Genomic DNA, 287440 nt, shown 5'->3' on the forward strand with positions numbered 1-287440 from the left:
CATGGTTTAAATCCCCTGGTCCTGTGTGGAGTTTGCATGTGTTCCCTGTGCTTGCACTGGTTTCCTCCAGCTTCCTCCCACAGTCCAAACGCATGGGTGTATGTGGCTTGTTGTCTAAAGCACTTTGACGAGTTAATAAGACTAGAATGGCACCATGTAAACCAGTCCATTTCCAACTTCTAAATTCTAGTAGAAACCCTTACTATGCAAAATGTGTGAGGCTGATTGTTGTGGAAAAATATGAAAAACATGTACATTTAATGCCATAAAAACGTTAAATCTTTGGTTTAGATATTCCACTCATTAGACTGTATATAAAAGATAGTCACCTCACCCATTTTGAAAGCTTGAATTTCTGATTTTAGCCCTCACCATCTGAGGTTTTCTGAGCCACGTGTAACTGCGTTTAGACAAAAAGATGCAGCGCTAAAGAATTTACTGGCATTAGTTTGGTTTGTAAGATGCATCCCACAGGTACAGATGTCTGCTAAACACAACCACACAAAGACAGCTGAGTATTCAATGACTCAAATTAGCTGAGATGATGCCTAGATGTCAGTTACAGGCCTGAGTTTTAAAGCAGCAGTATAACTTTAAGCCTTAATGCAATTTGGAAGGTTGTCAACATCTTTATTTCAGACAAACATGAAAGTCTGTGAGGATTGAGTGATGTTGAAAACCACAGAGAGAAACGTTAACATTATTTTAAGGCTATGTAAAGAAACTAGACTCCCACCACACATTCAGTCTGGTTAGATTAGAGCATATACTGTGCTTCTGGAAGAGGGAAAAAGTAATTTTGCTGATTGAAGGTGTGATCAGGGATTTTGAAACCTAGTATTCTTTGGTAATGTATTAAAAAAAACTATGATGCTTTATAAAGCAAATTGAACTGAATAAAAAGGTTTAACATGGCAGGAAGCGAGCTTGGCTATTCAGCTTTTTATGTGTTTTTTCAGTCTTTGTGTTGAGCATTCAGCTGGTGGCTAAAGATAGGGCTTATCAAACTTCTCATCTAACTTTTAAGAAGTCTAAACTGAATTTGTAACTCAAGAAATGCTGTTTCCTCCTTTAACTGATCAGTTTTTTCTACAGCTTTTGCACACTTCTTATAAATTGTGCATTTCTTTTACTAAAAATACTGTGACAATCCCTGCCTTACAACACAATGCTTTTGTCATGTCCTGGAAGTCTGCAGAAATGCTATCATTGTTTGATAACATTGACTTCCTGCAGATAAAAACTTTGGCCCATACTTTGTTTAAAATCTGTGCACTGACAATAAGAAGCGACCCGCTGTCCGGACCTACATTCAAAATCTCTTTCTTCTAAATGTTTAGTCTGCTGGCCGGACTGATTATTGTGAAGCAAAGTTGCCATAATGACGTGAAATTCTGCACTCCAGCCTCTTGATTTTTAATTAGCATACATATGTCTCCCTCCTGCTGTGCACTGAAGCAATTTTAAAGTAGTATCAGGTGTCTCTGAGGGGCCAGCGACCTTGACGTGATCACAGTGTATATTTTTGAATATGATAATTTCAGATCCTGAACCCAAAGTTTGTGTGTGTACATACAAACTAAAACATCTGGTCCCGCTAAAGGAGTTTGGCTCTCAAACCATTTTCTGAGTAAAACAGCCCCAGAACGCTTTCTCTGAACCCCTGTGCCAGGAATAAATATGACCCAAAACATCAGCGGAGCTCCTGCACATGTGCCAATACGCGTATACCATCTGCATCGGGAGAGGCTCCGGTTTCATAAGGCGTCCGTGTGTTTTAGAGGGTGTGTCCTCTCTTTGTTAGGTTAGGATGACAGTGAGGCATTTGGTCATTACAGCCAAAACAGAATGGGTCAGTTCTGCATCACGTGCTGGAGGTCAAAGTTCATTCAAGGGTCAGGCGGAGACCATTTGCTTAGTGACCTGTGTGGCACTTTCGAGATCAGATAGACTGTGTTAAATTAAAAGTTGCTGGTAAATCCCAGCCAACCTCCTCAGTGCTCATGCTCAGACATGAGAGCGGCATCAGTCTGCTTATAAAATTCCAGCATGAAAGCAAAACGCATTTTCCAAATTGTCAAACTGCTCTTCAAAGAGCATCGAGGTGAAACTCGGCCGAGGACGTTTGTTAATATTTTCTTGGATCACAAATGTACTTTCTTCATCAGTCCTGCTTGTTGAGATCTTTTATTTTAAAAAGCACCTCTTTTAATCTTTATGCCTGAACGAACATGTCCCGGCATCAGTTGTGGTACTCTGTTATTACAATTTCATTATTTCAGCACTCTGCCATCACAGCGGAGATCAAAGGGGGGCCAGGCTGGTTTGTGTTCAGTCTCTACAGTGTGTATAGACATTTAAGACAGTAATGTAGGCCTGTGCACGCTCGAGAGCTTGGGAGCACAAATCAATGCACATCTTAAGTGAAACCTGCAAGACAGACTTCCTTCGTGGAGTTAGTAGTCAGCCAGACATACATAATAATAGTGGTTTTGCCATAAAACATGATTACTTAAGTCGGGACTATAATTGAGTCATGTTGTTTTAATAAGTCTAGGACAGAGAGCGAATCCAGCAAAGCACTTAGTCTGCAGGGGAGGACTGCTCTCATAGTCCTCTTAGAAGATATTTTGACTTTAAAAGACACATTTAAAGCTACTCTGACTGCTGTGTAAAGTGTTAGAAGGTGGTGAGTGATGACTTACACACATTCACACACACTCACACACACAAAGACCCCGCGGACATGCTGAAGATCACAACCATGTGAGAGACGTCTATAGCTGCACTTTGAGGTTGTGCGAGAGAAAGGGAGGCTCGGGTTGGTTCAGTCTCGTGTTTCTCGCCTGGTTTCTGCAGTGCATCCGTGTACACGCAGGTGCAACGGACTCTCATCAAACAGTGACCTTCGTAAAGCCGTAACAGTCTCCTTGAGTTCCCGTGTGAAAGATTTCTAACAGATTCGAGCGATGCTAAACAGACGATGTAACGATAAAGCAACGAGGTAAACAACGCTTCCACAAGTTTTAAGAATCATTGTTCTGATATTATTGTGGCGTAAACAACAATCCATGCAACAGGAAACCAACAAACCGACAATGCAATTTTATGTAATGAAAGAAATTCCGAAACATCAACTGGTTTTAGCTGCAGGGAGCCAGGATTTGAAATATTTCTGTTTTGGTTTTTGTTGTTTTGCAGTAATAATATTTGTTGCAAGGTTCACTTAAAATTATATAACCTCTTTGCGGTTTTTTGAAAGGTTATGACAATGAATGAGTGTTTCTATACAGAGTTTATCTGTTGAATGTATTAAATGTTCAGTATTAGTACATTTTTATAGGACTTAGTGGAATGTGGTTGTCTAGAAGATTATGGCGACTACCGATGGCTTCACTTTGTGTCCTTAAACCTTTTCTTGATAGTCTAGTTTCAAACTGTAACAAATAAATACACACCCCAGCCAATTTATTAGGTATGTTCAACTGAATGTTAAGACAAATATGTGACATTGAACGCAACAATGTAAGGCCACGGCTGGTCTGAGTATATAGGATAACTGTTGGTCTCACACAACCTCTGGGTTTACAGAGAGTGGTTGGGAAAAGAGAGAGTATGAGCGGCACTTCTCTGGGCAATAAAGCTTTATTAATAACAGAGGCCAGAGGAGAATGGCCAGACTGCTTCGAACTAATAGGAAGGCAACAAATAACCGTTCCTAATGCCACTGCTGTGGCACTGCTGTCACCTGAGAACAGGAAACCTCGCATGGGCATGCCATGATTGGACAACAGAAGACAGCTCTCACCAGATCCCAGTCCAGTAGAACGCCTTTGGGATGTGGAGGAACGGGAGATTCTCATCATGGACGTGGAGCCAAGAAATCTGCAGAAACCGTGTGATGACATTGTGTCAATATGGACATAAATCTGTGAGAAATGTTTCCAGCACCTTTTTAAATCTGTGCCAGTAATGTACTAATACTGTACGTATCTCATGAAACAGATGTGCATATTTAGTTTCATGAAACAGGAAAGTGAAAACATGTGAAATGTGAAAATGTTTTCTAATTAATAAGAAAAAAATCATAAGCAGACGTGATCACTGGGTGAGAATTAGAGGAGGTTGTTTTTTAAGTAAAGCAGTTTTTCCATTCACACCTCAGAAAGTGGTGAGATTTTGTTACTGTTTCCAGGTCACTGTTTTCATTGATGCAGTTTTCTGATTGCATCCTAAATCAGACCCCATCAGACTCCAACGACATCAATGCTTATTTTGCTCTGTGATGTGTCACCTGTCACCAAATTAACATCCAGGCAGCCACAAACTATATTAAACCGGGACCTAATTGACCGAAGCTTTGAAACGAAGAAGCAGAGCCTGAAAGGCTCCGTGGCAATCACATGACATCAAAGAGCTGTGCGGCACATGAGCTTCATTAGAGGAAGAAAATACCTACTCTCACTTAGCCAGTTAAAGACACATGAAGAAACATGTGCTCTTGTTATAACACAGTACATGCAGGAACACACGAAGGACTCTGCTGTTAGGAAGAGCAGGCATGCATTGTTCCCAGTGACCCCTGCTTCAAGGTGATGAGAAATATGCAGGAAATGCCTCATGGTAATTTCCTGTCCAGTTTGAGAAAGGAAGGAGAGCTGGAGGATGCACAAGGCCGAGCGGAGGTCCTTTAAAGACAGCTGCTGTCACCTCTTTGCAGCATTAAGCTTCTTGCTTCAATTTATTTCACATCAAATTGCATTTAAATCTCATTTTCACTTCTCTCAACTATTTTCTGACATAAGAAGTCCTTTATTAATTTATTAGATGCAATTATTCAAGTAAAAATTAGTTCCAGTCATAATTATGATTGATTACATTGATTCAACATGCTGCTTGTATGTGAAACATGTAGATCGCACTCTCAGCTGTGATGTTCCCCTCAGTTTAGCATCTTTCAGCTCATTGTTCTTATCTGGTTTGTCCAGCAGCTCCACTGTTCTGGTTCACTCTGAGAAAGGTCAAGTTTATTTGTATAGCACTTTTAAAACAACCAGACTTGACCAAAGTGCTTCACACGCAGCCAATAATAAAACATCTGGCCGCAAATTAAAGGCCAGAGAGTACAAATGAGTCTTGAGGAAATACTTTTGGGCAGTTCTAATTCGAAATGGTAAGACATTCAGAGACTCGGGGAAACAAAAAAGCCCAGACATCTCTATTTTTAAGTCTTGGATCTTGGAATAGTGAGGATCATCTAATTAGTGGGCCTCAGTACTCTGGCAGGAGTGTGAACAAGAAAATCTTCAAATTAATCCTAACGTTGACAGGAAGCCAATGGAGCGAAGCTAAAACTGGTGTAATGTGTTCATGTTCACTCATCCCAGTTAAGAGTGGACCAGCAGTGTTTTGTAGCAGCTGAAGTCGATGAAGAGACAACTATAGTAAATCTGTTTAGAGTAAGAACTATAATGATCCAGCCTTGTCATAATACGAGCATTTATGACTATTCAAAGGTCATTATGAGAAAGAGAGGGCTTCACTGTGGCCAACAATCAGCTGCTCAGCACAAACAAACATAACAATCTTTGTTCTGCTTTCTTTAAATTGAAGAAAATTCTTTAGGTTTTAAAGCGGTTTAAAAAAAAAAAAAGACTTTTATGCCTCACCCATAAAAGGCTGATGTCACCCCGCCGGGTGGGCACGGGCCTGGACACCCAAGTTTTCCAATGCAACAAACTGGAGAATGAGGCAGTATAGGATTTTGATTTAAACACTATTGGAGCGTGTATTTAAAATCCCTGAATGTTCGAATATCAGTGACCTGGAACTCAACGTCAAGGTCAGAGGTCAATTTTTTTGAAAATCTCCTAGGATTTTCAAAATAAAACCACAGATGCATCTAGGTTCCAGGGTAGCACCGGCAGACACAAATATTTTTCTTGTTTACTGTTACAGTGGTGGCCAACGATTCTAATAATGCTCTAAATGCTCTGTTTCAGGCATATATTTTCTACTCTTGGATTTGTATGACGTCACTGAGAGTAGACGTCCTAAATACTTTCTCACTGTGAGCACAGAAGCTCCATCCACCAGCTATTCAAACCTCATGTTTGTGAGAGACAGTCGATCAGAGGAAAGGTGGCTAAAACAGAGTGCACCATCTTCACCACAGCTAACCAGAGGTGGGGGTAAAATCAACGTTGCAGCAAAGCCTCTGGGCATTTGACTTTACAGTGGGGCAAAAAAGTATTTAGTCAGCCACCGATTGTGCAAGTTCCCCCACTTAAAATGATGACAGAGGTCAGTAATTTGCACCAGAGGTACACTTCAACTGTGAGAGACAGAATGTGAAAAAAAAATCCATAAATTCACATGGTAGGATTTGTAAAGAATTTATTCGTAAATCAGGGTGGAAAATAAGTATTTGGTCACCTCAAACAAGGAAAATCTCTGGCTCTCACAGACCTGTAACGTCTTCTGTAAGAAGCTTTTCTGTCCCCCACTCGTTACCTGTATGAATGGCACCTGTTTGAACTCATCATCTGTATAAAAGACACCTGTCCACAGCCTCAAACAGTCAGACTCCAAACTCCGCCATGGCCAAGACCAAAGAGCTTTCGAAGGACACCAGGAAAAGTATTGTAGACCTGCACCAGACTGGGAAGAGTGAATCTACAATAGGCAAGCAGCTTGGTGTGAAAAAATCAACTGTGGGAGCAATCATCAGAAAATGGAAGACATACAAGACCACTGATAATCTCCCTCGATCTGGGGCTCCATGCAAGATCTCATCCCGTGGGGTCAAAATGATCATGAGAACGGTGAGCAAAGATCCCAGAACCACACGGGGGGACCTGGTGAATGACCTGCAGAGAGCTGGGACCAAAGTAACAAAGGTCACCATCAGTAACACACTACAACGGCAGGGAATCAAATCCCGCAGTGCCAGACGTGTTCCGCTGCTGAAGCCAGTGCATGTCCAGGCCCGTCTGAAGTTTGCCAGAGAGCACATGGATGATACAGCAGAGGATTGGGAGAATGTCATGTGGTCAGATGAAACCAAAGTAGAACTTTTTGGTATAAACTCAACTCGTCGTGTTTGGAGGAAGAAGAATACTGAGTTGCATCCCAAGAACACCATACCTACTGTGAAGCATGGGGGTGGAAACATCATGCTATGGGGCTGTTTTTCTGCCAAGGGGACAGGACGACTGATCCGTGTTAAGGACAGAATGAATGGGGCCATGTATCGTGAGATTTTGAGCCAAAACCTCCTTCCATCAGTGAGAACTTTGAAGATGAAACGAGGCTGGGTCTTCCAACATGACAATGATCCAAAACACACCGCCCGGGCAACAAAGGAGTGGCTCCGTAAGAAGCATTTGAAAGTCCTGGAGTGGCCTAGCCAGTCTCCAGACCTCAACCCCATAGAAAATCTGTGGCGGGAGTTGAAAGTCCGTGTTGCTCGGCGACAGCCCCAAAACATCACTGCTCTCGAGAAGATCTGCATGGAGGAATGGGCCAAAATACCAGCTACTGTGTGTGCAAACCTGGTAAAGACCTATAGTAAACGTTTGACCTCTGTTATTGCCAACAAAGGTTATGTTACAAAGTATTGAGTTGTATTTTTGTTATTGACCAAATACTTATTTTCCACCCTGATTTACGAATAAATTCTTTACAAATCCTACCATGTGGATTCATGGATTTTTTTTTCACATTCTGTCTCTCACAGTTGAAGTGTACCTCTGGTGCAAATTACTGACCTCTGTCATCATTTTAGGTGGGGGAACTTGCACAATCGGTGGCTGACTAAATACTTTTTTGCCCCACTGTATTTTCCTTCCTGATAACAAATCCAATGAAAAGACCAAAACTAACAATGTTAGTCCATCTCTCAGTATTTTACATATTCCAGTCGGTCCCTCTGAAGCCAAGTTGTTCCTCTGAAGCCCTTTAAAAAACAAGAGGTCACAGACACATATTTGGAAAAGATCATTTTTAAATTAAAACTCAAGTAGCTGCATGCGTGACAGAGTAATACACTATTCCCTCATGTGGGAACTCATATCACGACCTCACAGGGTAAATGCAAGAAAATCTAGCTTTTGTGATAAAGAGGCATTTATCTGAGATTGCAAACATCACTATATGCACTCATATGTTAGCCATTTGTTCCACATATTCAAATCAGTTTGAGCTCTTGACCTGCTGACCCTGCACACCTGCAGCTTTTTGACTGACTGACTGGTAGTGACTGTACTGGCTGGACTGAATGGGAATGCTTCCTGTATTCATTACACATACAAACACTCTGAAGATGTTTGCATGCACCATGTCGAAGCCAGCTCTGCAAATTCACAATGGAAATATTTGTTTTCCAGATAGCAAGCTGGTGCTGGCAATCCAGGGTTCCCACTGTGTGATTATCTTATTGAGTGACATACTTTCCTTCAGGGCAGCATGCAGTGGCAATTAGAGAATATCTGCTTTTCCCCCCAAAGTGTAGATGCTAAGCCCGGATGAATGCTGGGCTTTGTGTGACTATTGTTGCAGCGATATGTGAAACTTGCTTCAAATTTATGTGACGAGGTGTCCAGTTGCATTAAAGGGCCACCTGATTTTGCAACGCCATCAGTCGAACCAACGCTTTGCACTGTAGCAATGGACTGTGGGCGCTCTGCTGCTCCTGATGGTGTCTTGATGGACGTCCACGCTGCGTAGAGATGTGGCGTTTGTGTGTTCCCACCAGGACATGCCCCAGGGACACGATGTCAAAAACAACTGTGGGACTTTCTCACACTGTAACCCAGTATTCCCAGGGAAAGGCCTTTGAGAGCGGGATCGTTTCCTCAACAACTACACCACTTTGCTGTGCCGCTCCGGAGGAAGCCAGCTTCCTGCAGCTCCAGCTGAACAGGGGCCTCTCTCTCTCCCCGTTCTCCAGCAGGGGCCTGTGCAGGCTGCCGGGGAGACAAGCAAAGCTGCTCAATGGAGCCTCTGAGTATCAATTACCTGAAATATCAAACAGCACATAAGAGGGCGGTTGACTTGTTTGTTTGACTTTGGTGGTCAGAAAGATTTCAAGGGAAGGAAAAAAGTATAAATGTGAAAAGAGTGAGAAAAGGTTTATTTATCCCAGAGGATTTGGGAGAGAAGCTGGATCATTTGTCGCCTGAAAGATTTATCTCAATCATAATTCATCGTCCAGGAAGTCCAATTCTTTGCTCCACAATGCTGCTAAACAATAACCAGCAAGAAAAATGTCTCCAGTTTTCAAGGTGAAAGGGAGTTCAGAGAATTAGGTTCACTTACTTTGAGGTTAAAGAAGACTTTTTGGCACAAAAAGACAAACATAGCTTTGTAAGATATAAGCTTGTTTTGTTACATTTTAGCTGCAACCTTCCTTTTTATTAAGTTTTGTGTTCTGCCAACACAGAAGGCTAACAAACAGGGACTCCGGGCTGGTTTTGAAAAGCCGGCCTTTTGGGATTACGCTGTGTGAGGCAGCTGCTTTTGTCATGATAACTACGACTCTGAACTTTTGACACGCAGACTGGAGGGTGCTGATGGAAACGGGTGATTTCACAAAATGATGATGAGAAAGGGAGGAGAATTTAAATAAAGCTACGAGGGCGAGGACATGTAGGAAGTAAACCAGAGACGTGTAACGTCATGCTACATCTGCACATCCTGCACAGCCGCACCCTTAGACTTCAGAGGACTGATCATTACAAAAAGTGAGGGATCAGAGGAGGTGGTGGGGGAGCGAGGGGGCATAGTGATCAGTTACTAAGCCAACTCTGTGTGCGCCCCATATCTGAAAACTTAGAGCATGCCTCGAAATGGCCTGATTGTCTACCTGTGAGTTCAGCAGCTCTTTAATGGCAGAGGGGGTTAAAGAGTAGGGGTGGGGAAGTGGCCACAAAAGCCTTCTGTTGCAGCCTGGGAGTGGGGTTACCTGGCCCGCTCTCTGCTGACGGGGTCTAATTTCACACATCACATGTGCATGCAGACGCATAAGCATGCACATTAAGTGCAAACACAAACACACACACAGGAGTTTGAGAGGCGAGAAAGTGTGCGCGTGTTTCCTTGGGGGACAAATGAGTTTTGTTTGTCGAGCATTCAGAGCATGACAACAGGACAAAAGCAGCTACATAACCAAAGTACCGGGTGACACATAGTTATTGTTCTCTTGGAAATGACACAGACATGCTGCTGGAAACACTCTGAGATGTGTCCTGCTAAGTAAACCCTTTCTCTTTTTTTCCCCAGTGTGCACTAGCTCTGTTTCTTGGTGGGAACAAATTTAGCTGTCAGTTCCACAGCTGCAGCGCCTCTGATGCTTTGTGGGACAGCCGAGCAGTGGGATTACATTAAAAATTGGGGTAGAATCTCAATTAATCACACTGGATACTAATGAGGTCTAAATGGAGTATAAAATAACAGATTAGACTCCACATCTGGACAGTGTCTGCAGCTGCCTGCGACAACACAGACAGAAAAGTATGAGAGATAAAATGATTAATCACTAAAAGCACATTAAAGAGGACCCTCATCTAGAGGACATGTAGAAGAGTAGCTTTGCATGTTCAAAATAAGCCTTAAAAAAGTCTCTCAAGTTGATCACACAGAGCAGCCTGAGGCCTGTTTATGTCCCTCACAGTGATAACTTGAACATATGTATGACAAAATATAAGAAAAAGCATAAAAGGCACAAAGAAAGCAACATTCTGCTTTATTAAAGAACATGAATGAATGTGTTTTAGAGTGGTGGGAGGAAAACGTTTAAAGATAAATGCTCCTCAGACAAACTCTACTCTACATGATAAACACTCCGGTCACACCCTTAACATCTTCAGTGATACCACATCTGATAAATGCGTGGCAGCCACTCTTGTGCTCTCCTCTTGAGTCCATTACGTTATCTCGCCTGTCAGTGTATGGACCTCTGCCTGCAGAAAACCTGGGTGTGCTCCACGTCCGCTTCAATGATGTCTAAGTTTTCGTTTTAGTGCACTTTTCTCCACTTAGATCCATCACCTGGTAGCACAGTCCCGGGTTGGAGGGGCAAACAAAAACCTTTTTGTCTGAAGAAACAGGATTATAGGGGGAGGGGGGTTGACCCCTTAGAGAGCAACTGATCAGATAATGGTCTTCATTCAGATAATGGGGCTGCATTTCAGACAGTGGTGTTGGAGATTTTTGTTTAAATTGCTGGAATTATGAACTCAGAAAATTAACATCAGATTTTGATCCACCATGAAATACCATCTAGAAAGCATCCGATTGGCAACAGAGTCATTTTTTTAGCATGGCAAAAATGGCACAAATACAGTGGAACATTATCAGTCATGCGCTGGCCTCTCCAGGACCCAGACCTCTACATTATTGAAGCAGTGTGGGATCATCCTGACAGAGAGCAGAACAAAGAACAGCATCCAAAAAAGAACTTTAAATGTCCTGTAAGATGCCTGGAGAACTATTCCTCAACACTACTTAAAGACAATTTAAGAAACCTGCATAAGGATGTTTGGACTGTAAAGGTCCTCCTCATACCTAATATTGACTCTCAAAGTCATTGTTTTTGCCTTGTATACTGCATTTCTAATTACGCTTGCAGATGTTTTAATAAATCGCTTCAGCTATTCACATTTCCTTGCAAATTTCCTTCCTTTTTGTGACACAAACAGATTTTCATCTAAAATGTTGTGATCCAAACGATCACCACTCTTAGACAACCTCAACACCTCTTCACCAGAGTCGAGATGTTGATGTTGGGAGCTTAGCGTTAAAGTCACATGATGTGTGATCTGACACTTCAGCCTGAGGTCAGATTGTAAAGAAGGGGGACCAAATCAGAACTTAAAAAACAGTTTTAAAAGATTTTATGTGGTTTGTGTTGTTTACACTTTAATTAAAAGTGACCTGAGTCACGTGAAAGCAAATAAGTAAATTAGTCAAATAAATGTAAATACGCACAGCTTTGCATTGAAATACAGTAAATTGTATTTCTAATAGAGGCTGATGTGAGGTTTTCACTGGAACCAACAGACCTCCAGTAAAGGAGAAGTGTAGATCCATGATTCAATAAAAGACAGTTCAGTTTTATTTACAGAGCACCAATCCACAACAGCAGTTGCCTCAAGGTGTTTTATTCTGAGGACCTACAATATTAGAAAGATACCCCAACAATCACACAATTCCCTATGAGTAAGCATTGGCAACAGTGGAAAGGAAAAACTCCCTTTTGACAGGAAGAATCCTCCAACACAACCAGGCTCAGGGAGGGGCAGCCATCCACCGTGATTGGGTGGGAGTGAGGGGAAAACAAGAGAGCAAAGGTAAACTATAGGTGAGAGAGTCAGAGTTTAATAATCGCTAAGGCTTACTAGAGTAGTCGTGTCTCAATACAGAGTGAAAAGGGAGGAGAGAAGAAGAAACACTCAGGGCATTATGGGAACTCACCCAGCACCCAAAGCCTATTGGAGCAGATGGTTCAGGATCTTCTGATCCAACCTTAACTATAACCTTTATCAAAGTTTTAAGACGTTCTTAAAAGTGGAGGGTGTCCACGCCGAGTCCAAAACTGGGAGCTGGTTCCATAGTAGAGAGGACTAATAGCTGAAGGCTCTGCCTCTGAAAACTCAAATCCATCATAGGGTTGTTTCAGGAAGGCCCAAATCAAATATGTGGATCCATCCACAAAAAAAGGCTTTCTATTAGAAATGAGAAAATGATGGCAGAAATAAAACCCCTTAGCTCACTCTGTGCAGAAGCAGTGAGTATAAACACATGTACTTTGTGAAGCTGTGAGAAGAAGATCGATCAGTTTTTGTTGTAATTAGCTGGGAAGGTTTATTAAACAGCCCCATTGCTGTTGGATGCTGATGTTTGTAGCCCTGCGTGCTGCATTATGCAGAGATGTTTTTACACTTGCTGATTTAAAGGATGATGAAACAGAAACACCCGTTGTGGGGGAAAAAATGTAACACTTGGCTTGTCTCATATATATATTTGCAATTACTCTTGAGTTTTTGGATATAACATAAATTTCAATGTAATATTACTGTACTATTACTGTTACTGTTGATGCAAGAGAATTAGTTTGCTGTTATGTGGACAACACTGTAATTAAGTAGTAGTAACTTCCCATTTCAAAACCATTACCCGCTTGTTTTAACCTTATTACACCACCATTACTGCATTATTACTGAGCTTGAACAGAAACTGCTACCAAAAAACAAAATCTTTTAAACTTCATAAAATCATCACACCAGAGTAATTATCAGAGATCTTTGAAATCTGATAAGGGAATTGTATGCATTGTTTTAAGAAAATCAGAAAGTTTAACAACCATTTGACCTGAATGAGTCAGAGTGGCAGCATCTACCTACTCGGTTGTGTTTACTCCTCCAGAAAAAGCTCTGTCTAAACAGGAAAAGCTTCCTGGTGCTGAGGATATAAATGGAACTATCACCTTGGCTCCTGTAACTAACATGTTTCTCAGCTTCTTATGGATGATGACATGGATTTCATAAAATAGTTATTTTGTAAATTATGAGTCATTTTTTTCTCTCTATCCTTTGTTGTGAGGGAACTGCGGTCAACGGGTGTATCACAGATTGTTAAAACTGCACTGCTGGCATGGTTGTATTTAATTTTATGTCTTAAAAATGCTTACAAAGTTGTCTAACATGTATCTAACTAATCTACGAGTTGGACTAAACCTGGTTTAATCCCTCAAATCAATCTAGTTTCCAGGAGCTACAACTCTACTGCCATCTGCTGGTCAGCAGTGTAACACTGCAACCCACACAGCAGCTGCTCTATTAAGTTTTCATCTCTTTCAGTGTGCTCTTATCTTTGCAAATAAACAAATAACATTTTTTTCTATAAAGACGAGTCAAAATACCTGCTGTGACACAAACAGTGGGGAAAAGAAATGCAGACACACGGTAGTGTTAAAATGGACCACTTTACTCTTGCACAAGACATCCATAGAGCGCATTTTCAATATAAAAATAAAATCGCCTGCTTTGGAGCACATTTAAAACGCAACTGTGCCTCTTGTTAAGAACCCAAACCAATGCACACAATTTAGAGATGGATCTCAAGTGTTCATTCCTTCAGCAGAACACACATTCATTAAGCTTAACTTTTGGTTCATGTGTTAGTTTCCTTTAGCAGAAAACACGACAAACGCTGGTCACAGTAAAACATGAAAGTGGCAGCGCAGAAGTTGGTGGATACAATGAGACAGGAAAAAAAAAGTCCATGACAGGCAGGAACCATGCATAGCCGTGTGTGTGTGGGGGAAAAAAAATCCTGCAGAAACCTGTTAAACCAGCCAAAGAAAAGGACTACAAACCGAGCAGTGCTGTGAGAAATAAAGAGGGGCTGGTTAAGGAAGTGCTTCTGTCTGAAGCACACGGGAACACTCCAACACTTCCTTCCATCCAAAATTAGCTTCTTTTAAATATTTTATGAATACTCTCGCACATAAATAGCATCATTATTGCTTATTAGAAAAAAAAAAAAAAAAAAACAAGACTCAAGTAACACTCACACACAGGCCTGCATTTAAATCTACAGAGTGGCACGTGAGCGGCCTTAGCAAAGCAAACGCGATGGCAAAAAGATGCTAGCAACTCAACTCACTTTGAAAATAAGCGCTTCAAAGCTTTGTCATTGTTAAAATTACTCTAAGTAAGAAAAGTAACTCCTCAGAAACAGAGGTGGTGGTCAAATTATTACAAGGGAACTAATTCATTAAATTAAACATACTTGGGAGACAACGGGTTCAAATATAACACAGTCAAATTACTCGTGTAGTGAATATTTACAGTTTAAGATGATCAGTACTGATCAGCTTCATTCCTTTGAAATCTGTCACTTATTAATCTGCGCCGTTCGTCTGGGATGTCCGACTGTGATCAGCGGCGACTTCGCTGCCAGGCTCGTCTATGTCCTGATCCTGTAAAGGAAAAAGCAGTAAAGTGAATATGAGCTCATTTCCTCCATCGAGGTAAACAAACCCTTGTGTTGTCCTTGGGTCATTTGTCCTCTAAAGAAATGTGTTTTTTATTCATCAAATGGTCTGAAAATAACAGAAGTTATTCATTACTATGCTACGCATGATTGGAATAAATTTTAAGTAATTTGATTTATTTATGGGGTTTTTAATCGGATTTTATAACACCTGTGGTCCTCGTGGACAAAAATGACCTCAAAGTACAAAGTGTTGCAAGGGGCCATATTTTCACACCATACTGCTTTCAAACATCTTGGATCACTGATGTGTGGGGTCAAGCACTGGTCATAACAACCACAACAACGACAGCAGGCAGCACAATTAGGAGACAAGTGCTCTATATTCAATTAAATTGTATTTATACAGCGGAAAATCACAACAACAGTCGCATCAAGGTGCTTCATATTGTAAGGTAGACCCTACAATAATACATACACAAAGTATGCTCACTTTTTTTTTTAAACCATGTTGTGTAAAGCAATGACCAGTAGAACAAAGCACATATTGTCCTCTAGTATAATGAGGAGGAAGAATCAATGTTCAGGAAGATCCAGGGTTAGAAGATAAAGAAAATATTGTCAATATTTAGATCACGTGCCACCCTTTCTCTGAAAAAGCACATCAGCCACCTGCAGAAGTGGAAGAAGGCTATGAAGTGAAGGAAAGTGATGAAGAATCTGAACTATGTTCAAGTAGGTTCTCAGGCATCCAGGACATGGTAGTCTGAGGAGCTTGGAAAGAAAGTGACTGGGCTTCTTGAAGTTTCAGAATGTGAAACTGAAATGGAAGATGTGTCAGAGGACTGCACATCTTCCATTTCAATTATGATGAAGACAAAGAATCAAGCAGGAAAGAGGAGTCAGCTGAGACAGAGGAATATTTGCAGTAACGTGAGGAAACACTGATCTGGTCTTCTATCCTTCCCAGTGACAGACGATGCCTGACTCTCTCATGTGCCTCAGAGAAAGACAATCTATCACGGTCCAAGCACATATGCCAGGTCCCATACTCCTTCAGTAGCTTTTCTACTCGAGTACTGAAAGCATTATACACAGTGTATTCTGCTTGTATTCTGCTTTTTAACGTTCACATGCTGATGGATGCATCAGAGACCAAGTTGGGGTTCAGTAACTTGTCCAAGGACACCTTGGTAAGAACTCCAGACTAGAGCACACAGAGACTGAACCAACAACCATCCAATTAGCAGATGACCTGCTCTACAGCCAACTCAATGACAAACAAGGAGGAACAACGAGAGAGGAAGAAAAATGGACCGAATGCAGCTGTAGGCATATGTGGGTGTGTTGATTCTTACTGCCGTGCATCCAGTAGAGTCGCTACGGCCAGTTTATGACATCCTGAGTCTGGTAGAGAAGTTTTAAAAGTGACACAAGATTAATCCATAGAAGCACAAAAGTGATATCATTTCATGATAAAGACACAATAGATGATCGTCGTTCATGACACAAACGTGCTCCCATTTGAGGTGTATGGAACAAGTGGGTGTTTCTCCTGCTGTGATGTAAGGTCCTGGTACTGATATGACTGTATGAGCACCAAGTCCCCTTCAGAGGACTCTGTCCATTCCAACAGAACATCCCAAGTAAACCAGGGAACTATGAGATAAAAACATGGGCAGTATGTGATGCAGGTCCAGCTGTACATGGAACATGCTAGTGTGCGATGGCAAACCGTCTGTCCTGCAGTCAGGGCACGCAAGTTGTCCCTAACATTGCAGAAGGTTTCCAAAAGAAAACAATCACCTGTAACAACTTGTTTACTGTATATGACCCTTGGCCTGCAACTGCAGAAAAGAAAGCTGTCCATGATGGGACCAGTGCAGAGGAATAAACCTGAGCTTCCTCCTGCACTTGTGTCAAATATGGACACGCCTTTGTTCTCATGAAAGTTTGCCTTCACTCAGACCCATGCGCTAGTGTTCCTACCATGCCAAAATATAGAAAACTGTCAGGCAATGAGTTGGAATAAAGTTGAATAAAACCTTGAAACACAGAGATGGATGATATTTTATACTTGTTGCTTTATAAACAGTCAAAGCAAACGGGGTCATTTTTGAGCCCAGAGGACAACAGATGTGATTATTTGCTGCCAGTAAAAAACTTGTAGTTTAAAAACAGCTTTCTAAATTAACTTTGACATAAACCCGTCTGTGATAATCTGTTAAAACAACCAACTCTGGTTGTGAAACGATAATCACGATAACTGATCATTTGATTAATTTTTTTACCCGAAAACAAAGAAACATTTTGTATAAATGAGGTTTTATCAGACATAAATTTGAAATGGAATAAAGAAATAGTGTCAAAATGTTTGAATTAAGTTTTAAATAAAAGTGGGGGAAAAATCCACTTCATGTTAATTAAGTATCAATCAAACCAGATGGGGCCATTTTTGACCCCTGAGGACCACAGGTGTGACTACGTGCTGCCATTTAAAAATTTTAAGTGGTTCAAAAAAAAAAACAAACTTTCTTACTAAAGTTCAACATACAGCACTCTGTAGTTAGTCAGATAGTCAAAATTATCTAAACGTTTAAATAGTTTATTGTCTTGTTTTATTTTCGCTCAAAAACAGAGTGTACTTTATCTAACAAGGTCTGGTGGCCCTAAAATGTAGGGTCAATTTTGTGTTAGTGTTGGTCTTAAGTAAAACTAAGATGCAACACTGAAAAGATTGACAATTTATACTTTAAAAAAAAACACTCAAATGAAGTGGGGACATTTTTGACCCCTGAGGACCACAGGTGTATGGAAATCAGGAGGACATTATGATTAAACATGCTGCACCTTCTTCAGCACTTCCAGCACTCCTTTCACAGTGGACATCAGTGAGTTTGCTGATTTGCTCAGGAGCTCGCGGTAGACTTTCTTCTCTTCCTCCACGGTCTTCAGAGTCTGCTCGGTTTGGCTCAGAGTGCTTTTCACCTCCTCCAGCTCCCTCGACAAAGATTTGTTGGCTTGATCCAGCTGAGCTTTAACCTTTGCGTCTTCGTCTGCGATAAAGAATCAACACCAAGTCAGGATCACAGAGACAGCAGATCAGTGGGCAAACGCTGGTCACAGTAAAACATGAAATCGGAACTGGAAACAGCAGCGTATCCCACTGAAGTCTGTAAAAACTAGCCACTTTATTAGGTACACCTGTCCAACTGCTCATTAACACAAATATCTAATCAGCCAGTTACATGTTAGCAACAAGGTCAAGATGACCTGCAGAAGTATTTCAGAAAGTGCTGATCTACTGGGATTGTCACACACCAAAACAACTCCTTACAGCCAACGAATGTAACCTAACATTAGCAAGGTGTACCTAATAAAACGTCCAATCATCGTAACTATACACTACATTTAACTGCCTCTCAAGTTAGTCCACCATCTTGGTGACAAAGGTCTGTGCTGTCAGTTTGTGATTAACAAACGATTGTTATACAATATGTGCGCAGCTGGTCAGTAACCTCTCATTAATGTTTTATGAATGCCTGTGTTTTAGTATTTCTTCCATGTCAGTGTAATCATAAGCAACCAATGTGGCGGTATCCTCGCAACAGCAAAGAAACAGCTCAGTCGTGGACATTGTGGACTGGCAGTAAACATCAGCGTCTATAAATGCCAACATTAAACATTCACAAACATGTGGTAAGGGCAAAATATGGGGTAAGGGCAGTAGGAAGACTCCTCTCCTGTAGATTAATAATATGTTACATATGCTCTAACTTGTTTACACTCCTGCACGTATACTGTAGCGAAGCCATGTAAATCTGTCTGTTCTCTGCTAGGAAAATAAGGTTCAGTCCTACACTGCCTGCCTTTTCTTTGAAGACTGTGTTTGTGTTTATGTTACAGTCAAACTTTTAACTAATTTCCAGTTTCCAGTTTGAATTTACAATAAACTCAGTTTTGCAGACTCCTCTTTGCCATCCAACATACAATGTCCCAGTTCACGTTTCACCAGACATCACAGAAGGATGGTCCGGAGAATGAAGTGAGACTGAGCTTCTCTGTAGCAATGCTCAAATTGAGCCAGATCATTGTCCCGAGGGACTACTGACACAGAGTGTAGCTTGCAGTTTAGGACATATAATGCAATCCAAAACGTACCCATTTTAGCATCCTGCAACATAAGCTTCTGCTCTATTTCCTCTCTCGCCTTCTCACTCTTCTCTAGCTTCTGCATCATGCTGCCGATGTCAACCATAGCTCCGTTATACACGATCAGGTTACCAGACTCGCTGGCCTCTGACTGAGCACGAGTTTTAGAAGCAGGAAGCAGTCCTCGGTTACCTTAAGAAAGGAAATGTGATACAAAATAAAGTCATTTGGCATCTGTCGCTCTATCCTGCTTAAAAGAAATTTATGGAAAATTAAAGGACACACTAATAGAAATATCTTCAGGCTTACCTGTGAGATTTTCAATCTGGGCTTCATTGAAAGAAGGAATGGGTTCATCTTTTCCCCTGTCTGTCAGTTTTCGGTAGTAACACGATTCTCTGACAACAGGTTTGTTCAAAAGCTTCTTTATCTGAAAACAGAAATCAACAAGACAGATTTACTGAGCTGTAAGGCTGACGGTACGTGTCTTAAAGCAAAGTGAAAAAGAAGGTCTGACAGGGTAAGAATCACAGAACCAGAAAGACCATGTGCTTGTGTTTTCACCTGAGCACGAGAGAGATGCAGTCCCAGTGTGTACAAGATCTCCTCCAGGTCTCTCTCAAGTAAATAGCCACAGTGGCTCTGATCGAAGTAGACAAACGCCATCAGCAGCTCCCTGTTGTGCGTGATCATCTGTTTCCTTTCCTAGTGTAACGACAACCACGCTCATTAAAAAACAACTTTCTGAACAACATCTACACCTCACCAACGTGTCTATAACAACATAGAGCCAACCTTATCTTTGGAGGACCTCTCTTTCGATGATTTTCGGTCATCTTTGCGGTCTTTTCTGTCTCTGTCAGTGGAGTCGTCATCATCTTTGTCTAATAAACAATCAGAAATATTATTTCTTAAAACCATTTTGTGTCTTTGTGAAAAGAAAATATCCCAAGTAGTACACAGTTCCAAATCATTCATTTAATCAAGAAGAGTATAGTACCATCATCCTCATCATCATCTGCATCTTCAGCCTCCATGGGATCATATTCTTCAGCATTGGCTGTGCTGCCATCATCTTCATTCTCCTCTTCATCTCGAGACTCCTCCTTTTTCACTGTCTTTTCTTCAGACTAATTTAAAAAAATGACAATGACATAAAAACTCACATTTATCAGACAAACAGTAAAAACCTGAAAAGCTGCAAAAACCTTTTTCTTCTCTTCCTCATCGTCTTTGGTCTTCTTTGCTGTCGGTTCTTCGTTCTCTTCTTCTTTCTCCTTCTTCATTTCACGCTTTTCAGCCTCTTTCTTTTCAGCCTCTTTTTTGGCTTTCTTCTCCTTCTTCTCATCCTTGGTAGGAAGCGCAGCGAGGGCTTTATATATGCGGTAACCAAAATCTCTCTGCAGCATCTCATTAAAAAGCTCAGCAAACAGAGAAACCTGTACAGAAAGAAGACAGTATATTAAAAAAACCTGTAAAGAAAGCAAACACACACACACACACACATCACATGTGTGTGTTTGCAGGTCTTTGTAACAAACCCCAGAGCATTAATTCTCACTTCAAATGAGTGCTCCTTGTTGTCTTCTAGTCTGTAGTCCAGTAACACACTCAGGGACATGACACTGCAGTCAAATTTGCCGTTCTTGGCTGCCCAGTTTGGGTGTACAAGGATGGTAGGCTCATCAGGAAGGATGTAGCGCCTTTCTCTCCGCTGGCGCTCAAGCTCCTCCTGCCTCTTCTTTTCCTCCTCCTGACAGACAAAAGTATCCATCAGGTGGAATTTAAAATTAACCTTAATTACTGAAAAGATTTTGTTATATATAAAAGGCTTAAAAAAAAATGTATCTGTACCTCTCTGTCATCCTCAGTGCGTGCTGGTTCCTCTTCCTCCACATCCTTGGTCTCTACTTTCTCGGGCTCCTTGGACTCCTCTACCTGCTCCTCCACCTTTAGCTGTTTGGTGAGGCGAGCAATCAGCTGTGACTTTAACCCCTTAGAGCTTAGAGAGCGACAATCGAGCTCCCTGCGCAGGTCATTTACCTACAAGTGGAGAAAACAGACATGAAAAAGCAAGTTGAACATTTCTCGTCCTGGTCCCTACTCATACCTGCACCAGCTTTACGCACCTTCATTGATTTCGGGTCAAGTTTAGCCCAGTGAGTGGGAGTACTAACGTCCTTCGAATCATCGTCATCCTTCTCCTCTTCCTCCTTGACAGAAAATCATTAAGATAGAGACAGGCAGAGGGAGAGAAAGAGGTGGGATAACAAACAGTCAGCATAGCACTCATGGTCCTAGTGAGCTTTAAAGTTGATCCGTGCAAGAAGCAAGGCCTCATTTGTCTTTCATTCTCTTGTCCTAGTGAGCTCTCGACTGTGTTTAAGTCCACTGCTACTGAAGCGTACACAGGGAAGCTCTCTAGCTCTTATAAAAAAATAAATAAAATTAAATAAATAATAATAAAAAAACAACAGAAATGCTCCCCCCCAGCTGCCAATCAATCAATCTGTGGAACACAAAAAAGGTAAAAATCAATGAGAGGTGTGTCCAAAAGGTGTGTAGGTACATCAGGTGAATGAAGCTGGCCTCCAAACGGAGTGAGGATAGGCTGGCCCTACCATGCTCTATGACTGGGGTATTGCCATTTATGGGTTTTATACACCTACGTCAGATAGGAGCCATGTGTCCTTCTGTCCAACCAACTGCCCTGGAAAAACCAAATTCTACATATAGTCCAAATGAAAGTGTAGAATCCAACAACAAGAACAGACAAGAAGCAGGACTTAGGGGAGGTTCTCTTTTCGAAGTCAGACGATATCAAATTGATGTGAAAAATCATATAGAAATACACATTTCTCTACAACAAACACATTATGTGAGCGCAACTGACTCCACAGATTCCAGTACGTTTGTAAATGATGGGTCCCAGTGTTAACAATTGATCACTGGTTCAAATTTAAACTCATTCTCAATCAATCTGCAAGCAGATGCCTTTTTATAATAATGCAAAACAAATGCCAACATTAACATAAAATACTGAACAAGATTAGCACCCAATTTTGTGGTGTTTAAGCAACTGGAAGCTGTTTTACCATTTGCGACCGGGGCCTACACAACACAACCTAGTCTCACTGCTTCCACTGTGTGTGTCTGCTGGATGTGAGGGAAGGTGGGAGTGCTGATGGAGGAATGGAGGAGTTGGAGCAGAGGAAAAGGGGACAGGTGGAGGAATAAACAGAAGAAACCTAGGTGAGGTTTGGTGGAGCCGTAATATGCCTGGGTTCGTATCTGTGTGCGTGCAAGGTGAGGTGTGCTTTGTATTTTGTGTGTGTGTGTGTGTGTCTGGGGTTTTTTGTTTTTTGTTTGTTTTTTTGTAAGTCCTGTGCCTTCCTGTGAGAAGCGGAAATGAGAAGAGAGGGATTAGCGGTTCAGTGCCTGTTCTCCATCTGCCTCCTTTCGCTCGGCCGACAGCTTCTCAGCCAGCTGCTCCCGGAGTCGCCGTGACAGCACCTCCCACTCTGAGCGGGTAGGAAGACAATGCCAAACATCCGGAAGAAACAAAACCACTGTCTCCACATGAGCAGGGACTGTCCGCCCCTTGTGTGTCTCCTCTGGCCGATGATAGCGAATCTCTGCAAAACGATACCTGTCGCAAAGGAAGAAGGTGCATTGGAAAGAAACATTCTGGTCAGGGCACAGTATAAAAGGCAAGCCTTGCTATTGGGCGAGCCTTCTACAGCTACTCCCTCCCATCAGGTCACTCAATGATCGTACAGGTCATTACAGTGACCCTTCTCCCACACAACACACAGCATAGACAAATGGACCCAGTCTGCAGCTCTCCGACTGTTGGCACAGGTTATGGCAGCCATTTTGAAAAAGTTGACAGACAATCACAGGAAAATAAAAAATTTAAAAAAATTAATAATCACACCCCCAAAATTCATCCCCATTATAGCTTCAGCCAATTATGGATGAGTACTCTGCATTTGCCCTAGGATGCACTTGACGTACTACATTAGGGTTGTGTGAAGAGAGACAGAATCAACAGGACAGTGAAAGCCAGTTAAATATGTAAGATATTTAACAGAGAGAATAGAAAAAGAAAAGAAAAGAAAAACAAAAAGTAATGGCAGTGTCTTCTGGTCCAGGCTACTGCTTCCAGCCACCAAGTCCATGCGTTTGGTTTTTCATCACAATGAAATGTGTGTATATGAATAAGAGTGTGTGACAGAAAGAGAGAGCCAAGACTACAACACACAAAAGGCCAAAAAAAACGACATTACACAACACAAAAAATTATAATAGTAAATAATAGATTGCAAATTAACAGCACAATAATCATTAATATAACAAAAATGAAAACAAAACAGAACACCACACTCTACATGTCCAGGAAAGATTTAGTATCGAGGTAGCATAAAGATGCAGTACATTACAGATAATTTAGGATTTTAGTTACAACGTTAAGAATTATAACACAACCAGTGAGAACAATAAATACTGATGAGAGTAGCGGAGCTTACCACTGAGTGCACAGACTAAGGTCTATGCCTGTGAGGGCCTTGCAACAGCGTATCGCTGTCTTAATAAGGACTGATGGATCCTTTTCTGGGTCCGCTCCATCCAGAGATGGAGACCAGTGACCACCAATGGCCATGGCCTCATCTTTACCTCTCATGCCCACCAAAAACTGAAGGAGAAAAAGACAGGTGCAAGGAGAGCCACAGAGTACAGGTTAGATGGAAATGGGGAATGGGAATATGGGAATCAAAGGTGCGGAGAGTGGAAAGAGCAAAGAGAATAGAGACAAAAACAGAAAAGCGTCAGCAGTATGTCCAAATAATCACACGTCTAATAAATTTGTGCAATATTCTCATTTTCTGACCTTTCCTCTTGCAGACACAGAGGATGCTTCAAACATAACACAGAAATGTAAATGCCAGAATGAATTCCCCCTGCAGGTCGGTCGCCCCCTCCCTCCCTCTCCCTCTCTCCCTCTCACACACACACACACACACACACACACACACACACCTCTGCAAATCTCCAGACATAAGATGCAACCCCCGTTTTACAGCATCATGGCCTGAAGTTGTCATTCATACAGTGAGCGATATTCAGGTTAGCACTGGTCTATTAATCTTTCAATATTACTGGCCCACAATAGCAACTATGTTATCAGATGCAAACCCAACAAGCTGTCAGTGTAACTGTTCTCCAGAGATGGCGGCTAATGTGCGTGACTGTAGTTCCACAAGCTTTGTAGGAATTCTGATGCTGATGATCCGCCCTCCAAAAAATGTAGCTAATTTTCCCACTGAAGCAGCCTGTTGGTTCTTGGTGGCACACTGAAAAGCCATCAAGGCAGACTTGGAGCAAGAAAAGAAACTTACTGTCAACTCTATTTGTCACTGTAAAGTGAGCTCTGACAATAAAAATCTATCTCTGATCTCACTGTTGTTTGTACTATACAGCATTAGAAATAGCTTTCAGGGAAAGGTGAAACAAATAATACACCACAGGTAAATTAACACAAGGGAGCTGACATCAGTTTATAGCTTTCCACACTGAGTATTCAGCAATGGAATAGGATTACTACATCATCGTCAGCTCCTGTGCATTCTAAAGGGTTTGACATACCTTAATCAGTCTAGCAGGATGCTGGAAGGAGTCTCTGACTTCCTGTGGGTCCTCTGCCAGAGCACAGGACTTATGATAGAGCTCCTCTATACTGGGGTTAGCCAGCAGCATCACCTGAAAAATGGAAGAGGCCACATTAAAGTTATAATCCTTTCTATACTATTTAAGTCAAATGCCATGTTTTACACAATTTATGGTCTGCATTCCCTTTGTATAAAATGTCAGAGTTCAGTCAGTAATTATGCCTCTTCATCACTGCTTTGTCTCACTAATGCGTTCCTATGAAAATACACGTCTTCATTCGGAGGCTCTTATGATGGCAGCTGTTACTATTCACACTCTTTACACTGTGTCAGAGGTGTACAAAGATACTACAAATACCAACATAACATTTCCTACTATAGAGGGTTAACAGTCACAGTCAAGGATTAGTTGAAAAGCTGTGGGTGATGGCTTGCACACCTCTAGCTGCCATTTAGCATTACCAGCTTTAACAGAATGAATGGTATATGAAGCCTTTTTGGCTGTAGGGTATGTACCTCTGTAAGCACCTAAAGATGACATATGCACAGCTCAAACATGACAACTATATACAAGCCTATCATTTTCTGATTTACTTTCACTTTAATGCTGCAGTGCTATGATATACACACTGCAGTTAAAGCTGATTACTGTTAAGTTTATTATTTGAAAAGTTTTTTTACATTACTTATATTGTTGCAACTTATTTAGCACTGGCAGTCGTACCTTAGCACTGTAGGTATGGTTGGCGTCAGGAGGGTCCAGCACAGCCGTGTTCTTGACTAGAGGATCCACCTCTTTGTGCAAAATGTGGAAGTTACAAGCGTTACTAAACTGGAAGGGTCGCGTAAAAGGGAAGGCATCCACCCAGGTGAAGACAGCATCAAAGAAGTCACTGGGAATGTAGAGGCTCTGGTAGCGCCTCCTCAGCTCCATCATGTCACAGCTGGAGCTGCAGAACACAAGAAGGCTTTCAGATTTCAAACTGGGGCGCCACATCCTGCTGTACAGTATTATGCTAACATGTGGCATATCTAGGATGATGTGTTTTTAACAAAGGAAACAATATACATACCCATCTAAGCTGAACTTGGAAAACTGGACAGTGTAGCGAGGTACAACTCTGCGAGGCCGTCTTGGGGAGCGGTCACGTCGCGGTGAACGGTCTCTGGAACGTTTGCGTGTGGGTGACCGTTCTCTTGATCGCCTGCGCTCACGGTCTCTGTCTCTGTTAAAGAATCGATTTTTAAAAAACTTAATGACTTATTACTTCTAATGAACAGGAGGATGAAATGGATGTGGAATAGGTGTATGATGTAGTAATTATATGGTCTGCGATCTCACCTGCGTTCTTCTTTAGTCCTGAGGATGAGCTCAGGGCCTCGATCGCTGCGAGTGGGGAAACGAGGCGGAGGCTCAATTCTTCGGACAGGCTGCGGCTGTGCCATCATTCTCACTGGGGGCTGGAGGAGACCCCCGGGAAACACTTCTGGCAATGACAAGAATGCAAACCACTTCCTTACTACACATACTATTCTGTGTTCAAAGGTGGTACCAAAACAGCAGCACAAATAACACTCATCATTACTAGTTGTTCAGACTGCTTTACAAGGAAACGCTAGATAAATGCCACTGACAAGTACTGTACCTTTGGGCGGAGGCTGTGGCAGCAGAGGCTGAGGAGGGTTTTGGAGAAGAGGGGCAAGAGAAGCAGCAGACAGCTGTGCCTGCAGAAGAGACGGAGGGGGAGCCTGGGCTGGAACACTGAATGTGGTCGGGGGAGGTAGTGACTGCAGCATGGTGGGGGCTGCCTTCATCATGCTCGAAGCTTGAGGCTGGTTCTACATAAAAAGTAACAAAGAAAAAGGAGGTTAAAAAAAATCTTTAAATGCAGACATGAAATGATCAATAACATGCCAGCTGTGCAACAAATAAAATCTTGGTCAGCACCTGCTTAGAAGGAGGTCTGAATATGTTTAAATCAAAGACTTGTAGAAATCTCAACAGGGGTTTCCTTAAAGGTTGTCCTAATCAAAGGAAAGCTGACGTGCAGCTTTGATCTCAAAGTTATTTCAGTTAACCTGCTAAAAGTAATACAGCAGGTTCTGACTTGTTTAAAGGAAAAACCTTTTGATAAGAAATATATGAGGCCCTGTTTACTGTCAGTTTAAGAGACATCTCTGATGTACAGCTTTATACTGTCAGAAAATCATGATGCTTTCTCACGTTAAAAGACAATGATTAGTATAATAATATTTGTCATCAAGAAGCGTATTTGTAAAGACATTTAATATACTTAGTGAGCAGCCAGGTTTGGCATTTTGCTCACCACTTTCAAAGTAAAAAAACAAAAAAAAACAAAAATGAAAAAACAAGCCGAGAGAAAGAACACAAAAAGTCTGTGATTCACATCTAAGGGGTTACATTTTGTCTGTTGTCCGCAGTGGTGTGCATGTCCGAGTAGCGCAGCTGCATCCCTGGCTCATTGTAAAGGCTGCCGAGCTGTGGGGAAGCTTGAGGTAAAGGCTGAGGCTGCTGCTGATGCTAGGAGGGATGGAAAACACAACAGTTAAAAAAAAAAAGAAAGCAGGACTAAGATTTTTTTTTGAAAAGGAAAAATAAAATAAATAAACACTCATAGCAAGACTAGAAAGTCTGAGCACATTTGTTGTAATTGGAAGTAACCCCACCAGTTTCAGATGATGAGAACGTGTTTGCTGTGCATTAAGCGCTAAATTGCATTTAAACACTTTGCAACAGTGGGAGTTTATTCAAACATGAAAAACTGATATGATTTTTATTACAGTAAATAAGGACTTAAAAACTAAAACCAGTAAAAGGTTTGTGTGCTTAACTTTATAATGAACTCCATGAAAACACTGGTGCTGATATAATTGTGATTATAATATGAAAAAAAGTAAAGTTCCTAATTCTCAGAATCAGGGACTGTATAAATACCTCTACATTTGAAATACAATGCGTTTGTGAAACTCCTTAAATTAAAGCTGAAAGTATGCATTTCAATACAATACAAAGCCACAAACTGTAATGCTGTGCTCCAAAATGCAACGTTTGAACATTCTCACCGACTGATTTGCTAGTTGAGGTAAAGTCTGGATGCGCTGGGCGTTCCACTTGAACGGCATATTCGGGTTGTACACAGCTTCCACTAGGACCCTGTCACCCACCTGGGGAGTCTTCCCCTTCACAGCACTATGAAATACAAATATATACAAAAACACATAAGAAAATCTGTTTGTAATGCTGTATCATTTTCAGATTCACAGAAGCAAACTTGTAGCTCTTTAAGTTATGGATGATAAATAAGGTCCTATGCAGGCTAACAATGGTGCAAGAAAAGGGATTGTATGTGCAATTTATACACTAAAAAACCTCTAGGGAAAGTGTTAATTTTATTAAACCACCAAGTAACAGAATCTGAGCGATGTTAGGACCACCCTTTTTCACCTTAACTGAAAGAAGACATCTTCATCTACAAAGCCAAACGTGTCATGCAGCTTATTGACGACACCAGTGAAGACTCGCTGCTTCTGAGGCTGCGTCTGCTGTTGGTGGCTTGAACGTGGTGTGGGATAAGACACAGTAATTTGGGCTGTCTGCTGTGGGTTAGACAGGCTCAGGCTCGTGGGCAGGGCGACAGGGGGCTGAGGGTCAGGAAAAGAAAGAAGAATCAAAACACTAAAATTACATTTTAGTGGTACATCTAAAATATACCAAGGGAGATCGCTTGATAGCTAACTTTTCTATTTCTATATGCATTAAACACAAAGCTTCAAGAAAAAGAACCTTAAAAATAATAATAAATAATAAGGAAATATGCTTTGATATGGTCATCTGGAAAAAAATTCAACCTAAATGATAGTTTGATTATTCAAATGCTCTGTGCAAACGTCCACAAAAAAACTGTAGTACTTGAAAAAGTGTGACAGTATGAGAGCAGACAGGGTGTAGCTGCTGCACCTCGTCTGGAGCAGCTGCCCTTGTCTGTGTCCACAACCGAGCATAATTGCCAGCTAACATGTAAACAGATAGGGCAGATAGACACCGAGATCTGTCCTATGTAGCAGCTTGAGTTTGTTTGAATATGTTTTTGTAAACACATTACCTGAGAAATGAGTGCCTGCTGAGGCTGTGGAAGCTGAATTAAGAAGAGAAAAAAAAAGTGAACTTTTTGTTGAAATGAAACAACAGATTTACACCCAAAGCAAAGACACATCTTGTGCTGTCATAATGCTCCCAACAGCTGTTTGCTCACTAACAGATTCTTACAACATAAATAATACGATCCATCTAGCGAAAGATGTAAACATGCTGTGCAGTCGTATCAAATTACAATTACCTTATTTACATATTTACATTACATTGTCTTGGGGGAAAAAAATCGAAAAGTGGCTAAAAAAAATAGCAGAAATGGATTTTATGTTAATTTTAAAGATTTCAAAGTGATCTTACAAAACTTTAAGATTTAGCAAACTTATGGTCAGTTTCCAAACGACCGTTCAGTCTACTGTAACACATCATACGGTGATGCTATATAAAACAATCAGAGAAATCTAAATTTAAAGCACAATGTCAATAAGATTCTAAACTGAAAAGGATATTTTCCAATGTAAGGAAATAAGGTGTGACACAAATAAAAGTAAAGGCCGGCAAGATACCTGATGAGGTACATTGTACAGCTGCTGCTGGGGGGGTTGTTGGGGAGGTTGCTGCTGTTGTTGCTGCTGTTGTTGCTGCTGCTGTTGCTGTTGTTGATACTGCTGAAGCGCTGTATTGATTTGAGACTATGGACATTTAAAAAAAACAAAAGGGGGGCAGTAGCAAAGAGCGTCAAATGTGACCAGGGAAAAGACACACACGTCTTACTGTGCTTAGCATTACTCTTTTGTGACTGACCTGCTGTAATGCTGCTGCAGCGGCTGCTGCAGCTTGCTGTTGCAAAGCAGCAGTTTGCTGAGAAAGCTGATAGTTTGCAGCAGACTGGTTGCTGAGAGAGGCTGCAGCCAAGGCTGACTGCTGAGAGTAAACAGCAGGAGATGCTCCCAGAAGAGACGGCTGCTGCACTCCAAGAGCTGTGGGGGTGTGGGGTATAATGTGAAACGTGAGTGTAATTGCACCGCCGGGTAAAGTGCTAATGACATTTGATCTGATTTTGCTATACTCACAGTGCAGGCTGTTGAGGTCCAGAGACTGTCCTGTGTGGCCTGACTGGGACACTGCTGTGGCAGCAAACTGAGTCGCCCACGGCGGATTTTTCTGTCCCCCGAACTGGGCCATGACTCATTCAGATTAAGGGCAGCCTTTCTTCTCCAGGCCAATGCTATCACTATAAACATAAACCAAAAATCAGGAGTATTAGTAGCAATTTGATCACACGGTCATGACTCTAGAGGCAGAACTTGAACTTGCTTGAATGCCAGCAGCTACTCTTTAAGTGCCTATTGGAGTACCAGCTTGTGTTTTTGTGTGACACACTGCATGTGCAAGAGTAGATGTTACTTGTGGTGGATGTATAACAGTCAAAAGCCAGTCTGGCCTGGCTTTAACTTATGTCACCATTTACTTTGCAAAGCATGTTACACATAACAAGGGCAAGGCAAGGGTGCACAGAACAACAAATGAAGACTAAAACCACGTCCGGTGAAGCATTTTAACTCTGATAGGCCAATTTTTCCCTTCTATAAAAAAAAACAACTGACTTCTGTCTACAGAAAAGACATTTATCAGAACCTTACTCACAGCTCATGGTGATGATGTTGACGCTGAGTGCACTTGCCAAAATAATCTTCACATATGTAGTATACTATTTCTATGATAGTAAGGCAACACGAGGGAATCCAAAAAGAAAACTATACTAATTATTTAATGAGGTGGGAAAGAGTGTTCTCATAGTTATCTCCAGGACTCTTCAGATTAGCATATGCTGACACAGCAACCAAAACGGGCTCAAAGGCTGTCCAGCTAACGTTAGCTACTCACTGAGAGTATGCTAACGTGAGCAGCTAGGCTACTTAACGTTTCCGTTTGTCTAGTGAGCTAATGTTGTTATTGTTGAAGGTAACAACAAGCTGACTCGAGCTTTTGTAGCTACGTTAATTTTGCTTAGGCAGCACCTTTCAAAAGTCCCCAGTTTAACTGCAAATATATTAAAATGCAGCATGGCTACTGTACGACAGATACGATAGCAACACATATAGAGCTAACACGTAGCATTTTCGCATCGTTAGCTTTGTTGCCAGATTAGCCTCGTGCTAGATTTGTTGTCGAAAGCGAGGCCCGAATTAAGCTCGCAGGCTCTTGCAGTGAATAACCAGTCTTTTAAAAGCATAATAATACACAATAATAATGACGGCAGGCTCTCTCTTGCATGCAATTTAAGAGTGCACGTTACATTTACATTAAATATTTATAATTATTTAGGTAATAAAGATTTTCATTAAAACACTGTCAACAGTGCTTACCGTTGTCTCCCTGCACCGGTCTATTACGGATAGAGAACGCGCATGCGCAGAATGGAAACCCCATCCGCGCTCCACAGCCAGCAGACGGTAGACATAGTAGTTCAAATATTTACTTGTAATCGTGTGCATATGGTGGTGATAATTCCAGCACTTCCTTACTTCATGTAGGAATATAAAGAAGAACAATAGTCTGTTACCACTGATCGTAAAGGTTTGGACATGCTTAGGTCAAAATTAAAATGTAACATCTGAGCTAATTAAGATAATCCAGCTATTAGGCTACATAATTGTTTTTGTTTTGTTTTGTTTTACAGCCGGTAAAAATGTAGACGTTGTTAAACACAGCAAAAAATATAACGAACTGCTTAACAGGTATCATTATATATTATATTTCACACCATCACACCAACCCTTGCTCTTTTCCTCTAGCCACCCAGCTCCATTTTCACTATTCCTCCTCTGTGAATGTCCAAATCATGTCAGCCTTACTTCTCTACGTTTTTCTCCAAACAGCTGTCTCTGAAACTCTACTCATGTGGTCAATTCCAATGAAAATCTCGGCATCTTCAGGTCTAGCACCTCTAGCTCCATCTCCTACCGCTCTGCTACCATTTTCAAACAAGCTGCATGTCTGACTTAAACAGTATGAAGCTACTTTCATACTGTCTCAAATGTAATGGTGATTTCAAGCATCCATCATTCTGTGTCAAGTTGAGCTACACTCCAGAGGGTCCCTATTCAGTCATAATTCAAGATATTTACCCTGGAAAATGTGAAGGACTTAATCTGTTTTCCTCTCCCATGTTGCATTAAAAATTTTTCTTTGATGCATGTGTGGACAATGTTATACAAAAGCTTCCTTTCCTGAGTAGCTTTTTTTTCTAGGACATAACACCAGTGAATTAAAGGTCACAATAAACATCAGATTTCAAATAGTGAACTTTAATGTAATGAAGTTATTACATTAGACCACATAAATTCAGGATACATATAAACTGTTATCCTACCTCAGTTCAATTAATAATTGTAGCCTCAGTATCTTGCATTTCATTTACAGATTACCGTACTGGTAGATTCTTTGTCATTCGGTATGTGGTGGTGGTGGATCATTTTCTCAAAAGGTCCCTCTAAACAGTCTTAACCGATGCCACGCACGTTCAAATATCTCCAACTTTCAAAATATACAGTATTTATAATAAATAAAAACACACCACTTACAGTGTTCTGCTTATACAGAAAAACATGACTGAACCTTCTGTAAACAGACATGCAGTTAATGACCTCTACCTGGCAACTGGGTGAATACAGTATGTACAGAACTCTTAACAGTATACAGTATAGTAGGTAATTTTCTGTTCCTCAGTATTGTGATTTAGAACTGTAATATGTGGAAATATTACAGTGCTGTGTATATAACAAAGTCTATGAGTGGGTCGGCCGGGGAACTTTCTCATCTTGCAATTTGCGCTCCACTTCTGAGAAAACCTTTGCACTGATTTTATCCACTTCATCTTCCACCTGGAAAAAAGGGAGAATGTACAAATTACTTTTATATAAAAGTGATATTTTTATTTTCTTCTTTTAAAACCAAGCTAACCGAGCTTGCAACTGAGCTTTGGAAAACCCATCAGCTGTAAAATGAATGCTTCCTGCTTCTTGCCACCTTGTATGGCAAGAATAGCTCTGAAGGTGTAGTGCAAATGTGTGTATGTAAAAGTAACATCCACATGGACCCAGGGTTTCCCTAAAATATTTCCTAATCACAATTCCTCCACTAGCTTGCCTTCTTCATATTGATATAGTGCATCCTGGTGGTATCAAGCCTGACTTAAAGGAAAACATAATTCATCAAACCACGCCATGATCCTCTCTTGGTTCCATGATTGATTTCTGATCTTCACGTGTCCTCTGTAGGCAAATGCAAGTCTGTGGATACTGTACACAGCCCACATGCAACAAGCTGCATTACCCCCTTCTTTAATACCCAGCATTAACATTTCAGTATTTATGCGCCAGTAGCTTTCAATGGGGAACAAAAAAATTAACGTTTAAAATAATGAAACCAGCAAAGGCTAAAATATTTTTCTACTTTTGAAAGAAAAATTGGATAGGAGTAATAAACAAAACAGCTCATTTGTAAAGGGACGCACTAACAATCATTTTGAACAAATGAATAATACAAAACCACTCTAGAAGAGTCCAAGACTAAAAATATGAAGCAGAAATGATCTTAATAAGTCCACTTTAAAGTGACTGCAGAATTTTCTGTATGTGATGACTTATTTATCCAAACAAGAGTTTCTCAAACTTGATATCAGAAGAGTTTACACAAAAACTTATCCCAGAACGGCTCTATAGATTATCACCTGTTCCACTTTGTCCACTTCAGGGATGTAAAACTGCATCATGTTCTGGATCCCATTTTTCAGTGTGACAGTAGAACTGGGACAACCTGTGCAGGAACCAACCAGCTTCAGCTTGACTACTCCGTTCTCAAAACCCTTAAAGATGACATCACCTCCATCCTCCTGCACTGTAGGTCTTGTGATTAAGAGCGACCGTATCAATTGGTACAGAACAGGACAGAGAAACAGTGAGATTAAGACCGTTATCTCAGCACAACTATCTCTTAGAACACTAACAACATCTTTTTTTGTGAACGTGAGTGAAGCAATAAGGTATTATGTTACCGTGCCATAAATACTTTCTGAAGCACAACTGTGGTTTACTTAAGCAGCTCTCAACAGTACTGAGAAATCGCTACCTGATTCTGGTGTCCAGAAGCTCCTTTATCATACAAACAATATCATCATCATCATCTTCAGAATGACCTACAGTAAAGAGAAATGTAAAACATGAAAATATTTACACAATTTCAAGTCAAAAAGTTGCATGTTTTCACACTGTACACTCACTGCTTTCATGGTGCACTGCTCCCGTTGTTATCGGCTCACCACTCTCAAAGAACTTAGCAATGGCCTCCAGAGCATGACGCTTAATGTCCGTCCACTCAACATCCTCGTCCGTCTGATAGGAAAACAAACATCTCATGTATTATATGATTAGACTATAACTACAAAGACAAACTGTAAGAGGACATTAAATACTTACTTTAGTGACAGTAATGAAGTCGGGGCCAAAGAACACACTCTGTACTCCTTCAATTTCAAAGAGGTCTCTGAGAGAAACACATTATCATGTTCAGTAAGAAATAAAAAAAACATATCATGAAACAATGAAGTCCTTTTGGTCTGTTTTGTGATTACAAATCAGACTCAGGATACTAAAAGTATCAGCAAAGAAAAAAAAACATCCTGACAATGTGCAAAGGAACCCGATGTGTCTCTCCTCAGGAATCCACTGAGGACCAAAATTTTATTTTCAGGGTGTACATCTGTCACATCAGCTATACGTATTATTCAGCCAAGCAACCCCATCATGATCAGAACTGAAGACACCTCTATTTGTTTATAGAGAATGGTAAAAAAGAAAGAGAAAGAAAATAGCCAGTGAGTGACAAACTGCTTAAAGCTCACAGGAAGGCTACACAGGCTCAAACCTGCCCCCCAGGAAACTGAGGCTACGATTTGCATGAGCTCAGCAAAACTGGACAATAGTAAATAGTAATAAAATTGATCTGTTGAGTCTTGATTTCTGTGACATTCAGATGGTAGGGTCATTAACTAGTATAAACAACATGAAACCATGGATCCATCCTGCCTTATATTAATGGTTCAGGTTGTTCGAGGTATAATTTTGTGGGGGATATTCTCTTGAAACACTCCTGAGTTCCAACTGGGAATAATTTAAATACCACAGCTCACCTGAGTCTTGTGCTAAGCATGTCCATCCCTTTATGACTACAGGGATGATTCAAGGAAGCCAACAAGGTCTAACCTAGTATTAGCACAGTGTACCTTATGAAGTGAGCATACAGTATATTCTTCTTGTTTTAGTGCTAGCCCTGTTACACGTGCCTCCCAAGGCTTCAAATGTGTTTGAAGTGCAACACTAAGTCTGACACACAACCTGGCTAAAGAAGAACATCCAGTCGAGCTTGGAGAAGGAAAGTCAAGCGTTCCACTTCCTAGGACGGGTTTACCGGGAAGAAACTTCAGGCTTCTGGGGTTCGGTGTATCTTGAGTCTGGATGGACAGGTGTCTTACTGTAAGACATTACATAACCATCAGCTCAGGCATAACATAATGCAGTGAACGTATGTAAGGTTTTCAAACTTCTAAAAGAGTTTCTCACTTGGGAATTGTGTGGCTCCTACGAGGTGAGGCTGGACTCTTCTGAAGCTCTGAGTCGTGGACAGTGAGTGGTATGAACATCTGGTCGGCTGTGGAAACCTTGAAGCACAAAGAACACATTACACCTTATATCCCCTCAACTCATTCATTTATTGAGGCAGGATATAAACGGGTGGCGTTGTTATGTATGGAATAACCTTCTCACTAACAATGAAGTTTTACTATGCTAACTAGCTAGCGGCCGTGTGCCAGCTACCACGTGATTTTCACAGTGAAAACGACTAAACTAACTAACACTAGACTAAACTACTTTCTTCCACAGCTCCAACCACACCTAGGCGGATGAGTTAGCCTGGAGACAAAGCTTTGTGCCATTTGTTTTGCTTGCTAGCTATGTAGCTGGCTAAAAGCTAATTTCTGTCTCAAATGCAGAGACGCGTCGCAATACTGGTTTATGCTTTACACAGACTCATCATATAGGTATTACAGTACGGTGGATCAACGCTGGTGATAGTTCAAACCTAAAGTGAGCCGTATTTCTTGTCCGTAAAAGCTGCTGAAGACCCCATCTCATGCGCGCCGCCATTTTGTTTGTTTAGAAAATGAGGACCCCACGCGGCAGACAGCCAGACAGCACGTTGAGCTGCCACGTCTTTTTTTGGCACCTCCACAATAAGTATAACGCCCTAGAACTTCTCTTTCGGCCTCCCCAAACCCCGATCCTCTCCTGAAAGAGTATTGCGTTACCTCACCGTGTAACAGAGTTGAAACTACGGAGCCCCCCAGGGGACATGGGAGAAAAAAAAATTAGGGAGGAAAAAAAAAAAATTAGGGAGAAAAAAAAAAATTAAGACGGACTTTTGCGAGATCTCGCAAAAGTATTGCGAGCGCTCGCAATAAGTATTGCGAGATCTCGCAAAAATTTTAGCCGCATTCTTCGGAGGCCGCCAGCTCGAAGCCGACCGGGAGGTCGAGGCACGATGTGCCGGGAAAGCAGTGTTCCTCCCGGCTGTAGTAGGTCTCGACTTCCCGTTAGCTTCGAGCTAGTGGCCGCCAGCTCGAAGCCGACCGGGAGGTCGAGGCACGATGTGCCGGGAAAGCGGTGTTCCTCCCGGCTGTAGTAGGTCTCGACCGCCCGTTAGCTTCGAGCTAGTGGGTGTCAGATCTCCAAAAACGTCGGAGCTCTTTTGCAAATATGTGATGTCTTGTAAACCGAGCAGGTATCTGACGTTTACACAACTACATTCACGCCTCAAAATATCTTAAAAGTGTATTTTGTGACCCAGAAAGAGTAATATTACAAGTAAGTAGCTGCCGCCATTGTTGGAGTTTTGCGAGATCTCGCAATACTTTTGCGAGCGCTCGCAATACTTATTGCGAGCGCTCGCAAAAGTATTGCGAGATCTCGCAATACTTTTGCGAGCGCTCGCAATACTTATTGCGAGATCTCGCAATACTTTTGCGAGCGCTCGCAATACTTATTGCGAGATCTCGCAATACTTTTGCGAGCGCTCGCAATACTTATTGCGAGATCTCGCAAAAGTCCGTCTTAATTTTTTTTTTTCTCCCTAATTTTTTTTTTTTCCTCCGTAATTTTTTTTTCTCCCATGTCCCCTGGGGGGCTCCGTATGAAACAACGTTACTAAGAACAAAGAATGCGCCATAAATTAAAAGAAAACTTTTCTCCGAAGAGACGAGTGATCATTTCTCCTTTGAGGATTTACATTATTCCGAAATATAAAAGAAATATCTGACACTGATTTATCATTTGCCCTGTGATCAAGTGTTGTGGATTTATTAGATCATCCATGTGTAATGCTTCAGGGAGGCTAACCAATGACTTTCAAAAGTTTAAAAACGAAACATGATTGGTTGCTTTTTCCTAAACCAGTAGGTGAAGAAAGGACTTAGATCATTAAATTATTTTCACTCCAGTGATCCACAACAAAATATATTGATAATCAAATATAAATATAAGTGTTGGATTTACAATTTAAATGCATTCTAAAAGAGCAGCCTGTAATTCAGTTGTTGAGTAAATATATACTGTATTGTGCAAAAGTCTTGAGTCACCGCTCATTTTATCATTTGTTAGGAAAACAGGAAACAGGTGCAGCAATTTACTGAAACTTGTGCAAAGACGTAGAAACACAGTAAAGGAGACAAAAGGTAGTTTGTACCATTCTAACTAGCTTGAAAATCAATATTTGCTATGATTACCTTTATTTTCCAACACAGCCTGAAGACTCTCAGCCTACTTTCTTGTCACCTCTTTAAGCAGCCTTCATGAATAGTTGCCTAGAATTCTTGTAGCACATTTAAAGCTCTTCGTGTTTGTGTGTGTTTTTCCTGTTAGGCTATGCTTTTACTGTGTGTGTTTGGGATCATTGTCATGCTGACACGTGGTATTGCACAGTGGATCAAAATCTGATGGTATTTCTCTGTTTTGACAGGTTTTCTGACACCACTGGGTGAAATTTAGCTACAAACCATTACAGGGGACCCACTGTGTTTAACAGACGGCTGTAGACGCTCACTGCTGTACCTCGTTCCTGACCTCTTCCCTACATATTGATGATGATTTCAAACAAAAAGTTGGATTCATCAGTCCATAAGACCTTTTGCCACTTTCTTGTATAATTTGGCACATCTCAGCCTTTTCCCAGTGTTTGGGTTGTTCAAGATTTTTGCACAGTACTTTATGTGTGGAATGTAGAAAACAAATATTGGATATTTTCCTCCAAAATGTAGTAGAGAATAAATGTTATGTAGTATAAAAGAGACTACAGCACAGACACACACACATGTACAGTACAAGTACCTGAAATTCATATTTATTGAAATGACTGTACAGGGTGCACGTAGCCACCTACCTGACAGGAAAGACAAGACACGGGGCTTAAAGCATTCCAAGCTTGTCTAATCTAATAATCCTACCAGCCATTCATTGGAAAATTCTCATAAATTCAAATCTGTGCACAACTCCAAACATTTACTGTTTGAGTTGATCTTTAATACGTGTCAAACAGAGCAGTAGCTGGCAAGGACTATAGAAGGGAGACCGTCGACAAAACAAATAATGTGACAAGAAGACCAACCCTGTGTTTCATAATATTTGTTGTAACACAGCAAGGTGGTGCCCTGAAGGAGTGGCAGAGACAGTCTGATTTAAAAGGGAGGTAGTCCTCCGGATGGAGGAAGACTAAACTACCAACAGCAGTGCAAACGTCTGCTCCAAGGACTTGAAGTTAGGATTTTTTTGGGGGGTTTTCTGTTCTAGTACTGATTGTATATAATGCTGACTGCATGAGGCTTCTATAAACCCCCCAAAGAGGCTTGACATTGAGTATTTTTAAGACAGCTGGACCTCTGGAATCCGTCTCTTTGCTGCTTGTCGTCATCATCATCCAGACATGGGGTTGTGGATTATTTTCCCCATCTGTCTTTCCCTGGTGTCCTTCATTGGAACGTGGAGTGTGTAAGTTTACTACAGATTCACTGTTTGTTTTTTGACATTTACACTGTCATAAAGCTGTGGGAACGTTTTTAAACATGTCATTTTTACTCAGTCATAACAATGTTCTTTCTATGTGAAACTAGTAAACAGAGTTTATTCATATCTGAATGTTTTTCCCGATAACGTCACACCACGTACTTGATAGTCAAGCTTAGTACATGAACTGCGTTTTCCTGGCACTTTCAGAAATCAGTGGGATTTCTGCAATGCTGATAACATTTGGCCATGAAGAGGAAGTAAAGAAAATGGCATCATATTATTTCCGCTGCTTTTCACAATCTTTTATTGTACTGTTTTATCTGCACATCGTCTGTGGAAACAGTCATCGACGTCAGAGCAGCTTCTAAATGTAAAGGCACGTCAGAACTCACCTGCTTTGGAGTTTGAAAATATGTGAGCTGGCTTGTTCTGTTTGCAGGGTGTGAACTGTGTCTGTCACTAAGTTCAAAAAAGAAAATCTTGTTGAACAAACGACTTTAACGACTGAGTCACACCAAACTGAAAACGTGCTTGGCGTTGATGCTCACATGCTGTGACACTTCCTTGGAAGCATTTCTGGTTTGATGTTTGCAGATTCTTAACAGTTTTTCTTTTGTTTTATATTTCCAGATATGGGCTAGCCTTCTCCAACAATCATGTGTGCGCCCTCACTGACTGGTGACTTTTTAAATCATCCTCATTTTGTTTTAAATATGACCCAGTGTTTATTTAATAATGCAGCCTCTAAAATGGAATTAACTTGTTCGCAGGGGTAACGGCAACTACTGCAGGGCTAATCATACTGATGCTGGATGCTGCTGGGTTCCTACAATAAGGTAAAAGAAGACTAAATGCACCCGTTCATTTTTCTTCTTCCTTGGAATGAAATCTTGAGACAGAATGAAACAAACTAAATATGTTATTTCAGCTCAAGTGGAACATATCCGCCAGAAAATTCACTTTTTACAGCCACAATCAACGCCGGATCCTTCATGTGTGAGTTTACCTGTTAAATGCCTAAACCATTATACACACATATACATGTATGAGGGATGTGTGTCACACCAACTGCGATCTCTTCTTTAGTTTTCCTGTTCTGCATATTCCACCATGCCCATATAATGGAGAGGCACTCAAGTCAGTCCATGCTGAGTAAATTTGCACTGGTCTTCGGTGTGATTGCAGCCATGGGGGCATTCGCAGCCGGAAACTGCAACGTAAGTGCCGAACGTCATACTGCAGCGGTGTTTCTGCAGGGTTACATTGTTTCAGATCTAAATGAGAATTTCTGTTTGCGCTTGTGCTAAAACAGCAAATAAAGGCGGGTATCTTGTAGCTTTAGGCCATCTATAATGAGAGCCCAAGCACACTAAAGTGCCATTTATGCTTGGGTTATAGTGTTTTTTAGTGTGTTAAAGGGCAAATATGACACTCTGCTACGTGATCTGTAGTGTTATACTGCACTTACATGTAGTGACAAAACGATTCTAGAAAAATCAGTTAGTGAAGCAGGAATGAAAGGAAACCAGTTATAATTTAAACAAAGAGTTTAAGGACATCCAAATACTTGGAAAGTGTTTCAAATCATAAACCTGTTCGGCGACATCGTATTTTTCACTGCACACTGCCTGATAGTACTCACTCACATGCAGTGTTGGTCAAGTTACTTGAAAAAAGTAATCAGTAACTAATTACTGATTACTTCTGCAAATAAGTAATCCTGTTACTTAACTGATTACTTATTTTCAAAAGTAATTAATTACTTAGTTACTTAGTTACTTTTAAAAAACACGATTTACAACCTGAAGAGGTGATAAAGTGATAGATCTTTCAGCCCAATTCTACTTTTTCTACATAATCCATCATACAAAATGTAATCAAATGGAAAAGTCTCTTTTTTTAACTTGTTTTATCAGTTTTAATCTTTTAACCGTTTACCCTGGTGCAGGTGTGCCGCGGTCAGTTGAAGAATCCGCGAGTTTCTCTGTGAATTTCCCATTAAGTCGTTGCGCAGTCGGTGCTTGCTTGGAAGTTTAGCGGTGTTTTTCGCTGTAAAAAGAAGTTTTCTTACCACGCACAATGGACGCTAATGTTTTTGTCACTTTTTATGGAATCAAACTCAAAGTAAGGTCAGTACTTCCACGCTTTAAACGCTGCACGCTCATACTCTCTCCCACAATCGATATGTGATCCATTGTTGATCTGCACACAGCTGTTGTCACCAACACAGCTGTTGTGAGACATTCTCGCAAAAAATCACGGGTTTAGTAACGCAGTAACGCAGCGTTCCTATGGGAAAGTAACTGTAATCTAATTACCGTTTTTGCAATAGTAATCCCTTACTTTACTCGTTACTTGAAAAAAGTAATCAGATTACAGTAACGCGTTAACGCGTTACTGCCCATCTCTGCTCACATGCCAACACCTTTCGCAATCTTAGTCTTGATTTAAACAGCCTGCTATTATTCGCTGGATTTGATGGTGAATGTCCTCCACAGCCGTTTCACGTGTCACTCCTCCACTACCTCGGGGCTGCCATCAGTTTCATGTGCGCGTGCTTCTACACGGCCATTCTCACCGTGCTGACAGGGAAGTGCGCCCTCTCTGGATATGAAAAGGTTCTCTACCCACTGCGAATCATCTCCACTGTGATTCAAGTAATTGTGACCGTCATCTGTATCCTTTCACAAATCATGGAGCCAACTTTATTTTTTATTTTTATTGTTGTTGTTTCTTAAGCCATACCCATCGACCTTGTGGCTGGTTAAGCACGCAGGTTAATAGTAAACTTTTGATGGGTTAATTTGGTGTTCCTTTAAACAAGGGATTTCAGCAGCTAGCTCTAGAACTAATGCATGAGTTATAACACACTGGGACATATTTGGATCCGGTCAGCTCCTGTGTTTACCAAGTGGGACCGGCCACAGAAGTCCACATGACAGAAGCAGATACACATTAATGACCTTTTTTAGTGAATTATTAACCATAGCTTTCCTTTCCTTTTCCTTCTAGCTTTACATTTGTCCTCAACCTTGTAGATCTATGGGATCAGATGCACAGCAATGAAACATTAGACACCTCATTTAGCATTTAGCAGAGATTCGGTGATTGAGGTGGCTGTAGAGCAGGTCATCAACTGATTGGAAGGTTAGTGGTTCGATCCCTGGCTGCTCTAGCCTGCATGTCAATTACCCTTGGGCAAGATACTAAGCAAAAGCTGCCCTCTGATGCATCCATGGGAGTATGAATGTGTGTGAATGTTAGCTACAAGGCATTTAAGCATAGGAAAAAGGTGTTTGTGTGAATGGGTGAATGAGGCATGTTGCATGAAGCTCTTTGAGTACAGAAGAGCACTATTTAACATCAGGAATACAGAATCTATTGACTGTGCAGAGTAGCAGAGTTTTTCTTTCCTCACTTTTATAACTTACTTTTATGGGTTTCTTGTATATTTTTACGTATGGTTAGTTGCTGATATCAGTCTGCAGTGATTGGGGAAGTTATTCTTTCTTTTTTTATGTGACAACATTCATGAGGTTTACAATAAAACGGATTGCTGTGCTGTGTGTGTGTATGAGAACAATAGCCAAAGACGAATGGTTACTGAATGTAACTTCAGTTCTATGAGTAAAGGTCAAACGTGTCTCATTGGTTGCAAAGGGTGGCTAGATTGTTGAGCAGATTTGTTGTGGTTGCCATGACTATGTGCTAACTCTGCCCCTGATGTATGCACACAGTAGTCAGGTGTGGGAGAACTCCAGGAAGAGCTGGCCCATGCAGCTGATTCATGCTCATCCAATAAGAGTGTATTTAATCCCAAATTAGCCCACATTAATGATAGAAACACAGTTTCGCCTCATATAGCTATGTTCTTTTGTCAAAGAAATGTGTAAGCTCTATGTCCTCCATAGTTTTAACCATCAGTAGACCAGTGAAACACCCTTAACCCAGAACCTTCAGATACTGTCTTGTTCGCTCAGAGCGAGTACTTCTACATCCATCTGTCTGCTGTCTTTGAGTGGATGCTGAGTATGAACCTGGAGCTGTTTGAGCTCAGCTACGCCGTGGAATTTTTCTTCTTCTCGTCCTATATGCTCTCGAATCTGTTGAACAAACAAGATGAGGTAAAGCCTTTGATTATGACGATGTCCTGATATAAGGCTGCCAGGATCCAGCTGAACAATGCAGAAAGTGAGGATGCTGCAAGAAGGACATCTGTTACTACAGTGGCTGGATCATGGCTGAAGGACCAATAGTGTTTTGTTTTTTCCTTTTCTTGGATGGATTGGATTGGATGGTCTTCTTTACTAATTTTTTTTCCATATTTATTGAACCAAACGAACAAACATACCAGCTGGATTGTATCTCACGCAGATGCCCCATCTATAGAACAGCTTATTTTTGTTGTGCAATCATTTTTGTAATGAAAAATTTGTAAAAAAAAAAACCAAAAATTAAAAAAAAACCGCTCACAGATCAAGTTTTGTGTTAGGTAACAGCTCTTCCATAACCCTTTGGGATGTATTACTTTCACACAAGGAAGTCATGCCACTGTGCTGATAAACATATCTGCGTTTGGAGCTAAAAGGGTGGAGGACTTTTATTTACACCCTTTTAAACAATAAAAGTCTCCATGACGCTATAAGATCCTGTTTGACTGGATGATTAACTTGAACGACAGTAAAAAAATAATAGGCGTCATCAGCCGCAGCTGGTCTAGCGATAGACCAATGGACATTACAAGCAATCTTGGCTACATACACTTAAGGTGATGTTGTCAGTACCCTTTCCATTCCAGAGATTTTCACTGTGGTCTGTGTGCTTTAGAGGAAAAGCCGGAGTAGTGATTTATAAATTGTAAAGTTAAAAAGGAAAGAATAGTTTCATGCCTCTGTGTCCCACATTAATACAGTATTTTGAACCAGTTTGTTTGCTTCACATTTATGCATCTGTGGCTTCTATTGTTTTATTCCACTCTTGATCAGTTGCCAGCACATAGTTGGAAAATGTTGACCCAGACACTGATGAGCATCGAAACATTTACAGGTGTATAGTTGAATCGTCACTTTTCAAAGTTTATAAAGTAGCTAAAAGGTATTTTGAAAATTTTCTGACCAGACATGTTAACAATGCTGAGAGGTATTCTGACATTTTTCTATTCAAATTAAAAATAAAAAACTTAAAAATGTGCATTTTTCTAAACTTTCATTAGAATGTAAAAGTTAAATATACTTCCATCTCTTTTGAAAAGCTGAAATGTGTTTTTATGGCTTCGTGCACTTTTCCCCCCCTCTTCCAGATTCTGTCATTTTAGCTGCTCTTCAGTTTGGGTGTATCTGTAGATTCTGCTCGCAAAAAAGAAAGCCAACAACTTGAATCCAGCTGTGACAAAAACACAGCATTACTTCATACATTTCTCCTCTGTGTGAAACTGAAAAATAACTTCCTCAGAATATACTGCTGCTACATTTTTTTTGTGGTAGTTTCCATCATTTTCAACAAATCTGCAAAGCTTGTGAGTTTTTGGTCACTTTTAATTTTTCCTCATGAGTATGACATTAGCCCAAGCTGCTTCTCACTATAGCACTTACTAAAAAGTCAGATTTTTGTTCCCAGGAGTTGGTAAATACCACAAATGGTAGTCAAAACGGAATTTTAAAAATCAGCTTAGTGTTTAAGAAAGCAAGTTTGCCAACTTTAAAAACCTCAAAACAAAACAACACACTTCTGGTTTTAATGCAAAGCACTTAAACTTTACTTGAAAGAAGGTAATATACATCCTGGAATTACAGATAATAAAGATACATTATGAGCAAAATCATTTCACAATGAATATCATCTTTCTTTTGCAACAACCAAGAGAGGAGTGCGACATTATCTACAGTTTTTGTTAGGAAGAAAACAGTGAAAAGCACACCTAATTCTGTCGGCATCTTTACTGTATGGTACACTGTAAAAAATGTCATCTATATGCAGTAGTCCACATTATTAACCTTAATAACAAAAAAAGAAAAAAAAAAAGAACAATTTGAAAAAACACGAGCTTCATGGTTGTCTTTCAACTAAGTAACTGCAATGCATACATTATAAATAAATGTAAAGGGAAGAGAAAAAAAGTTGAGGGGAAAAAACAAAGCAAAACCTACAAGCAATATCCCATAATTCCAGCATGGCTGAAACAACAAGTGGCCTTAATCCAAACCCTACACTTTGGAGTGTGACCACAGCTTTTACAAACCTTTAAGATACTGTAGATTATTTAAGCTGGTGCGTCTGAAAGCCCGGCTCATGCTCAACACTTGTGGATAAATCAAGTTAAAATTGCCCTTAAAATTTGTTCTGTATGAGGACGAGTTGCCTGCCTTCTTTTTCCTGTGAGGTGAGAAACACTTTTTGTAAAGAGTGAGAACTCAGCATGAGAGAAACACAAGGCCCTATAGTTAAGTCTTTCTTTTTTAATTAAACAACTCAAGCCATTAAGTATTGGAAAAAAAAGCTTGTTCTCAGCTAAGCTAGGAGAGGTCACTGATATTAATCACAGAAGTCTTCAACTCTAAAAGTAAATCATCGTGTGTTCTCTTACTCGTCGTACAACATCTCAAGCCCGATACCCTTCCTCCCCGTTTTTTCTTTTTCTTTAAACAACCGCTCCGCTGGCATCTTGAATTGGGAGAAGCTCCAGCTGTACACGCTATGAACACCTCTCTTAGCAATAAAAGGAAAGGACACTACAGTAGTTGACAACTCAAAAATTAATGTGATGATGCAGATCGGCAATTGTTTAAATCTACAGCAAATTGAAATGAGGAGCTTTTTCAAACGGAGTACATGTTCTTGGTGGTGGAGCCGCTCTTACTGGACGTGTCGTCGTGCGACTGGTAGCCAATCATGGCTTTCATGGGGAGGTTGAGACGCTCTTTGTAAAGTTGCCTGTGAAGAGATGAGATGGAAGCAGTGTGAAGACTCAAGCAAGCTCAGTGTTGCCATCTAGTGGTCCACTGTAGCTCCTACTTGCGTATTATGAGTAATGTGACTTTAAAGGCTCACCCTATCGTCATGATGGCGTCCCTGTTTTGGCAGTTGCTCGTCCAGATGGATATTTTGTCACCTTTAGGTCTGACGTTGACCACAGCTCCGCAGACGTCTTCACTTGCCTCATCAAATGACTCACCGACTAAACACAACAGCTGCAAAAAGCACAAAAAAAGTCAAACTATACATATATACATTTATATTTAAATCACAACCATCAGGGGAAACATCCAATGGATACGACTCTACTGAGTGGTTTCAGAAAACAGCCGTCTTACCGTTTCCATCCAGTAGCGATCGAGGTCATTGTGCCTCTGTTGTTTGTTGAGAGTCATCAGCCATCGACCCCCCAGCTTGTTCCTGTCGTCCTCCCACATGGGCTTGATCCCATCCTGACGCACAATATGAAGCAGCTATTAAACCCTATCCATGTCTTTAGACTCTGCTGCAACTGAGATTAAGGGAAAATGTGTAAACATTTAACATAAAAAAAAAAAGAGCCTTACCTTGAATAAGCAGTAATCGCAGCCAAAGCCGAGTTTACTTGGCTGCTGTATGTGGTTGTATAATCTGGTAGAAAGATGAAAAAGTAGATTCCCAACATGAGTGTGTCGAATTGTAGAATTTCAGAAGCTTTTATCAGAACAATGGTCATTAAACAACAATCAGTAAAGTGAAACATGCTGATCCTGATTGACATTACCATTAAGGGACATGTTGTGCACATTAATAATAAACCATCAATAACTCAGACTGACTTCAGCAGAGAAAACTTACGCCCAAAAATCTTCCACTGTGTCAAATTTAGAAATGAGACGCAAGTTCTCTGTCCAGCTTTTGCTCTTGTCATTTTTGAAATACCACAGGGCCCATCTAAAAAACAAACAAACAATAAAATAAAAATGCATCATTCATAGAATTCAGTATTCATAGACCAAGAGGTAAAGAGCGTAATTACACTGACTGTTTGAAAATCTCTCAAAACCATGTCGGAAAATGCAGATTGCTGAACATGCATAAACTGAAAATAAAAGAAAGTGCATGACTTTGCCCCAAATTGTGATTGAGCAAACCTCGTGAGTGTGAGGGGAAAACTCCCTGCTTGTTGACTTCTCCATCTTTGTGGGGATCAGAAATCAGAATTGTCATCACTTACAAATGTATCAACCTGGACATATTTCCAGTCTGTCGCAGAGCCAACACAGTACGAGCTTTTCCGATGTCAGAAGGTAAGTGGGGTAATGCCTGGGTAATACTTGGATGGGAGACAGTCGATGGGAATACCAGGTGCTGAGAGCCCAAATCCGGCCATACCAGCCTGAGTAAGTCTGTCTCTCTCTTGTTTTTCTACAGTTACATTTTTGTATTTTAGCCTGTTTTGTGTCAGAAATTAAGTGATTTCTCTGTAGAAAGACATTGGGCAGGTGATTTTGAAACCACTATACAGCGCTGCAGTCCACACACCTTGTGCTTTCCTTTAGTGACTTTGGACCTTTTTTCACTCTGCCAATCTTTGCTAATAGTAAAGTGCAGGGTTCTTGGAAAACACTATTTAGGGTTCCTACTTAACAGCAGCTGGGCTCAGTATAGGGTATTTGGTACTTTACATTTTCTTTTTTTTTAAATAAAACCATTATTGTTAGCAATCAATTCTTCAGTACAAGCATATTCAATGTTTTGTATCTCTTTTAATTTAATAACAGCTCAATGCTGTACCATCACTGTTAAAATCAAAAACAAGGACTCAAAGTCTATTTTATGTTACAACTGCGTGAAACGTTTACCCTAACAGCAGACGTACACGCTGTTTCACAGAAGAACACAACAGCTAGTAACAAAAGCATGAATGTCAATGCAAAAAACAAGAGAAAGCCAGCCATCAACCGCACTACAAATGCACTCTTTGTTTACAGTGGCTGCTGTAATTCTTTTATGCATTACCAAGGGGCAGTGGGTGGGAGGCTAGCAGGCAGGGTTCAGGGCAGTGAGAGGACATCAGCTGAACCGTTTGCCCCCCCTCCACTTACAACTGTAACAAACCCACCCATGTGCCATAGACACAAATGAAGCAAATGGACCGAACAGAGCTAAAAGAGAGGATGAAAGTATATTTGTTTAATGCGAACATCACACTGCACATACTGACACCAGACTGCTCACAGCCGTGATTCTTCTGGTGAACCCAGAACAGTCACAAGCCAAGACTACATGCCTAGTAATGGCATATAAACAAATATGCCAGACAGCAAGTCAAGCCAGCTCTGTTCTTCACATGTACTTTAAAATCTCACGAGAGATAAAATGATCATTTCAGGCCAATGCAGCCAAACGAAACAGCAAACCTGAAGAGGACTGATTAATTTACTACTGTGACATCACCCTCTGACAGACAGTAATATGTGATTTGTTCAGCTGTGAACTAATCAGCGTGCTCCAGTCCCCACAGTTTTCTGAATGTGTGTAAAGTAAATAAGAATGAGCCGCAGCAGAGCTAGAGAAACACTGTCATCTGAATTTTTAATAGTTCAGCTGCCAAACACAGACGAGTTGTTGTGTTTCTGACTTTAAAAAAAACACGGTCGTGATTTTAAAAATAAAAAGAGTCCATGGGCAGACAGGCATAAACTATCCACTTCACTTTCAGCTCCAGTAAACTGTATACTAAACAATTTTCCAAAGCAGAAGCTGAATGCGTTCTTCCTACTTCCCAGCAGCTGCTGGTTTCGCTTAATGACGGTGCCATATGAAAATGGTGCTGCATGACTTTGAAACTTGAAAGTGATCATCTTATGTAACAGCTGAGTAACGGATCTGCGCAGTCTGTTCAAATCCATCTCTGGACTCACCTTCAGACCGCAGCAAGATCCAAACTCTTTCCAAAAGCAAGAGAAAACCTTCATAAGCAATTATTATATTTAAATCTATGAAAGCAGATATTAAAGGGAATCTCTTAAGGATGGTAATAAAGTATCAGGGAATAATTCAATTAGATGGCACAGATATAAAACACCAAGTATGATGCACTGTTATCAGTAAAACTATCCATCATTATTCCACCTTGAACAGATGTCAAAGGGGATTTGTCTGCTAATTATTCATTTAGTATTAATTAGTGACTCTGCGTGATTCACTGTTAAAACTAATCTGTATTTACTTACACTGAACCTCTGTGCAACCCTCACATTATTCATTTAAAAAAACAAAAAAAAACAAGTTATTTTAGCCCCTCTCAATTTAGCAGCAGTAAATATTTATGACAGACAAAAGCAAAAATCTGCAAGTACAATGAGACATGCTGTAGATTTAAAAAAAAAAAAAAAAAAAAAAAAGGGGGATAAGAACTTGTCTTCCTTTACCTAAAAACTCCGACCTCACTCTGAGAGCGCCAACCACTGATGCTAAAACTGACATAACAAAGCAGCTCAATCATTTATTAAGAAACCAATCACACCTTCGGCCGGTGAGACAGTTAAAACACATCTGTGATGAATATTTAACCACAAATTCCAAATAACTCAACAGTCCTCTACTTCCTTACAGTGAAGCCAGAGAGAAGTGACAACACCTAGCCCTCAAAATGAGAAGTCTGCAATCAAAACTGTCAAAATGGAAAACAAACCCCCCACGTCAATATGTTTAAATAAAACCAGCGTGAAAGCAGCAGAGATGGACAGCCTTGACCTCTGAGGCTGAGCTGAACAAGCAGAATGACCTAGAAGTGACTTGCCAAGAGAACCATCCAGCATTTCCAAACCGACTGTACAATGCTCCTGAATAGCTCGTCGCCACTGCAGAACTATGATAACATTTCTAAAAGGACAATAGAAAAAACAACAACTGCAATTCTAACACAGAGGAAAAAACAAAACACATGACTCCTCAATCTGCTCTTCTGATTTTAAACCTTAAAATAAGAAAACAAACAGAAAGTGCAAATATGAACCTGATGAAAATAAACTGAACATTTATCCTTACTATGATGCTCAAGCTGTAACTGCTTGAAAACACGTTTGCTGTGCACTCATCCATAATTTTCCCAAGTGACTAGATGGGTAATTTGAATATCCTGTTTACGCTGTCAAAATAAGTGCTGTGGTGAGTTTCTAATTTCACTTTCATCCAAGAGACCAGAGGGACAAAAAGAAAAATCAATCAGCACATGACTGTAAGTATGTTTGTGATGCCAAAGACCAAAAGTCAAAGTACAGCTCCCATCCTAAAACTAGATGAAGATGAAATGACAGGTTCAACTCAATGTAAAATAACACTTTTCACACAGTGATAAATACACAACTAACCTTATTCCTAAAGGAAAACTTCTTCACTGATTTCATAATGAAACAGCTGTTTTGTCTCTATAGAGAAAGGTTATTGATCCTAAGCGATTAAGTACATTTAGCCCCACCATCTCTGTATGTTTTCAATGAGCTCAGTTTCTGTATTTGTGTGTAAATAATGATGAAAAAAAGAAGTCCCTCTTCCCTCTGAAAACGGTCACAAAGGTGATATTTGAAAGGGTGTTAAAAAATCAGTAGGCGTGAAATGTTCAATGGTGTTGACACCTTTCTGGATGGGGTGAAATTTGGCACCCTGGTAAGCCTGAAGAGATTCTATTATAATCCAAATCAACCCCAACGAGTTTCGTCTGTGCCTCAAACTATTTAATTAACATGACAAAACCAACCTTAAAAATTGTTTCAGATGAGAGTCCAGTCCCGGGCCCTATTTCAGGAAGCCGGTTTAGTGCAAAGTCTGACTAAGTATACCCTGAGTTAACGAAAACTCTGGGTTTTCGGTTTCACAAAGCGAGTTCAGCTGAAGCCCGAGTGAGTCACTATGACGACACACTCCGTGAAGCTAACCTGCCCCCTAGCAGGTTTACTACAACTAACCCTGACTGTCCCCGCCTCTTTGTCGGAAACCTGACAGTAGGAAGTGTCAGATATGGCGTGTCCCTTCCTTGAAGAGCCAGTAGATCTTGAAGCCCAAATACTCCGCAGAGCTCTCCGCCGGGAGAGAGTGATCAGAGCGCGTATGGACATTTTATCATTACCTGATGATTTCCTGTGCGAACGTTACCGTTTCTCAGCACAATCAATAAGTTATTTGGATAACATCCTCAGGCCATATATTACGCATGTGACACATCGCGGACATGCGCTCAGTCCATTACATATTCTTTGTACCGCACTCCGTTTCTTTGCAAACGGGAGCTTTCTGTATAATATTGGTGACGCTGAGCACGTTTCCAAGGCTACCGTCTGTCGGGCAGTCAGGAATGTTACAGTTGCACTGAAACGTCTCCTGCACTCGTTTGTGGTGTTCCCCGGTCACAGACCCACAAGATTTATCAAAGAGGGATGCCACAAAATTGCAGGTAGCAGGATGACCAAAACTTAATTTATGATGTGGTGATGCTTGGACTACTACATAAATTTTACATTTATTTTCAGGGTTCCCAGGCATGATTGGCTGTATAGATGGCACTCACATTCCAATCATTGCTCCTTCAGTAAATGAAGGAGACTATGTGAACAGGAAGTCTTTCCACAGCATTAATGTACAGGTACATAGTTCCCTGTAGCATTTCAAACTAACAAATTATTTCATTATAGTAATGGATGCTAATTTGTGTTCTCTGCACTGTGAAGATCATATGTGATGCTGCCAACATTATCACAAATGTGGAAGCCAAGTGGCCAGGCTCTGTCCATGACTCACAAATATTCCGTGAATGTACACTGCGCACAAAATTTGGACATGGTGAGTTGAAAATACTTTAAAATATATAAAGACCAATTGCTACAGGGACATTTGAACTGAAGTGTATCCTTCTGTCTTAGGAGAGTTCACTGGCTACTTGCTTGGTGATAGGGGGTATCCATGTTTACCCTATTTGCTTACCCCTTACCCTGACCCTGAACCGGGCCCACAGCAGCGATATAATCTGGCTAATTGCAGGACAAGAGCCAGAATTGAAATGACTATCGGAATGCTTAAGGCCCGGTTCCAGTGCCTGCAAAGACTCAGGGTCACCCCAGAAAGGGCATGTGACATTATTGTGGCATGTGTGATTCTTCACAACATTGCCACAATTAGAGGAGAACACTGTCCTTCTGAACCAAACATCAGCAGTGATCCAAACCATGAACATCCTGACCCTCCCACGGACATACAAGATGGAAGCGCAGTCAGAGACACCATATGTCACAATCATTTCCTTTGACCCATCACCTCAACATGTTGAAAGACGAATAAACAGATTTTCTGTTCAACTGGCTTTATTGGTCGCCTGTATTTCCTGTACACAAAGTATTAAAAGATGTAAACCTCATAAAGTGTCTCTGTTGCTTCCTCCTCTGTAACAGCTGTCAATGTTTCTTCATTATTTTCCTGCAGTAAAGAAATAAACAACATTGCTGTTCTACTGTAAACTCATATAATCTGTGGAGTATTACTCACAACTGCATGTTGGTCTGGCTCAACAGGAGGCTGCACCAGATGCAGTACACCATCACCATCAACTGATAGAATATGAGGTTTATACAGGTCACTTATAACTTACAAGGGACCAAATGGCAATTAACAAACATACCAATCACCTTACACTTCATTGTCATTATGCTCTCAAAGACAACCAAGACTGAGGGAAGGCAAAATCAGTAGGAAAATAACTTCACTACAAAATAATCCATTATGGTAAAGAGTTTATCAAATGAATGAGCAGCACTGCAAAGGTGACTGTGAAGAAAGGATGTATGCACATCATGTATTATTTTGAATTTACCCCCTATGTAGGCACTTGTGTCTTGCGGGGTTATTGACTCAGAGGATGTCCCCACAGAGATGCCTTCAGCCACAGGGCGCCCACTGTTTTGGCTGAGGGCCAACTGCTCAGCCTCTGTGAGTGGTGGTGGTGGAGGACCCCCACCTGTTTTTCGGGCCTCCGCTTTTTTTCTGTTGGCTATAACGGGTCACATTTGAGCATACAGAGTAAGCAAATATGTACTTGTAATGTGCTCAGATAATTTCAATAAGTGCTTACAGAAAGAAAATTAATGTAGCCTTGATTTACATCGGACAAACAGACCAAGCACTTATGGCTCATAATACAATTACACCTCACCTGTTTGGACTATATTTTTATATTTCATTTTTACTTGCTGCCAGGAACATTTGGGGCCTGTTGGGTTGCACCTGCGCTCACATCACATCACAACATAAAATGTATAAAATAACAAATGATAAAATAACGTGTTAAATGGGTGGAAATCCCTAGATCAATGTTTAAATTAACACTCACGCATTGACTCTGTCGGCTATGTTTTGCCATGCATGCTCCCTTTCTTTTGCAGCTGAGGCTGTGTTACCTTTTTTTCTGCAAAATTTGCATGTTATCGGCATATGCTGCCATCAGAATTTCGGCCTCAAGCGCTGTAAAATACATTGACCGCGCCTTCTTTCCCTCCGTCTCCATGGTGACTCGCTTACTCTGTGCTCCGCTTATCAGGGCTTTATGTATCCTCGTGCGCGCGCTTCACTTGGGGTTAAAGCAACTCCGCGTTGATTGAACTAATTGTTATCAGCCTTTCTGAAACCGAATATTCCGAGTTGGACAGTTCGGGGTTACTCAACCCTGAGTATCGTTTTTCACTCTAAGTTTTCTAAACCGGCTTCCTGAAATAGGGCCCCGGTCTCTGAATCAACGAGACGGGTGTGTTTGATCTCACCACCACACCCACCTCTTAAGGCACAGATTGGCTTTTCTAAATGAAACCTCCCCTGTATCTAATTTTAGAAATGCTTACACCAGCCATTTCTGATTGTTTGGCCAGAGGATTTGCTGGTTGTTGCAAGAAGACTGCAGAGTATGGAAGCACAAGCAGCTTTCATCCAAATCAAACTCAGAACCTGGTTTGACTCTCACCTGTTTTGCAAAGGGTGTTTGATATACTGCTCAGGATTCGCAACAACCTGACCGTCAGTCTGTTGATCTTCAGTTTCAGTTGTTTTCTGAGGAGACATGCACACAAACACATCACAAAGTCAACCACACAAGTCCACTGATCACAAATGGCAAAGAAATTTGGGGTAGTTGGGTCAGATTTATATCATAATATTGCTAAAGTCCTGCCTTTACTTCAAAGTCAAAGTTAGTTCAATATCACAAATTTCAACAAAGTTAACGATAAAAACTTAATGGAATGGTCATTGCCATATACAGTTAAGGGCTTTTGTCGGGGGTAATCACACACTTAATTTCATAGTGTGTACAGTATCATAACATCACAAAGCACTGCAAGCTTTTTGTCATCATCATCATCATTATTATTACTACTACTACTACTACTGAGTTTCTAACAGAAGCTAATACATACTTTTACAATTTAGGGAATAATTCCAACCTTTCAAAAAAAGAAAAATAAGACAGTAAAAACATAAATTACCTAGACTGATTCACAAACTCCCAGCATAATCTAAAACATACCAATTTAATCCCTAAATCGGGGCTACTTAAAGCCCCTAATAAGAATAGTGTAACTATGTAGTCCAATGTGTGTGTGTGTGTATATATATATATATATAAATATATATATATATAAATAACAAAAAGCTTACATGATCTATAAAATGCAATATTATTACAGTATAGCTTGCATTTAAAGTGATCTACAGAAACGTAACAAAGGTATGACCTTAAGCCCCTCTGTTTTAGGGGGCCTTAATGGGGCCTTGTCCCATTATCCAGTTCACAGCTGGGCTCTGCCTTATACTCTTGCATTTTTATAAAGATTCACTTAGCAACATCAGAGTCCACCTCAACTACATTTTTAAGGATTAGACGCAGGAGCTGATGGAAAACAGTCAGCAGGGGGTATATACAAAGAAAATCAATAAGCTAACTTTACAGATAACAGTTACTAGCATTAGTTTTAGCAGATGAGCTAGGCTAGCTGCAGGCTAGATATACACGTGTCCAGACTTTCTAAAAATGCACCAATAATATATCACCACGGGTGTTTAAAGGTAATGGCATTTCATTAAAATTGTCGTAAGATATCGACTGTAATACCCGACTAGATTAAAACAATGCGTTGACTGGAGTTTGAATGAACGACGTGCAGTCAGTCACTCCCTCCCTGCCCAACAAAGTCAGGCAGTGCCTCATACATCCCCACTGCTGAGCATGCTAGCGCTAATCCACGCCAACATCTGTCAACTCAAACGCGTTAATTTGGCCTAAACGCCAGTTCGGTTTCACAGAAGCAAAGTTATGCGATGTATGTAGTAGGTGAATTGGAGATTTATCCGGTCTTCACGTGCATATTAGTCGATTTTTTGTGCTATCTCTTGTCTCTCTTACCGGCTCCGATGTCGCCATCTTGACTGTAGAAGTGATCTGCCCGTTCGGCGCTCCTGCGTCACTCCAACAGCTCGCTCTGCTACGGAAGCCGCCTCAGTCCTGTTCGAGCTGAATGACCTGAATCCGGGGAGTCGTCGCAGGAGAAAGGGCACAGGGGTTACACCCACTACCACTGAGTGGCTGCTTCTGAGGACAATAATTTAGATAAACCAATGTGAATAAACCTCCAACTAATAGTATTCATGCAGGTATATTCAAAACGGTTAAAAATATCTATCTCTGCTTTGAGTATTTTATTTTGTGGTGATTTAAAAATTGTAATACCATCTACAATAGTTTCCAGAGTTGATTTCAGGTTAATTTTTATTGCTTAAAATATTTAGTTTGTATTAATGTTACTACTAGTATAGTACTTGATATGAAAAATATTTCTCATGTGAATGCCTAAACCAGCTTAAGATTAAAACCATTTAACCTTTAGGAAGCCAAAGTCCTAATAAATATATGGCTTCCCATGATTATTGTACTGGGACATTTGGCCAAATTGAAATGGACTAAAATGAAAGACATTTTGTGTGTTTGTATTCTTTTTAGTAAGTATGTAAGTAAGTTTTAATAAATAAATCCTCTCCCGTAAATTTATTTCCCATACATAACCATAAAGTGGTGTCTAATAGAATAAGACAACATTAAAGCAAATAGGTTTCAGGGATTAAAGATTTGTAAAATTTATCTCGTTCTGTCTTGTGTAATTAAATTACACACATGTTAAGGACACATTTGTGTGTCTGTATTTTTTCTTTGGCAAACTACCCTCAGCCTCCCCCCTCCCACGCCTCTACTGAAACTATTATTCATGAGCCCAAAGAGAGGTTAATTTAATTACAGTTAACTGTTCATGCTGACCGGGGGAGTTTTCCCCACTTTCCCAGCTTCCATAGAGGCGAGAATGCAGTGAGAAAAAGACAACGCTCCAGGGGTGTGTACTGATTCACCTTTACTAAAGTTGTGAATTTACAGTTTGAAACTTCAGTTAACTTACTTGTGACTGAAGCGATTTGAAACGATTGTTAACAATTAAACTTGCACTCAATTTTAGTAAGGAAATGTGTGTTCTTTGTTGTAATGATGCGTCTTGGCAATAAATCTTTTATCATTGGACAGCTAGTTTATGTCCACTTAAATGGTGCCATTTATAAAGAAAATGCATTTGTGGGTTGAGCAGAAGAGTTGAGTATGTAGCTGAAGAATCACATTTTCTTTTATATAACATGGATGGCCGGGTGCATGTTCAACACTTACCCGGGGAACACCTCCACCAGGATGCACTTATGGACCGAGTTTATGGAGGCAGTGTGATGGTTTGGGCAATGTACTGCTGAAAAACTTTGGGTCCTGCCATTCATGCAGGTGTTACTTTGACACGTACCACCTACCTAAGCATTGTTGCAGACCATATACACCCTTTCATGGAAAATGCTTTATCCCTGATGGCTGTGGGCATCAACAACAAGTTTGAGGTGTTGACATGGCCTCCAAATTTCCCAGATCTCAATCTAATCAAGCATCTGTGCGATGTGCAGGACAAACGAGTCCGATCCATGGCGACGCCCCTCACAACTTACGGGACTTAAAGGATCTGTTGCAAACATGTTGGTGCTAGATACCACAGCACAACTTCAGGGGTCTAATGGAGTTCATGTTTCGAAGGGTCATGGCTGTTTTGGCAGCAAAAGGGAGATCAAGTGCATGTGTCTGATCGCTGTATATATATGTATATTATATTAATGAAACATGTTACGGTGAAGGGTTTGTTCCTATTACTTCTATATCAATCAAAGTGTGACATGTACTGGAGAGACAGATGTACTCCAGTTGACTTTGGAGTCCTGGAAAAACCATATTTTCTGTATGAATCTATCAGATACAGAAAACATGGAGGACATGACAGCAGTTTGCAGGCATGCATTTATGCACAGCTCTTAAGGTCCCACCACAGCATTTCAGGTAGGTTGAGGTCTGCACTTTGACTGGGCCACTAGAGCATCTGGATTTTTATCTTTTCAGCCAATCTCTTGATCAACCTACAGAAGACACTAAATCATACAAATGTACTGTAAAATGAATAAGAGGGACGTGTTGGATGAAATGCCTGAGCTCACACTAATGTTAAATCATGCACTCATAGTTCCCGACTCCTGACCATGCAGCTGTGGTCACATGCGGTCAGCTGAGTGAACGCATTCACACAATAATGACAACTTACAAAACTTACGGGGATTTAACACTGTGGCCTTTATAAATCATGCTGTTTTTCACACTTGATATGTGACTTTTTAGTTTATGGATTGTCTTTTTGCTTTTTTCCCCTTCTTTGCTACTCCAACTGAGCAGTCAAAATAATTTAAAATAATTAATTTTTCCACACATTTAGTCCTTTCTGGAATCACACACAGGCTCACACTCTGATGGTAGGATCAGAAGCATTCGTCCAATCATAGTTGAGGTTGTGATGAGGCTGCAGCCTATCCTAGCTTTCATAGGACAAAAGGTAGAGCACACCCTCGACAAGTTACCAGTCTGTTGTAGGGCTAACACAGAGAGGCAACCATTCACATTCACACCTGCAATTAAGTTAGGATCATCAATTAAAAGCTGGTAACTCCATACATGCTTTTGAAATGTGGGAGAAAGCTGGAGTTACACAGAGAGTTCTTGCTGTGAGTAAACGGTGCCAACCACCACATTGAAAAGACTGTCCTTATATTTAAAATTATGTTAGTTTCTCCTGTTACTTTTGAGCCTAAACAGTTAATCCAACTTAATTCTTAAACCCCTTAATTAAAGCTAAACAAGTTTGTGCTTTCATCAAATCGTAATGTTTTGATCTAAAATGCACTGTGGCATTATACAGAGACAAAACTCCCCAAATTGTGTCTTTGTCCGAGAGATTAGGGATCTAACTGTCGGTTGTGCTCTGAAGGTTCACTGTTGTGCTGAAATCACATTACACTTAATTTATTCAGGAGAAAATCACTGTCATACATCTACAAGCTAGCTAGAAAATAACGTCATGTTTTTACTTCAGGAGGCAAAGTGTACAAAAACAAGTAATGTTTCATCTTTAGGGGACAAAGTCTGAGTGACTTCATTGGAATACCAGATCAGTGAGTCATACAGCCAGTATAGGAAAATCAGATGGAGAAAAAAAAAAGAGGAGATCATAATCGGGTCCAAAATATAAATATGACTTTATTTCACAATCCCGAAAGAGATCAGCCATCCATAAAAGGAATGCGAAATTTATTCTCTTCTCAAGTCTAAACTGGATATACTTTAAGCGACGTACAGTAATTCAGTTTCAAAGTAAGCAAGATCACCCATTGTCTAAACACCGGTAACAATACAGTAAAAACAATATGGTTCACATACATATTTACACATTTTCTACTAAGAATTTTCCCCATTTTTTTTAATGCTGGTGCTCGTTGTTAGTTCTTTGTTGATTAAAGAAATGGACTAAAACCGTCCCCCACAGTAAGTCGAGAGAAACATTTAGAACTGTAATTTCATCACGTGATGTTCAAAAAATATTCTTTCTAAATTGAACTCATTTAAAAAACAGTTTTACATTCATCTTTATTTGTGTGACTTTTGATAACTGCTGCAGAGTTGGGTTTAACTGTGGAAGACATTTGAACTCTATGTGGACATCTGCCCATAGTGCGCTGTTTTATTTGTACTTGACAAATTAAGGTATGTCATGATGTTGCCAGCCGGTAACGACCAGAAGAAATGAACTGAACTGAATCAAATACAGGATCAGTGAGTGCTGAGTTTCAAAAAGCACCGTGCCATCACTGTTATACAGTACATAAGCAGGTTGCGTCAATGCATGTACCTTGACATCTTGTCCTATTAGCACCAAAAGGAAGTCAAAGTGTTTAAAAGACCCAAATGCGTCTACAGGAAATGTTATGCCATCAGTTTTAGTGTGAATATTATGTCTCCATCTCTTGAGTCATTCTTAAAATTAAGAGCTTTGCTTGTATGGGTAACAGAAAAATAACAAGGAAGAAATCCTGATTAATCAGGAGTTGACACCAACCCCCCTTTTTTTAGACCCTGTAAAAAAGCGTTCTGTAAACAAAGTTTTCGCAAAGGTCAAGCACCCGAAATCGTCTTAGGCAGCTGGCTAAGTGGGACCTGGTGTTTGAGTGGTTTCACAACAAAAGACAAGGGAAAAGAAACAGATTGATTATTCAGCAGTGGCTAATGCAGCTTTATGCTCAAACTTAAGAGTATGGACATAAAAGCCGAGCATGATCTGTTGACATATCTGACACTTTGTGGTTTCTGGAAAGAAAAAAAAAAAGGTCTTCTTAGCACCAATATCATGTACAGTAGGTGTTTTAATTCCTATAATCACTCTTGTTCCCTATAAAAAACTGAATTCCTTTTCCAGAAGCTGAACGTAAGTAAAGTGCAAATGATGATAAGCACTTTACTGATGTAGCATTTCACTATTCCTCGCTAGGTGTTTAGTTTCATTAGATATGTATGTCATCTTCAATCAAATGAGTGAAACGCAATTAAGTGCAGAAATACTGTAAAAAAAGAAAGAAAAAAGGATTAATGCTAAAAATGTCATATATTTCTCTGTCTGTACATACATATTCAGGCCTATGGACTGGGACCCTTTTCAAGTTAGGTTTTTAAAAAAAAAAAAAGTGCTTTTTAATATGCCATACATATCTGTGAATAAAAGACAAACTATCCAGATGTGGATATAACGAATAAACAAACAACAGACCGAGGAAGTACATTTCTTTCATAAGCCGCCGACAGAAGTCAGAGGCAGCAGAAAGAAATGTGTAATGCTACATGTGACAATCTGTAGTAAAAATATGCAGAATATTAGTCTTGTTTTCTACATAATGTGATGTAATGAGTTTGCTTAATAAAGATTACAGTGAGAATGGCACCAATGTAAAAAAAAAAAAAGCCAATGAGATTCATCTTCTGAAAAGAGAATTACTGGCTGAAATAAAAAGTAAATTTCTACTGTACAACATAAAATCTGAACACATAATGCAGGTCATCGTAGAAATCTTGCAGTAAACAGGCTTACACCAGAAATTAAATATAAATCGTTATGATCAGAATAAATAATCACATCTTTTTTTTCTGTTTGTTCTGTATATAAAACCAGTTTAAAAATGTATTTTAAATGCTTCAAAGCACCATCTCTTTACAATAAAAACCGACACCGAAACTCACAGTTAAAAAGCCGACAACCTTTGGTCTTCTTCATCGCTCTGAAGGAAGAGACGAAGAAGGGCAAAGTGAACAGGTATAAGAAAAGCTCGATGAAAAAAAAAAAGAATAAAAATGAGAGTAGCAGTTTAAAATTGTCTGAGGTAAGGCAGAAGCACAGGGTGTAGGAGTTTTCTGTGTGTGTGTGTGTGTGTGTGAATGTCAAGGTTTAAAACACGTTGACTAAGACCAGCGATTGTATGGACCCGTCACTTGGGTAAGAGCATACGGGGACGCGGTGATGACCCCGTCCCTTGGGAGAGTCCATGCCTTACGTGTGGGGACATTCATAATCCTCGCCTCCTCTGTCTCCTCACCCTTTTCCTCCTCTCCCTCCACCCCTCCAGCAACTTTACTAAGGCTGCCCTCCAGCCTCAATCTCTCAGCCTCCTCCTCTCTGTCCCGTTCCCGCTTGGCCATTTTGGCATCCCACATAGCCATCCCGTGGCCCGGCTCATTTAGAGACTTATGCTGGTAGAAGACTAGAGAGATGCGGGTGGGGTGGCTGCGATTTGGCTTGAGGACTGGAGTAGTGGCGTGGAGCTCCCGCCGCGCGCACTCGATTAGGATGGAGCCGTGCGACGGGGCCACGGCGAGTCCGCCTATTTCGCTGTCGAGGAAGTTGTGTTCGCTGTCTGACCACACCTCTTCCTGCTTCACTTCATCTGGTTCAAATGGTGGAGTTTGTACAGGGAAGGAGAGAGGAGACATCGGTGGGAGGCCATGACCCCTAGCCTCTGCTATGACATCTCCCACAGACCCATGGAGCCCATTGAGCCGGCTGAAGAGGCCCTCAGACGTTGGACTGGGGGAGAACGGAGAGGGAGGAGGAGCGCTCCCACTGGGAAGAGGTTTGTGCTGAGGAGAAGAGTTTACCTCTCTGGGCTCAGTTTTAAAAGCACCATCATAGTCAGCAGGTGTGTTACGTGGAGGTATACACTCTGTCGGAGCACACTGGTCACCAGATGCTGGAGAATAACCATTCACTGTATCACTCATTGTCTTGTAACTGAGAACTGAGCCATTCTGTCCAAACTGGAGGCCAGGCAGGCCATGGGTGTTGGGTGAGATGACCTCCCTCTGCGGGTTGACTCCTGGACCCACAGTGGGGTAGCTGCTGATCTGGTTATAAGTGCAGGGTTGATTCTTCTCTGGTAGGTACCTTTCCACACTAGCAGGTCTGTAAGAGCTGTTGTATCCAGCTTTTGTTTTGTTGGAAGAAAATTCATATATTTTAATGTGGTTCTATTAAAACAGCTATAAATCTTAAATGACCAGTGGCGTGAATGTACTACCTTTGTTGGGGCTTTCAACTTTCACTTTTCCAGGAGTGAGAGGAGTCACCCCGAGCTTCTTCTCCAGTCGCTCTGCTTGAGCCTTAAGGCGAGCCTCTTGTCTGATCTTACGGGCTGATTTTACCGGCTCTGCCAGCAGACGAACCTGACATGTACCAAAATTGAATTATTTAAAGCATGTTAACACTGCACACTGACCCACAACAAAACAAGATCCTTTTTGGTTCACTCACCTCTCGAGGAAACGAAGACAGAACTTGAAGAGCACCACTTTGGATCTTTGCCATCTGGCCCTCAGCGTGACCAAACTCATCTGTGTCAGAAATCTTGTAAAGTGGCAGCACGTGGAGCTGCTCATCCTCTGGCATGTTACGAACTGCACGGTTGTCTTCCTTGGTTAAAGTGCAAACCTAAAAAACACCAACCCAAAGCCAAAAAGCTAAATTTTCAGCCAAACAGGATCGGTTTAATACTTCCAAACAAAAAACTGTTGACCTTCAAATTTAGATGCACCATGTAGGAGTAAATTACATGGTATCGCATTCTTAAGCTTGCTTACCACGGTGCTGCCATTATTCATGTTGCTAGTGTCTTTGTGAGCGTGTGCACAGAAATCCACACAAGCTGTAACCCCAGAAAAAGGACGTCCCTCCTTCTTGCCCAGCCGGCATTCACCCCCCGCCGCCTCATATTCCACCTGTGAGACCCGAAAAAACAGGACACTAAGGAAAGATTTCTTAAAACTCTTAAGAGTCCGTAGAATAAACAGGTCCCAGAAGTAGCCTGGAGTGAGACTGTATGGAAATTTAAGGAAAAAGATTAACTGAAAATCACTTCCGCTGAATTAAGTCAAGCCCAGGAGAGCAAAGGATTACCAGAGACGAATGTGGTTGTTTCCCGTTTCATACCTGGTTTTGGAAAGCCTGAGGAGCCAGTTTCTTGTAGAGGGGAGCGACCTCGGTGGCAAGACTCTGAAGGTTGTTTTCTACCTTCAACTCCTGAAAATAAAAGCTAACACTGTTCAAAGGAACCTACTTCTAACTCTTATTGTAATATCCAACATGGTTCATCAGCAGGCAAACCTTCAAAAAACTACTAGCTTGACCTAAATAATAAGAGACGATTTTTCTCTCAGATTTTGCTGTAAGCTGTACTGCTCACTCATTGTTTGCTGCTGTAAATTAAAAAAGCACACTCTCTCACCTCCTCTCGGTAGTCACCTTGCAGGCGAAACTTCCGAGGAACTTTGCTGCGTGCAAATTTGCATCCATTGAAGTACATGCTCCAGGAGCAACCAAAGGAAAATGAAGCTCCGCAGGTGTCCGGATCTAAACCCTGGCACGCACATGTGCGACTGTAAAGAAACGGGAAATAACAAATGAAAAATAAAGAGGGAAAAAGAAGTGTTATGGAGAAATAAAAGAAGGGGTACTCACTCTTCGTTGAGCGCACAACGACGGCTGGTGGGGGAGCCGTACTTAAAGAGGGTCTCTGTCAGCTCCTGGTATAGGTGATCTGCCACCGGCCGAGGAATTCCCTCCCAGGCCAGGATGAGGATCACCAACACTGCCGAGTCGCAGTGGTGCCCTGGCCTGTGGCGGACCAAACACAGCAGCTTCTCCTCTTCACTGCCACGCCGGATCACCTGTCAGAGGACATTTAATTTATAAATACACAAGCGTCAGTCACATTTGAAACTTGAATTGCAACACAGACGAATACACTAAGCTCACTACATAGATCACTATAAGTGACCTGCCATACCACCAGACTAGGCAGAAAATGTTGTGAATAAATTTGCAATTTAATGCCTCTGACACGGAGATGGTTTTTGTTTGTCTGTTTGTTTGTGTTGTTAGAAGAAATTATCAAGAAGTTATGGATGGATTCATGTGAAAATTGTACCGGAGGTGGCTAACTTTTTGACTTGATCCACATTAAGGTCTGGTACTGGGTCCAGGAATACCTGGACGAACATTCTGTGTCATATCTAAACAAATACCAATAAAACTGAAACATGAAAAATTGCTGTTCAAGACAAAGAAAACACAAACTAATCCACATATCCTTCTTGATCTAAAGACTCTAAAGTTCATGCCATGGTTTATGCAGCCATAGCGGAAGTACGCTGTCTCAGACTGCTCGCTATGTTTAAACTTTAGTTACACAGTTGGCGGCAGCTAAGGTTTTGCCATGGTGGTGATAAAAGCATAAATCAGAGGCTGCCTTTCATTTCTTACACTAAATATACTGGCTCACAACAATGTTTACATTTACAGCAGACACATTCAGGACACAGACACCAGCCACATACCCATTTAGCTATTGGACACCCCTGGGAGCTCCTGCCTTCTTTCCCAGTGTAAACAACAACTTCCACCCTTATTGCATTTCCTTTGGCACCATACCTAAAACACACACACACACACACACACACACACACACACACACACACACACACACAATAAATGATGAGTCTGTGCTCTTCACAAAAGAGCATATAAAAGTCATCGGCATAATTTCTGAAAGTTAGAATAATATTTAAAAAATGTAACAGTTCATACAACTATTTTTTGTTTAAAATATACACCACTCATCACAAAATAAGACAACATCAGTTAAACTTCAGGGTCATTCTGTTCAGTTAGGAAGTATAAACCACTATGAATGCATTTAGTTTGGTGCAAATCGCACTGGTGTTGTTTGACGTTGCCGTCATCACAGCATTTGTTACGGTGTCTTCAGACTCTTTCTCTTCTGTCACATGCACTCTATGTGAAATTCATGTCCCTGCTCTCATCAGCCAAGAGAACAAGATGCCACTGACAGACCTGCCAGTTCTGGTGTTCATGGGTGAACGCCAGTTAAGCTGCACTATGCTGATCTGTGAACGTGGGTCCGGCTAAAGGACGTTGAGCCCTGACGACACCCTTGTGGAGCCTGCTTGTGACAGTTTCCTCAGAAACATGCAAATGATTAGCCCCAGGAGGTGATTTTTGTCGGACTCTGGAAGTGCTCCTCCTGGTTTTCTTGGCAGAAAGGTGCAGACAGCGATCCTGTTGTTGGGTTGATGCCCTTCTACAGCCTTGTCCAGCTGTCTCACTCTTGAGACACAGCAAACCTTCCTGTGACAGCACATTTGGATGCGGCATTCTGAAGAAACTTAGCTGCCTGCAGGTACCATTTCATGGTAGCAGCAATAACAAGGACACAAGCAAAAAGAAAAACAACAGTGTGGAGGGATAAGGAGAGGGTAACGGTAACGGTGCATCTCGAGACCTCCCGTTCATGATCATTTACACTGAAGTAGGTGAAATGGGTTCACAATGGTTCATGCTTCCTAACTGAACCAAACTGTCATCCCTAAAGTTTAACTGACTTGTTGTTAAACTGCAGAGAACAAGTACTCCCTTAATGTTTTTGGGATGCTGTATCTTCCCTCATTTCTAACAAAAATCTGGTAGGATGTAATGCGTTATTACTGCCAGAAGGTGGAGGTAATAAAACTAAAAGCTGTTTACCGACTTACAAGAAAAATAGTAAAATGCGCAACCAACTACCAAGCATTGGATTGAAAAAAGGCAAGATGTGGTTAGAGTATTTGGATGTTGGGCAATAGTATTTCTGCTCAAAAAGCCCATATCTAGCATGTATGGATGGCAATATGCTATATATTACACATGAGGAAGCTTAACCCTTCCTGAGAGCAACTGACAACACAAAAACCTCACAGCATTTCAAAATAAACCCTTTGTGTCTTTTAGTGAATGACAAAGGTTCGTATAATGTAACAGTGAGCAGTGGTATGTGTCCAAAAGAGCTAATTAGACCAGAGACTAAACTATTTCATTTTTACCAGCCAAGCTGAAAATATACGTTAAGTGTAGCTGTCAAATGGACAAGTTGTATTTAAACAAGCTGTCATCCTGCTTTACGGGCCCCTCGTCTGAGCTAGAGGGGTTTCCTGTTTCAGCATGCTGTGTGTGTGTTGAGCTATCTCAGCAGTGCTTCCTTTTAATGACATAGCATGGTTGTGATCCCGCCCCATTCCACCAAGCCTGTGGTTTACTAGTAAGCTGTGGTAGTAAACACACCCCACAGCGTGTAAACAACGCCGCTGTAGTCACTCTACCTGTTCTCCATAAGTTCCCTCACTGCAGCGACGCTGGGTCCTGCCCCAAGATGAGTATAGTAAGGGCCCTCTTCCTTTTCAATGATCTGGTCTGTGAAAGACAACAATGAATATTGGAGCAACTTCTTCAAATAGCATTCCACTGATGCGTTGCTGGCACGTTTAAAGAGAAACACAGACAACCTGTTTGATATTTTTAATAAAAACATCAGGTTAATGTTGAAATACAAACTAAATGTAGCTGGATTTCAGTTTCAGTTTAGGGTTCATCACCTTGGAGGTCTTTTGAAATGCATCATAATAAGTCAACAACCCTCCACAAAACATTCAAAATCCTGCTCCAAATATGGCAGAGAAATGCAGCCTTTTATGCTCGATTTGGCTGTTGAATTAGGACACAGTGTATGTGTGTGTGAGTGTATGTTTGAGTCAGAGTGAGAGAAAAAAGTCAGTTTGAGGTCAAACACCAGCAGTCTCACTAAAAAGAAAACTCTAAAGGGACGGCTCACCCTAAAATCAAATACACATGTTTCCCTCTGGCCTGCAGTGATACTAAGCTTTGGTGTAAGCTGCTCAGTTTAGAAGATATCACCTCTTTCATTCTGATGTCTCACTTTACTTGAATATAATTGAACTAGATGGCTCTCATCTTTTAATGCTCTGTTAGAAAGGAATTTGTCACACAACTTGTTGTCTAGTTGATTAAAAAAATGTTCTAAATTGAGTGACTCACAATAAAGACTTTACTGCTGAGTTTTAAAATGGACTTTTTTAATGCTTTGACCATAGTGTGACTGCAATCTAATTTCATTAGACGTAGAGAAGGCAGTCATTTGTATATTTTCTATCTGTTATCGCCCAATCTGGGCAAATCTCACCAGCAACAGCTACTCAGCTTTATAAACAACTCTGCAGGCCAGAGGAAAACATGTACATTAGTCTGTTTAATTTCAAAGTGGTTCAAATTTAATGTGATGGAAACACATGCACTAAAAAGTTGAAGTGAAGACAGAAGCAACTCACCCACACACTGACAGGATGGAAGATCAGCCAGTTTTTTGGAAGGTGTGTTGAGCAAGTTCTTGGTAGGGGTATCTAGAAAACTTGAGGGAGACTCCAGAAAACTGTTGATGCCGTTCTTGGATGGAGTTGAGTCCGCAGAGTGTCCCTGACTCCCATCAGTGGTTGTAGACAGGACAGTGACAGGTCCTGAACTCTCCAGCTTGTAGTAGCTTTGTTGACTTAGAGGAGGGGACTGGTGAGCCCCTGAGAAGCCATTAGCCAGACCATGATGCCCAGACGTAGGGCTGAGAAAAGCTGATTTGGCTGGGCTGGTGTTAGGATCAGCACCGTGCTGCAGCCCACCACAGGGCTGCGCTACCTGAGATAACAAATGCTTTTCGTACTCTTCTGGTCCTGCAGCGTAACCATTGCATGGATTATGTTGGTGAAGTGGACCTTTGGAAAGGGACCACGGCTGGTTTTCTTGACCAGAAATGTGGTTGAACGTTGTGAGAGTGCTATAGTTCTGAGTCTGATGCCCTAAATGAGATATATTTTGAGTGTTAATCTGATGGATAAATTGCTTCCTCTCCTCCTGTGCCTCAGCCAAGTATCTCTTCAGATCAATTTGAGCCTGAGGCAGAAATAGGTTTTTCTTGTGGTGAAGTCCTGATTTACCCTGCAAGGGATTCTTCTGGTTTCTGCTCCTGTACGGCGTCTCTCTATTTGGCGTGCGCTGATTTAATCCATCAGTTTTCTTCTTTCTGGGCTTGGAAGGCGCAGCTTTTGTTTTCTTCCTGACAGGTGTTTTCTGACTGGGGGGCTGCTGGGATTTGTAGTTGTATTTGATAGCTGAAACAGGCGCTCCTTTCAAAGGATTGTTCTCTGACTGCTGGTTGTGCTGGGACTGGATGATGAAGGCTAAATTTGCCAGCTGAGCTGCCACTTCCTCTTCATCTCTGTTTCTACTCACTTTAGCAACAACCCCACCCTCCATAGACAGACGCTCATGATCCTTACTAAACTTCACATCAGTGGGGGTTTTATAACTGAATTCAGACTTAATGACAAAAGCACCACAATCCTGTTCTGACCTCCTGGAGATTGTTTTATCACTGTGTGAACTCGCCTCCAAGAGACTCTGCAGCTTGTTTATGCTCAACCCGTTGGAGCGCTGGATGACATTCCCTTGTCTGGCCACAGGAGGTCGTATAACTGACATCTGGTGTAGTGGTGAGCTGATGACAGAGACTTTGTTGTAGCCAAAAGCTACTGCGGGTTTGGCTTCTTGCAGGACTGTATTTGTACTCGAGGCTGATGATGGCACAGCAGTAGAAATGGGATGTTCACACTTACTTTCAGTTTTAATGGACCCTGGTGTGCTTTGAGGTATAGCTGCCAGCTGAGTCAAGGCCTCAATAGCGATAGCCTGATCAACACTAAGGTTTCTCCTCTCTGCCAAAGATTGCACGCTTGGTAACAAGACACTTGGAAGAGGCTCACTTTTAATGGGTGGGGGAGTGCTTTGCAGATTAACAGGAGTGCTTTTCAGATACAAGTCCTCTTTTCTCACAAAGTGCAAATCTGGTGCCTCTGTTTTGATGGAGTGAAGTATGGAAGCACGAGAGCTGAAGAGTTTCTCCTCCAGGCCCTTCCTCTCAGTGACAGAAAGACACACAACGGCTGCCAGCGTAGCCAGTGGGTCCTCACATACCTCATCTTCATCACTCAGCTGCGTGGTGGTCTGTTCAGTGATCCACACCCATGGCTCCTCCTGTTTTATCTTCTTTAGTGGAACTGCCAAGTCATCTGGAGGAGTCATGGGTCCATTCTCAGAGTCTTTAGGAACTGCAGCTATGATATTCCTTTGAGGCTCCAATGCCATTGTAGTCCGTTTCAAAGCAGACACAGTGGTCATATTAGCACCAGGTTTAGGTTTTATCAGGTTTGCAGCAGAACCATTCTGAAAAGTCACAGAAGAGCATACTTGTTGGTGAAGTGGTGCAGTGCTGGTCAGCTCCAGCCCGGGCTCTCCTTTAATAAGTATTGGCCGTACACCTTGGTCCAAGACCTGGTCGTGGGTGAGTGAGTGGGTAATGGGGGGAGTCTGTGTATGAGGTATGTGGCCTTCCTCCCCCTCATCCTCCTCTGCTGCCATGTGGGTGTCATCCATCTGTGCTTTGCCTGTGCCATTTACCAACCCACTTTCTGGAACCACCTGAAACACGGAGAGAAACAAGAAGAGAGAGGTGACTCAAGCTCTCACAGTACACAGGGAATCAGCTTGTTCTAAACAGTCACGGCACAGCGCACAGCAGATTGCCTCTCAGCGTGGCACGAGCATCTGCTGCAGCCACTATCAAGGCTGTGGAAAATATTATGGCATTGGGAAAACAAATAATCTCCTTTTTCACAAATCTTGCCAAATCTGACCTCTAAACACAGCTAATAAAAAGTTAAACTAAGATAATTCGCAGTTGAGGCTTCGATAACGACTAAATTAATATCAGAGCTCAGGAGTGTTGAGAGCAATGGACCCATAAGTAGCTAAGAGCCAACAAGTAAACATTTGGAGTCATCCAGCTGCGCTACTTCCAGTGGGTCACTGAGGGTATGTGTGCAACATGTATGTACGTGTTGTGTTTGTCCTGGGCTTGAATGTGTGCTCCTGGGTATGCATGTGTGTGCATGCACACGTGATTATCCACACAGCTGGCCTGACATTACAGTATAGCCCCTGTGCATTGTTAAGAGGGATTAACCCACTGTGGGTCTTACACACAGTAGCTACGGCACCGCCTGACCTTCATGAACTGTGATCATACAAAGGTCAACCGTGGCGTATGGATTACCCACAAAAACATTATTAAACATGTTCTACTACAACCTGTTTAGTACACAGATAATTATTTCCACAACCTATACTATCTGGAGACGTTTTAAGGCTTTGAGTAAAGTGTGTTTGCTACTGTAGTATTCATGCTGCTTGGAAGCACTTTCTACGAGAACATGCAAAGAGTACTCTGAAATAGGGCTGCCACGATTAGTCAACTAGTCACGATTACGTCGATTATCAAAATCGTCGACGACTGATTTAATAGTCGACGCATCGTTTGAAGCTTTGTAAGATCACAAAAGATGCAGGAATAAGTAGTAGGTTTTACGAGTGTAATAACGGACTGAAACAGAAGATGGCAGCACTGCATGTACAAGGATGCCAGCTGCCGTTAAACCCCGAAGAAGAAGAAGCTGTGTCCCAGAATTCATAGTGCAGCCCAGCTCTTGTGGGCAGCTCTGTTTCCAACAATGGCGGCAGCTAGTTAGTTTTAATATTACTCTTATTATTCTTTCTGGGTCACAAAATAAACGTTTAACATATTTTCAGGCGAGAATGTAGCTGTGTAAACCTCAAATATCTGCTCAGTTTATCAAGACACCACATATTTTCAAAAGCGCTCCGACGTTTTCGCAGACGTCTGTTACCCACTAGCTCGATAGCTAGCCGGGGGCTACGCTCACTAGAGCCGTGAGAACACCGGACTCCTGGCAAATAGTTTTCAAACCCACCGCCGTCTCTCGCTACTCAGGTTAAACATATATAAGTCACTTAGATAACTTAAAAATGTTATTGTTTAGTTTTTTTTATAATTTTATTTGTTCCTGAGTAAATCAGTTTGGCTGAGATTAAAGTTATAGTTTTTACACAGCTGAATAAACGTCAAGCAGACAGCTGATTATCAGAAGTGTGAGATGCTCGAGAATATAATCCGGTGTCCTGTTATGTTTAGATAGCAAGGAGTTTATTCAACTTCACCAAAACAATCTGCAAATTTCATTGAAATTGAATAAACTATCATCTTGTCTTTATTTTTAGTTAGCACATAACTTAAACACTTAAAGCTGTAAGCTAATGATAGTTATATAAGAGCAGATGCTGCTGGTGCAATAAGCTGTAAATTTTACGTCCAATGGATGCATGATCTGATTAGTCGACTATCAAAATAATTGTTTGTGGCTGCCCTACTCTGAAAAAGTCAGTCATTTCTTTATATTTTGCTTCCACAGAGCCAGACTTTATTGTAACTTTTTAAAGGCATCTTGAGCAGTAGTACTCATGTCTTTCTGAAGGTCTTTCACAGTTTTCTTAGGACAAGGGCGTCTTTTTCATTCTTTCCTAGCCCAGTCCTTGTACCCTGATCACTTTCAGTTCATGTTTTTTGTTTAGTGAACCACTCCCCTGTGAATAATTCAAGCATAAAAAGGCACCTATCTCAAGGGACCAATCGGTGCTGTGTCTACACATACCAGACAACTTTGGAAAAAAAAAAAAAAAACCGCACACAAAAAACCCAAAGCAATTTTATTGTATTTTCAGACATTTTGTTAGTGGGGGCCTGTTGGACAAACATGTCATTTGTTCCCATTTCCTTAGTTTCCTTATATTATCTGAAAAATGGGCATATCTTGGCATGCTCAAGAGTCAGTCCAGCAGACAAGAAGTATCTTAAAGTCATATCCTTATGATAGTGGAAATAAATTTAGCAAAGATCTGACACAGGACCTGAGAGATGCATCAGCTGATCTGTTTACTGCTAATTGAGGCATCATCAGAAATAATCTAACTGGAAGCTGTCAAGAAGCCAATGTTAAGAAAGCAGACTTTACAGAAAATGCTGAGGTATGCCAAATTACACAAGAACTGGCAACTTAATGAGTAATTAATCCAAATATTTGGTTTGGTTAAAACACGGTGGAGGTAATTTCATGGCTCAAACTGATAGGATTTTGTACTGTCAGATTTGATCCAACAATCTTGAAAGCATCTGATTGGCAATGGTTTCATTTTTCCTCATGACAATGATCTCAAACACACTGTCAATGTAGTGAAAGCATACTGGGATGGAAAAAAAACATCAGTCATGGATTGGCCTCCTCCTGACCAAGACCTCAACATTATTGTAGCAGTAGGATCATCTTGGCAGACAATGGCAAAAAGACAGCCAATATCCAAAGAAGAGCTTTGAATATCCTTCAAGAAGCCTGGAGAACTATTCCTGTAGACTACTTAAAAAAGTTAGAAGAAAGCTTGAGAGTTCAGGTTGTGTTGAAGAATAAAGGTGGTCAGAGCAAGTATTGACTTTCAAGGTTATTAGAACTGTAGGAACTTTTACACAGCACTGTACAGCTGGCAACTGAAAATATGAAAGCCATCCTTAGTTTTTAACATCTTGAATAAACATATGATCCACTGAAGACAAGCTGTTCTTTGTTTTAGCTGCATATCAAATCAGAACTAAAGCCTTTAGCTGTGGAAGAAAAATGTTTCAATGTGACAAAGATATATAAAAAAAAAAATCAGTATCATGTGCCAAATCTCAGCTGACAAAAGGATGTTAAACTCACTTGAGTGTGCTGTACATACTACAGTGCAGCTGGATGTATGTTCTTTATGACTGTTTACCTGGCATAAACATCCATTACAGTAAATCACATCAACTGGTTTTAATGTGTTTTACAGCAGGTGATGTGCACTGACAGATCAAGAGTAAGCAGCAGCAGCAGTTTTTTTATTTTTATTTAACCTTTATTTAACCAGGAATGTCCCGTTGAGATCAAAGACCTCTTTTTCAAGGGAGTCCTGGCCAAGAGGCAGCACATTTCAAGACAAATACATACGAACAAACAAAGTTAAAATTACACAAAACAATTACACATTATTGAGGCAGCCTGTAGGCCTTTGAGTTTAGTTTTAAAAACATTTAAAGACAACAATTCAGTTAGTTTCCAGTCTTTCTGTAACATGTTCCATGAAAAAGGCGCAGAGTGGACAAAGGCTTTCTTACCCAGCTCTGTGCGGACAAGGGGAACAGACAACAGCAGCTGATCATTTGAGCGCAAGGAGTAAGAACCACTATTTGTCCTTGTGACCAAAGTACAAATATAAGGAGGCAGCAATCAAAGCATAGCTTTGTAAATAAAAGTGTACCAATGCCCCTGTCTTCTAATGGCCAAAGAAGGCCATTTTACTCTTAAGTACAAATCACAGTGATGGGTCAGGTATTTACAATTGGTAATAAACCTCAAGGAAGCATGATACATCGTGTCCAACATTAGAAGACATGAAGAAGAAGCGTTCATATACAGAATGTCACCATAATCTAACACAGATAAAAAGGTTGCAGTGACAAGACGTTTTTTTACTGCAAAAGAAAAGCACTGTTTATTACGGAAGAAAAAACGAAGTTTAAGTCTCAGTTTCTTTACTAGTCTCTCTATATGTGGTTTAAAGGTGAAGGAGTCATCAATCCAGACACCAAGGTATTTATATTCATGAACTATCTCTATGACATTTCCATCAAGGGTGGACACCACTGGAATAGGCTCCGGGACCTTCTTTGACTTGGAAAACAACATTAGCTTAGTCTTGTCAGCATTGAGAACTAATTTTAGCTGAATAAGTGAATGCTGGAAAGCAACAAAGGCTTTCTGTAAAGTTTCAATGGCCTGAGCAAGAGATGATCCATAACAGTAAATAACTGTGTCGTCAGCATAAAAATGCAAATTTGTGTCTGAGACATTTTGACCCAAGTCATTGATATATAAAAGGAACAGAAGGGGACCCAAAACTGAGCCCTGTGGCACCCCCTTGTGGACAGCAACAAATTTAGAACAAAGACCTTCAAGTTTAATGCACTGGGTTCTATTTTTCAGATAATTTGAGAACCACGCTAATGCATGTTCTGACAATCCAAGGCTGAGCAGTCTGTTTTTTAGGACTGCATGATCAACAGTGTCAAAAGCTTTTGAGAGGTCAATAAAGAGTGACGCACAGTACAATTTCTTATCAAGTGCCACAATAATATCATTTATCACTTTCATAGTGGCAGTGTTAGTACTGTGTTTTTTCCTGAAGCCTGACTGAAATTTGGAGACAATATCATTAGAGTACAAAAACTCTTTCAACTGGTCACAAACTAGAGATTCCAGGATTTTGGATAAAACACACAAATTTGATATTGGCCTATAATTAGTCAACACCGATGGATCACCTTTCAATAAAGGCAAAACGAAAGCTGATTTCCAAACCGCTGGAATTTCTTTGGTTTTAATTGAAAAATTAAATAGAATTGAGAGTGGTTCTGCAATAAAATCAGCTGCCAACTTCAAAAAATAAGGTTCCATCAAGTCTGGACCAGGAGGTTTTCTGTGATCCAAAGCCTTTAAAGCTTTATGCACTTCATAAACACTAAAAGGTACAAAGTTAAAACGGTCTCCAGAAAACATAGAGAGTTCTGGGCAAGTATTTGTTAAAAAAGTTTCTGCAGAAGCAAACAAGGAACCCACTGATAGAAAGTGTTCATTAAAACAATTCAAAATTTCAGTTTTATCATTAATTGAGACTGAATCTTTTACAACAGATTTAGGAAAGGTTTGAGTCATTTTATTGGTGGAAAAAGACTTGATTACTTTCCAAAATTTCTGTGGATCATTGAGGTTCTCAGTGGTGACAGACAAAAAGTATTCAGATTTGGCCTTTTTAATAAGAGAAGTACATTTATTTCTAAGCTGTTTGAAAACAGACCAATCAGTGGAAGTATCTGTTTGTCTCGCCTTGTCCCATGCTCTATTACGCTTGTGTATGCTATCTGCGAGTGTCTGCGAAAACCAAGGATTTTCTCGACCTTTAATTCTAACTTTCCGTAAGGGGGCATGTTTATTAACAATTCCCATAAAACTTTCCTTAAAATATGTCCAAGCTAGCTCTACATCTGGTAATAGTCCGATTTTTTCCCAATTAACTAATGACAAATCATGATGAAAAGCCTGTTCATTAAATTGTTTAAGATTCCTTTTGCACACTATGCGTGGCTTACATTTTGGAATTTTAGCATTTCTGCAAACAGCAACAACACAGTGATCACTTAGGTCATTACAGAAAACACCAAGTGAAGAGAATTTATGAGGTACATTTGTTAAAACCAAATCAATTAATGTAGACTTTTCAGGGCATTTAAGATTTGGCCTGGTAGGAAGATAGACTAGCTGGGTAAGATTAATTGAATCGCAGAATTCAATTAAGCAGTACATCAATATAAACCAGATCTCCTGTGAACCCACAGACCAAACAAAAAACACTTGTGTTTATCACCTACATGTGCTCTTTGTTCCCTCCGTTTCCACTGGACGTGCACCAGATTTAGATTGGCACACTATTAGTGCACTATTTTTACTGCACTTGACAAACAGAACGATGTATGGGAGAAGGGAGTTTTATAGACTGCACAGGAATACCTGTGGAAAATGAACCATAAACCTTATGTTTATTTTACAAAAAAACCTGCTCGACTAATGGAGCGGTAACACAATACTGACATTTTTTTTAACCGCTTTTCATAAAACACAACAATCCTTCAAGTCTTAAAATGTGCTCAGAATCAGCCTAAATCTGGAGCTGGTACCAGTTCACTTAAAAGATTCTCAGAAATCCCGAACAAAAAGGGAACATTGTTTTCAACCATCAAAAGCATACAGTGACACCTTACATGCAATAAAGTGGCATCTGTAAAGAAGAAGACACTGAAAAATAAGAGATTAGGCATTGTTCCAAAGCTATAGCTGGAAGAATAAAAGGCACACAGAGGTCAGAGAGAATACAGATGCTGAGCTATCTTCTGCAACAGCAGTGTGAAGACAAGAGTTTTAGGTGTGTGAAGTTCTTTCTTACAATCTTACATTTCTGATTTGCATACAAGCACACATCTTCCAACTGGGCCTTATAAATGACCTAAAGGTCTCCTGACTGCATCTTGCCTGTTTGTCCAATTATTTTTTCCATTCTCAGTACTAAAAATACACAGAACAGCTTTTGTCTTTGGCTCAGTTTCTAACTTTGCTGAAGCTGGAGTTTCTCCTTTAAGCACAGGTTAAATGTTATTTGACAGCTCAAAGAGTAAATTGCAGTGACCACGGAGCTGTTTGTGATTAACATGGGAAAGCTAAATGATCACCAGGTCTTTTCAGTGATGTGGTACTCCTGATCACTCTCTGGTTTGCTGCAGTTACTCCTCAGTCCACTGAACTCCCCATGGCTGTCAGGATTGTGTCTGACTACTAGAAACACGCCGCTGATGCAACAGATAGTTCAAGCTCAGGCTGAGGCAACACCAAAGCTGCCAATGCAAGAATATGAGATAACCGCTCTGCACTGAATGCACAAATGGGCCAATGAAAGAAAAGAGGAGTGAAGAAGATGGGGCACAGTGCAAGAATAAGCAGCATGTCACAATAAACTGCTTTCAATGACAAAGCAGTACTGGCTGCCTTCCAGCACTGCACCAGACACACACGTCGGCATGCATGTGTGTGCGCGTGTGCATCCGTTTGTGCATCCAACTGTTTATGATCCGAAGCAGACATCAAAGTGCAGCCTCTGCTTTTAATTATTTTACATTTATCCTTGTAAAAGCAAAAAGCTTAAAAGCAGGATGCGAATGCAAAGTCATGTGTTCTCATTTAGCCACTGGGTCTCTGGAGGGAGCTCGGACTGTGATGTGCTGGTGCTGCGTCTTTGTGCTTGTTGGGTATATCGCCGGGTTAGTCACTTGCAAACACACTCTTCTTCTTTTGTGTTAGACAAACCGTGACTAACTACGGAGCTTGTCAGAGCTTTCGGAATGAATAAAACATATCCAAGAGTGGCTAAGGGTGAGTTCTTAACACACAAACACCCGTTCAGAGACCTGCGACAACAGAGTGTCACTACTACATGAATCGTAGCAACCCTGTGTCTCTGTCTCTCCAAAGAGAGCAAATTGGGTCTCCAAGGAGGTTTGAAGTAGTGTGCATCTATTTGTAACGCAAGACCACAGACAAAAACACGCACACATGCACAGAAAACACATTATACATAGACATCATATGAACTGCTACAACAAAAAAGTGAATACTCCGATTTTCTTTTGCCACATTGTGGGTATGCAGAAATCATACCGTTAAGCCTGCCACCTCACAGCACCCTGACATTAACACACTGAAAAAACACATGCTTCCTTCCTGAGTCAGAGTGTAAGTAGTGGTTTATATGTGTTTCTCTGAACATGTGAGAATTTCCTTCATTCATTGAGTACTTCCTGTCTGCGCTGAGCTCAATATAATGTCGTCTACACACAAAACATACTACCTAAAGAGAAAAGCGGTGAAAAAGAGCACGAGCTTAATCAACTATAAAATTATAGAGATTAAGACGGCGTCATTAACAGCGAGACCCTTTCCTACAAACCGCACAGTAATAATACTGTTACTGTAGCCAAACAAGTAAAACCTGCCAAGTTACGACCCAAGGCTTACAAGCACTCCACTTTTCTGCTAAGCAGTCAGAAAACAGCAGGTGCAGAAATATGGCTGTTCAAAACACTGCAAGAAAGAAAAGGGGAAGCAAACGGACTCTTCATACAGCACAGTGGCTTAAATAAAGGCATGCAATAAAAGGAAAGACGAGGGCTTTCTTGTATCCATTTGCTGCTAACTTTGTTGTCCCAGCCCTTAAACCCACCTGGAAAAGACAAGACAAGTGCTCACACACAAAAGGCCAGGTCCTCAGTGAAAGGGACAATAACAAAACAGGCGTCCAAATAAAGCACTCCTGGTCAGCTAAATCCAGGGTGGCGAGGAGAGAGAGACACAACGGCGTATACCTCTAGATGAGCTCCACTGTAGCTGACCTATCTTGCAGTAAGACAAAAGAACTCAGGGTGAAGACTATGGTTGTCTTTACCTTATCTGTCCTCGGAGGAAGCCCCTCCGGTTTAGGCAGCATATCCCTAAAAGGTATTGGTGGCCATCTTGCTTTGCCTGCCTCCAGCCTGCAGAAAACATTGGCTACAGTAGCCGTACGCAGGGCAAGCTCCTGGGTGTCATGACTAGCCGCCGTAGCAAAGCACTGCTACAGCAGGCGCGCACACACTCACCGCACATACACAGACATACAGACACACACACAGATGGGATGCCTTTTGCAGACGCAGACAGAGCCTCATCAGCCAATGGCGTGAGGACCTTAGCGGCTTGTAAATTATCTTCCATGCCTAGACTCTCCTAAACAAAGGATCCCCTATGTGGGCTACTCCAGCCCTACGCACAGGGATTGGAGCAAATTGTGGAATGGATAGTGCTGGATCTGGATCAGTTGGACAGAGCTCACCAACACAGGACTACCTCAGAGTTGATTGTGCAACTACTAAAATGATTAATCCATTATTCAATTAGTCAACTTAACAACAAAATTAAGAACAACATTTGCTGCTCCTGGATTATCAAGCTTCTTATTTCTGCGTTTTCAACTGATCTTGCCAAATAACCAGATCTGAAATTAAGCTTTGGGGATTTTTAATGGTTATTCTCAGAATTTTACAGACAAAGCAGTTCATCAGCTAATCAAAAATATAATTAACAGTAAATAAAGATTACTCACAACTGTCAAACTAATCACAGGTTTAAGTTAGTTGGCACCTTTAACTTACATGGGGCTGAAATACTGCTAAAAGCAAAAATGCTTATAATGATAAGCAAAAACCACCATCACATGACAGTTACACTGGACAGCGAGTGCTTTTGTGCCCCTTGAGGTTTAAGACATGTGATTTATCATTGTAAGGAAGTTTTGCATTCTGTCATCATCAGACACAGGATGAAGCAAGACACAGTCTTTGCAAAAGTCTGGAGTGACTCCTCATTCCTTTATATTTTTGCACACAAGAAGTCAGAGTTTCTTGTAATTGTCGTCTTAAGCAATCTCAATAGATCTCCAGGACAAGTTTTTCTTTGGAAACTGACTACTTTTTCACTCATTTTCACTCCAGCCCTTGCACCTGGCCATTTTTAGAAGAATATTTTGTTTTATTTGCTTGTTTTATCATTCACCTAGCATTAAAAAAGCACCTAACTCAAGGGATGAACCAGTTTTTTGGAGTAGCAAACTATATCTTTAGGCACTTTGTTGATAGCAGCCTGGCATAAAAAGCTTCTGTTTTTCCCCCATTTCTTTAGTTGAATGATGAATGCCAAAAATAACAGTTTAATGGGCATCGTATTTTGGCTCCAGCAGGGTGATTCTCAAAGAGCTAAACTTGGCATATCTTTTTTTTTTTTTTTTTTTTTTTGGCATATCTTAGAAATGGCATATCTTAGAAATGTTTTAGGAAAGTGGACAAGTTGAAGATTTAGAAAAGTCATGTCCTAAAGAAACTGGAAAGAAGTCCAGCAAAGATCTGATGGACCTGATGCATCTGGACTTTCAGTTGATCCATCTCTTGTTTGCTGAGGCTTCATCACAAACGGCCTCAGTGGAAGGGAAACACGTAGAAAAGGCTGAGATATGCCAAATTACACAAGAACTGTGCCAGTGCCAACAGATTTTATGGAGTGATTAATTCAAATTGCAAATTTTTGGTTCAAATTGTCATCAGGAGGTCCGGAGAGAGATACAACGGTAAGCGTCTACAGCCATCTCTAAAAAAATACAGTGAGATTTTGATCCACCATGCAATACCATCTGGAAAGCATTTGATTGGCTTTATTTTTCAGCATGACAATGATCCCAAACACACTGCTACTGCAACAAAACTATACCTGGATATAAAACACCCAGTGTAGCATTATCAGTCATGGACTGGCCTCCCCAGAGCCTGGACCTCACCATTACTGAAGCACACTTTGGATGTTAGAGGCAGCTAACATCCAAAGAAGAGCTTTGAATGTCCTTCAAGAAGCCTGCAGAAATATTCCTAGTATTTAAAAAAATGTCAAGAAAGCTTTCCTGACAGAGTTAAGGCTGTGTTAAAGAATAAGGGTAGTCATATTAAATATTGACTTTCAAGTTCTAAAGAACTTGAAAGTCAATATTGCAAGATAGGTGAGCTACATACTTTACATTCTGTATTTTTCTAGATGTTTCAATAAATTGCTGCACAGATATTACATTTTCCTAGCAAAATATGAAGAAATGAGTGATGGTTCAAGACTTTTGCACAGTACTGCAAGCATAGGCGAATAATTTGCTGCACCATCTATAATTTCTAAATGACTGTCTTGTTCATCCACCCCTAAATCCTTTCCTAAACAACCCCACTCAGGAAAAGCGTGGTTAGTAACTTTGCCTCTTTTAAAGGTAACCATGTGGCCAAGAAGCTGAGTTCAACCCAGGACAAGGAAACATGAAGGTAGCCAGAGCCAGTGCCTGCTGTTAACAATCTAGCAACCATCCTCAGCCATGGGCTTGATTGTGGGAGCAGATATAGTTCAGCGCAGCCCAGTCAAAACAATAAAAACTATATCAGTGTAGCATCCAGCCTGCAGTAAACATGTTCAACCAAAAAGACAAGACAGCTGCGCAAACATAACCTGTGGCGGAAGATCCGATCATATTGATGGATTTAGCACTAAGTCGTGTCATAATTTCAAACATTACTGAGTAGGATGTTACACCAATGGTTTGTCTTTGAGCCTAAAAGACAAACCATATGGGAAATGACTTGATTATATAAGAGACTTGGGAATTTTTACACTTTTGATGCACTTTTTTGAAACGTGTACTCAAGAATTGCAATCTTAGTCATGGCTCCGAAGGGCTGTTTTTTATCTCACTGCAAAGTTCAACAGTCACTGAGTTTGTCAGTTACACTTATCACAGTCAAACTGCTGCATGGTGTGGCTTCATATATATTAGCCCCTTTCTGCAGCTTGATAAGTTCATCATTTTTGCATTTATCCTCAACATTTCAACACAACATTTACTGAACACTTGCTGTGGTGTACCACTGCAGCCATGAAATACTGCCATGTGCATTTATGCTGCTTGAGTATTTGCATCTAGAAAATGCAAAGAACATCTTACATTTAAATTATGATGAATATCATTTTATGTATTCTCACCTCATATCCCCTCAGGAAAGTTTTCTGATTTAGTCTCAGATTGGGAGTCGTAGCAAACGCTGGAATAATACCAAGGAGTAAATATCTTAAATGTCTTTGAGCAGATAAGTGTGTAAGTGTTATATCTTTAGCTGAAGTAGCTGAAAATTCAGTGTTAATATCTATGAACACGTGACAAAAAAACACGTAAGATTCTAATAAGTTGTCTTCCCCAAACGCTTCCTTACACACTGTAAAACAAGCACAGACGAAGACTACACATTTGAAATATGCACGAGGAGTGAGTGCGGTGTGCTGAAGCAAATTTCGTCCCCACAAAGTAATATCTCCACACTGGCAGTAACTGTGAAAACCCTGTCAACACTACAACAACTTGCATATTGCCAGCTATTTAATCACAATGTGGATTAGTGCTTGCAGCTGCACAATTCATGCTGACAACCAGCGCGGACATGCGGCAGTCTTTCAATCTTTAACATAAGACTGAAAGGACACAGTAAAGTGAGTGCACTGCTCTTGAAAGCTTTGTTTTTAATCAGTTATTCACTGACCCACCTTAAACCTGAACATATGCATGTTAGTGTTTTACTATAAAAGAACCAAAGCATAACATCTGAACCGTGTCTTCATTTAGGGTTGATTAAAGATGTGCAAAAGAAAAAACCAATAGCAAAGTGCATAAAGAGTTATGACTGAGGGAAGTCTTACCTGGGTGATTATCATTGAGAAAAATTCACGTCCCAAATAAAAAAATCTTTAGAATAAATGTTAATAGCTCCTTGGTGTTATTCATTGAGATGGTTGTGGTTGAGCTCTCCTCTGAATGTGACCAGTAGTCTAACAGGTTTAACGCTGCAACAACATCAACAAGCCACACTGCTAAACAGGTTACACCAAACACAACTACGTCTCCTACGCTTGTTTGTGTACAAGACATAGCTGCCAACCGTTATCATGTTACTATCACTTGGCATGTGTTGCTAAGGCCCCTTTAGCAGGTAAAAGCAATGTAACACAGCTGTCCTACATTCCCCAGTGTTCCCTCTGGGTGTAGCAGACATAAAAATGCTCTTATCTGATTATGCAAGCCTTCTGGTTTCAATTCACAAGACAATGTGATGCAATTTAGAAAAAAATTTGCAGATTCCTATAAAAAAATACAGGTCAAAAAATGCAACCAGAAAGTTCATCTCCTTTAAGCGTCTCAGGCTTTTAGACCGCTCCTCCTCCTCCAGCTGCCACTCCACTCGACAAAAAGCTCGACAACTTCTAACGATATTCCACCACGCCCTTAATTTTCAGCTCTTTAAGTGTCCCGTGTGTTTTTTTTTCCTCTTTAACGAGCTGCCCAGCTCTCATTAGGAAAAAGAAGCCTGGACATTAATCACCCCAAGCTACAGTACACATGCACAGCAAGCGACGTAAAGAAAGTCATTCGACACCGCAGTCGTAAACTGTCTCTGATACATGTGGAGGCTGACCCACTGGAGTCCAGCCCAGTGATGGAGCAGTGCCAAGCATTGCTGCCAACACTTGTCATTACTACCATTACAGCAGACGATAATGTAAACTTGTCTCTCAATTGCATGGAAAAGTTACAGACCATTGATGAAGGGCAAAAGTATGAGGGAGTTTCTTCTCTTTTTGGCTTCTTTACTAAAGTTTTGACTTTCTACTGATCATCTTCATTGTGTCAGGGACAAAAAAAGAGAAAAAAACAACAAAAAAAGACAGCTTTACCATCCCAGAGGTGGTGTTGGATATGCTGAAGTGAGAGGTAACAATTATGGGAAATGGGAAAACATGACTCTACGCTTCAACTTGCCCCTTTGCTTCACATCCAGCCCACATATACACAACCTGTCAAACAATCAGTTAAACACCTCTTTGTGTAGGTCAAAGCTCAAAAGACTAACACATGTCAAACATTAGGATACTCAGAATGAACAGCAGTAACCTTTATGCAAACACCCACTTTAGCATTTGGATCCAAGGCCATATGGAATATTTTCCTTGGAGAAAACCCTGAAACTATAAAGTCTGCATTACCTGAGAGGAGGCGCAGTATGGCTCATAATCAGAAGACCCCTGAGGCTACTCACATATCACTCTGATCCCTTTTCCAAAAGCACATCTGCAAGCTAAACACTGTAACTAAATGCCTGCACAGCGACTTTCCGCGCTCTCTTCTGCGTGCTCTCTCCTTCAAACGCACACAAACAGAAATGCATGTTTACAGCTGTCACGCTTCCTTTGTGGACAGTTAAGAGCCCATGGGTGAGGCTATTTTAAGGACACAATGAATTCTCATTCAAAGTTCATTTCACACACATGCCGAGTTATGTAACATCTACAATCTCAATCCTGGAAGGAAATGTGCACTATTCGACACCACACCCATAAACCCACATGGACTCAATTTACAAGCTAGCAGTGGTTGGTCAGCATGAGGGGACACGGGGTCATTCCCTCTTTCACCCCTTTCGCTCATCCAAGGAAGGAGGGCAAATCTTCAAATCTCTATTCAGCAACTAAAGTGTCCCCTGCAGCCTTGCAGCTTCTTTCATGGATTTAACCTGTTCCTGGACCTTCTGAGTTTGGTCAGTAGATATAGGACAAAGATTTGCACAAACACACAATCATATATTAAGTCCTACACGTCTGTTTTTCAGGTTTTAGAAGCTGGTATGTATAAATCTGTAAATAATTTTCGCCCTGGGAAGGGTTAGAAGGGAAAGGCAAGCAGGTCCTTTGTTTTATGTACACAGTGATACAAATGCAAACACAAACACTAGGCAGGCACAGCAGCATGAGGGCCTCAGATCCTCTAACAATGACACAGGAAAAGCCTTACTTAAGTTGTTGCTAGTGCGACATGCTGAGTAGGCATGGTTGCCATATGATTGTGTGTACACACAATGGTGCACACACACACACACTTACACATGCATACACGTGTTTATAGAGAGGTACACACAAATTCCATTGGTGCATTAAAAGAATTACATTATTGCGTGGCAACAGAGAGAGATGAGAGGATAATGAATGAACAAAGGGAAAACAGACAAAAGAACAGACAAAGCCATGAATTCATTATAATGATTACCCTTGGTCGATGCCATTTGGAAGAGGTCCTTCAGAACCAATGACAGGAGGGAGCAAGCAGATGAGTTTTTATCCTCTTCAGGTGTATTAGTGATATTCTAAATTAGGCAGGTTAAATTAATGCATGAATGAGCTCTGGTTTCTCCAGGAGGCCATTGTGTGTCCTTGGTAGGATTTGATTGGCATTGCTTTCAACAGGGGGGGGGGGGGGCAAAGTCAGCATTTCTTTTCACCCAGAGAAACCAAGTGGCACGACTTCAAAGCTTGTCCAGGGACTTAGGTTCTCACAACAGTCAGGACACGCCACAAACTCACAGATTCAAAGGACCTAAGAGGGCTAAGCAGTGAAGCATTACTGGCATCAAATTATGCATATTGTACAAAACAAATCAAACTGCAATGTGTTTTAACTGCAAACAACAGCTGAATGTGCACTGAAGTATCAGCATCCCCTGTCAATAATTCACCATCTCCTGTTATATGTAACCGCTGGAGATTTCTGTGGTTCTGGGGCACAGTCGCCTCACAGCAAGAAGGTTCCTGGCTCAAATCCCAGCTGGGCTTTGCATGTTCTCCCTGCTCCTGCCAGGATTTCCAATGAGTTCCTTCCTCACACAGATTAAAAACATGCACATTAGGTTAATTGGTGATTCTAAATTTATGTACCTCATGGGTGTCTATGAGGTGCCTAAAGTGCTTGTAGTGTATAGATAAAGCACTGTATAAATGTGTGGTTACATGTGGCTGTTATTATAAAGTACTTTGAGTGATCAGTAAGAGTGGTGTAGACATGGCAGTTAATTTCTGCCTAATTATGTAAATCAGGCATTAGTAAATGGTTTGAGTTCTGGGGCTATTGGTTCTAGGGCTGCCACGATTAGTCGACTAGTCACGATTACGTCGACTATCAAAAACGTCGACAACTGATTTAATAGTCGATGCGTCGTTTGAAGCTTTGTAAGATCCCAAAAGACGCAGGAATAAGTAGTAGGATTTAAGAGTGTAATAATGGACTGAAACAGAAGATGGCAGCACTGCACGTACAAGGATACCAGCTGCCGTTAAACCCCTGAAGAAGAAGCTGTGTCCGGTATCGTATCTGTGTCCAAATTCAAGAACCGCATCCTCCTGTGCCCACATTTCTAGGCAGATTACGTTACAGCGACACGACGAATGCTGTCCAAATTCGAAGACTCCGACAAATGCGTCCGACAAACGCACCCTTCATTTCCCCAGATTTGAAGGATGGGTCGGGTGTATACTTCGTGGCCCAACCTATCCCAGAATTCATAGTGTGGCTGCTAGTTAGTTTTAATATTACTCTTATTATTCTTTCTGGGTCACAAAATAAACGTTTAACATATTTTCAGGCGAGAATGTAACTGTGTAACTTTATCAAGACACCACATATTTTCAAAAGCGCTCCGACGTTTTCGGAGACGTCTGTTACCCACCAGCTCGATAGCTAGCCGGGGTTCAAGGCTCACTAAATGGTAAATGGCCTGTATTTATACAGCGCTTTTTACTAGTCCCTAAGGACCCCAAAGCGCTTTACATATCCAGTCATCCACCCAGTCACACACTGGTGATGGCAAGCTACATTGTAGCCACAGCCACCCTGGGGCGCACTGACAGAGGCGAGGCTGCCGGACACTGGCGCCACCGGGCCCTCTGACCACCACCAGTAGGCAACGGGTGAAGTGTCTTGCCCAAGGACACAACGACCGAGACTGTCCGAGCCAGGGCTCGAACCGGCAACCTTCTGATTACAAGGCGAACTCCCAACTCTTGAGCCACGATCGCCACTAGAGCCCGTGAGAACACCGGACTCCCGGCAAATCGCTTTCAAACCCACCACCGTCTCTCGCTACTCAGGTTAAACATATATAAGTCACTTAGATAACTTAAAACTGTTATTGTTTGGCTTTTTTCAGTATTTTATTAGTTCCTGCGTATATCGGTTTGGCTGAGATTAAAGTTATAGTTTTTACAAAGCTGAATAAACGTCAAGCAAACAACTGATTATCAGAAGTGTGAGATGCTCGAGAACATACTCCGGTGTCCCGTTATATTTTAGATAGCAAGGAGCAGACAGCTGAGTTTATTAATATTAAACTTCCCCGAAACAATCTGCAAATTTCATTTAAAATTGAATAAACTATCATCTTGTCTTTATTTTTAGTTAGCACAGACCTTAAACACTTAAAGCTGTAAGCTAATGATAGTTATATAAGAGCAGATGCATGCTGATGCAATAAGCTGTACGTTTTACGTCCAATGGATGCACGATCTGATTAATCGCAAAAATAATTGGTGACTAGTCGACTATCAAAATAATCGTTTGTAGCAGCCCTAATTGGTTCCTATTAAGTGTGTCTCACGCAAAACACATAATGCTCAGTCTCTCATCGAGAATCCACTGCTTTGCATTGCATGTGAGCACTCAGTGTGAAAAAACTAAATGATACAGTGTATTAGTCCTGAGTGGCTAATATGGACCGTTGATATTTAACCTTGTTTCCATTTTTAAAAAAAAATATTTTCATGTTGCAAGGTATGAACTGATCATCTAACCACATAATGCCAAATGTATCATATCTGATACGTGAGTTGCAGCACAACTAAGGGGTGGTTCAGGCTCCCCTGATCCAGCCCCACCTTTATCAAAAAGTAAAGTTTTGAATCCAATCTTAAAGCTGGAGAGGGTGTCTCTCTCCTGAATCCAAACTGGGAGCTGGTTCCAGAGGACAGGGGGCTGAAAGCTGAAGGATCTGCCTCCCATTCTACTTTTAAATACCCTAAGAACCACAAGTAAGCCAGCAGTCTGAGAGCACTTTGCTCTCTCACTGCAGGAAATACAAAACCGTAGTAAGACTTCCTAATGATTTGTAATGATTCGTAACATATTGCAACAACTAGCAAGGAGACTATACTTGGGGTATAGCAAGTGGTTATACAAAGTAGCAAACATTTGTTTCAAATGATGTTTGATCCTAAGAGTTTTTATGTGATGTTCTTGGGAATGTCTTTTATCCTTTCAAAATTCCACATTTGCGGCATGTGTAATTACTCTAAACTATCAAATAAGCACAGTTACAGACTGAGTGACTGAGTGTCGTTACTGTGGACCTTTGTTTTTCCCCATACCATACAATCAAACACGACTTGGTGTCTGATGACTCAAGTCGAGTACTTTAGGAGCAGCCATACTGTATAACCCCAAAGCTGGCACCATCTGGTCCTTGCATCAGCCCAGATGCATAGGAGACTCTGGCCAAATAATCAAACCACAAATAAAATAAAACAGACATTTCTCCTGGTTCGCTGAGTCTATTTTGGGTCGCTACCAAAGCTCTGCAGCTATTAATGATAACTACCTCACAAGGTAGTTATAAATTTAATTGACTTGGACCAGTTTAACAGAAAATACACAGCAGCTTTGATCACAGGGGAGCTCATGTAATAAAATCCATGTCTCTGCCAGGGAAGAGAAGTCAGAGTAGAGAGAGTACGCTAAAGCACAATTCACCCTGCTCTGTCATAATGAGTTGGCTGTATTTAATCACTGACAGTGTTTCTGACATTTCACGAATCTTCCTCCCTACCTCAGCCCCCTTCTGTCCCACACGTTTACGTAATGAAGGGGAAAAAGAAAGCTGTCCTTCAGCTCACTGCCAGAGTGCCCACGTGTGCATGTGGAGGAACCTGTATTCATTTATTTTACAAAAAGTGTTTATTTCTCTCTCATTGACAACCAAAATACAGAGTCACATGGAAAAAAACTGTTGTGGTTTTGAAAAGCAGTTCACATTAATTTTGAGTCATTTGACTTTTTCTGTTGTTGTTTTTTTTTGTTAATATCAACAATCAGGGATAAGCACAAGTGACTTCCTGTCAACTTCAACTACTGGCCAAGCATTATAGCCAGCAGGGGGCGACTCCTTCAAACTGTGCAAAAAAAACCCAACAACTTACTGATGCCACATTTTACGTACAGTTTCTCACAACGCTAAGACTTACTTCTTTAAACCTTACATCTTTTTCTAAAACAGTTTTCCAGCTGAAGTCCCAATATGTCACATCAGACTTTTAAGAAAACAACACATCTTAAAATATTAACACTACTGAGCAATCATTACACGCTCCAATAAAGGTACTGGAAAAACAGCTTTAAGGATATTTAACTCTCATCTTTCTAATCTGAAAAAAGTAAAACCAAAGTTGACTATGTCATGGTCCCCGTGCCTGACCGGCTGGTCTTCCATCTGTTTTCTTTTCCTCTCTCATTTCCCTCTCGCGTTCTATGCACTACCTGGGCGGAGTTCATTGCAGGCTCCCGCCTCTGGTCCTCGCACCTGCAAACAATCATCTGCGATTCATCCCTCACTCAAGTTCGCTACTTAAGGCAGCAGCTGAGGATACCTCGTCGCTGGATTATTGTGTAACCCTCGTCAGTGTTACTTCAGTTCTACAGCCTTTTTTGAGTTCCCTTCGAGTTTTTTCCTGACATGGATTCTCCTGTCCGTATGCTAGATTCTGCATGCCCCACCTGAGGATCTGTTGCCATGACCCTTTTGTGAGTGTGGTGAGTCAGTGCGGCGTAAACGTGGAGAGGATTCCCTGAGAGGAGAAAGCTAACTGTGTGAAGAAGTCTACCTGTGTTTTCCTGATCCCTTCATGAACCTTGGTGACCTCGGACCCCCCTTCCCTCACTTGTATATATCGCACGTGGAGAGTAAAATAAACAAACTAATCTTTGTGATTTCAGTCTGCGTCTGAGTCCCTCCTGTGACTCTCCTCACCTTCCCTTATATTTAGAAAAGTCACACACAGAAACATCAGTGGATTTAAGCAATGATTCAAGCTCATGATGGCAATAGAAGCTCTGCTTAGATGGAGATTCACTTTGACTTCCTCCAATCATGTGCAGCACAAACATCCAAGGACAAGGTGTGCCAGTCAGAAATACTGCATTAAACCCAAGTGCTACATCTCAGACTCTACATGCCTTAGTTAGCATGTTAAACATTGAAGTTCATGACAGCACAATTAAAAACAAACAAACAAACAAACAAAAAACAACTGAAGAAGTATGGCTTGTTTGGTTTTGCAAACATAGAAGCAAATTCACAACAGAATGGCTGGAAAAAAAAAATCAAGGTGCTGCAATGGTCCAGTCAAAGTTTAGACCGCAATGTGACTGAAATGCTGTGGCAGAACATTAAGAGAACTGTGCATAAACAAATGCCTAAATCAATGAAATGAAGCAACCTTTCACAGAAGACTGGGTGAGAATTCCTCCACAACAATGTGAGAGACTTATAAAGTCACACAGAAAACAAATACTTGAAGAATTAAGAATCATAGGGTGTAGTTAGTTGTCACAAGTCTACCTCGAGTCCTATGACAATCTTTCTTTGTCACATCATTGCATGTATTGCATATCTGGCGACACTTGCGCCTTATGCTATACTATACATGAGAAAGTGCCCAGTTTCCCTTCCTCGTCGGCTTTCCCATTCATGTCCCGGCTTACTATGAACCCGTAACTGGCTTTTGCTGGTATAAGCAATTTTGAGACGCTGAGATGTCTGCCTCCTGTGGTTATTGTTAGTCATCACAAGTGCACATCACTGTGCAAGAAGTGTCTGAGGGAGTGAGAATGTGTTTAGAGTTTTGCAACAAGGTTAAAATGAGATCTGCCAACTGTGTCTAACTAGGCGAAAACTGTTACAGTCTCTGATACTATAAATTGGTGGAGACAATAGGCGTTATTGTTTTAGTAATTCAGAAATGTGTTATTATGATCTCACTGAGCATAAAACAGATGATAAAGCAGGATTGCTAGACTGTGCACCGTGGTCAAATCAAATTTGGGGAAAAAAAGAAAAGGAAAAACAAGATGGCAATGGCAAAAATGCCAACTTAAGACTTCAATACGAGACTTCACAATGCAGGGCGGGATCCTACTATGACACGGTTGCTATGTCCATCTTTTATTCTAGCTGTGACTCCAAAAAGTTTAGATACAATTTTCTTTCCCCTTTCTGCTTTTCACCCAGGCTGGTTTGCAAATACTAATAAAGCTGGATTAGAAAGTGGGGGAATTTGACATAAATTTGTATGCATAGTTTGAAACTCTTAAAATAAAAAGCTCTGAAACGCAAGTCTAGATGTAGATCTAACTTACTAACCTGTGTAGTTTAACCTAATCACCTGAATGTAGGTTACTGAACTAAAAGTCTGACACTCAGTGGTGCTTGTGGTTATCTCCACTAATCCTCATCGCGACCCTTAGAATGCCATCACACAATCGTGGCAGGTTAAAGGTCAGCAGACAGACAAAGAGGTCACCATGGCAACCATAAGTGCTGAGCATCTCCACTGTTGTCTGTGAAAAGAGGGGGATGCTGGCTTCAGACATAATGGGAGAATCGCTCTTACTTTGTGTCGTGCTAGTTAAATTTGGGAACAGTGAGGGCGTTGCTGCACACAGCTTTGAATATCTGCAGCCATCGCTGCTGGACGCTGCTGCCTGGACTGCCAAGTCTTTAATGACACGTGTTACTCTTCTGACAAAGTGTGCACAAAGGAGGAGTAGGAAAGGTGCAGGAGATAAATGAGTTTGCATTTGAAGCTGGGCCAAGCTGGATGTAAGCAAGCTAGTTACTATTTGCACAATGTAGTGCCCAGCTGCAGCTCTATTGTCCTGAACTGAAAGCTGCCATTATAGGTTACCCCAGACTTACCTAAAGTGTGCCTCACCAGGTGCATGGACTTGATAAACACAGTTACAGACAAAGACACCAATAGTCACACGTGATAACTTACAGTATGTATGAACAAAATAAAGCTGTGCTTTCTGTTTTTTGTTATTTAAATTTAACTCATTTGATCTCATATATTTTATGAGACAACTTGGGGCAATGTAAAAGTACAAATAGGTTGCAGTGTAATTATGTGAACAGTGGTCAAATGAGAGCAAGATACATGCTGATATTAAACAGTTAAAGCAGATGAAAATTCTTGAAAATTCTTAATCTTTTGATTTTGGCGGATATTGAAGGTTTTTCCTGTCAAATTAAGAGAGAGCACAACTACCTGTGAGGGATATCTTTAAAATGGTGGAAAAGGCTGTGAGTCGCAGTGTTTTTAATTTCATTTAATGGTACTGACATATAAACGTTAATAACTTTATCCCTGACAGCTAGCTTCTCCAGTGGATAAACACTGAGTCAGCATAGCTGGCTTGAAACATGTTAGGACTGTTTCAGTCAAATATATGCTCTACAAATAAAGAAGGTCTGTTCTCATTAACTCCACTATTTTATTTCTGGCAACTATGTGCTGACATGTGGATTTGTGTTTAGGACCAGGTGTCCTCACTACCCAGTACGAGACAAAGCCACGAGGGGACCCTCAAACCTGAGCCAAAGCAGACAAATTCAACTGGAAAGCTTCGCTCTTACTGACCACTTCTCCTTCTTGCACGAACCATGGAAGCTCACAGATGTACTTTTTTCAAACATTATTTATTTTTCTTCTACTTTTCACTATGTGTTCTCAAAATGTTTTGTTTTGGGGGGGGTTTTAAGCAGTTTTGGCATATTTTTCTGTTTTGTGGCAGAGCAGAGTTTTTCCTGGCTCACAATGGGCCTTTGGGGGTAACAGGACAGTAAACACAACTGAGCAGTGAAGGCAATGAGTCTGTTTTACCTTATTTGACCTATTTTTTTTGTCACTTTTGACCATTTGATAAACAAGAATGTGAATTATGCAAATGAAGACTCAATTTAAAAAAACATTCAGAAAACAATTTTAAGACAATCCTGATTATTTTTATTTGGTTTTTGCCCCACCCTCTAAAATTTCTTAGAGGGTGGGGCAAAATTTGCAAGGAAAAAACACCCTGAAGAGTAAAACTCAACCAAACCCTAGACAGGCAGCTCCATGTAATACAACCACGCACAGAATCCGCATGCCCCTACATGAACTCCTCTTTGGCCTCTGCACCTTCTTTTCCACACACTCAGAGTTAGAAACGTTTGCTGGAAGGGTGTGTGAGCTTGATTAGCAAGACTGGCCAGTGAGTGTGTCAATGTATTACTCATACTAAAGCACATATAAAGCACACAAATAGCAGTTATAACAGAAGACAAGCGATAAACTTGCTCAACCAGTTCAGCATTTAGAATAAGGCATAGGATGAAGTTCAGGACTTCACCTACATTTCACCAGGATGACAGCATTCACCCAACGCTTCGCTTGCAACGCTTGGTGCAGGCTCCATGACAGTAGTCATTTTCAATTTAAAAACCTGTTTTCAAGCCACAAACACAAGCACTGCTGTATGGGAGGCAGCAGGCCAATGTGATGTCAGTTAAGAGCAAAACAACTGGGCTCTGTTGTTTGAATAAGGGTGGGTCAGCAGTTCTACGTCACTCTGTACACTGTCATCCAGCAATGACATTGTACATGCAAGCCCTCATAAAAACATGCACAACATCAAGAGTCACCACCAGATATGCTGTAAGTGTGTCACTGAGTCGCTCAGCAACTCAGCACACCCTCCACCCACACACACACACACACACACACACACACACACACACTCTGACCTACAATTCAGGGTAATCCCAATAGCATGGCTGCAAATCTCTCCCTGGCCTGATCTTTCCTTCCTCACCCACTCTCATACTGGAAATAGAAGTCTCTACTACTAAGAATGCAGGTGTTATATAATCAGCCCTAATCTGTTTCTGTCAATGCTACCGCTCTAAGGGTTCTGCTAGGACATGCATGCACGCTTGCACACACATGGACCCTCACACACAGTTGTTCACTCACTCCTCACTACAACAGTTTGACTAGAAAAGTGGTTGAGAAAGGTAAAACTTCACAACAGAGTATACTGTATATGTGAGAAACTGAAATAATAAAGTGGGCGGAGGTCTTGGTGAATCTGCAAAGTAACGATGGCCAAAAAATATGCACCATGGTACTAGTTAACTTTCTGTTGTCTCACTGTATCTCACTGTACTATTACTGTTATCAATAATATTTCTGAATAACTAACCCTTGGCTCATAACTCCTTCTTCAGTCAGAAGCAAATACATCATTTTAATGTTATTATTACAAAGAAATATGATCCACAGTGCTCCTTGGGCCAGGGAAAATGAATCATTAAGTCAGCGAACTGTCACAGAACTTCAGCTCATTGCTTAGTGACACTGGAGTAAAAATAGGACAGCTGGTGTTTGCACGATAATAGTTGAATCATTTGGCATTCAGTGACCACTGTAACTAGTTGCAGCAATTAACTGGTAACAAAAAAGGTTGAGTGCGCAACATGCTATGGGCGACAGCTTGGGTTGCAAGGCAATTGCACAAGTTCTAAGGTGGATGGCACCCTGTCCTTTTTGTGGTTGGATTTAAACTGATTGCAATCAGTCTCAGGCAGATTAGCGAAGCTCTGCAAACAACTATTCTAATTCATAAATGCAGACAGACTGACGACACATTGCAATCAATCAGTCTGCATCAATGTGTCCCCTTTGGGGTTATGTCAGGAAGGCCATGGGGCGAAAAACTGCCAAATCAAACATGTGGCGCTACCCGCTGTGGTGGTAACTCGTGTGGACTGAACTGGTTGTCGACTGGTTGTATTCTGGTTATTTTCCTATATAAAAGCAAGGTTGTCATTTTGCAATTAAATCAATGTCCTGAGCAATTATTTGTGCAGGTATTTCAGAATTTCTGTTTCAAATCTATGAGGTTCTAGTTCGACCCTGAATGCAGTGAATTTGAATTTCTGTTTAGTGTCCTTTTCTGTGTATGCAGACAGGAACAGATTTAAAATTTTTACCAATTTATTACAGTTAATCTCTGTATTACCACAAACAGATTGCATTTAAATGCCAACTTGACCCCATTCACATACAAACTGAAAGCAGTCTTGCGTTCTATCATCCTCTTAACACGGCAAAGTTGGTTTGAAGACAGCAACTGATTGCGAGTGGTTTACACAGGGGCTTCCATTTCTAAATCAACCATTTCAAATGCAACAAGATGACAAGTTCATTGCACACAGTTGCAGTCGTGTATTCTCTCGATTGACTTTGGTACATGTTAGAACTAATTTTAGGTTTTAATGGTCACGTTCAAAGCAGGTATAGATCAGGTATGGAGCCAGTTTGCAACCTTACATGCTCCTGTCCTCAAGTCTGAGTTTTTGCCATCAGATGTGACCTCCTCCACTTATTAAAGCACATTTTGTATTTGCTTTCATGTGATTCCATTACTCTGTTTATTACCCACATTGCCTGTTTTTAGTCTTTTCATTGATATATAATTAAGTATCTGGTTTTCATCTTTCTGTCAAAAGCAATTCATAAACCCTGTTTTTGCTCTTTATTAAAGTTTATTATTATAATATTATTATTATATATATAAATACATTACATAATTTCAAGGCATCCTTATTCGATTCACTGTTTTATCATAAAATATGTCCTTTGGTAACTTGGAGAAAAAAAACATGAAATCTCTGTAACTACTTACCCCTTCAGAAACACTTGTAGGCATCACATGCAATCCATAAAATAGTTATAGTCTGGATTGCGCCATAGATTGCATACACACACAAATACAAACACACATGCATTCGCACACAAAAGACCAATCCTCCAACCACGTGCTGAACGGCTGCCAGTCATGTGACAGCTTCTTCCCCTCTCTCAACACAGGGTATTTTCTCTGTTCTCAAAAAGTGGCCTTAACAACTATTCGCCAACCCCTAACCCTGACCTAACCGTAAAACATGCCTTCAGCACGCTGGACTTTTTTGTGGCCCCCATAATGGGGACATGCGCCCAAAATGTGACATGCTAAACAGATTTTGGTCCCCATGGCGTGAGTAATACCTGGGCCACACACAAATATGCTCACTTCCCCTTTCACCCTGTGCATTTCCCTACAAATAACAGGAAGACGGTGTGAAGTTCAGCAAGTGGCATCTGTTGAGACCCACAGAGAGAATTCACAATAGGAAAGTGAAACTTTTTGTTTCAACTGTCTGGTTTAAGTCAACTCACGATCACTACTATTTGCTAGCTGGCGGCTGGGAAACCTCAGAAATCAAAAGCAATGCACTCAGACAACAGCAACCACAGTTTTCTCAGCTGATTCAGATCAGCTGTATATTCAAACTCAAATCATTCTCTAAATTTACCTTACATGCTGAGCAATGTCTGAGTTGCTATCAAATGTAGTAAAAAAGAGGCAGTAGGCCTCACCTGTGCAGCAGAGTGAGTGTGTGGAGATGAAGGTCTTCTCCTCTTCAGTTCCACGCATTTCCTCAGTTTACAGATTTGGTGACCGGTCCTGCGGTTGAGGCAGCAGCTGCACTGGCCGCAGTTGATCTTCCTGAGGCACGGTTCGCATTCCCCACACCTGCGCCGCTTTTTCCCCTCCTTCCTCAGCAGTTTTGAAGCGGCCCAGGCGAGCGAGCAGGCCCCCTCTTGCGCCCAGGATCCGGGTTGAACAGATAAGCTGGGGTCTCCGTAGCCGGCCTCTGATTCAGTCTCAAAAGAAAAAGAGGATCGAGTGCTCTCTGAGCTGCAGGAGAAGGTGGAGCTGCTGTCCAGAGAGGGAGTCGAGATCTTTGGCACCAAATCCTGCTCTGGCACTGCTACCTGAACCTTGCTGAGGTTTAGTTCTAACTCGGTTGAAGGGGCAGCCAGCTGGGAAAGTAGTGCTGAGGACCCCAAAGGTACAGCCTTCTGGCTCTTGTGCTCCAGTGGCTCTTGAATGAATTCACTATCTTTGGTTTGTGACTCTGCTGGTGTGCAAGCTAGACTTTCTCCTTGATTAGGAAGCACCTCTTGGCTCTGTGGCTGGTGTGGTCCCCCGTGGCAGGAATCCCTCATATTGCTAGGTTTGAGGGAATCTGTACGGATAATAACTGGCATATTTCTTTTCACTACAACCGCCTGCACCATCAGGGCTGCTTCAGTCACAACTGAGCACCCTGGAATTTGAGGTTTAGCACCATGAGTGGCAGGTTGAATATCTATCTTACTCAGAACTTTGCCAAGTGACTCTGAGGTGGAAGGGGCTTTGGTGGGATTTGAGGTAGCTGTGTTGGAGACCGGTAGCACACAAGCAGGTAATTCTGACTGTGCTGTCAGTCCCTTGTTAGAATGAGGTGGATCTGGGGTTTGACAGGCTGGAGTGCCAGTTTGGGGGTGCGCAGGAATGATGGAAACATCATTCTCCTTCTGTTTCCTTCCTCCATCTTTATTCTCACAATTACCCAACCTCCAAGTGATGTCCTCAATCTCTTCCACTGTCTCTTTTTGCCTCTGAACTGGCTTTGTTGCTTCTATTCTCTCTTTCCTCTCATGATTTATCTCCTCTCTTCTCTCATCATCAGGTGTGACTCTTTCACCTGTTGTTTTATCTTGCAATATCAGGATGTTGTTTTGCTCTTGCTGTGCAGTACACACATTATCTTCCTTACCATCGCTGGCAGGATGATCAAACTTTTTTCCAAGGATAGCTGAAGTGTCATTTCCCTCACAGTTGCCCTGCACCTCCAGTGAGCCTGTAGTGGTTGACTCTGAGGACTCAGGAGGTGCTTCTTTACTCCTTTCACTGCAGAGTTTTATTTGTCCATCAGCATCATCAACCTCTGGGGCTCCAGAGACACTCTTCAGATCACCTTTACTGTTATGGCTGTCAGTAATTTTCTCTTGCTGGGTTATAGGACCATCACAGCTGTTCTGCACACAGTCTTCCAGTGTGTTATTACACAGTGGTGAATCAGCTTTAAAAACGCTGTCCTCTTTAGCACCTTTGACTCCGAGACCCTGGTCTTTGACATTTTCAGGAGTCTCAACCTCCGTTTTTGGACCAACTTCCTCGTCATCACAATTTTCCAGTTTCTCTGCTTCTTCATCAGGAGTTGAATCGTTGATTCTGGTACTCGGTCGCTGGTTTCTTTTGTTTCCGTGCTGGGGTGCTGATCTTCTCCTAGTGCTCCCCCTGCTGTACTTCCCTCTACTGCAAGGTTTAGGAGGCTGGCAGGAAGTAACAGACACTTGTGTACCCCGCTGGGACTTCCTTCGCCCCAGGGGGTCTTGTAACTTGCCACAGTGGTCAGGCGGATTGCTCGCCCGTCTAAGCCTTGCAGATCCTGTTACATTTAGCGAATGGTTCACTCTGCTGGGGGACCTCCTGGGACCTTGAGCAGCAGGTCTGCTAAACTCTCTTCCATGGGGACTTTGGCTTGACTGTGCTTGGGCCCTGGTTTTTGAACTTCTGGGTTCTCTGGATGTTTTCTGGGTCCTCTGTGCAGCTCTTCCTCTGGTTTTATTTGAACTGCAAGTTTGCCTCTTGGTGCGGATCGCTTTCTGGGTGTTCTTCCTCTGAGTAGATGTCTGTATCCTGGTGGGTCTGGTAGTAGCAGGCATGGCTGAGGGTATGAATGGGAGGATTTCTGGCAGCCAGCATGGGAGCCAGGTGAATGTTTATCTTTTGCTTAGCACACAATTTTTCTTTCTTAAAAAAAAATCCTCCTCTTCTGTATTTTGAATGCAAACTACGATGCTACCCTGATTTTGCTATTGCAGTGCATGACCTAAAAAAGGGAAAACAAATGTCACAATTGTGCGTTTTCAGTGTAATAATGACAAACTGTTCATGCACTCAAACACCACATGACTATAACAGTGTAATAACTACAGGAAACGACAGCTTTTCCAAGCATTGTGTACAAAGACGAGTCAGATAGGTTGACGTTAATATAATAAAATATTTTGAGTATCATAAAAACAAACCAGCTTTAAATAAAAACTATAGCTTCCACAGTGCCTTAACAGTTTAAAGGGCAGACACGTTGAAGAGCACAGGGCTCTGGCCGGAGGTCGGATCCTGTTTTCGTCTTTCTGACTGACGGAAGAGGGGGTTATTACCGTGGAAGAAAAAAAAGCGCCTTCAGCGTCGCTTTCAATTACTGTTTTGCACTTGACCGCTGTCAGTAAAATCACAGAGGTGATAAGAAAACCTGTTCTGTCCCCGGTGTTGTTGTATTTACACGTTTACAGCTGAAATGCTCTACATACCACAGAAAGAGAGAGAGAGCGAGAGAGACAGTTGCACTGTCTGAACTGCTAATAATACCCCGCTCCAGCGAGACAGCGAGACCTTGTATTGGTTTCCCTCCTCGGCAAATATAGAGCGCTGGTAAGTTCAATCCTCTTCACACGATGACACATGGACATGATACGGGAAGGAGCACCGACGGCGTGAATACGCAGCGACGGGGAATGGCTGGTTTTCGGCGTGCTTCGTGTAGCCTTTGGGAGCACGACACCCGTTAAAATGTAAATCCCTCTTATGTCTATCCATTCAGGGCAGCCCCGCTCACACTCCCTCCACCAGACGCAAGCAGGCTACAGTCACTCCGCTGGCTAAAAAACTCTCGTCTGCTTGAAGGGAGCGGGGGGAAAACCTGGAGTGGAACACACTCCGTTTCGCTTCAACCAGCCGCCTGTATTTCAGTATTACAGTCACGGTGTTAGCATGCGGCGTGGTCGCTAATGGGTACTTAGCTAAATATTAATTAGTTAATTAATTAAGCGAGTTTTCTTCTTTTTCCTTCGTTAATAATTAAAGAAAGACGCTGGGTAATATTTTAGAATATTTCTAATAATTTTAAGGAAAATTTCGTCTCACCGGTGACGTTTTACTTTGCGATATAAATTTCACGTCGATATCAAAGATATTCATAAAGCTATATTAAAAAAAACACAACCATCCTCTTACGTCATAGTTGCGACGTCGTTCGCCGTCATTATCGCGCGACTTTTTTTCTGCTGAAGCCGTCAGTCTGTGGGCGAAGGGCATGAGCGTGCTCACCCTTGTCAAAGCCTCATATCGATCTGCATTTGCGGCATTTAAACGTGACTTTCAGCCTTTCGGCTGACTGACGAAGTGTGGGCTCCGTAAAAACCAGGAGTATCTAGAGGAATGAGAGAAACGAGAGAAGGAGGCGACTCAGCGAAGGAACAAAATATTTGTTGACTTTAATTCCTTGTTCGGACTTATTAATAGTTCTGATTATACTGTGAGTATGGTTTTTAAGACGTCCATGGGTGCTGTCGTCTCTTAGCTCCCTGCTACTTGTGACTACTAACCTTCACAGTGGTGCAATTTCTCAGTGACTAACCTTACACAACCTCCATTTGGCCATTCAAAAAGGACAGCTGGCTTTGCTTATGGGCCCAATTTTGCATATTTTAAGCAATACCTTAAAACGACACCCACATGCTCACAATCTCATTTTCCTTTGCAGTGTTTTTACCGAACCCGTAAAGTCATGGATTTGGCAGATCACTGAGCAGGGACGATGACATCGGAGGCTGCGGTCTCCACACGCCCCACCATGAGCAGCACCCCTTCCAAGGGGGACTACCACTGGGTCCGCTCCTTTGTGGCTGGAGGTAGGGTCTGACACATCGGCTTACAAGCAGTGATGTCTCCAGTCACACAGTTTCTTTGCCTTAATTTATTTTTTATGAATGAAGCCAGATTCATTCATCGTTATTACTGATAATAGTGGTGGTGGTTATCACTGTTATCTCACAGCAAGGTCTTGGGTTTGAATCCCATTTGCATGAAGCTTGCATGGGTCTCCACTTCCTCCCACAGTCCAAAAACATGCATGGTTTTAGGTTAAGTGGCAATTCTAATAAGATGACGATCAATGTGAGTGCCTCTGCCTGTTTGTTTTTGCTAGCACCAAAGTACAAAGCGTTGCATGTGACCAACAAAATAAAATGAACTTTGTAGACCAATAAACTAATAAAGCTACATAAATTGTAGGGGGGGGGGAAGTTAAACATTCTCATCTGACCTGCTCTTCAGCTAAAATGAGGGTGTGTCTCTGGCAGGTGTATTAGTCAACAAGAAAATACTCTATATTTCTCCTTTAACTAAAAGTTAGATTTTCACTTCACAGTTCAAAATTTACACCTGATATATGAATAATAAGAAAAACATTAACATCACATAGTATAACAGCTTTGTAAAAGTACCAATTAAAGTGCACTCCAGCACTGTTTGATTAAAGAACACGAGCACTTTCCTGCTAAATTAATCATTATTTGCATATTTCATCTCTGTAGCTTTAGTGCAACTCACAAGTAACACCGATGTTGGCTCAGATTGGCCGATCTTGTTTGGACAGGTTACCTGTGTGTCTGACTTGCCACAAAATGTTAAATGTTTGACATTGTTGTGCAAGAAAAGGGCAATTACTTTTGCTTGTTAGTTGTAGATAAATAAAAAGAAAATACCAATCATTCATCTGTTTCTGAATGGCATTTTCTTTGTTTTTAGGTGTAGCAGGATGCTGTGCCAAGACTACCATCGCTCCTCTGGACAGGGTCAAGATTCTTCTTCAAGCCCAGAACCCCCATTATAAACATCTGGGTAAAATAATAATAGTAATAATATTGAGCTAACAAGTGTTTGCTTCCACACGTCTGTATAGGAGTGAAACTTTAGGACTTTCTTCGCAGGAGTAATTTCCACTCTCAGAGCTGTGCCAAAAAAAGAAGGCATCCTTGGCTTGTACAAGGGTAATGGGGCTATGATGGTCAGGATATTTCCTTACGGAGCCATCCAGTTCATGGCCTTTGACAAATATAAAAAGGTACAGTATGCATTTTATTGTGGAGTGCTGCTGTCAAAGGTCAAAGCTATAAAAATGATTAAACCTCATGCTGTGTGCTTTAATGTCCGTGTATTTTGTGCTGTATTGGCATCACAGCATTCGTTTCATCTTTGCATTGTTTTATTGGTTCGTTGATTTTCTACCCAAGCTGATGTTGCCAATATTCCCTTTACAGCTGCTAAGTAAACAGATAGGCATCTCTGGACACATCCACCGCCTCATGGCAGGATCTATGGCAGGTACTGATAATACCTGGTCTGTGACAGTTGGGTGTCATGCACTCCTCTGACGTAGATAATGTGCCTTCCTCTAAGCTAACCATCATTGCTATTTGTTCCTCTTTAATTACTAACTTTTCAGGGATGACTGCAGTGATATGCACTTACCCTCTGGATGTAATCCGAGCCAGGCTGGCCTTCCAGGTGAAGGGAGATCATCGCTACACTGGAATTGCTAATGCTTTCCACACCATCTACCTTAAGGTGATCTGCTAGTGATCAAATAAGCGTCTAATAAACTAAATGCTCTTCACACAAGATTGTAGCCTTTAATTTAAGATCAGCTCAATTTGCCTGCAATACCCGTTTTTACATTTGCTTCTTCTTTTTTTGTGAAGGAGGGAGGCGTCTTGGGCTTCTACAGGGGACTTACTCCAACACTTATTGGAATGGCGCCTTATGCAGGTGATTTTTGGAAATATTTTTGATGCTAGTATGTGAAGGACAACATAAAATGCATTTTTCCCTCCCACATATATAACCAGTGTGGGTTCTGTTGCATTGTATGCTCCTAGGTCTGTCTTTCTTCACCTTCGGGACCCTGAAAAGCCTGGGTTTGAAACATTTCCCAGAGCTGCTTGGGCGGCCTTCCTCAGACAACCCCAATGTGCTCATTTTGAAAACCCATGTCAATCTTCTTTGTGGAGGGGTTGCGGGGGCTATTGCTCAGACGGCATCGTAAGTGACTGGTTAATTTGCGATGCCCAGCAGGGCTTTGCTGTTGATTAGACTGATTGACTGATGGTTCATGTGTCACGCTGTATGCTGTCTCACTAGGTACCCTTTGGATGTGGCTAGAAGAAGAATGCAGTTAGGCACTGTGCTTCCTGACTCAGAGAAATGTGTGTAAGTATCACTGTTGTTCGCTACATTCGCCTCATTTATATGTTACAAATAGTTAAATATTTATTTTCCTAGTATAAAGACATAAAGACAAGATGTTTTAATTTTAAAGTGGAAAGAAAACAAACAAAGAAAAAAAATAGGTGTTTTTTTTTTTTTTTATGTGGTCTGACATGATTTTACATTCACTGGTCACTTTATTGCTTGCCCTGGGTTTGAGGCCTTCAGAGCTGCCCTAATTATTCATGGCATAGATTCACCAAGTTGCTGGAAACACTCTGCAAAGAATGCCATGTTTAATGATGGCATCACACAGCTACTGCAGATTCATCACCTGCACACTGATGATGCAAACCTCCTCTTCCACTGCATCCCAGTTGGATTGAGATCAAGTGCCTATAGAAGCCGTTTCATTCATGTCATGTTCAAGAAAGCAGTTTGAGCGGATCTGAGCTTTAGAAAACTATCATTCACTGGATAATTTTCCCTTTTTTGGGAGCATTCACTGTAAAGATGGTTGTGTGAGGAAAGTCCCAGTAGATCAGAAAGATTCAGACCAACCCGTCTGGCACCAACAACGATGCCACTTTCAAAATCACTTAAAACATGTTTTTTCTGATGCTCAGATTGAACTTTGGCAGGTTGTCTCGGCCATGTCTGCATACCTAAATGTATTAATTTGCTGCCATCTGATTGGCTTACTAGAGATTTGCGTTAAACAGTTAAACAGCTGAGCTTGACAAAGTGGCCAGTGAGTGTATGCAACACATTCAGAGAGAAATGAAGGGGTAATTGGTTCTTAGGTGTAATGTCGTACTGAGGGGAATAATAGAAAAACACCTCACACAACACAGCGCTGATGAAGTTAACCTTTTTTTTTCATAAGTCGCTCATCAAGCTGAATAAATATTTGATTCTCGTGTCTTTGCTTTTAAAAGCACATCTGATTATAATAGTCTCAGTTTTTATGCATTCTGTAACAAGAGCTCCATAATAAATAACATTTGTCTCCCATTTACATCTTTCACTTCCTTGGTAGTGTTTGTACATTGACTGCTTAAAAAGGTTGATTTCACATTTGGTTTTGTGTGGTTAACTTAAGGATTAAAAAGGAGAAAATTCCTGAGGTTTTGTGCTTGTTTAGTCTAGATATGGTACTATTGATTAAAAAGGGAAAAAAAGGGCCGACATTTTTAGTACTGTAGTAGTAACTGAGTTATAAAGCTACAGCTACATACCATTCATAGCTGTAAAGTTCACAGATGCCAGTATAAACACTTCTCACCCTTCTTGTGTTCTGCTTACAATGTTATGTAAAAAAAATTTGGATGTTTTCACAAGTACAGTTCATCGGTCACTACCAAAGACAAGTTTTTGTGTGATTACAGCTGATTTATGCAACCTCAAAGGTCACGAATAAAAATGGCAAATTTTTCGTTTCAAAAAACAAACATTATTTAAGGTAGTTTGGAGATTAAATCATTTAAATCTGTTCCCCATAAAGACAACCTCAGTATATATCAATAAAAACGTGGTTTGATGACTGTTAGAATAGTTCAAGGATACCCTGAGCACCTGAAATATGAAGGAAACCGCTCAGTTTGTTTTCAAGGGATAAAGAGTTAAAAAATACTGTTTTTCTTTTCTCTTCTAAAAGGTGTATTTATTTATGTATTCTGTCTTTACCTAAACAGATCACTGATCAAGACACTAAAGTACGTGTATAATACGTTTGGGGTGAAGAAAGGATTGTACCGAGGCCTTTCTCTCAACTACATCCGCTGTGTCCCCTCCCAGGCCGTGGCCTTTACCACCTATGAGTTCATGAAGCAGGTCCTCCACCTGAACTAGTGGCTGTTTTTTGTACCTCCCAGGCTGCACCCAGGCCTTTGTGCTCCTAGACTTAATGCCAGCCGACTTCAACGCTTCCTTCATCTGAAGGTTGCTCACTATGTCTTAAACTCCTGAGTGCAGGAACTGCCTTTTCCTCACCGAAAAAGGGATTTGAATATGAAATGAAAAAGCAACTCCATGTCTGTCCTGTTTCATTCCTTCTTACTTTTTGCTTTTGTAATTCAACAACTCATAATTTTAATTTCTTCCTTCATGCTCATAAATGGGTGTAACCTGCCCCACAGTAACCCTAACATTATTTCTTTTTAAAGCTGCATCATTCACAGCGCGCAGTGATCTGAGAAATGCATTTTTATAGTGGTGTTTTCTATGTTCTGACCTGGTGAAGAGATTTTAAGATGCATAAAATGATCCAACTAAGCTCTCTAAAGAAATATATATATATATATATATACACATACATACATATTAGGGGTGCAACGATACACAAAATTCACGGTTCGGTTCAATATTTTTTTCGATACAAAAAAAGTTCATGCTTTTTTAATTTGTCATTTATTAAAATTATAAATATATATTTTAACTCAAACATACGGTTTTTAAATTTAATGTTGCTGAAACAACAAGGGGATAAAATAATAATTCTATCTGATCGAGAAATCACTCAACTTTGGAAAATCGAGTTTTTTACAGAGAAATGTCTCTTTCCAAAATAAAAGCTATACTATACGCTTCTTCTGGGCTATATTCTCAGCAGCATATTAAACATATCAGGTCCCCATGAGGAGAATCCTGTGCTAACGGCTGTCTAAATGACTCGGGTAAAGTTTGTAGCATGGGTGCTTGTTGTTTTTGTCTGCTTCCACTTGTCTTTGCACTAGGGTGATGTCGTAAATGTGCAGTCATATTCATTTTGTTCCCACTAGTGCTGTCAGCGTTAATCTGAAATGACGTTAACGCCACAACACAGCAAATCTCCATTAACGAGCTACCGCAGATCGCCCTGTGTGTGGGGCTGGACAACGTCAACACCTTAACGAGCTAACTGCGCTAATGCACTAGTTCCCACCCATGTAATTGAGCATTGCGTGGCACATCCGACATACTGTTTTACTTTTGTCCATGACGCGCTTACCTTCAGGGTCATACGTCATATGAAAACCAAGATAGTTCCAAAGGCCAGATCTGAATGAGGGTGGGGGAGGTTCAATTTGCCATGTTGCAACTAGCTTAGCTTCTGTCTTGCTAGCTTGCGCTGCGCTCAGTGGCTCTGCGCTTGACAGTGCAGCGTAGGCGGAGTAGTCGAACGCAGATCCACTGAGCGCTCAACACAGACAGCATCGTCAGAAGAAAAGTTGATAAAATAAATTAAAATTTTGTATTGTTCGATACATATGCGTACCGAACCGAAAGCACTGTATCGAATGGTTCAATATCGATACGAGTATCGTTGCACCCCTTATATATAATTTTTTTTTTTGTACAGAGAATAGGAATGTGTTGACGTCTTTATTATATGTCATATCTTTATTTTATTTCAATGTGGTAAAACGTAGCTTTGGCTGAAATTTGAGAGTAATTGTAAAATAAGTTAAAGTATTTTGCAGATTTAAAGCTTAGTGTTTAATTATAAACTGCACAACTTAAGGAAATTGCATATTTTTTAGAGATGCTGTGACATGTGTGGTACATGACTTTTATTTTGAAACAATCCCTTATTTTACTGCCAGAATACTTAATTAGAGCAGTTACTGTGTACATGTTCAAATGCTGAAAGACCCTTGCTCTTCTGTTTAACGTGCTCTTAGATGTCTGAATGATATAGTCTGTGTCTTTGATTAGACTGAATTGTGTCCACCGTCGATCACTGGTGTTCACACAGATCTTTTGAGATGCTGAGATTTTGATATAATGTGGATTCTGGGCTGATATCGTGGAGGGACACGATTGCCAGATGGGACTCAGGAGTAATTTGCACTTAATGACTCTAGCTGTATTTATTGATTTAGCGACCTGTTGCCACTGGGTGGCAGCACTGATATGTTTTGTTTACTGTTGGCAACATTCATATGAAATCAACAACTTCTTGACAGATTAAGGAACTTGGGTTTGCTTTTAACCACAAGAAGTCATTCAGATAGTAATAATCATACATGCTGTGTTTCACTGGAGTTTCACTGTGACTGTTTACATTTATTGTCCAAGAGGAGAGAAAAAAAGCGAATTAATTACTGAAGAAAAAATTATGTTTGGATCTTTTTCATCACATGCCTTCAAGTCACCAATAATAAGGATCCTTAATTGTTGATCAGGCATCCTAGTTTTATTTAGCCTCTTGCCTTTCTCTGCATTCAATATCTCACTTCTTCAGAGTGATTAGTATGTTTTATTAAACATTTGTCTGCGTGAGTCAGCTGATGCCTCAGCTTTAACATGTGTGCGTGCATGTGTGTAGGTATATATGAATGGGGCGGGGAAGTGCAAAAGGCAGATTCTTAAAACGGTGCTTTCCACCATTATGGGTTTGTGAGTCTTTCAAATGAAGCCGTGTCTACATACTCTTTATCACAGTTTGCTCATGCCCATCACAGAGGGATTTTCCCCTAATATACACCTCTGTCTCATTTGAATATCTCCTAGAGAGGTGCGCTGTTTTACGTCGACAGCTCAGCTGCAAATTTGTACAGAAGATAGCTTTTTTTTTTTTTTTTCTTCTGATCTGCTGTCCGTTCATAGAGTAATTTATTGCTTAATCCACTGAAGTCCCAGAAGATCCAGTTTAAAGTGTGGACAGGTTCAAACTGGTCTTTAATCATTCTGTTGGAAAGCACACTTGAGGGGTCAGAAAGCACTGTTGTAGCATATTGAAATGTGCTGACATTTTGGGCAGCTTACACGCTCTAAAGACTCGGTGTTAGACACAGACTTGTGACTAAAGGTGTTGGAAAAAAGTCTAAAAATGTAGGAAAGCAGACTTCTTCCATATCAAAAGTTTCAAATGTAAAAGTGCAGGTGACGAAGTCTGTGTGTGACTTCAATAAACAAATACAGTACACCTACATTGTTGGACTTACTGACATACTAATACCAAGTTGCAGCTACTTTCAGGAAACAGACCTTTCAGCAGTCATTCGTCCAGAGTGCACAAATGCTTTCATCATTGTTTTTCATACCGTTCCTCTTGTTTCCATATTGGGTTTTTTAAAAACAGCTTTCCCCTCACTCGATGCTCCTACTGCCCACTGCCACTGGTAATGGATTGTTATTGTTCGGGTGTTTATGTGGAGAAGCACTGCCGGGCTAGATGGGGCTGAAAGAATATCTTTTTTTGTTTTAGAAATGAACAATGAAAATGCCTTGTTTTGTTTGTTTGTGAGCTTTATTTTCTGACTTTGTACTTGTTCAGTTTTAGTTGCCATGCTTTTTAAAAGCAGTGTCTGAATGATATAATTACATGCCATCTTCTTAAAACAGTACGAGGTCTGGTATCTTTATTTTTGTCTTTGATTTCACGTTTCTTCTGAAGATGCTGTCCCTTACTACTCCATCCAAGTATGAGGAGCAGGAGTTTCTTTCTCCTTGCTTTTATCATTTACGAGAGGAAAAACACTTTTGAATCCAGTCAGTGACGAAGCAACAACTTCATTCCTTTTCCCACTCTGAGTTTGGCACGTATAGCTCCTTTTTCATGTTGACGTTATATTTTCCCCCCCTTTAAAACCACACAGGGGGACTCGCTGATGCATTTGCATTTATTTTACTAAAACTACCATCCACTGTTGTCCCATGGCACCTAGTGATTTGATTTGTAAATGAGACACAGATGCAAAAGATACACCTAATAGAGACTCATATGTTTTTTGATACAGTTTCACATCAAATTAGTTAAAGTCTGTTAGTGTTTTAATGTAGGTTGTCGTGCTCGTCTCTGTTTTCCTAAAGGAATTCCAAAATCAGGGATGCTGTCCCTTATATACATATTAAAAAAAACTCCTTTGTCTGCAGACAAAGGAAGGTTTAAAAGAAAGAAAGTTTAATTTGATACCTGTTTCTGGAATAAGACACCTTTTCTTGTGTCCACATTTATGTCTGTAGGCCTTAAAACACCTACAATAACAGAGGAAGGACGGCTATATTATATTTTGACCTCATTTCAAGTCAAAGCGTGGCAGTCAGTCACATCACAGGGAGGTCAGTTAGTTCTCGTCATGCACCTCCCCCTGTCACATGATTATACAATATCTTGATGCTTGAGTTGTAGCAACAAGTGCGAAGTTTACATCACCGAAGAAAAGCTTTTAGGCAAGAAGGGGAACCAACGGCTGCTAAACATCTCAGATTCAACCTCTCGTAGGTGATAATAGAAGAGATTTACTGCAGATTTCTTCACCTTCAGACGTTGTTGGGACATTGCTGGAGTTCTTTACGTCCTGTGTGGTCGTCATGCCTTCTTATACAGTTACAATTGCCACAGGGAACCAGTGGTTTGCGGGGACTGATGATTACATCTATATTACACTTGTGGGCACGGAGGGGTGCAGCGAGAGAACGCTCCTGGACAAACCTCTTTACAATGACTTTGAGAGAGGAGCGGTAAGTGATGAAAAACTGCTGCGAAGATGACTGTTTTATTTTTATTTTATATTCATGGATGATGATCACAAACAGCTGATAACTGTATGGTTGATTTTCTAACACTGGAAAATAACTCAAAATGTTAGAAATATTCCAGTGTTAGAAAATCAGCACTGCTCAGTGTTAGTCATTGTTAATCTTCAAAACTAACTGGGTTGCTTTTAAACATATAACACTGTCAAAAGTGTTCATTTAACACTCAACAGTGTTGTATTTAACACTCAGAGTGGACCCATATAGACACTCTCTAGTGTTAATTTAACACTGGAGATTTTGCTGTGTGCAGTGACGGAAACGGAGCCACTTTTATAACCCGATGAGATGATCAGTAGGTTATTAAAGTAGCACCTTTCAAAATTAGAATTACTTTCAGTACAAAACAAAAGGCCCCACAGGACTGAGGTCACCTTCTGCCAACACCTCTGTGCCAAACAGCCATTTTAAGAGCTCAGAGGCCCTGTGCGCTTTGATTAATCTGACCTGTTTTGGCAGCAGTAGGGGGGCATTATGCACTATCAGGGGGGTGGTTTTAATGTTACAGTTGATTGTGGTAAATCTATGGGTATAAATTAAACAATGGGAAATTACAGAAAGTGAATTTTATATTATAAATGTTAAATTTACTCATTTCTAATTTCTTAGATTGCTTAGATTTAATTTTCAGTTCAAATAATATATTAAAAAGGTTTTTCTATTTTGTTTACAGATTATAGATTCAACCCACTTACAAACATGCATATGCTTCTATTTTGTTTTTTACTTAAAAATGTCCCATATTATATGCTTAGAAATTTCTTTTTCCCCCATTTAATAATAAACTGGCAGTTTTCAGCATTCACTTTTGACGGTAGATGTTGACCACGTTTCAGGTGGACTCCTATGAGGTGAGAGTTGGGGAGAACCTGGGTGATATCGTCTTGGTGAAGATTGAGAAGAAGAAGTACTGGGTGCAAGACGACTGGTACTGCAGGTACATCACTGTCAAGACCCCATCTGGAGACTACTTGGAGTTCCCCTGCTTTTGTTGGCTGGTGAATGACAAGGAAGTGGTGCTCCGAGATGGACGAGGTAGTCATCTCTTGTTTTGTTTGTTTGCCACACAAATCACATGTTTTGTCTTGTTCATCTGTCAACCTGCAGTGGGAAAAACGAGTTCCACACTTTTTCTTTCTCTTGTAGCACATCTGCCTCAGGATGATAAGACCAGTCTGGTCAAGCAGCACAGACAGAAAGAGCTGGACGGGAGGAGAAAAACCTACAGGCAAGTTTGCGCTGCATCTCCAGCTTGTTATTGTGAGGTACAGGCAGGCTGATGAGGATGTTTTCTAACAACACTGCTGCATTTTACAGATGGAGAGAGTGGCAGCCAGGCTTTCCTATGAGTATAGATGCTAACAGACACAAGGATTTGCCCCGGGACATCCAGTTTGACAGTGAGAAAGGAGTGGACTTCATACTGAACTACAGCAAGGCGTAAGTGACCCCACTTACAACTGCCTGCAAAGGTGAACGAGTCCCTCAGTATACAGCACAGAGGGAGTCAGTGGAGTTTTAACCCCTGTTTAATGCAAAGCATTCAGAATCAAACGATGGGCTGATGCCTGATGATATGCTCTTTATTTTCTGTACTCAGGGCTAACCAGGAAAAAAACCCAAAACATAAACAGTGGTGTCATTGTCTGTTTATCACCGGAGACATTTGCATTGCGCTTGTAGGCAGACGTGTGAGCTTGCGAGTAGATGCAAACACAAAACAGATCCAAAACACAACTGTTTGCGTCACGAGCAGGGTGAACAAAAATACTCATGCTAATATTATAATCGAATGGCTAAACCAGTTATCCATTTTGAGCTCCAGTTGTTTCTTCAGAAATGCTGCAGCTTTGTGGACAGAAGTAACGTCAAAAAGTGAGCATTGCTGCATCATCAGACGTCGTTTTCTTTTCCTGAAATTATTTTAACAGCAGTGTTTCTTTGATTCTTTGCTCCAAAATACATCCAATTTCAGATTCTTTGGTTTTCTTGAATGTTGTGCATAACGGTGATTGTGATTACGATGATGATTTTCCAGAATAGAGAACCTGTTTGTGAACCAGTTCATGCACATGTTCCAGTCCTCCTGGAGTGACTTCTCTGACTTTGAGAAAATCTTTGTGAGAATCAAAAACACCATTTCAGGTCAGCTTCATCTACACTACATTATACAAACATACTTATATCACATTAAATATTTTAGATATTTCCTCTGAGATTCTGACATGATATAATATTCAGAGTATGTGATGCAACACTGGAAAGAGGATTTCATGTTTGGATACCAGTTTCTGAATGGTTGCAACCCTGTACTGATCCGGAAGTGCAAGAAGCTCCCTGACAAGTTTCCCGTCACTCATGAGATGGTTGCTGTCAGCCTGGAGAGGGAGCTCACCCTGGAGGAGGAAATAGAGGTACACATGGCTATGTTTGTTTCTCTGAATGTAGTGGATTTATCAGTGTGAAAAATTTGTCAGGTTTATGTTGACAGCAGCTACAGCTCTCTTTAAATCTCCCGCTAATGCAGTGGTTCCCAAACTTTTTTTTTGCCAGCCCCCCCTTTATTTTACAAGAAATAATAAAATAAACCACTACCCCCTTTTGAATAACAGAAAAACGAACCGTCTTTATTGTGTTATTATTTTATGTCTATTTTTTTTGACTGTGTAAGAATATTCAACGCTGATGTCAATACATTTTTCAAAAAATGTCTCTCTGTGCAAAATGGGTTTAAAAACATAAACAACTATGTTTTAGTTTTGTGAAAAAGTGAAAAGTGAGTGTCGTTACATTACCATTCAGTTTGAGGGCTACAACAGAAAATTATATGTTTATTCACGTGGTATCGGATGGGATTGTTTTAACAAACGAAGGACATTTTTCCTGATAATTATTTTTATCCTCCTGTAACTTTACTGTATAAAGAGCTAAAACCTCCAAAGTTTCAGGAATAGTTAGTCGTTATAAGAAGCGTTCGTGAACTAAAAATCAAGAATGTGGGATACTGTTTGTCCCTGATTTGGAGAGCCCAACGTGTGTTCCTGACGCAGGGGAAACTAATTCTGTCGGGGATACCTACCTTGGCACGACAGCTGCTGTTCTAGTCTTGGGTTTGGAAGCATATCTGGCGATGCTTCAGCCTCTGGTTTGCGTTTGTGTGGGAGCCCCATCAAAAAACCTGTCCATTATGCTAGCAGTGTCCAAGGAGGCGCGCCCCACACTTTGGGATCTAATGCATAATATAAACTGGTGTTCTCCAAAAGCTGATTCTGTTCATCTGGACGTTTTTAGTGGGAGAAACATTTCGTCACTCATCCAAGTGACTTCTTTAGTCTCAGCTGACTGCAGGTTTGCCCAATCTTATAACCAAAAAATAAACTGGTGTTCTCACTCCAGGCAGGTAACATCTACATAGTAGACTACGAGGTGCTAGACGGCATCACTCCAAACTCCACAGACCCCTGCACACTGCAGTACCTGGCAGCTCCGATCTGTTTGCTATACAAGAATGCTCAGAACAAGATCATGCCCATAGCCATACAGGTAAAAAGATGCTCAACAGCAGCAGTTGTGTGTTACGTTGTTTTTAACAGGCGACCATTTCTTCATGCAGCTGAAATTTCAGTTTGACTGAAACTCTTGCTTTTTCATTCCACGCTGGTCTTTTTCAGCTTGGCCAGGTTCCAGGTGAAGACAACCCCATCTTCCTGCCAACTGACGGTCAGTACGACTGGCTGCTGGCTAAGATCTGGGTCCGCTCCAGTGACTTCCACCACCACCAGACAATCACACACCTGCTCCGGACACATCTGATGACAGAGGTGTTTGGTATTGCCATGTTCAGGCAGCTTCCTGCTGTTCACCCTGCATTTAAGGTAAAACTCCAGCTTATTATTAAATGTTATGACTTATTGATTCCTTGGTTTACTGGTTGTCCATCCTTCTCCCAGCTACTCATCCCACACATTCGTTTTACCATCGCAATCAATACCAAGGCTCGAGAGCAGCTCATCTGTGAGTGCGGCATCTTCGACAAGGCGAGTTTGTGGATAATCATTCCTTTAACCTTAATGAATAATGAATTCATTCATTTCTTCACAAATTAAATTTTAACCATTAGAGGAAAAAAATACTCATAACCTTCTCTCAGACACATCATTACGTACAGCTGCTTAACATATTATTGATATTTATTTAGACTCATTCTCTCTGATTGATCTTTCTGAGTTAACTTCAATAATTACCTTCTCCAAACCATCGGCGTGTCTATTAGATCCAATTCATACAAGAATGCTCAAAGAAGCCCTACCATCATTTAATGCTTCAATCTCAAATATGATCAATTGATCTTTATTAATGGGCTGTGTACTACAGCCCTTTAAGGTTGTAGTAATTAAGCCATTACTTACAAAGCTGTGATTTGTCACTTGATCCAGCTGTCTTGGATAATTATGGGCCAGCAGCTAACTGGGCTATTACAACTAACTAATCGTCTGCAGAGTAATTTTTGTGCTCATCACAGCACAGAAATGGCTTTAGTGAAGATTAAAGCCGATCTTTTTATGGTCTCTGACAGTGGACTCCTCTCTGTGCTTGTACAGCTAGACTTCAGTGCAGCGTTTGATACTGCTGACCATAATATTGTATTCCCTTATGCAGTATCATTCAAAGGCATAGCATGCATAGCACGCAACTCTATTCGTGAAGCCAGATAACACACTAATTAGGTAAACTGGAGGAATGTCTTTCTCACGGCGATATTCGCCGGTGTATTAATGGAATGGACCCAAATGCAGAACACAGGAGGAGACAGTACTGAGGAGGGAAAATAAACAGACGACCTGACAAAGACAGAATGACAATAGACAGACTAAATACACACAGGAGGTGATCAGGGGAAGTGGAAATACATGAGGATACACCTGACACAGATGAACATCGTGACACCACAGGGGAAGTAAAACAAAATACATGGAACATGGACACAAGACTTTCAAAATAAACAGTAAACATGACAAGACGTAGACCTGACAACTAACACAGAAGACAAGAACAGACTCACAGAAGGGGGCATAGAAACCTAAACTAGAATAAAACTCAGCTAAATCCTGACTAATAATGACAACACAAGAACTAAGCATATATTCAATACAATATAAGAATATAAATCACACAGGTGACTCAAAATGCTGGGTCACAGCCCCAGCCCCTGACAGTCTTAAAGATTTAAAGACCTGGATGACCTCTAAATTACTGCCTCTATATTCAGATAAAACAGGGGTCATTGTAATTGGCCCTAATACCCTTTACTTAATCTGGATGACATTATTTTGGCCTCCAGTGAGGAATCTTGGTGTCATTTCTGTCCACCAGTGCACATATTATACAAATATTTAGGACTGCTTTCTTGTGCACAACATCTCTAAAATAAAAAAAACATCCTGTTTTGGAGTGATGCTGAAAAACTAGTTCATGCATTTATTACTTCCAGCCTGCACTATTGTAACTGATTCCTATCATGATGTCCTAAAAACTCCCAGAAAAGCCAACAAAGGCTAGAAAGAGATAGCATATTTCCCACATATTGGCTTCTCTTCATTGGCTCCCTGGTAAATCCAGAACTCAATTTAATGTCCTTGCCTTCACATAAAAGGTCTTGAATAATCAGGCGTCATCTTATCTCAGAGATCTCGTAGTACTGTATAGACCACTTTGCTCTCAGACTGCTGGTCTATTTGTGGTTCCTATGGTATTTAAAGGCTTTCAAGCCCCTCTGAAAGCAAACCCAGTCTCTCAACAAACAAACTTAACTGGATCTTCCTTTATTCGCAAAACACTGAGGCTTAGCTTAGCAAACAAAAATCTAACTAACATAGTGAAATAATGAAGTAGGGAATTTAGCAAAAGTGCATTCCTATTGAAGACTGAAAGTTAAATTTGCTTCAGTTTAAATAAGGATGATGTTCTGCATCCTCATAAAGGCGAATGCAACAGGCGGAGGCGGTCACGTCCAGATGGTTCAGAGGGCTGTGAAGACTTTGACCTTCAGGTCTCTGTGCTTCCCTGATTTGATCAAGTCCCGTGGTGTGGACAGTAAGGAGGAACTGCCCACCTACTTCTACAGGGATGATGGCTACAAGGTGTGGGAGGCTACCAAGAGGTGAGGAATGACTTTTTAAAGTTTTAGCACAGAGCACTGAGAAAGGAGTGAGGGCAGTTGTAAGAAAGAACAAACAGCGAGAGGTGTAGGAAGATTTCTACCCTTGTGTGTGTGTGTGCTTCAAATAAGAGAAGTTACAGCATTTTTTTCCCTCTGTACGTGACATGACATCCGTTTTCTTCCCCACAGGTTTGTGTCTGATGTTGTGAATATTTATTACACAAGCGATGAGAGAGTGCAGGGAGATGAAGAAATCCAGGCCTTTGTTAAAGATGTGTGCAGCTTCGGTATGCAGGACCTGGATTACTGCGGTAGGTAGAGGAGTTGTTTTGCGTGAGGTTTCTTTTGCTAATGCAGCATCGAGCAAAATACACCACCCAACCATCCATTCAGACTTTTTCTCAAGGAGAAAAGATGCTTGCTCTCCTACTCTGGTGTTTTCTGGAAGACGGGTATGACAGGAAACAGACAGCATTATAAATTCAAATCTGCTCTCTTATGGATGAATAGTTTAAGGGTGAAGGAGGGAAGCCACAGCAGTCTGATTGTGTCACTCCCTGAGTCCTGATGTTGTAATGCTTCTGCATTTCACCACGCTTGTCTATTCTGAGTGCAATGTGCAGAGATAGACTTGCAAAAGAAAAAAGCGGTGGAAAAAAAAAGAAAGAAAAAAGCTTGGAGCTCATTTTGTCGATTCTATGTTCCCACTTTCGTGCATAGAGTTTCCCAAGTCCGTGAAGACACGCGAGGAACTGATAGAGTACCTGACCGTTATTATCTTCACTGCCTCAGCCCAGCATGCAGCTGTCAACTTCGGACAGGTAAATGGAGGCGTGTCTAGAAGTGGAAATTCATTGATTTTTAAGTCAAAAAGTACCTACTTAAAGTAAAAAATGTCAGAAATATTAGAAAAAAACACTTGCTACTGCAGAAGTTTCATTAATACAGAAAAACGTTTTTGTAAACTGTTCCTACTGAAGCATCAGTGTGTGCATTTAAAACCCGCAGCAAAGTTTTCCTGCTGCAGCCGATTGAGGTGAAACTAGTGGTGACTACGTTTCCTACAGCAGTGGTTGTTACTCTTTTTGGTAAAAAATAACGCCCAATAAACACAACAACATTAACAAGCACACACATTTCGAGCACACACATTCTGTAGACATAGATATAGACATGAAAACTTGATGATTTTTTTTTTGAAGTTTTGTTTTTTATTTCTCTTGTTATTTCAGTTATATTTGCATGTTCGAAATAATTCTATCTATCAATAATATTTAAGCTTAAGCTATCCTAAGAGAGTGGCAGCCAAGAGAACTAAAGGTCACATAAGGTCGGCAGTTCGATCCCTGGCTTCTGCTAATCATTTGGCATGATACTGCATCCACTGTGTGTGTGTGTGTGTGTGTGTGTGTGTGTGTGTGTGTGTGATAGATACAGTAAAGCTATGAATCTGTGAGTGAATGTGGCTTTTGTCAGGGGACATGTGGCAGTAACTTCACCCTGAGAGAATTATGTTTTACATGGTAATTGAACCTATAACTCCCTTTATTCTCTGGTCATCCATGTGTTTTCAGTATTTTATATATGTATATTTATATTTGTATGGGGTCTGCCTACAAAAAGTCTGTTTAATATAAAATCTTAAACCTTTTATGCAGCTATTAATTCCACATGTAATATGCGGTGCAGTATTTTCTTATGAAATCTAAAAGTAAAATTAGAAAACAGAAGAAGATGAAAGATTTTGCTCGGTATTAAATCTGGTTCTTTATATTCTTCAAAGCTGGCCCTGCTTTATACAGGCCTTTATTATTAAAGTACATAAAACAATATAATCAGAAAATAAGTACTAAGAATATATATTTATTCTTTAATATTTATTCTTTAACATCAGACTTGTACTGTTGTACAGCACTTGGGTAAATGCACACACTGTATCTTTGTGTACATTGTGTAGTATGACTGGTGTTCCTGGATCCCCAATGCTCCATCTACCATGCGGAAACCCCCACCCAACAAGAAAGGTCTGGCCAATGTGAATTTGATCGTTGAGAGCCTTCCTGATCGCGGGCGCTCCAGCTGGCACCTGGGGGCCGTCTGGGCCCTCAGCCAATACCAAGAGAATGAAGTAGGAAAAGCACACAGACAACCGTTCGAACACTTTCAAATCTCAGCACAGACACACCTCCAAAACAATCAAAAGTTTGATACATTTGGTACATTTCTCATTTCCCAAGATGCTCTCCTCTGCTTCAGAATGTACTTCTTTTTTCCTTCCTTTTTCCTTGTGGCCTTCCTCCAGGCTAAAAAACCTATCACGTCTCACTCTTTCTGCAGTTGTACCTGGGAATGTATCCTGATGAGCACTTCACAGAGAAACCGGTGAAGGATGCCATGGCAAAGTTCAGGAAGGAGCTGGCAGAGATAACCAGCTCCATCAAGAAGAGGAATGAGGGAAAGAAGCTACCATACTACAACATGTCTCCTGACAAAATCCCAAACAGTGTTGCAGTTTGAGAATTCAAACAAGACTAATTTAGTGGAGAGGCTCATACTTATACATACAGATTGAAGATTGATGATGTTACCGAGCTGTCCAGATATGCTCTATGTTACCTATGATTGGGATATTTCTGTGGAAGCGGTTTCTTTTTAATCTTGTGCATCTTGAAAAATCGGAATATTTTGAAGGTTTTTATTGTAATAATTCAAGAAGATAAACTTTCATTTAATCTACATTCATTATACGTAAAGTGAACATTAAAAAAACGCTTTAATTATGCTGGTTATGGTCAAAAATCCAGGGTCCCAAATTATTTGAATATTTCCTGAAATGAATCAAAATTGCTGAGGTGTTTTTGACAGCAGCTTTTAGCTTGTGTTCCTTTTTGAGTCCGGTGTTTCTCATCTAACTGTGACTATATACCCCACACATTCTCTCTGTAGTCCAGGTCAGGTGAGCTGGTTGGCCAATCAAACACAATAATAATAATAATATGGTCAGAAAAAACATCTGGTAATTATTTTGGCACTGTGGGCAGATGCTAAGCTTCATGCCGGAAAATGAAATCAGTATCTCCATAAAGCCTCTCAGCAAAAGGAAACGTGAAGCTCTAAAATATCCTGGTAGATGCCTGTGTTGACTTTGGACTTGATGAATCTCAGTGGACCAACCACCAGTAACAACCAGCACCTCGCATCATCACAGTTTCCAGAAAGTTCACACTAGAATTCAAACACCTGTGCCTCTCCAGTCTCGTACTTTGATAGAAAATGTACTTCATCTGAAATAAGCAGCAGTTCACTTCCTTCTCTCCTTAGCTCATGTAAGATGCTTCTGACAGGAATGACCTGATGTTACGGATGTGGGTCCTTTCCTAAGGATGTCTCTCCTGCAGTCCTTGTGAAGTTCTCCCAAATTCTTGAATCGACTTCTCCTGATAATCCTCTCAAGGCTGCTGCTTGTGCACCTTTTCCCTGTCCAGTCAACTTCCTGCTGTTATGCTTTGATACAGCGTCTGTGAGCAGCCAGCCTTTTCAGCAGTGTGGCTCTCCTTTAGGAGGGTGCTGGCAATCTTCATCTGGACAACTGACCAATCAGCAGTAGAACTACACCGCCGAAGATATGTTGTTTAATCATTATGTTTGAATAGTAATTTATGCAAGCAATATTCTAATTTGTGAGAATTAGTGTGTGATTAATATAGAATATGTGAAAGTTTACCTTTTTCAATCACAAAAAAAAAAGTTTTTGAGAGTTATTTTTTAAAGATCCACGGGTACATATTGTGTTGCCTTCATTCACTCAAACGATGGTGTCTTTCCTCATCTTGCCCTTGCATAACAATTACTTAAGAGGTTGAGAGAAGGTGACAAACAGTGTTTTCTGCTATATGCTGAATGTGAAGTTTGTATTTCTGTCATAGAAAAGTTTTAGGGCAAGATCATTGAGCGGCGAGCTGAACGTTTCTGTCGCTGGCATTACAGCTTCTGGCTAAAGAGCTGATTTCAAAATGATTTGCAGCTTATTTGGGTGAAAATAAATTAAAGTGCTACAGCGCAACGCCCTTTGAAATGTTTTTAATTATCCATTAAGACTGTATTTGTCCCTGCTTGTTTTTTTTTTAAAAGTCACAAAGTTTTAAAAGTCACTTAATTTTTTATTTGGTTGTTCTTTTAATTACTACATATTTTGTTCAAACGTGGGAAATTAACTGAAAGCACATCAACATTTTTCATAAAAACAAAAAAGTACATTTTACCAAATTCTTTACAGTTACTATTTCAAAGCAAATTCACAGACAGACTTGCGGAATGGTATAAGACAGGGGAACAGTCATATATGTTCAAGTCCAGTCAGTAGTAAACAAATGTAGCTTTTATGCAAGTTACACTAGTCCCAGACATGATCAAATTTTAGTCACCAGGTAATCAACAGACAGCCTAAAATAGTGAGGCTGAGAAGAGTCTCAGTTGATGTTCTGCTCCGTGGGATTATGGACGTAAAGGGTGAGTGACGCAAAGACGGTAAAGAGGATAAGATGTTCAGAGAGGAAACAATCCAAAGCCATCACACTAGAACAAAACTCCTCTCATATTTCATTGAAGGAGCCAGCTCCTATGGGTAGAAAGTAAAAAGACACCACAATCAATTTAAAAACTAAAAAAGGACTGAAGCTTTGAGCAACTCTATTATCTGAATGACTACATGCAAAACAAGGGCTGAAAATAATTTTCTTCTATTAGTGTCTGGGAAGAAAAATTAAGTGTAAGTTGCATAAAATTCACTAATGAAAGGGTCTTTTTTGTGTGTAAATGAACAAAAATATGCTGTTTTCAGTTAAAAATAAATACAACACAATATAAAGAAAGTAATTTTCTATCCAGAGGACATCCTGGACTTTAAACACCGGTACATAATTGCAGAACAGAACATCAACAAAAGGGTAATTGCACTTTTTAAAAAATAAAATCTGTCTAATTGCACTGAGCCTCCCGGGTACTGAAGAATCTGAGATGGTTCTCATTACTAGGTCTTAATCCAACTTGACACACAACAAGTCCCTCGGCTCATTTATGTATTAAAATTATATTAAACTCCAGATCTCAAGTCTCCGTGGGGCATATACATAAATACAGTATGCAAATAACACAAAACAAAAAAAACCCCAAAGCGCTTTATTGCTGCTGCTGAGCAGTAATTGTCAGGTACGTTGTTGGACCATCATTGTTCACAGACAGTATACTGGTATCAAATACAGTTTTTGAAAAATGTGTGTGTTGCTGGAATGGCTGTAAGGCTCAACATGAGCCTGGGCATTGCTGTGCTCTCACATAGACAAACGCACTTACAATGACTGTGAGCCCCCCCCAGAAAAAACACCCACTTCGACCTGAGAAATCAACCGCTGCCCATCTCAGGCTGCACCTTCACTTTAACACCAGCAGATGGCGGTACAGTCAGCTCCTCAAAAAGCAATGATGCACATCGACTCTGTCACAGCCATAAATAAGCAGCTGTATTGCATTGATTTTATTAAAAGAAACTGAGTTTTTCTGAACGTAATGAGCAGCAGTGAAATGTTACACTGACTTCAAAGTCATTCTTAATGCTTAACTGTGGAGTAAACGTGGCAAAAAAAGGTGTTTTTTAAGCCAGAAATCAGTTGGCTGTCTTGTGATCGAATACTAAAGTAGACCAACATGTAAGAGAGCGAAAACAAATAAAATACACTTACACCGAGTACTCATCTGAAATGCTCACTAAGAATCCTTTCACACTTCCACCTTAATCTTGCTTAATTAAGTGAAAAGATTAAGTGTGGCTGGATTGTAACCATGCAAAAAAACAGGGTAGGAGCTAAAGCATGTTTCTTTTTTGTAGTTAAAACCTTTGGTTAAAGTTCAGTGGACAAACTGAAAGTAGGCAGCTGTGGATTCCTCGAGGCTTGTCCCATGGCTAAGCAAGCGAGTTAACATGTTAAAAACTGTAAATACCTATTAAAAAAAAACAAACAAAGAAAACAAAACACAAGCGCGACGTTGTTTATGCCCGAAGGGCCTCATTATGATCGAGACAAAGCGCAATTTCCCAGTAAAAAAATGATTTTTTTTTTTCATTTTATAAATTTTTTGAAATCATTTTTAAAAAGATTACATTCTCAAAGCCTTCAGAAAGTTCACCATGGGGTATAGAAGTCAAGTGGCTAGATTTTCCATCATCTGAATCAAAGTTATGCAACTGACGTCGTTCAAATGACTCATTTTTTTTAACCCCAAATCCTTTTAGTCATCCACAGAAGGATTAATCTTTAAGCATATGTTGCACTTGAAGAAAAGTTTGTTTGCTCTCCCCCATTTACAACGTACAAGATACAAGAAAAAAAAAAAGAGGGGGCAATGAGAAGAAGGGGTGGGATGTGCTTTGGGGACTAAAAAATAAAAAGTGCTTTGATGCATCTTCGGATCCAGGTCTCGCTGGATCCAGACCGCGTGGAGCTGACAGACCGCAGAGATGGCAGTATCTGGAATGTTCCAGAGATCTTGATGCATGGCGCTACATACTGATCCATGGCAGGTTAGCCCGACACTCACAGGAGGTAAAAAAAAGAACAGATTGATCAAAACCCACAAACAAACCACACATCGGGGACCTGTAGACCTCCAGAGCCTTTTGCAAGTCCATTCTTTTCAGTCCAGCTCTCCCAGAGGTGTACATTAAAGAGTCTGTGTGTGTGTGTGTGTGTGTGTGTGTGTGTGTGTGTGTGTGTGTGTGTGTGTGTGTGTGTGTGTGTGTGTGTGTATACAGAGTGGTTTGCACCAGGCCTCTTCCAACATTTACAGAAGTCAGTGTAAAGAGTCTGTTCCTGGGAAAGGAAAAGATGCAGGTGGAGGGAGGAATACAGTGTGATAGGAGGAATGTAGGCAGAGGGAAGCTCATGGCCTCTCTGTCTTTGTGGATAGAGTTTAGGGAGTATAAGGTGATAGTGGAGGACGTGGGTCATTCTGGCTTCAGGGAAAAGGGTACGGTTGTTCCTCAGTGACCGATCACGACTGTTCCTCTCCTCTGCGGGCCTGTTTGGGTGTGGAGTATGTGCACGACAACCAATGGCACAGACTCTGTTGTCAGACATGAAGCACCTCCATACTGTAGTCCTCTGTTTCCGTGTACTGGGAGGAGTTTGTGTCTGACAGATTGGGGGCCAGAGCCTCTTTGTTCTCCAGACTCGGCTCCATTAGGGGGGGCTTCTCCAGTGGATACTTTTTATATGTCTCTGGACGGTTCTGCACATATATGACCCGGTTATACGCCTTGAGTCTCCTCCATAGATGGATGTAGACTTTGCACTGGACGTACATGAAAACCAGTCCACCTGTAAATCCGATGGCCACCACCACAAGCTTGGTCCAGAAAGGCCATTCCAGGATTCCTGAGGAACAGAGAACAGACAAAAAATAAATAAATACATAAATATCAACAAGTGGACAAGTCAAACACAGAGAAGACTGTTTATAAGCTGCTGCAAATTCATCACATTTCAGTGAATTGTTCAACAGATCATCCTTTAACTAGAATATGCATTAGCAGTGAGGATATCCGCTGCAGGAAACTGTGTCTCCCATTCCTCTATACTGCAAATAGACACTATTATTACAAATTGCCCAGTGTGCTCTACTTTTTCAAACAAGATCTTAACAATTTACTGATAGAGATTTGCCTTTTTTTAAAAGTCAAATTTGTACAGGATTAAAGTCAAAGTCCTGAGCATGGAGAGACGCATGAGATAGCGAGCATCCTGTCATATTTCTATGGTAATGCAATGTGGGTGGGGCCAGTCAATGGGATAAAAGTCAATTATTAAGTTATCTTTTCAGATATGCTATATTGTTTGCATTGTGGCAGCTGACACTAACATTTAGTTTATTGTGTGCATTAATTTACACACTGCTCAAAAATGTGAAGGAAATTAAGGAAGCAGAAACCACTGTGATTTCACCTATTCTGGCATAAATGAAACTAACAGGTGCAATGGAGAGGCAACAACAAACAAGTCAACCCCCCAAAAAAGGGGAAGCATGAGTAGCCACAATAGTTGTTGCTCCTCAGAAAAAGGTGCAGGTACCAGGTGTGCTCCTGGGTTGAAGCCCTTATACGGCTCTCTCCAGCTCTCCGTGTGCAATGGCTCATCTCCTCCACACTGTTGAGACTTCAGATATTTAAGTAACTAAATGATCTGAAATTCTTATCTGGTTCTACAACCTATACACATCTCTCAGCTGACTGCTTTTTAGAAACTCTCTTATATTATTATATCCATATTACCCATCCATACTGCAGTGCAGACTTTTCACAATTTACAGACATGGTGTTCAAAATTGAATTGCCCAATTAGACGAACAGAAACAAAGAAACAGGGGGATAAATGGTGGCACCCTGCTGCAACATTTCTACTTCATGATAGGCTGGGAGCCTTTGGTACAAAAAATGAACAAACAAATGACTCTTTTAAAAGTGGAAACACTGCCAAAAAAGGTGCATCTGTCTATGCAAAACGCTTAGCATTAATGTGATATGCAGTTAATTAGGCAAAGTACATTTCTGTAACTCCAGGGGTAATTATAACACCCTTGCAAAAAGCAGAAATCAAAGAAGAGGATATAAATGAGCAATTTCTGGGACATATAAATATTTGTAATAAGCCTCAGTGCTCTCTAAAACAAATAATAAGAGGCAGCGAAAGTACTCAAAAATGCCCGAAACCCATCCGTTTCTTCATATTGGCTACCATAACAGCTAGTTTAAGATATAAAAGTGCCTCATATGAGGAATGCCAATTCAAAGAAGGCAAACATAATATAACCAGTGTGGTATTAACTATGCTGGACAGAGATGTCAGGGGCTTTCTATCTAGCATTATGAGAAGCGATTAATGTGTCATTTGTTGTGTGAGAATATGTCAGCGAGGTTCATTTTAATCAAAGCCTTCAGCCACAAAGTATAACACAGAAAATAAATCACAGCATGTTCCTCAGCTTTGTCTGTCTGTGTTCATTAGGCGGAAACATTCAGGGAGGTGGTGTGAATATAACCAGCCTTAAAGGATGAAGTACGATTATTTCTACTCGGATATCAAAGAAGAAAAGGGAATGAAAAGGACGTAAAGAGTGGCTGAAAAAAGGACTTGGTACAGAAGGGAGGGAGAAGACACAATGTGAAAGTCAAAAGGTCAAAGTTGAAATGTTTACCTGGGACTCTTCCGGCTGCATGGGTAAAGAGTGTAAGTATCATGTATTACAAAAGACGTACAAACAGATTGAAAGAAAAGGCAGAAATTAAAAACGATGTCAGATATTACATTTACACAATTTCATCATGCAATCAACATCAGCTCTGTTCCACAATCATACATGGAGAAGAAACGTCAAGATGTTTACATCCATCTTTCCTTTTATTTTGAGAGCGAATCTAGAAGAAAAATAAATGGCCGTGGTTCTGTGAGGCAGCAGACAAGCAGGACTATTTGGCATCACCATGGTGACTGGACCTGACAGCCCTCAGGGACTGTAGCAAGTCTGAATCATCAGGTTGGGCTTAACAGGCACAGCCTGCTCTTCCATCTGTACACAGTTTTGAAAGTGCCAAATATGCCAGGGAGGGATGAGTAGCAGCAGAGGTAGTGCCAGCTGATGCTACAACAAGTCACCATTACAGGAGCATTCTCCATTTTTATCCCTGATGATGGGAGCCCAAAGTGGATGCCCACTTTTTATGGCTGTAAGAAGCAGCTCAGGGAGCCCAGTGTTATTTTCCTCTTATTCTGAGATTTGAATGAAAAACCATAAAGCCCTGCTTGTTGGACATTTTTACTATAGCCAGCAGCAGGTACCAGTTTGGCACACGCATAAAACTGGAAAAAGCTAGAGGCAAAATCTGAAATATTGCGATGGAAGAAAGCAGTCACCCTTTTCAATAAATATAAAAATGTAAACATAAATGCTGTGCTCAGAAAACTGCACACCTTGAAGGAATTGTATTTCAGATCAATACCACTCATGTTTGTAAGCTACATAAAGCATGAGTGGCCAGTTAGCTTTCCTCAAAAGTAACAAAATCACACTATAAGCACCACAAACTCACTTATTTGTCATTTTGATGTGTTCAGATCAACGGTTCCTTTTTAGCCTTAGATAATAAGTTATCTAAGTCCATAGACTGTATATAAAAGAAGGCTGTAGCTACCAGGTCTGAAGCGGAAGCCCTTTGAATATGTAAATAACCTGCAATAAAGACTGAATTCAGCAAATATAGACAGACAGATGTGCTTCATAATGATAAATAAGCAGGCCTCCAAATCCTCCTACACACAGCCTAAAGGTTTTTATCTATTTCAAATATTATGATGTCATCATGTTGTCAGGCACCTCCTAGCAACAGGCTAAAGTCACTTGTTTATGTACCTATGACACCTCAAGAAAATATCTTGTCGTTTTCATTTTACATCAATTGAAAAATTATACTCCTAAAAGTCGACTTATATATGGCAAATTACAACGTCATCATGTTGCCAAGCAACCACCCACCAATGGGATAAAATCAGCCATTTAAAGTGTCACGTTATTCTAATTTTACCAACAACAATATGGACAGGCCAAACAATAGTGTAGCGTGGGTCTATACTAGTATTTAAAGAAAAATTTGTATGAGCTATGAAAAATAAGGGCAACGCACAAGTACCGTCTTTCTAGTGGCCGACAGTGGTCGACTCCTGTGCTTGCAAAAAGAAGTTCATAAGAAAAATCACCCTACGGTAAATCATTTCCATATCCTTGTCACTTCAGTGACGTAAAGCATTGCGTGTGATGTGTAGTCAGCTGTTGCATCCAATTTTTTGCCACAAACACGCATGTGCCAAACTCATACTAGCTGCTGCTGTCACACAGCTGTCATACCACTCACATCACACATATATGCTAAAAAAATTCCAGACTTTGCACACTATTCCTGTCTGGTTATTTTGCTGAGTACAGTTTTTCTTTTACAGTCAGATTAACCACAAACTAACCTTCGACACACAAAAACAGCATCACTTAAAAAAAAATTGCCTCACTTAAACTAAAACAATCTCTAAAAGTGTCAAAGAATGAGATGAATATTTTTGAGTGCTAGTCACAACTTGGAGACAATTGTGGATGAATAGATAACATCCAAAACAAACATGTACCACAGACGATGTTGTATTAATGTTTTAGTGTTTGTTTGTGTGCGTGAGAGTCAGTGCTGACCTGATTTGATTTCCTCTGCTGTTCTGTCGATGAGAACGTAGAGGGACCACACCACACAGGTGATGGCGATGATGTGGAAGGTGACTGAACACATGATCTTTCTTCTCTCGCTCGCCGTCATCTGTAGTTTCTCCCACTGCCAAAGATGGAAGACTTTTGAGCATATTCACACACATTTAAAAAAAAATAAAAATAAAAAAAGAAACATGCTTTCAAACTAAGCAGAGCCTCTATGGCTGAAAACTAAAGCCAAAGATCAAATTCCTCTAATGGCCAGTCGAAACTGGCTCCAAAGTGAGCCAATCCCCTAAAACTCCTACACTGAAATGCCAATTTTCAGTCATAAAAACATGTTTCCATTCTGCTACAAAAACTGTTTTCATCTCTACAGACAGTCTGTCTGAAATGTTCATGTTCCAGCTTTGGTTAGTGAAATTCTATTTCCTTTGATTAGTCTGTTAGTTAGCACCAATTAGCAGATATATACGTCTCTGTATTGCACTTCCACAACTGATGAATGCAGCCTGCTAAAAAGGCTTGCTAGCATAAGATGACAGCACTCTACCCTTTGATCTAAATATGGCTACTTATGCAAGGCCATTCAAAACAAAACAAAACAAAACAAATAAACAACCACAAAAAACAGGACGGCAGCCTTGATGGCAAAGTTAAGGGAGGTGAAGGTGGCATCATCCATCTTTTATATACAGTTTTTGTTTGAAACACTAAAATCAGGGTGGTAGCCTCCTTGTGGTTAGAAACAAGTGGTTGCCCAGAGGTTTATCAAGTAACACCTTTAACTTCTGGGCGAAGAACTGTTGACAAGGCAACTCGTCTCCCAACAATCACGATCTGACTCAGGCTGACTGCAATCACAGGCTGGTGAAGGTTTGCAAATCACTGCTGTATTATTTATAATCTGAGTCGGTCTGCATGGATGAGCGCAACTCGCCTGAATCTGATCACTTAGCAGCGGACTCGACTGGTTGCATTCTGGCTATACTCCTGTATAACATCGAGACGCTGTTTGTGGAGGAATTTCTGTTTCAGATCTAAGCAATTTCGTGTTTGAATTTCTGTGTATGTAGACAGCAGCAGATTTGGTTAATTGCTGTATTAATACATATAGATTGCATGCAATAGGCAGCTTGATCCCATGCTTATTGGAGTTTTATCACTTCGAAGATGGCAACTGATTGCAACTGGTTGCCGACCTGGTCCCCGTCTTCAGAGCAGCCATTTCGACAGCCACAAGTTCATTGCACACAATCGCAATAAATTTTGGTTGTGCTGCAGTCTTCACCTACTGTTTTTCCCAGATGTGAAAGTACCATAAAGGCCTTTTTTATTCAGCTCCTGTCAGCAAAATCCAGTGTTACACAATGCTTCCTGGCAGGGTTAATGAGATAGAGAAGAGCATGGCATGCAGCATCCAGGTGATATACCCTGCTACCTGCCAGGAAGCTCAGATAACTGTGGAGCACCTGGTCAATCATTGGCTGCACTAAAATAAATGCCAGAAATCTGCCCAGCACTAAAAAGAAATCACATGATATCTGTACTGTCAGATAGCTTTGTGTAGCTTTCCCAAACATCCAAATCCATAATAATGAATTCAGTGATGAATAATTGCAGGGTCACTTTAATAAGACGCGGGTGTTGCCGAACAACATGACATCAAGCACTCTTTAATAAAAACTTTCATACTGACAACAACAGCCGCCTCTCATCTCAAATTTCCTTGTGCACTCACACATGAACAACTTTAATATTCACCCATGGGATTCGGAAGCTATTAACAGCAGAGCATTTGTTTAAGGCCTTTTGTGCAGCTAATGAAGGGTGGAGGAATTTTAATTAGAGTGTCCTGCTATCTTCAGGCCACAGTGATTGATAAGAGCCTTTCAGGAACGTGGACTGCCTCTAAACCACTGAAAGGGATCACAACCACCCGGACAAGTGGTTTGCTTATGAAAATGGCTTATTGTGCTCTTGTGTCTGCACGACAAGACTGGAGATAGTTTTTTGGTATTTTTCGCTTCACAACAAAGGAGTGATGTGAGCTAAGTTAGGACGCAGAGACAAGACTGTGACTTTAATAACTGAGGCTGAACTGCTTAACAGCCAAATATGCACACACCTAACCAGCTTACCTTGCGCAGTGGTTTGAGTTTAGTCTCCATGATGAACTCGTATTTACACAGCTCACAGCAACGAGTGTCAGAGCTCTTGATCCACTGCTGTAGACAGGACTGGTGGACAAAGCGCAAGCTCCCTGTGCAGTGGCATGGTGTGATCAGAGGGCTCTCGTCATCCCCTTCGCAGTGACAAATCCTGCGGGAGGCAGAGAATACAGTCAACACTAAGCTACAGGCTAGACAGCTAGTAACAGGAGCAAGATGGGAGAGAGGGGAAAGATCAAAACGGGAAAAGTTGGCAGGCGAAGGCGACACACTGAGAAAACTTGGGAGTTGTGTAATATAAGACTGCACGTCAGCAAAGCTGGAGTAGCATCGCCAAGAGCACAATATGCAACTGATTTTTCCACACCTACAACAGCTTTAGGTAAACAGGTGAGAATATGATTTCACAAACAGAGAAAACAAAATTAACACCCTTGTCACAGCAGAGAATTCATGTCCCACATGAGTAAACCCAGTAAAGACAAACTAAATAGATTCATTTGCAAGTCCAAACAACATTTTGAGAAACTCATCTCCTGCGTTTTTTGGGTTTCCGTGCAAAACTGAACACTTTTAATGTCATTTCGCTCTGTAGCTGTACAGCACTGAGTTTCATTGTCAGACAAGAGGTAATAAATGTTATAAATATGTGAGTTTTTTAATTACTGTAATACAGTCCATGACAAATACGTCTGTTTGTGTATCGCTGCAATGCTGCAATGCACTGCTACGAACGCTGATGAAGGCTGACGTGCCTTGGAGTTGTTGCACTTTTAACACCTAACAAATGTTGGCCAAAAAATAACCACATGAACACGATATTCGTTAAAAATACTACAGGAAGCAGCTATATTCTCTTTAACAGGTGTTTGTGATGCTGTGTCCAGTCCCCGTAGATGCCTGGAAAGCCTCGAGTACAGACACCGACAGCTGGAACATTCGATTAGGCGTCTGTTGCCTCTAATGACTGCTGGACAGTCTGTTGTCAGTGAGAGGAACCAATCACTTTTCCAATAGACTGACTTGAAGGAGTCCACCACTCCAACATCACACACATCAGATGCTGTCTGATAGGATGGAGGATGTATGGAGGAGTATGTTTGTCCGAATCTTTCCACTCAGTGAAAGGCAGATTGATGGGCAGTCTGAGCAAATCCAGACTATGTGGACACTTTCACCTGCACGATAGTCAGGATCTGTCAGTTTTAGTGGTGAGAGGAGGTTACATCACACGCCATGCCTTACTTGAGAAAGTAGAAAATTATTATGATCTTAGACTTCAATGTCAGGACATCGACTTTGTTGTGGTTTTTCAGATTACAGTCCTCAGTGAATAACCAATAAGCACCAAAATCAGGCTGCTTGTTAGACCACAACATGACATTGATTAAAAGCCGGACTGATGTCTTTCTCTAGACTACCAGGGTGCCTGATAAAGGGGTTAAAGGTGTTGTAGCTTAAAAAGCAAATAATACCTTAAATGGGTACAGAATACACAAAGCAGGGCACATGTTCTATTAATCTATTTTTCAAATACATTTTGTTCCCTACAGATTTCACAGGCAGTAAGATCAATAATCCAGGAACGTCTTCTGTGATGCTTTCTTCTCCTGAGTGGGTAGCGAGGAGCAATGGCATGTCTTTATGGGCTGGAAGATGCAAGCAAACAAAGCGTGGCGAAGACGAGGTGGAGGAGGAGGAGGCGGAGAGAGCCGGGTGTTCAGATGGGATTGTCTTTATCCTGGTTCATGGAAGGATAACAACATGAAGGAACACATGCACGCCCACGTATGCGTTCACACATGTTAGAAAAGGGAGCACACGAGATGACGTCTATTTCAAGACTTTGCTGAACTGGCCAGTGTTACAAGATTAAAAGACAAAGTGAACAAAAGTGGATAAAAATAGGTCATATCCAAAGGTTCTTAAGCAGAGGAGGTGGAAGAAGTGGAATAAGGCCTGGGGGATTAAAGGAAAGGCGAGACACAATCGACATCACTAGAATAAGTTTTTTGTTGTTGTTGTTTTTGATTATGGATAGACTGCTTTGTTTGTGTTCATTTGCATGCATAACGAGATGATGAACTGCAGATTCTCATCCCACACATACTGTATTTCTATTTCAATTTAAAAAAAGAAAAGCCAGAGGAAGTAGATCATTTGGTGCTTATATCAACGATTTCTGCCTGCTGAAATAAACAGATCTGACAAATTATTCTTCTTATGTGGGAGGAGATAACCACAGAAAAATCCCAACACCTCCGCATGGAGTTGCGGTGGAAATGCAGCGATCGGTAAACAACACGAGCGGATGAGGGCGGAGGAATCTTTCACTGAGACATTCAGGGAACTTTCATCTGATTCCACAACAGGCTGAACCGCCTCGGCGGGACGCAAGAAATCTCACAAATAAAGCACGCAACATTCACCTTCGTCATTTAACACGAGGCGCATCCATATATTCCAACAGATTAACATAATAACCCAGGCGTGGAAATTCACAGGTAAATTAACTTTTTGTCAGCAGCGGCACATTCCGTGCACTCTTAGGACGTTAAAATTAAATTCGCATCACTTGCGTCCACAACACACCCTGTTTGACGGTAGTTTTAAGATGGCAGAGGCGCTGTACGAGTATGACAACATTAAAATGTGAGAAGCAAACAGAGTCAGGAAATCACAAGCCCCAGAAGCTGAGAAGGAAACAAGCTCAAATGCCTGCCGAAGCGTTCGCTTTCTTCCTGTTCCTCTTTCTTTTTTTTGCTTCCTTATAATTTTCTCTGGTGGCATGAAGCCAGTCTTTTGCACTCCACACTCCCTCGATGTGTTGCTTAAACACTGCCCTCCCTCCATTTATTCCTCATTCTGCCCTCATCCAAAAAAGTATGTGTATGAGAAGACACCACTAATCTGTCTTCTCTTGCTTTTCTGCTGAATAGATTTTCCTGTGGAAGATATGTGCGGCATCTGAAGTATTTGCCTCTCAGACTCTTTTCAGTCTGCGCAGTTTAAGCGCTGCCAGAGACATGCTGATCAATTCAGTGGCTTTAGTAGCTAAGCAATCTCTCTCTGTCTCCTTTTATTTTTCTTTCTCCTTTCTTGTCTCTGATCATTTAAGCGGGTACTCGTTTGTCTTTGCATGAGCACGCTTGCCTTCAAAGAGAATATTAAATTTGCTGAGGAGACATTTAACTGTTGGAGGAAGGTTAAGGAATTACACAGACCCTAGCTGTTTTATGCTGTCAGATTTAAAAGCTTAAAAGCTACCCTGTAATGCTGTTTTTTTGAACATTAGAGCCACTGCGGCTCAATGTTATTTGAATTTCCTGCAAATTAAAAACTGAGTCATTAAATCCTACATTTAGTTGATTATGGAATAACTAAAACTTTTGATAATTTTTTTTTAAAATCGATGCCAACTATTTGAAAATCATTGCATGTTCTTGCCTAATCCACAAATATGCATTCAGTAATGCATATGTATCAAAGTAAAGAAACAAAAACTGGAGAAAATATAAACTTGAGTACAATCGCTGTGATTTAGTTAGGAGGTTGTTCATGGTTAAGGAAAAAAAAAAAAGGGGGGGGGGGGGGTTCAGGCCCATCTGAAAAGGTCACTGTGCTCCCTCGGCTGAATTCTGCCGACACACTTTCAAAGCTGTAAGTGAAATTAAATCCTACAATTTGGTAATGAAAAGGTTGTACACCCACATCACAGATATCGCAGTAACAACCAAGCGCTGGGAGCTTAGTGCACCTGCAGCAAACGCCGCAGCGACCGAGAAGGACTGAATTTGGAGTACACACCCCTCATTTAAAGCCTGATCAAAAACTGCACACAAACAGAAATGTGTTGACAAGATTTTGTGCTCACACTCTGTGACTCCCTACTGTTCTGATGTGTGTGTCTTTATGTCTCTTATTTTGTAAACTATGCTACCAAAAACAGATATTTTTGCACTTCTGTATCTGAATGAGAATCAGATTTATTGACCAAGTACTCGTACACATACAAGGAATTGGGCTCCAGCTGTTTCTTTGCTCTCAGTGCACGCAACAACAGACAACACTGAAAACAACATAGCATAGAAAATAACAACACATGAAGCTTATTTATGGTGCAGAGTGTGAGTATACTGGAAAAAAGTTTGGATTAAATAAGGGACGGATAACTAGTTACTACATGTATGACCGCTTTACCTGCAATACATTTAAAACTCATCTCAAACGATGGCTAAAAGGGGATCAGATTAGTGATCGTTAATTTTACAAATAACATCAATCATCTTTAATGTTGTAAGTTTTTATATTTACTTGTTCTGTTTTTTTGCTATGAGATGTTATGCTGTAATTTGATGTATTTGTTGTCTGGACTACATTGTTTGACATTGTCTGACGGTCTGCTTAATTCCTTGTTTACTGTTTTTTTGTCTGACCTGCCAGCGACTACAGATGAAAAGCAGCCTTTTGGATAAATCTGGCATATTTACACTGATATGCTCATTAATATGCACGGCCCCTTTCAAATAAACAAATTCAAATGAAAAAAATATGCATATGATTGCACACGGGTTCACAATGTGGTTCAAAGTAGTTTGTTAATGCTTTTATGAATTTGTGTACCTGTAAAGGTGAACCATGCGGTTACGACTATACAGGATAGCCTCCTGTTGTGCTTGCATGCTTAAGCAAGTTATTATTAATTTGAAAAACCACACATCTTTCTTTGATTAGAATTTTGTGAACACATGTGACAACATCTGGCCAGAACCTTTCGAAGTGGAGTTTGCGTGTTGTCCGCGTGTCTGTGTGGATTTTCTCTGGGAACTTCCGACTTCCTCCCACAGTCCAAAGACACGTGCTTACCTGGTTAAAGTGTAATTCTAAATTGCCCATAGATATGTCTTTCTCTTGTACTAGCGCTGAGACAGATGCAACCTGTCCATCCAACTCTTGCCCTACAGGACAGGCTCCAGACCACAAGATGTATTTATTTATTTATTTATTTATTTATTTATTTATTTATATCTGGAATAAAAATAGTTTTCAAGTGAGAAAGGTGAATTTTCAAGTCAAATGCTTCCTTGTCAAGCTTGGTTCCCTGAGCCAGCAAACATACAAATGCAATCAATAGGAATGTTTGAATTCTTTGAAGGAATAAGCTTTTTATGACAAAGCAAATCCGGCCATTTTGTAATGCGTCTAGATGAGAAACACTTATCTGCTTGGTGACATTTCTAATGAGGAAGTGAAGCAACTCCCTTCACACAGCTGACTTTCAGCCACTACTCTCTGAACTGCTGACAATAAAGGAGTTTGATAATAATTAACCAACTAGTCACCTGTGAAACAAACAACCTCCCACACATACTTTTCATAGGTGAGGTCAGCATTAGAGCTGCGCTCACGTTTTAAGCCACCTGACAGAGAACTGGAATAACGTGTTTGTGTGTGCGCGTGTGTGCGTGTGTGTGTGTGCAGTCAGACTATCCAGGCTATTTGAAGCCAATAATCTGCCTTTTGATCTCTGGCCTTCACTTTGCCACTTCTAAGCTGGTGTTTCTCCATCGGCCCACAGCTGACATGTAAATCTGGAAAGCAGTAGATGCACACACCAGAGCCAAAGTGACAACAAACAGAGTCATATATAATTCAAAATCCTTTAGATCTCATTAATCCAGTGAAGTGCTGCCACGCTTCGTATCGACAGCAAGAGTTAAGGCTCAAAATTCCCGTTCTTGGCAACCAGCAAGATCTACTCATCTGCAGAGACCTCGCAGCCATGACCTGGTCTGTAAGAAAGTTACGCACAATGTGTCTTTATAATAAGAACTGGCTCTGGCAGTAAGACGGCATCCAATTGGTCATGTGACAAAGACTGATGGTGGACCCAGACACGGGCTATTTATTGTTCTCTGTTCCACTAGTTCTCAGACATATACTCTGTTCCTCTGTGCTATTAAATTTTCTATGCTAACCTCTGCCCTTCTATCAATTCCATAATAGTCCTATTGCCCTCTATTCCTACTGCAAAGCCTCAGGCTTATGAGCCAAAATCAATCAGATTTTTTTTTTTTGCAGCCTATATACGACACTTTACTGCCTCATCGATCTAACAAATGAAAAAATATTTTAAAAACACAGCTTGGCAGCACAATGAAAAACACAGCAGAACATTGAGATAACAGTGAAGTGAAATTAGATGGTATGAAATTACTTTACGGCACATTTGTGTCACACACAAAAGGGTTGAATTGGAACAGCTGAGGAGGAGGTGGACAGTGTTGTGGTGTGTGGAAATTAAAGCATCTACGTGTCAGGTTCTTCTGAGTAACTGCTCGACTCTGAGCAGGGATTTAGACTACAAATACCACAACGAGATATTTTCTGGGTATACAGGCTATGGGATGAGAAGCTCTCCACTACTCCACAGGGCTCTGGGATTCACTGCCACGTCACGGTACAGGGGTGGTCTGGGCTTTACGTCACAGGAAGGGTGGGTGTGGATTACGCCGTCCAGACAGTCACCCACCTGCAGCAGTCCCCGGATAGAGAATAAGGTGACAGTGGCCCCGTTTTCTCTGACAAAGGGGATGGACAGCAGTCCAGATCGCTGTCTCCTTCCATATAGCACACTGGAGCTAGAAGTCCAACTGACGCAGCCACTCTCACCAATTTTGGAGATGCTGGTTGACCCGTTTCTTTTGAAGTAGGACTGGGCTGGTCTTCCTCAAACACATCGTCATCTCCCACTAAATCCTCAGAGGGCAAGCCTGACTCGCTACCTTCCAGCAGGGCACTGGAGGACTTGATGTGGAGGTGGGAGGCGTAGCTGCCCAGGTCTGAGCATTGCAGGCTGGCTGATGTAGAGGATCGAGAGAAGGGAAGGAGGAGACGAAGAAAATTGGAGCTTGGGGAGTTATGGGGGTGGTGGTGGGTGTTGGAATGAGGAGCGGTGAGGACACCGTGATCAGTTGGGAGACAACTGGCGGGCGCTATGCCCAACATGTACTTGTAGTTGTTGGTGAAGGAGGGAACGAGGTGGGGCTGGGTGCGCGTTGAGAAGCCAGGATTTGGGATCTGTTGTGTGGGCGTTGCAGCCAGCTTGCAGTTGAGTTTGTGAGCCCTTCGATCCAAGTCAGGAGGCTGAGCGGGCTCGAGCTTCAGCTCCAACTCTCCCTCAGAGCACGTGCGATCTATAAACTGCAGACCTCGGCAAAGACTGTCCACACGCTGGCCGACGTCATTCAGAGACACCGAAAACCTGAGCGAGTTGTTGGAACGGATGCTGACGGAGGACGGACGCAGCAGAGAGAGCCAGTCTCGCTGTTTGGCGTGTTTGGAAGCAGGTAGGACGTCTGTGCAGAGGGTGGTCACTGAAACATCTCCTGAACCCTGACAAGTTTTACCCTTAGAACTCAAAAGAACCACTGCTGTCTGCTTCTGAGTGTCCTGATCCTGACTGATGATGTGATTGTGCGTGTTTGTGTGTGAAAAAGGAGCATGCAACAGACAACAGCGGTAGAGGACAACAGGAAAAGGTAGGGGGAAAGACAAAAAAGAGAAATGGAAGAGACATCATGCATTTAAAAATAAAGGAGTTTGAAAAATAGGATATATAAACACCAGATGATTAATGTTACCGTTAACTCCATTTAGCAGCAGCTTGCAACTAAGGCTGCTCCCAGCAGTGACATTGTGCCACTCAGGGGTAAAAGTTAAGCCAACATCACCCACTGATAAGCAACTTCATCACTGATAGACTGATAAATAAAGTTCATTTACTGCACGCAGGTGTTCATATCATACCTGGACAAATATAATTTCTTGGCATGAATTCAGACTGAAAGGTACCTGCAGATGTCCTGGCTAGACGGGGAAACTGACGTCCTCGAGAAACTGCACGGAGCGTTGACTGAAGTCGGGCTTCCAGCCTGAGAAACAAAGCACACGCAGAACAAAAGGCAGTTTAGGACAGAGAGTACAGGCACGTGAACATGAAACCCTACAGTTAAATAAATACTGCATCAATCAACAGGCGATTGTATTTTCCGTGGTGGCGGCCGTGGCTCCGCGTGGTGAGGAATTATCAGCGCCAGCGCCCATCAGCACATTTGTGTGATCTTTACACAAAGAGAGAAAGCATGTTGTGTACTGATGCACAAGATGATAGAGAGGGGAAAAACAATGCTGCCAGTTAATCTGTCTAGTTTAAGGTGAAATCTGCAAAAAAAGAAAAATAATATCAACAGGCGGCTGCGAAGAGAGAAGTGCTGATGAGACCGATCGAGAGTTAAGAAGAACGAGGCGGCGAGCGAGGCACGGCTGGGGGACGTGAGGCTGCAGATTAATGCTCAGCTTCTACAGAGAATAATTTTTAAACACGTGCACTGCAGGTGCAAGGCTGTTAGAATGAAAACACCTTCAGCATCATCAAGGCTTTCACCAATATTTATTTTACAAACATATGAAGATTACTTTTTCCTCAGATTTTTTTTTATGACAACTTGGGTTTTACTTGCAAAATATTCTCTTATGTCTCACAGGATAATAAATCTAATTGATCAGATGATCATCCTGGTAGATCATTCAACTATTTTAGTGCACTTAACCAATTCAGGTGTATGAGACGGGTTGAAGCCTTTCCCAGGAGTCATAGGGGGACACCAAGGACAGGTCGCCGGCTTGGCTAATTCACAAATCACTCATAATTCACACCCAGGGTCAATTTAGAATCACAAATTATTTACTACATCATATTTTATTATTATGTAGCGTCACTTGGGTGTTCCAAAAACGTTCACTTAGATGAGTTCATCTGTGAGACGAGACACAAACTGTGTGGCTCCTTTTAAATAAGTAGAACTGCTCTCAATCATTTCGTTGTATCAGACCACACTGAAGCCTTTGAAACCCTCTTTTTCACCTCTGTTGTTTTTAAGCTTCACATTCAACATAAATGTGATATTTTCATCCTACTTTCAACCAGAACAGGATTGAGTATATTCCCTCAAATACAGATAATATTCCCTAAAGTCTCCCATATTGACAGGTTCAGACCGGATACATAACAAATGAGATCAGACAGTGTTTGGGTTGCTAACATAAAGACATGGGGGGGAGGGCCTGGTAATTTCAGCAAGAAACTAATTACCTATTGATTTAATTTCTAACTAAAGGAAAGTTTATAGCTCACGGCCGGACACCAATCAATAGAAAATTCAATTTCCAGCCATGCCCTTTCATCCTGTTTATCTGTCTGTGCATGAGCAGCACCGCTTCTTTTTCCCCACTTGCACACAAAAGCACTTAAACACGCTGTCCTCCTGTTTCACGTCACTGTTCTTCCACTGCTTACTCAGGGATGTAATTTACTTAAATCTTTTATTTCCTCTGTTTCTTGTTTAATTTGACTCTTATTTTAAACAGCTCATGTTCAAGGTCACCGTTTGGTGCTCTGGCAGCAGTCTGGCCAATAAATGTAAAATGAATAGACAGAAGTGGATGAGAGACAACAATTAAAGCGTTATTATTTAGCAGACAGTACCACAATAAACTACAAAAACCGAAAGCTACTCAAATGAAACTCAAGAAACGCCGAGTTTACCTGAAGCATCGTGGGAAATACGAATATGGGCTGACCAATGAAGCAGATAGGGATCTTTATTAGTTACGTTCTGTGCAACTCGGCAAATAGATAACTCACTGCGTCTTTGAGCGTTCAGACAATAACGTAGTTGAGGTAATAATGATTAACTTCCCGTTAAAACCCTGCATGACTCCATAGTCCTATTAAACAGCTGCTCTTTCTTAACAGCTCTCTCTTGTGAGGACCTGCTTTGATGAGTAAATAACTGCCTCCGTTTAACATATAACAAAAAACGCTGGAGGCAATGATACTTCAATAACTGCTGAAAACTGGTTTTTGGCACCACCGACAGTTGTCGCACTTTGAAACCTCTAAACTGTGAAAGGAAGCAGATTCGCGCTTAAACGTATCCATTCAGTTATGGTTCTCTGACTCTGATGTGCTAATTAGATATAATCCAGCCTCACTTCACATTCACCCTAATGAACACCTGTTTATTTTATTGTGAGTGCTGAAAAAAACTCATATTATTATAATAACCACTAATTTAACCTCTCTCCTCAAGCACCACCGCCCTCCACGCACTCTCACGCCACGCATAAATTATTCACTTTTGTATTTGTTGCACTCTCTCTTATCCCTGAAACACCTTATTACTCGCATGTCATTACCTCTGCCTCCTTCCTTCTTCGATAGCCTTAACCTGCACAGACGTAGCCATTGGGGCCTTTTCAAGTAGAACCTTTAAAATCTAACAGGAGCAATGAATCACTGGCTCCCATTGAGAAACTCCTAACGAAGCTGGCAAGAATCAAAAGTTCACTGTTGACCTTTAAAACTGTACAAACCTAACCCGAGGTGTCAAAGTTTGTAACCAAAAAAATACGGGTAGTCTAATCTGAAGCTTAACAATTATTAACATATCAATTTGATCATGAGTGAGGTTTTTTTTATTGTGACGCACAATATGCAGTTCAGACCAGTTAAACTTGAAATGTTTTGTCAAACTTTGATTTCCCAGGACAAAAATGAACTTTACCGAAAGTGTTTGACATTTTGGAAAATAAGTTTATTATCTTTTTTGCCCGTGGTTCAGATGAGAAGATCGATACAATTATAAAAGGTCTGCGCGTTATACGTGAAGCTGCAGCCAGCAGGTGATTAACTCGGCCTCGGCTTTTGTTTATAACCTTCGTGGAGGTTAATCATAAAACTGATGAATATTACAGCTGAGATACGTTCTCATGCAGCCCTGCGCAAACATTTGATAAAATCCATTTTTAATCAAGAGCTTCTTTAATCCATCTACAACGACCGCAGTTTATACTTCTATAGTTTTCTCTGGCTCACTCACTCGCTTCTTCGTGGCTGTTGCAAGGTCATGCTGCTAATATAAAGTGGGGCCTCCAGCTGTGCAATTTATATCCCAGCAATATACAATACACTTATGTGTCATTACATGCAGTGCGCTGATACCCACAAAGCTGAATACGCTGATGGGTTTGTGCTGTGCCGCAAATGCTTGCGTATCCAACCACCACCATCAGATATAAGAAACCTCAAACACGAGATGAGTAGCCTAGTTACATTAATCATACACACGCATACTAAATAATCACCAAAGTATGACGCCAAAGCAATCCTCCCTAAAATCTAATGCTGTCAGATTTGGTGTTATTTTTATTTTTTTGAGAAGCTACAAACTCATTAGAGCTTTAATAAGGGTGATTTGGTAGCAGCAGGTTATGCAGGAGGCAGCAGGAAAGCTGATGGACTTGATTGGCCAATCATTTTTCTGGCACTCGAGACTATCTTAAATCTTGCCTATCCATCTGTTTCAATGGGCCCTCATGTGAGCTTGCAAAAAAATGGCAATCAGTGCAGTTTATTCAAGTCTTGGACAGGCTTCAAAGTGGCAGCACCAAGCTCTGAAAACGAGAGAATACACTCCGTTTTAAATTGAATATCACCATCCCTGCCTTTGTTTACTATCAATGACTTGTGATGAAGGAGAAACTACCCACTCACTCACACCACAGTTATCATCTCGTGCCGTATTAATGCTGTACCAGTTGAAAGTAGATTTACTGCAGTGAGCAACAGAAGCATCCTCAGTGATCTAACCTGGGATGATGAGGCGTTTACTGTCAACATCAGACACCATCTCCCCGGCAACCCAGTCCCGGTTGATCAGACCCCAGTAGCAATTATCCAGGGATCTGCCTTCTTAATCCAAAGCCACCTTGTTTCTTTCTCTGAGGCTTCAGTAGCTCATCTAATTGACTTCCTCTAATCCTGTCCGACGATGCTCAGCAATGCAAAAGCTTTGCAGAGCAAATCCTACCTCCTTCAGCAGCTTTGCCTTTAGGATGGCTCACTTCTGGTATTCGGCACACGGCCTCTCTGCCAGTTCCAGCCTGCTCAATACCACATGCCAGTCACTGGCAGTGCTGAAGAGGCCAAATAAAACTTCAAACTGTAGATGAGGTTTCTCTCCAGCCCTTTGGTCTTTGGCTAATGGTGGCCCATGAGGGCTATGGGTACACTATTAGTGGTCATGATGAACAATAGTGTCCATCTCCAAAGGCAAGGTGTCCAGGAAGGAGTTCTTTCCAAAGCAAAGGGGACTGGAAGGTGTCTCACTCCTGCTGCAGACATGGAGGTTTGCTGGACTGACTAGGACATCATACACAGCTTGAACCAAGAACCTCAACCAGTCGCACTCTTGTTTCCACGTTAGACCATCAGGCAGACCTCACATCGATGCTAGTTTAATTTATGACACTAAGAAGTCAAATACTTCTGTTTCAAGCCATAATTGTGACCTAAATGTCAAAATAATTATGCTAACTAATACTGATAAATTCTGCTAACGCAGCTGTCTAATGACTTTTGAGACCAATTTTCCCTAAATAATGTTTTTGACTAATAAACCTGCACTTTGGGCTCCTTAGTGTGTACTTCTTTAGTGTGGCTGTGTGAAAGTACCTGCCAAAACGTTTTCACAACCGTGCCATGTCTAGATGACAACGTAAACATGTTTTTTAAACAAAACTGCTCAACATTTTTTGTTCCAGCTTCTGAAGCACAAGGAACTCTAAGAGCGCCGGGTTTTCCATGCAGACTAAAGCTTCCTGACGTGGTTTGTGGCAGTGAAGCACATGTAACGTGACATCTACACAGTGTGTGGAAATATGTAGATCAACTAGTAATGCAGCTTCATGTTTGTGCATCGGCTTTCTGTCAGACGAAAACTTCTGTTGTTTTTTTCCTTCTCATCTGTGCGTTTTTTTTTTAAAATCTTGATGGATGTTTTTTTAAGCATATCCCATCTCGCTGATAAATTCTCTTTGAGCATTCGACCTACGCATGCCTCCATCACTGCCGTTCGACATGCTGTTGGTTTTTTGGACTGTATGCAAGTGCATTTCCATAGCTTCTGTTTTGGTTGAGTTCCTATAATCCTTCTCTGTACGTAGCCTGAGAGCTAACAGATATAAATTATCATCATCAAACAGTCTTTGCATTAATTTATATTTATTTTTCAGGCCAAAAACACCCAAACCAAAAACAAGCAAGATTCAGTTAACTAGAAAGAAAAAAAGCTGAAGACTAAACCATCATAGAAATTATGATAGCAGGAGATCTAAACAGCAGACAACATGAGCCACTTCTGTGACAGCCTCTCAGATAAAGTTCATTTCCATTGCTGTTTATATTATTTGTGCCCACCCTCCACAGGTGTCATTTTACAGCATTCAGTCATTTTTCAGGGACCAGGCCCTGCTTCAGCAGAAACGCTCAGAAATAAGTAATGTGCCAGATTGAACACAAAAACTATGTGCTCATTTTTATCAAAATAGTAGCTTGGCTCAGTGCCTTGTTTTGACTTTGTGGTCTGCCAAGCTGAACAGACCAACAGAGAGGCTCTTCTAGTGATCAGAGGTGCAGATTCAGGTTGGATGTTGCAGCTGCAGAGCCTAAAACTCAAAAACTGCAGCAGCTTGAATTCTAGAGCACCACCAGATGTTTGGCCGACTATAAGCGGCAGCCCACTGAGCTGTGAGTCGCTGCTTTGTGTCTTTATGAGGACTGTAATACTATAATTCCTTCCCAAACAGTGTAGGAGGCATCACACAGCACCCTGGCACTGTGCTAAAGAGAGAAAGGGCTACAGCTAAGCCTCCTGACCTCACTGAGTGGAAAAATCAACTCACGCCAAATCAGGAGGCAATCCTCAGCCTACATCAGAAAAGCCCGTGTTTTTTCAGACAAGTTTATCACCGATAATGGTTAAATTTAACAAAGAAATGTTGATTATCTCCCCTCAACACTGCCTTTCTTTCACGATTCTCAGGCTCGGCTTGATGGAAGAAAGGACTCAATGAACAAACAAGCACCGGGGACAAGTGAGATGATGAGTTTATGGTCGTGGATACGCGTATACCTTCATATCCACGACCACACAGCTCAGCGCCCCTCAATGACAAGTTCACTGATGGAGGCAATATCACCTTTATGAAACAAATGAGCCCCCGGCCATATTTGGCTGCTTGTTTTCCTGTCATCGTATAAATCTCTCTCTCCCGGTGTGTGTATTCCTTGTGACAGGTATTCTAGGGGGAGCAACAGGATAGCTAGAAATAAGATTTATTTCTGAGTCATCTTCAGAAAAGCTGTTCGATTAAAGAAAACAGCAATAAATAAATAAATAAATACTGGGAAAGCCAAAAAGGCCAAACGCATCCCTGCCAGGTTATCCGTGTAAAACGAGAGCAGGTGCTTTAAAAAAATGAACGAATGCTTTAGATGTTGTAGCATTCGGATTATTCTGGCTGTATGACTGTGTCGAGCTGGGGATGTTATGAAATATTCCTCTCAGGCCGATGCTGCGGTTATTTATACAGAGAGAAATCTTTTAAGTAGGTCAACAATCGAATACGAGCGCATTCATTTTTGATTTGGTCTGACTGGAGCTGATGCGATTCGGCTTGAATCCATGCCACGCGAAGCCGTTCAACATTTGTTTTGGCGTCCTTATTCTGAATGTGGCCGGAGCTCATGTGCAAATGAATGAAAACAATCAAGTGTCAGTGAAGACCCCCCCAAAAAAACCCCAAAACAAAACAAAGACCCCTTCAGCAGTAAATAAGGTGACTCTTATCAGATGTACATTTCACCAAGATTCAGCTTTACAAACATAAATTAACTTGACCTACATTTGATATTTTTTCTGCAAAGAGGAACATTCGAGTCACTGCTGCAAATATGAACATCTTTCATCTCATGCTGTCATAACTGCAAAGCGTGGAAACTTGTAAATACACTGCATATATGCATAAAATCATCGTCTTCAAGCAGCTTCTAGGGAAAGTGGTCTCAGGGAGATGCCGTCTTAGTGAAAACACATTACCCACCTACAATAATCCACTGCTAAATCTTCTCACTTGGAGTCTCTGTCAAAAGATTATTGCACCATTTCTTTGTCTGCGATTCTCAAAACGGTCCACCGACTCAACCGGGCAACCTTTACAGTCATAATCTGACTCGCTCTCCAACTCTGAAGACTCCCAGCAGGCTTTTCCATCCAGAGAACAATTTATACCAACTTAATACCTGCCAGTCAAATGCATTTCCCTTTAGGAGCGAGTAGGAAACACCAGCTGCCAGACAGACCGGTGATTATTAATTAAATCTGTCAAAGTTAAGAGCTTTATTCAGACTTTATGTCTATCATTTCATTACAAACACATTTGTCAGAGGAATGGGGATCTATATAGGACATTCAATGACAATGGACTGCGTCTGCAACCTGATGAAATCCACCCCTCCATTTATGAATGAGATTTGTGTAGAACGCGAGTGACACTGCTCTCTCTCCACAGACACTGAATAAAATAATTACACTCCACTGAAGAAATAACCTGTTTCTCAAGTGTAAGATGAGATGAACACCACTCAGGTTGTTTCCTAACAGCTGGCTGGAGCGACATATTTAAAGAGCAGACAGGAGAGTGGTGTAACCCTGTCCTCCTAGAGTAATTAAGTGCATTTCCCATTTACTGCTTGTTTCTAGGCAAAGTGGTGCCAGTCTTAGTATCGTAACTTAGAAGCTATGAAAAGTCATGGGAAGATTAAAAACTTATCACACATGAAAACACCCAGATCAAAATTATTATATGATTATATAACTTTATAGTTTTTGCTTTGAGGATTGCAAAAAGTTTTGTTTGCACATACTCTAGGTACAACGTTCACAGACTTTGTACTCACTGCCGCTGCACTGATATAACAATCAACTGTAGCGCGCTATAAAGTCTGGACCTCCCGGATTTAACTAGAGAGCAAGAAGTCATTGTAACTAAGGCTAGGGTGCAAATTGGCTTCTTGGTGTAAAAATACATTTCCCTTTACACGGATTATCAATGGTCTGTTGTACTGCTAAAAAACGTGGCATTAATATATATTTTATATCAAGTTACACATGATATGTTGAATGTCTACAAGGTATGGCACATATAACAGATTTATTTGCCATCAAATGGGCATATTTTTGTAAATGTCAGCCAGTTGTTCCCCTGCAGACATGGAGTGGCACACTGCCTTAGAAAAACTGTATTTTTGTTACTATAATCGTTATCCTGCAAACGATCAGTGCATTTGTCTCTCGGGTGCAATACCTCTCATCTTGCTCATGTTTAAAGAGCGAGCAGCTCATGGATCAAATGTTATTGCTGGAGCCTTCCCATGGTGACAGAATGACCCAGACATCTATTAGCACAAGTAAAGGTTTTATCCTCTAAGAGGCTCATGAGGGGACAAAAAGACATTTTCAATGCAGGCTGTAGCTTTACCTATGGGAGCCATGAAGCATAAAAGGAAAGAGAGAAAACGTAGAAAGACAGAAGTCTCAGAGGTCGATCAGAAAGGTGGCTCTGATTATGGCGATGTGATGAGAACGAGGCAGGTCATCTATCAGCTGCTTACACTCCTGTGCATGTCTACCTACTCTGTCAATCTCCACCTTCAAATACAGCTCACCTCACTGTCATCTTCTTGTCTACAAGTGTGCTCCCTTTTCTCTGTGATGGACCCAGGCTGTACATCTTCTATTCAAATTTTTCTCATTTGTATGTGCTTTGCTCACCTTTGATATATTGCTGGACCGGCTTGCTGAAGGACCCAGAGGCTTTTCATTCTGTAAAAGATAGAACGACAGCTCCAGTAAGTGAAAAACATTCAGAAACACAAAAATGCCATCCAGTCCATGCATGCACTCTACATACTAAAATCAGACAACAAAGTGAAAAGCTGCCTGACAGAAATATGTGAAATGATAGCATTATCATGGTAATGTTAGCATTAGCAATATTTACACTGCTCACTGGGTTAGCTTAGTATGCTAACCTTTGACAATTTGTACTAAGCACGTCGTTCAGCATAAAACCTGAAGGTATCCGAATATTGTTAACTAAAAAGTTTTCAAAGGATACATAGGGCTGAAATGCTAAGTCCATCATTACTGCTTCCATAGGAATTAAGAGGGTATGTAGCAGCTAGGTGCTGCTAACTAACTGCATGTGATAATCAGTTCTGAATTCCTCCAAAAGTGCAGAAGTTCAGAAGTTTCCTAGTGAACATTCCAGCAAATTCTCCCAATTGTCAGACTACACAGCATTAAGAGAAATCGCAAAAATCCCAAAGAGCTAAATGTTAAATGTTATGTTCATGACAGTACAATAAGAAAAAAAATCAAAGTATAACTTGTTTGGAAGGTTTTGCATGTTTAAAGCCTCTTCTCTCTAAAAAGAACATAGCAGCATGGTGTAGGTTTGCAAAACTGCACCTGAACAAACCACAAGATTTCTGGAACAATGTCCTTTGGACAAAAACCAAAACCAAAGTAGAAATATTTAGGCGTAATGCACAGCACCATGACCAAAGACATCATAGCAACATGTTGAATGTGACCTGGGGACTGGAAGGCCCCCGGGTCACCATGAACTTCTCTATAAACCAAACTATTCTAGAGTCAAATGTGAGGCCATCTGTCCGGCAGCTAAACTTGGCCAAAATTGGGTCAAACAGGAAAGCAGCAGCAAATCTACTACAGCACGACTGAAAAATAAAAGAAGCAGTGCTGCACAGATCCAGTAAGTCCAGATCTCAACCTCATTAAAATATTGTGGTGGGACCTTAAGAGAGCTCTAAAGAGAGAGAGCTGTACCTGCAAATCTTAAGGAGCTGAACCAACATGGAAGAGAACAGTGAGCCAGAAGCCAGAAGATTATTGTTATTATTATTATTGGTAAAGGTGGTTGCACAGGCCACTGAATCATGGGGTGTACTTGTTTTTTCAGATGACTACATAAAGAAATTTTTCAAAAAGCTCTGTAACATGACTGTTGTTCAATCTGGGTGAACGCAGCAGACCAACAGAACAACACTACCGTTTCTACAGGCATGCTGCTGCTAGGGCGTCTTGAAAATAACCCCCCCCCAAATGTATGATAAAATAAATGAAAAAACTCAAATACGGAAGGCTCAACTAGGCCCGATTCTTGGTCCTTCTCAGTGTAATGCACTACATTTCTTAGTATCTCAAGGGCCTGCAAGCATGTGCTGTTTGGCATTTTAAGTTGGTAAATCTAGTTTCTCTGGCACAAGACAAAAGGAGGACAAGCCGATTGTATAACGCACCCATCCAAACTCCAAATCAAATTCAGTCACAATATTTGTATCATTACCCAGCGAGCAAAAACAGGCAAATATTTCCAGCGTTCAGCATAGTCAAGTTTTATAATGATCCTCGAGTCGCACTAAGTGTTCTCGGCTTGCATCAGAGACCGAGACAAACAGCCGCTGGGGCGCTGTGCTGCATTCAGTGCTGTTATTAAGGCTGGGCATGGTTCCTTAATGAGTAATCAATCATAGTTACATAACATCCAAGTTCACACCAGGTCTGACAGGGCTGTGTATGAGTTGGACACAAACAAATCTTTGCAAAGAGAAACCAGCTCTGTGGGGAGAGTTTTTCAAATTTATGAAGACATGAAAGTACGGCCCGATTAAACTGTTGAGGCGTAAAAATTGGCTATATTAGCCCCCGCTGAATTCTGCCTCCTCTTCCTGCACGCTGTAGACCACACATTGTGCGCTCAGAGACCCTTAAACAAGCCGATCCCCAGTGGTGATTAGTGCAACGTGACCAAAATGTAATGTGTCAATGAGTTAATTAGATAAACTGTTAACTCTTAACTCTCCTGCACTTATAGAACACATTTTAAAATGTGTTGCTTTACAGATGACTTCAGAGAGCTTTTCTCATTAATCTATTTATAGGATTCGGATTCGCTCAAAGACACTTCGGCATGTGGAGACAACATGAATCAAACCACCATATCTGCGGTTAGCTGACAATCCACTCACTCTCCTGTGAGTACCAATCATCCCTGACATTTAATACTGCTTTATTCACCTTCTTACCAAGTATGTTTTGTGCTTATGTTTGCTTAAGTGAAAAAATTTCTACTTGTTTCAAGTCGATTTCCTTCTCAGTAGCACTCTTGTTCAATTCTTTAAGAGTTTGTTTTAAGAACAAAAGTTAAGTTTGGAGGATTTTCTTTGAGAGAGAGGGAGATCCAAAGAAAAAAAAAGCCAGAAAGTAATCACATCAAATAATTTACAACAACCACTTTCTTGCTGTTTAAGGCATTAAACAGCAAGGTAGCATCAGTCAGGGGACCCTTAAAATTAGAGTGACAAGAGAAAAGCGCTACACCTAAAATTTAATTTTTACTATTCATTTGGTGGATTTTTCTCCCACTAATTTAACCTCATAGGACCTGGCGTCCACATATGTGGACATCACATTTTGGGTTATTTAGACTAAAATACTCAATTTTGCTCTACATGGGCCTGATATCCACTTACGAGGACATTATACTGCTACTGTTCTATCAACATTTTAAACGAATGTCTTCATATGTAGCTCTCATTTTTCTTAAAAACAAAAATAAGGTAAAAAATTATTTGTTTTTACATTCATCGGGCCCCAATCAGCCCAAATATCAAAGAGAAATTAAAAATGCATGCTGTGGAAGAGTTCGGGTCTTAGGAGGTTAAAGAACATGGTGTATTTTTGAGTGTATTTAGGCCCCAGGGCCTTTTGGGAGTGCCTTCCCATTTTCCTACACACAGAAAAGCAGTATTTGTTTTTGGAGATATAAACACTGGGAACTTTTATTTTGCTAATAAGTATCAGCAGCCGAAGTGTTATCTCCACCATTTTTTGCCAAAACAAGCCTACACCCACACCGCACCACTAACAGACTCTACAATATGTTACAGTTTCTAATTACTTAAGTGCTTGACGTGTCCTAGCTGTGACTAGTTGCCATAGTGACTGAGGACCGTTGTATGTCCCGAGTCTCAATCACTTGCTGCATCTCCCCGCCTCCTTATATTTCCGTTCATGTAAACATAAGATAAAACACGAAGGATACTTGCAACACACCCACCACCTAACGCAGACCTTCCTTTCCTTCTCCCGTATTTTCCATGTTTATGTGGCAACTTGGATATCGTTTCTTAGCTAAAACTATGTGATTAAAATCTCTTAACTAGTAGAGTTTGGACAATGCACTCATATGCAGGTGTAAAAATTCCTGACCTTTAAAGTATTGTCCTACTGTCTTGTGGTCTTTTGTGGAGCAAAGTGCTGCAGCAGCAGTGAACGCAACTGAAGAGGAGGCAGCGTTGACATCTCGTGTCATTGTTTGTTGACTCAAGCGTCAAAGTTGCGGTGATTATCTCCAATCTCAAAATGCTTTTATCTCAAGTTTAAATGGGAACTCCTCCAGTATGATGCACTTCCTGTTTTATATTGCCACATAACTTGAAGCACTTGACACACAACAAAAAGTGCAGCGATTACATGAAAACATGGTGAAAAATGAAAAAACATCTAATTACAAAAATGTACTTTTGCAGATCTAAATGCATGAAGAACCAAGATGGTCTCTTGCTGTGCTAGTGGATTAAGGTGAAGCAGTTCCTCCCCATTTCCATGTCATTACTTCTTCAGTGCATTCAACACAATGGCACAAAATGGCAAATACAGCTCTCAATGGGCGCAATTTGTTCAGCAAATCAATTGTCAAATAGTCGAGGAGCATAAAAATTCATTTTTTCCTTCCAGGAGATGACAGCGAGGGATAAAGGGAACAGCAGACTAAAAGAACAAATTGATGATCCTTGCCCTTAATCCTTCCTTCTTGGTTAAAAAAAAGCAGGAGAAAGCGATAACAAGAGCACATCCCCAGACTGAGGGGTTCTGGAAATAACAAGGCCACAAATGGACTCATGGCTTTTATAGACAGCAGTGATTAGAGCAGACAAGCTGAATACAGATGACAAAAGAAGAGACGGGAAATACATCTTCATTTGTCGTCTCGTTTAAGCACAGGTTACAGTTAAAACCCCGCACTGCCTAACTGTCTTTCCTACAGTACAAGGTCTGCGAGTCACCTTCACTGCCACGTCTGTAGACTATAAAGGGTCTGCTTCTCTAAGCTCATGCATAATTCTGATAAAGGAGAGCTCAGGTTTCACAGTCCACTGTGCCTGTCCTTCTCCACCTCCTCTGTGGGTCTGTTAGCAGCTCCAGTCTTTGATAACACAACTTTCATACTGGACTCTGAAGACTCTGGCTTGTAATAGAAGAAGCTTAAGAGAGTACAGAGGAGGAGAGGTCATATTCGGGGGGATCACTGTGTTTTTCAAGGGTCTGTTCTTAGCCCACAGAGAGAAGGGCTCAGCTCACTTTTATGGAAGAATCTCAAGATGATAAGACTTGTGAATTTAACCCAGACTCTCTCCAAGTTCCTTTCATCACCAGAAGCCATTTGAACTTGTCAAAGATTGTTTCTTTGTTCAGTTTTCCACCAATAAAAAAAAATAAAAAAATCACTCATCAACAATTTGTTTAGATCATCATTATATACCTCTATTTTTTAGTAGGGCAAACAAACGTAATATGAAACATTTAGCCTCGTTAATCACATTACAGGTTTTGAAACTGAAATTGCGATCTATACTTAAAACCTAGAAATGAACCAAATTGTCGATTAGAAACATCAGCAACAACTTGCAGCCAGTTTTTACAAAAGTCAGTTTTTGAGAGCCTGCAGCTAACTCATTTTCAAGCATCTATCCCAGTTTTTCCAAATTCAAGATGATGCCTTTTAATGTCTTGTTTAACCCAAACTTTCATTACTGATGCACAACCAGAGAATAATTAAATGTGGATGGAATAAATGTAAAAAGCTTTGAATCGTGTGCTGTTGGAGGACGGATAGTGGTAAGAGCAAAACTGTCCAAACAGCCCTCCAGTAAATGTCTGATTTTCTACTGAAATGCTGTTTTAGAGAAGTTAATCTTGCTAACAGCTGCTTCCGTCCGCTTTCCGCATCATTTCTCGCCATTGTCGCACCAGAATAAAGATAGGTCTTGTGTTTGAGGTCAACAGCTTCTCAGAATACAAACCTGAGACTTACAGTCAGCAGGACTGTTTAAAGCACCATCTGCTCTTTGCCTGAACCAGCAGCTGCATCAGTCTCAGTATCGACATGAAGCAGGGTTTAACACACGAGGTCACCAGTGAGAGCTGCTTGTCAAGTTTGCCATCCCACACTTTTGCACATTTTAAAATACTTCGAAAATAAATAAATAAAAGAAGGTACTTTTTTAAGTGCTGAAAAAATGCTGCTTCTTTTATTTAGGATGATTTTTAACACTTTTTCACTGCAAATCAATGTGAAAGTACAATTCACTCTTCTCAGTCTGTGTGTATTATTTGTTGTTGCCCTCTCAAACGTTTGATTTCACCCACTTAAGATTCTTTCAACGGTTCACAGAGGACATGCCTGGACATGCTGCATCTCTGATCCATGGAAAGCACGATAGTAATGACGGCTCACGTTTGGCAAAGGCACTAGAATTTATTTTACGTCTTTCTTCAGAAAAAGGAAACACTGGTGTTGCTTACTCACAGTAAGTCATTCAACTTCTATTATCAGAGCAAAATAAACCGTTCATCATCATTACCAGCAACATCTCCTGCCTGGAATAGTTTAATCATTTCCAGCTTTCAACGCTTTCAACTTCCTTAGAGACAAAAACAGAACAAAGACGACTATAATGACAAATGATCAGGTTCAACAACAGAATCACAATGGGGGGTTTTCAGGGAGGGGGGAATAAACACCTTCATTAGGGTGTCAGTTGAAGGATAATTGGGAAGAGTAAAAATGGATGTGGGGCATTTTAATAGTCACCTTGAGAAATGGGCCCAGTCAAAAAAACCCACCTTTGTTCAAAAATGACTTGTAAATACAAAACATCTCAAACAAAGAAGGGTTAGCTCTCTCTGCCCTGTGCAAATAAAGCAGCTTTCTTTTTGCCAACGTAACAATAAAGAGTTGTAGTACCTCTTTATCATCTCCTGCTACAAATTGCTGACATTGTAACAAGATGAGGGGGGAGGAGGAGGAAAAGACATAAAAAGTAAGAAGCAGAGGAGGCAAATGAATGATTGCTATCAGACAGTGGTAATAAGGTGACTGTCGAAGGAATTAAATCAGCAAAATTAATGGACAGATGTACGTGTGTGTGTGCATGTGTGGCGTTTTTTTTCTTCCTCTCTCGTTCATTCTCTGTAAATTCATTACAACTCTACACGACCTCTGCAGGCTGCTGAACTCTTCGATTCAATACAAGATGTATCATTCGCTAATCACCACAGCTGAATGACCCACAACTCAGCTACGCCTCTGAAAGCTTAAACAACCACAGCGCTGCAAGTCATAGCTTTGACTTTTCCCTGTGCATGCTGTGTGTTCCCCCCTCTGCAGCAAACAAACAATACCTACAACCAACTGGAAACCTATTGATTTGCCCCAAACTGCAGTTACTTTAAAGCCCATTTGAGTCTGTCTCCAAAAGCTAAATCCCAATTTGTCTTTTTGTTAGTACCATTGTCTCCATGCTACATCATAACAGGTCTCACTGGTAATAGGACTACTGCTAATCTTGTAGACCTTCCCTCTCACCCTTGCTGGGATGCTTCTGTCACAAATAACCCCTGACACTCATTTCGACCCACTCCACCCTGACTGCACTTTCTTCTTCACCTGTCCGCTGCTTTGGATGGCTGACCCCAGGTATTTAAACTCATCTGCTTTCACTACCTCTACTCACTGTTACACCTGTCTCCCTCTCATTCATGCACCTGTTTTCTGTCTTGCTTCTACCGACTTTCGTTCCTCTTCTCTCCAGACTCTCTTCCACCTGCTCCCTACTCTCACTATAGATCACAACGTCATCTGCAAACATCATAATCCACAGAGAGTCCTGGCTGACCTCATCTGTCAACTTGTCCACCATCACTCCAAACAGGAAGCGGCTCTGATGTAATCCCACCCCTCCCTCAGACCCTTCCACCTGTCACTTCTCCTGCACAGCCCTCACACACATCCACTCCAGACTTCCTCATAAAGTGACACGGTTCCTCTCTTGGCTCTCCTATCAAACACTTTCGTTAATTCCACAAAGACACAGTGACCTTTTTTATACTTCTCCATCAGCACTCTACAGCCTTCAGAGAGTTCCATTAGTACAAAAAGGTGCATGAATATAAATTCCTTTAAAGTAATTCAACACATGGCAGAACATACTCCATTCAGAATCCAATCCATTACAATGTTGCCTTCCTACAACCACATTATTTGACCAGTTCAATACTGTAAATAATCCTTAAAGTCTTTAATCTCAAGGGTCAAAATCTGAAATGGTGTATTTGTTTGTGTTTTAGCAGATAAACCCTGGTGGGTGTTATGGATTTAAGAAGGCAAAAAAAGAATTAGCATAAACAGACGAAATTAAATAAAAGCTGTGTGCATGCACACTTACATTACCCACACAATTCACACAAAATGTGTTACTATTCAATTTTCACATTTAAGTCTTCTGTACGTTGCATACTTGCAGAGAAGGCTGAAAACATGACCAGGCTGTTAAAGCTCCTGCAGCGTACACCCACACATGTACTCTGATCACCCAGAACAACTGAAAACAGCACTTTATATTTCATCTGCAGAAAAAACCCTAATTTTACACATTTACTGCACTAGAATTCCGAATCTTAAATTTTTATCATGGAAAGTTGTGCTTCCATGACACTTTCATGGACTTTCAGGTTTGTTTGCTGTTCTTGTTACAGATTTCACTTTGCCTTTAACAATGTGATATCCCATTGCTGATTATAATTATCTTTTAAAATACAATTATTGACATAATGATAATATTACATATTAGCACGACAGCACTTTGGGATACAGCCGCTCTACCTCCTTTCATTCCTACTTTGAGTGTGCATTTGAGTGTGCACACACACAAACAAAACCCCGACACAATAAAGTTAAACATCAACATGAGTGACAGTAATATTATATGTTATTTTTATATATTTTTTGTACTACTTGTAGCATTTTTTGTGTTCTGGTTTTAAGCAAAACAGGATTCAATCACATGAACATCTGCATCGTAGGTTCCTCCTTCAATGAAGACTAAGGTTTAAAAAATAGGTTATGAAAGTGACTTCTGAGGAAGTAAAGTTTTGCAGACTAAAGGCACAAATGCACACACGCGCACACGCATGTACACACATGAGCACACACACAGTTTTTAGTTGAATCATGGTGGTGCTTTCTTCTTTTGTTTTTGAACGCACAAGCTGCAGACAAAAAGGCACAAGATCTTCTTTCCGAACGCAAATAATAAAACGAGATCACATAAAAATCACATAAATCAAATGCCATCAATGTCAAAGATTCCATTATCAAGACACTCGTAGCCTGGAAGTACAGCTGGGGCGCACAAGTGTGCGCACAGGACAGACTGGAGATAAAGGGATATCCGAGTAAACACCGCTCTCATTCGCTCCTCTGTTGTTGAGATTGTAGTCACACGTCATCACAATATCAAGTATCCACAAGAAAGAGTGCCATCGAGGGAGGAAGCTGGCTTTCATATGGTTTCCTGTCCTGTCAGAGTCCAGTGGCCACTTAAAAGGGAAATACAGGCTGACTCTGAGGGGGCAGCTGTGCAGGAGAGCAGAACCAGATGAGCGAACACAACTATGCGCAGTACCAACCATTAATGGAGAGCTCGGCTGACCACAGAAGTTCCAGCAAACCTACAATAACTGTGTCCAGGAGGGGGAAAGAGGCATGATATACAAAGGAGGTCATGCACTTTAGAAAAATAGGTGGCAAATTGAACAAATTACAGATTTTTAGGTGCAGCTTTCTCCAAGATCTATCCTTAAATTGGATGCTGCAGTCTTTTCTGTAGAGAGGAGGAAATGATTAATCAAATGGCAGCCCTAAAGTGTCGTTGCTCAGCATCAGTGTGTGTCTCTATGCACTCGTGTAGGCGTTTAAAAAAACAAAACACTGTGGAGACGTCATGAGAAGGAGACAAACCCCCCACTCCACAGACTGTATCTGTGCATTAATCGACAGCTTTCACGCCTCTGTGTGCGTTATGTCTGAGCTCTCATCAGACGTACGTGAGCTTGTGGTTTTCCCTTCTTCCGCCTCTTTTGTTCTGTCTGTCCCCCACCTTCTTTCATCTTAAGCATAATTATATCAATATGTCCAAGCATGAGAGACAGTGACCATCACATGCAATGCAGTACTGCATGGACGGTGGCCTATTCTATAGTCAATATAAAATTCACCAACAATGAAGCACCACAAGTTGGTTCTATAGTAGCTGCATGACAAAGTGAAAGCGATGTATGACCCGGGCCCGACTGCTCTGAGAAAGCATCAAAAGGTCCAAAGATACGGTGAAATATTTTTGTCACTCTACATGAAAGCCACATTTCCTCATTAGCTGCACTTGGGCGTGCACTCTCCTACATGACACAAGTCATTATTTATAACTTGCGTGAAAAAGTCAAGCTACAGATAATTAGTTCAGCGGAGTGCCTCCTAACTAGCTGCATTATTAGTGTTTGAACCCTTGGTCCCCTTGTGATAAAATCATTACACTGGCAGGCTCACAGAGACAAGCAGGAGAGGAAGGAGAGAAATGCTGACCGTGAGTCATCACATCAGTGAACTTTCAGTTTCAAAAGGGAACTCGCAGACTCTATTACTGGCACTCAGTTTAAAAAAAAACAACAAACAACAACCAAAAACCGGAAAGAGAGGCCAACATGAAGTTCAAACACGTCTTTTCTTTATAGCTGGCAGCATTTAGCAGCTGCTCAGAGAAGCTTTAGCACCCCCTTTTTTTTGGGAAAATCTTTTAGTATGTAGCGTGAAGAGTAACAATGGCATAAACGCGCAGCTCTCAGTTCTGCCGAATATTAAAACCGCACTTGTGGGTTTTCAAAAAGGAGACTTTTTTAAGGGGAAACAAGAAGCAGAAGTGGAAAAGAAAGCAGCAAACACAGATCCTGGTGCAAAATACTTCGCAAAATAAATTGTCAAAAGAGCACTGGGAAGGTACCCTGAAACTCCTGCAGCCTGTGCATCACTATCCTCTCCTTTCTCGGCCTCATCACCTTCTTGGCTCCTCTTCCTGATTTCTCCCTTCATCTCCCCTCTAGAGCAGGTTTTAAGCCCTGCCATGACATGTGACTGCACTAATCTCCCCATCACCCCCGTTACCAGCTGGCGATTTGACACAAAGCTTTGCGATTTGGTGCATCAGTCGATGATGTGATATGCCAAGCCACTGACTAACAGGGAAAATACATATTTAGATGTCAGACTTCTCTGCCGCTGAGACCTTGTGCGTTTATCTGGAGCAACTGTGTTTAACTATTAGCAAACACTCACAACAGCACAGGCTATTTTTTGCACTTACAGTTAAATGACAGAGCACATGACCAAAGACAGGGCTTAGTTTACAGTGTCCTGTACTTTGGCCGCCTGTTATCAAACACGATGACAGCACTCAAACTGAAAACAGTTTGAGGGAAGTTATATACAGTATGTCTGCGCACCCCTACTCATCCTGAACAAAAGGTCACCGGTACAAGAGAATGTGGGTCAACCGTTCACGCAGAGGAGATGGCGGAGGCTCCCCTATAAAGACAAAAAAAACCCAAAACAAAAAGATGCATGTGGGTACATGCACCGAATACAAACGTGCAAACAGGATCCCTCAGCGAGAGAGAACAAAGTAAACAAAAGACACAAAAGGAGGGCAAAACAAATGTAATGTACTCTCTCACACACACACAGCCATAACAACCACCATCACAGTGATAGATGGCTGTCTCTGTTCATTTTAGTCTTCATTCCTTTCTCTGACACATACGCATGCACGTAAAGAGACACATTCCTGGCAACTCTTTCATCACTCGGCGACTGCAGTGGAAAGAAGGCCTCAGCATAGCAAGCAGTGATATGGAGACCACAGTGAGCCTCACTTCCTGTTTATTATCACGATCTTTTCTCTGAATGAAGCCTCATACAGGATCATTTACTGTATAGACGTACACACGATGAAAGCAACGTTTCTGACAGGATCTATCTGCATTCGTCCCCGAGCGGGAGCAGCAGCAGTGTAAATAAACAAGAACAACAATGACATCAGTACAACTCACAAACAAAAGCAACACAAATACACACGGCAGCAACATCACCAAGAGGAAGAATCTGTACCTGAATCTTCATCTTCCAACAGGAATTCATGTCTGGATCCTGGAGTCACCTCACCCTTAGTCACACACACATAAGCTCATCCACCCACACACACACACGCGCGCACACACACTCACCCTCTCACACTGACAATGGCCGTTCAGGGAGGTTGCATGCCCCCTCTATAAATCCCTGAGGTGAGCTGAGACCGAGAGAGAGAGACACCGAGAGGGAGAGACAGCCGAGCCAATGCGGAAGTAACAATGTCAGCCGTCGCCGTGGCGACTGGAGCTACCTCAGCAGAGTGCAGAAACAAAGACAGACACAGGAAAAGATAGAGAGAGAGACGTCAGAGGGAGGGAGAATAAGTGGCTGCCCTACATTTCTTTAAACAGACACACACACAAGCACACACATGCATATACAAACACAGAGGCTGAGCTGCTACCGACGCTGCTGCTGCTGGCTTGTCCAGGCTTGCTCGCCCTCTCCCACACACACAAACACACACACAGAGTCAATCTGATACTGTAATCCCATTGGCTGAGCCACTTCCTCCAGCTGATCTTGATGAGCAACGGGGGGAGGGGCAAATGTTGTTCAATCATTCAAGAGAGGGAGGGTGGTGCCCTTTAAATAGACTCCCTCTGCTCGGTACACTGAGCTTAACCTAAAAGCACCTCCCTCTAACCCTACTTAAGCTTGTCCTACACCAACAAACACACACACACACACACACACACACACATACATACAGAGCCTCCTCCTTCTCAGTCCATTACTGTTTTAAGACAAAGAGTTAGCCACCAAACCTGTTTTAAGCCACTGTCACTGTCCACCAATCCGAGAGGGCCTTACTGCCGTCTCTCCACCAATCCCCGGCTGGCAGCAAGGGATGCAAGGTGGAGCAGAAATGACAGAGGGTAATTTATTACACACATCCTCACAGCTACATTCAAGGACAAAGCTACAGTATAGCAGAATCACCCAAATAAATACTAGGACAAAGGGGATGAAACATAATAATAAAAACACCTATTAAACCTTAAATACAGCCACGACTGACAACAGAACTGGTGGTTGTGGTGGTGTTGGGGGTGCAAGCAATTGAAGCATGCAAACATCCCGTGTCTGCCACCAGCAGATCACATCCTGCATGTACAGCAAAAAGTCCCACAGGGCCCATAAAATTTGACTGTGGGTCACTCTGGAGTATAAATCCCTGCTTCATATAACATTAACTTGACCTGCCTTAACAGTCTCACCTTCCCTCAGGGGATCAATATTGATTAAAGTGTTGCTAAATCGACCTTTTCTGGACTTGTACCTTGCAGGCTCAACAACCTCAGAGCCCACTTAATGAGAATGAATGATTTTAAAGCTGCGTTATAAGTTATCTGCTGTGTACAGAGACATGTAGATAATGTATTATTTGACTTGTCTTATAGCTTTTGTTGAGCTCTATCGTTCAACTCATTTATTATTCTAAAACTGTGTTGTAACAAAGTACAAATACTTCATTACTGTACTTAGAATTTTCAGGTATATGTAACGTTTTAACACAAATGTCTGTACTTTCCATTCCTCACATTTTCAAAACAGGCTCGTTACTTTAGGTTTAATGCATTTGAGTGTAGTTCTGGTTTTCCAGCACTACACGCTTCGAACATCAAACCAATTATAGTCTAAATGGAGGAAAGAATAACATTCAAAAAATGATCTTACGGGTGTATTCATCACTGGTGCTTGAAAGTTTCCAGTTTTCTGTTTTCTGGAAACTTGAAACTTAAATGTCGTCTTTAAAGCCTTTTGGTTTCACTTCTGTTCTTTAAACATTGATGAGCCACTTCAACCAGTCTTAGGGTTCCTCCACCTGCTGAATTCCACTTTAATGATTAAACAGTTTTTTAAATAAAAATAAAAAAATGAAAATTTTGCCCATGTAATAGTTTTTAATACATTAATATAAGGTTCAGTTAGCGCTGCACAAAGCTATAAGAAAGGTCCTTTTCTCAGTCACCACGGATGACGCACTAGACTTATTGTACTATGTAAAGAAAGGCCAGGTCCTTTGGATTGCATAACAAGCTAAGCGGCACTTTACCTTATTTGAGTAACACTGCTTAAACAGCTTTGGCGTCGCAATAGTCTTAGAGCAGAGTTGCTGGTCCCACTCATGAACTTTGCCCAGTCAACGCAACAGAGATTTTAACAACTGAACAACAACAGCCACATCGCAGCCATGCATCACACTTTGAGTGGAAAATAAATTTACTCAAGAATAGATCAGTTTACCTGAACTTTAATAATTTGCTTCTACCGTCATTAATATTAATTTTAGATATTAGACATTAGAATAATTACACTTCTTAATCCTCTACAGGGATTAGCAGGTTAAGACGTTTTTGAACACTCTGAGATTTGAATATTAAACAAGAAATAAAATACAATTAGTAACAAAATATAATTTTCTATGTATTCCTTAGTTATTTGTTTACTTGTTTCTGCCCTCTGTGGCATTCAAAAAACAAAAAACTAGCGTTACCAACAGCACCCTCTGGTGGACAAAGTATGCAACAACATTGATAACATAGGTAAAGGGTGTTTCTTCTATCTCTTCTTTACTGTTTAAATTTTCATTTATCTTTCATTATAAATGCCAATACATATACATATAATATAATTTATCTAATAACAGCCCACCGATAAATTAGTCAGGCTCTAGTCAATATTAAAAGACTAAATAAGCAGTACATAAATTACTATGTAGTATTGCTAGATATTCTGAAAGAGGTAAACTTTCTGAGAAGTGATTTTCAGTATATTATTAACATCTATTATTCTTCTGAAAGTAGGACTTTTACTTAAATCTGTAAGCAGTACTTACTAAGTTTAACTTCCTCTATAACTGCTGATGTTTTCTTGAGGTCTGCTGACACAGATTTCCGAGACAAAAAGACAAATACTCCGTATCCCTCAGGTTTACAATAAATAATGATTCCACATCATGTGGCACCTATTAGATCATTTTCTTGTGAAATACCACGAGGCCAAAAATTGTACAAAATAATGCAACTATAGTCAAAATAATGAGGAAAACTATGATGTGGTTTAAACGCGTATATCAAATGAGCATTCCCACTTTACCAAATCTTTTAAGTTTTCCACTGAAAGTGAGATTTGATCATGCCACATTCTCTCGAGTACATCAAAGCAGAATAAAAAGTACAAACCAGCAAAACAGGAGCAAGCACAAACCACCGCAGTCTCTAAACGAACACTACGAAATTGGATTTCCCCAAGTGAGGAGGTTTGTATAATGAACTCCTGAATCCATTCAGCGGGGCACAGTTTCTAAAGGTAAAGACGATGCATCGAATTTACAGCACATTATCACAATGTCGCCAGTCTTGTCACTCCAGCAACGGTAATCTTTGTAAGTTTCACGACAAGCTCATATTATTTAATCTTGGAGGGGAAAAAAAGCAAGACAAAGATGAAAAGATCAGAAAGCCAATACAAGAACCATCAGCTGTCAGATGATGCAAGTGCAGCTTTTTCTGGTCAGTCAGCCAGCAGCTCTACGCATTAACATAACATGATGAGGTGAAGATCTCTCAGCACAGGTGTCAATAAATATCGATCGCAAATTGCTGATAATTACACTTTATAGCAGTTCAGGGCATTCGACCCCACTGTTGCGCTCCACAACGTCGTTTACCTCTATATCACCAAAGCCTCTTCAAATGTGATTGGTCAATAGAATTTATGGTAGAAACAACTGCATCAAAAACCCTTTTACAGAGGCTACAGGTTGGATGGAGAGGGCATACAAAAGTGAGAGACACAAGGCAAATATTCGAGAGTTGGATGAGGGGGTGAGGTTTAAGGGAAAATGTGAAGGGACGGAGAGAGACGGAAAGCGGAAAGAGAACTTTTGACAGGCTGATTTCTACAGAGGGAGAAACATGTCAGATATCCCGCTGGGTGTGAAATTGAGCTGTAATAGCCTTTTCACTTCATATTCAAATACAGTCATGCATACTGATAACTACAACTCTACAGCTTGTATGTCTGCAGCATCAATCAAATCTACCTCAAATTAAGAGAACGGGACGAGGGGAAGAGAGGGGGGAAGAAAACGAGAGGTCCGTAAGGAAAGTCTCTTTAGAACTTCAGTTTTTTGGGGTTTTTTGGGTTTTTTTTAATATTCTGTAAAACGTTGAATAACCGCAGTGGGATCCCTTGCTACTTATCTGGTGTAACCATATGCAATTCTTTGATCTGGGGCTTTGCTTTTCATTTACATATCTCGGTATAATGCAGCAGAGGGTTGTTTCTGCGCATGGTGTATTCATGGGACAATCTCCAGATTCGAATACACAAGCCCAAACATTAAGTGGGCCGTCACCAGCGGCAGCACAGCCAGAGCACAAAGCCATCAATTCACCATCCCAAAAATAACAAGAGGCTGACAGTAGCAGTTTCATTGATTTGCAGCTCTCCCCACTACCCACTGTCCTCTTGCCCCCCTATCTTGTCATCTTTTCAATTTTGTCACCCAATGGCGCACATCTATCCCGACGTGTGAACGCCGATGGAGAGCGGCTGAAAGGGACGGCTGCTGCGAGGGCACGTGACTGTCAGCGGGGCCGATGGAACAAAACTTCAAAATGACCTCCTTCTGCGAGCCACACTTTCAAAAGCTATTTCTGTCCAGGCTGTGTGGCAGAGATCGGACTGTGGAGTGTTGCCAGTATGTGCCCGATTACAGTGTTAAACAATGACAAAACAGCACGCAACACTCATGCTGGTGCCGGTGTGACACACACGCGAACGGTATTTAAAGTCAGCGGAGAAGCCCACATGGAAAGTTTACCTCAATTAAACTGCACTAATTCAAAGGCAGTTCATCAACTTAAATTTGAGAAAGACTTCAGTACGATTTCAGAAAGAAAGGCACTGATATGCTCTGAGCCTGTAAGCTTGAGGACAGTAAGCAAACAAAACAACATAAACTTTTGAAATATATTCAAAGCTACATTGAAATACAGTATATACAGAGAACACAGAGGTTTCTACAATTCTAACCAGCTGAAAGTCAATATTTGGCAATGACCACCTTTATTCTTCAACACATCCTGAACTCTGTTAGGAAGCTTTCTTGTAATTTATTTAAGTAGTCTTCAGGAACAGTCCTCCAGCCTACTTGAAGCACATTCAAAGCTCTCCTTTGGATGTTGGCTGTCCTTTTGTTGTGTTCTCTGTCAAAATGATCCTACACTGCTTCAGGCCAGGCTCTCCATTTCTCTTCCTTATGAATGGCTTCTTGACAGCCATCCTTGGCTGTTATCATTGTTATCATTTGTGATGAGGCTTCTGCAAACAGTAGATGGATCACTTGAAGAGTCAGATGCATCTCTCAGGTCCCATGTCAGGTCTTTGCTGGATTTGTTCCCCTCTGTTTCTCAAGGACCTGACTTTCACCTACTGTTCATCTGTTATACTTTTTTGTCCTTTTTCTTTTTTAGGCCTGACATGTCTTCTTTTGACTCCCCTTGTCCATTTTCTTCAAACTGTTTGAGAGCACGCTGCACACCATGCCAAGATATGCCAAGCTTTCAGCTACAAGCTCTTTGGGAGTCAATTTTTATCTTTGGCATTTTTCATTTAAAGAAATATGAACAAATGATGTGTTTTTGTGAGAGGCTGACAGTAACAAAGTGCCTAAAGATACAATTTAAAGTTGGTTGTCTCTCTAACTTGTCTGTTATGTGCAGACATAGCAGTGGTTCAACAGTTGAATGATCAGCTGAGGTCAGTGAAGAAGAAAACACACACACGCACACAGAGGTATAAGGACTGGACTGAAAATGAGTGAAGAAGCTCTCACTGTTAGAAGTAAAAACAGTGAAAACCTGCTCGAGACCACTTTTCAAAACTACAATTACGTCTGGCTCCTTGGAAGAAAAACAAAGAAAGAGGTGGCTCGAGGCTTCTCAAGATTCAAACGTTGTCATCATGTTTAAAAGCAGGAACATCTCGTTAGCAGTTTTAGCCTTTTGTACATTCAGTCAAAATAATGGACATGTGTAAAGATAATGAGTAACTTATGTATGTGCTGATGTACATATAATATTTATTCCAAGCCTTGTCTGTCTTTGAAGAGTTGGAACTAACTGATCTGGGTAGCGGTGTTCCAGACACACAGGGGGCCTGAGCTGGGAAAAAAGATTTATGAATTTATAAACTCATGCACTTTCTGTGATTCAAAAGCCAATTTTGCCACCGTGTCTTGTCTTCAAGTCTTTTATTATTCATCTTTTTTATTTACATGGCACTACATAATGCACAATCCTATTAAAGCTGCACAGTTTTTAATCAATTTACCTCAGTTTCACACAAATTGTTTTTCTTCACAGCAGCGTAGGAATTGGAGGAGCTGGAAGTGACAGACACGTTTGAAGATTCTCAAAATTCAGCCAACTGGTTTTCTCCTGGGCTCTGAGCTGCTACGTTTACGACAGACACGTTAAATTTTGTTCAGCCTGTTTCTCAACTAATCTGTCCCCAGTGGAGAAATCTGAACACATTGTTCTCCTCTGTGAGCAGCATCCAGAAACGTCAGTCGTGATGCCAATCCTTTTTGTCTCCTAGCATTCCCCCTGCTGCGGACATCAGTACAGATCAGAAAAAGCTAAATATCACTAATGAGTGAGTCACTATCGTGGTGAGGAGCAGAACAGGCTGTACTTATTATTATGGCGACAGAGGAGTAGCTGCAGTACTGTTGACAATAAGCAGAGACTTCATTTAAGTGAACTGTACTATGCATGTTGATGAAAACTGAAGACAATCACAAACTACCTGATTTAAGTCCACAGTGCTGGTAAATGTGTGCTTTTGCTAAAGTGTTTTCATTTACCAAATGCTTCATGTAGGGAAAAAAACCCAACTAATTTTCTGCAAAAGACCATCTCAATTCAGGGCGGTATCGTTCTTATCCAGCTTTGGATGACAGTTTTAAATTCTTCCCATTGCAACGCTCAAAGAAACAGCTGTGCTCTTTTCTTCATCAGCGATCGGAAAGTTCCCCAGATGTGCTTTGGCTAAAGTAACCAGTTGTTCGTCATGCTTTAAATCCTTTCCTCCGATTTGTGTTTGAAAATACTTCCAGCTAACTATAAACTACACCTCCGCGCCTCTCGCACATTTTAGCTTTCAAGCCAGCGTCTCCTTTAACCCCTCTGTAGGTCGACGCCTGGCGAATCCACTTAAAAAAAGACGGATTTTCTTTTGTTTGAAGTCGTTCTGTTCGAGATTTGCTTTGATGTTTAGCGTCATTATCCAACCACATCATCCAGCTTGTACCGGAGCTTCAGCTGCCGGATATCCGACCTGATATCCCGCTGTAAGATGTGTCGATAAAATTAGGAATTTCCCCTCAATAATGGTGGAGCTGTCCGTGCCCTGAGGCAGGAAAACAGCCTTAAATGATGATGCTCACACTGATGCACTTCAGTATTGGTGAAGTGCATCAGTGTGCTGCGTTCTTTGTAGGGCCTGCTGAATGTTCTCGGTAGCATGAAGTTGCTTGTTAGCAATCAAGATATTTTTTTATTGAAACCATCCCAACACAACGCTGCATTTTACCTAGGTCCTACGCTAACACCGAGCTCTGGGGTTCTTTCATCTCACTGATGATTCCTTAATGCACCTCGATGTAAAATAGCTGCATTAATAAATTATATCCACATAGTTTCTTGAACTTTGGAATGACAAAATTAATGGGATATACTGATTAAAAGTCTTCTGATGTCTTTGCAAGGCACAGATCATCAAGCTAAAACACTTGGTGTAGTAACCATCGCACACTTTCATCATGATTCATTAATTGCACAGCAGGTTTGATAACTCCTGGAGAGATACTCATCTTGTGTGTTAAACAACACTCTCCATCAGCATCGTTAAAACTCCAAATGAAGGAATATTCTTTAGAAAAGCTGAGTTGAACCTTTGAGACAAGATGCATTAAAGCTGGTGTCAATTTTTTTTTTAAGCGCGCAGGTGCTCAAAAGCTTAACAAGACATTTTATCATGACTTTTGCCTTTAATTTGCCATTCATCTTCATTAGCATTAGCCAAGGCAATTACATACTTCTATGAAGATAATTTGAAAGGACTTATTGTTTCTCACCTCTCCACTGAAGACACGCAGGCCTCTTTTCTAAAGTCTGCCAGTGTCTGTGTTTATCAGTGTTTGGGAATAAAAAGACAAAAAGCACCTCTGCAGACGCAAACATCAGCTCTATCTGTATCCACATCAGAACCTGGGGCTTGTGATAACCTTCTAAATGAGACAAGTATTTCAGCAGTGCATTGCGGTCTATAAAGAGCGGAGGACAAAAGGCCGGAGTTGGCAACGGTCGTAAATCCTGCTCAAATGTGGATCAATCATTTCAAAATGCCTCTCAAGTTGCAGCAAAGTGATTCCAAGCTTGACCAAAATTGCACTCAGTTAAACTCCCACTGCGTGCATGCGCGAGTGCATGCCTGATGAAACTAGTCATTAAAAGCTATTGGAATGCAGACAGCGGCTCAGACCTACGATGGCGGAGTTCTCTGTGATTTTTAACTCTTGACCCGGCTGACCTGATATCGCTAGCAACAGACAATTAGCGTGCTCAGGAGTCGGGGGGGGGATGCACAGAGATGCAACTAAACAGTGTACAATGGTGGTTATTCTGTTTTAACAGACTCTGGGAGAGACATAACTATGCTAGCTGTATATATTCTTTGAAGTAAAATCAATAGGCAGGCCGACTCTGACTTACAAAGATGGCAGACTGAGAAGAAAAACTAAGGATGCTATCATATCTTTTTTCTTGAATGAGAAAGTAGAGTTTGAAGACTTTTATTAGGCCCAGCTTTTCATTTTTATTTACCCAGCCATTTCCAGGCTTTGCAGGGAGAAGGGAGGGTTTTTATTTTTTAAAGGCTCTGTGAACACAATTGATGCACTCCATCCAGCTCCTTTAAATCCATCATCTGTGCTGGACTATACATGCATCAGTGCAGCAATGACCTCAGAATACAAACATATCCCACCTCAGTGCCCACTTCACTCCCTTTTGGGCTTTCTCCACCACCATCTTTGACATCATTAATCTTCACCTGCTGTTAAACAGATGGCGCCCTATTTCTGACCCTGGACAGACGGAGAAGTCTGCATTGCAAATATACGAGTACAGATTTTTTAATATATTTTTTTTAAGTAGGTTCCTTTTCAACCCAGTTGTGATTTTATTTTTCCAGCCTTCACAGATCTGATCAGAATTTCTGGGCTATAAGCAGCTTTCCCCTTCAGGACGTGAACCCTCAGCAGGTGATTCCTGCCATGCAAACACACCTGACGTTACAAAAATGCTTCTCCTACACCTGAACCTTTCATTTCTCTTTTCACCTGCGGGCGACGGGTTAAAACGAAACGCGTTAGCCAATAGACTGTGTTTAATATCGTTACACAGAAGCAACAGTGATATAATGCTAAAATGGCACAAAGCAGCACTGCTTCACTTGTGATCTTAACAGAAAGCTGCATGCATTTCTTCACACAAAAGCAAACAGCACGCAGAGGAAGTATAAATAATTCCTCTTAAGTCTTCCCATCACAGGACAGCGTCTTCAGAGATCTGTTATTTTGCCAATGAACAAAAGACTACAGCAAACAGAAACTCCTCAGACAGTTTCAAATCTCTCCAACTCTGCTCGTTTGTAGCGTTAGATTCTTTGATGTATTTTACACCAGTGAGATGCATCTCAATTTATTTTTTTACACCACATCTACCTAAGGCGTGCAACCTTGGATCTACACATCTTCTTGCTCTCCCACTTCTGTGCGCTGATGATGGACAAAGGAGAGATCTGTCCTCTGCCCACCTACAACAATCCCCATTTTAAGGTCCAACCTCATTTGGCTCCCGGACAAATACAGTCCACAGCAGTGGAAGGCGATTTGCATTTAAAGGCTGTTCATCTTACACGCCTCCTTCCTGCAGTTCACTGAAATGAACATTTGCATTTTGAATGCCTTAAAAATGTTCAAACTTGAAAGCTGGAAATCTAAACCACAAGGCAAAACTAGGAAATTAAGCTATTTTAAAAATTAGAAGCTATAACAGCCTGTAATGACAAAGAAAAAGACCAGAATTGTTCGTGGTTAGAGTCAAGCTCAGTGCTAAAGAGGAAAATGAAGTCATTAGGTCCAAAACTCCACAAAGTGTGAACGATGAGTAGAAGAAGTGAATCAAACATCTCCTAGTTTTATGTAAAAACTGCTACAGGCGTTGCATCAGGAAGCATTTTCAGGTTCAAATGGCCTGGTCTTTCAAGGGCAGGAGGATAATACACTGTTTGCTCTACTGCCCCCTGCTGACCATACCTTTACAGCACTTCTCTTGGGGTCTGATTGGTAACACCAGTCATGGTAAAAATGACACTTTCTTGGAAAGATCCGTGTTAATTGGCACAAATTATTGGGGTTCGAAAGACATTGGAGACAAACATCAGTCGGTTTAGTTTAAAGTAGACTGAAATTTCTTTGGCAGAACTGCTCAATTAAAACACGACAACAACAATCACCAACATCCATCCAAACATAGCCTCGCTAAATTATTTCTCTTTTTAAAGCTCACAGTTCTGGAAATATTTAAATTCAGTTACATATTATTACTTCAGCCATGATTAAAGGGGTTACTGAATTTGACTACAACATTTTTGGGCCTAACCATTCACTGTGGCTCAGGAGGATGAGCAGGTCATCTACTAATTGGAAGGTTGGTGGTTCAGTCCCTAACTGCTCCAGTCTGCAGTGTGAACCCCGACTAGCTCACAGGGCGTTCATCTGTGTGTGAATTTTTGATAGAAAGCACTTAGATTCTTAGATGAATGAGAAAAAGAGCTGGGAAGACTCAAGTAGAGCAAAAAAGCACTGTATAAGAACCAGTCCATTTACCATGTACAATGGCAGTTTATTGGAAACACCAATGACTTTGATCTCAGTGCCAGTACACAGACTTTTCGGCCTCTTCACTAAGCTTTACTGACAACCAGCCAGGTGCTTTTTGCATTATCTTGTCATAGAAGACAAATTATTGTAATGGCCAGCAAGTGTGCTTTGTACTAGAGTGAATATTATTATTATTCAAGTGAATCTTTCATTTTAATTTGACCTGTTGTGTGGCTACTTCAAAAGCAGCACATTATATCGCCGTGTTTGTTTGGATTCAATTAATTGAAAGTGTAGCAACCAAACATTGTTACTAATTTCCCTACAATTGTTGGCAAATTAAGTCATTTGTGGAGCAAAACTAACAGGAAAATTACACATAACCTCACCATAATAGGACCAGTATGCGCAGTGCAAAGCAAAGCCAATCAGATATTTCAACATAATTACAGAACTGGTGCCAACTTCCCTACAAGACATATGAGATGTGACAGTCCAATTTTCACACTGACTGCTGCTACAATGTAAGAAGGCCAAACTTATTATGCTCCTCTGTTGAAATCTAAAACATCCCCAACCCAACCCTGGCTGACGCCTCAGCTGTCTCGACTGAGGCTAAACACAGCCTTCACATCTGTCTACCTCATCGTCGTGTCCGACGCATCTGTCGCGGTCCTTGATTGACAGCGAAGCGCTGGCTTCGCATTCCAACTAGCCCGCTGCTCATCTACGCATTGCTCGGTTTCGGCTCCATATGGGCCAATCTCCTTACGGTATCGCTCAGGATTGTTCACTTTCTCGTGACACATCTGTAAGGATGTCACGACGGGCCCGCCGCAAGCTGTTGTGACTTGTTTCAGATCATTTTTATGACAGTACGAGACAGCACAAGGATGACAAAAACGGCTGAGAGGAGTATCATTGCACGAAAGAAAGCGCAGCCGTATTTTAAAAACAACAGTGTTGTGTTTACATAGCACAGATCTGAGCGGCTCAACCTCCCCCCCCCTCCTTTCACCCCCCGGGGGGCTGCTTGAACTGTTAAAGTAACAATGTCACACTCCAAAAATGTTGCACTCCGTGACCGCTGCTGCTCACATTAAGTAGGAGAGTGTAGAGCCGAGGCTTACACGAGCCACTGAATGAGCAGCCTCCCCAGGACAGAGGTTGTCTCAGAGAATGAAAACTGCACAGCAAATCAAACCATAACTATTAGGCCAGAAATGATCCACTTCACCTCGGGTTAGGAGGAGAGAGACACAGAGAAAGATGGAGCGAGGCTTGCAGAGGAGCAGACTGCCTTTTACAGGCTGTCTTTTGAAGTGATAAGCATGAAGTCAAAATCCCATCGCTCCCAGCCGGCCCACACTCCAACCTTCGCTTTTTCTGCATTTCCATCTCCCACGGCTGGCATCTGAAACACATTTCGCCGTTCCCCATCCTCTTCTATGTTTTTTTTCTTTCTGCATTTTTCCAGCAGCTCTCCGTTTACTCAAACCTCCTTTCAATCACTTCTCCCGTCCCACTCCGCCCTATCAATATTTGTCTGGTCAGCTCTCTGCCTGTGCAAAGACAAGTGCAAGCAAATATTTTGTGGGAAAAAGCAGCATTTCCACCTGAAATGATTACACGCTTTCTTCCTGATGACATGCTTTGGCTTTTAAAGCATCTCTCCTTGGCTTGTTCCATCATAAGCTTGCCCTTAATTGCAGACCTGACCTCAGGAGTGTTACACAGTGACATCACAAAATGACTTTTAGTGTGGTTTGCAGTCAATCGGTGAGCAATAATCCTTACTTTATGCTTAAATGCACTTGTTTTCCAGATTTCAGGTATGTAAAATTTTATAATGGATTTATGTGAAACTCCAGGGAGAAGCAGTGATAAAATTTTTATAAAAACACCATTTATATTCTTTGCATTCAGCATTCCTGCTGTTTGTTCACCAGTTATTTACCTCTTCCGGGTGATTGGCAGCTGGCTTTACCTTTTTTTTGGAACTCAGTGTATTTTGAGTGGTCAACAGGAGCAATCCAGCAGATCCCCATCCATCAGCTAATAACACACCATTGTCCTTGCTGTCCTGAGATCTCTTTGTACATGACGGCGCATGGGCTTCAAATTTCACTTTTGTAGTTGGGCTTTGTTCCCCTGTGTGCAAGTCACATAGCACAGATGACCAAAGATAATATTTTCAGGACGAGCTCAACAGGTTTTTTGCCAATCCAAGAGGAAAAAACATTTAGCCGTGCCCAGATCAGCTCACTTCCTGGATTCACCGTGCACAGCCTGAAATGCAGCAGAATCTGTTCGATGGTTTCTGACAAATCCAACAACAACAAAAAAAACCCCGTTAAAAACAAGCAAACAAAAATGAAAAGTCGCACACTCAAGACTTTTGCCGTCTCGTAATTTAGTCATATTGCAAGACATTGCTGCATAACAAAACTGCAGATTTTCTCTTTACTTCTGGGTGTCTGTGGTTGCGTGAGAAGCATATAAATGACTGAATAATATAAATAAACAACAAGCTGTGGCTTCAGTGGGTACTGCCTGTTAGTTTGGGCTCTGCACAGACACCTCACCTTACAAATATCACTGATGTCCTGTAGATGCGGCAGAGCCTTTTATTCTTTGGCTGTACACATCCCATATGAGTTTCCCCCATTACATTACTTACCATTGCCCCTCCTCATCAAAGCTGACTGTCAGTTTGCTTGTTGAACATCACTCACTCACATAAGGATCCCTGTACTGCTGCTGCCAGGGACTAGCAGTCAACAAAGAAGTAAGCAGTGATTGCCTAAAGTACACAAGTCTTTACAAAAACTTTCCCGCACATTACTGTTCCAGTGCATGTGCAGCAGCAGAGCTTTTATGTGTCATTTAAGAGCGCCAACTATAAATTGGATAAAAGCAGCTTAGAGAAAGTTCAACGCGATGCAAGATAAAAAGACAAAACCAAAGAGTTTCAGGTAGCAGCTCGCCAATGTCCTTGCCAGGTTGTTTCTATGGTGATGACATATTCTCTTCCCCCATGTTTGTCTTGTCTCTGTACCCTGAGATTTTCGTGTTTCACATACAGCACCATTGTAATCTATTAGCGAGCCTGAGGGAGGCCACGGCCCTGAAAGAGATAGGACGGAAGGAGAGGAAAGAAATGCGTTCGTTCATGCAAGGATTGAAAAGACGCCACCTGATTGCTGTCAGCCCTGGCAGCGTGACCCCAGGCGAGGGATAGTGGAGCAGCCACCTGGCCTGTGCGGAAGGTGCCGTGAGTTGAAATAAACGCATCAATCACAGTGACAGAGGACTGACAGCAACTATCCACAGCTCCTGCTCTTACAAATAGGCTTCACCTCGATTTCACGGGAAAGACATTCTTTCTGGTTTTGGCTGCTCTTCAGATCGGCAACAGGGGACACTAGTATAGAGGGTGGATGTATCGGGTGCGCTGCCTGAATACTCATTGAAGTAAGTGGGAAAGCACGGCGCTCTCCTAGCACACACGGCTTTTGACAGCTCCGACAGAAGCAGAGCTGAGGCATGTCTGTGGCAAACGGCAAACTATTTCTCCACGTTCTGCCCGTGCTGCTTCACTCCTGCTGATACTACTCTTATTCAGTCTTTGCTCCGTTTCTACGGCAACGACAGGCTCTCGCTTCCTTCACGCTGTTTACAACAGACCAAAATTGTGCTCTTTTTCACCTTATCTCTTTATACTCTCACCTGGCCCCTCTCACTGTGATTGCGCGGCGCACTCTACCTTTACTCATTTCTCCTCTCGGTAGATGGAGGTGAATGTTAATGTGAGGCCGCAGTCCTCTGCACTCTGCAGTACTCACTGAAAACCTCATCTGGACACCGGGTGCTAGTGCATTCATGCAGCAGCACCATCCAAAGGCTAAGGAGAGAGAAGAGGAGCACTGTGCACACAATTTCATGGGATCAAGAGTAGCGTACGACCCGTGCTACATGTCATTACGTCTCGCACTGCCCGTTATCTTCATCGGTTACTCTCTTGTCTTGAAGTAGTCTAGCGGCGCACAAGCATATTCGCTTCACAGGGTCAAAGAATAACATTCGTCTCAAACTATACATAATTTACATAAAATCGTCTACAAGTAAAACACTTGTAGACAGAGTTCCTCTCTCGAAACAAGCCGTGTGACATGTTGAGATATTTTGTGCTTGGCTGCTGAAAATGAAAGAAAATGTGCTGTTGAGACTTCTAAGCAACAAACATCTGGTTTCCACTCCACCTAAGGGAAGTGTTTGCGGATGTTTTCTCCCTCGCTTTTTTGTAGCATAATAGCACAGCCCCCTGCAGTAAAACATAATAGGGAAACTCAGCAGATGATTTAAATGCCCATGGTGAAAAAGCCTGACAGACTTCCACTCATCTGTTCATCATGAGACTCAAAGATATGGTTTTCTTTGGAAATTATATGGCAACGTAACATAAATGACTTCACAGATTTATAAAATGTAACAAACAGGTGGGCAATAATACATCCTGAGGATGATCATTTGGAGTGAAAAGAGAATTTCTATAATTGATTCAAGTTTTAACTTATGTATAACAGTTTTAGAATCATTTCAACCCTCATTGTGAAGCTTGCTTTAGTTTTACAAGAAAATGAGTTCTGCATCAAGCTTAAGGGTGCATTATTTTCTTAATTCTTATTTAAGTAGGTACGACTCCCATAACATAAATAAAATGTAAAAAATACCGACTACCCCTCAGCCCTCGAATAGACACACCTATGGTACGGTATGGTAATTTTAAAATCCTAGATGGCGTCCTTTGTCAGTTTTCGACTTCACAGGATTTTCAAAAAACTTGAACTTCACTGAGATTCTATTGAGTTGTTTTTCTATCCTACTCGTGTTATGTGAAACTAGAATGAGAGCACCTTAGTTGCCCAGCCCTAAACTCAATATGTTAAAATGCGCTATATGTTTGTGCTGTTGTGGGTTTTAAAAATATTTCATCAGCCTAAAAAGAGACTGTACCAGCTTCCTCTAAAACGACTTTCTTACCTCACAGCTGGTCCAACATACGGTAAAGCTTAAAGCTACTTGATGTTCAGTATGGCTAAGCTTTCAGTCCAAACTACTATAGATACAAATGATTGCTGTCACATGTTGTGCTAGATAATATTCTAGAGAAACCAGGCTTGCAAGGCTCCTTGCTGCCGTTAGCGTCCTGGATAGTGAGTCCAACTTCACCCACCCACCACAACACCCCTGAACATCAATAAATTTACACATTACACAACTGTACTGTGTCCACTTGCAGGAGCCTGTGCAGGATTTAGTGGCAACTTGCGTGAGGCTGCTGCTACCACCAGCTGAAGTCATCCAGCAGCACCCCTCCCATTCTTATGTTGTTGAAGAATATGCAGTTTTCTGTCACGCCACTATAAAAAACCTCGCATTTTAAAAACCTGGTGGAGTGGGCCAGCTTCTATGATGGGGACAGAATCCTTATGGAGATATAAAGGGTTCATTCAAAGCCAATAAGAACACAATGATTTTAGTTATAGGTGATTGTTTCACTAATACACAGTGAGTCGTTAAAAGGGGGAGAAATCTGCTTCCAATGTAACTTAAAAAAAATTAAATAAACTACAAACTTCTTTCATATAAACGCGCTGAGCAAAAGCACAGAACCTGAATAGACTTGTTACTCTCCGAGCTCCGTCGGGCATGTCAGAAAAAGGAAACAAACCTGTGATTTTGCTTCAGTAATCGGTACAGACTTAATATAGTCTTTGTTTTCTTCCTCCGCGCCTTTTCAATTCACTTTTAATGAAAACAGCTGTGAACCACCACCCTGCATGTTGCAGTACAAAAGTAGCTGTTGTTCTATTAAGTTACAGCCTGCACAGATTTCAGATGCACTGTTTGCCGACATGCTGCAATGTGCTTATTTTCTGAAATGACTCCCAGTCAACTGTGGATGATATCATTAAATTAAAAGGTGTCTAAATCCGGCTCTCGAACTGACTCCAAACATACCAATTAGAGTCTCCAGTCTTTGGATGGCTCTCGTGTCTAAAGTATAAACAACCATATTTAAGCGGTCTTATTTTGTTCCATCCTCAAACTTGTCATCAAAGTGACCATTGAATGTGCCATTTAAGGCTCTCAGTAAAGTGGAGACAAACAAAGTCCTGTCAGTCTGCAGGCACAGTGTACCAGTATTAAACATGTTAAAGGGCGTAACTCTGGTTTCTGCAACTTTGGAGACACTTTAATGGTTATGAGCATCAGTCCTATTAATAAAATGACATTATATTAAATTTAAGTGTAACAAAATGGAGACAAAATAAATCACTCAGGGGAAACGACTGTCTGCTTCAGCTCAGCTATGAGGGATTATTACATATACACTAGATTCAGATGGCGATGCCCAATGAGAGGACAAGTTACTCCATTCATACTAAAGTGCACGTAAATGTCTGTATCATATTTAATGTCAATCCACCCAATGGTCAGCAATTTCACTCAAAAACAAAGGCAATGACCTCATGGTTGGGGTAAAAAAACAGTTCTTTCTCCAATAACAGATGCTTTTCATGACATACACAGACAAAAAAAACAAATACACTGGCAGGTGGCTGACGGAGGTGGTGAACCTGTGGGTCAGGCTCCCCTGGAGTGCTGCTACCGCAAGCGTGGAGCGGTGTGGATGAGAAAAATAAAGAGCTTTCGATGGGGAAAAATAGATCAGTGATGCCCTTTAGCTGAGCTTTAATTCAAATAAAAATTAAATAAAATTATATTGCACTGGAAGTGAACTGCATTATGTGTACACTATGGCTAAATATAGTTCATAACTGTGGCTCCCTAGACAACAACAGGAAAGAGTTCACAGTGTGGTCATGGATAAAACCTTGAGATGATTGAAAAAGAGATGGAAGGAGACAGGACGCAGAGGGGAAGTGTTGAGAAGTACAGATGAAGGCATTTAGGGACTCGGGTACTGAAAGAAAATGAAGCCTTGGTAGTACGAGTCTATTGTGCATTCGTGCCTACGGGAGTTCATGAAATAAACCTCCCCTCTGACGGACCGACCACTGGGAATCCGATTACCATCTTACCAAGAAAAGAAAGTATTTCTGCCCACTATATCTTTCTTTCTGCTCACAAGAGACTTATTATACACCTGTGTGTCCACCACATTGTGACAGAACTGAGAGTCCTGTGAGACTTTCATTACACACCTGGGGTACGACGCCCCACATGAATAGCATACATCAGGAAGCGATTGCGTGCCAGACGTCACGCTGTTTACTGTGGGAGAGCTCAGAGAGCTTCCACCATTGATCTGGCTGGCGGTGTTGGCTGAGTGTTTGGGGGCTGTTCGAGTCAGGAGAGTCAAGTCAGCATGTCACAGACAATTAACGGCGTCCTCAGACAACCCCACGGAGAGGCTTTCCAGGGAACACAGGAGCAACAGAAGGGCCCGGATGGGAAACAGAGCACAGGCCGAGGAGGCAGCAGCATCTCAAAGGGGGAAGGGGGACCAGCGGATTGAGCCTTTCATGTGGTGATTTCATGACTCCCTCCTGGAAATAATTTTATCTGTGTTTTGTTTTTTTATTCATCTTTGTCTGTCTCTGCTTATCTGCTGGCTCTTCAGTTGTGCTGCTCTGCACTGCAAACCACAGTCATTTCTTCAACAGAGATATTGAAAAATCTGAGGGGGGGGGGGGGGGGGGGGGGGGGGGGGAGCACCTTTGTATCAAGGTGCAAAAATTAAATTGGTTCCCTAAAATTTATTCCAGCAAAGTGTCTAATTTGCAGCTGAGAGTTTTTTCCCCTCCCCTTCGGACTAGGTGGATTTTCTGTCCCTGCGGTGAGTGACGGGCTGAACAAATTTCCACAGGTGACTAGGTTAATAGCTATACATCTGTCCACTTAGGATAGAGAACATCCCACAGAATATGCAAATTACGATATCATGAAATTATGTTGTTCCTAAGAGGACTCCCAGTGTAAGTGCAGCTTAATGTATACATACATTTACTGACTGATTGCCCCTTTTTTGTAGCAAAGTGTTAATTTCGAGCTTTGAAACCGTGCCTATATGGGGTGTGTGAGAGACTACGGGTGGTGGAAGGCAATGAGGCATGGGATAATTAGAAGAGATTGTGTCCCCTTAACCACTTTTTCCTCTAATAGCTGCCCTTCTGAAACGCTCACCCTAACACCGGAGACAAAGAAAAATCTCTTCTGTTTTAGTGGTGCATATTATGCCATGTCTACTAGCACACACAGCAGCTCGGGGGACTGTAATTATTTCCTGCCATTTCTCTTGAAGTCTATTTTCTTCTGCTACGGGTCGGCTGTAATCACATATATAAAACTTAATATAGCACAGACTGTTGAGGCTACCAAAAGAGAGCAAAATCACCCATGGAGCCATCATAGGGGCTAATGAAATTAAATCTTTAACAAGGTGAAGCAAAGTCCTTTCTCACAGCAGTCAAGGCCCTCAAAGGCGCTGCCGTCATGTCGACTCTTCCACATTTAATTACGTTTTTTAACACTTCGGCCTCAAGTGGCTCCGTGCAGCCGGGGGCCTTTGGGAGACCCCTGCAAGACCTGCACAGACTGGAGAGAACAACAACACCAGCTGCCGCCGCGTGTACCTGCATCCGGAGCGCACGTCCTCAAAAGCGCTTCTAGTAAGACCGAATCAAATATAGAGAGAAGAGCTTTACAGAAAACTGCAAATACAGCGTGGATAGGAAATCCTCCAAGTTTGTCCTGAAAAGTCTTTATTTTTTAATATAAAAGTGCTAAATGACAAAGTTAATTACAGCCTTATGGGTGTAACACTTCCTAGTCTTACTCACACCTTTCAGTTTCCATCAGTCACATTTTGTATGAGGCTAAAGGTAGGATGCAGAGTTTCTTGAATTCCTCCAGCGTTATATGTAAAGTAGGTTAGTTTGCTGACACATAACATTCATACGTTTATGAAAACTGCTGCCAGAATAGAGAGAATGCCATTTGCCTGTGTGTTATCTTCTCTCCCCAGATCCTGCTTTATGCACAGGCAAGGGCACCAGTTTGGCCTCAGAACATCTACACCAGGATGATGTGCGCAAGTAAGATAGGCAAGCAGAGAAATGATGTGCACACGTTTGTATTTGTGTTACATATGCAGAGTGTAGGTGCACATGGTTGGTTAGAGATACATCAAAGATAAAACACAATTACGGTAAATTACATTAATTTTAAAAATGTGCCTTTGCCCTTGAAATGCTCATTTAAGCAGTCACACTCTCCTACTTGACCAAAGCTGTGTCCAACTAGATGTGACCGCATCGGCTTTACTCCTAACAGTCGAGTCACACAACATGTAAACATTTCCTTTTCCTGATAATGCAGCATTTCACGCCGAGTTTTCCCAGCCCAAAGGCTTTACGGGCAAATATCATGGTATTTCCATTTGTAAGCCCCGGGGCACGGCAATCTGGAGGGGACTGATTTGGACAGTCGGATCTACCAAATGTTTGGAATATGTTTCTCTGCCTCTGGGTTGAAAAACACATTTTCACTTTTTAAAAAAATGCATTTGTAGAATTTCATTGAACAGTGTTTTTTTTCCTTTGGAAATGTCTAACAGATATAGTAGTGCTGGGCGTAAACAAGTCTGTCTGCCATGTCAGCTGAAATGCTTCAACCACTAACAAAGTTACGTGAAGCAGTAAGTACATCCCGTCCTGTTCAGGAATAAACAAAATTAAATTGTTCTGTGGAAAAGGAAACTGGAGCAAAACACAAGACGAAATTTGATAATTTATGACTTTTGGAGAAATTACTTCTTGTACGCATTTTCCTCATTGGTTTGCTGAAATTTCTGACCGCTCTTCAATGCAACAGTCTTTCAGTTACAAGATGTTTGAGGATATTATTAGTTTCAAGTCTCCTCGCAACTTTTTAGAATTGGATTTAAACAGTAGAATCTACCGGAGGTAGATGTGACTGATACATAAACACACAGAAGACTGTAGTTAGATTTAAAAAAAATAAATAAATGACTGCAGGGCTGAATGGTTCATGGTTGGCAGAGTGTGTGAGTGGACATGTGGGCTGCTGGCTGTGAAGAGCAGTGGGGGCACTGTAGCTGAACTAAGCAGAGAGCCCAGAGTGTGGTGAAATAATCCAAGCAAATAAAGAGTGAAATCAGCCAAATCGGCTGCTGTGCTCCGGATTTGACTGACGAGGTGGTGCAGGGCAGCCAACTGAGGTGGAGCAGAGTGGATGACGGGTGAGAGAGATGCTGCAGGTGTGGTGAAGAGGACAAGGTGATAAACTTTTTAGCCAACTGTGAGGTCAGTTTTGAAATCCGCGCAGTGATCGGCTCCCTTTTTTTACCTTCTTTATTTTAGGGCTACTAATACCACCAGTCATCCAACTTTTCCATAATGATGTTCTTTGACAATAATTAAGTTATAAGTGGATTCTAATAAACATTTTAATGAAATAAATCATTTGCAATGTTAAGAAATCCCCTAAAATGTAATCGTAAATACTCATTTTGTCAAATCTTACTTGTAATTGGAAACATTTGGTGAAAATGAATTCATTACGCCCAAATATTTGTGTCCATTTGAATAGTTTTGTGCTTATGCAGAGCTTATTTAGAAAAGTATACAATCTGTGCATCCCATCAAATCTGCACATGAAAGTGTGATAAATGTAGGGATGTGCTTCATTTTTGTCATGCTAGTGATCTTTTTTCTTTATTTAAAATACTGTGGAACACATCCAAAATAATGTACGAACCAGCGGACAAACGGCATTAAACCTGAGGAACAAAACCAATTTCTGCTACAGCAACAACAACAACAACTGCTTCATTATGACAGCAAAGACAGACACATTAAATGGTCCCAGTCTATCCCGGAGGCTTTGTTCAAATTCAAATTCAAATTTTATTTGTCACACACACACAACCATACACAGTATGACATGGGGGTGAAATGCTTGTAGCTGTACAATGCCCGACCATTAAATGACAGAAGAAAAGTTTTACAATATTTACAATTTACTACAAAAATTTACAAATTAACTTAGGAATTTACAGTAAAGAATGTGCAAATAGAAGAGATTATAAAGATAAGGATTATAAATTATAGGAATTATAGGATTATAGGAAATGTGTGGTGGTGCGTGTGGTGACGTGTGTGAGAATCCAGTCTTATAGCGACGTGTTTGGGAGAGTCCAGTCCTACACCTGGTTCAGGGCCCGAATAGCCTGGGGGAAGAAGCTCCTCCTCATTCTCTCTGTTTTGGCCTTAAGGGAGCGGAAGCGCTTCCCAGACCTCAACAGTGAGAAGAGTCCATTGTTGGGATGGGAGAGGTCCATCATAATCTTCCTAGCTTTGGACTTGCACCGCTTGGTGTAGATGGACAGCAGGTCAGGGAGCTCTGATTGAATGATGCGTTCTGCCGAGCGCACCACCCTTTGCAGATCTCGTCTGTCCTGCTTGGTGCTGTTCCCAAACCAGGTGCAGATGTTTGACGTCTGAGTGTTAAGTTTTTGCCGCGGTGGTCAGTGTTTGATCTTGGTCTACAAAGCCCGACAAGGCTCCATCAGTGCCCAGGAGCGCCACGGCGGCAGCTGTTATCAAACCGCCAAACATCAGAGGAGAAACAGTCCCCTCTGTCCTTGACTCCGGCACACACTTATTGAAGGAAAAAGCCTCCAGCGCTCTCTGTGCTTTCATAAAAAATAAATGCGGCATCAAAAAGGGCAGGTATCGGGTATCACAGTGTTCGGTGTATGCACAGTCACAGAAGCCACTGAATATAATACTAGTGTTATTGAGATCCCATATGTCTGCATTATTATCAAGTATGACAATTAGAGACACAGCTGCACCTCCTGAGGCTTTCCTTCTCTGTTCATGCGGCATGATGTTGTGATTTTCTATACAATATAAACAGGCAGCAAGTCACCCTGCAGATGGAGCCACAATAATTAGCAAGCAAACACAGATAGCTAAGTATACATTCCCCACATCACAAATAGCCGAGTCGGTTTGCTTTTCTCCATCCTTACCTGGCAACATATTCCAGAGCTTTACTTTATTGTCATCTCATGAATAATCCATTTGCTGCGGAGCTTATCAAAACCCCCAGACTCAAACAAATCTGACCGTTTTTTTTGCAAAGGCTGAGAACTTTCTTTCACCCACCCCTCCAAGTAATAAAACTTCCGTAAGTCGTTTGATGCTCTTATTAAAATATTTTTAAACCTCAAATTATCTTCCCAAACATGAATTCTCAAGTGAAGGACTCGAGCGCGTAGACAAAGCGCCCGCGAGCACACCGCCAAAGAGAATTTCGAAGAAGACGAGCTTGAGCGGAGCTGGAGGAACGAGGCCGAAGAGGGGCCAGCAACAGTTACTAGATGTGTTGCTCTCCGAAGGAGCAGCTGACTAACTCTGAATCCTAAGCAGAGGAAAGTTGTGCGTTTTCTTTTTCCTCGAGGCACTAAAAGACCAGTTGTGTTGTCTGAGAGGGCCAGATGGGTCTGCGCTCTGTGACTAAAGTCCGGGCACACGCACACACCTCCAGGACCCTCAAGCTCATCAGCATTCACAGTAAACGCTTGCTGTTTCCCCCCTTTTCTCTTGTCCTACACTCATTTTCTCCTTTTTCCTCTCTGCTGATGGCTCCATGGGGAGGACTGGAATCGTTACTGTTTATCCAGTTATTCCTCAAGGAGGTAAAAAAAGGAAAAAAAAAGAAAAGAAAGAAAGACAAGGAAGCTCAGCCAGCAGGACACAGACACTCAGAGACTGATAGAGAGAAACAGAGTGAGAGGCTAAGCAGAGACAAAGCTTGGACCTTTACACTGTTAGCAAACATTGCGGTAGGGAAACCAAACACCGCCACCCAGACAGCATAAAGCTTAAGGTTTCACTTTTATTCCCAACAGACTGAAGCAACCTTCCTACAACTGCTCTCAGATTTAAACCCTTCAATCCTGTTTCACATGGATCCTGCAAAAAAGGTTTCCAAGCTCCAAAACACGTTTCCTGCCTAAACAACAGGATGATGTCAAATAGTCTCAGTTAATTTCAGTTCACTTTCACTTCTGCAATGACTCTTAAGTTTCATAACCAATACAGACCGGGCGCATCACTGGATCAGTCAGTAATATGTGTGTGCATGCAGGGAAAAAAATACAGGAAACCTGTTGGGAACACCTGCGCTGCTGCAGTTGGTGAAGCTCTAAAAGAGGGTGAGGAGAAAGAGAGGGTCACCCACATATCGTCGTAGCGCCTCGCTTTGTTCTCGTGCTGAGAGCACTTCAGTGTGCTGTTTGATAAATGCTGAAGTACGCGGAGAAAAAGTAGCAGAAGAAAGATAAAGTCCGTGCAAGACTGAATGTGGCCACAGCTGTACTGCTGGTTTTCTTTTTTATTACTGATAAACACGATGAAAAGCCTAATTTAAAAAGAACCCCGATGCTTCAAAAAGCACAAAGACTAATATTTAGTCAGAACCTTAAAATCAGGCAGACACTAATCGTCGTCTCTGAAGCTCATATTTTCACAAATCTTTGCGTTTTCAGATTAGAAATCTGTGGTTAAAATCTCCTTGACTATTAAAAATTCAGATTAAAAGCAGCAAAATATAAAAAGATAAAAGTGTTCAGAGTTGGTGATTCGACTCAATTATTTTGCAAAAAAACCAAACGGCGAACAATTCGCAAACACAAAGAATAAAGAATAAATCCTGCATGTGCTGCAGCACCTTAAACTACAAAACCGGATGGCCTAAAGGTGGTTTCAGGCACAAATGGAAAAAAGCAGCCCGCGCTTTGACATCAGATGACAAATCTCAGTTCAACCCACAGGCAGCAGAAATAATTTGTTTGTGAGGGAAATGTAATGAAGAATTTACGTTTCTGTGCTTAGATTGCCGCCCCGCCATTAAAAAAAAATTTAACTTTCTGATTGTTTCTCTGACAGGACACCTGGGATAACGTTCTCTACTTCCCACCTTCGCACATTTTATCTTCCGCTCTCGTCACACAGAATTAAAACCGTTTTGCTTTTGTCTGGGCTCAAGCTGACATTTCTACCAATCTTCCTCCGAGGCATTTCACTAAGTTGTTTTACAACATTTCCACCCTGTCGAGCCCAGTTTGAAGCAATGACGCAGTAAAAATGGGGGGGAAAAGGAAAAGAGGTTAGAATAATTACGTTTTAAGCCATCTGGAGAATTTTCTTCCTGTGGGTGTTTGAGTGACAGTAAATACAGTATAACTTAAAGTGGCATTAAACAGAAACACTCGACTCAGGCTTTGGGAACGACTACAAAACAAAAGCTGCAACAATATAACCGAGGCTTTGTTTGCTCTGGGAAAATGTGAGGGAACTATTTTTTTCCCCCCACAGTGTAAAAAAATAAAAAGCAGACTTTTTGAAGAGATGTGTGGCTCTCAGAGGCTGAGGAGTAATGAACCTACGAAACAGCACTGCACATTAAGACGTTTATGACGACAGTGCCGATGCTGAGGTTTGGTGATATTTAACAAAGTTTTGAGAAAATGGTTTGAGTCATAAAAATTTAAGGGCTAGGCTTGGGTTTGTAACAAGGGGGGGAGATGTGACTGTCAACGGGAAACTGAAAACAAACAGCACCGTTACTTCCTCTATCACTCCAGACTGACTCATAACTCCTAACAGCCACTTTAGAGTTTTGTCTCCTGATCATAAAAAAGGAAAGTTTGGCTTTCTGGTGAAACAAGTCATTCCCCCCCCCACCCACTTACAGGCCTTGTTAGGGACTTGTCCAGATTTTGGGCAGCAAATATCAAAGGTGTGTTGAATTAGATCTTTCTGCATTCGTCCAGGGAACAAAAACTACAGATAACAACCGTCCCATATCTGTCAGCTGTGTCCCTGCCCCTCATATTTATGACCCGGTTTATCCCATAAACTCTTCACATACCTGCTTGTCCTTGTCTTTAGCTTTCCCGCTGCCCGACACCCGCGACGAGGTGACATCACGGGGGATGACAGACATTTGGTGCAGTGGCATGTTCATCCCAGCAGAGCCAACCGGGGGGGACGCTCACACACACACTTCCTGTCCCGCTGCCAGAGCAAAGGGCATGTTGGTTTGAACTACGAGACCTTGCCAGCACCGCCCCTGCGGAGGACACACATTACATCAAAATTAAACATGAGCATCGTTTTCTGTCGGAGCAGCTGGAGAGATGAAATGCAAATGTGGAGTAAGAAGCAAGAAATGACAGCCCTGAAGTGGTACAGCTGCATTTTAAACACTCAAGTGTGTTTTCACCTGGTTTGCTCATTACTCGATTGACTTCTTTAGGGATTCTTCAGGTTTTTTTTAAGTCTAAGTTGATTAAATTCAAATGCTGACGAGTGTGAGTCTTCGCATTAGAGAGCCAACCTCTAGAGTCTGGCTATTCATGTGTAAATATACCTAGCTCTTTTTATTTATGGTAATGTGGCTTCAGTTACATATGATGTAAGGGAAGAAGGAAGGAAAAAAAGGATACAACAGATATCTGCATATGAATGTGCAGCATTTGCTGGCAGATATTTGACACGGGAGGCTCTCTGTTGGTTTAGTTTAGTTAAAGTAGTCGTTTATGATAGTTTTGTATTTTCTAATTAGCTTTTTTCCCATTTTACTTTGACTTTTGCATGTTTCAGTTTAGTTTAGTCAACTGTAAGAATCTTGGTTGTAGGCACCAATCACATTTGAGCACTGCTGAGTTGCAAGCAGATAAAAGGCCCGTGTGGAGACCCTATTGTTAGCTGAGACCTGAGAAAACCTAAAATACTAAGTGCTGATGATGTGTTGATCATAAAATTTAGACTTGGGTTTTGTTTTGTAGATTTATGCTGCATTTATGTGCAAAACTGAGTATGCATAAGTGTATTCTTAGTGATTATTATGAGGCATCTGTGTATTTTAAAGACATCTATGTTGCTGTATTTGGTGTTTTATTATCAAACTTATTTTACTAGTTTACGATTTTAAATCAGAACAAAACGAAAGCATTCCCCATAATCACCTCTGCCCTTCTGACCCGGAGTACAGTGTTAAAGGACCTTCAGACTTTCCTCAAATCCCAAAAGCACAGTCAGCTACGACTTTCCAAAAGAGAGCCGTCTCTGAACAGCACGAGCGCTGAGTGAGATATATTACCACAGGGGTGATTTCCAAAGTGTAAACCATATCACTGCGGGGGCGTGCATGAATTCACTTTTGTTTTTCCAGAAACCTGGATTCAGACTTTCTGCAGCAGTGACTGGTGGCGAGTCGGTTTCTCTTTCAATCTGATTGAGTCAGAGTCATGAAAGCAGCAGCGGCAGCAGCGTGGGACTGTCCTGTGGAGTTACACAAGAGGTTTTACACACGGGTCGTATTAACTTCAGTTAATGCAGCCATCTGTACTCCCACTGACAGCTCCTTCTCACCACTAGGCTGTATATGTGACTGTGTGTGTGTTTGCACGCAGCCCAGCCTGCCAAACAAACCCTCAAGCTCCACAGTATGAAAATGACTGGATTAAGACACCAAAAAGCAAGCGGGACAGATGGGAGGTCAGTAAAATGGCAGTAATCAGAAACCAGTGCAGGAGGGGGAAAAGCGGGGAGGTTGGTGGCGGCACTCATTCAGGGCTTCGGACTGAGAATGCCACACAGTCTCACTGAGGAGACGATCAGACCATCGCAGCCAGAGCTGTCACTTCAGCTCATCACCGCACTGTATCTGATAAGTACTCAACAAGATGGAGAGGTGATTACGCACCATCAGCAGACACATCAGCTTCTTGTGCAACAGCTGGCAGTCTCAGCTTGATGTCAGTACACAGTGTGGGGGAGGGCGGTGTAATAAAGAGGCAGCAGAAAGCACCTCGGCACCCAAAAACAAACAAAAAAAACAAAAACCTACTCTTAAGTGAACGAACAAACAAACTGCAGGCTTGTCTCAGACCCAGTGGGAGAATCAGGGATGCAGTAGAGAGTGCAGAAGTATCACAAACCAGGATGAACACCCTAATGCACAATCGGTCCAGAGTGTAGCCACTCTTTGCCTTTAGACTGTTATAACATCATAGATGAATATCACACAGCACTGATATGGCAATAAAGTGTGCATCATGTCTGCTTTCCTCTTGCTATAACACAGCATTTTGATTTAAACATGCAGGCAGTAATGGTTAATACACCAAATTACCAGAAAATAGCAATGCACACTAATTCAACATGCAGAGAATACATGCATATTCATTGCTTCTTCTCCCCTCTTATGTAGGCGGTTTATATCGAAGATGATCATCTTGCACCATATTTAGAATCTCAGAATCACTGATGCCGTCATTACTGTGGGAAACGTGCTGCGACAGTATTATGAGATACTCCTTCTTTCTCCACACGTAATCACTTGTGTAATTGTTTATCCTTGCAGATGCTCTAGAAAAAATACATAAATACATTGATTTTTATAAGCAGAGGCACTGAAAACAATAACTGTATCAGTGGAAACCTCCTTTCGTTTAAAACATCCAAGGCTGTTCCTAATGATCAGTGCAACTGTTTGCAAATTATGCACATTACTAAACGCTTAAATAATACAGCCTTAAATTTGTTTACAGCTTCATAATGGTGCATAATAAACTGTTTATTTTTAACATTTCTGTTGGGTTAAATATACATTTTGGCCCGTCTGTTTTTGAAATCAGTGAAGTAACAACAAATGCAGATATTTCACCAATGGCACAAAGAGGCCCTGAGCGATTAGGCGATTACACTCTCATGATTATTAGGACCTGAACCCAGCTGAATACTTAGCTAACTCTTTGAGGTCCACACCAAGAAAAAAGCAATGGAAACATTTTTTGTTTGCATTTCTTATTGACTTGGGTGAGTAATAACCACAATCAATTTTGTTTTTCAATAGACCCTGTAGTTTTTAAAATATTGATCTCTACCAAATGGATGAGCTGTCACTTCATGGTAAAAGTATGAAATGCAAATACAAGTACAGTAGATAATACAGTCGAAAAAAAATCAAATAAAGGGCCAAATTATAATCAAATTAATGACAAAAACTATTCAGGGCATTGGATACAGTTTATTTCTAGTAGCATACCAGTGATCATTGCTGGTTTTCATTCCATCAAAGGAAACTATTATATCAAACAACAAAATACATATTTTTTTAATCTGCAAATGAGAAAAATATTCATATTCAGGCTACGTCTGATTGAATGCTACTGTGCAAAATCATTTTTCGTTTAAAAAAATAAAATAAAATAAAAACAGTGGAAATCAAGCACATCTGCTTGTGGTTTTGGTCGTGGGGGTCTTAGGGTGTAGCATTTATTCTGTGGTCTTGGAGAGCTGAATCATGGTTGTCCAACTCTAGATGCTGGCTTGTTAACTTGGTTCAGACACAACCAGGTGGAATCCTTTTGAGAGCCATCGGTTTCTGGTCCAGTAGGGCACAGTCCCTCTTGTAGACCAGGTATTCAAGTCAAGGATGTATCCGAACAGTGGAATATGCCATCTCCTTAACTTGTAACTTATAACTTGTCTTATACAGGTGTAATATAATATCAGAAAGCTTAATTCCTCCCATATGCTAATTATATACAGGATGAGTGATTGGCATGGAATGGTGATCTTTGCATTGGACTCTTTGCTCCACCGTTTGACCGATGAAAGAGGCATGAACCCACAGGCATTGTTTAGGTTGACACATTTGGTGTCAAACGATTTTATTGCAATCAGACCTTCATCAGACCTGTAATCAAAGGCTCCATGGCCCTTCTTCATCAGGTCTTTGTCTGCCATCAGGGAAGCTCCACCAGTGCAGTTTGGTCATACAGTACCAATGCCCCTGACACCCAAGGAGGTGTGCAAGTTCTGGCCCAAGCTGAAACTTGTGAAGAGCTGAGGTTCTTTTATGGGTTTGCATACTGTTTTTTACAACTTTGGCCCCTTAGCGGTAGCTTCTGTTCCTTTTCACTGAGGGGAGCATTGAAGAATGTAGATCCCCCTTGATACAGCAGCAAGTCGTGGATGATGCCAGATGAACTTGGCCGAACAATTTAAAACCCCACTCATCTGGTGGAGAGTGCCAGCCCTGTTGGCTTCATATGAAACCATGACCTCAAACACACTGTGGTTGAAGGTGGATGGTATCATGCCACAGGACCATGTGATTTTTAGCCATATAATTGTTTAGCATCCATATAGTACTTGTTAAACATGAAACTTCCTGTTTGGGAGAGGGATAAGAAGAGCTAATAGTTTACATTCACAGTGCCTTCTGGTGGATTTTTTTGGGCATTACGGATGTAAACCAATTGGTAGAAAAGACTCAATAAGGTAGGTCTAGTTCAGTGAAAGCCTCAGTTAGATATAGGGCCTGAAAATGTGCTCTACCAATTGGTTGAGCAGAACCCTAAAGGGCTAGTCTGGGTTTGCTTTAGACAGCAGCCCGCCCACTCTCACCATCATCAATACACAACAGCAGAGTTTCAAAAACTTTGAGAAACTATGCCAAGGAACGCTGAAGCTCTTCTGTAAGTTTGTCCCAGTTTTTCCTTTTATGTAACATCCATCTCTACACAACCCTGCAGAGGTTGCTCATTGTGGTGCGTTTATACAGTAGCAAGGTCAACTCAATACCACAACGGGGGAGGGGAGGGGAGTGGGGTGCAGAGAAGAAACGGTGCCATACAAAGATGTTCATCTTTGTCGCGAACTGCTGATTCACATACCACTGAAAATAAAAGAGTCTGTTTTGTTGTGAAACACAAAAGCGCAGCCGAGTCTCCCAGAAGAAGAAGAAAACAAAACAAAGCGCATTTATATTCGACAATTCAGTGCACCATTTACCAAGCTATTGCAGAAAGCCGTGTGTCCTTAACCATATTTAGATGTCAGGGTGGTTTTTCGGCCGCCGAGTCTACGTGGACGTAATTTGTTCAACTGATGGCATTTTTTTACAGAGCTGCTACGCTACCGCAGTTGTTAAATGTTAAAGGTTTTATTAACCAAACTTCAGCTCTTGAGTCCTTTCCCTTCCCTCACCATCAATCTTGATTACATTAAAGACAACGGACTCGGATGCAAAAACAGTAAATAATTTATTCCCTAGTGTGAGCGAAGAATCAAAGGTCACTTTGATGGGCACAAAGCCCTTAGAGTCATATTGCACCTGTGTGCATGAGGCTAATGAGTTGCAGTAAATGAGTGTGGGTCAGGGACCGAGTAAAGCCCATAGAGAATTATCACAGGGAAGAATCATTAAAGCTCACGCTGTAGCTCATCCACGAAGGTTTGCCTTAATTTAAAAAAAGCCATTTTGTGAACTATGATGTGAAGTAAACAAGAAGGAGGAATGAGATAAATCAGGATGGTCCGTGTCACTCGCTCAAATGTTTCCGAGGCGCAGTCCGATGACCCAACACCAATGTTCGCCGCTGTCTCCACAACACATAGTGCTGCTGCACCAGCGAGCTCATTACTATACATCCCAAAAATAACAACTGCAGTAAGCCCAACAGCACTCTTTGCTTTTAATTGGCATTGTGTTTCAAACCTAAGGTCTTTGTTGGACAGAGAGGTTGCACTAATGGGGCGAGAGATGTGTTGGAAAGACAGCTGGGAAAACACGTTTGCGATATAACAATGTCTAAACATTCAGTTCAGAGCTCTAAGTGTGAATATTTTAGGATTAATAAAGCTAAACTGATTCTGTCAATCAAGCTGTCATAAAGTCCTTTGGATGTGATGTCACATCATGCCATTTCCTGTTGTGTGTGTGTGTGTGTGTGTGTGTGTGTGTGTGTCCTCCAGGCTGGCTACTAGTCAAAGAGTTCACTGTAACACCATTAAAATGCTAGCAACTTTCCAACCAATCTCAGACCTCCTATGGTTTCAATTCAAAGTTAACCTGTTGCTATGGCAGCAGCCTCAAGGGTCAGCTTAATCTCTAAGGGGGACAATAGTTTCTTATAATGCACTTCTAAATGGTTACATAATGTCAGTAAAAAAAATTTCAAAACACATTTCTGTGTGAGGGCAGTTTTCAAGCAAACACCAGCCATTCATAAAACCAATATGTAGGAAAAACAGAGTGCATTTAAATTTGATTTTAGAAGGCTTTAATCCCACAGCCTGTAACCAGACAGAGGGGATTCGTGAGTTTCACATGGCTGCTGGTAGGTAAAATAACAGTAGCAGTGCCTGCACTGAATCCAGACATGCTTACAAAACTATGGGACAAATCTGACTACTGTATGGACATATGCTGTGTGCCATGGTACAAAACAATAAAATAAAAAATACTGCATCCATGACAAATAAAATTGTTCAGACGTCAGTGGCTGATGCTGATCTATTGAGTTCCTTTAATTAATTAATTTTCTTTCACTGGCAAAAATGCAGAAAAACTAGAAAAAACATCTCTTCTTTGAGGCCTGTATTCAAATTTTCAAAATCTAGCCTGTGATGAAAGAATTGAGGCATAGTGCCACACACAGAGTGTAAAAGTCCAAGTAGGGTGGTTTAATAACAGAAGACCTCAAATCCTCTGTGAAAGCTCGGTGCATTAAAACTGAACCTGATGAGTAAGAGGCACTGTGACGACTAGTGAATCATCACGTCCTACTTTGTAGTGTATCTAACAATGCCTGATTGTGACCATATTTTACAAAACAATAATCATATTTTACTGAGACTTACTTTAAAACACTATTGCTGCTGTCACATATCAAAGGAGCAGGTCATTTTCTCATAATTTTCTGTACCAATTATTTGAACAGGAAGTCATTGTGGTGTTATGGGCAAGCAATCTTTAGCATGTCTGTTTTGGAGGAACTTTATTTTCCATGTAATCACTTCTACTCTTAATATTCTTTCAGATTATGAAGGAAAACAAAACAAACTTCAAACAAAGTTCACTCTTAAATTTCAGAGGGAATTTAAAAAGAGTAAAATTCAGGATATTCTGTTTTTGCATGTGTCACAACACATCTTGATATTTCCGAGATGGCAAAACTGCCCCCCCGGTAGATAAGACTCCTGGCCACAGAGGATCCACCCAGAGACAAAGCCATCAAAATATTAGCTCCTATTACCCAATGAAGTCTATTGATTTGAAAAACAACTCAGCCCTTCTCACCATCTCTGGCCCTCTCTGCTCCTGAGCCAGGTAAATCACAGCCCTGCTCTCCGTTCTGCTCAGATGAGCTCTGCTGTTACTCCGTTTGCCAAGGGGCTCCTCTGTGTCCCTGCTGTCAGATCAGACCCGAGATATGGTCGAGAGCGCGTTCTTCAGTTCTGATGTGCAACCAGGCAGAAAAACTCAGCTGTGTATCAATCAATCCAAACATCACTGTAGTATAGCTATAGTCTATATTTAAAGAGGTGTCTTCCCAAAGGATTAGTGGGTTAGGGCAGATACCAACAGAGCATATCAGATAGATACAGAGTCTGAAAGATGTTGGACGTGGAAGAATTTCAGCCATATGTTGCATCCTAATGAAGAGACTGTTCTGCATTTTAATGAGTGATAAAATGCTCAAATGTGACTGTAGTAGCCACAGTAAGCTCCCAACTGCATGGTGTGTCTCATTAAGATGCTCCATACAGCTCTCAGAATTTTTTTTTTTTTGTCTCATAGAAATGTATTCAGTGTTCATTTGGCAGGTACAGTATGACGCTTGGAAATGCAATTTCTCCCTCTGGGGGATGTGCGACTGTCACTGAATTCTTTCACGAGAGGAAAGGAAAAAAAAGGGAAAGGCTACAAATATGGTTGCATGTTGTACTGGTGGCTCCACTAAAAGATACAAGTCAGGGGAGAGAAGGCGGGCACAATTTTACCATGGCGCAGATGCTATAGCTGTGTTGGCAGCGACAACTAGACTTGATGCTCTGCCAGAAATCAGAGACTCTCCAGTCTCCGCTCAGATTAACAGAGCATCAGTTAGACCTGATGGACTCTTCTGATAAGGCCTCGTACACTTGCACAAATAGGCGCTGCTGTTTTTCATAGCTTTGAATAAAATGTTAAACAAATTTAGCTGTCAAACTTAAACTGTTGGATAATTTAACAGCCACAGACAGCACACACACACACAAAAACACAAACACACAAGGATGTGCCGCACCGAGCTCCAAGACTGCTGATTACTTTTTCATAAAGTACTGGGAATAAATTACCATAATGTTTGTAGCCTATTGTCATTTCAGCTGTAGCTGCATCATTTGCACAACCGTGGCTTATATTTCACTCTCTTTTCTGACTACCAAATTGCTATTTATCCTAAAAGCAAGATTAATAATATAGATGTTTTTGATTAAAGTTCATTGTATCCCTAATGTCTGTTAGCTGTCCCGTTTTATTATATGCAAATGAGTCCCAGTTTGGAGGTGATTAATTGTGTAGAAGGAGGAACGAGCTCTTTTGACATCTGGGATAAGCAGGCATGTTGACTAGAAAAATGCACGAGTTAGTGCCTTCCTTGTTTAATGCATCTATAAACACAAAAAAACTTCACCCACATTTAGTAAAATGACCTTGACTCTCTTCTTGTGACGGGAAGGCGTGACTCATGCGATGCCAGAGCAGATAGACCGAGAGAAGCAAAAATTACGACATAAATAGAAGCGTGCATACTCATAAAGACCTTCTGAAACTCCCCCTCAGCTTAGCGATTAAATGCAGGACAGAGGATGTGTTAATTCACAGTATACATTTTTTTTCTCTCACCACCATTACCAGAATAGATGCAGTGCTCTCTGCCCTGAGTACAGGGAAATTCTGTTTCAAGTGAAACTGGGATGAAATGACTCATCCTGCAGCAAAATTCATATTTTTACATAAAAATCTTATTTTACACACCGATGATAATTATAGTAGTCTTCAGTTACCCCTCATTTCTCTAGATTTCTAGGGAAATGGGAAATGCGCTGGTGTATTTACAGGTAAATAACTTACATTGAAATACAATATATGACTCCAGAGAGCTAGAAAGTCAGTATTTTACATGACCTTCAAACATAGCCTGAACTGTCTTGTAATTTCTTCAAGTAGTCTTCTGAATTAATTCTCCAGGCTTCTTAAAGAACATTTAAATCTCTTTTTTGGAAGTTTGCTGCTTTTTGTTTATTTTCTGCTAAATTGATGCTGAGATTCTAGCTCTGGGGCCCGATCCAAGACTGACAGTGTCCCATTTTGTGTTTTTTTTCCATCCAGGTATGCTTTTATTGCATTAGTAGTGCATTTGGGATCATTGTCATGCTGAAAAATGAAACCATTGGCAATCAGATGATTCCCAGATAGTATTTCATGGTGGATCAAAATAAAATTTTTAGAATTCCACCAAACCACAGATCCCTGTTGTGCCCCTTTTCCTGAACTCCTCTGTACATATTGATGATGATTTCAACAAAAGTCTCAAATTTGGATTCACCACTCCACAAGATCCATTTTTAGCCAAGCTCTTGTATAATTCCACATACCTCAGCTTTTTTCTCCCAGTTTCCTGTGTTTGTTTGTTTTGTTCCTGTTTCTTAAGGACATGACTTTCAGTGTAAATGTGTTTTTGTGGCAGACTGCTAGAAACAACACTATTTAAAGTTGGTTCTTTCCAATTATGTGTAGATACAACACTGACTCATCCCTTGGGTTGGGGTACCCTTTTCATGCCTGAATGATTTATTTAAAAAAAAACAACAACAAAACAACTTTTCCCTGAAAATGTTTTCTCTGCAAATGGGCTAAAAATGAATGAAAAAGCAGCCAATGTCCAAAGAAAACCTTTGAAAGCCGGGAAAGCTATTGCTCAAGACCACTTTACACAATTACAAGCAAGTGTGGCTCCTCGGAAGCAAAATATGAAGAAATTAGTTACTCAATACTTAGCACTATAATTTCCACAGAACCCCGTATTTTTTTCTATTGCGCATTTCTTGTATAGCTACTTGCGCCACCTGTTGTGTTATTAACTTTTGTGTCATTGAAAAGGCCATTCAGGGCGGAGCACGGCACCTTAGCTAAGGCTATTTCCTCATGGTTTACACTTATCCTTTATGAAAACTCCGGAATTAGGTGACGCTTCTTTGTGTCATAACTTCTGAAAAGCACATTTGTTTTTCCCCAGGACTACACAGAGAACCTCTTGGGATCTAGCATTGCTTTCAAAGACTCAGACTAAAGTTTAATAAGCTGCGGCAGCTCGTTAGGCGTCAGGCACTTTGAGGACTTGGAGGATGGTTCCTCCCACTCCTTCAGAGCAATTGTTCACAGCAACTTCCTGAGGTGTTGGTGTCACAATGAGTCTGCCGGGCAACCAGCAGAAATTTGTGGGAATTTTTTTTTTATGTCATGCTAATAGTTGTACAAGGATCAAAGCATAAGGAACAAGTTTAAAAAAAGAGAAGACACTGCATACCATAATAATTAGTATGACGGGCTGACAGGTGACAGGATTTCTTCTTTTTTTTGGTTTGTTTGTTTTATTATTTACACAGACAGACAGGCTAGCTATTTCTAGCACTAACCACTGAGAGCTGTTTCAATCTCTTTACCCAAGTCTTGACATTAAAGCAAGCAGGCCTCTGTCACTGTGGCATTTGGACCCCAACTGGAAAGCAGCATCTTAAAGTGTTTATTCTGTTGTGTTTAAAAATATACTTCTCTGTCTGTAAGCAGCGCAACAAAAAAAAAAGCAACTAAATTCAGAACGAAAATATGAAGAAATCTCTGGTCCCATCTTTTTATAAACATTGTGCAACGACCACAATATTCAGATAGAAGGGCGTACATTTTTATGCAGCTCTGACATTGCCAGGAGCAGATTATCAGTTTCAGCCTGCAGTTAATAAATGTTTACTCCCACAGCTACCTTGACCAGAGGCCAAACTGAAATTTCGGTGATCGTCTATTGTTCTAAAACCTCAGGCTAACCCTCAAAGCTGAAGTGTTTATGCCTTTTAATCCAACAAGAGGTGATTTATGTTTTGTAAAAGGTTTCGCTTGGAAGTGATCTGAAAGGGTTCAGTTTTCAGATAAATAACAGGGACACTGACAGAGGGCTTCGCAGCAGTATCGCTGTTTTTAATGCAGCAATTTTCTTCTGTATGGAGACTTCATAAACTGCTGTGACGAGGCACCAAAAAACTAAATGCCAGTAAGTAAAGAGGAAACACGGCTGACTCAAAGGGAACTTGATAAGAGTTTTTGACAAGAAGCTGTTCAATTTTTTGGTGGGTGTGTGATGTGATAAGGGGGAAGAAAAGTTACCAGCCAGTTTATCGTACAATTGGAACGAATAAGGATTTAGCTGGAAAAGCAGACTTAAATATCTGTGGGGTAAACGCAGGGAGAAAAGCACAATCATCAAAAATCTACTGTATGGAGATGGGAACTGAAATTGCCAAGATAGGCAAACAGCCACACTCCACAAAACACCAGACTCGAGTATGCAGCTTCTGTAATCTCTCTGCAACAGTAAATACTATGAAGGGAAAGGAGAACATAGAATACAGGAAGCAAGAGCCATCTCTGCTGTGTGCAGGCAGATTTGAATATTACACTCACACAGGATAGATTTTAAAAACGCAGTTTCTTGTCAGCACATGTCCAATTTACAGTCGTATCGAACCCCGTCTGCGGGTGCAGTCAGAGCGCTGCGATCAAGTTCAGTGACTTATTAGCACAACTGCACACAGGCACAGCTACAGATGCAAAGTCAAAACCACAAGTACAGATTCCCATTTGCATTTTGGGAACATAGCCAAAGGTGATACCCAGATATTGAGTTATAGTTAGCGGACAGGTGCAGCTTCTAGATGTCAATGAACAGATAGAAGGCTTTAAAAAAATATCTGATTTTCTATCTTGGTAACGATAAATAAACGCTTATCTAAAATAATTTTTTTTTTCAAACAAGTATGTGTTGTTAATTACTGATCTATTCACTGCAGAGTCCCTTCTTTCCTCATTTGGATGTGCTCTTTGGGGCCACTAGTGATGAGGCTGTTCAATAAAGTTTAGTGAAAGCCTGTTAATTTTAATGAGATGCGGACAAAAAAATGTGGAGACACTGCAGTGTGTAAAGCATCACGCTCTTCAGCTGATGTTGTGGATTTCTGTGTGCTGAAGTGCCATTGTGGGTTACATAAATCCCTCCGCTGTGTTAGGGATATATGCATTTCAAACAGAGCAGGCACAAGCAAATCAAGAGCCTATTAGATCAATCAAATAGCCTGTAGAACAAAAAAAAAAAAGGGGTAAACAAAGCAATCACATGTAATCAGATGTCCTATTTTGTAAAAGCATACCCAAACATGTTGAATATGCTGTCATTGTAAGCAGAAAATGTTCATGTCGCAGGCTGGAAGCGCCAAATGTTGAGAATGGTGCTTCAAAATAAAACTTGGATATGCAACAGCTTAGATCATTAATAGGAAGCGAGAAGAAGGGCTAACTATAAACACACATTATGTTATTACTTTATTTTTAAGCAAAAAGATTTGATTAAAAATGATGCTTGTGTATCTGAGGTAGTATCCGCTTCCTCAACTGCACTCACCACTACATTTTAAATGGCTGAGTTGTCTGCAGTGTTCTCTATTATAGATAAAAGCCAGCAGCCACTATGTGCTATTTCTATAAAATACTCAAATCTGGTTCCATACACCAGAACTCGGATCTTCTATAACAGTACTAAAAAAAAAAAAAACAGTCCACAGGACATTTAATCATAAGCTGGATGGTCAAATGGAGGACAAATATATAGTGTTACTGAGCCTCAGTTTGAATACTTCGGTTAGTGTAACTGGAGCATTTAACCATTATTGCTGTTGTGATGGCATGCCACACATGGTAAGCTCCACACCACCAGTTGATTCACTTTAGTTAATTTACAGTCACTACTTTAATATATTCTGGTTATTGTTCAATATTGTTTCTTTATTAAATGTATTTATTTTTCCATCACACCTTCCAACGTTTATATGGCGTGCACACATATTAACACTGCAAGTTCAAAGTTTTGTTTTGTTATATTACATCTTTCTTTGTTTGAGTTACCTGGGGTTTGGCTTCTCCTCCTGTCTGGCAAAAGGTGTAGCAAAGGGCTGGGAGAGCTGAAGTACCACTGACAGCCTAACTGGATGGAACCACATGCTTCATTGCCTGGGGGGTGTTTCATGTTTGTTTAATTGTTTTGTATTAGTTGGTTATATGGCAGCCATTTAGTTTTTCCCCTTGTGTGTCATTTGGTTTCAACAGGTCAGTTTATCATATGTTTGTTTGAGATTTTGTTAATTGTTATCTTGAGTTTAGTCTATTTAGTTGACCTCTTTTATTGGCCTGCCTGTTTAAGTTTTGGCTTTGTTAAATCTATTTTCATATTTTTGGGTCAATAAAACCCCTTTTTTGAATTAAACACCTGTGTCCTTTATGCTTTACTGCTTGGTCCCTGACAGCTGTGCTAGCTGTTGTATTCTGTGGCTATTTACAGCTTTTCGTCTGACCTCAAATCTAACTTCTGAAAGCTTCACACCCACAACACAACCCCAGCCCTCACCCTAACCCTACTCCTATTGGATAATTGGTCATGTGGCCAAGACATGACTAGACTTATTCTGAAGCAGCCATTTTGACAGGAAATAGTAGCCAAACACAGTTGCTGTTAATCATATTGACGCAGCTTCTGTTCTATTTAGAGACAGAGCCAAAATTTTCAGTAACACGTGTTTCGAAACTGGTCCGCTAAGGGTGAGAAGTGTACTTTCCAAACTCAACTTTTTGACCGTCAGAAACATCTAAACCAACCAGTTCCTGAAAGTCTATTTAAAACAGCAATCTGAAGGCTGTATGTTCCCTGCGATGGGCCAAACCGGAAAAGAAAAATTGTGACTCATTGCTTTTATTCATGCTAACAAGGTTTTACTTGCGTGTTTGCCTGTCAAAGACCACATGGTCTGTTTGAACAGTGAAACAGACACATGTGAAGTGCACTGCAGCCACCACGAGGTCACTTTCACAAAAAACTGACAAAAACTTTTTGATTGCTTTGCAACAACTTAGAGACCTTCTCACTTATTTTCAATGTTTTTCCTCCATTTCATTTCTCATTCAGGCACCTTAATCACTCGTCAGTTGAAAAGGAGTAGTTAGCTCATGTGCAACAGGAGAAAACACGGATTATTCTTCAGTACATTTCATTTATCAGTAAGGAATACCATGACATCCACAATGGGTATGAATACAAACTAAGATAACTCCCCCCAAAAATGCAATATCATGCAAGATTTTATCCATGCTGTGCAAACAAGTACTGCAACATGGTTTAAAATACTAAAATATAATTTCATTTTATCATCACTGGCCTTACTACAGGATAAACATCTAGTGCAATTCCTCAAATATAATGACAGTATTCCATATTGTTCTTTTAAATTAAGAGTGGAAAATTACTAACATAGGTGGGAATTTTAGAATATCATTCATATCAAGCGTATTAAGCTCCAAAATCCTCATACATGATGTTTTCAAGCCTGCCTATAACTCGAGGGAAGCTGACACTTGTTCTTACTTAGTTCAACAGTTGATGATTTTACTCCGTTTTACAGTAATCAATATCACTAAGATGAATTTCACAAAAAAAAACAAAATTACACAACACTGGATACTCAGCTGTGACGGCCAAACAGGATGCAGTCTGCATTTCTCTGGGAAACTGTAGCTGTTTGTGTGTGCGTTCAAGGTTATGCAAATCCACTACTGACATTGTGCACACAATATGAAACACACTGACCTGGACTCGTAGATTTATTTGTATTATAGCCACTAATGTTCAAAACACAATTCAGGGAAAGGTGGTCTCATCAGTGAAGAATGAGGAAATGAAAAACTAACTCACCACCCGAGTAGAAACTGAAAGCATGTTCCTTTTAACCACTTTTCTGGCCATACCGGTAAACAAAGCCTTTTTACTGGTAAGCGTGTGCTTCGGCACACAGACAACTCTGTCCCTCGGGCTAGTGTTTGTCCTCCTGCTGCCTCGCAGAATAACCCGACTGTGTGGAGGAGTTATGGACCAGCAGGCAGTTTCAGCCCACCACAACGCTCCGTGAAACAGCAGACGTGTAATATGCGAGTGCATGTGGGGTTCACCACTGTGTGTAGTAAGTGCGTGGACACAGGAAATCACACACTGAGAGGCAGCTTTAGAGGCTGCTGGTCTGGCTGCAGGTCGACTCAGTGGCTAGCAGCAGCAAAAAGAAGCTAAATGACTTCATAACTGCATGGTGGACAGTTGGAGAACAAGCCTCCAGCAGTTATACAGCATTTAACCAGCAAAAAAAAAAGTCGCTCTGCTATATAACACACGCACTGAATCTGAATTAGAAAAACCTAATACTGCAACTGCTATAGAAGAATCTGTCTTAATCTTAAGACTTGCTTTAAAACGGAAATGTTGGATTTTTTTTATTTTTTATTTTTAGTAAAAGGAAACAAAAGGTGGTTTCCAAAAGATTTTCTGAGGTTTGTCTGTTACTCATTTTATATCCTAAGAGCAAAAAGATAAAACATTTAAGTCAACATTTTAACCATGCTCCCTATGATATTTTTGTTTTAGGTTTTCAAGATGCTACTGAGACCAGCTATGATGTATGGTTTTGAGAAAAAAGACAGAAGGCTGAGCTGGAGTTGCAGAGTTGAGCATGCTCAGATTTTCATTGGGAGGGACCAGAAAGGTCAGAGGGACAACTCATGTTGAGATGTTTGGAGACGCTGTTAGAGAGACCAGACTGAGATGGTTTGGACATAAGTAGTGGATTTATTGGAGAAAGAATGCTGAAGATGGAGCTGCCAAGCAGGAGGAAAAGAGGAAGACAACAGAAGGTTCAAATGTGGTAAAAGGAGGACAAGCAGAGGGTTAGTGTAAAAGAGAGGGATGCTAAGTCAAGTCAAGTCAAGTCAAGTCAACTTTATTTGTCAATTCTGCCACATGTACTAAGGATAGACTGTGGTGCTGTTACAGCCCCTGTAGCGGTAGCAGCTAGTAATAGCAGCTAATAGTAGAAGCTGCTAGAAGAAGATTTTACAGAAGAAATGAGCAACATGCAAGGAGTTTGAGTACCAACTTTTACCAAGAAAAACAAAGAAATTTTAAAGCTTTATAAATAATCAGACTCCTCAGGCTGTATCATCATTGGGCCACCTAGATATTACACCTAGAGGAGCTGCTAAACCATGAAACCCTGCCATGAAGCTCCCAGCATGTAGATTTTGTGCTGATGTTAATGTGAGAGGAGGTTTGGAGCTGTGCTGTTGTTGAATGAGCAGAGTGCTGAGACACTTTGCACCCCAGCCCTCAGCAACCTCCCTCTCCAACTTCATGTGGTCTGATACTTAATGTGGGTGATTTGTTGTGGTTCCTGAATGCTTTCATTTTGCAATAATATAACTTACCTAGGAGAGAAGAAATTTAATGAGCTGATTTGTTGCAGCAGTATTATGCTATTACAGTACAGTGAACTCTGCTTTTTGGAACGGCCCAGGCAAACCGAATGGCTACAGGTACTAGAGTTTATACACCTGCACTAACAGCTGAATTCAAAGATTCAGAGGTATGGCCCAATACATTTGTCCATATAGTGTAGCTGCCCAAAAGCAGACAATTATGGATCTGCATCTTCAAATGTTCCAACAAAAGATGCCTGAAGCATTTTAAATACAAAGTCCTGTGAAAAAAAAAGGGAAAAGAAGAAGAAAGACGTTTAAAGGGAAAGGGCTGAGAATGTGTTAAGCACTAGTTGGATCAATCATGTTTTGGGTTTGTTATGTAGCAAGTGGCACGGGGAAACATTTTATTGGTGAGTGGAAAGATTTACTCAATTAAATAAAAGCAAGCTGCACACTATAACAGCAAATGGGCCAACTCAAGAGGCTCGTGTTGAAGGTTTGCCATCGCCCTCACAGCCCTGAACCTAATCATCATCATCATAGAAAAACCTTTGAATACACTTCAAAAGAGCAGTCCGTGCACGAAGGCCAAAAATGTCACAAAACTACAAGCAATTTGCAGGAAGAATGGATGAAAGTCCTTAAAATAGACAAACAACAACAACAAGAAAAACTTCGAATGAAAAAACTTGTTACTTTATACTGAACAAACCTTTGCTTTGAAGCCTTTTTTCTTTTATCCCGTAAAGGTCATCGTTTGGCAAATTCAAATTCGCAAAAACAATTCAATGTCATTCATTCTATGTGATAAAAACTAAAAGACAACACCTTTTCACATTTTTCAAAACAGACTTCACAACTATTTGTGTGGAGACAGGAACATCTGGAAACATTGAAAAGTAAAAAACTGTTTCTGCTGGGTTAGATACCTTTCTTTTTTTTTTTAAAGGAAAGAAAATCATACATTTTTGTGGCAGTGAGACATCGTCCACACATAGAGAACGGCTTATTTATCAGAAAACCTTTTAAAACATGTCCTCATGCAGTCAAAGCTCATCTTCCTAGTTTTCCATTTCAGTAAAAAAAAAAAAAAGAACAAATGAAAATGTCAGGACAGTTTGACAAAACAACCTGCACCATCCACCCATCATCCTTCTGTAATTGGGGTAATCAGGGCTGCAAAATAACCCAACCTTGGCTTCTTAGTTTGACCCATGTGACACTATCAACAAAACCATAACAGCTCCTCTGGGGTGGTTAACAAAGTCAAGAAAAAAGAAGCTTATTGCTGCAAGAAACGGTTAAACGATGTCACAGATCATGCCCGTATCAACATCTGCATTCGTTCAGCTGAATTCTATTTGTTTAATAAACTCTTCTGTTGCTTGAACACCTAATTTGAACATAATACATCTCACAATATCTAGCAAAGCTCATTTATACAAGCTATAGCAGGCTGAATTCATTATTTAAATCACTATTAATAACTGCAACACAGTCAGGATTGAATTATCGTGATCAAATAAATGTGGGGTGCTCTTAAGCAGGGAGGGGATTTGGGCTGGAATTATTTCTGCTGCTGTAACCGGAGAACGTCTCTAACATGGATGTATTGTAATGAGATGTAAGTCTGAATACGCTTAATGAAAAATGCAATGCAAACACCACCAGCAACGGCAAACAGTTGAAAAGTCATTAGTGAGAAAACCTCATTGATATTCATGATGAAATGACGGCTCTGGCTCATTCCACCTCGATATTAAAAGCAGCTGAGGATATATCCGTGCTGTTTACAGTCAGGTTAATTGTACAGGAAAACCCAAAATTCCGCACATCATTTCCCAGACATTACATCACAGTCGGAGTTCTTAAATACAGGGAGTGCAGAATTATTAGGCAAATGAGTATTTTGTCCACATCATCCTCTTCATGCATGTTGTCTTACTCCGAGCTGTATAGGCTCGAAAGCCTACTACCAATTAAGCATATTAGGTGATGTGCATCCCTGTAATGAGAAGGGGTGTGGTCTAATGACATCAACACCCTATATCAGGTGTGCATAATTATTAGGCAACGTCCTTTCCTTTGGCAAAATGGGTCAAAAGAAGGACTTGACAGGCTCAGAAAAGTCAAAAATAGTGAGATATCTTGCAGAGGGATGCAGCAGTCTCAAAATTGCAAAGCTTCTGAAGCGTGATCATCGAACAATCAAGCGTTTCATTCAAAATAGTCAACAGGGTCGCAAGAAGCGTGTGGAAAAACCAAGGCGCAAAATAACTGCCCATGAACTGAGAAAAGTCAAGCGTGCAGCTGCCAAGATGCCACTTGCCACCAGTTTGGCCATATTTCAGAGCTGCAACATCACTGGAGTGCCCAAAAGCACAAGGTGTGCAATACTCAGAGACATGGCCAAGGTAAGAAAGGCTGAAAGACGACCACCACTGAACAAGACACACAAGCTGAAACGTCAAGACTGGGCCAAGAAATATCTCAAGACTGGTTTTTCTAAGGTTTTATGGACTGATGAAGTGAGAGTGAGTCTTGATGGGCCAGATGGATGGGCCCGTGGCTGGATTGGTAAAGGGCAGAGAGCTCCAGTCCGACTCAGACGCCAGCAAGGTGGAGGTGGAGTACTGGTTTGGGCTGGTATCATCAAAGATGAGCTTGTGGGGCCTTTTCGGGTTGAGGATGGAGTCAAGCTCAACTCCCAGTCCTACTGCCAGTTTCTGGAAGACACCTTCTTCAAGCAGTGGTACAGGAAGAAGTCTGCATCCTTCAAGAAAAACATGATTTTCATGCAGGACAATGCTCCATCACACGCGTCCAAGTACTCCACAGCGTGGCTGGCAAGAAAGGGTATAAAAGAAGAAAAACTAATGACATGGCCTCCTTGTTCACCTGATCTGAACCCCATTGAGAACCTGTGGTCCATCATCAAATGTGAGATTTACAAGGAGGGAAAACAGTACACCTCTCTGAACAGTGTCTGGGAGGCTGTGGTTGCTGCTGCACGCAATGTTGATGGTGAACAGATCAAAACACTGACAGAATCCATGGATGGCAGGCTTTTGAGTGTCCTTGCAAAGAAAGGTGGCTATATTGGTCGCTGATTTGTTTTTGTTTTGTTTTTGAATGTCAGAAATGTATATTTGTGAATGTGGAGATGTTATACTGGTGTCACTGGTAAAAATAAATAATTGAAATGGGTATATATTTGTTTTTTGTTAAGTTGCCTAATAATTATGCACAGTAATAGTCACCTGCACACACAGATATCCCCCTAAAATAGCTAAAACTAAAAACAAACTAAAAACTACTTCCAAAAACATTCAGCTTTGATATTAATGAGTTTTTTGGGTTCATTGAGAACATGGTTGTTGTTTAATAATAAAATTATTCCTCAAAAATACAACTTGCCTAATAATTCTGCACTCCCTGTACAGTGACATCAAAACGGTTTTGTGTGTCCAGCCACAGTGGCTGCTGCTGCTGCTGCTCGCGCCAATTACCTTGTTTCCCCCAAAGTAAGTCCAGAAACAAACAAATATAGAAACTGTGATGAGATGCCTACAGGTCATACCGCTACTGCATAATGCCAGTAAGTCTGACAGAAAGAGCAACATTTTTCTTAAAAGGTCACACATAATTTAGCATATCATGTTTTTCCTTTTTTTTTTTCTTAAATGCCAGTTCTTTCTGTATATTTTATGGTTTGAAAACATAACTGCCAGCTAGAAAGTTTTGTTAAGTAACATGAACATTTGGGATAAACCAGTTCATGTAAAATTACAGACAGCCATATGCAATATTTCCCAGTGTTGGCCTATCACAGGTAGACTATATCGTACACTGTGGATGGGCAAACTGTGGTTTGGCTTAAGCGGTGTCATCATGTTGTTGTGTGCTAGATTTTAAAATGCACTGCCGGAAAGTTAAAGGAGAACCTTATTTTGTACCACATTTATAGAGTTGCAATTTTGGGTGCTTGTGTTTTCAATAATTTGATTAGCGCATATGTGAAAGTAATCCCTGTGACCCAAAAGCTCTAACCACTCAGTTTCAGCCGATTCTTTTCCAGTCTTAGCTCTGTAGGAGAGTGACCATCCTTAATATGGTCACCTCAGGCACACGGCTTTAACTGCGAGTGACCTGCTGTTTGCAAAGGAGAGCCAATAAAAAGGAATTTGGCCTAAAGGAAGAGGACCTATAAGGGCTCATTTCAGACAGGTGAATAAACTAAGGGGCTACACCAAAGCCCAACATAAAATAAATGTGGATTATTCTGAACTGTAAAATCATGCAAAGCTACTTTAATACAGTCCAAGAATTAAACTATGACGTTAGAAAAGAGAATCCCAGGCCCACTTTATCCAGCTTTTTTAAACACCAAGAGACAATTAGAACTTTTGGTGTTACTAAAATAGTTTTTATTTGAATTTATTTATTTATTATTCATGTCAAGGACAAACAACTCAAACTTATTTTGACCCCTGCACCCCTAATGTGGACATCAAATCTGTCAGGCTATCATCACCACATGAGTGGGCTAGAAGACAAACACTTCTGAAATCAGCATGTGCATGACCAAAGCTGAAGTTTTGACAAAAATTAATCTGGAAAGCACGGTCGCTATGATGAATCACCCATCAAACAAGTTTCTGCAAGTGGACTTTTTACTACAGCAAAACTAATTGAAATGGACGGCTGAGTGGCTTTCAGGAATCTAATTAAATACAATATGGAGGAAAGATTTACTGCTCACTAAATTAAAAGGGTTTCACAATACAATGTTAGCACTTAAAGACAGCTGGTACTAACTAATGAAACTGTGGTAAACAAACCAATTGACAAATCGAATGTTATTTTACTTTAAATGATTCCGTTAAAGTAAAGAGCTGCGACACATCTAAGTGGGCTGTATTAAATTATGCCATTAAACTCATTTTACCATGTAAAAATGTTGGGCTGCATGTGGCCCACGATGTAAAATGAGTTTAACATCACCTGATGTCATTATAAAAGCTGCTTATAGGTCAGACCCTTTATTGCTCGTCTCATCATTTCCTGGTTTTTGTGTGGACAAACACTGGCGTTTGCTTTTTTTTAACCTTTGAATCTGAACACAGTGTAGACAGAGAGTAGGGAAAAGGGTTTGCTTGTGACCCAGATGTGAAAAAATGCTCCAACGACAAGTTTGATGTGACAGTTTTGCAATTTTTAACTGAAACGAAAAAACACTGACAGAGCAGGTTGAAGAGATTTAATGAGTCAAGGCTACAAGCAGTTAGCAAATCAAGACAGCCTCGCTTTGCGGCGTCATTTTAAAAGCAAAGTCAATTAAATATGACAGCTGACATAACTGCATCATAAATTATTTTGTTATAGCCCAACCAAAGCTTTATTTTATTATCTCAGGTGTAACAGCGTTCATGTAATTTTTTTTTTTAATTTAGGAACACTTCTAATTAAATTCCTGTCATGGTACAGTGTGACAGGATATTATACCATAGAAACCGTGAAGGGTGGCAAGTTTTATCATTGTGAATAACTAAAATGTATGGATAAAAACAACGGCAGGAGTACTGCTCCCACCATCATTTGTCTGGGAGCCTGCTGTCCTTGCTGGCTTTCAGAAGCACTTTAAGAATTGAAAAATTCTTTAACATAGTCTAACGAGGCTGTTTTCTGGTTTATGGGCAGGAGATGCAAATTAGAGGCACAAATTAGAGAAATAAAAACAGCCTTAGGCCTAAACTTCCTTGTGTGTGTGTGTGTGTTTACACTAAATGAAGTTGGCTCCAAAGTGGCCGTCACCACGTCAAAGAAGCCATCATAACAGCTGTGTTGTGTTATAGCAGACATAAAAAAACAACTTACAATCTTATCTACAGCAACATGTTCTGCAAGCTTTTGTGTTTAAAAATCTGCTGTCATCAAACAAACATTGTGATGGTGACTTTATCATTACAGCTCAGGACATATAGGTTAATGAGCTGATATAGCTCTTTTATTTGGTGGGGGACTCGTGATTATTTGGTTATCTCTGAGAGCACGGTTATCATTTCAGCATAAATTAATAAGATGTTAAATGTGTGTCTGTTAGGCTGACAGGATAGCAGGTATCATGTTTACACTGTGGCAGATTAGTCAATCTACAATGGGGGGAGAAAACAATCAGTCTCCTTCCCCTTTCCTTATTCTTGGTTGGCTGCCACCAGCAGACAGACACCTTGGGAGTCTGTGAAAGCCCTAATGACATCATCAACCATAGCCCACTAACTGCAGCAGTGCCATCCCACGGTCCGTTCAGCTGAGCCAGCACCTCTCCTCGGCTGATGTATAGCAGCTGTCGAACACTACCCCGTTTCATCAGAGGCATTACAACTTCATTGCGCCTGGTCAACACACACAAAGTCAGAGTGAAGAAGGCCACTTAAAATCTGACCAAAATATCATTACAAATGCCAATGTTGCTGTATTACCTATGCCGCCATAAGCATTACCCCAGTGTGGTCTGATTCACATAGGTGCATGACATCATCCCAAGAAAGGAAGTCATTAGACTAAATCAATGCTTTTATTCCCTGCAGACGAAGTCCGACCTCAGGGAAACAATAACCCAATCCCGGCCAGCATAATGTGATACCTTTATTATGTTATTATGTTACAGTTCAGCCATACAAGACGACTAGCGAGGGACATATACCTATAATTGTATATCCAGAATCAGATAACAGAAGCAGCATGAACCAGCCATACAAATTACACTGGAAACCTCGTAGTACAGTTCCAGCTGCCATATGGCCATAATACTGTTAGGATAATTTTAATTTGTTCACAGTCTACGGCCAATTAAGAAAAGTAAAACTTGCTAAACTGAAAGTCTCTCAAAGGGAGGTTAATCACGGACACAATCACAGCTTCCTAGCAAGCACCAGAGTCCAGGAAAAACCCACATCCTGAATAACACACGCACATTCTCCTGCAAAACCGGAAGACAAATATGTACCAAGACTTTTTTTTTGTTGGCTGGATCCATTTCCTGTCTCTTAGCACATTTCAATCAATATTATTTTACAGATTAAGCACGCAGAGAGTGAGGAGACTGGGAGCAGCTAACATGGAGATGCAAAGCATGTATGCAGATGCCATTTTACAACAAGACATAAAAACAGGAATTCAGCACATTAAAAAAAAACGTAAAAGAAATTATTTGGATATTTGGGGTTTAAAATTACTAATAAAGCAGTGTGGTTCTCCATTAGCACAAAGTTAATGTAGGGCAACAAAACAGGAAGTGCGCCGACTGCTTTCTTGTTAGTATAAAAATAGCATTTTTTTTTAATAAATTCAGAATAGTAATCGATTACTTTATAGACCAATTACTGAAAATATGACAGGTCAATTGATTATGTGAATTTTTTGTAGTTTATGGAAGACAGAAAAAGCAATAAATAACAACCAAAAACAATTTTTTTTCTATATCTGTTCTTAGGCTAAATTATGCGCAAACAAGCTCTATGTTTTTAGTAAGAAGAGACATCTGCTCCTGTTCCCGTAAAGTAATTTGTCAAAACAAAGATGTGAACTAGCGGATGAATCAAAAGTAAAACCTTTTTTTTTCCCTTTCTTTTTTTTCAGCTGAAACTCTTCTGCGAGTCAAAATGTTTTTGCCTGTTGTTAAATTGAATTTGATTGAAACTGCTGCACAACGCCACAATGGAGCCTGTCAAACGGATCCTCTGTTCCATATTGTAAAATACCGTGGGAGGCACATTTCTCCATCGCAACCAATTGTATCAAACAAATGACGGCAGTGAACTGGCAGAAAGCTACTATCGAAGCCTTCAGATACTTTTGATTGCAATTCTTTCCGCCCTCCAATTACTTTCCTCAGAGCCCATCTCTGAAGACGTAAAGTACAAGCTAATTTGCAAGCACACAATGGCACAGTCCATTAAGACTGCAGGCTCCTTCCCTCGCAGTTTAGCAGCTTAACAGACAGTGTTCCAGTACCTATACTCGTGCTATTTAGTATGCCATCTCCCAAGACATGCAAAACGCAATATCAGGAAGTCCTTCCATTATTAATTAACTCACGCCAGCACGGCTCTGTGGTCATTCTGACCCACGGGCCCCTGCACAGAAGATGCATCGCGCAAGTGTTCCCTTCAGCTCAACAGATGGCCGCCCATCCTGAGCCTGTTCTGCGGAAGGTTTCTTCCTGTTAACATTCTCATAGGAAGTCTGTGGTCTTCCCTTTACAACATATTAAAGGCATAAGCTCTTCATGCTCCGAAGTGAAGCGCTCTATGATTAAGATTTGTTGGAAATTGGCACTACACAAATAAAAATGAACTGAATTAGTAAAGGCAGCTGCACTAACTACTTTAAGTTGAAAAATAAAAAAGTTAAATTATGGGATTTGGAAGGCAGCGACAGCCTCAGATGCCCTCTTCCTCCTCCTGTTCGGAATCATAATTACGGCCTTACTTTCTCATTTCCATCAGCACTCGGTTCTAGCGGGACGACAGAGTCTGCTGACAGCTTCGTGCAGCGCCAGCTCTCGAATAGATAAAATTTCATGACTGCAGAATGATTGTTCAGTCGTCATTGTGGAGGACACACAGTCAGCCGGTCGCGAAAGAAGTCAAGAAATGGAAAGTAGACGGAGAGGGGAAGGCCGTCTTTCTGCGTAATGTGGCCATAATGTAGACTTCGTGTGGAAAATAATATGCTGGAACAAGTGTAGACAACACACTGGGTATCAAACGTCTGGACAAGAAAAAGATAAGAGAAAGTAGGCATAAAATGATATGATTTCCTTGTTGTAAGGCATACGTACTCAGTAGGAAAACTCATGGGAGGAAAAAAAAAAATCACCTTTTTAGCTACAGAAAATTCCCATATTCCCAATTTCCTTTTTCTAATTTCAGATTTTTCTGTTGAGCATAAATTAAAAACTAAATTAAACTCAGACTGCTTGCCTACAAAGATCACCATCTGTCGCTTCTCTTCAAACACTCCCTGTCAAAAATCACAAGAAAAAACACAATACAATGTGAAGAATAGGATTACAGACAAAATTAGCATTTAGTTATCAGAACGTTTATGTATGCATACTACACATACCAGCAGCACGACGAGGCTCGTCATCACAACAAGCTCTCAGCAAAGAAATAACCCAAGCCTACAATAATGTATGACACAGACACCCAGCCGGTTCTTCCCCTTTCTCCAGCATTAACCTAACAATAACCCCAAACCACAGAAAAATCCAACACCGCAGCACAGATGGCATCAAAAGAACCGGTCTTTGACATGAAGCTGAGATGTGTTACCTCAAATTGAACATGAGTGAAGGGCTTGCCCTCCCATTTGGCAAAGCACACACCACGAGGATGAAGGGAGAACAGAAGGCTTTAAAGTACACTAGAGTGCTTTACTGCATGTTTAAAAGCTCTGAACAAACTGTAACACACAAGCAGGAAATGTACAGCAGAGCAGCACGCGTCATGACGGGGGTGATGATGGAAACAACTGGAGAAAGCTGATCCTGCAGCCAATGAGAGGACAGAGTGTAATGTGAGAGCCACTGTGGCAATAAAGTGATCAGTGGGTTTGATGTCAACATTAAAGCCTTACCATTTAAGAAATAAATAAATAAAGTTCAATTCATATTTTCCACGTTACTGCGCAGATGTATTGTTGTTGACGTCAAGCTGAAGGCAAGAAACCAGAATCACTGGTGACACTGATCTGAAAAGCGCGCAGCGATGCAGGGCGCTGCTTCTGGCTTTATTATGGTTCATAAGGCGACACCCGGCTGGGCAGTGCGCCTCGTAGGACCTACAGAGAATACGAGATGCTCTCCGAGCCACAGCGAGCTGCTAAGATCACACCACGCCGATTTTTGAACATTAACATCCAAATCAGCATTGATCCGGTAAAGTCAGGACAGGACTCCGCTGCTTTCTGAGTAATCCAGAAGGCACAGCACTGACAGCAAAACCCTAAGATGGGTTTTTAGCGGTATCGAACACCGATAAATTCTTTCTTCATCATCCGGAGTCTCATCGCATTCCAGCAGCAAATTGTGGAATTGTGGGAGCGCGTTGAGGGATCCGGGAAAACTAACAAAAGGCTTGCTCGGGCAACATTACGTCTTCCTACATCGAGTCACACACACACGCTGAATGCACAAAACAACGAGACAATAATTAATAACAGGCATCTGAGCTGACACAAACACTCTGCCGCTGTTTTCCCTTTCTCTCTCTCTCACCCTCTTTTTGCTGCAGAGCGCACTCGCTCACATTAAACTGGATTTTCATACCTTAATCACAGCAGGCTACGAGTGACCGTCGTGAGGAACAGAGTGTCGGCTTCAACAGCAGTCAATATAAAAACAAAAAAACAAAATAAAAGGGAAAAAAAGAAAAAGCAGCAAATTCTCACGCTATCATCCCAGCACAGTTCAGAGGCACGTCCGAGCGACCCCCTCCAGCCGCCTCAGGTCGGATTTAATAAAGCGAGAGGCGCAGCGGACACGCTGGAGCCTCCTCAGCGTGGACGTACACATAACTGCATCGCAGCGAACGTTGCTCGTTGAACGTCGTAAAGACACACGCGAAGAAAACACTCACCGAATGTCGACGCGTTGTTTATTTCATTGCCCCCGCTGAGCAGCTGTTTGTAGTGGTGCGTCACCGACTTCCGCGTTAAGATGGAGTGGAAACAAAATGCAAGAAATAATTAATTTAAAGGACAGGCGGCGCACGCGGGCGAACTGACTGAGGGCTGTGCACTGCCGAGGAGAGGAGGATGGCGATGATGATGATGATGTGGTGATGAAGGTGACCATGATAGCTTTTGATGATCGTGATGGCAGTGAGGTGGAAAATGACCCCACCGTAGTGATTATAGTGATAGTGAATAACAATAAGTGATAATTAAAAGGTGCCATAATCAGTATTTTATGCGACAAATGGTTCCCTGTGTAATTTTAAGGGTGTTACTCACAGTGAGAAGCCCACAAATATTCAAATTATGGCCTTTAACATTTTGCTTTAGTGTCGAGCAGCAGTTTTAAAGAAAATCTGCAGCAGCCCATAAAATGATGGGCAAGCAGACAGAAAGTAGCAGGTGAAAAGTATACCTCTGCATTTCTATGCATTTTCACTATAAAAGCTACCCTGCCAGTGCCAAAAGGGCGATACCAGCACTGCTGTGTCTAAAGTTTGAACCACTGAATTGAGTGGCTTTGGGAGGGGGTTCCGAGAAATTTATCAGTGAGTGACAGATGCTCTGTAAAAAACGGTTGTCAAAGGGCACCAAAGGCAGAAGTGGCTCAAGAATGGTGCTTGGAACATCACAGGGTCATGAAAAAGTCTAACAAAGGCTCAACAGCCAAGGAGCCAAAATAATAATAATTTCCTTCTGGAGTCTGTGGTTCATCAGCTGATGCACACATGACCACAACAGCTGTTCTCTCAAGTGGCCAAAAACTAAATTTAAGTTGCATTATCATAGAAGTTGAAGCACCATCAGCTTATATCGTTCCTGTTTGCCTCGTACAAAACAATGAGGTTAAAAAAATACATCCATTTTATTGGAGTCATCATGAAGATCTGTAATATATTCTTGACTCGTGCAACCAACTCTGGGAAATTACATATCGTGACTAAGAAAGGGGCAGTCAAGGACACATATTTGTACCAATTTACCAGGCAACATGCCACATGTTAATTACAGATGTGCTGCTAGGTGGATTTTGTTCGCTTTAGACAGAGTTAGGCTCCCTGTTTCCCCCCATCTGTAGCTACACCAAACTACACACATCTTACTTAACACTCTATCAGAAAGAAACGATTAGACATTTCTTATTTTAAATGACATCACATAAAGTGATGACTACAACTTTTTTAATTAAAAATGCTCTAGTTTGTCACATTGTTCTAATATACTCAAGTAAAGAAGTTTTCAGATTATAAATGTCTGGTTGTGTATCGTGACACTTCCAGCTCAAGTAAATCCCTGCTTGTGCTGTAACTCCACGCCAAGAAAGCCCCTCACTCCCAGTGCAGTATGTTGGGAGAGACTCAGTTGTTAAAGAAGGGAACGTATCCTCTGTTGACTCAAAGCCTGAGCTCTATCTCTGTGAAGCCTTTCATTGTATTCAGCCTTATTACTGATGCGAAGTCTGCCGCTCTGTCCTTGGGGTGGGACAACAGCGCTTCTGTGCTCTGTCTGGACAAAGTGGGCACCTCAGAAACGAGTCTGCCAAACCGTCATGCGTGTGTCTCTGCGTCAGAGAGATACAGGCCGTCTTGCAGTGTGGTAGGGAGGATTGGGCCATGGCTTTTGTATTAAGTGGGCAGAGAAGCAGGCGAGTGAAGCACAGCTGTCCTGTCCAAAAAAGAAAGAAACACATTTACAGGATGAAAACAGAGCTCTTTAACAAAAGGGAGAACAGAGCTAGAGAGAGAATTGTATACCCAGCCCTAACAGTCTTTTTTGGAAGCAGCTAGAATTTCTTTCGAAAGAGATTAGAACAGGGTGTGTGTGTGCTTAAGTGGAAGGAACGGGTGGTGTAAGAGCAGGGGGTTAACATAACAAGTCTCACTGAGTTAAAGATAAGCAGAAAGTAAGCAGAAAGAAAAAGATAGGGGAAGAAAAAGGGCAGAGGAGGACAGAGAAAAGGTGGAGTTGGTACCCGAGTAGAACAATGTAGGATTAATTCTTCCCAGGAGGTCAGTGGTTCTGTCAGTAGGTGGGACCAAAACTAGGAGTTGGTGTAAAAGACAGACGTGTGGTTTCAGTGTTAAGATTTCCTTGGCGGGTGTCTTTCGAGCTCTCTTACCCGCACATGAAACCCGTCAGACTAGCAGAGCTTGATCGCCCCAGTGTGCGAGTACATGACTCAGCAGTGTTGAGCCATGTGCATATTCTGAACACTTGGTGGAAAATGATCATGCTCGTTTGTGTTAAAACAAGCCTTTGTACTCTACGCACTTTTCCGTTTGTTGGTTTCAACATGTGATCGGTGTTCCTCATTGTGCCGGCACAAGCTAAGATCAGTTCTTTATTCTTTTCAAATTTTTGTAGCCAACAGAACCCAAAGCATGGCTGAATACAGCATTTAAGAGTTCTAATGACAAAAAGCGCACACACATTTTCAGGAACATTGTGCACTTTGATTGTCTTAATGGACTGTTTTTAAATGGACAATTAGTAACCTAAGATTTTGGATTTTGAAGGAGCCCTTTCCTATGAAAAGAGTCTGCCAAACCAGCATTTTAGTAATGCATATCATTGCTTTTACTCTCGGTGAGAATGATTTCTTCTTCTAAAAGCATGTTTGGAAAAAGAGAAAAAAAACATTGTTTTCCACTCGGTGGAAAATATAGACTTGCAGCACTTGGCAGAGTTGCAAACAGCAAGCTGAGCAATCCCAAAACAGAACAGTAGAAAATAAGCATTTGCTGGATGTGTTTATGTGATACACTGCAAAGAAGCAGCTGAAGGAAACCGAATCAAATACTCAGACAAAACCTCTATATATCCCGAAAGGTGCTCTATCATGTGGGAATGAAAAGAATCCCCTATTGGAAAAACTACTGCACTGACTTAGTGTTGCACTTTCATAATCCACAAAAAAAAAAAATCGAAATCTTTCATGCTCAGCAATACAGTTTGTGTTGCAGGCTCTCCTAAAAAATGTATTGTCTCCAAAACTAAGCCAAAATAATGTGCCTTAAATCCAAGTAAGTTCTGTAAAGTTCATTTCGTAAGCTTGTACCTTTAGGTCAGTGGCTGTTTAAAAGTGTGTTGGCTGCTTTCTAAAAGTTTCTGGGAAACTTCCTTACCAATGGAACACCAGAACCAGCTGAGGCCAGTTTGTTTTCTCTTTATCTGCATGCTACAGCACAACAGGCTATGAAAGTCAACCACTATTTCAGGTCAGGACACTACCAGCAATTTTACAGAGTAGGGTTTATATATAGTCATCAACTGATAAAACTTTGTGTATACCAAAATAATGAAAAGGAAAAAACCACAACATGTTTGCAATTGACACGCTGATGCTATTATGTGTACACACACACACACACACACACACACACACACACACACACACACACACTGTACTTGTAGGTTCATAAGACTGTGATGAGCTTTGCACATATTTGGTCATAAATCAGAGAATTGGAGAAGCGATGAAAGGCATTGATGAGACGGCACACGCAGTAGCCAGACTTTAGCCTACGGCAACCATCACCACCACTTGAATCCACCTGACTACTCAGCCAGTAGCTTGCAAATTTCTGTTTAATGTTCTAAAAACTACATTTTCATGTATTAGTTTCACCACTTTCACCAATCTACTGCCTCCTGTTGCTGCACTGATGAGTCTGAAATGAAATCAGCCTGATGCATTATTAGGTTATAAACTTCATCCTTTTTACTTTTTTAAAGTACCTGCCCATCTCCAGGTTTAGGTGCATTTATCTGCCAAGAGAGAATAAGCAGTATATGCTGCACAGCCCAATTATAGCAGATCAAAGCCAGGCAACACGAAGGAGGAAAGTGGGGATGAAAACAGCGAGACGTGATTCAGGACAGGGTTTGTTTGCTTCACAGGAACAGCACCCAAAGTGGGAGTAAAGTGAATAATAAATAGAGCCCCCCTACTTTTCATTCATTTCATCAGAGTGAATCACAAGGAAACAAAGACAACATATTTCTGTTCTGAGCAACATAAGAGTGTTCTCATATTTACTGACTGCTGAACTAGCCCCACTTCACAGGATTAACCTGTGTTTCAGATGTGTGCGTGTAAAATTACAGCTTTCTCTCTGAGCATTGATAATGGGTGGACATTTAAATATGTGATCAGAAGGCTTTTAAGGAATTTGCTTTAATGTCTCAACCAGATCAGAAAGCTTCAAGCATGTGATGAAAATAAAAACTGTGTAGCAACGTGTTTGTCTTTCAAAGTTTACATATACTCATCATGGGCATGGATGTCATGCTAATTCTGGGCTTTTAATGATTTATAGATATTCAGGAACCACCAAGGTTCAAGCTTGCCATGAACCGGTAACTTAGCTCATGAAGGCAAGCTTATACTTTTACTGAGGTTTAAAAATGTTCAACTTGTCACTAAGGAGCTAGCTGAGGGTCTGACTCGGCAGGAGGGGTTATTTAATGACAAGAAACAGAAACCATTTCCCCTCATACTTCACAGCACCGTGATGAGGACTATTACTGGGAGAGAAAGGTCAAATATTCAGTCTGCAAATCTTGAGGAACTGAAACAGTGAAGCTTGAAGACACTGCGTGGAAATGACAAGAGGAGCGCCGGTAAGAGGGTGAAATAAGCATTTCCCTCAAGAAAACAAAGTCTTCTATCAGAATGATAATTTTAGACCAGCTGTTGGATTTCAACCAAACAAAAATGACGCACAGAAAGAAACTTTCTGGAAAGAAACTTTATTAGATCAAACCCCTGTAGATACTTTACGAGCATTTAAAGTTTTTGAAACAGCTGAGCAATAAAAAAAGACTTACAAAAGATTTTTTTTTTTTTTTTTTTTTAAATGGCAACCACCTCACTGTAGACACAAATACCATAACCAACACCCACTCCTAATACAGTTTACTCAATAGGCAAACAGATTACTGACATCCACACCTACACACACTGCATACTTAACCCTATTTTTAAAAACCAACCTGTAATTTAAATAAATCATTAATAAATATTACGTATTTTATCATTAGGTGGGTGTACGGTTCTCTTTTTAGGAAGATTTCATTAGTGATGCCGGTATGTATGTGCCCATGTAAGAAAGATATTTAAATGTGCAGAATACAAAAAAAGTAATATTGAAGAGGACAACTAACAATAAGACAAACACAGAAACGTACGCCACCTTTCCCTCACAAGGAAAGTCAAATATATAAATATCATAGTTCTAAAGTGCATCTCTCAAAGACTTGTCAAATGAAGTCGCCCCGATTAAAAACAAACAACAAAAAAACCCAACAAAAGCCTAAAATAGGTATGTCTGAACATGCAGCAGATATATTTAGCAAAAACTACCTACGTACATGCACAGATTTTTTTTAATGCAATGAAAAAAAAAAAAGGCAACAGATAAAAAAGGGGGGTATACACTTTCACATTATCAAGAGGTGATAATTCTGTGCCGTTTCAGTCCACTGGTTTGTTCACACTTGGCTTTACAGAATATTTTATTTAAATTTTAGCAAACTTGGCTGATTAAAAAGAGCACACAGTGGTGTAAAAGTTCATTCTTTCCTTTACAAATTCATTTGCAGAATCGCTTCCATCCTGCAAGTTTTAAACTTCTTCACTCCTCATCCGCACGTCTGAGACAAGGTTGCAAGTTTAGATCTTAGGCAGCTTGGGAGCATTGATAAGGGGGTTGGTCTCTTGCAGAAAGCGCCGTCCGGCACCCTTGTAATCATAAGTGCAGTCATGTGTCTCTGCGTAGCGGTGAACTGCACAGAAGTTCTGACCGCACCTGTAAGATTTAAATAAACATTCAAGTTTGTATGCAAAATATATATTTTTATAGTACATTCCTCTTGAGACTTGATAGTCAGTAAATTAAAAAACAAATAACAAAATCCCCCTTCAGCAGGCTGTTTGCGGCATAAATGTGTAAATGCAAAGTCTAGATTTTCTTTCCTTACTAAACACCTCTTCTGGTTACACCTGGTGGTTACACCTCTTCTGCCCTCCAATTTGATTAATTTATTAGCACTAACAGAGTAAATTACATTACTCGTTTAATCACAAAGGCTTACAGTTTGACTAAAGCAGTAGTTGGGAACATAACCACTTCAAGTGTTAAATGTTAAGAGATTACACAGTGTTGCATCAGATTCAGTGTGTACGCCATGGACAAGGCCCGAGAGGGACAAGTAATCCATATTAATGTGGTGAGGAGAAACTTTGATAAAGCTAATAACTTGTGACAGAACAAGCAGCGCACAGAGATGTGTTATCATTGGGGATATGGCAGTAGGACAAAACGACGAACAACGAAAAGACCGCTTTGTACAAAAAGGCTCGCTTCAAGGACGAGACTGACAAAACCGGGGGTGAGATGTGATTTAGAGGCAGACAGCAACTGTGTGAGTGAGCGCAGCTGGAAATGCGGCTGGTACTTGTACCTGCACTCATAGCTGGTGGCCAGGCCAGTCTTCTTGCCACAGAGGAAGCAGTGCTTTGAGCTCTTCTTCTTAGTGCCTGTGGGAGCCTTGACTGGAGGTAGGTGGTATGTTGGAGTGCCTGAGAGAAGAGGAAAGACTATTTATTTATAAGACAGTTGCCAAAGACGAACGGCTGATCAGACAAAACAGTGCAAGCCAAAAGCGTATGGACCCATATTCATAAAGCTACATTTGGCTGTTTGCTCGTCACAGTGGGTAACTCCACGTTTGATTTGGCAACTCCCAAAAGAGAATTTGTGTCTCCCGCTAGAATCAAACTACCAACCTTTTGCTTGCCAAGCAAATGCATTAACCACTAAACTACAGAGCCGTTATGCACCTGTAATCATGTATGTTTAGCAAAAAAAAACATCAACAATAAAAAGCAACAGTCAGTCTTCTTACATTGAACACATCAGCCTAACACAGACAGATCATTAACCCTAAAAGCCGTTCACATCTTCCATCCAGCTGAAGCCTCAAAACCGGTAGTGTTCCGAAATCTTATCAATAATCATCCCTTTCTCCACGACTTGTATTTTCTTAGGTGACAGCTCATCTGCGCTTGTGGTTAATTATTGTTTGCAGAAGAAATTTCTAATCCTCCTTGCTGTCAATCTGGGTCTTAGATGTTTCATGCTCATATCTCCCATCATCCAGCAACAGCACTAAGAAACTGAGGTTCTCTTTGATGCTTACAAATCACTATCTTTTAAAAGGGAATATAATATACCCCTGTACTAAGAAACGAGTGCATACAAAGATTATTCCAATATGTATTTCAATTTAATGTACAGGTATCACAAAAATCAAACAACAGGGCACATCATGATGGTATGTTTCCCAGCTTTTTTGTTTTAAAATGTGTGCACAAAGCGCAACTGAATAGCTTAGGCACATTTTTCACTTTTTGAGAAATCACTTCCCTGTAATTTAGACCCTTTTAACCTTCCCTATACCTCAAATTTGCTCAGGTTAGATCCATCACAGCAGTCACAGAGGAATAAAAATGCTAGATCAAAACAGGAGTCACAAAAAAAAGGAAAAGAGCACTTCTTATCATTTAATGCTCTGGGGAATGTTGTACTTCTCACTAAACTGCATCAGGCACATCAAGCAGCTGTTTTCACCAGCTGTCAAAAGGCAAAACACCTGTTGTGACATCACGAACTGGAGGGTGACCAAAAACGCAATATGTTTTTCAGTCCCAGAAAGCTCAGCCATCGGGCTTTTCTCTGAGTTATTTTCATATCGTGTATTATTTCAGCAATGTCAACCGGTAAAAACAAAAATCACAATGGTGTTATTTTAACAAGAGTTTCTAAGCAAGTCTTCACAGTTATTTTAAGGTTGGTTTTAATAAAGTTTGCATTGTAAAAATTGTTAATGAGGGAAACCAGATGTGTTGTTGTAATTATAGTTTTGGGCAATAAAAACAAACAAACAAAAAAAGCAAACAGTCTGCGTTTTTGCATCAAATATCTTTCTATGAAGAAACCCAGCATAAAATACATGATTCATTTCTTCAGTCAGGAAACACTATTTTGTCAGCGTGTACCCGTGATAATCCTGTCTGTGGAAGCATTCAGCTCTGTGAGCCAAAGGGGATGTGGGAACATACAGATAAAACTGACGGCTCTGTGATCAAAGTACAGCAAGCTTGCAGGTTGGGGTATGGGATTGGATTTTTATTTGTTTTGTACGCTTTCTTTTGTATGCCATCATGTGTCTGCTACCAGACAGTGTTCAGCTACAGCCAGTAGGGCTGCACGATTTTGCATAAAATGAGAATCACGATTTTTTGGCTTAGAATTGAGATCACGATTCTCTCACGATTTTCTTTTCCAGTGTAAATATTTATTGCACTTATTAACTGCACATCAACTTCGTAACAGTTGAGACTGAACATAAAAACAATAAATAAACATAAAAACAACAAATGTCTCACGTTTTGTTGTTGCCGCAAAATGTTGTACTGCTTGAAATTCCGTCTCCACCGTTGCTCGACGCTGTGTGTATAGAGCAGGTAGTGCAACAATAGAAAAATAGTTGCGGGACGGCACTGTGTAGCGTTTGTCTAGGGTGTTGATCATTTTCCTAAATCCCTCGTTTTGCACAGTGTTGATGGGAGCCATATCTTTTGTCAGGTGATAAGTGATAGCCTCCGTAATTTCTTTGTGCCTGCGGGAGTTCGACGTGTATAGGGAAGCGCTGTATAAGGTTCCCGTTATTGATGTTTGGGTGGAGACCGGAACGGATTTTCTCCTGTCACTTTCTCGTCATCCCTGACGTGCTCTCCGTTGTTTTTTCCCTGCTAATTTTAGCATTACACGGCACAGCTTCTGTATCACGTGGTATAAGGCTCCGCCCTTGACATTTGTTCAGCAGGAAGAGTGAGCGCTTGTTTTCATGCAGAGTACGTCCCGGATCATAATGCGGTACAATGGTCGTCTTTTTTATTTATTTATTTATTTATTTTTTAAATCGTTGTCATTTGGAAACGAGATCGCACATAAGTATGAAACGAGATCGCGATTTTCTAACGATTAATCGTGCAGCCCTAACAGCCAGTGTCACTCGCATTATCCACCAGAGGTGGGACCAAGTCATTGTTTTGCAAGTCTCAAGTAAGTCTCAAGTCTTTATCCTCAAGTCTCAAGTCAAGTCTCAAGTAATGTCAGGCAAGTCAGAGTCGAGTCTCAAGTCACTGGTGTAAAAGTCCGAGTCAAGTCACAAGTCTGAAACTTTGAATTTCAAGTCCTTTCGAGTCTTTAAAAAAACGAAAAAAAAAGCATGTTGCAGTTATATGCTAAATGTAAATGTTAGACCATGTAATTTTTAAATCTGTGTTTTTCTCAACACATGACAAAATAGTGAACTTAGAAAATATACACAAATTGTGAAATTGCACCTCTTTAGAATGCAGCTCAATTAAACCTAGCTCCAAGAATAATTTTCACCGACAGTTCTGAGATAAGCTGCATGTTGTTCTTGGATGCGCTTGTAGGACCGGCTTTAAAATCGCATGACAAAAATATCATACACATTAAAAAAAAACTGCATCACCAATGTAGCCTGGAAAACATTTGCTAGTTAGATGAAGTCAGCTATCTCATCTTAGCATATTTATATGCATATTTATAATTATACGCTTCTTGGAGTGAGCGCATACACTCGTGAAGTTTAGTAACTTCCGGTCACTGCAACAAGCCCAGGTACAGTTTACCGACGGATGGGTACAGGACCTTGAAACGCACCGTGTAGAACGAAAGACCATCGTACGTATCATAAGTTTACCAGTCTCACAAATCGTCTTCATAAATACACATTCCTTAACCGTTTATTAATAGGACCTTTGAGCTCAACGGTAATTAATTAGTAGTGGAAATAATTTCTGGTAGCATCACAGAAATGTAGCAGTGACAATAATACTGTATGCTGTAATCGTACTGGGCAATTAGTGATACAAAAAACCTGTTTTATCCTGTGAATAAAAGTATATGTTTTTGTCAATGTACCATAATAACAGAGGCGAAACGCAATATTGTGTCAGGACAATTCACTATTTATGCACAATAAACAAAGGAGCATAGCGCGACAATTTCTGTTCAGCGCCAGACTTGCTTGTAACCTATATCACCAATTATGTTATGAAAATGACTCATTAACTACAACAGCAGACTGACCTTCGTGTAAATGCTTGGAGCAGACTAACCTGTGAGCTGGAGTGTTCTGGGACGTTATATTTGATCTTTGAATGGCTGCAATCCAGTCGCCTCTTTGTTACTTCGGAAACATGGCTGAACAATTTCTCTTAAACGACGTAATCCGATAACAACCGATCTCTTTACCCGTCGGCTTCCCGTGGCTGTCATGCGACCGGCTATTGCAGTTAATGATACAACAGCTTCTTGACATTTTTGTGTTTCTTTTTATCGCTGTGTAACTGATTTTAATTGAAAGCCTGCGTGCGCTAGTACTTCTTGCCACGAGTTCCCAGAATCCTTTGCGGTTCTACCCGTGAATGACGTCACATTTTCAATCTCTATATAATATGCATGTTAAATTTTATATTTGGGGTAAAATATCAAGTCTTTTCAAGTAAACCGGTTCAAGTCCAATTCAAGTCCCAAGTCATTGGTGTAAAAGTCCAAGTCAAGTCACAAGTCTTAGAACATTTTTTCAAGTCAAGTCTAAAGTCATAAAATTAATGACTCGAGTCTGACTCGAGTCCAAGTCATGTGACTCGAGTCCACACCTCTGTTATCCACATTGGGTTTTTGTAGTAAGCCGAACTTCATATTGTTTACATTTAATTAAGTGTGTTCCCAATTCATTTTTCTAATCTTTATAGTGCTCACTTAATTCAGGGGAGCTGATATGTAAATTTGTGTGTACACAGCAGAGGGAGCCTAGCATTTCTGATGTTCTGCCATAGATCAGTCACTGGTGTCAGTATAAAGGTTCCAGTGATTTAATGGAGCACCGTAAGAGGTTTGTGGAAGTTGGTTTATCTGATACCTTCATAAATCAGAAGCGCATGCAAGTGGAAATGAGTTTTAATACACAGGCCCTATGTATTTTCTATATAATTATTTATAATTGGACAGTTGAGGCTCTACAACCAGATCAGTGATGTTCAGTAGCTTATCTAGCTCACAATCATTAGTAGATCATGATCCAATTTATAGGTTACCGTAGTATGTGAAGTATAGAAATTAATGACAATTAAAATTGCAGGAACAACAAATGTGACCTTGAGCATAACTCGGGTGCTCAAGGAAAACTGTCCCATTAGCTGATCTTTGTGTTCAAGTTTGATTAAATTCTGACCAATATTAAAGGAAGCAGAGTGATTCTTGTGAATTGTGTAGGGAGGGACAGATAGTAAAAGCCTCATGCACTCATTTAGCTAAGGAGTAACACATTAAAAACTTAATTTATTACTGGGAAATAATAGCATCATAAGAGAAAGTGTTGCCATAACTTTACCAGCCTTGTTCTAAGGAAGACTCTGAAAAGCAGTTCAGGACACACACAACCTAAAGTGCACCTCTATAGTTACCTTGACTGACCAACTGCATATAACAAAATCTAGAGACTTTGCCGCAGGGGCTTGAGCTTGAGTATTGCTTAAACCAATTCCAGCCTGTCATTCAGTCCACTCTGTCTCTGCTTTCCTGCCTACTCTCTGCTATGTCCTGTCAAAGCTAAAATGACAAAAAAACAACAACAAAAAAACTAAATTAACACCATAAAATCAAAAAGCTTTTCAATAATTACATCTTTTTTCGAAACAAACCCAAAATTTAATAAATAAATAAATAAATAAATAAATTTGATTTCTCAGTTTAAGCATAAACAACTGACTGAACTTTTTGCCATAGGGGGAAAAAAAAATCTCAAAGTGAGTTTAGGTTTTTTCTTAAAAATCCCTGAATGATGTAAAGAACTTTGGTGAGAAAACAAGAGAACCCCTGAGCTGAATGCAAAGTACTATACTGTTTATAATGTGAGAATATCCTCCATTAGTACTGAGGTAGATGGTACAGGACTCCTCTTTTTACACTGAAGTGGAAGATAAATTTGCTTTTAAAGAAACCATGAAGGAGGCACTTGATAACTTTGAGGCAACACTTTAGGTGATAATATACACAAACTATCCCTACTTTTTCAGATCCTGATTGAAGACATCAACATGGAAGGGTCAAACCCCAAAAAGATACAAAAACCCTACCCTATCCCTGGTAGAAACACACACACAATTTTGTGCGCAGTACTATACAAAAGTCTTGAGCTGCCCCTCATTTCTTTAGCTAGGAAAATGGAAAAGAGACACAGCAGACATATAGTATGTCAGGCAAAAACAGATTGTCCAGTTCTAACACAGCCTGAACTCTCTTAAGAAAGCTTTCTTGTAATTTATTTACATAGTCATCAGGACTCCAGGCTTCTTGAAGTACATTCAAAGCTCTGCTTTCCAGATGGTACTGCGTGGTGAATCAGAATCTGACAGTACTCTGTGTTCATAATTCCATTAATTATGACAAGATCCCCACCATTTAGGCCCAAACTATGCCTATGCTGCTAGTAATAAAGTGTCCAAAGATACAAATTAAAGTTGCCTTTTTGCGAAATTGTCAGCTGTAAGTAGGCACAATACTGGTTCCTCATTAGGTGTCTTTTTTATGCTTCAATTATTCATTGGTTCAATCCCCCACCTGTGATAATCATGTCCTTGTTATTCAGTGTATTGGTCAGCATGTATTAATTCATATTTTTTAACAGACCAAAGTAGCAACTTACAAATAAGTCAGCATTTTGCTTGGAGAATTAAAATTCTTGTAGCACTGACAAAGTACACACTAAGGTCTTCTACTCAGCTACACTGTCTGTATGTGACTGCGCCTATAAAAGGACAACATGTTAACTCACAACTGTTCATTTACAATCTATACCACCAGAGCATAGCAAATGATGTTGCACTTTGCTTCAAAATTCACAACTCAGATGTCCATTCAAACCACAACAATGCAAAAATTTCTTAAGCTAGTACTTTATAAACGCTAATGTCGTTTGCGTGTCCCTTACCTATAGTCCCAAATGAATTCATGACTCCTCCAGCTGATGCAAGAGTGCTGGTGGTCTGAGAAAAGAGCAGAAATATTAAATGTTTTTACAGGGTGCAAAACTAAAACAACTGCAGCCTTCAACTTAAAAAAAAAAAAAAAAAGAAAGAAAGAAAAAAGTGATTTTCTAAAAATTGTTTTGAATGACTTCAATGAGACTGGCTGACCACACAAATACTAAAAAAAAAAAAAAAAAAAAAAAAAAAAAAACTTTTTAGGGTAACTCAATTTCACAAATTCAATCTTAGCAGCTAATGCTGACACTTATCTGTGCTCACCATGTAAGAAGCTGATGCTGGGGGTAATGGTGACATTTGCCTTATGTGATCATCCCGCAGAAGTCTGTCAGCAGGGATGGATGGCAGCCTGGAGCCACGGCTGCCCTGTCCTGAGGCAGTTGCAGGAGACAAAGCCAGTGCAAGTCCCAGACTCTCTCCAATACGGTCCCTGCTGCTGCCGCCGCTGATGTCTAGAGCCCTTGTGGAAAGAGAAGCCAAGAGCTCCGAGCTATTGAGAGACCCCACTGGCTCCTTATACGCTTGGTTTGCCACCTTAGTGATGTTTCTTGCTTCCCTCTTAGAGATGAGCTCTAGCCTTTTGCCAGGTGACTCTACTTTAACACCACGAATGCGTGGTGGATGAGTTGACAAGGTGGTTGAAGGGTGAGGAGATGTGCTGCCTTGTTTTGCTGAGGATTGTGCTTGAAGATTAGGCTGTAAACAGGAAAGTGTGGACTCAAAAGGCTGAGACAACAGTCTAGCTGAAGGTGACAGTGAGGTGGAGGCAGGTAATGGTGAGGGAGGGCTGATATGAAAGGATGCGCTAAGCTGTGTCCCATTAGCTCTGCTGGTGAGAGTTTCATTTGTCCCACGTGTCCAGGGACTAACGGGGGAGGGGGAATGTGGCAGTTGGTGCTGAGCCTCAACCTCGCGGGTCTGACAACCTTCCTCTGGCTGGGTGGACACATCCAGACTCAGAGGATCTGACAAGTCACCAAATGGAGATCCAGGTTGAGTTGGTGCTACAAGCCCAACAGTTTCGTCCAATACACCCAGCCCAAATGATTCCCCTACAGGTTCAACTGGGTCAAATGTGGCATCAGGTGGCCCCCTGGTACACAATGGAGGGAGCTGAGGGTATACACAGTCCCTCATCAACCTAGTGCTGCCAATGTCCAACCGGGACACTTTAGGAGGTGGGCGGATCTTGGCAAAAGGTGGGCATGTCTCCCATGGCTCCTCCTCCTGAAGCATATAACAAGACGGGGAGGAGAAAGAGGGAGGGGGTCGTCTAGGGATGGGCAGATGGGCAGAGGTCGCAGCAGGAGAGGCCAGAGAGGGGTCTACGGATTCATGGTCTACAATTGGAGGTAGAGGGGCATTTGACTGCCAAGGCTGGTTGATCTGAGGAAGTGAGCGCAAGAGGCGATGATGGTGTCGAGTGTTGGAAGGTCCGAAAGAGCTGCCACAGGGATGAGGGCTGACAGGGGCCCGTGGTTTTACCTTTGCAGACTTCTACAGGACAGAGACATGGACAGAAATTAATAGACGGAGTTATATCAGATGATTATCTTAAGTGTATATTTACCCATGTTGGAAAAAACCCATCATACTACTGACTAGATTTAAGATTATTGCGTAAATTTGATGAGTGCTAAAGAAAATGTAGGGCCAGCACAGCTGAATCTAACACAGCTCTACCCTCTTACTAACGAAGGGAAATTAGTGTTTGGTGCTTCATATTGGCTCCATGCAAAAATATCATTATCACTCTTTAAAATAATCAGAACTAATCAAAAGTGACTAGACTATTAGATGTAATTTGATTTTATTCCTTTCCTGATTAAAAAAAAGATCAAAACATTACAACACAAAATATTAAGCAGCAAAGACTGAAAGAGCATTACATCATAATACAGAAAGCTCTCTACGCACAAGGCAAACACATATAATGGATCCAAGGTTTATATATTCACTTCCGCATACACGGTATCATGCCTCAGCCTGATAAAATATGTCAGACAAATGACAAAATGTCATTGATTTTCTTTGATCTCAAAGGTTCCTACCTTCTTGTTGAGGTTCATGTCCTCCATCTTGGCTTTGAGCAGCTTCATTTTGGTCATAGTGATGGAGTTCTCAAGGCTCTGCTGTGCAGCTGTAGAACTCTCTCCATCTTCTTCGGCATACACATTGAACACAGAGCCACCACTGGAAAACACAACGAGGGAAGAGAAATAAAAAACAAAACAAAAAAACAACGACAACAAAAACAAAAATACATTAGCAATTCAGTGTCACAACATTTAATTGACACAAAAACAAGGAAAAATAAGACCATAAATTCAGCTGTAACGATCTACAGCTAAAACTAAATATCCTACAAAGTCTGTATAATTATACTTCACACATTGACACATTGAATTGTACTTTAAAAAGAAACGGAAACATTTCTGTTGTGGTTATTATCATGCATGATCATGTGACCATGAAGAGTACAAATTTCTAATCACAATCCAAATTGTGTGCATATTTACAGTATGTGGAAAGATCATATAAAATCAAAAATAAAACAAACTATGACAACCTCAGAGATTCAGATACGGGGGTCAGGGTACCATCTCCCCTGTCGACCACACGGAAGACATTTAGTTGGTCCCCCTCACGATAGACCACAAACGTGACCTGTTTGTTAGCCAGGTTTTTCTCCCAGCCTTCCTCCTTTGTGCTGTCCATCAGGTCAGCCACTTCTTTAACTGGATCCTCCATGGTTACTGACAAAAGAAGAGAGGGGGTTTAAACTGCAAAAAAACAAGACACTTTATGTAATTTAATAAAAAACAAGGAAGCAGATTAAAACCAAAAGCATAAAAACACTGACTACAGTTTGTCAGTCTTCTTACCTCTCCTGGTGTTAATTGGGCCTCCTCTCATAGCTAAGACCAGTTTCAAAGTGCAGCCCTCTGCAATGCTGCAAACACAAATCAAATGATAATACATAAACGTCATACCAGTAATATCAGTGCAAATATTATGAAAGAAAAGGAAATAATGCATGTACTTGGAGGGTAAAATGATTTACTTCTGAAGCAGAGGCCCTGATTTAAAGTAAACAGCACTTCAAGGGACAGGATGTTTTCCAGATGAACTTAAGTACAGGAACGGGAATCCCACTGGAACATTTGGCGCATATGGGCAGATGTTTCATCGCCTACTCTACCCCTCTGCTTCACAAACTTAAAAAGCATGCTGCAGAGTGTGATAGGGGAGCCGAACGAGATCTCACCAGAGACTGTTCATGTGGAAAATTAAGTGACAAACATTCATAACAATACCACCATCTGCAGCCAGCAGAGCACTGAAGGATGAGTTCTGCATCTCATAAACTGACAAGAGTGGATAGGGCAAATTCTCCAAATATGCTGTTTGTCTCACCCAATGCCACATATCTGGCTCATCTACAGCATGCTGAAGTGAATTATAAGTGAGTCACCACCACAGCAGGAAGGCTTTTAATGTGCACCTCCAAATGACACTAAATTTTCACAGAAAATTTTTAAATGCTTCCTGTCTGTAACTGCTCTAACAAGCTCCCCTGTATTTGTGATTTTGCCTTAACAGCAGTGCTCTGAAGGACACAAAGGGTCAGGAAGAACAGTTTTACCCGTAGTCATGTAGGCAATGTTCATCGTCCAGCTCCAAATTGTTCCAGATAAGGTGTTGCTGGGCAACAGGGATACCTTTACAGTCAGAGAGAAGGCAGGAGAGAAAACAACCAAAGTTGACAAGGACCTGTTCATATTTGATAGACAAAGTTCAATTACCTGACAGACGTGCTCCAATTACAAGCAATTGCACATGACTAAAGATGATTAATGTCTGCCCCCTAAAGACAAAACTAAGCAATCACAGAAGCAATGACGACTTAAACATGGAGGCAAATAAAAATAAACTATTTATGAGCTAGAATGTCAGCTAATGCTGTATCTAAAACTATTGGATACGTGTCTAAATTGAAACATTATTCCAAGTGGGACCAAAATAACAAAACTCCAGTAAAAGACTGACAGGCTACTGAATACAAAGGCTCTCTAGAGGTAATGATTGGAATAAGAAGTAGTGTATGAGTAGGAAGCTCTCAGGAAGCTCTTTGTGCCCACAATCAGTGAACTCACTGCCCCGGTGCTGGAGGTGAGCCAGCGTTAGTGAGCAAGCAGTGGTCTCTTCATTGCAGAGTGATATGCTCATATGCTCACAAACACGCAGGCCTGGCTGACAGACCTCATCACACGCAGAGGTAGGGCTGGGCCATATTATACCGTTCACGGTAATACCGGTATAATGTTAGGCAACAATAGGAAAATGAAATATCGCGATAGAATATGAGTAAAACGCGCATGCGCAGTGCCTTTGTTTTCATACGCACATGGCCGATTGTTGAGTGAAACAGATGAACCAGAATTGGTTTGTAAAAATGGTGCAACTTCAGTGATGTGGAACTGGTTTGGTGTTTGTCCGTCAGATACACGACAAAGCACATTTTTTTGCAGAACATGCAAGCGGCCGTCGTTATTGTCGTATTTGTCGGACTAAGATGCTCTTAAATCTGGGAGTAATCTGGGTCCTAAACTCCTTATTCTTCAGTTCAAACGAACACTGCAACTTTAATAAAACGATCAGCATTGCTGCTTTACCAGGTGTAACTATGAAGTTTAACTTCCAGGCATCCATTAAAACAAAATTTATTACATTTAACAGAGTTAGAAGTTAGCGGGAAGCTAGCGGAAGTTAGCTCGCTAGTTACCTAAGCATGATATTGCATGTTCTGACTGAGAGATTTCTGAAAAAAATCAAACGTACAGCTCTGCTATCACTTCCAACATAAATGAAGACAGGAAACTAAACAGCAGTGACGTTTGTAGGGTTACTGAAGTTGGGCTAGCTGGTATATAATGATGTGCTACGTAATCGCTAGCGACACAGCTATGTTAGCATAACATAAACAGGGAAGCTGGAGGACGAACACTAACACTTTTCCACTTATAAAAGTTAACGTTAAGGTTCCTCATGGTTAGAGACAAATGCAATCGCATGGCAGGATACTGTAAACAGACCAAACTTCAGTCAGGAGAACAACTGAGATAATCCATCCACAATACGAGGTTAGTCATTAATATACTGCAACAACACGGGAATAGAGCAGCTGCCAGAGAATTCAACATTAATGAATCAATGGTACAGAAGTGGAGGAAGCAAGAAGAATGAGTTTAATAAAGTTTGATTTATCTGACTGCTTTGTTTCGCTTGATGTGCGTTATAATCCCGTGCACCTTATGGTCCGAAAAATACGTATTGCATACTGCAGTTTAATTTTGCAAAGCACCTCTTTTTAACTTCAGTGGATATTATATATGGTTATGCTCAGGATATGTCAGCCCATTTCAGCAAGGAATTTGTATTTGCACTGTTACATTTTTATAAAGCTTTAATGTACATAAAAACCAGCTTCTTATTTAAGTGAAAATAAATGGAAGGTTTTCTTTTTGCGCTAGTAATGTTGTGGAGTTGTATTTTGTCTCGCATCAATTATATCGTCAGTTATATCGTTATCGCAAATTTTCAAATATACATCGTGATAAATATTTTTGGCCATATCGCCCTGCTCTACGCAGAGGGCTTTCTGACCACAAATGAAGAATAGCGGGGAGGAATGCAGATACTCAAGGTCAGCTTGATGCTTTACTAAGCAACCTTAAATTTTTGGGGGGAGTTTAAAAAAAAGATTTCTATGTATTTGTATAAATGGAAACAAACAATTATTTCCTAATGTGGCCAAATTCTTTCTAACACAGAACAGATTTTCTGTCCATTTTTGGTGCCTCTGCCATTTCTCTTGAGACAAGCCAGCAGATTTGTTGTGGTAATGATAATATAAGGAAAATTCAGCAAACACACTGACCTTTTCGCATAGTTTTTAATGTCACAGGAAAGTGTATCTACAAACTGTAGATTAGTTTGGCGATGTGACTCAGCAAGCTCATCGCTTTTGCTCTCATTTTGTACAAACAACTGGAACAATAGCAATGCTCTGGGTCAGAGCGACCGTAAGTTTAACCAGTACCCAATGCTGGATCATGAGGCATGGGATTTAAATGAGGACAGATCGTTCCAAATTCCCCCCCCCCCCCAATTTCATCCAATGGGGATAATTCAGATTTCAAATTAAACCATACAACCCCAATCAAGATTAATCAGGTCATACAGTAATAAATATTGCACAAACGCAGTGTAAACGTGAGTTTGATTCTTTTCCCCCCCACTTATTTTTAAGCTTCATTACACTCGATAATAATCTGTAATTTAAGTCAACAATACAAATAACTAGAAAATTATAGTATCCAGAATTGTGTAACTCTGTCTCTACAGAGCAATGCAGAACACCTCAGAAAAACCTGACTAATACGATGGCAAAATGTATGTCAAAGGTTTTACAATAATCTGTGCATCCATTTTTTTTCCAAACAGTACAATAATATGTGTTGTAAGATAACAAACCTACCCTGAAGTGCAAACTACCGCAACATACAAACTAAACATTAGTGAGCTCCGTACCTTCCAATCTCTGGATCTTCGCTTTGACTGAAATGACAGCCTCAAAGGGCAACACGCGCAGCTCAAAACAGGTCCCTGTCAGTGTCTCTATGAAGAGCTCCATAGTGTCATAGAAAGGGAGCTTATATTGAAATGCTCCCACGCTATCGTCATTGAAGAAGGGAGGCTCCTTCCTGTCGGTCATCTTGGCAGAGTGGGAGAATGACTTTAGGAAGGTGGTGAAATGGTGGGGCTGCCCCCAGATGAGGGAGAGAGAGATTGCTCAGTGGCCTCACAACTGTCGCACATCATGCAAGATGACCACATCTGTGAGGAAAGAAACAATAAGTTAACATCACAATGTAAAATAGAATAGCATAGCCTTTTATTGCCATTGTATATGTACAACAAAAGTGTGGAAAAACCTTCATTTAATCAACACCAACTTAGAAGTAGAAGCACTGGCACTTACTATTGGGTTGAGCATTCACAGTCAAGCATCAAGGTCATTTTTGTCTACACGTGCATGTTGTACCATTTTTTTTTCTTGCTTTAATGATTGGGACGTATATCTAACGATGGACAACTGGTAGTATACAAATTTACATCAGTCATTACTGCACGTGTAATGAAAAACTGTCCTAAAAAGCAAAACTGCATTGTTGTGTTTGTAATTATTTAGCAACTATTTTAAGATAAAGGATTTTATTAGTATCAGGAGACACATGGAACCTTCTCATAAAATATTGAGGACATCATTAAAAGGGCCTGGCCAAAATTCAAGAAGATCAGATGTGTTACATAAGCCTATTATTGGTATGAGGTGTCCTGTGACTGACCACAGCCTTTGACAGCACAGCTCTTCGGTCACATGACTCAAAGAGCATCATCCAGGATAGAACCTGTGTGAGATGAGTTTTATTAAGAGAGACAGACAAAGGGGGGAGAAGGGACAAAGACCAGCAATATATGTATATTTGTCATTTTCGTTTCGATTGAACTGATTCAAAACGTACTATAACCAGATTGCTATTTGAACGCAACACGTCATCTTCACTTCAGACCCTACAAGCGTCTATCTACTGGTAACCAGTGGAGCCCAAATATATGGCATAAAAACTGAATATGAATAGTCTTGTCTAAGAAATTTCGGTAAACGAGGCCTCTGGTGTACTCTTTCAGACATTAGGGAGTTTCTAAAAACAACCCATTCGCTAAAGGAACCTGTTAGGGTGCAGTTTTAAAGACAAAGATATCTACACATCGCCTTCGGCCATATCCAACTGTATACAAAAGACCACAAACCCACAGAAGCAGCCACGGGCCATGTAGGAAGACATGAACTCGGTTAGCTAGCTGCCTGACAACGGAGATTGATGGTTTTAGTACAATTCCAGAAGCTAACATTAACAAGCAAAGGTCATACGGGCCGTTTTAACGCCCCGCAGCTTTTTCCCCCAATACGGCGTAAACATGAATGACGTTCGCAGTACTGATCAAACCCACTTACCAGTATCTGCTGCAATAACACGATGGGAAGCCCGTCTAGCCGACGCTGCTAACGGTAGCTTTCGTTGCCATGTTAGCCAACAACTCAAACAATGGCTTTCTCAACCGCTGGCTAGCAGACTGCTAGGCTACTTTCACGGGCTTCAGTTCTGTCCGTCCATCGTCGAGGCCACCGTTACATTCAAAATTAAGCAGCACCTCATCGTGTTAGACCATGAAAACGACACATGGAACAAACCGTCGACCCGTATCTGTCGCCGAGGCCCTCGGTTGGCGACATACCTGTCAAAGACGGAGAACAACACCTTTCCGACTTCCCTTGACTGACACACAAAGGGACCAATTGACGAACGACGAGGTGGGCGGGACAACGAATCGTTGCGAACAACACCAAATTCTTTCACTTTACACAGCATGAAGCCCTTAAACAAAGCATACAGTTTATGTAGAGCAGTCGGTTTATCCATCAGACCTGACTTAAAACCTTTAAAATATTTATTTAGATCACTAGTATTGTTTTTCAAGTTTCTAGATAAATAAGTGCATTTAAAATCATTCATCTTATGTATGCGTTTATCTAAACGTATATCAATTTGTATATTTCTATGTCACCAAGCACTTCTTATACAACAGAAAAGGCTGCTATGTCAAGCACAGAATTTGGTATCACGAGTTAAAGCTTAATTTTTTCAATTTAATCAAGAAATGTAACTAAATTAAAATCCCCCCTTTACCTTTAATTTTGGTGACTTCAACCAAAGAATACAAATAAATAAATAAAAATAAAGTAAATAAAATCACAGAATCTTAATCGTAACGTAAAATCACAACTGCCTATACCTAAAGACAGACAACATACATGAAATTCACAGACTCTGAAATAATCACAGACAATAAGGATCCTTAAAATATGTTTCTTTTTAGTTATTAAAAATGAATTTTCTTTTTAATCACAACCAAAGTTAAGAAATGGGTGAATTTCCTTAATAAAAACATTGTCAAAAATGCCTAAGATAGTAAGTAAACACAATGATTTCTCATAAACATGATATGGCACAAACCTAAAGAGATGAAATCTCACATGGCAAAGCCCATGGATGCAAACAAAACAGTTGCCGTTTAAGTTCTGGAGACTTCGAGGCTAAGCATATGGTATGCTTATAAAGTGCTATTATGTATAGGAAAGACTAACAGTATAAAATAACAATGACAACAGGATGATTTTGAAAAAGCTGGAATTATTTTCATTTGACTTTGATTGCCAAAAATAAGCCACATTATTTATATGAATTTATATGAATAAATACTCTATTAACAGCAAATCTGATATCTTTCAATGATCCAAATGACAAAAGAATGAATGCACAAATTGTACAAATCTGGCTACGTGGAAACGACAGTTCAATTCCCGCCCAGAGCATTAAGTGGATCATCAAAAATGTTGCTTGAATCCGTTGCGGTACTGCTGTTCTCCTTGGATGGTGTTGTTTTCTTTGTTTTAGGAGGAGCCTTTGCCACTGGCTTTATTGTGCTTGTTGAGAAAATGTCATCTTTAAAGAACAGAGAGGCATACATAATATTTAGTCAAACAAGCCAGGCAGACAAGAGAAAAGGCGAAATTGAACATTTCCATTAAAAATAACCACGTGCATTTTATTGTTGCTTACCCATGTCGTCATCAAATATCGATTTGGTATCTCCCTTTGCCTTGGACTTCTCTTTTGTTTTTAAAGTGTCCGTCAGGTCAGCAAAGATGTCTATGTTATCATCAAACAAGCTGGCATCGATGGTCTTCTCTTTGTGCTTCTTGTTAACTTTAGGCACAGCGGCTACTTCGTCCTGAGAACAGACAAATGTTTGAGGAAATAAACCTCATTAGGAGTACGACACAGACAATCTCATTTACATAAAAATAAAATAAGAAGAAAGGTACCTGAAAGAGGTCCTGCTTTGAAAAACTACTGCTGTTCTTGATTTCTTTACTGCTTGTAGATGAGGGAGTGGAGCTGTTGCTCAGCCCAAAGATGTCATCATCGTCATCATCATCATCTTCTCCCAAAAAGGATGCTGCCTTGGCTTTTTTAGTAGTTGGTCTTGGCTTAACCTTCTGAAAAAGGTCATCAGTGTTGCCATCAAAAATGGATGGGAGTGTGGTTTTATCTTTATCCTTCTTCAGTCCCGTCCCGCTATTGGCCTGAGGGGGCACCGCCTTAGAAGTTTGCCTGGTGGAGGATTTGTTAGAGATTGAGGTTCCCCCAAACACACTGTCAGAGCCAAAAAGGTCATCCTCATCAGGAGACAGCAGCAGCTTGTTACTGTCCTTTACAGAGTCTTTCTTTTCAGCCTTTGAGGACACTGGTAGTTTTAGTTCGGATGGTCTAGGGGAAGCTTGGGAGGGTAAAGGTTGAGCAGTTGTGGAAATGGGTAAAGGTTGAGAAGGTGTAGAGGAAGGCAGGGCTGTATGTGCAGTTAAGCTTGGTAGTGTTGGATCGACGTGCAAATGGTCAGACTTGTCCGATGTAGGTGAGACTAAACCAGACACGGTGGGGTTTGGCCCAAGAACATTTCTACCTAGGGTCTCTTCTGTATCCTCCACAGATCTTTGGGCCGCTTGCTGCCTCGCTGCTCTGGACTGGGGTCTCCGAAGTGCAGAACCTTTGGTGCGACTCTGCATGACAGAAGATTCACACTAACAATGTCAACCCAGAAATCCGAAAAATAAGAAAGACAATAATAAGCCTCAATCAAATCAATCAAAAAAACAAAAACAAACAAAAAAAAACAAAAAAAAAAAAAAACCACACCTTGTGTGCGCTCTGCAATGTTGTGACCTGGACCGGGGTGTCAAAGCTGACGCCTCCCTCTCTGTCTGGTCCAGCTCTTGCAGGAGTTGTGGCAGGGCTTGGGCTCAAGCTTGAGCTGGATACACCAGAGGAGGAACTGGGTGCCATGCCAGGGAATAAACTTGCATCTCCTGGCATAGTGGGTACTGCACCAGGGAGCAACGCAGCAGGGTTGATCATCAGACTGGCCTGAATGCAAACAAAATAGGGTCAAAGTGAAAAATATAAATATGATACTAACCTTTTTAAAACAGACTAATTATGTGACTCAAAAAAAAAAAAAAAAAGACATTTTTGGCTATTATCTATTCATGAAGTTTCTCATCATAGTTCCAAACAGCAGATCATTCAGAGAGAAATGAGAAACCAGAACTGTTGATGGAAGTGAAGGAAGAACAAGATGGGTAAGTGCCAACAAGTGAAACTGCAAAGTAGCAGGTGCAAACTTTGTTCTCTGTTTAATACATACAAATCAAAGCAGACAATATGCTTCATTTTGAAGATCTGAAGGTGGAATTTTTATTTTAATTTTTTTTTTAAAAGCCCAGACAGAAGGAAACCTTAAAAAGAAAGACATGTAAGTGGGAACAAGCTTTCCTCAGAAGGAATCAAGAGTGAAATGTCAGGAATGAGGACGTTTGATTCAATGAAAACAAAAATATTACTTGAAGCTTCCCAATCTTCGATGAGGAATCTTTTGGTTTTACAGGGCTCGGTGCGGGTTTCTGTGTGGTCAAATTACAGGTAATTACAGGTCAGAATTTAATCCAAAAGTGTTCAGCTAGAAAGAGCACTGTATTTCAATAAGGGAAACTATGAAATAAGTGCGTCTATCACAACATACTGAAAACCATTTAAAAAAAATACATAAAAAGTAAAAACTTAGAAGGAAGAAAGCATGATATGGGCAATTCAGTCTAACCTCAGTCTCTGATACAGGGTCTGGACTTGCGAGTGGTGCTTTGTCAACAGGCTTACTGGGCTTCTCTGCTACTTTCTAAGAATGAAAAGGAGGGATTGGATTTCTGGGTTTTGAGTTTACTTGACATTAACACAACTGATATTTTTTCCTACCACAACAGAAGCCCAAAATCTAATTGCTAAAAATAATCATACTGGTACCGGAGGAGGAGCTTTTGGCTTGATGGAGCTGAAGAGGTCATCTTCAATATCATCTGCAAACAGACTCTGTGCTGCTGGCTTCACTGAGCTAGGCTTGGAACTCTAGTAAAAGAACATATCTGCTTTTAGAGACACTATGTAGCTAAGTGAAATATGTTATCTACAGGGACAAGATAGACGTAAAAATCATATCAAATATACTGACTGTAGTTTTTGGTGAAGTGGCAAATAGGTCAACATCTGGGTCGTTGTCCTTCTGCTGTGTGTGACTGAACAGCAGCTCTTCATCCTGGAACACCCCGGTGCTCGTTGCCTGCGGTCGCTCCTCTATAGACTATAAAATAATATCCAGACAGACTTTTTTAACAGTTACTACAAGAGAAATAAAATCATGCAATTCAATCAATTCTTCTGAAGCAGACAAACCTTTACAGTGTTTTTTGTTGTGGGTTTACTGGGCGTAAATATTGGATTATTCCAATCCCGTTCATCTTCCTCCTCATCATCAAACAGACTAACGGTCTTTGTTTTCACTTTCTCTTCCTTCTTTTCCTCCTTTTTGACATTTGTTGGTGGGCTGTCTTTAGACAGGAAGATGTCATCTTGATCGTCTTCGTCCAACGGGCTCTTAGTCGGCTTGTTCGGGAGAACATTAATGCCTCCAAAAAGACTCACAGCTCCAGCAGGCTTCTTTTTACTTTCGCTGCTCTCTGACGATGATGGTGGTGTTACTGGCTCAGTGTTCTTTGTTGCAGGTTTCTCCTGCACTGATGGCTTGTCCTTTGATGCTGTCACAGAAACTGCAACCTCCTCAGACTTCTGTAAGACCGAGGACGACTGAGAGGTCACATCAGGTCTCTAAAGAAAAGAGTTATTTATAGAATTTGGTCTGAATACAACAAAAGGGTGTAATATATTACACAGAATCTCAGTTTAAATATCACTACTGTTTGCTGATGCTTTTTCAAATGAAAGACCCCTTTAAAGATCACTGGAGCGAAGCATCAAAGCAAATGTTAAATACAAAAAAACCCCCAAAACGAATCATGAGTGCACTCACTTTCGCTGGAGTTGCTGCGTTTGTGTTAGCAGCATGTTTGATGCCAAAGAGGGAACCTTTATCTTCATCATCATCACCCTCATCTTCAAACAAGAGAGCAACCCTCTGCGGCTTTGTCTTACTATAAAGAGTGGCAAAACAAGAGGATATTTAAGAAATCCTGTCAAAGAGCGTTGCAAAAGTTGCAAAAGACTAAGATCAAAGTCATTCTACAATGAGTAGAAATATTCTGCATGGAGGAAGAGAAAGTCTGTAAATACCTTGATTCTTTTGTTGGAGCAAACAAATCATCCTCATCGTCATTAAAGAGGGTGCTCTTCTGAGCTGGTTTGGCACTGGGGAGACTGGATGGGGCACTTGCACTGGATTTCATACCTCCGGTCTTGGTCTCTGGTTTTGTTGCACTACTTTTTGAACTTAGCCATTGGTCCTGTCATTTGAGAAAATAATCCATCATTTAATAAAGTGCTGGCAGGAAGAATTGGAATGTTTGGTTTTTTTGTATATATTCATACCTCATCATCACTGAAGAGTGAACTGGACACAGGCTTAGTGGGCTGTGGTGTGGAGGCTTTAGCTTGAGGTGGTTTTGGTTTAGATTTAGCTACAGAGGCAAACAGATCCTGCAAGCAGAAGATTCATCAGATTATAGTGATGCAGTCTCACCAAAATAAGACTAACTTCATTTAAGTTTGTGAAGAAATATTTTCACCTCTTCATCCTCATCATCAAATAAAGACAAAGGAGCCATGGCGGGTTTGCTCTGGCCTGTAGTTTCAGGCTTAGACTGACTCTTAATGTTGGTTGAAAATACCTGTGGAAGGCAAAACACATTTATAGTGTAATAAAATGTACCAGTGCTGTTTTTAATTTTACCCACTGATGTCTGAGAGCCTTACTTGTGTATCTTCATCATCATCAGAGAACAGGCCTCTGGTCTGGGGTTTCTGAGGCTGCTTGACAGCAGCACTTCCAACATCTGGAGGCAGACCATTCTGAAATCCATAACATGATGATGTGAAACCGAATACAAATACCTTTCTGACTTTAAAGCGGCAGAATAAGGTTTTTAATCTTATGAGAAAAACAGTGATAAACAGTAAAGAGAAGTGAACTCTGTCAACAGGAGAAAAAGCCAGCAGTGTTTTCCAGACTAAATTGAATTTGGCCTATTTTCAGAAAGCACTGGAGTTTCTGCCCTTGTTTGCGCATTTAATATGATCTGTGCCTGACAAATGACTTATTCCACAGGCAGGAACAACCACAAAACAAATTGCACACCCAGACCTTCATGGAATAAGGTAAAATTCAATATACAGTCAAGTCTCCAAATAGTTGATGGCGTATTATGAAACACTGCAAAAAATTTTTAAAATGCTAGATGGCCTTCGCATTCAAGTTAATGAAGCCAAATTGAGAGCTTTTTGCCCAAAGTCCTGCCATTTTGCAAGTGAAAACACAGTAAATTTGATTTTGTCAGGAGAATATTGTTAGACAATGTTCCATTCAGACCTCCTCTGCTTTCTCAGACTCCTCACTGGTAGATGGCTGCCGTTTCTTTAGGCCCTCACTGAGCAAGCTTTTAGTCCCAGGACCAAACATGGAGATGGCCCCTGCAGGCATCTAAACATAAAAATTAATGAATGTATGAAACTCATCTTATACACTTAGTCATCATGTTTCGCAGCAGCGATAAATGTGTGCGATTATACCTTTTTCTCAGGTGGATTTTCCTTATCTGCTACTACCTCCTTGTTTTGAGGTGGAGGTGCTGCACTGAACTTGTCACTGAATATGTCCCCATCATCATCATCATCATTACTGAAAAGGTCAACAGCTTTCTTGGGTTTGGATTTTTCTGAAAAGTAAAAAAGGAAGTACAATCACTACATAGTCAGTTCAGAGTGTGGAACTTATTTCAACTTTCACTGTAGCGCTTAGGTTCCCATTTTCATTTCTTACCTGAGTCAGCTTTTTTCAGGCTTCTACCACTGAAGAAGTCGTCGTCGTCGTCGTCGTCGTCTTCCTCCTCATCATCAAACAGCCCACCCCCTCCTCTGACAGCTCCTACTGGAACCTGTTTGGAAGGGGCAGTGGTCTTAGGAGCTGGAGTCCCATTCTGTTTGCTTTCCTCTGACTCGGAGTTGTTCCCTGAACTGAAGAGGCTGCTTTCTGTTGGCAGAAAGTGACTGACTTTATTTAAGGATGATGACACACACTCACAAGGTTATTTAGCCATCATAAAACTAATTCCTACCTGGGAATATTGATACAGCACCGACTGGAATCTTCTTTATAGATTTGGTAGGTTCTTGGGTGTTAATGAAAAGATATGCGTTAAGTTATAGGTCCACTTTTTAAAACATCTGTAAATATTTTATGTATATTGTTCTCTCACCTGCACTTTCTTCTGTGCTTTTCACACTTTCATTCACAGCTTTCTTCTCTTGAGACACAGCAGGTTTTGGTGCCTCAGAGAAAAGATCACCCTGCATGATGATACAACAATATAAGACAACACAGTTCAAACAGTCTCTACAATGTGGAAATCAGGTGAAACAGAGCAACCGACAAAATAACTTTATCACCTCGTCATCATCATCATCGAATAAGCCTTTCCCTCCACTGAAGAGGCCACTTTTCCCCCCAAATGGTGAAAACTCATCATCCTCTTCATCATCATCATCCTCCATCTTTGGTGGCTTGAACATGTCATCACTGTCTTCCTCAGCAGCTGTTACAATGTCAATTAACAAAACTGAGAATAATGGAATCCCTGCTTTGGAAATAAGTGATGGGAAAAGCACTAATGCAAAAATCATCATGTACTGATGAATGAATGAGTATCCTACCCTGTGGCTTTGCAGGCTTTGGCTCTTTTCTGCTTTTACTTTTCTTCTTAGATGCCAATGCTTCAAATGTATAACACGGTAGAAAAAAACAAAATATCTGAGCATGCAGTGATGAGCTGTAATGCTTTCTGGGAAATCTTAAAAGTAAACTTGGATGCACTCATTTTCAATCAAATGGAATACAATGAGCGGAAAAGATGAATATTTAAAAAGTTTCGTAATAACAGGACTCACATGCACGATCTCCCTCGGGTTTGTTGAACGGTTCACCTTTGATTCGGGCAGCTAGCTCATCAGCAAATGACGATGGACCTGTATTCTGAACGTGACAAAAACAAACAGAGCAGATTAGAAAGCAGAGAAGAAAAAAGGAATCAGACATTTCCATAACACTGTTGTTAGTCCTTTATATGGGCGTAGCATACTTGTGTGTCTTCGTCATCCTCCTTGTCTGATTCCCCAAAGATGTCAGAATCTTCATCGTCCTCTTCATCATCTTCATAACTCACCATGGAGGACTTCTAGGCAAGCGTAGGAGAAAACCCCCCCCAAAAATACCAAAAATGTTAGTTATATTTTATTTTAGCATGTATTGTAGTTGTTAATGTGTTGGACAAATAGGGAAACAGGTTACCTTCTTAATACTATTGTGAACTTCCTCCTCCTGATTAAAATCATCGTCTGAATGCTGTTAAAGTATTAGAAACACGAATAAATGTAAGGATTTAAAAAAAAAAAAAAGAAATATATATATGTGAAAAAATGTGAAAATGATATTACTTCTTCTTTGTCATCTTCACTTTCAATCACACTGTCCCTGTCACTGTCAACTGACATTTCTGAAATGACAGAAACACTGTTAGAAATATACGTTACTTTATGCGAGTGCCTACATAAGCTATCGTCAGTAATAATGAGTACTTTACCATCACTTGATAGGTCACCAAGTCCAACATCATCCTGTTCCATGAAGGCCTGGGAACCAATCAGATACGGCAGTGGTCTGTCCACATAAAGATCCTAAAGGTTCAGGAAACAGGAAGTAAACAGAAAATAAATTAAATTAATGTAAAGAAACATTATTAATAGGTTTTCTATAGTTATTACAATAATCCCCTTTAATGCTTCAAAGATGAAAGCACACCTTGGGCTCTAGGATTGCATCTGCTCTGTCTGACACCTCCTCATCCTCCGAGTCAGAGTTTCCTGCTTTAATGTCCAGATGCTCAAAGGCCGACTCCAACACTTTCAGACCATAATTCACAGCTTCCTGCATCTTAGGTATCAATTCTGCTTCTTTCTGCTCTCGAGACTTCTCCTTAAGGAAAACCACACATAATCACAGTTATGGGAATAGTTCAAGAAATACGAGTAACAGGTGCTGAATTTCTTAACGTACCTGCTGAGGCTTCTTTTCTGAAGCCTCAGCCTTGGGTACAGTCTCTTCTACTTCTTCATCATACACTCTCTGAAACAGGACATAAAGTTAAAAGACAGATTACATCGTGTAAACTTCACCAAAAGAGACCTTGGATCACTCATGGCTCCAATAGTGCATCAATAAGTTGTGTGAGTTATCATAATGTACAGACACAGCTAAGCTATAAAGAAGGAATTGCAGTGTAAATGTTTAAAAGCTATGCATTACATTTTCTATAAACTGTGTGTTGGACAGCATCAAAAAGTCATTAAAGACAGAGTGCAAGCAGCTGTCTGTGGTCTTGGTGTCACGGATCAGACTGTCCAGTTGCTTTTCAATCTCGTGTGTCTTTGACAGCATTCTCTGTGAGAAATCTTGAAGAAAGAGGAAGAGCTGTAAAGAAAAGGAAATTGTTAGACATTATTAAGACAGGATAGCTTGCAGGATGACTTTCAATTCACCAAACAGAACATACATCTTCTGTTTCTTTGCTCCATTTCAGAGCTGGGGAGGATCTTCCTGACTTACCCCTGAGTCAGCTGCTAAGGACCAGTTGGCGTCGTTTTGTCGCATCTCTTCAAGAGTCCAGGGTCTCTCCCAAATCTGAGCATCTTTCTCTAAGTGTTCACTCCTGCTTGGGCCATTTGCCATTCCCTCCGGCAACCCACTCATCTGCAACCAGATCACGTGCTTCTGTTAATGGATTTAATAATTCATACGAGCCCTTAAATGCCTCTGAAACCCCAATGGTAAAAAAATAAATAAATAAAACCTCAAATAAAATGAAGGTTTGCCTACAATGATTCAATTTTTATTTGAGCTTGTTTTGAACAAATGCATTGAATGTCAAAGCTTGGTGATGAAAATAGCTTTTAAATATTTTAGGGGTTTTTTTTGTATTTTTTGGAAGTGCATCATCCAGAAACAACTTTCCCCTTACCAACAAGTCTTCAGACACTGAAAAAACTATTCATATCACAGAGATAAAGTAGGAACTGAGGACCAGTTTGTCATATTCTCTACATTTAAGGTGACCCAATAAGCTTGGAACATTGTATCAAACAGACAAATCTGTTAATAATTAACCTATAAATTTTGAGTGCAAAACTGTACAATATCAGTAATTAATCTCACTGCTCTGAGATCAAAAGAAATTACAACAGTTAACACAAACAATGCGGTCTTTGGCAGGACTGTGGCACTCCAGATCAGAGTCAAGGACATCGGCATGGCCAAATAAAAAACCCACATGATGCCTCCCACAGCTAAACAGCCAGCATGAACTCTGGTCAAAGGTTTAAAACTCTCCACTGAAAACAACTGTGGGTATGTCACTACTACTACTACAGTGTCATGTGCCTATTCTCCAGAGGTCAGCTACTTTCCTCCTGTGGTGTGACGCTTGTATATTGTGGATACAAACACCACTTTTCCGCTGCGGGAAGAGCCCAATGTTGGTTGGCCACAGTTCGCTGGTAATAGAAGTGCATAGCTGATGCTAGAGATCCATTCCAAGTGCTGCTGTATGCACGTATGTGTGTTTTTTTTTTTAACTTAAACAGTAATTGGAAAAAAATGCGCATGAAATGAAATTATCACAGAGCGTCGCAAGTCCTTATAATACAACTCCATGTTTAATAGCTCTGTATGCAGCAGGTGCTTATACAGCATTTGTACTAACATAGCTAGACTAGCCTAGCCAGAAAAAACATTTAATTGTAACGAGATAGTCACCGCTACTCGCTTTAGCTACGAGTGGTTTGAATGTGATGCAAGTACCTATTCTAATCCAAGACCTTTGAGCCAATTAAGCCACAACAAAGCAAACCAAAAACTTACAGCGGTCATTACGTCTGAGTAAATCGGAACAGATTACTTTTCTGGAGACCTTATCCAAATATAGATTTAAAAGTTTTCATGGGAGGACTGTCTGTGCATGTGCGTGTGCATACAGATACTGACTGCTTTAAATATGCGCCTGAAATGCAACACGATGAATGCAATTCTAACTTATAACTTCCTCTTTTAACTTTTATCATTCTACTAATATCCTTCGACACAACATGTTCTGCAATAGTGTTACAAGTTTCCGGAAGGAAGCTTGAGGAATCCACAGAGTTGTCTAAATGTCATTTCTTGTAACTAGAATTTCTTTCTTGGTAGAGAAAGCGCAGACTGTTTGGCTAACAGCTAGCTTAACTTAGCTAGCCAACACCAACGGTGGTTGCTGCTGTTCCGAGCTAACGAGAGTGACACACACACACAGACAAAAACCACGCACTCCCGAGCTTACCTTGACGACCTCTGGATAAATGCTTTCTAAGACGGTCAAGTGTTGTCAGAAACGACGAGGAAAATAAGATCGATTATGCAAAATTTGGCCTTTCCCTCATTGGTCTTCTGACAGGTCAGCCATATTCTGTCTGCAGACAGTCACCTGACTGTCGTTGCCCAGCAACATAGTGAAAGTGGGGCGGAGTGGAACAGACCAAACGGCTGGCTTTCCGCGTTGGGTGACTGGTGTGGTTGTCGCTGCATCTCATTCATGTTAGTGTTGCGTTTTATTTAAAATACATAGGTTATTGAATGCCAGAAGAAATCCGATATATATAAACGAGAGCGAGAGAGAACAATAAAGTAACGGCAAAGCAAAACTCTTCATTCACGTGTCAGCTGTTAACAAAAAACGAAAGCAAAACCGAATACATTTATCTGTTATTGAAATTACAACAAGACCAAATACCCCCCCCCCCCCCCAAAAAAAAAAACAACAACCAACCAACCAACCAACCAAACAAACAAACAAACAAAACAAAAAAACATGGCTAAAGCCTTTCCAAACACCAACTGTGCATGTCATGGACAGGGGGGTGGCGCACAAGATTAGATCACATTTTATGAGTAATCGGTTCGTTTCAGACTTTTTCTTCGTCTTAAACAACTAAAGAAGGCCTATTTTGTAAAATCTTACCAACCTCATATGAGTATCATGTTGCAAAGGCAAATAATTTACTTTTTTCTTATTAGTTTTATTTGCTATAGCAAATAAAAGTGCTCAGACCGCTGATATTCTTGACCCATTGATGAAAAGATTGAGGTACGCATGAAATGCTTGGTAATGTGGCTGCGTGAGTTACGTGGCACTTCTTGACACCAGCTGTGATCAGCTATAACAGATTTTAAAAAAAAACTAACTAAAAACAAGGGCTCATTTGGTCTCACTCTGCTGCTTCATCTCTTGTTTGCCATGTATGTGGGTGCTTAGTCTTTTTTTATAGCATTTCCGGGACAGATAATATTACAAGGAGCTCCCGTTCTCCTGTGTTTATTTGAGAACCATGAGTCTAGATGGAGGACAGTGCCCTCTAAAGGTCAGTAACAAAGCATGTACAGTTTACTAATATGAATATCTTTTCTATAAACACCATGCAGAAAAGACTGTTATCTTTTGTGGTAATTTGCAGCTAAACCAATTACTAAAACTGACATTTTTCAAAGCAAATGTCTTCAGAGTTTTACTGATGCATGTACCTAATCTAAAGCACACCTTAAAATTAACCCACTGATTTACACCTTTACACAAGTTCTATATTTGATTAGATTAATATTTGACCATGATAATTCTGACAATAAAAGAAATTTGTGAATACTGCTTATATAAAATTAAACTAAAATGCTGTACAAAAGTCTTTTAATTTTATTTCACTGTGAAAATGGGATATACATGTAATTTATTTAAACATAGGCGAACATACATGGAACTACGTTACACAAGGTAAAAACAGTTTATACAAAAGCCAAAGATGAAGGTCAATATTTAGTACAACCACCTTCATTCTTCAGCACAGCCTGAACTCTCATAGGCAAGCTTTGTAGTAATTTCTTTGAGTAGTCCTCAAGAATAACTATCCGGGCTTCTTGAAGGACATTCAAAGCTCTTCTTTAGATGTTGACTGACTTTTCTTCCATTATCTGTCAAAATGATCCAACACTGCTTCAATGTTAAGGTCCGGGCTCTGGGGAGGCCAATCTATGATCGTTCTTTTGTGCATTTTTCCATCCATCTGTGCTTTTACTGCACTGTTTGGGATTATTGTCATGCTGAAAAATGATGCAACTACCAATCTGATGCTTTGTAGATAGTATTGCATGGAGTTTCTGACTGTACCTTTCTGTGTTATTATTAATTAGACCAATTTGGACAAGACCATCTCTGATGAGAGCTCACTCTGATGAGTAAATGGATCAACTGAGGGGCCAGATACATCTCTCGTTGAATGTTTTCCTTTTTCTTAAGAACATGACTTTAAGATTTTGTTTACGTGGAGTACACTTTCTTCCTAACATTTTTTTTGTCCAACATTTGTCCAGAATTTTAAAGGACAGTGCATACCATTTGGCAGCACTTTAATGGTGCCAAATAGCACTCTTTTATGCCTGTGAAAATGTGTTTATTTTTGGCATTTTTCATGGTTCCAACTAAATAATTGTGAAAAAAGGATGTGTTTTTGTAATATGCTGCTGGTAACAAAGTGATATTAAAAAAAATTCCAAGAAAGTGGTTCCGTGGAAGCAAAACAAAAATGCATACATGGGTGACACTTAATACAATAAACATTACTTGAGACCAAAAAAATAAATGTGTGAACCAATCTACTTCCTTGGTACTTCACAAGCTGCCTAACGTTTAGCCAAAATATGAAAAAATGTCATTAATCTGTTGCTACAATAGCAAGTCATGGATATTTCCACAAATCCTCTCACTGTTACTTTTCTGCATATTAGAAAGATTATCACTAACACAACAGTACTGTAAACACTGGTGGGTGGACATTTTGTCTGGCGCTGCTTATGGAGACAAGAAATTAATTTAACTTAAAGTTTATTTTCCATATTTGGCCACTTAACAATAAAACAACAATGTGCACACATGCAGCAGTCAAAAAAACAACAAAACGATGAATTTTTTAATATACCAATGCTCCATCTTTCCACAAACTTTCATAAAAATATATCAGCCTGGAAGCTTGTGCCTAAATGTGCCAACAGACAAAAAAAGCGACAAAAACATAACCTCACTGACTGAGGTAAATACACAGTTTGCCTTAAAATCACTGTGAAAGTCTCAAACCTTTTGGAATTAGGAAAAGAGGTCTGGTAAATAGTGCAAATTCAGCATGACATAAGGCAATGGCTGTTAAAGCCTTGAAAACTGATCATCTCTATCAGAATAAACCAGCTGTTGGTGCCGGGTGTGTTCCTTTTCTTTCTTCAATCTCAGTGTCCTCATCAACATGCCCTATGTTGGGAGCAGCCACTTGCTCATCCACTCCCTCAGACTCCAAGGGTGCTTGAGGATCCGTCTCAGGCACTACTTGGTTTAAATTCCCAGGTACCGTTTCTTTTTCCTCTTCTGTTTTGCTTATGTCACTTGGGATACCATCTTCCTCCATTAGCACCTCATCAATATTCATGTCTTCCTCCGTCTCTGCAGTGTTCATATCTTCTTGTTCACCAAATGTCATGCCTTCTTCTGCTGCAATAACATTTGTGTCTTTTTCTGTCTCACCAAGTTTCGTGTCTTCTTCTGGCTCCACCCTGGCATCTTTTTTTCCCTCAGCAACCATGACAGCTTCATTCTGTTCAGTTAAAGTTGTTTCTCCATCTTCCTCTTCATCCCCCTCTACTTCTTCTTCCACCACAGTCTCCTCTTCTGCAGTGTCATCTTCATCCTCCTGCTCCTCCTGGCTGTACCCCAAAGTATCCCCAGGCTGCCAATAATCATACAGTTTATCCTAGAGAAGGGAAAAGACCAGCATAGCCAATAAGATTATAAAATTATCTTTTAAGACACAAAGTAAACACATCCTGTAAAGAAATTATTTAAATAATGTGTGTGAATACTGTACATCGAGAGGCCTTGTCCTCTGAAGGAGCATCTGCCACTTGGTGTAGATCCTCGCCACCAGATCCTTCACCTGGAGAAAGAAGAGGAAGGCAAGAGTTCTCATACAGGTTTATGTAGCACACTAAAAATGTCATTTATCAGAACCTCTGAAAAGAAACTTGCAATGATTTGTTGATATTTCTGATGATTCATATGAATATATTTAATATAAATATAAAGTAGTACAGATGTCTCTGGCATAGAGTTTCAGCAAGTTAAACGGGTTCCTAATCTGGAAATATATTACAACTGTCTATTAGGTCTAGCCTCATCTATACTGTTTGCTAATCTGTGAAATGCTATTAAGCAGTTTTGATATCTTGACTAACAGATCTGTGTACAGTGTTATCTATGAACTGAACTTGAAACATTTAATTTTGGAGAAAAGGCTGCCATTAGGAGGAAAGAGAAAACTCCTAACGCATTAACTGTGGGGTAAGTTTTTCAAATTAGGAACTTAAATACATGGGGGGAAAAGCACCAGATTTACTTGTGATCTCAGGTCAATCTAAAACAAGTTGAATCTGATGACAAAGATGCAAAAATGCTGGCAACCACCAGTGCTTCCCTTCTATGTCCTAGTAGACACACCTATTGTATCAATTTCTAAATCCGATGTCACCTTGTTCTCTGGTATCAATTTGAAGCTTCTATGTTGCCCCGTTTTTGAGTTATCGCATTTAAAAAGTTAAGTGTCTACCCACCTGCTCATAATGTCGATTAAAAAAGCCTTTTACAGCTGAGAGGTAATAACTGATATTCTGTCTGCTTAGTGTTACTGCTAACAAGCTACTGGCAAATGACTAGTCAAGTCATTAACATTCAAAATAGTTTTGAGCAGCATAGGCCTGGACCAGCGGCTCCCATATTTGGTTAAAAGTATTGTAGATTTTATTTTGTGAATTGCAGAAAAACACACACACAAACACACACTTGTTAAATCATGCTTACCTTGCTGCGATAAAGACATTTTTCACTCTCCCTGATGTCACATTTAACATGCGTTTCCAGCTCAGTTGACAAAAACAGCAGCTGCTTCTGAGGGACAGAAAAAAAAGGAAAGGGTTTAAACATTCAATCAAAATCAGGCCAATAACATCTAAAAATCAGATAAGACTGGAAAAAAGAATTTACCTTTTGGTGAGCGGGAAAAAACTGAAAGTTGGATGCTTCATTTGCTAATGTCAGAAGGCTATAGCACAGGTAGTAGGACTGGAAGAAATGATAAAAGGATCTTGGGTCAGAAAAATCATTTTCAAAATGATGTCCAGGTGTTATTATGGATGTAAAACAAGTCAAGGTTGGAACATTTTGCAATTCAGACTGTAACAAAATGATCACCTGCTGGTCTAGTGTGCCCAGGTCTTCTTCTTTATCTTTCTGGTTCATTCCAGAAGAGCTCGTCATGTGTCGGAAAAGGGAGGAAGGTTGCATGCGAGGAAGGTATGGCCTCAGTTCAGAGAGCTAAATACCAAACAAAAACCAAACTCTATTAATTAAATTGATTTACATATTTATTGTGCATATAGGCTTCAAATTCCCCACGACCCTGAGGATGAGTGGATTAATGTACCGGTACATAATTTAAAATTACATGTGAGAAGTGTTTCAAGCGCTGGGTTTAAAGGAAACTGCCAAGGTTACAAGTTAACCCAATTACCTGAAATTCTCTTTCCACAGGTTTGTATTTGCAATTTCCATCCAACAACTTAGAAATCATGCACAGGCTTAGATGTCGGCGCAACTCTCTGTCCAAATAAAACAAACATAAAAAGAACATTTTTCTTTTTAATGGTATGGTATTGTGAAAAAAAAAAATCAAAAAAATTAATAAATCACAAAATGCTGAAAGTATTTGTTTTCATACTGGCTTTATTTCACTTTTACATGTCTTCATGCTATTCTGTAGCTCAGAGCATAGTAGGTTATAGTGCTGTATTATGGAATGGTAAATCTTGTGAATATCACAAGCAAAACAAGACATGCTGATACATGAAGTATCTAAGCCCTTTCATTTTCACTTCCATCAACTGCTGGCTGACAAATTTCTTAGATTCAGCTGTGTATATAAATGCATAAATAAATCAGAATCAGATAAACACAATAATCAGAAAATCAGTATATCTAGAAATTAAGTATATATGAGTAGATAGTGAAAAAAGAAGAAGGATAAAAAGACTCACTTTCCACGAATGTTGTCAGGCAGGAGATGAACTAATAGGCACATGTTGTGGTGATCATCTGTCAAATCAGTGAGAGCCAGGCAGATTTTTGGCAGCTAAAGACATAAAGCAAGTAAATAAAGTTTTTAAAGCCATACAAGCCAAGAAGCTGAGATTAATAATCTGGAGCTTGGTCGTTTAGTACTTTGTATTTAATGCAAGAATTATGAAACAAATCCTAAAATCTGTTGTTAGTCAATGTAAAGAGTATAAAATGAGAAAACTGAGCTAATTGTTAGAACGTGTTAATATTCTAAAGCAGATTAATTACATGTCTTCATAAGGAACAACCATACTATACACCACTTAGGGGATGATTAAACACAACAGCTACAAGAAAACTGTTTGCTTTAATGTGCCAAACTGAAATGTGAGGAAATAAAGTGCCAGACAATGACATTTATGCACTGACCAGAGCGTCCCAATCCCTGATGTTGTTGACAATTTTACACAGCAGAGGCTCCAGTGCCACACTCGACTCGAGGATGAGACGCGTTTCCAGGCCGATGTGACTCATTACAGTAAGGATCAACAGCAGCTCATTGTCGCTGTATGCACGTGGGCACAGACCCATGCAGTAAGACAGGTACTATAAACAAGATTAAAAAACAAAACAATGAGTGGTGGAGTTGTACTCAATCTGCTAAGCTCTCAAACGTCATCAGCCATTTATTGTCTACTACCTTTAAAACATTACTGCAGTTGTGTTCAGGGAAAGTGGTCTCTTCCTTGTTGTGGGTAGGACTATCACTTTTGATGTAGACGTCCTCCCTGCAGAAACACAGAAAAATTCAACTCCTTTAAATTAAAAAGTGACCAAATAAACAACTTTCAGCTCACGTGTTATAGTTTTATATAGAAGGTAACAAAAGGAATGAGCGAGTCATATGGTGATGACACTCACAGCAGATCTCCTTCTGTGAATGGAGGTTGCAGATTCTCATAAGGGAAGAGTTTAACAAACGGCACTCCCATGTTCATCAGGACCAGCGTCACGTCAGATAAACTGGGAACCCACACTTTAAACTGCTGGTTTCCATATTTCACTGTGGAAGTATTCACACCAAGAACTTCAACACTATGTACATTTTAAAGACAAACTACCAAAAGCTTAGGAAGGACAGCACTGACCTATTTGATAAGCAGCAGTCAATGCAATATCACAGAGGGCCTGTAGCAACTTCTCAGATATCATCCTCTCACTATGGACTGACATCATCTGATGAGATCGACAAAGAATTACTGCCCAAGCTTAAACATTTGTACAACAAACACAGTGCGGGTGTGTGTCAGACCTACCTTGAAAAGGAAACGGGTAACCTGAGCTGGACAGGGTGAGCTAGAGTCATAAGCTTCCTGAAACAATCCGATATTCACATGCAATTGCAGCTGAGCTGGGCTGGACCTGATGTAAAGCAGGAGAGTGTAAGTGGAGAGAAAGATCAAAGTTATTCATTATTTAGGAAAACTAAGAGTTGAAAATGAGTGTGCAAACTTAAATACATCCCTGAGTGCAGTGTGTTGGATAGGACTAACTGTGCTAATTTACCTTTTTACTAAGTGCCTTCAGGTCAAACTGTAGTTTCTCCTGACAAGACCTAACTTGTTGTTCATTACCCTGAGAGTAAAATGTCCTCAGTGAAGTTTATCAGAAGGCTCCATATTAGATTATGAAAAAGGTACGTTGAGGCCTTAGGATATGTACAAAAAAAGCCTTTCGTTCAAAGGTTGTCACGCCACTCTGAAGTACAGTGCACACTATTGACAAATCTAATAAACATCAAGCACAGAGTAAAGCTGCTGTAAAAAATATAATAAGCTAAGACCAATGTTCCAGGTCTTAATTTAAACTTGTGTATTTTTTTAATGCTATTGGTATACAAGACAGATTCCTTTCTGTATGTTATTGTCAAAATTTGTTATCAGATTCTTTGTGTTTATGCAGGAAAAGGAAGTATTTGGTTTGGAGTTCCCCCAGACTAATGAGTAATTTATGCAAATAATTTGGTGTTTAAAATTTAAAAAGCCAACACAGAGGGACTCAGAAGAACTTGACACTTCCAAAAATGGCCCTCTACCTGACCTTATTCAAGTTGCTAACTTAGTGCATACTTCAAAAATATCTCCCATGCTTCTGAAGATTCCTCATATCTTTGTTTTTTGGGGGAACAAACAGCATGCACTAGAGTTATCCTACAGTCAAACCGGCTGATAATAAAAGCATCCGTGATGTCCACTGGAGGTCAAAAGCAGTGTTTGAAAAATGTCATTAATATATAAAACTAAAATTAGCACAGAGCCCAGTAATAGTCACACTGAACGAATGCCCATAGCTGCAGTGTTATTGGATGTTTACTTCTTACAGAAAGCTGAACTATCAATAGGGATGCACCAATACAACTTTTTCTGAATTCCATAACCATATCATGGGTTTGGGTATCTGTGATACAGTACTGATTCAATATTCAGTATTAAATTAATAAGCCATATTCCTCACTCTCAGGAAGAGACTGTGAACACATATTAATACTAATAATAATATTATAAATTATCAAAAGTAGCAAGATTAATAAGCGTACCTGAAACCCAAAAAACAACATCATACATAAAGAAAACACACTCTATAAATCTCAGTAAATTACACACGAGCTCACTGCTAACTATATTTTATATAGTTCAACAGACAGACTGTAACACTCCTCCCAACAGTTACACACCGAAGAGTCTCTTGCTCAGCTACAATAAGCACACACAAGCTCTCAAAGGGCCATAAATGATCTTTGAGTGATTCTTAAGGCTACACTTCACTCTCCAGCCAAGAAACAACGAGTCTCATAGAAGCTTCTTATTGATGAGAGCTCTCACTATCTGCTCTGTGTAGCTGTCCTACAATGACCAGTGGTTAGGCTTCCACATGTTCCCTAACCCTCCACATCATACCCTACCATCATCATTCCCACATGCCTACTCCTACCATTATTAACTTCAGTGTTGCTAACTTTGTGCGTTTTTGTTATTGTTTTTTGCAAATAGATCTGGTGACTTTTGGGACCCACTTAACAGTTTATTTTCAAGAGACTGAATCCTCTGTTCATGATACACTATGCAGGACTCATAAAACCTCTGTTTAAGTAGAGGTAGATTTACATGGTTGCTGACATAAAATTTCAGTCAGTCAGTCAGAAAATCAACCAGTCTACATGCATTCGACTGGGTCCCTGAGGATGTTCTGTGGGAGGTACTGCAGGAGTATAGGGGTGTCTGACCAGTTGCTACGAGCCATTCAATCCTTAAATAACCATTTCAGGAGCTTGGTCCGTATAGCCGGCAACAAGTCGGACTCATTCTCGGTGGGTTTTGGATCGATTCTGTTTATAATTTTTATGGACAGAATTTCTAGGTGTAATCAAATGGTAGAAGGCTTCCACTTGGGTGGTCTCAAAACCCTGTCTCTGCTTTTCATGACACGGTTCTGTTGGCTTCATCAGGTGGTGGCACTGGAGCAGTATGTAGCCAAGTGTGATGCGGTGGGAATGCAAGTCAGCACAATCAGGCCAATGTCCTCACCCCAAAAAGGGTGGAGTGCTCCCTCCGGGACAGGGACGAGTTACTGCCCCAAGTGGAGGAGTTTAAGTATCTAGTTGGATTATTATAGTTGGATGAGCAGGCGACCATATACCACATGGCTGAGAGCGGCCGGCCCGGGTTCGAGTCCGACCCGTGGCCCTTTGCCGCATGTCTCCCCCTCTCTCTTTCCCTCCGATTTCCTGTCAGCCTTCACTGCATCTATCCAATAAAGAAAAATAAAGTATCTTGGGGTCTTTTTCACGAGTGAGGGGAGTAGGCGATCAACAGACTGGTGCTGCAGCTTTGGATAGTGATGGAAAGAATGAGATCACGGATACAAGCAGCAGAAATGAGCTTTCTCTGAAGGGTGGCTAACCTCTCCCTTAGAGATAAGGTGAGGTGGTCAGCCATCTGAGAGGACCTCAGAATACAGCTGCTTCTCCTCCACATCGAAAGGAGCCAGTTAAGGCAGTTTGGGCATCTGACAAGGACACCTCCTGGGTGAGGTGTTCCAGGCATGTCCAACCAGGAGGAGGCCACGGGGCAGACCCAGGACATGCTGAAGGGCTTATATCTCTTGGCTGGCTTGAGAATACCTCTGTGTTACCCTGGAAAAGCTGAAGGAGGTGGCCAGGGAGAGGGAAGTCTGGGCTTCTCTGCTAAGTTTCTAGCTGAATTGGAAGACCAGTTTACCCTTTAAAGCTGAGGCAACAAAAATGCCCCCAGAGGTTAATTCAATGTAATTTGTCCAATTAGTATTCAAGACAACTTTAAAGAAATTATAGATGAACAATTGTTGCTAATGCAGTATTTGGGCAAAGGTTTAAAATCATCAAAAAATCATGCACTCCAAACAATAATTACTTACATATATCTAATTTTTAGTACAAAAGTACAACAAATGTTGCCCTTTCATTTTTACACACAGAAATTCAGCTCACCACAGAAGAGTTTTTTGTGCTGTTCCCTGTGGATTGACCAGGCACTGCCTGAGCTGTAATGTATCCTGGTCAAAGATCTGACCAAACTTCTCCAGGTTGAACACTTCTTCTCCTGGAGGGACTTCTTTGATTGCAGCAGACATCAATGAATACCGCTGCAAGAATTCCCTGGTAAACAAATTCGAGCAGTTCACAATTTAGCTAACTACAGTGAAAACACGGTTCCCCAGAGACAAAATATAAAGTGGCAGCATGTCTTTGTGTGCCTTACTGTTGTTCGGAAGAAATGCCCTCCTCTCGGTTCTCCTCTGCTTCTTCATATTCAGCTATCTTCAACAGGTCCTCTTCACATGCAGTTAGCAGTTGTCTCTCAATCTCTTTTGATCTAGTGAATAATGCAGAGAGTTTCGTGAAGATGCTGTAGCTCTTGAAATGAAACGGCAGTGAAACTTTATGAACAACTCACTTTTTATTGTTATTTATTTCCTTCAGTATTTGGTCAAGATTGTTCTTGTAATTGCCTGACTTTGTTGTGGATTGAAATGGTTGCTGTGGAAAACAACATGTGATAGTTAACATCCAAATAAAGTTTTACTGTCCTTTAGCTCAGCAAGCTTATTTTTATACAGTAACAACTTTGCGTACAACAAAGACCAAGACATTTTACTTACATTTTTTGACTGAGAGCTCAGACGTCTAGGTGGACTAGGATCTGAGAATGTTCCCTTCTCAGGTGTATCTGGAGGTTTAGTAGCACGCTCCATCATCTCTTCCAAGGAAAGTAGCTGCTCATCATCACTGCTATGGGAGCTTTGGGTTAGATCCACATCTACTGCAAAACTCAGCCCCAAGTCCAGCTCCACATCTATGGGATCCTCTTCATTTATCTGCTTGTTATCACCTTTACTTTCCTGCCCCTTCAGTGGTAGAGACTGACAATAACTGGAGGTAGAAGTCTGTTCAGCAGCAGCACTGTCAGTCTCTACAGCACCTGTACTCACTTTTTTGCAGAGGAGAGATGGATTTTGGTCACCCTTAAGCTGCCTGTGTGAAGAAGGGATGGGGCTGTTTTTGGTGTCCTTATCTCGAGGAGGTGGTATTAAGTTTTCCAGTTTTACCCGTGTTAACGTTACAGTTGGAAAACTGCCTAGTGGATTAGGTAAAGTGGACGATGCTTCAAGAAGAGGACCGGTTATTTTGCAGTTTTGATGTTTCTCACAAGAGGACTCAGTAATTGAGTTGCTGGAGCTTCCTGCGATGCTGGATGAACCTTTCTCTGTTGTTTTGCTTGTTTCCCCATCTATCTTGGGTTTTACAGTCTTATTTGAGGAGCTAACAATGTAAGTCACAGGATCAGGAGTGAAAAGATCATTGGCGTCATAAGAAGCTACAGGTCTTCGTGAACGAGAAGCTTTATTCCGCTCTCCTGTCCGACCAGTCAAAGAGCTCGAATTTGGTTTCGAGGTTGATTTGTGAGGGCTACTGCTGAGTTTTCTGTTTTCTCCTCTGGGATTACTTCTTTTCGGGGTCTTGACAGAGCTACTACTGGAAGAAAAACCAGAGTGGTGACTGCCTAACTCAGCAGGTGAAGAGCTAGTAGTGTCCTTCTGAGGAACATCAGAGTTGAACAAAGTGCTTGATTTATCCCTTTTATTTTTTTGCTCACTTGTCTTTTTCACACTTCCCTCATTTGGCTTTACATGTGATCTCATTTCCTTTAACTGTGGTACATGACTCTGAGAATAATTTATAAATGATTCCTTTGCACCTGTTGATGTTATTTTCTCTGTACATTCTTTATGCAATGATGACTTGCAGCATGACTGAGAAGATCCAACAGTAGATGACAGCTCTGAGCATGCTGACTGTCCACGTGCCTGTTCTGTAAGTAGATAGCCATCTGTGGTTTTGTGTTGGTTTGCTGACTCTGAAGAATGCATCACTGACGGCTGAGGCGCAAGTGCAGTGGGAACAGTGGGTTTTGTTGTCTCCGTTTTGTTTGAGTTTGCCCCTTGAGTACATGGTTTCTTGGCATTCTCTGAACCATATTCATACTCGCTGCGCCTCTTGTGTGATGAGAAGTTCAAGTCCACTGCTGGAGAAAGGAAAAAAAAAAGATGATATTTTCTTTTGAACAATATTGAGGGTTCATTAATGTCTACAAAATGACCAGAATTTGATAGTTTTAACTTTGTCTTAAAAAGGGTTTTACTATCCACATCAGATAAATGTACCTCAATCTGTTCACAAAAGAATGATAGTCTGCAACTGCAGAAATTTACTGGCAGCTATTCGGATAATAAACTCATCATTTCTTTTAAAGGATAAGGTTATACATTTTATGATTCCAGGCTTTCAAATTTACTATTTTTTTTAGAGTCACAAATAGCAATCAGACAAAACCACATATGCAATGGACACCCCCCCACCCAGGTATTATATTTTACAGCTCAGATGAAAAAGTCTTTTTTTTTTTTAAACATTTAAATCAACCAACAAATCAATCATGAAAATATCTACTGCAGCTCTATATGTCACATGAAAATAAAGAAGAGTAGGTGATATTTTTTGTTTTAAGCATGAAGAAATTCCTAAAGGGACATCTGAAGCACAAATTATAGTGACAACAGATCAGGATTAGGGGATTTTTTAAAAGCCATACTTCTTAAACTTTGAATTCAGGTTTTCAATCCCTGCCACAGGTGTAAAAACTTAAGCACCAAGCCATGCAGTCTACCTTGACAAACATTTGCGAAGGAATGAGTCAACCTAAAGACCTCACTGAATTCAAGCATCTGTTGTAATGGGATGCCACCACTGCAACAAGTCAGGTGGGGATATTTCTTCCCTCCTAGATATTGTATGATCAACTGTAAGTAGGACTATTGCAAAGTGTAGGCGTTTACAAACCAGAGCAACTCAACCACAAAGTGACAGACCACATAAAGTTAGAGAGTGGGTGCTGAGGCACATAGTGCATTAAAGTTGCCAACTCTCAGTAACTTCACAGTTTTAAAAACCTCATCTGACATGAACATCAGGACAAGTACTGTGTGTTTGGAGTGTGATAGTATGGCATAGGTTTTAATGACATGAAAGCATTATGTCATCAAGCAAACTGCCAATAATCAGAGTGATGTAAAGCATGCACCACTGGACCGTGAAACAGTGGAAATATGTTCTTTGGAATAACAAATAACATTTCTCTATCTGGCCGTTGACCAGTTGACCCATTAGACAAGTTTGGATTTGGTGAATGCCAGGTGAAAATTACCTGCCTAACTGCTTTATGCCAAGTGTACATTTTAGAGGACGGGGATAATACTTTATGGGTTGTACAAATGATAATAATAATAACGTTGTTGCAGCATGCCAACCATACAGTCAGCCTAGTACAATTTGTTTTCATCACTTAAGACAGTGGTTCGGAAACTTTTTTTGCTAGGCTCCCCTTTGTTTTACAAGAAAAATGTTCGGACCCCCCGCACAAACACATCCTCCAACCACACACACCCATATTTTGCTCCATTGTGGTTTATTTCACACCTCAAACATTTAGTAAACAATTAAGCAAATGCAAGCAATCTGCAAAAAATTACAGGTAGTAATAAAATAAACTACTAACTCTTTTATGCTACGTTCACACCTACACGGGTATTTTTGAAAACGCACCTGTTTCGTCCACACGTAAACGGTGTTTCGAATCACTGAAAACTGAGATTTTTTTAAAACTCCTTTTTTGTATTTACGTGTGGACGAGGAATACAGAGTTCGTCATGCAACGTCAAAGGTATGTGCCTTTTTTCACGTCACGCTGTGCGCCACGTTGTTTACATGAGATGAATTGCAGAATGACAGATAGAGACAAAATACTGTTAATCTGACTATCTGCAGTTTTTAAACGCTTACATACACACACGCAGTTACTGTCCCTCCATTTACAAAGGCAGAGGCGTCGCGATGTAATTATTTTACGTGTAGTTGTTTTTTTTCTGTGTAATAATGTTCAACATTGCTATCAATACATTTTTCAAAAAATGCCTCTGTGCAAAATGAGTTCAAAAACATAAACAACTGTGAGATACTGTTTGTCCGAGATTTGAACCCAGGGAACAAATCGTGGCAGGATCAGCCTGATATTATTTGTATCCCACTGTAACTTTACTGTATAAAGAGCTAACATCTCCAAAATGTCAGGAGTAGTTAGTTATTATCAGAAGTGTTTGTGAACCAAAAATCAAGAATGTGGGATACTGTTTGTCCGTAATTTGAACAGCCCAGCGCGTGCTCCCCACAATTGGAAAACCAATTCTGCAGGGGAGACCTACCTCGGCACTTGTGCAGGTGAAACCAAAGGGAAGATATGCTTCACCATATTTTCTAGTCTTTGGCTTAGAATGAAGTTGGTTTGGAAACATATTCAGCTATGCTTCATCTTCTGTTTTGCGTTTGTGTGGGCGCCCTGTGCTAGCAGTGTCCAAGCATTTTGCTTTGTTTTTTTCCCCCTTTTCATACCCCCCCACATTACCTGCAGGTCAGTGATATTTTCAGTGTATTGAAGCTACAGGACTTAACAAGCAATACTGCCAAACATAACCTATCTGAAAGTTTAGAATTTACTTTAAATTACAATATTACCTGAAATTAACTTTTCACTTGAAGGTGTTTGCTCCTGTTGCTGGCTCTGCAAAAAAAAGACAAAAAAAGTTAGTGACCTACTTAAGTGATATTTGAACAGCAATAACATTGTGGCTATGCAATTTATCTTATAAAAAACAAAACAAGTGACAACCAGTTCAGAAATTATTTCTTTAAATAAACAGACTTAATAAATAGCTAGTAAATGCACTTTAACTTATTTAAAGCTGTTTTCTGCATGCCCTCTGGTGCTAAACTTTTCTAGACAATACCCAATTAACTTGTATGAGAAAGAAACAAATAATCAAACCAGCTGAATCAGGAAAAAAACAACTGTCTTTAACCTGCCAGCTCCATTTTATAAAGTCAATTATAAAATTATAATAATAGCCAGTTTGTCTTATGGAAACTGAGTGCTCAGTTTTCTTTCCATGCTCTGCCACCCCTCGCCTAAACCAAATGTAATATTTATATACGTAATATAAATATATAATATTTACAGTAATAAGAACCAAAGAGATGCAGACAATCTCCTGTTGTGTGCTACATGTGAGATTGGGTTACACCAGCCCATATCAAAAAAATCTAATCTCTTGACAATGTCCACAGTTCATGTGTGAAAACAGCTAAATACCTTCCAACTATTGCCAGTTTCATAAATTTTAATCATAGTTAGTCTCAGTATTGATTTTGTTCACAAATATTTTAATATCTGATTCAGGTTTAAAAAAATAGATATTATGGTGGTGTTGCAAACTCAAAAGGTGGCAACAAATTCTCCCTGTTTGTAAGTCAACAGGTGCTCTTAAATTGCCTTACTTCTGTGTTAAATAACATACAGTAACATGTTAATAAGACATGTCTTCCTACTGTCTTCCTTAAAAACCATTTTAAATTTAGAAATTGCTAAATAGTAAGATGAAAAAAGGGCAATTAAGTCTGTTTATAATGCTAAATCGTTGATTTAAAAAAAAAAAAAAAAAATCATGTTGCCGAGGCTGGCTATGTCATCTTCTATCCTCAATCCAACCAAGTAATGAAAAGCTCTTAGCCTGACCAGCCTGGCATAAGACTGGAAAGGTAGAAAGCATTCATCATGATTTCAAAACTCGAAATAAACTTTGTGTTTTTAAATATATAAAAACTTTACCTGGGAAGAGGCTACAGAGATATGCATGATGGGTAAACGACTACTGTCGGATGAGTGGGGTTTTGGATGGAGATGGTAGCCCTGCGAGGGCCAATGGCTGATATTAGGATACCAGCCTTTTGAGTATGAAGGGGACTGTGGGTGAACTTCATTGGGTGCTCTGTAGTTGAATGATGGGGTTGTAACACTCACAGATGGTCTGTGCAGCTGGACCGTAGGTATAGAATATTCCACATCACTGGACTGAGCCTAACAAAACGTTAAGAACCACATCAACTCAGCATAACTAATCATATTTATCATAAAAACACTCAACCAGAACAAAATCTGAGTTTCTCCTAAAACCGTATGAAAAAAGATGAAACAATACCTTATCTGATTCTTGTCTTTGTGTTGTTACAGTTTTACTTTCTGAGCTGGATGAAGAAGCCTTGAATTCAGTCGCTTGATCTCGGCCTATGTGGGAAGATGGCGATTGGTTGATAGCCACTGGAAGCAAAAATGTGTCAAAAGATCCTGGCTGATGGCCTCCTGGTATTGGGGGATTTAATGACATCCTAATGGTACCTGGATTGTTTGGCACAAGCCCTGGAGGTTGACCAAAGTGTTCTGGAGGACCCAACCTTTCCTTTGGCATAAAATAAGGTCTTTCCACGGGGGAACCAAGATTAAGTGAATTGCTTGAATTAAATCCTGATGAATGGATTAGTCCTGGGGGATGATGATTTTGCCAGTGTGGACCAATTCTGTCCCTGTAGCACACCTCAGGTGCCTGAATTGGCAACATTCTCCTCGGTGGTGGATTAGAAAGCTGGTTAGGGACCCGAGAAGGCTTCATTGGAGTCGCCTGGTGAAAAGATGTGTTGGATAGGGAGCGCTGCTCAACAACAAGGTCCTTTACTAAGGTAAAAAGGAAATATGATGCATGCATTATGGTCTTTTGAAGAACCTGTTACATTACACCTTACCCATTTACTGTACTTACTAAGGATTATCCATCTGTTTTTTGGGGTTTTTTTTAATTACAGGTCTGAATTTGTTTTAAGAGAAAAGTAATGACTAGCTTACCCTCTTGTGTTAAGCTTTTACAAGAGTGCCAAAAAGATCTCCCTCTGACAAACTTATTTTTCTCAATTCTGACTCTTTGGTTGGCTCAGTTGTTGATTTAACTGCTCATTGACAGTCCCACAGCATGAAACTGCACAATAAGTGAGACTATATAATAAAACAAACAAACAAAAACTTACATCATAAACATTACAGTCGAGTGCTTTATTGCACAGTAAGTAAAAGCATACACATGAGAGGCAAAGTCTCAAGGAGCAGGTAAAAGTAAAAATTTTTAATGAAAATTAACACTCGACCTGTCACTTCGACTCACCTTTACTTCTCCGTGAGAAGCAAGCTCCAAGTGGGCTGCAAAAAAGACAGAGAAATGGGAACTCAACATGTTTCTATTAACGTTTGAAGTTAGCCCGGTCACCAAGCCGACGACAATGACGCAACTTCAGTTTTTGTTTTATTTTTCTCCCCACACACAAAAAAATGAGAAAAAGAAGACGTCCAACAAAGCACGAGTTAACCTTCCACAGACAAAACGAGGGAGACACTTGCTAGAGAATTTCTGTTTGGCTAATGGCTACCAATCACGGTATGCTATTTGAGGTGACAACATGAGATCAAATAGTTTCACGCTTTGACATGTCGTGATGTTGTTTTGACATAAAAATGTCTTATCGCCTGAAATTAACATAACCTAGCAGTGTCGCTTGAGAACCTCAGTCCCAAACAGACGTCAACAAACTGGCTAGCCGTTAAATATTATTACCTGTCAATATGCTAGGAGCTAGAGAAAAAGAAAGCTAAATATGACAGCGTTATTCATTAGCATCAGTTCCTTGCGTCGTGTTGGACTCGCTTTAAGAAGAAACAAAGCCATCTATGAACGTTTTATTTTAGAACCTACATAAACGTCTTTCTGTAGCTAGCTAGAGAATAATAAAATGCATAATAAATACTAGCATGTCGTTTGAGGAAGTAATGTTTAGCTAGCTGGCTAACGCGCGTGCAAATGACCAGTTAGCAGTTATTCATACCGAGTGTCTCCTTAGTTTTCTGTTGCTTTCCTCATTTTGAGGACTGGGAAGTCTGTTTGCAACTACATACGGCGGCAATAACACGTTACTGGTGATTCCCGGTGCCACAAACATCCTCTCCCGCTTGCAACCGCTTAGACGACACGAACTGCATCATGGAACTTGGAGTTCAAAAGTATTTCACTTTAAAGGAATTCTTTCTGTAGATGTTTAAACTATTTCCCCAAGTCTTTTTCCAGTGCTTCCGAAATAAGATAAGATAAGATAAGATAAGATAGAACTTTATTAATCCCTCGGGTGGGTTCCTCTGGGAAATTCGACTTCCAAAAAAAAAGCACAGCAACGACCGAAGTTACAGTTACAGAATTGTTATATATATATATATATATATATATATATATATATATATATATATATATATATATATATATATATATATATATATATATATATATATATCAGAATCAGAATCAGAATACTTTATTGATCCCTGGGGGAAATTATTTTATATATACATACATACAAAAAAAAAAAAAAAAAAACACCCAGCACGCCCCTGTGGGCGGTTTATCCTTCAAGCTCGGGTCCTCTACCAGAGGCCTGGGAGCTTGAGGGTCCTGCGCAGTATCTTAGCTGTTCCCAGGACTGCGCTCTTTGGAACAGAGGAAGTTCGATTCCTGCCTGGGGCGTCTGTATCCAGTAAGGGTCCTAAGGCTAGACCCCCTATGCTAAGCAAGCCTACCGCAGACATGAGCGAGACAGATAAATATGAAGGCATGCCGGCTCGGACGTCGCCCGGATCAACAAGGTCCGCGTCAGGTGTTGAGGAACCAGGGCACCCTGGGGAAAAGTGGGCTACTGGAACAAGAAGGCATCGGTGGGCAAGAGACGAAAACAGGGCGTTGTTGGAATGCTACTACGCAAGTAACCCCGGCGGAAGGGGCTACATGAATAGGATGACGGACCTATGGATTCTTCGATACCCAACATCCACAATGACGGTGAAATACATATATATATATATATATATATATATATAAAAAAACACCCAGCACGCCCCTGCGGGCGGTTTATCCTTCAAGCTCGGGTCCTCTACCAGAGGCCTGGGAGCTTGAGGGTCCTGCGCAGTATCTTAGCTGTTCCCAGGACTGCGCTCTTCTGGACAGAGATCTCCGATGTTGTTCCCGGGATCTGCTGGAGCCACTCGCCTAGCTTGGGAGTCACCGCACCTAGTGCTCCGATTACCACGGGGACCACCATTACCTTCACCCTCCACATCCTCTCGAGCTCTTCTCTGAGCCCTTGGTATTTCTCCAGCTTCTCGTGTTCCTTCTTCCTGATATTGCTGTCATTGGGAACCGCTACATCGATCACTACGGCCGTCTTCTTCTGTTTGTCTACCACCACTATGTCCGGTTGGTTAGCCACCACCATTTTGTCCGTCTGTATCTGGAAGTCCCACAGGATCTTAGCTCGGTCATTCTCCACCACCCTTGGGGGCATCTCCCATTTTGACCTCGGGACTTCTAGGTTATACTCGGCACAGATGTTCCTGTACACTATGCCGGCCACTTGGTTATGGCGTTCCATGTATGCCTTGCCTGCTAGCATCTTGCACCCTGCTGTTATGTGCTGGATTGTCTCTGGGGCATCTTTACACAGCCTGCACCTGGGGTCTTGCCTGGTGTGATAGACCCCAGCCTCTATGGATCTTGTACTCAGAGCTTGTTCTTGTGCTGCCATGATTAGTGCCTCTGTGCTGTCTTTCAGTCCAGCTTTGTCCAGCCACTGGTAGGATTTCTGGATATCAGCCACCTCCTCTATCTGCCGGTGGTACATACCGTGCAGGGGCCTGTCCTTCCATGATGGTTCCTCGTCTCCCTCCTCTTTCTTGGGTTTCTGCTGCCTGAGGTATTCACTGAGCATTCGGTCAGTTGGGGCCATCTTCCCAATGTATTCTTGGATGTTCCTTGTCTCATCCTGGACTGTGGTGCTGACACTCACCAGTCCCCGGCCCCCTTCCTTCCGCTTAGCGTACAGCCTCAGGGTGCTGGACTTGGGGTGAAACCCTCCATGCATGGTCAGGAGCTTTCTTGTCTTTATGTCAGTGGCTTCTATCTCCTCCTTTGGCCAGCTTATTACCCCAGCAGGGTACCTGATCACGGGCAGGGCGTATGTGTTGATGGCCCGGATCTTGTTCTTACCATTCAGCTGACTCCTCAGGACTTGCCTGACCCTCTGCAGGTACTTGGTGGTTGCAGCCTTTCTAGCGGCCTCTTCATGGTTCCCATTTGCCTGCGGGATCCCCAGGTACTTGTAACTGTCCTCTATGTCTGCAATGTTGCCTTCTGGTAGTTCAATCCCCTCAGTTCTGACTACCTTCCCTCTCTTTGTTACCATCCGACTACACTTCTCCAGTCCGAACGACATTCCAATGTCATTGCTGTATAGCCTGGTAGTGTGGATCAGTGAATCGATGTGAATCGATATATATATATATATATATATATATATATATATATATATATATATATATATATAACTAGCTTACCCTCTTGTGTTAAGCCAAGAGTGCCAAAAGGATCTCCCTCTGACAAACTTATTTTTCTCATTGTGTCTGATATATATATATATATATATATATATATATATATATATATATATATATATATATATATATATATATATATATATATATATATATATACACACAGTGGGGCAAAAAAGTATTTAGTCAGCCACCGATTGTGCAAGTTCCCCCACTTAAAATGATGACAGAGGTCAGTAATTTGCACCAGAGGTACACTTCAACTGTGAGAGACAGAATGTGAAAAAAAAAATCCATGAATTCACATGGTAGGATTTGTAAAGAATTTATTCGTAAATTAGGGTGGAAAATAAGTATTTGGTCACCTCAAACAAGGAAAATCTCTGGCTCTCACAGACCTGTAACGTCTTCTGTAAGAAGCTTTTCTGTCCCCCACTCGTTACCTGTATGAATGGCACCTGTTTGAACTCATCATCTGTATAAAAGACACCTGTCCACAGCCTCAAACAGTCAGACTCCAAACTCCGCCATGGCCAAGACCAAAGAGCTTTCGAAGGACACCAGGAAAAGTATTGTAGACCTGCACCAGACTGGGAAGAGTGAATCTACAATAGGCAAGCAGCTTGGTGTGAAAAAATCAACTGTGGGAGCAATCATCAGAAAATGGAAGACATACAAGACCACTGATAATCTCCCTCGATCTGGGGCTCCACGCAAGATCTCATCCCGTGGGGTCAAAATGATCATGAGAATGGTGAGCAAAGATCCCAGAACCACACGGGGGGACCTGGTGAATGACCTGCAGAGAGCTGGGACCAAAGTAACAAAGGTCACCATCAATAACACACTACAACGGCAGGGAATCAAATCCCGCAGTGCCAGACGTGTTCCGCTGCTGAAGCCAGTGCATGTCCAGGCCCGTCTGAAGTTTGCCAGAGAGCACATGGATGATACAGCAGAGGATTGGGAGAATGTCATGTGGTCAGATGAAACCAAAGTAGAACTTTTTGGTATAAACTCAACTCGTCGTGTTTGGAGGAAGAAGAATACTGAGTTGCATCCCAAGAACACCACACCTACTGTGAAGCATGGGGGTGGAAACATCATGCTATGGGGCTGTTTTTCTGCCAAGGGGACAGGACGACTGATCCGTGTTAAGGACAGAATGAATGGGGCCATGTATCGTGAGATTTTGAGCCAAAACCTCCTTCCATCAGTGAGAACTTTGAAGATGAAACGAGGCTGGGTCTTCCAACATGACAATGATCCAAAACACAGCGCCCGGGCAACAAAGGAGTGGCTCCGTAAGAAGCATTTGAAAGTCCTGGAGTGGCCTAGCCAGTCTCCAGACCTCAACCCCATAGAAAATCTGTGGCGGGAGTTGAAAGTCCGTGTTGCTCGGCGACAGCCCCAAAACATCACTGCTCTCGAGAAGATCTGCATGGAGGAATGGGCCAAAATACCAGCTACTGTGTGTGCAAACCTGGTAAAGACCTACAGTAAACGTTTGACCTCTGTTATTGCCAACAAAGGTTATGTTACAAAGTATTGAGTTGTATTTTTGTTATTGACCAAATACTTATTTTCCACCCTGATTTACGAATAAATTCTTTACAAATCCTACCATGTGGATTCATGGATTTTTTTTTTTTCACATTCTGTCTCTCACAGTTGAAGTGTACCTCTGGTGCAAATTACTGACCTCTGTCATCATTTTAAGTGGGGGAACTTGCACAATCGGTGGCTGACTAAATACTTTTTTGCCCCACTGTATGTATATATATATACATACATACATACATACATACACACACACACACACACACACACACACACACACACACACACACACACACACACACACACACACACACACACACATATAAATACAGAGACAAATATAAATAAAATATACAAAGGGGATAAATAGAATAAATAGGAATAAAAAATAAAAATACAAGTGAATTGCACATTTCAAGTATTGAGTCTATTGCACTGTTGACTATTTACAAAAAGTATTGCACAAGGTATTGTACAGTGAGGTGAAGAGGCACTACAGCTTAGTTGTTCCCCCCTCCCTCTCCCCTCCAGAGAGGAGTTAAACAGTCTGATGGCGTGTGGGACAAAGGAGTTTTTAAGTCTGTTAGTTCTTGTCTTGGGGAGAAGCAACCTGTCACTGAACAGACTCTTCTGGTTGTTAATGGCCGTGTGCAGAGGATGCCCAGCATTGTTCATAATGTCCAGCAGTTTCTTTAATGTCCTTTTCTCTGCCACTGTCACCAGAGTGTCCAGCTTCATGCCGACCACAGAGCCAGCCTTCCTGATCAGTTTCTCCAGAAATAGAGCTGAATCCATCTATTAGAACCCACATTGTAATTTTTCATTTTTTTCGAGGTCGTCATGAGAAATGGTTAATTCTGGAAAATGTCTTGCAAATACAATATGCCCCTGGGACAAAAAAAAATACCCTCTTAGTAAACTGTGGTTTGACCACCACCAAGATTTCATGCTTCATTCATTTTACTTTTGGATATTTGTTACATTTACATACCAAACACATAATTAAACACATTTTAATATTAGACAAAGATAACCCAAGTAAATACAAAACGCAGATCTAAATTCAATTATTACGGGGAAAAAGCCACCCAGACCTACCTGTCACTGTGTGAAAAAGTAATTCCCCCCAAAAACTAATAACTGCTTGTACCACTTCACACATTTTTAGCTGGTCTAAAATCAGCTGCAAGGTCAGCTGATGGAATAGGATGAGGAGAAAGAAACACATTAACAAGTGCAATGATAAATGTAGACCTTTTATCTTTATTCCTATGATTCATTTGTCACAATATCATTGTCTAAACAGTGGATTGATCACATGTACGGTGCAAAACACACAGCATAGCACCATTCAAAATGTCAACAAATAACACAGACAGCAACAACATAGGAGACAGCATATATTTCAATCATAGACAAGCAAAATAAGAGAAAAGGACTGTTAGCCTTTCCTTATCATCCCATCCTGCTCTCAAGAGATTGTAACATTACATCCTGTTATTAGTGAAAAGCATGAAATTAATGACTTAGAAAATAACTTCTGTACACTTTGGTGGTACTATTTATGTAAAAAATCTATATTTTAAATTAATTTATAATACCCCACAATATCCCAGTATCCTAGGTCACCCAGAGAAATAACAATGCCATCTAAACAGGTATAATTTCTTAACCGCTGCTAGTCTCTCACCAAAATAAAGTAGCAGTATTGTATGTGAGGCAAACCGAGACCTCATCTCTTCATGTAAATAGTATTGCTAACCTTGGAATTGCCTGCAGCATAAAATGGATACGTGGATTTTAGTCTTTCCTCTGCTTTTTTACTATTTAAAGGCATTCAGATATCACAGCCATTTGCTTAACGATGTCACAACCAAAGACCTGTTTCATGTAACAACAAAAACAAAGTGTTATAATTCTGTCATTAGTGAAAAAGGACATAAATTACATATTCTAGTTATTGTCTTTTTTGACGGCATTGCTAATTCTCTTTCAATACTTGCACTGTAAAGGTTAGAATATAAGATTATAATGTAATAATTAGGCAAAAATATTTACAATCTCTTGAAAGTCATGCGCTCCATGGCTCTAATGTTTATCAGTCATTTACTGTCTACTGCTCCCCTGTACTGTACAAACAGACAGCAAACTACAGTATATTCATCACATATTACAACTAAAAATAAATCAGAATTTAGAGGAAACACTAATCTAAAGCCAGCTGTTAGGGACAACCTGTTCCATCGAACACAAAGGGAGCTTTCATGGTGTTTTTCACTTCTTGGCCTTTCCCTGAGCAGCAACGGCCTCCATGGCTTTGCGTACAGTCTCCTCGTCTCCAAGGAATTGCATTGGCTTCACTGGCTTCAGGTTTTTGTCGAGCTCATAAAGGATAGGGATCCCTGTTGGCAGGTTCAGCTCCATGATGTCTTCATCTGACATTCCTACAAAAAGAACAGACAAAATGTCATTTTGTACAGAATTACTGCAATTGCTGACAGAGTGATTGACTACAGGGTACTCCCCAGTTCTCTGTATAACCATATCCTGTTTTGTTTTGTTTTTTTCCTCTAGCCTAGGCTTTTAGCTATAGCTATATTCCCTCATTAATGTCTGTTTATTTTATCTTTCGGTCCTTAGGAGCTTATAATAACCAACTAGCCAAGTGGAACACCCTTTTGTTTGGAAGGGGGGCCTTAACTTCTTCACCCTTGATGCCTAGGGGGGACCCTTAATTTGCTTTTCTTTTCTTTCATATTTAAAGCCATCCTACAGAACAAAATAGAATAGGTTCGTGAGGGTGCTCTCTACCGATATGGCCTACCAGGGCTGGAAAAAACCCTAACCTATTGTAAAGATTGTCAAAGCACATCTTAACTGATATATAGTGAAGTGTCAACACTCATCATCAAAGGTACATGGGGAGGAAAGGAGCTAAAATGAAGTGCAGAGACAGTCTAAATAACAGGGATGGCGTCTGTGCTGAAAATGTAAAGCTAATGCAGAAGTACCTTAACTTTAAAATGACTGTAACTGCATAACTGTTTATGCTAAAGACAAAATTCAAATGATTGTGGAAAGAAGAAAAGACAAGCTTTACGGGGATATTTATGGTATCATAATGGATTCACAAGGCTATGCTGTCTGAGCACAAACAAACAAAAAAGAAGAAACAGCTCCACCTGGAGTTTACCATGTGAACTTCACATCACCTTTCCTCTCAAGCAGTTGGGCTAGATAGAGAATTCAACTGTTCCTAAGAAACATTTTGTATGAATCTTGGTCAATAAAGGGTTAAACGTGCATTCTTCTGAAGGATGAGGAGGGGGGGGGGGGGGGGGTGCCCCTATGCTTACAAAAAAGACTTATGTTTACTTATGTTTCAGTAAACACTTTCTTGACGTGTTTCTGGGCTCAGTCGCTAGTTTCAAGCAAATACATAAACATAACATATAAAGTAGAGGTGATTAAGCAGTGAACAGTATGAGAAAATAATGTGTTTTTTGAACATTAAAGCATGAATATATATTTGTGAACCTACCAAGTCAAATTCTGAATTTTAAAACATTTCCATGTGACTCATACTTTTGCATCAGATTTCCGCCGTAACTTACACTATAACCAGAACCCCATTTTAACACTGCGCTGCAACCTTCTACATGACCTCCTGAGAAATGTAACTACAATGTAACTGCAAGCATACTACGACGTGAATTGCTTGAAAGGTTGTGGTGTAGGGATAAAAGGAGTTTCTGGTTACATCACCAGTTAGGATGTAACCAGAGAATGTAGATTTCTCGCAGAAGTCTAAGTGAAGCTTTAGTGTTACTCACCCTCCAAGTGCTTGACGATCCCTCTCAGACTGTTACCATGGGCGGCGATCAGCACCCGCTTTCCCTGCTTGATCTGAGGGGCGATCTCCTCGTTCCAGAAGGGCAGCGCCCGTGCAATGGTGTCCTTAAGGCTCTCACAGGAAGGAAGCTGGTCGTCAGTCAGGTCTGCATAACGACGATCCTGCAAACATAACAACTTCATTGTACAAACTAAATAACAGAACAAAAAACTGAGATAGCATCTTAAGCTTTATTTTACCCCCCACCCAAAAAACCCACGTTTTTTTTTTTATATTACATTTGTAACAGCCACTATGGTGTGGTGTCCCTTTGAGACACCCAAGTCGAGGGTTGATGGTGTCATCAGTGTGTGCCACTGGTCTCTCTGCTCTCTCTCTCTGTGATGGTGTGGACATGTGCTTGCACGCTAGTACATGAGGAGGGACGGATTTTATGTTTTACCTCTCCAGACACCTTTGTTTGCAACGTTATGGGTTGTACGAACACTGTGCGCTATGTTTGTTAAGCTGCAGCCGTTCAACCGGGCTTATATGGTTGATGAAGAGAAGGTATATTAAAGAACACACTGTGGAATCCCCAACGCCAGCGTGAGTGTGTATTCTTTTGGCTACCCTGCTAGGTGTTTTGCCGCCTCCTCTCAACCACTAAACGCAACCCGACGTTACACATTTCAAAAATAGAAAGGAAGACATGAGAAATTTGTTTCTACCTTGACTTGAACTTTGAACCTGAATGCAGAAGAACTCTTTCAGTCATACATTAACTCACACTGAACTTAGTATTAGGCAATAGCATTAAGGCTCCTACTGGCAAATAGTAACCTACTACGTCTCTGTGGTGGCCATGCTTGATTTATGCACTGTTGTGGTATTTAACCCTCACGTCATACTGGGCTCTTTTTGTGCCACTTTTTTCATTCGTATGAACGCCATTTCCGCTGTGTTGGGTGTAGCATAGCCAAACTTGCCAGCCGGTATGCTGGAGATAAAAAGATTGAGACACATGATGTTAAATCCACTATTTTCTCTCTAAACACTTGTGCCATTTCTGCTGATTTCTCTCATAAAGCTGGTTAGGCCTGGATTCAGAGATATGTTCAAGTCGTGGCTCATTTTTGTTACGTTTGTTTGGAGATACTTGATTAAGAAAGTCAATATGTACAAAACCATTGTTTCTCTCGGACGTCAGCAAAGTTCATTGATTGTGTTCATGCACTGCCAATATGATATCTTACCTTGCTGATGATAGTATAGTAGTCGTGGTCTGGACCCATGGGAGGAGGTGGGATATCAAATGAGCGCCTCCAGACCTTCACCTGAGCCTCTCCGTGCTTGGCAGCAGTCTCTGCCTTATTTAGCCCCGTCAGGCCTCCGTAGTGACGCTCGTTGAGCCGCCATGTCCGATGAACAGGCACCCACATCTGGTCAATGCTGTCCAAAACCAGCCACAGTGTCCTGATGGCTCGCTTCAGCACGGAGGTGTAGCAAATGTCAAACTCAAAGCTAGCATCTGTGAGATTCATAGAGTGTGAGACACTGCAGGGTTTTTTTGTCTGGTAAAATATATATTTCTTGCATAGTTGTGTAGTTATTACATTTCTTCACTCTGCTGTTTATGAATAACACCTGGAATAATGCCAATGATGGTATAGAGAGAGATAAGCCTGTATCTCAGGCCTTGCAGAAATTACATTTAGGATTGCTCAGAGCTCAAGATGATGTCTCCAATATGCCTCTGCAGTCAAAAACCTCAACCTTATAATAGAAGGTATGGTGCATATAACAATGAAAAGCATCTAATTATAACACAATAACCGCTGTTTGGTATGACTGCACGGAAAAATGACTTGACTATTTTGGTTGGGGCTCAGAAGTCTAGCTATTATTGAGCCGTAAAAAATTAGGTCTTCTGATTGAAGCTGGGTGAAAGAGCCAGCTGCATGAACATTTAACTAAATACATTACTTTGAAGGTTTTTTTCCCCTCTCTGCTCTGCAGGCCTTTATTTCTGTTGCAATGCAGCCACATAAAAGCATCGCCTCAGCACGTCTGCACACGGTCAGGGGTCGGTATATGACCCGATGCGCTCAAAGTATGCGGTTATGCAATTGCTAGTTGCCGAGAGCGCGATACCATACGGAATGAAGGAAGACTTCACATCGGTTCGTCCTCACCTTTTAGGGCCTGTCCTCCCCTCTTCGCCTCCTTTTCACCTGTTTCGCTCAGATCTGCATCAAACCACCCACAGAAGCGATTCTCCTGGTTCCAGTTGCTCTCTCCGTGACGAATCAGCACTAATTTGTAGGCTGCCATGAGTGATACAGATATGTCTCAGCCGATTGCTTCAGTCAATGAAAACTAGTTAGTTTAAGTATTTTTTTGAAGGATGCTGAGGATGCCGAATCTATACCCCCCAACTCCAGAGACATAGACGACTCCACTTGCTGCTGTCAAACCGTTTTATCCCTTGGATTGGCTACTCCCCCACTTCCTGGTTTTCAGAACCAATGAGGCTCAGCAGAATGATGTTTATCAACCAATGGGCGAGGTGGGAGTGAACGGTGGAGAATCTCCGACCTTCATGTTGTACATTGTACTCTATTGATTTTCTTTAGGCTGTTTGTCTTTTCAATAGTATCTATCTATCTATCTATCTATCTATCTATCTATCTATCTATCTATCTATCTATCTATCTATCTGGCGATTAGTTAATACTTTACAAAACATATTTTATATTTGAAATATGAATATATTTATATTATATTTTATGGGTACAGTGTAAGAAAGCAGCATGTAAGAAAGGCAAAGAAGTTAATTCTCTAATGGACATTTGCATTTGCAATAATCTGGTTGCATCTCTATTTTACCTGTTTGTGCTTTGCCTATAAAACATTTAACTGTTGCTACTGCTTACTGAAATGGCTATACATTTAAAATCTATTGCTATCAATACCCGTTTCATATTTACTCTATTAGAAGTATTGCATAATTTGTTGAGCTGTCTTCTCATTGGTTGCATTTCACAAACAGAAAGTTTGAACAGCAGTTGGATAGAGATGCTATGCTTCTGAGTGCCTGGCAACCAAATTATTAACAGCCCCTCTTATTTTCCAGCAGAGATTACAGAGATTATTTGTATATATGATGACTTTATTATTTGTTCATCTGTAATATGAACACCCACTTCAGTAATTGGTATAATTTTTCATGATAGGAAATAAAGAAATGGTAAATGGCCTGTATTTATATAGTGCTTTACTAGTCCCTAAGGACCCCAAAGCGCTTCACACATCCAGTCATCCACCCATTCACACACTGGTGATGGCAAGCTACATTGTAGCCACAGCCACCATAAAGAAAAGCTTAACAGTTCCCTTTAATGGGGAAATGACCAGGATCACCCCCGTGACACTGAAATGTAGCAGTTGTGTATTTATAGAGAGATTCTTAAGAACTAAAAGGTTAAGTAACCGCGTTTGTAAGAAAAGAGCAAAATAAAACAACAAAAAGGAGCTGATATGAGAGACGGGTTGTGTGACATACTGAATAAAATCTCATGAATAACAAATAAAATCAGAATCTAAGTAATGTCTGACTTATCTGGCAAGCCTAAACGTCCAGTGAAGAAACTTCACTTTTGTCCAGCTTCAGATTTAATATCAAATGTTTCACTGCAAACCTGACGAAACACAGTATATTTATAGTCGTATACTCCGCTTTTGTGCAAATCCTGATAACCAGCCATTTGTGACGGTGTTTCAAAGAGTTCCTTATCATGTCTGGAGTCTTGGGTGCCAAGAGTTGGATGTTGAGCCAAGTTGAGAAATCAGTGACACTCAGCAGTCACTGGTTCTTTCAAGTTTTATTTAACACATTGCTGCATCAATGTTTCTCCTCTTCATTTCATTACAACCATATGTTACAACTAGAATTGTTAGACTTGAATCAGTAAATGGGACCTTTCCCCTTCATCCACTGTTACATCCTACTTTTGACAGATATTTTGCTACATTTTTAAAGCAAAGTCTTTATGAGTGATAAACATATGTTGGTATTTTGGTTGTCTTGTCACTTTTAATCTTGTGGTCATGCTCTAGATCTAAACTAATCCAAAATGGCCTTTGCATTACTTCTTAGAAATTTCCAGTGAAGCTAGTCAGCCCCAAGAATGGTCCTCTTTGCTAAATATGGACTTGTGTGTTCTGATGTTATCTTTTACAATACTGCAATACTACTAAGTATTCAGTGGGCAAATTGAGGAACAGCATTTTTTGTGCATGTGAACAGTGTCTGAAAGCTGATTTACTGGAACAAGCCTCTGATGAGTCAATGAAAACCACATGGATATCATCAAAAACCTTCAGTGTAAAGAGAACTCAAGAAAACGGATCTTTTGTAGAAGAATAAGTAGTTCAACTGATGAACAAGAAATAGTACATATCTGTAATATTTCTCTTAATGTCTCTTAATAGTCTTGAAAAGGACAAATGAGAGTAATACACTGACTCGCCACTTCATTAATTACACCTTGCTACTGCAGGGCTGGACCCCCTTTGCCATTGACAACAGTCAAACAATCCATTGTCCCACTGCAACCCTCTCATGACTCTCAGTGGCTGTGGATGGGACAGCTATGAGAAATACTCATTTGAATGCTTTGTCCCAATTGTGCCTCCTTGTGGGTAAAATTAGTCCTTGCTTGCAGTCGCAGAGGATGCCTGGATCATAGCAAGAATTTGTAACAGTGTGAAAAGTTGTGCGTTACACATAGATTTTAGACATGTAGAGATTTGTGGTGCAGTTGAATCTATCAGAAACAAGTCAATGTGTGACAATCTAAAGTTTAAAATTAAAACAAATATTTCTTTTTTTCTTGTGTCATGTCCTCAGGCACATTTGTTTTAAACACATTGAGGGGATATGGGTTGAAAGAGCTATTTGCTGTTTTTCCTTACAACAGCAGTGTGATGTAACTAAAAGTGTTTGGATCTCTTTGTGTGAAGACTGTGCTTGGGTAAACTTGAGCTGGGAAACAGTTCAGAGCCATGTGAGCTATTAACAAGGACTCCATGATCCACGCTTGGAAGGAATGTTTGTTTTACATCCCAGAGTGCGTCTGTGTACACAGCACATAAAGAGTTTTGGGGCACAGGAAAAATAATCATCTTTGACATTAAGTTTTAATGACGAACGAATGAAGGGTGAATAATGTAAGTTGGAAATAAGAATCATTAAATGTCAGACAGAAAATTTGCCATTTTATCCACCCAGTGACGCAAAAAACTTCACCACACCCTCCCCTTTTTCCTGACACATTCACTCTGTAACACACTCAACATCTTGACTAAGGACTGGCAGACTGAGGAGGGAAGCTGTGGTATTTTCAAGGCTATAAATAGCAATTATCCTTTCCCACCACTCGCTGACATTCTCTTCGCACAACACATGAACACTGCGAACATTCAGAAATTGTCTGGGTAAAAAATGCTGTAACAGATATAAGAATAAGAAATCCCAGTTACCATAGGAAACCAGAAACTGAAACATCACTGGCAAACAAACCTTCCATGCCCAGAACACTGTGCTGATTCATGCCTTACACAGACAGGAAATGTCAATCTCAGATTCTTGCTGGGAACTCAAAGACGTTTTTGCACATCTCCCCCCCCCTGCTCATTCACTTGTTCAGTTGGCCTCCATTTGGTTTGTCAGCCCCTCTTTCCCTCTCTGCAGTGGTGGAATGTACGTCTCAGCACTTGCCGATTAAAATGTGCTTAACAGGGCACGGCTGTGTGCTTTTGTCAGTGTTTTCATGTTTCATCTGAGTACACGTAACCTCCCCAAGTGAGACACGATGTCTGCCAACAGGAAATAAAGAGCCAAACAAACTGATAGGACACACGGGTAGGACAGAACACTTCCAATGGGAGTTACCCACCAAGAATTTGGGTGTCTAGGAACACGGAGGACCTCTTCCAGTCTTGGAGTTGGCTCTTACTGCTAAAAAATACAGTGTCATAGGCCACCAGGTCTGGTTGGTGAGAATGCTTTGCCAAATCATCTACTGGGATGAAGATCAGGACTAGGCTCAGTAAAAAGAGAAGGATGTGGTTTTAAAGTGAATGTTTCTTAAATGTGAACATTTCCATTTGAATAATGCTGAGCATGTATAAATCCCAAAATGTTCAAAAGATGGATGCATGTTTATTTCAAGTCTGTCTTAAAATTATACAGAAGGTATTTCGATCACTTCTTATGTTCTCGGTTCCTCTTGTCCATAATCATCCTGACCAGATGTCAATGTAAGGCATCAGGGACAGAATTTCAATCAATTTTTTAAAATCACTCATCATATGATTGTATGTTTCCTCCCATATTACAGGAAACAGCTCTACTCACCGCTTTTGTGGACAGGAAGCAACAAAACTGCTTCCACTGCACGTGTGGAATTTTCAAAATAAGAAAATGTCTCCAAATGAAAATCAAAGAGAGGTGATACAGTTCCAAACGGTGTGCTGTTCCTTTTAAATTTAGCCAGACTGAGCCTCCTGTTCATCTAACCTGTTAAATACTGTACGTCTGGCAGTATAAAGTTTTGTTTTTAAACAAAAAAACAAGACAGTCTTGGATTTGGTTTTTTTTACCAGTGATTTAATTACAACCATAAGACATAGTCATGTCATTGTTATCCATTTTTGGCCTCATTGTTAGATCAATAAAGTTTTTCTGTGACATCAGTCCACGGCTGCAGTTTGTAACAGGGTGCTATGCTTCCAAGGAGAGGCAGAGTAACTCTTTATAACTTGGTTGCTTGCAAAAGGGTGGGAGAGTGCATGCAGGCATACAGGAAACGTCTCTTTGGTCGACTTGCCAGAAAAAATATCACACAGTTGGCACTCCAGGGTATGGTCTGACTCTATATGTACTATGTGTCTGGGTTTTCTTTTCGCCCCTTGTAGCAAACAAAAAAAACAACCCAAAACAACAACCTCGCCCTTGTTGCACCAACACCAGTAAATTTCCAGTCTCGCTACCTGTGATTAAATGGGTTCATTGTTTGCACAATCGATGTAATGTTTATGAAATAAACTCACAATGAACTCATTCACAAAACACAAGATCTTTAAACTGCGGTCAGTGAATAACGAGGGGCCTGTAAATGTGGTCAAATTTAAAGGTTTAAATGTGGAGACTCCTTTTGTGACCTTAACTGTGAGCGTCCACCGTCACCGTGAGTCATCCAAAACTTGAACTGACTCTCCGTGGGTACTTTCAGTATCAAACCGAAACCATGGCTTCGGTTTGATACTGCTTTGTTTAAAGTGGGCTGTTATGTGCCGTCTCCATTTGGTTGTATACAACAGTGCTTTCCCACAGGCGCCGACACGTGGACAGGACGACACTCCTGATCTCAGAGGGGGAAGGGAGGGGTGCATGTGTGCGTGTGTGGAAGGGGGGCTCCTTCCCTCCTTTAGAAGCACTAGATTTATATCCTGATGCTCCAGCTGGTTAATGTTAACTCTTTCACTCCGGAAATTCTGGCCACAGATGTTTCCCAAAATCAAAAGCATTTTTTTCAGCTCTTTTTCAGATAATAATTCAATTGTACTGCTGATCTATAATCCATTAACTGCATGGCTGTTGCCTTTATTCTGGCACTTGATGCTAAAATTTGGAGCGGTAATAATACAACATTTCATCCTTGCGCTCCTCTCCAAGAAAAACTCATCATGGTTTGTTGCCAGTATGCAAGGCAAAAAAAAGTAAAGTCCAAAAAAGGAAAAGTGTGTGTTTGTGTTTTTTTAACTACATATCAGCAATGAGGATGCAGCATATCAGTACAAATCAGCCTCTTTTGAATAAAGGTGGTCAAAAAGTTGCCAGAATGTAGTTTTAGGTGCTGTTCAAGCAACTTGTCTGCAGCATGTTTTTAGGAACTGTATGCTGACTGGAATATATGAGACATCAAATCATCTTCTAACTCACTGGGCTTTATTTTCATTGGCTGAATGTTAGCCCACCTCCAGAACCCCAACAGACTGTTCCGGTAAGAACAAGCCTCTTCCCAGATTATTGTTCACGCGAGACTAAACACACGCACTCAGACATCTTTTGCAAAGTAGGATAACTCCCAGACAACTCTATCCTACAGCGCATGAGGAATGAGTCATTTTACTTCAAGAAGCACATAGGTCTAAGGTTTGATGTCTTTCATGTGGTTTTGTGGCATAGCATGTAAATGATCCCTGCTGATTGGCCGACGCTTTAATCTCCTGAAAGGAAGTTCCATTGCTGTTCAGCTCTAATTATGTGTTTCATTTAAAAAGAAAAAAAAAGACCACAAAAGGCTTGGTGCTGTGTGTGCTCTTCGTCCGGTTTTGTCTCCAGATTTAATTAAAACAATGTCCTGAAGCAACTTATCTGAAAGCACTGATACACGATCACAATGAAAGAAAGAGCTCACTGACTGACTAGTCTTTATTATAAAAGCCTATTTTTTGCTCTTTGGATTTTTACACAATGAACTGTTGATAAAGGTTTTTGTTCAGCATACACACTGTAGCACCAGTCACATCTGTGTTGTGGAGTTGTTGTTATCACCTTGTTGTTGAGTATACAGCATTCGGACAGAAGGCACTGATTTAAACAAACAAACAAACAAACAAACAAACAAACAAACAAACAAACACACGGATTTTTCAGTCCAACCTTTTAGTAAAAAATAAGTACACATAAAAATATATTTAAAAAGGTAATGAAAATAAACACCTGTTAAAAAAACTGTAGCAATTCTATTTAAAAAAAAGTTCAAGGTGGACTGTTAACCAGTATCAATAGTAATCTGCAAAATGTAGGCTATGTTAAGGCCATTTCACTGTTACCACTAAATATACTGCTAGGCCACAATAACAAGTCCATACATTAATATTATAAGAGTCTTCATAACTACATAGGCTATTGTTGAGCTTAACAAGGAGACAATACACGGCACTTAGCCACTTGGCCAACAGGTCTCTTTCATGTTAGTAACCATTAAACACACACCGAGAAAACGGTGGCCGATCCTGTTTAACCACCACCGTGGATTGTTAAGAGACAGGAGAAAACAGAGATTAGAGTAACCGCTGAGTGAAATTACAGTGACGTTAACTATTCCTCATCTTGCCATGACCACCCTTAGGCTTCCACGCTGCTCAACAGTTCACCCTCTTTGACACTTTCTGCACGCTCCAAAAATAACGGACAGGAGGTAAGCCAGCCAGCAGAAGCAGGCGAACACAGCGGCTGTCAGGTAGACTTTGTACAGACATGGATGCATGTACTGAGGCAAGTTGCAGAATGAGTTTCGATTGGTATTGTAGATCATGACGCCTATGGCCGGCAGGTAGAGCACCGCGGCGACCACGTCGTGCGCCAGGTTGGTGCACGACCAGCGATCCCCTCCCAGCAAAGGCACGAGGTCCTGCTTGTCCAGCAGGGTGAGGAAGAAAAGGGCCAGGGTGAGGAGCCAAAAGAAGACAGCGACGAACAGCACGAAGTGGATAGACCCCCCGTATTTGTTGGCGGCGATGGTTACCCACAGGCAGGCTCCGAACACGATCTGCAGGATCCGCGTAATTCCCATAAAACTCCTGAGGAACTTCGGGATGTTCCCCCTCACCTGCGGCTGGGGAGGTTCGGGTGGCATCGTTCTCTCTCCTCCTCCGGTCACTCTCGGTCCACTTTTTCCCGAACAGGGCGGGTGCTTTTTTGCCAGCTGCAAACAGCTGGGGAAAAGATGGGCAAAGTGTGAAAATAAAAGGCCTGGAGGGCCGGGCTTCTGGTGGGACAAAAGCGGGTGAGTGTGGGGTTAAAAGGAACTCTCTGTTCTTTCCACAGCTCCGGAGTTTTGAAATGATAAACCTTCTTGTGTGTTTCGTCTTTTCCGTTTTTCCTCCGTTGAATGTTGCATCTGTGTAGGGGGGCTGGGAGATGGATAGGGGGTGGCCTGTAATTCAAAGCCTGCTCCTCCTCTGCTGGACTGAACGAACACTTCACCCATCCGCTACTAGATTCCTCGTGTAGTTCCCCTTTTTATATACCAGTGTGACGGAATGTATAACATGCATGTACAAACATCAAACCTCGACGCTTCAACTTTAGAGCCAAGAAACTTTAGTTTCTTTCGGCTGAAAAATCCATGCCTCGATTCCAGGAGGAGACACACATCCCTTTGGGATTGCGTCAGGAAGGGCATCCGGTCTAAAATCTGCCAGATCAAATATATAGGCTACCCGTTGTGCCAAGCCCTTGTTTAATAGGTAACCAGCGGGAAGCGCTTATTTTTCTTCTTTATTATCAAGATGTGGCATTGTTCTCCACTTTGCCTTTCCGCTCTAACATGCCATGATAATACACCGTCTGTTCGTACAGCACCAGTGTTTATGAGCCCCCTGCGTCACTGTGTTTACGTGTGTAAGGCGCAGGATTATCACATGTTGCTTCTTTCTCGCATAATTGACAGATGCTTCTCGTGCCAGCCAGGCTCATTGACGTCAATGGATTTCAGTGCGCACGCCCTACGTGGCCAATAGGCGGGACCAATGACATGTCCCACCCAGTTAAAGCGGGTATTGGTGGAGCGAAAACGTTGACCAAGCCCAGACAGGCTGGAGTAGAATATACTTCAGATCTTATTTGTGATTGACAGCCAGACCGAGGACACTTAATGATCGCGGAGGCTGGGTAAACCCGGTCCTGCAGCGGCTGGAGTAGTTTTGAGTGGAATAGGCACACCGATGAATACAAAGCAGAGAAAGAGAGAGATGCGATAGAAGAAAAGTGAACATTTCGGTGTCATCTCCGGGTAAGCAGAAGCTTTTTTATTGTCCACATGACTCTCATGAGATTCTTGTTTGCTGCCTTTTGCCCACAGGGCAGCGAACACAGCGCGGATTAGGGCTATTACTTTTTATTCTCTGCATGCATGTTGCTTTATTTTATTTTATTTTATTTTTTTTTAAAAACAAGGTTATTTCAAGGATCAACTGAACTTTTTCTAGAAGCGTTCATTTTGAAAGCGACCCGGTAGGTTGTCTGCACCAGTGATCCGCAGCTGTTTGTTATGCAAACAGTAAACGCAGCTAGGGGAATGAAAGGAGAAGTCAGTGACGTTTGGGTTGGTGTAACCTACTTTTAAAGCGAACGCTAAACAGCTCTGTAGATGTGCGACATTGCGTTAAAGCCGCACACCGCAGCGTCAGTGTTTGGATGTCATGCAAAGTAGCTTACAATGTGAATTCTTGTTTATAGTTTGGCTGTGATGACACACACTCACAGAGCACAGGAAACTGTCCGAGGCTTCTACGGTTATGAAACATGTGGAACAAAATAGTTAATGTGTAACAGGGAAAGCAGACGTGGACCTTTGCAGAATGAAACTTGGTTCATAGAGTGTGGGGAATTTCCTTCCTGGCCAGGAGCTGATACATCTGAGACATTAATGTACATGAATAATGCTGGACTTAAACAGAACAAATGCAGGCTGGATTAAACAAGTAATTCTATTAGATGGATTACAGATGAAAGCTGTGCAGGAAGGCGGTAAGTACACCTTTATTGAGGTCACTGAAGTGAGTGCTCTGACCCATGATCAGTCATGACCTTGATGACTTATCTATCTGGTAGTATCCCACTCAGAAGCTCACTGTATGTGAAAGCAAGACAAGGTTACCATCTGCAGTCTAATGGGCTTTGACGTGCAGCCTGTCACTCACTTCCTAAAGAAGGATTATAGAATCAAACTTCAAGACTCACAGCTGACTGCCAGGTGCTTTGACAGCTGTAGATTTCCACATGGCATGACCATTGTGTTGTTGTTGTTGTTTTTTTAAATCAAATCTGAATTTAAGAACCTAAGCACCCTTCATGTCAGAGCTGAAACTCTCCGTTCCTTCTCCACAGCATAGACCCCGTGTATGCCACCTTTGCCTGTGTTTCTCTGGATGGATAGTGGACCCGCCTCACCTTCTTCCTCCATGTTGGCGGGCCGTTCCACATTGTGGCGTCTGTCTGAGAGGAGGAGCAGAAAGGCTGGGTCAGCGAACATTTTCAGCAATGTGAATCTGTGGCAGCTCCAGAGGCTCTTCAGGGCAGCAGGGGACCAGGATGCTGAGCAGAGGGCCCAGTTAATTTGGGGCCACGGAGATGAGGCTGAACTTGCTAAGGCCTTAATAGGACTGAGGGCCCGAAGCCACCACAAAGGGCTAAGGACTAATGGAAGGGATGCGTTGGGCACACACTGGCTGCGAGCCTTCAGCCACCTCAGGTAGAAACACTGCTAACCTAACACATATTCAAAAAACTCAACCTTTCAGTTACGTGAACCTGAAAGGAATTTTTGTCTCTCAGGATTGGGGAGAGCTCACCAAGCAGCCAGGGGAAAGATCCCAGCGAGGAGAGTGATTCTGAGGCAGGAGCACAGAGCAGTCCAGAGCCCCGAAGACACACCTCAGTAGGAACAGGAAGAGTAGGGTCCTCAGTGGTACTAAATGAGAGCCAGGACCCTGCAATGACACCCGAGAAACCAGTCAGATCCAATTCAGTACTGAGAAGAGGAGGGGAGAACAAACCAGAGAGATACCTACACCGAATACTCCACTGACTTCACAGTCAAAACTGGAACGGGGTTGAAATATAACACAGGCACAGGCAGTGGCAGTTTTAGGTGGAACTAATAACGGAAAAGTTTCTCATAATACCAAAGTGTCTTATTGGCAGGATCTGCCCTGTGGCACACCACACATCCACTTGAACATTTCAGCACAAACCTGTGAGTGGTTGAAGGTATCTCACACCTTTTTTACAGTGAATGGCTCTCCATAACTGCCTTGTGTTTTCTTAAATGCATCCTACCAGCCACACTAACCAGGCACACTGACAATTTGTTATTGCTGATATAAGTTTAAGTGGTTTCCCTTTAGAAATCAGTATCAGTATTAAAAAAAAAAAAAAAAAAAAAAAAAAAGAACAACTCATTCTTTCAAAAGTGAGTAAAATTACACTTCGTGGCCATGCGCTTAGTTTTGCACACCTGTGGCAATAAGACTGCAAACATCTGGATTTAAAGATTAAGAAGAGTGGACCAACACTTTGTCTATATAATGTATTTCAGGGACTGCAACAATCTTGTAACACCAAACCGACTGCAAATTAGCTTCTTTTTAAAGATCTCAACAAACAGATGGTATATAACTGCAACTAATAAAAAGATGAGTAATGTGGGAAAAAAAAAAAAAAAAGAAAAAAAAAAAAGAAATCAGTATCCGGACAACCCGTTATAAAACGATTTAACTATATTGCAAAGTCACACTTTCGGTACCAACAGAAGGCTTATATGTATTTCTATATTATATACTTTATGTATGCACACGTGTTTATATGTTTGTAATTTAGCTTGAAAATATGTTAATGTTCAAATTTTGTATTTACACTAACCAATGCTGAAAAAGGAAAATGTCACACAACCAAGATCAGGTGCATTTTACCCCCCATGTTCCGGAGTCACGAGTGTGGTACGTTACACTACATTATAAATATTATGAAAAGTAGGAATAACACTGGACTCACGTCATTGTACAGAGTGAATGAGTCAAATGTTACATTGACTGAACTGCTCCACCAGTTTATCTTGTCCTTGGTTTGTGCTTCAATAAGCAGAGATAAGTACAGAATGCATAAGATGTTTATTAAGTCTGACAACACAGAAATTAGGTAAATAGAAAGAGGAAGGATGCTTGAGTGTCTAGATGGTGGAATAAAAGAGATTTAGAGATGCAGGCTGGATAATCAAAGGCTTAAAAGAGTGAATGAAGCATATACATTAAAAAGTAGCCACGCAGACTGATTAGCTCACATATAGCGCCACCAGAAACAAATCAAGAGGCACATTCTGGAGGGAGTGGTTAAGCAGATCAAAGCATAAATAATAGAATAAAGAGGAGGGATGCCCAGTGTATTGAATAGAATTTTCACCAAAGCTTCATTTGTTTAAAGTGTCAGGTAGTCAAACATAATACATTTTGAGTGCAATGCTCGCTGCGCAGGGAAAGGCAAACTTGAAAAAGCAGTGTTTAAGCTCACAGTGTGAAATCCCACTGTGCCGATGAATATAAAACCTCGTCAGATGGCTGGAAACTGAAATTGTCATTTTTGATTTTTAGTAATAAAGTCTTTGTATTTTCTCTCTGGTGTATTTGTGTATTTGTGAAAGCAGCGTTCACGACCTTCAGTCACTAGATGGCGCCAAAGGGTTTACTTTGTAGTTAAAGCGCTGTATTGAGCATGGTTATGTCGCTCATACTTTCACTGCATATTAAAATTTTCATGAACTTAAAGGTCAGACTAATTTTATTAGACAAACAGACAATCCTGCTTCTCCAGTCTTTAATAAGGAGTATCCAAGTGTTAGGGTAGCAGTCCTGGTGTGTACGTCTGTCTATGCTTCAGTTTATTTAAAAAAAATCTACGTCATTCATTTTCTCAACAATTTAAAAGAAGAAAGAAAAATTGACATGTGCCCATGAGACTTTGTTTTTTTAATCCATCCCACCACCCAGTGTCTTTGTGCTCACACAGATACCACAGAGTAGTACAGGAAGGACTTTATCTTCCAGATTGTGTGAAGGATCACATTTACTCTGTATCCACCAGATGTCCTCTTCGCCTCCATTTCCCCCCTAACTCCTACTGAGGCAAAACTGAGGCATCCATGGGGCTGCTTCATAGGAGCTGAAACCTCAGCTGACTCCTCAGTACAGAGAAAGCAGGAGTCTGGCTCAGAGTTAATCCTCTCTTCGGTGAACTTCTCACCTTGTTGTACTAAAATGAGCTTATTGCACGGAAAATTTTAGTGCCCATACAAGTTTTCTTAGCTTTTCATTTAGTACCTAAATCTTATGACTGTATAGGGAAGGTGGAATGATGATCCAGCATACAGCTGCCGTTAGATTTAGTGTTTATGGTCACATCTATAATTTCTCTGCAGAATGAGCACTTCTGTATTCTTACTTAGGTATGATTAAAAGCAGAGCCCTAGCGTGGCATTTGAACACAGTGGAAACCCTGAGACTGAATTAAATATCAAAACCGGTCTTAGGTATGGCGGGTTGGCTAAATAGGGTCTAGTGAAAACTAGAATTGCAACCATTTTTAATATGTGCACCAGGATCCAGTCTTTGATGCTAAAGAGGTAGCAGCGTAAAAAATAATGGATCAGAACCCCAGAAATCACTTCACTGCTTAGAGAAATGAATTAAATTGTGCATCGAGATGTTGGAATTTGGTATATTTAGGATCTAAATCTAGGTTAAATTTTAAAAGAGTTGCAGAACACAATTAATCATGCTGACATCTCTATTTCTGTGCTAGTTATTGCAATTCTGTACACAATAGCAATGTGGTGGCAAAGTCAGATTCCTTTGTGGTATTGTTTCCTTTTAGGCAACATGCACAACGAGCGGTTTTCTAAGTTATGTGCATATAAATGAAACATCTTTAAGCTCCCTAAATTCTGAGTCAAATTCAACAGCTAATGAAAAATAACAGAGAAAAGGCTTTTCTGTGCAATGTTTCAGGGCATTTGCAAATGGCATGTATTTTTGGCCCTCATTCCAAAACCGTACACAGCGTGTTGAGGTTTATATTATGCATTCAGCTGACTTATCTCCAATGTTTGTACAGTCAGGTATTCTCATATTTAGCAGTCCACCCAAAAGCTGTTCAGTCCACAAACATTTTTATGTGCACTCTGATCCTTCTCGGTATTTATGAGAACTCTCTGTTGCTCCGTTTCAGTTACAAATTGCGCATAACTGGGTGCACACTTGAGAGTTTCCCCTTTAAAGCTGGACTTCCATCACTGATATTGCATCTCGATGCAATCCTGTTTTGTGATGATCATGAGGCGGATTTACCTGCAACCTGTCTTCTATATCCCCTAAACACCTTTCTGATGCTTCTCCAGGAGAAACCCAGATTTCAAATCTGTTGCCCGTTTTTCTGCATTGCTTTCCAGACATTTTAGTGAAGAAGAATCAACTCAAAGCTGACGACAGATGAAGAAAGAGAAGAGTGACAGCTGCATGGAGAGCGCGGGGAGCAGGTCTGATTTTCAAAAGGAGGAAAACAAGCTTTTTTTCTCTCTATTTTTGTGTGTCTACGTGTGTGTGTGATTGACAATGGAAATGGTATGGAGGTTTAGCAAAGGCATAGATCTGAGAGTTGAATGTGTCCCTGCTGCATTATAATTAGAGCACGGAACAGTAATTAATGAAATGATATATACAGTACATGCTCCTTGTGCTCTGATAATAATCCCTAACACACACACGCGTGTGCATGCGCGCGCGCACACACACACACACACACACACACACACACACACACACACACACACACACACACACACACAACACCTCTGTGCTGCACTTCGTCTTTGTTCACAGAAGAATCACACAACACTGCGGCACGACGTTCATTGTTATTCCTTCCTCTGTGTCAGTGTGCGCCTTTGCTCTTATGCTCGATACTGTACCGCCAAACGCTCTCGTTGGCTTCTGCAGTTTCTAAACACAGACATGGCACTGTCTCCCTGCTCCCTTTGAGCTGAACACAAAACATCACACATGATTCAACAAAAGTGTCAGCTAGCACCTTTTCAGTTTGCTTAATTTAAAGGGACTCGAGTAACAAAAACCCTTTCTGTAACCTTTAGAAATGAAAGCTGCTTTATTGAAGTGGAAGACAGATCATTTTCCTGAAACCACGAAAAGAAAACTCGATGTTCGAGCTGAAGCGCTGGTTGTGAATTGAGAGTTCAACCTTCCTCTCTGGTCACTTATATAAAATGGACTTCAGCCTCAATGCCTTCATTTCATTTGCTCAAGGTCAAACTGCTTTCCACATCTGAGACCTTTTGATCTGTCTTCATGCTTTGCTGCCTGCAGGGCTGTTCTCAACTGTGGTGAAACGTGCAAAGTCAACTTCACATCACATCATATAATGTTGCATTGCCCATACTGGCAGCCTGAACAGTTCAGAGCAGCAGGGCATAGAATAGATTTTCAAAGCATCCTCATACCTGAGTAGCTAAGGTCACATATCAGGTGACTGTGCTGCTCCTTTGTTCTCTGTCCTTCTTCTGAACCCTCATTACACGCAATAATATTATTTTGTTTATAGTACAGCTTGTTTATATATCTCCAAAAGCACAAATCTGGAAGAGTTTCTGTTATAGTTGTCTGTTTTAGGTTCGAATTAATATGCAAACAAGCATTATCAGGAAGCAAATAAGTGATTCAATGAAATTTTAATGAGGTATTCTCTATATTGGTTCAGTAGTGTATGAAATGAAAACAATATTTCTCATGTATCTCCCATTTTAAAAGTATTTCTCACTCACTGTTTTCCCAGGATTTTGGTGCTGTGTAAACACGTCTGCCTAAGTGTGTCATTGTTGGTTGGAGATTTAGTGTGACATCCAGTGCGACGGTGAGATAGAATGAGTGAGAAAAATGCATTACATACCTGTAAAACCTATCCCGTTTGTGTATCTTGCTAGTGGGGCCTGCTGTATTTGCAATCTCTGCATCTAAAAATGAAATTTTAAGCTTACGTAAGAGACCGAGCACCTCACATAAGTGACCGAAATGACAGAACTTGGAAAAATTCTAAGAGGATAATAATGGTGCAGATAATGGCAGCACAGAGGAGTCTTCATATAAGCAGAGTATATGATTTACGGCTGGGATGGTGCTACTCGAGCTAGAAAATGGCAGAATACACTTTAAATCACTTAGTGCCTGAGCCGTACCACTTTTAGTTCAGGAGGCTTGCAGGAAATTTGCCTTTGTAGTTCCAAGAGCTGGTCACAACACAAATAGCAGTGCAGCGTGATTTTAGTTAAATGCAAACTTCATCACTTGGTGTTTTAGTGGTAATTAAAACCATTAAATGTTAAATAGTTAATACTCTATGTGCATGCAAACATTGCCAGTGGATTCAGTACAACCTGTGTGAGAGAACACAGGAGAAAACTCTCACGTCCCCGCGACTTGACAATCACGCAACCTTAATTTATTCGGAGATCTGGTTGCAGGAGATCTGGCTTATTGTGATTTGTAATAACAGCATGTGCAAATAAAGATCAGACGATTAAAGTGGGACTAATTTTATATTAGCATGTATCACTGAGTTGGAACTAAGAGGGAAGGCACATCGGAATAATTGAGTTTAAAAGAGACCTCTGAGCCAGTGACACACTATATACACAGCAACTTTGCTTACTGCTTTCTTCTGTAACTCAGACTTACTCACGTATCACGTATGGAAACCCTGTGCTTTTGCTCTCACACGTGCACCGACATGCATGGGTGCTCAAACTTAAAATTATGCATCTAAGGCCCTGAAGAGAGTTTGGTCTTCCTCAAGCTGGGTGATATGTGTTACACATGTGACAGAACACAGCATAGGGCAGGACAGCAGTTTGTTCAGTGACCTTTTTTCAAATTTCACAGAGTCTGTCACAGCTC

At 40.8% G+C, this 287440-nt stretch overlaps 14 protein-coding genes, 2 long non-coding RNA genes and 1 other non-coding gene across 45 annotated transcripts; 6 read left to right on the forward strand and 11 right to left on the reverse strand.

Moving 5' to 3' along the window:
* Positions 1–13970: 13970 nt before the first annotated feature.
* ccar1 (cell division cycle and apoptosis regulator 1) lies at positions 13971–31404 on the reverse strand. Its single transcript, XM_085296815.1, has 26 exons — positions 31299–31404; positions 30003–30163; positions 29734–29909; positions 29496–29621; positions 28943–28975; positions 28285–28481; positions 27903–28029; positions 27241–27360; positions 26465–26657; positions 26161–26305; positions 25892–26044; positions 25543–25768; positions 24796–24909; positions 23679–23845; positions 22588–22798; positions 21279–21362; positions 21004–21192; positions 20711–20902; positions 20358–20588; positions 20150–20279; positions 19945–20033; positions 19714–19854; positions 19459–19579; positions 19159–19341; positions 17848–18053; positions 13971–14983 (listed from the first exon to the last, which is right to left on the reverse strand). Exons 2-26 carry the CDS (start codon positions 30112–30114, stop codon positions 14906–14908), a joined length of 3744 nt encoding a protein of 1247 aa, XP_085152941.1. The 5' UTR covers positions 30115–30163; positions 31299–31404; the 3' UTR covers positions 13971–14905.
* Positions 24699–24763, reverse strand: LOC146561073 (small nucleolar RNA SNORD98). Its single transcript, XR_014888131.1, has one exon. It is a non-coding gene; the product is annotated as a small nucleolar RNA SNORD98 (small nucleolar RNA).
* LOC146561074 (uncharacterized) lies at positions 31370–32055 on the forward strand. Its single transcript, XR_014894831.1, has 3 exons — positions 31370–31509; positions 31613–31670; positions 31812–32055. It is a non-coding gene; the product is annotated as an uncharacterized LOC146561074 (long non-coding RNA).
* Positions 32056–32224: 169 nt separating this feature from the next.
* Positions 32225–36909, reverse strand: LOC146561075 (NFU1 iron-sulfur cluster scaffold homolog, mitochondrial). 2 transcript variants are annotated; one of them, XM_085296817.1, is made up of 8 exons: positions 36853–36909; positions 35553–35650; positions 35328–35463; positions 34410–34476; positions 34214–34325; positions 34063–34129; positions 33665–33839; positions 32225–32816 (listed from the first exon to the last, which is right to left on the reverse strand). In XM_085296817.1, exons 1-8 carry the CDS (start codon positions 36870–36872, stop codon positions 32721–32723), a joined length of 771 nt encoding a protein of 256 aa, XP_085152943.1. In that variant the 5' UTR covers positions 36873–36909; the 3' UTR covers positions 32225–32720. The 2 variants fall into 2 exon arrangements, with proteins under 2 accessions (XP_085152943.1, XP_085152942.1); XM_085296816.1 differs by lacking the exon at positions 36853–36909 and adding an exon at positions 36073–36714.
* A 1439-nt stretch (positions 36910–38348) lies between these two features.
* LOC146561076 (transmembrane protein 150A) lies at positions 38349–44235 on the forward strand. The gene is made up of 7 exons (XM_085296818.1): positions 38349–39029; positions 39678–39725; positions 39818–39883; positions 39976–40043; positions 40134–40264; positions 41546–41723; positions 43008–44235. The coding sequence occupies exons 1-7, from the start codon at positions 38965–38967 to the stop codon at positions 43199–43201; spliced, it is 750 nt and encodes a 249-aa protein (XP_085152944.1). The 5' UTR covers positions 38349–38964; the 3' UTR covers positions 43202–44235.
* A 543-nt stretch (positions 44236–44778) lies between these two features.
* eif4e1c (eukaryotic translation initiation factor 4E family member 1c) lies at positions 44779–55579 on the reverse strand. Of its 2 annotated transcripts, XM_085296819.1 has the most exons (7): positions 55444–55579; positions 54007–54092; positions 46857–46952; positions 46586–46649; positions 46358–46471; positions 46095–46234; positions 44779–45977 (listed from the first exon to the last, which is right to left on the reverse strand). In XM_085296819.1, exons 1-7 carry the CDS (start codon positions 55459–55461, stop codon positions 45863–45865), a joined length of 633 nt encoding a protein of 210 aa, XP_085152945.1. In that variant the 5' UTR covers positions 55462–55579; the 3' UTR covers positions 44779–45862. The 2 variants fall into 2 exon arrangements, with proteins under 2 accessions (XP_085152945.1, XP_085152946.1); XM_085296820.1 differs by lacking the exon at positions 46857–46952.
* A 3091-nt stretch (positions 55580–58670) lies between these two features.
* tet1 (tet methylcytosine dioxygenase 1) lies at positions 58671–98680 on the reverse strand. 2 transcript variants are annotated; one of them, XM_085296822.1, is made up of 12 exons: positions 98429–98680; positions 95518–97862; positions 67210–69406; positions 66187–66277; positions 64369–64462; positions 63491–63699; positions 63258–63408; positions 62963–63052; positions 62614–62751; positions 62288–62464; positions 62055–62199; positions 58671–61961 (listed from the first exon to the last, which is right to left on the reverse strand). In XM_085296822.1, the coding sequence occupies exons 2-12, from the start codon at positions 97693–97695 to the stop codon at positions 60943–60945; spliced, it is 6489 nt and encodes a 2162-aa protein (XP_085152948.1). In that variant the 5' UTR covers positions 97696–97862; positions 98429–98680; the 3' UTR covers positions 58671–60942. The 2 variants fall into 2 exon arrangements, with proteins under 2 accessions (XP_085152948.1, XP_085152947.1); XM_085296821.1 differs by having other exon boundaries at positions 98347–98680.
* Positions 98681–99040: 360 nt separating this feature from the next.
* slc25a16 (solute carrier family 25 member 16) lies at positions 99041–107412 on the forward strand. Its single transcript, XM_085296824.1, has 10 exons — positions 99041–99350; positions 99579–99726; positions 100625–100717; positions 100807–100940; positions 101137–101200; positions 101322–101443; positions 101578–101644; positions 101755–101917; positions 102017–102085; positions 103777–107412. The coding sequence occupies exons 2-10, from the start codon at positions 99633–99635 to the stop codon at positions 103931–103933; spliced, it is 963 nt and encodes a 320-aa protein (XP_085152950.1). The 5' UTR covers positions 99041–99350; positions 99579–99632; the 3' UTR covers positions 103934–107412.
* An 865-nt stretch (positions 107413–108277) lies between these two features.
* Positions 108278–118910, forward strand: alox5a (arachidonate 5-lipoxygenase a). The gene is made up of 14 exons (XM_085296825.1): positions 108278–108529; positions 109441–109639; positions 109751–109832; positions 109922–110044; positions 110643–110749; positions 110846–111018; positions 112001–112147; positions 112276–112479; positions 112555–112641; positions 114586–114764; positions 114954–115075; positions 115485–115585; positions 116722–116892; positions 117102–118910. The coding sequence occupies exons 1-14, from the start codon at positions 108380–108382 to the stop codon at positions 117279–117281; spliced, it is 2025 nt and encodes a 674-aa protein (XP_085152951.1). The 5' UTR covers positions 108278–108379; the 3' UTR covers positions 117282–118910.
* On the reverse strand, positions 118904–209870 carry marchf8 (membrane-associated ring finger (C3HC4) 8). 6 transcript variants are annotated; one of them, XM_085296826.1, is made up of 9 exons: positions 209723–209870; positions 182544–182744; positions 144967–145017; positions 136085–136164; positions 134763–135692; positions 128201–128381; positions 126048–126183; positions 124011–124025; positions 118904–122194 (listed from the first exon to the last, which is right to left on the reverse strand). In XM_085296826.1, exons 2-9 carry the CDS (start codon positions 182637–182639, stop codon positions 121890–121892), a joined length of 1794 nt encoding a protein of 597 aa, XP_085152952.1. In that variant the 5' UTR covers positions 182640–182744; positions 209723–209870; the 3' UTR covers positions 118904–121889. The 6 variants fall into 6 exon arrangements, with proteins under 6 accessions (XP_085152952.1, XP_085152953.1, XP_085152954.1 ...); XM_085296827.1 differs by lacking the exon at positions 209723–209870 and adding an exon at positions 209413–209716; XM_085296828.1 differs by lacking the exon at positions 209723–209870 and adding an exon at positions 197527–197665.
* On the forward strand, positions 145015–148854 carry LOC146561082 (uncharacterized). Its single transcript, XR_014894832.1, has 3 exons — positions 145015–145043; positions 147162–147254; positions 148812–148854. It is a non-coding gene; the product is annotated as an uncharacterized LOC146561082 (long non-coding RNA).
* Positions 209871–214555: 4685 nt separating the features above from the next.
* On the reverse strand, positions 214556–231415 carry zfand4 (zinc finger, AN1-type domain 4). 9 transcript variants are annotated; one of them, XM_085296842.1, is made up of 11 exons: positions 231053–231413; positions 230382–230444; positions 229564–229869; positions 226616–226691; positions 225855–225922; positions 225539–225725; positions 225021–225162; positions 223231–224466; positions 222915–222969; positions 216285–216402; positions 214556–215629 (listed from the first exon to the last, which is right to left on the reverse strand). In XM_085296842.1, the coding sequence occupies exons 3-11, from the start codon at positions 229745–229747 to the stop codon at positions 215494–215496; spliced, it is 2202 nt and encodes a 733-aa protein (XP_085152968.1). In that variant the 5' UTR covers positions 229748–229869; positions 230382–230444; positions 231053–231413; the 3' UTR covers positions 214556–215493. The 9 variants fall into 9 exon arrangements, 6 of the variants coding, with proteins under 6 accessions (XP_085152968.1, XP_085152965.1, XP_085152966.1 ...); XM_085296839.1 differs by lacking the exon at positions 230382–230444; XM_085296840.1 differs by having other exon boundaries at positions 229564–230444.
* A 536-nt stretch (positions 231416–231951) lies between these two features.
* washc2c (WASH complex subunit 2C) lies at positions 231952–242803 on the reverse strand. Of its 5 annotated transcripts, none has more exons than XM_085296833.1 (31): positions 242642–242803; positions 240877–241020; positions 240577–240741; positions 240328–240396; positions 240073–240246; positions 239855–239948; positions 239709–239767; positions 239563–239616; positions 239354–239449; positions 239163–239247; positions 238929–238988; positions 238665–238810; positions 238475–238565; positions 238334–238387; positions 238039–238248; positions 237789–237934; positions 237589–237699; positions 236976–237071; positions 236789–236890; positions 236592–236699; positions 236337–236506; positions 236077–236197; positions 235443–235835; positions 235222–235350; positions 235017–235118; positions 234817–234891; positions 234560–234619; positions 233856–234083; positions 232985–233719; positions 232719–232890; positions 231952–232601 (listed from the first exon to the last, which is right to left on the reverse strand). In XM_085296833.1, exons 2-31 carry the CDS (start codon positions 241018–241020, stop codon positions 232453–232455), a joined length of 4398 nt encoding a protein of 1465 aa, XP_085152959.1. In that variant the 5' UTR covers positions 242642–242803; the 3' UTR covers positions 231952–232452. The 5 variants fall into 5 exon arrangements, with proteins under 5 accessions (XP_085152959.1, XP_085152958.1, XP_085152961.1 ...); XM_085296832.1 differs by having other exon boundaries at positions 235443–235874; positions 242642–242802; XM_085296835.1 differs by lacking the exon at positions 238929–238988 and having other exon boundaries at positions 235443–235874; positions 242642–242802.
* Positions 242804–245213: 2410 nt separating this feature from the next.
* slf2 (SMC5/6 complex localization factor 2) lies at positions 245214–261076 on the reverse strand. 9 transcript variants are annotated; one of them, XM_085296851.1, is made up of 22 exons: positions 260910–261076; positions 260195–260229; positions 259381–259713; positions 259184–259269; positions 258814–259062; positions 257664–257709; positions 253697–255120; positions 253492–253574; positions 253297–253410; positions 253026–253193; positions 249817–249922; positions 249649–249736; positions 249422–249563; positions 249201–249288; positions 248930–249106; positions 248479–248573; positions 247956–248043; positions 247637–247759; positions 247430–247507; positions 247247–247333; positions 246258–246326; positions 245214–246143 (listed from the first exon to the last, which is right to left on the reverse strand). In XM_085296851.1, exons 3-22 carry the CDS (start codon positions 259649–259651, stop codon positions 245574–245576), a joined length of 4152 nt encoding a protein of 1383 aa, XP_085152977.1. In that variant the 5' UTR covers positions 259652–259713; positions 260195–260229; positions 260910–261076; the 3' UTR covers positions 245214–245573. The 9 variants fall into 9 exon arrangements, with proteins under 9 accessions (XP_085152977.1, XP_085152976.1, XP_085152973.1 ...); XM_085296850.1 differs by having other exon boundaries at positions 259184–259302; XM_085296847.1 differs by having other exon boundaries at positions 259184–259660.
* Positions 261077–266260: 5184 nt separating this feature from the next.
* LOC146561086 (phosphoglycerate mutase 1-like) lies at positions 266261–271330 on the reverse strand. The gene is made up of 4 exons (XM_085296854.1): positions 271045–271330; positions 270106–270380; positions 268851–269031; positions 266261–267461 (listed from the first exon to the last, which is right to left on the reverse strand). Exons 1-4 carry the CDS (start codon positions 271181–271183, stop codon positions 267292–267294), a joined length of 765 nt encoding a protein of 254 aa, XP_085152980.1. The 5' UTR covers positions 271184–271330; the 3' UTR covers positions 266261–267291.
* Positions 271331–275520: 4190 nt separating this feature from the next.
* marveld1 (MARVEL domain containing 1) lies at positions 275521–279224 on the reverse strand. The gene has a single exon (XM_085296856.1). It carries the CDS (start codon positions 278557–278559, stop codon positions 278074–278076), a length of 486 nt encoding a protein of 161 aa, XP_085152982.1. The 5' UTR covers positions 278560–279224; the 3' UTR covers positions 275521–278073.
* A 298-nt stretch (positions 279225–279522) lies between these two features.
* On the forward strand, positions 279523–283093 carry LOC146561088 (uncharacterized). Its single transcript, XM_085296857.1, has 3 exons — positions 279523–279717; positions 280815–281178; positions 281262–283093. Exons 2-3 carry the CDS (start codon positions 280829–280831, stop codon positions 281512–281514), a joined length of 603 nt encoding a protein of 200 aa, XP_085152983.1. The 5' UTR covers positions 279523–279717; positions 280815–280828; the 3' UTR covers positions 281515–283093.
* The last annotated feature ends 4347 nt before the right edge of the window (positions 283094–287440 follow it).

Source organism: Mchenga conophoros, linkage group LG13 (genome assembly GCF_057382185.1).
Source record: "Mchenga conophoros isolate Kocher_MC1m ecotype Shallow Benthic linkage group LG13, M_conophoros_male_GT1.1, whole genome shotgun sequence".
Classification (NCBI taxonomy): domain Eukaryota; kingdom Metazoa; phylum Chordata; class Actinopteri; order Cichliformes; family Cichlidae; genus Mchenga; species Mchenga conophoros.

Coding starts and splice junctions, on each gene's coding strand:
- LOC146561076 (XM_085296818.1), top strand. CDS start 38,965: ATGGGGTTGTGGATTATTTTCCCCATCTGTCTTTCCCTGGTGTCCTTC. Junction 39,030..39,677: donor TTCATTGGAACGTGGAGTGT/GTAAGTTTACTA, acceptor TTATATTTCCAG/ATATGGGCTAGCCTTCTCCA. Junction 39,726..39,817: donor GTGTGCGCCCTCACTGACTG/GTGACTTTTTAA, acceptor ACTTGTTCGCAG/GGGTAACGGCAACTACTGCA.
- marchf8 (XM_085296826.1), bottom strand. CDS start 182,639: ATGAACATGCCACTGCACCAAATGTCTGTCATCCCCCGTGATGTCACC. Junction 128,382..134,762: donor CTATCCGGGGACTGCTGCAG/GTGGGTGACTGT, acceptor TGCCTCCCGCAG/GATTTGTCACTGCGAAGGGG. Junction 126,184..128,200: donor AACTCAAACCACTGCGCAAG/GTAAGCTGGTTA, acceptor CATCTTTGGCAG/TGGGAGAAACTACAGATGAC.
- LOC146561086 (XM_085296854.1), bottom strand. CDS start 271,183: ATGGCAGCCTACAAATTAGTGCTGATTCGTCACGGAGAGAGCAACTGG. Junction 270,381..271,044: donor GGGAGGACAGGCCCTAAAAG/GTGAGGACGAAC, acceptor TGAATCTCACAG/ATGCTAGCTTTGAGTTTGAC. Junction 267,462..268,850: donor GATCGTCAAGCACTTGGAGG/GTGAGTAACACT, acceptor TTCTTTTTGTAG/GAATGTCAGATGAAGACATC.
- alox5a (XM_085296825.1), top strand. CDS start 108,380: ATGCCTTCTTATACAGTTACAATTGCCACAGGGAACCAGTGGTTTGCG. Junction 108,530..109,440: donor ATGACTTTGAGAGAGGAGCG/GTAAGTGATGAA, acceptor ACCACGTTTCAG/GTGGACTCCTATGAGGTGAG. Junction 115,586..116,721: donor CAGCTGTCAACTTCGGACAG/GTAAATGGAGGC, acceptor TACATTGTGTAG/TATGACTGGTGTTCCTGGAT.
- ccar1 (XM_085296815.1), bottom strand. CDS start 30,114: ATGGCCCAGTTCGGGGGACAGAAAAATCCGCCGTGGGCGACTCAGTTT. Junction 20,903..21,003: donor GCACTGAGGATGACAGAGAG/GTACAGATACAT, acceptor TTTGTCTGTCAG/GAGGAGGAAAAGAAGAGGCA. Junction 19,855..19,944: donor AGAGGTCCTCCAAAGATAAG/GTTGGCTCTATG, acceptor TCGTTACACTAG/GAAAGGAAACAGATGATCAC.
- LOC146561075 (XM_085296816.1), bottom strand. CDS start 36,137: ATGGCGGCGCGCATGAGATGGGGTCTTCAGCAGCTTTTACGGACAAGA. Junction 35,464..35,552: donor AGGAGCCACACAATTCCCAA/GTGAGAAACTCT, acceptor AATGTCTTACAG/TAAGACACCTGTCCATCCAG. Junction 32,817..33,664: donor AAGTGGACAAAGTGGAACAG/GTGATAATCTAT, acceptor CCTTTTTTCCAG/GTGGAAGATGAAGTGGATAA.
- slf2 (XM_085296847.1), bottom strand. CDS start 259,651: ATGAAGCCTTCTCGGGTCCCTAACCAGCTTTCTAATCCACCACCGAGG. Junction 253,411..253,491: donor GAAATAAATAACAATAAAAA/GTGAGTTGTTCA, acceptor ATTATTCACTAG/ATCAAAAGAGATTGAGAGAC. Junction 247,760..247,955: donor CTGTGGAAAGAGAATTTCAG/GTAATTGGGTTA, acceptor TTTGGTATTTAG/CTCTCTGAACTGAGGCCATA.
- tet1 (XM_085296822.1), bottom strand. CDS start 97,695: ATGCCTGCTACTACCAGACCCACCAGGATACAGACATCTACTCAGAGG. Junction 64,463..66,186: donor AGGGAACTTATGGAGAACAG/GTAGAGTGACTA, acceptor TGTGTGTTTTAG/GTATGGTGCCAAAGGAAATG. Junction 61,962..62,054: donor AGTTGAAAGCCCCAACAAAG/GTAGTACATTCA, acceptor ACAAAACAAAAG/CTGGATACAACAGCTCTTAC.
- eif4e1c (XM_085296819.1), bottom strand. Junction 46,235..46,357: donor ATCGCTACTGGATGGAAACG/GTAAGACGGCTG, acceptor TGCTTTTTGCAG/CTGTTGTGTTTAGTCGGTGA. Junction 45,978..46,094: donor GACGCCATCATGACGATAGG/GTGAGCCTTTAA, acceptor ATCTCTTCACAG/GCAACTTTACAAAGAGCGTC.
- LOC146561088 (XM_085296857.1), top strand. CDS start 280,829: ATGCCACCTTTGCCTGTGTTTCTCTGGATGGATAGTGGACCCGCCTCA. Junction 281,179..281,261: donor CGAGCCTTCAGCCACCTCAG/GTAGAAACACTG, acceptor TTTGTCTCTCAG/GATTGGGGAGAGCTCACCAA.
- zfand4 (XM_085296839.1), bottom strand. CDS start 229,747: ATGACCGACAGGAAGGAGCCTCCCTTCTTCAATGACGATAGCGTGGGA. Junction 225,726..225,854: donor CCCAATTAACACCAGGAGAG/GTAAGAAGACTG, acceptor TTCTTTTGTCAG/TAACCATGGAGGATCCAGTT. Junction 225,163..225,538: donor CCCGTATCTGAATCTCTGAG/GTTGTCATAGTT, acceptor TGTGTTTTCCAG/TGGTGGCTCTGTGTTCAATG.
- slc25a16 (XM_085296824.1), top strand. CDS start 99,633: ATGACATCGGAGGCTGCGGTCTCCACACGCCCCACCATGAGCAGCACC. Junction 100,941..101,136: donor CCTTTGACAAATATAAAAAG/GTACAGTATGCA, acceptor TTCCCTTTACAG/CTGCTAAGTAAACAGATAGG. Junction 102,086..103,776: donor CCTGACTCAGAGAAATGTGT/GTAAGTATCACT, acceptor TTACCTAAACAG/ATCACTGATCAAGACACTAA.
- marveld1 (XM_085296856.1), bottom strand. CDS start 278,559: ATGCCACCCGAACCTCCCCAGCCGCAGGTGAGGGGGAACATCCCGAAG.
- washc2c (XM_085296832.1), bottom strand. CDS start 241,020: ATGAGTGGGTTGCCGGAGGGAATGGCAAATGGCCCAAGCAGGAGTGAA. Junction 236,891..236,975: donor ATGATGATGAAGATACACAA/GTAAGGCTCTCA, acceptor TGCCTTCCACAG/GTATTTTCAACCAACATTAA. Junction 234,084..234,559: donor CGAAGATTGGGAAGCTTCAA/GTAATATTTTTG, acceptor GTTTGCATTCAG/GCCAGTCTGATGATCAACCC.